This window comes from Cucumis melo, chromosome 11 (genome assembly GCF_025177605.1).
Source record: "Cucumis melo cultivar AY chromosome 11, USDA_Cmelo_AY_1.0, whole genome shotgun sequence".
NCBI classification, from domain to species: Eukaryota; Viridiplantae; Streptophyta; class Magnoliopsida; order Cucurbitales; family Cucurbitaceae; genus Cucumis; species Cucumis melo.
The window spans coordinates 445,164-729,325 of record NC_066867.1 but is presented as its reverse complement, the minus strand read 5'-3'; the positions used below and the strand labels follow the sequence as shown (position 1 = coordinate 729,325).

Genomic DNA, 284,162 nt, shown 5'->3' with positions numbered 1-284,162 from the left:
AGATTAGAGTAGCCAAATGTAAACGATCGTGTAAAAAAAATAAAAGATTGTGTGTATAAAGAATCTTGAAAAAAATCATTTAGATTGGAGTAGCTAAATGTAAACAATCGCGTAAAAAAATCTAAAGAATCTTGAAAAAAATCATTTAGACTGGAGTAGCCAAATGACCAAAGGTAAACAATCGTGTAACAAAAGTAAACGATCGTGTAAAAAAATAAAAGATCGTGTATATAAAGAATCTTGAAAAAAATCATTTAGATTGAAGTAGCCAATATAAACAATCGTGTAAAAAAAGTAAACGATCGTGTAAAAAAATAAAAGATTGTGTATAAAGAATCTTGAAAAAAAATCATTTAGATTGCAGTAGTCAAATGTAAACGATGGTGTAAAAAAAAATAAACGACCGTCTAGAAAAAATAAAAGATCGCGTATAAAGAATCTTGAAAAAAAATCCTTTAGATTGGAGTAGCCAAACGTAAACGATCGTGTAAAAAAAGTAAATGATCGTGTAAAAAAAATAAATTATCGTTTAGAGAAATCTCTAAATGATCGTGTACCAAAAAAATTTAAAAAATAGTGTACCAAATTTAAAAAAAAAAAAAATCGTTTGGATTTGGGGACAATCTAAAAGATTAAATTTAGACGATCGTGTGACCAAATTAAACGATATTATAACAAAATTAAACGATAGAATTGAAAAGATAAATTGTAGTCATATCTAAACAATCGCAAACCGAACAAGAACCAAATCTAAACGATCAAAAATAAATTACATGCGCGTTGTTGACGACGTGGTTGGCGGGACATCTTTTATATTTTACATGATAGACTTCTAAACTTTTTCTGTTTTCAAAATTGTTCTATACATTATAAATACTTTGACGATTTGTTACATTTTTTACGAGATCCCTTTTTTTTTTATTCAGGTTAAGTTCGGAATAAAAGAAAAAGATTTTTTTCTTAAATAAAATCAAAATCACTTCTTTTTTTACTTTATGAACTGAAATGTTAAAAAGTAAGAAAAAAACAAAAAAAAAGGTCACATCTTACCCTTTTCTCTCTTATTTTAAACAAAAAAAGGTCACATCTTACCTTTTCTCTAGAAAAAAAATAAATTCCCTTTCTTTTTTCTTTTTCTTTTCTTTTTATAAAATTTGAACTTACTTTAACTTTCCTTTTAATTCAATATTAAAAAAGAACTTTTAATCTAGAGCAGTTTTTAAAAATTCTTGGAAAATTTTCAGAATTAACTTTTTTGAGAGGTGATTAAGTTGGGTAAGTTTTCTTTAAAATGGCTCATTTTCTAAATTAAATACTCGAATGTGTACTAACACATGCTATAAGTTTTAATTTAATTTTTTTAATTAGTTTCAATTTCAATTCACTTTACAAGAAATTCTCGTGAGTGAAGTGAATAGTTATTTAATTATTTTTTCTCATTGTTTAACAACAAATCTACAACAAATATTGATCGAAACTTGCCAAAAAAAAATTTAAAGAAAGTTAAAAAGTTAAAGTTAGGTATGGAAATTTGTGGCAGCTAAAAAAGTGACATTGAAGTAAATTGAATCAACGACAAAATAATATTTTCATTGTTGTGTGGGACCTTTCACTACAAAAACGCTTTAGGTCATTTCAAAATTGAATAGATATGATTTTTTTTAGAAAATTACATTAGATAACAAAAAAAAAATAGAAAAAACAGTTCATAGCATCTCTTTTTTCATATAGCAAATATAACGAATATGACAAGTAATTCGATATGTTAGATGATTATCAGAAGGCTATCCGCTTTTAAATTTGCTACTTTTACAATTTAGAATATGTAATGACATAGACCTTATTATCATAAACTTTTTTCTATTTTTGCAAAGGCCCCTTTTTTTTTACCACATGAAATTTTCAATATTTTCGTGTCGTTTTACGTCAAAATATTCCTAAACTTTATAGTACGTTATAATTAACTTTTCGTTTATTTTTTAAACTATTGTTCTTGCGTCAACATTATGTACACATTGTATATTTACAATGGACGTCTAATTAAGTCACAATGAAATTTTCATTAACTAATTAAAACTAACTTCCATAACTTTTTTTTCGAAATTTCGTTGTATATTTTCATAAAATCAGTGTAATATTTCCATCAACATTGATATTTTGAACTTTATTTATGCCCTAAAATTTTAAGAGACTTTATTTTTTAGGTCACTCCTTTTTTTTGAATGTGAAAAAGATGAAGCATTTCATGTGGGGAGCATTCCATCTTTATCAACCTAGGAGGGGCCAATGTGTGTTTTTTTGACCTATTTGTGGGAGTGAGATTGAAACAATTGAGCATGTGTTTTTTGAGTGCCATAAAGGCCCTAGAAGATTTGATATATATATCTAGCTATGATCATTATTGACTCATCTTCTTCCTTTGATTTTAAATTGTTTCATAGGAAGTGTTGGGTGGGTCAATTTGTGGCCTTGCCGACGAATAATTTTGGTTTGGCTTGTGTTGGGTACGGTCTTGGCCGGCTATTTGAAACAAAAACAATTTAATCATACTTTAGCTCATTATGACGTTTTTGATTTAGGCATTCGGATATTTCCAACTTTTATAGAATATAAATGTGTTTATATCCCATTTTAATTTAACGTAACCCTTTAAACCAATCTTAGTAGTTTTGTTTTAAGTTTACGTTACGGGTGTATATGAATTGGGTTGATATGAAAATGTTTCTGGATTTGGTTAGATTATCAACCTATAAAATACATGAATAGAGTTTTAACCCAACCTAATCTTAACTCTTGAAATTGAAATTAAATTGGATTAGGTTAGGTTAGGTTGTTGAGTTATAGATTTTCTTTTTCTTTTTAATTTAGAAGTACATAAATTTATTTAAAACATATGTCTAACAAAAGTCTCATAAAATTTAAATATTAAATATCAAATACTTGTGATATTTATTAGCAACTTTATACAAAGACTAACATCATGACAATTTCAAAAGAAAATTTTTGAGAGTTCAGAAATAATTTTGAAAGAAAATCCGAATGTAACATGATTCATTAGCTTAGGTCATCGAAATGGGACACAATTTTTCTAAATCGTGGTCCATAACCATGATTTTGCTACCATACTGTAACGCCCCATGCCCATGATTAGGAATAGGATTCAGAATTTCGGGGATTCAGAATTCGGATTTTGACATTCTCTTGCATCCCCTATGACCTATCAACATCATCATTTCTTGTCTTTGTAGCTACCTAATTTTGTTCGATCTTATTTAAAATCAATTTAATTGCTAGATTAATTTGGCTAATTTTTAATTTTGTACGTGATTAACTATCTTTTTCTTAAAAAAAATGTTATTTAACTACCTTTTAAGTTTTGTGGGTAGCTTGATTAAAGTAACTAAACCAATTAGTTAGGGTAACTGTGGGTGAAGAATATTAGATGTGGCAAATTTTTTAAATTGGTTTCTGTTGCCAAAAGGCTCCATGCGAGGTGTAGACCAAAGATGACATTGTTTCAAATTCAAAAAAAAAAAGGAAATATTAATAATAATAGGATATTATTATTAATATCATTATCATTTAGTCTGTCGACGTCGCTCATCTCTTTTAGTTCACGTCTGACGTCGTTTAAAGCCGCAAGCCACCATCAGTTAACGTCCAAAGCTGTTATGTCCTCTTCGTTTGCATTTTTTTGCCCTCGATGTCATTGTTCTTGTTCGCAGCCACCGACTCGTCTCTATTCGCTTACATCGTTCGATTCGTCGGTCTCCTCTGTTTTCCAATCAGGCCGCTTGTAAAGGGAGCCACTTTCTCCTAAGCTGAGTCGATTTCCTCCTTACTCCAAGCCGCACGCGTAGACTCAAGCCAAACCCGAGTCGAGTCGTGAGCGTTCTTTTCTCTTCTTTAAGCCAAACGTTTGACTAGATTTAATTGGAACAACTGAGCTGTGAAATTTTCCCAATCAATGTTAATTTGGAATTCAACATCAACTTTGAGATAAGTTCAATTAAAATGATTTTTGGGTCATTAAGCAAGTGTTAGATTTATTATTTTTAGTTATTGGGTTCTCTTGCTGTTTAAGACATATTCTTTAGAAAGCTTGATTGTGACTGTTAGAAAAAATTTGTTAGTAATCTTGAGGTAAAAAATTGAATTTAAAAGACTGCATGTATTTATGATTATACATTAATGGTAGCTAAGATGCATAATACGATGCTATATATAATGACTGATATTATGTTGATGATGATGCATGATATATTAATCATATGATTAAAGACGTTATGATTAATATTTATGTCATGTTTATAATGTTTATGATATGCTACATGCTATGGATGAGTGTTCTGTTAACTTTGTCTATTAGGGTTGTACCCATATGGGTGTCATTCGGGATCACCACATTTTTATAGATTTATGATTGTGTGAGTTCGACGGAACCACTAGTTTGACATGATATGTTTTATGAGCAACGAGGTCATTTACATTTCGATTCTCTTAGGTGTTCCTTCGAGTTCATCGACAGACTAGATGTGTTCGTACGGGATCACTAGATTGCGTGTGTTTGGGAGCACGATAGTTTTGAGGTACTTCCTTATAGGACCCTAATGGGAAGTTAACAGACACCTAGTAATACTAGTAGCGAGTCCTTTACTAAATATATGTTTATACTCACTATTTTTTCTATGTTTAATTTTCTGGCAGAGGTAGAGGTAGAGGAAAGTTGGCGAATGACAGGAAGTGACCACGACTTTCCATAAGGGACTTTTAGTTGCTTCCACCTTTCATATTTTTAATATTAGATTTTTGTATTTTTTTTATTTTAGTTTATCAAACTCATGAATTGTTTTTATGTTACTTTTCTTTAAAAGTTAACTTTTATTGTTATATATTTTTTGTTATGATTTGTAAATGAATACTTGAATTTTTCTTTGAAATTTTAGTGTTATCTTTCATTTTAAATATTAAAGTATTTTTTTATTTTGGTAGCAATGACCTCAACTTAATATAAAGAGTTAGGTCGTTACACTAATTTTTCTCCTAAAAACTCCCTACAATGCCAAAAATCCAAAAAAAAAAAAAAAAAAACCTCTAACTTAGTTAGAGGTGCATGGTTGCTTTAGTCCCAATGATCCACACTTTAAACAATAAGTGAGTTTAGTGTATTGGATTTCAATCTTTCTTTTCTTTTGTTTTTTCTTCATCTTCTTGTTCTTATTATTTTTATTTTCATTTTCCTTCAAAGTTCTTTATTTTTTCAAATTCTTACTATTTTCATTATTTTATTTATCTTTCTTCAAGCCTCCATAAGAAAAGCAAAAAAAAAAAAAAAAAAAAAAAAGTTTCTATTTCTCTACTTTTCTTTCTTTTATAATTATTTATTTATTTATCTTGTGAGCTTCTCTTATATATATATTATATATTTCTTCACACTTTGATGTTTATCTCTTCTTTTTTCTTTATATTTATTATTATATCTTTCCTTTGTTATTTTATTCTTAAGCTTTATTCTTTATATATTGTATCGTTACTTTTTTCTTTTATAATTAGCAAATTTATTTATTTAAGTAATTTTTTTCTGTTTATAGCATTGATTATTGTTTCTTTAATATTCTCTCATCTTGATTATTACTTCTTTAATATGTTGTTGTCTTTTATATGTTATTTAATATTTTATCTTTTTCTCTTCTTTTGTGGTCTACTTAATATGTTATTGCTGATAATTGTTTACATTTGTTAACATTTTCAATTAGTTTTCTTAAAAAAAACATTTCGATCACGGAATCTAGGAAATTTGGGAGTTCGATTTCTTAGAATTTTTTAGGTAAGAAAATCAATTCTTTGGAAGTCCGAGATCGATCTCCAATATGTTTCTTTTTTATTAAAATCTCAATATGTTTTCTTATGTTTGTATAATTTATTATGATGGTTCTTTCTCCTACTTCTACTTATCTAATTTTCCTATTAAGCCTCATTTTGTTTCCTATTTAAAATTTTCAACTCTTTCTAATTAAAATTTTCAACTCTTTCTAATTAAAATTTTATATGTTTTAAATTCCTTCTAATTTAAAATTCTCCAAGTTTTAAAATCTTTCACGATTTTTTTTAAATCATTTAGAAAAATTTTCCTTTTAAAGTTATAACTTTTTATGTTTTCTCAAACGTTCAAATTTGAACCTATGACTACGCAGACTCTTAAATTGATACTGTTATGGCACGAGAGGAGTTTCTGTTTAGTGGTTGGACCATAAACAAGTTGTTCATTAGAGGGACACCAGTATTTAAGGACTAGAAGTAACTTAGGGCTAAAACGGTAATTTGACCGAGCTGGTGTTACAAACATTTGTGAAGGACTAACTTACTGGTATTGATCTACATCCGTGGACACATAAATATATCTACAGTGAGAAGAGTTCAGCTGTGAGTCTTTAGTTGAGTGTACACACAGTTAACGAATATTGATTAATGTGGTTAATGAGTTTAGCCAATTAGATTTTGATCTGTAGGCCTATTAGGTTATATTCCTAGCTTGTAAAAGGTAATGAGATTTAATTATGTTGGTTGGGAATTAATATAATGTATGGTGATACAATATAATATAAAGTTTACATATTAATTAAACTTTATTATATAAATTTAATTGTGGATATGATTCAAAATTAATTTATGAGAGAATAAAATATTTGAATGAGTTTAAATATTAATTTAATATGAATTAGATTCATATTAAAACTATAGGTTAGAATTTAAGTGTATATGATACACATTAAAACTATAGGTTATAGGTTATGAGAGAAATTTATATTTGGATATGATTCAAATTTGGATAAAATTAGATATAAGATATTTAATTTAGTAATTAGTTAATTAGAGAATTAATTAATAGTTTAGTTTAATTTTATTAAATTAAATTAATTAAATTATAACTTTAGGTTACAGGAGAGATATTCATTTAAATATGATTTAAATGAAATATTAATTAAATATGATTTAATTAATTAATTAAATATGATTTAACTAATTAATTAAATATGATTTAATTAATTAATTAAATATTATTATTAATTAAATTAAATTAACTTTAGGTTTTCCCACGTTCCCTGATTCTCTCAAACTTCCTCTTCTTCAAACTAAAGTTTTGTAACTTCTGCTTCTGTATATTCTCTCTCAAAGAATTGTTCTCTCTAAAAAAATAATTTCCTTTCAATTGGTTCTTACAAACCAAATTTCAACCAAGAGAATATGAAGATTTTCGAGTGGTGGTGCCCCAACTTGAAGTTTTGTAGATCTAGAGTCATCAATGTGGGTATGTTCATGTTCTCTATATTTCTTTGTAATGTTATTTTTTAGCATGCTTAGCCATAAATAAATTAGATTTTGCCAATGTACTAATATTTTTTAGGTTCCAATTAAAAATGAATAATGATTCTGTTAAATCTTTCGTTGTGCAAGGGCTCTCTTCCATTATTGGTATAGGTAGTAACTTTTAATTTTTTTTTAAGTCTTTCTTAACTTTACTTTCATGTTCTCAAGATTCCTCTTATTTAGATGTGATATTCGGTTCATTCATGTCCCTCTTCTAAGCTTAAAGCTTTACACATACTTTTGTCGATATGTTCACATTAATCCGTTATATTGTTATAGGGTTTTTTTTCAAAAATAGAACAAAGGGCAAAAATATTTACACCTTATAGAACAATTTTAAAAAAGAAAAAAGTTAACAAGCCCACAACATGGAATAAAAAAAAATCCTTGCAATTAATCAGTCACACATGCGTAAAAAAATGATATTGTACCCAGTCTAAACGAATCTTTTATCACGTCTAAATGATCTCGATCTTGTACACTTGTACCAAGCATAAACGATCTTATATCTCTGTACCTAGTCTAAACAATCTTGTACAAAATCTAAATGATCTTATACCCTTAGCTTTGTATACCCAATTTAAACGATTTTGTACCCATGTACCTAACCTAAACGATCTTGTACCATGTACCCTAGTCTAAACAATATATTATGTACCAAATCTAAACAATCTTGTACCCCATTTAAACAATTTTGTATCAAAGCTAAATGATCTATTAGTGATAGTGGTATATCTCTGTATATCGGGATAGACAACTGATCGTTTAGATATTGATATATGATCGTTTAGATATCTTGTAATAATGTCGTTTAGATCTTCGATCAAGAAAACAAAGAAAATGAGAGATGAGAGATGAAGAAGAAGGAATAAATTTTGGGAAGAGGAAATGAAGAAATTGCAAACAAGAAGTGGAAATATGAAGAAGGAGAAGTAATAATATGAAGAAATTAATGATATGAAAAAGAGAAGAATAAATCGCAAAGAAGATGAAGAAAAAAAAGTACTGAAAAAATAATCGTCCCGTAATAATAATTAAAATTCAATAAGGGCAAATATGAAATGTATGAAAAAGTAGTTGGCTTCATGCGCTTTTCTTAAATTGTTATACGAACTGTAAATATTCAGCACTTTTGTCGTAGGTAAATTTGCCCTATTTTTATTTATTTAAACTACATTATAATTTATATATATAAAAAAAACAATCAATTATTCTTTGCATATTTATTTTTGGTAGGGTTTGTGCATGGAGAATACCTTCTAATTAAATTGGTCTAATTGTAATCTATAAGCATAATTTACGCATTGGTCATGGGAAATATGAATGAAAACTCGAGATTATATATCTAAATGATCAAAGATATCTAATGGATATAAAAATATATTTACAGAAAACTTAAGATAATTGAAAGTTACTACTTATACCAATAAGGTACATCTTGTTTTCGATAGCTTAATCATATGAACTCCAAAATTAAAGTGTGTTTGTGACTAAGGAGAAGTGCCATCAAGAGATCCCATAGAAAGGTAGACAAAAAACCTACTGCTTCGTGTTGGGTAATGATTTTGTTTGTTTTTTTTAAAAAAATTATATTTGTTTACTCTTAATTTTCGTATCATAGTCGTTTTCAATTACTTGATAACAAAACAATTGAATTTCTAGTCAAATTCTAAAAACAATAATATATTTTTTACGATATATATTCTTTTTTGTTTTCAAAATTCAGCTTGGTTTTTCTAAAAAATAATAATAGAAAATGAATAACTACCGGTATAAAACTAAGCTTTAATATCAATTTAAAATCATAGGTTAGTTCTAAACCAACTCGAAGATCGTGTTATAACAGGTTTTTAATGTCGGTTGAAAACAGAAATTATAGATAATCGAAATTTCAACACCAATTATCTTTATTGTACACCATTTCAATGTCAGTTAAAAATCGACATTGGATGTTATCTTCTGTATCGGTCTTTAACCCAAAAGTTTTTCAATAATCAAGTGAATTTTTTTATGCCACATCTTTTCAATAATATCTCTGTTTTTTTTTTAGAAACAATAATCTTTTCTTTCACATGTACATGCAACAAATAAAATTTCTATGGCTTTTATATATACGTACAACTCAACTTTTGATCAACACAAAAATAAAAGTAGTTCACAACAAAGAGAGTGACGAATTGTTTATGAAACCTATCAACAACTTATACTCAGCCAATATATACATAAAGTTCTAAAGATCTAGAGAATTAGCCAGTTGTTTAATTTGATGGGTTATATAGATACATCCAAACAAAAACAAGAATTACAAAACTAAAATAATCGGGCAACTAAATCTCTCTTCATAGCAACAAAATTTTGCCAATAGGGAGGTCAACAAACCGTAGAAACTCTTTGTTGGAGTGATGTTTATAAGTTTGATTTTTAAAAACCAAATAGATATAGAAAATGCTTAAATTAATTATTTTCTTTCTCTCGGTGTTAACCTAGCTGAGATGTGTTCTATGCACCTACTTATCCCTTCTCCCTCCTATTATTTTTTTTTTTAAAATCTCCCATATTGTAACGTCCATGAGTTTAGAAGGGGAACGTGAATGAACCGACATCACATCTGAATGAAAGGAATCCTGAAAATATGAAAGTAGGGTTAAGAAAGACGTAAAAAAATTAACATCTGTACCAATAAGGTTTACTTTTCTTTTCGGTGGCTCAATCATAGGAACTCTAAAAGTTTAGCATACTGAGCTTGGAACAATCCTATGTTGAGTGACCTTCTGAGAATTTTCCTAGAATGCATGTGAGTGAGGACAAAGTATGCAGAAAGGTCTCTTGTTGGTTTGTAGAGAGGATTTTCACTCTAATAAGCTTTTAAGACAAGTAATTAAGGATGATGTTGTCAAACTTTCATTTCTAATAAGCCTTTAAGACAAGTAAAGATGATATTGCCATGTCTCAGGGGATGCATGAAAATGTTGGAGATCCTCCGAATCCTGGACTTGTGGTGTTAGACAAATAATAATCATAATAATATTAAACACGATTTAAATTACAAAATCCAAATAGCCTACGTTATTATCTTGCTGGTTGGGAAATAATGGTTGGATTATTGGATTTCATCTATGTGGCTTCAATGTCAAGCAAATAAAACTTGGTGATGTTATATACACATTTGTTTCCATCCATAGAAGAGTATACGAAGAAGAAAGGTCACATGGGCAAGAATAATATACCTTCAATTTTGGAAGTGGATGGTTCATCTACTTCTTTCAATCATCCATTTATTTAGCCATGGAAAAAATGTTTTAGTGTCCTCCTTTTGAAACCTCATCTATTAGGGTTGCTTTCAATCAATTTATTTATATGCATATAGTAAATTTTAAAATAGATATTATCATATCATATATCTACATAGATTAAAAATCTTCAACGTAGTCCTCTAAGAAAAACAAAGATTTGAATGAAGATGCTATTGCAAGAATCGAGAAGCAAAACTACTAAAGATGACCATGTCTCGATGTTATCTATAACATCTAGGCACTCTCAACAAGTCGATTACAAATACTGATTTTCTTTTTTGTTAACTTTCGATTAAAAAAAAAAACGATTCGTCGTAGAGATGTTGTTCTTGGCATCGTGACGCTATCAACAATTTTCCTATTTATTTACATCTTTTTATATTCAATTTTTGGGGACTCTTTAAGGATTCTTTTGTGTGGTTTTTCATAGATTTTTCTCATACTTTTCTTCCATATTATAACAAATGGATTTCATAACAACATTGGCTATATTCTCATGATGTTAGGCAAGAGTTTATGTTTTCAATTCAAGGGTCAGTTTGAACCCAATTGATCAAGATTCAAGACTTTTGAACCTAAGTGGAATTAATTTTAGTATTTATATATCCAAGTGTTTGTTTTTTAATTATTTGTTATTACACTTTTATTCATATGTGTTTTTTATTGGTTAAATTGACACTTTTGTATATGTTATCCATGGTGTTGGGATTCATAATTGTTTGGATTCATTACCTGATTTTAATTAGTAGTATAAGAATTTGGCTCAAGGGTGCTTCTTTTTCTTCTTTTAATAAAAGCAAAATAGAAACGTCACCATTCGACCAAGATAGAGAGATATAAACGTTGTTCTTACAACACTTCAATAACCACACAGGAAAAAGAAGGCAACCACACAATAACCGAATCCCAGATAAACCCTTACTAGCAAGAGCATATGGACAACAAATTCGAACTCTTTACGAACAAAACAAAAGGTTACAACCTTAAACGAAATTAATAAATTTTTAATTTCCTTAATCAACGACATGTTCTCGCGCTTTGTTTTGCCTAAAAGCTTGCATGATAGACTCTAGGATTAAAGAAAAATGTTGATTACTTGTAGCTATCTCTTCTATCATGCCCAATTAATTAGGTGATAAGAATTGATTGTAATACTTTGTCATAATCAATAGACTTAGTGCTTGGTAACATTGATGTGGTTTGATAAATTCAAAATCAAAATCATAATTGGATGAAACCAAATTGAAATTGAAACCTTACAAAGATATGATTCCTACCATACTGTTATTTCATTTAATTAATTTAGTCAACCAACTAAAACCTCACCTATTTTATTATAAAAAAATTAACTTTGATAAATAAATTATATATTTATTTCATTGTAATAAACTGTAAACTCTAAACTATGGAAAAAAAATTTGAAAAATCATCTAACAATATCTAAAAGTCATACTATCCCATGTAATTTTCAAATGCAATCAAATTAATCATCCTTAGCTCTACAATCAAATTGTTTTTAAATTTGATTGTGGCCCCACGTATCACTATAATCACATAATACAAGTAAACAACAACAAATATAATCAGATATGTCTCACTGTTCAGATTTAATTGATTTTTAGAAAAATAAAAACATTAATGTAGTGGTCTATATGTATATAAAATAAAATATCTAAGGGACAGTTGTAAATATGGAAATATTAAACTTAATATTTAATATATTAAATCCATCGAATATTAAAAAAAATATTAGATGAAATATTTTGCGAAAGATTAGACTTTGGTCCAATTATACGAAAAATACTCGGATGCATCTCAAAATAAAGGATGAAAACTTTTCTTTTAAGGGAAAAAAAAAAGGAGAAACAGAATGAAGAAGAACAATTTTTTTTTTTCTATATTTCTTTCCATTTTCATGGAAGAAAATTATTAAGGCAATAATAATTAAAGGAAAACCCACAAAGAAAAAGTATCATCAAACTTCAAGATGATAAAATGTTTCATGAGTAAAGCACTTGAACAAACATTTCCATATGATGCTTTAATTTTCTTTGTAATAAACAATAAATGTCCTTTTTATACCTTCACCAAAATCATCTGCTCAATTTCGTATTATTTCCTTACTGTATCCAAAGCCCTATAATGCCTTCTATTTGAAAGAGTTTTCGATGTCGATCACAAACCGATATTTAACATCAGCTTTCGCAAGCCTTTCCATGGCTGAGTTAATGTCATCCATCTTAATGAGCTCAATTTCTGCTGTAATATTGTGTTTTCCACAGAAATCTAACATTTCTTGTGTCTCTTTCAGTCCTCCAAAGTTGCTTCCGGCTACCACCCTCCTACCTATAAGCAAAGTTTTTAAAAGGAAAATTAATTTAAGGGGTCGTCGTATGTTAACGTTCCATATATTCTCATTTCAATTTGTTTACAAAACATAAGTATTTTGGTAACTGTTTTGGTTTCTCATTTCAAATTGTTTACAAAACATAAGAAACTTTCCTAAAACCGTATGCAAATTTTGAAAACAGGTTCTAGTTTCTCATTTCTAATTCTTGTTTTTTTTCCATCTTTGTTTTGAAACGAGGGAGAAAATTTTGGCTCACCAGAAGCAAGAATCCCGATCGATAGTTCAACTGGCTTGTTAGGTAAGCCGACAGCAACCAGTTTTCCATTGAGGTTTAGCAGACTAATCAACGGGTCAAGAGGATGAACAGCTGATATTGTGTCCAAAATGTAATCCATAGTTCCCATGGCAGCCTACACCAAATAAAGTAAGCATTACACATAACTCAAAGACTCTAACAAACTAATACAATGAGTCGGTTAAGCCGCGTACCTTCAATTGTTCGGGATCAGTCGAAACAACGAAAGCGTCAGCACCGAGCCTGTCAATTGCTTCTTCCTTCTTCCTAGAAGAGGTACTAATGACAGTAACTTTCAATCCAAAAGCCTTACCAAACTTAACAGCAACATGACCAAGCCCACCAAGTCCAGCCACACCCAAATGGTTACCAGGTTCAGTCATTCCAAAATGTTTCATTGGGCTATAGACTGTTATCCCAGCACATAGGAGTGGAGCCCCAGCATCAAGAGCTAAGTTTTTAGGAAATCTAACAACAAAATGTTGATCGACAACGATCTTATCGGAATAACCACCGTAATTCTTCGTTCCATCAACTCCAGGAGAATTGTAAGTATATTCCATCTTGGGACAGTAACTCTCCAAGTCTTGTTTACAATTTTCACAATTTCTACAAGATCCAACTATGACACCGACACCGACTTCGTCTCCTGCTTTGAATCTCTTCACATTTTTTCCAACAGAAGTCACAACACCAACAATCTCATGCCTGGAAATCATCAAACCCAATTCTTATCTAATTCTCATTTTAAACATTGGAATATAACAGTGACTTTGAAACAAAGTACAAACTAACATATAACTAATGACCGAGCATATAACAACGTTTTGGCTGTTGTAAATTGATTAGTGCATTTAGAAATAACTCATAAATGGCATCTCTTCAATTCCACTAAACTACAAACTTTGTTTTGAATTACATATATAATATAACATATGACTATAAACTTTGGTTTTGAATCATACCCAGGTACTATAGGATAATCTGTGGAACCCCAGTCATTCTTGAGCATATGCAAATCAGAGTGGCAAACCCCACAGTAGAGGACTTTGATAGAGACATCATCATCACCATTTTCCCTGTCACAAAACAAAACTTACATTAAGCAATAGAAATAAATGAATAAGAAAATTTTACAGTGCTTTAGCATGATATACCCAACTGGTATAAATATGAATTAGGCTACAATTACAGAAGAAAAGAAAAAATGAGTAACTAAATCCCAAAAGATGTCCCCTCTTTGTTTCTTACACACACACACAAAAAAAAAAAAAAAAAAAAAAAATCTCAAATTTCTTTCAAACTAGAGCCTCCAACAAGTATTGGGTGTTATAGAACATAATTAATGAAAGAGAAAGAGCGATCTAAAACACAATAGATATGAAATGAGGAAAGCAAAAGCAAGAGGGAATTGTCCACAAAGGGTTTAAAGAGAAGTTGACCTTCTAGAGAAATGAAAAGGGGAGAGTAACCCAGATGAATCTCGAGCAGCCCAACCAAAAGCCTTGTGTGTAAGTTCATTTCCTGGTGATTTCTCCATTGTTGGTTTTCCCTTGAAACTTTGCAGCTCACTTTCCCTCAGCTCTTTTGAGTAGACAACTAAACATGTGAGTTCAGGTTTATTGAACCTACCTCTGTTTTTATACGAAAAAACATGTTGTATACAAAATAATAAAATATCTACTGTCGTGTCGAGATCGAGATTTTAATTTTTAAGAGTCATAAAATTTATTTCGATTAATATTTAAGTTGTTAGGAATATATTGGTCGTTATGGATTAAATAGATGTCATATAGTCCCCTACAAGCATTTATGATTTGATTAATATTCGTGTAGTAGAGAGACGAAGAGTATACGAGATTGTTGCTGGTGTAGTGTCTAACTTGTATTATAATTTGAAAATATTTTCTTTCTTATTCATCGAATCATCTTTCAAACAGAATGTGCTTTTCTGCACTGAGCATGCACCCTTCGTTTTTAGTTCTTCACTAAATTATTTAAAGAAATAAAGTGTGGTTCGTATAGTATTGAGTTTTCATCTATCTTAATAATTTTTTTTTTTATATATATTTTTACTTATTTATAAATTTGATATGCAAATGATGAATCAATATTTACATTATTATATCGCATGGAAATGCACACAACACAATAAAATAACTATTAAAATGATACCCACTTGATTTTTCTAGGAATAATAAATATTTTTTCAAATTTTCTAATTCTGACCATTTTTCTTTGTTTTTAAAATTTTTGGCTTCATAATTTTCTTTTCTAAAAATCATAAACTTTTTTTTTTTTTTATTTACGTCAACATCAATATCTAAATTTTGTTCGTTAAATCAAAATTACTAAATTACTTTTAGTACTTCCAAAAGTTATAATCCTTTTACCTTTCAATATACAAAACTAGAAATCATTTAGTTTTGTATATCAAAAGGTAAAAAGTCATTTAGGACTATAGATTTGGACTATAAAAATTGAGATTTGAAATAGTTTTGCATGCAAACTATAGATTTGGACTACAGGGCATAATGGTTTGCAAACTGTCCGATCAAGAAAATGACTTTAGAAATTAGAAAACCCACCATAGAGCCAATCTACCTAAGAAAAATCCCACCATCCTCCAAACTCTTCATTTGAAGGTCGTGCATTTTGGTGTGAGTTGGAGAAGGATGAATTCTTGCGCCGACCGCAGGGAGAGAGTTGGAGACGGAGATTGAGAGGATGCCGAAAGAGATGGAGACAGGTCGAACAGAGAGTCACGAGGGGGACCTAAGTGCAGAAAAATGGTGAGGGAGAGATCAGTGAAGGGAAATTTTGGAGACCAAAACTTTTAATATTAAAAAATTATTTCTATTTTCCTAGTATTCTTGACGTTTAATAGACGTTTTTAAAAACGTCAACAAGGATGGTAACGTGAAAATTCTTCGAAAATTCGGCCATCTCTGTCTTTACATAAAATTTCTTGACGTTTTTAAAGTGCACAGCATTTTGATTCTTTTTAAATTACATAAAAAAAAGGTTCTATAGTGAAAAACTTTCCAAAAATTCACCTCACTTCTACCTTTTCATAAAAAAATTTGACATTTTGAAAATGTCAAGAAAAAATAGATATTATTTGAGTTTTTTAGAACATCAAGGAAAAGTATACATCATTTAATGTTTTTTAAACGTCTAGAGAGTCGAAAATTGACTCACCTCCACCTTTTCATAAAATAACCATTTTCTTGACCGTTTTTGAAGAAAAAAAAAGTCAAGTATTTAAAATGATAAACATCAAGAAAATCCGTTTTTCTAGTAGGCTGAGCTTCTTTTCTTTTTTTTTTTTTTTTTTTTTGCTTCACAGTTCTTTGATCTGAAAAACAGTAACACATTAGATACAAATGTTTGGATTTCCGAGAAAAGATGGGGTAGGAGTAGTTGGTGTGAAGGATGAAAGTGGAGTTTTGTGGTAGTGTGTTTCACATGGGAATGCAGAGAATACGAGAGTATAGGCTCAAAAAGTGGTAGGTTTGATAATAGAACAAGAAAGAGAGTATGTGTGTGGGTTTTGTTTTATTATTGTTGTTGGTGTCAAGACTAGGGACTAACAATAAATGTGTAATTTAAAAAGAAAACTTGCTTAAACAATCTAAAACTAAAGAACATAGTAGATAAAAAGAAACATCGTTACTATTTATGAAAATTTTATGATAGTATGTGTTTGGGAGAAGTATTATGATAGATAGTGTTATGATTATGATAATAATGTTATGATTTTTTTAATATATATCCAATAAACAAATTTAATATATTTATTTTGATAAATCATATTAGAAAGTAATTTCAGGCATAAAAGATCATCTTTTTTAGAAAAAAAAAAATTCTTCTGCGTCTTTAAGGGTTCGTTTGGTAACGTTCATGTTTCTTGTTTCTTGTTTTCTATTTTTTTAAAAACAAGAAACAAAAATGTGTTTAATAATTGTTTCAGTTTTTTGTTTTTTGAAAAAAAACAAAAACAGAATATGTGTTTGATAACTGTTCCTTGTTTCCTAATTTTCTTCAAGATTTATTTTTTATTTTATTTATATTATTTTATTCACATCTAAATCAATTAAACATTAAATAAAAACATATGTTCTCCATTAAACATAAAAAATAAAATTATAAAAAGTTTATTCATTTAATACAAAAAATTACCAGTGAACAAATGAAAATAATAACATAAACGCAAAATTGTATATATCCTTCGAATGTTGTCCAAAATTTGATTGGCAATATCATCTCTCACTCTCGGGCAATTTCTTTTAGATGATGTCGACTCACTTCTTAATGCATCAATTTCAACAACCTCATCGATATTTTGTAACATCTAAAATGTAATATTAATTTTAAAGTAAGTTATTATATCCTCAATATTCAGAATTGAAAGAAACAAAATAAAAGTTAATTTTTAATTCTACTAACTATGATATTTTAGAAAAAAAAATTCACAGCAAAAACCTAAATCCGCACAAAGAGGAAGACGAAAACTATGGATCCAGCGAAGAGGAAGATGATGAGAGACAAAGAGGAAAACGACATGTAGAGGAAGACGATTAGAGAAAGATGATAGAGATAAGAGGAATAAAAGAAAATCATGTGGTGAGGAAAATGAAAAAGGAAAATAAAACCAATAGAATAATAATTGAGAAAAAGGAAAAGGAAACCAATTGAAAAATAATTGACAAAAAAAAAAAGGAACGGAAACCAATAAAATCAATTGAGAAAAAGAAAATCAATAAAATTAATTGAGAAAAAGGAAAAGAAAATAAATAGAAATAAATTGAAAAAAAGGAAAAAGGAAACAAATAGAAATAATTAAGAAGGAAGAAACTATTTTTTTTTTCAATAATTCCTTATAAAATGAGAAACGTTTCTATTTTTTTTAGATCGAGAAATAAGGAACGTTACCAAATACCTCCGTTTTTTTTTTAAAAAATAGGGAACAGGGAACGAAAATGTTACCAAATGGGTCCGAAGTTTTCTTGTGTTTAAAAAAATGTTTTCATTCGGTAACTTTCTGTTTTCCATTTTTTATTAAAATTATTTTTTTACAATTTTTTATAATATTTATTTAAATTAATGCTTATCCCCACGTTAAATAACATTGAAATTTCTAGTTAAATTTTAATTCTAAAAATGAAAAAAAAACCTTTATTTTTTTTCTTTTTAGTAGTTTCTCAAAATTTTGATTCAGTAAAACAATAGAAAAAATAATAACAAATTTTCAAAACTTGTGTATGCAAATAATGTTTATCAACTTAATTTTTATTTCAAAAGATAAAGAAAAAACCTTAGTTGGTTAATAATTTTGTTATTTTTGAAATTAAGTCATGTTTCTTAATTTTTAATAATATTTGTAAAGTAGGTAACTAGTTAATAAAAAATGTTCATAAGCTAAATTTGTATGAAAGAAACAAAAATAAAAACCAAATGATTATTTGTATGAAAGGGTTTAAATCTTTTACTTTCTTTCTTTTTTTGAAAAATAATCGTATAAAATTAATTTTTATAAGTTTCTTTTTTGAAAAAAAAAATTACTAACCACCCTCCACTAATATTTTAAAATATAATACCGAGTTAAAAAAACTAAAAATAAAATTAAAATTCTAATACTTTTCTAATAAGGAAAAATAAAATTGTATTTCTTTTTAATCTATTGAAAATCTCACTAATACAAAAATAATAGAATTGTGAAAATTTAAAAGTAAAGACAAAGGGATGTTACGAGGGTTGAAATGGGATAAGGAAAAATAAGATAACCCTAATCCCTCTCTTATGCTAACCCTTCCCAAACGAGGAACCGAGGATTATGATAACTTAATGTGGTTGAGTTAGCTAAAATCTAGGTGGAGTAAAACACATATGACTAAATTTATTTGACAAGCAAAAAGAGACCTACAAAATAGAAAGTCAATAGGTACAAAATTGCATGGGCTAGAGGTTGAGATTAATGAAGCCCATGCCATTTTTCTTTCTTGGTCCTTGCCTAGCTTTGGGCTCTCTCACTTTGGTATTTTTGACAAACCAAACTCAACAACTAATTTGTATATTACTCAAACTTGATCTTATTGAAGCTAAAGAACTTAAATACTTTTCTAATGTACGTTAAACTATGCCCCAATTAAACTCATTTGCACTTCATTTACATATTTTCTTTATATTCGTAAATGTTCGAACCAACTTATGTATACATCTCGACTAATCTAACAAAACAATCCATCTGATTGTCCTAGATGATTGAACCATAACCTTTTAATTAGTTATTGAGATTATGTCTTCTTTTTTTTTTCCAAAGATCAACCCCCAATGATTATCTTATTTCAATATAAGACCTAAAAAGCTACACAGTATTGCATATATATTATACCATATTATTCTTAGTATATGGATTGAAAAATATTTTTATACCTTATTTCAAATACTCTTTTTCTCTCGAATAAATAAAATCAAACTTCTAAAATTAAGAAGATAAACGATATAAATTTCAGAATAACTTTTTTTTTTTCATAATTGAAACAAAGTCTTAAATATACTTTATGGAATTAAATCCATAATTACAAATGAATGGACTTGGACCTCTAGAAATATTTATCTAGTACTTTAATATGAAGAAGAAGAAGAAGATGAATTGCATCCATTATTAATTAAATTTTAAAGTATTTTTTTGATTTATTACGAAGAAAAATAGTCTTAAAATCCAATATTTTAACCTAAAATAAATTTACTTCAACTATTGCTTTTTATGTGGTTAAAATGTCAATATCTAATAATGGTAAAGAAGAATTCACAAAAAGGTATTCGTAGTGTGTAAGAAAGAGTAAGTGGTCCTTTTGCTTTGGATATGCAACACATGTACTGCATTCTATCTTTTTCCTTTTGAATTTAAAGTCACCAAATTATAAAGAAAGCATATATATATATATAAGGTCTCTCTTTTACTCGATAAACACACATGTTTGATTTGATTTTAAAACTCTTTTTACAGAAAATATTTACAAGGTAAGTAGTGCATCGATACAACTCAACTAGGTTGACAACTTTCTATCATTCTAATCACACAATCTAAGGCCAAAAGTGATTTTATTGTTTGATGGAAAGGTACAAAAATGAGCTACAGAGAAGCTCAAAAAGTCATGACTTGTTCCATTTTGATCCAAATATTTAATTATGTCCAAAAATACTATGCATACTTTTTCATAGATCTTATTCTTTTTTATAAAAATTCTAAATGTAACAGAATTAGATGTACATAGAAAAAAATTACAATAATTAGATTAAAATATAAAAATTTAAATGTAAGACTTGCATATATAAAAAAAAATGACTTCTTTATAAATAATATTTTTTGGTACAATTTGAAGGTAACTTACTGTCACCTATGAGCTTGATCCAAACTGTTGTTGTCTTCGTTGAAATTCCTCCAGATAGTGCAACATAAAGTTGTCCATGAGAAAATACATTTTTCAAAAAGATATATTTCAACATTAAGAATTGTTTGTCTTTGTGCTTTGTTAATTGTCATTGCAAAGCATAAATGAATGAAGAATTGTTTTATCTTGAACTTGAATGGATATTCATTGTCATTTGGTGGAATTAATGGTATTCGTGGAAGAAAAACTTGTTTTCCTGCATGAACGCTTATTGCTATTTCAACATGTATAATATTTTTGCTAAATGATCGACATATCAATCTTGTCTCATGACGTAATCCATTGGATGGATCCAAATTTCTCAATAACAACGTTGATAGAAAAAAAAATCAAGGAACCCTTTTATATAGTAGAAAAAAATATTACAAAAACTTTTGAACTTTCAAGTCTTTAAATTTATATTATTGATTAGAATTAATAAGATATTTAATTTGTAACTAATTTCTAAAATTGTAAATGAAAAATTATTTGCATTCCAACTCTTCACATTTCCACTAAACTTAAGTATAATTAATTAAAAAGGTAGTGGGTAAATGGAAAACCATTTGCATTTTCATATGGTGCATACTTTAATTCTACTAAACTTAAATATAATTAATTCAAAAGGAGAGGGTGTGCATTTTATAATTATATATATTACAAAAAAAATAAAATTAAAATGAATTTACCATAAAACCAAAGAGTGATTTGGAACATGAACCAAACTCAATGGTATAATAGAGAAAAAAAAGTTTCTCCACATTGAGACTTTTATATATAGTATAGATATATATATAGATTTGCAATTTTATTAAAAATGTTGTTATATATGCTAGTACTTTAAATCTAGTTGTCATATTTGTAACTGTATGAAAAAATGAAGTAATCTCATAATCGCAACCCAACAAGATGGGCTAACCAATCGGGAAGGAAAAATAGTCTAAACATAAGATTAAAAAAAAAAAGAATATAAGAAAGAGAAACAGTAAAGAATACTTTGAAAATCGTTGTTTTCAAATATAGCAAAATGAACGCTAAAATATTTTCAAATATAGCAAAATATCACCGTTTATCTACTGCTATCTATATATATTATGTCTAATGGGCAAAAATAGTCCAAACATGACAATAATAGACAAATAGTAGTTTATCGCAGATAGACTATGATATTTTTACTATATTTATAAATATTTTCAACACTTTTTTCGTTTTACTCCATTTCACTCCTCCACATCTACGACAACAATTATATTGACATTAGTATCATTTTATCTATTTTTATGCATAAGTTTATATTCTCATCTATGAGTTTGTGGATAGATGACAAATTTAACAACTTAGTATTTAAATTTTTATTAATATTTGTCTAGAAATGATTAATAAGATTAGTTTATATTTTTGTTTATTAGTTATCCTTATTTAGTTGTTTGGGTAGATAGAACAAATGTAAAATATTAGAGGATATTTTTGTCCCTAAGAAATCTCATAAATGGTTCTAAAATATAATTTTTGCAATGAAATTTTATTGTCTATACTTTTAAAACACAACTATTTAAAAGTCGTAGCTCTAGCTATATATTTAATTTGTTGTTGACCTAATCATATGGGTTGCTAAATTGTGGAGACTACCTTATTAACAAAACCTCTAGGTGAGTATAATTAAATCCCCATATGATCCTAATTTTTCCCATTAAATTTATTTGTGGTATTAACTTATGGTTAATTTTTTTGTAAAACCACAATAATCGTCTTTGTTGACCTATCCATGGTAAGTTTGGAAAAATATTCACATAATAAAAATTATTGCAATTCTTTTACCAAACTCAATAAAAATTGAAAAAGGAAAATGACATTTTTAGTCTATAGGTTTTGATGAATATGTGTTTGGTCCACGAGTTTTAAAAATAGACCTTTTTAGTATCTAGGTTTTTAAGAATAGACTCATTTGATCTCCTAGTTTTCAAAATATACTTTTTTAGTCCTTAAAATTTTAAAATTATGTTTAGAAAGTCTCCTCAAATAGATTTATATTTTTATTTTAAATAATTATATGATATTTTAAATTAGAAGAATAATTTCTAAAAATCATATGAAGTCTAAAACTATTTTTTAATTTTAAATATCATATAATTGTTTTTAAAAAAATCAAAAATACAATACTTTTAGGATCTGAGAGATTGTCAAAAAAAGAATATACTATCGGTGACAATTACTATCTATCGTCATAGTTTTCAATTTTTAGAAACCAAGAAAAAACCTTGGAAATAGTGGTTGGGGATGAACTCTTTAATCTTTTACCAATTTTTATACTATATATGTAATTATTTAACATAAAGCGATTTAAAGATGTAATATAAGATTATGCAAGTAAGTACAAATATGTTCAAGTTAGGTTTTGTATGTATCATAATCTACATGCTAGTTGGATGAGATATAATTTATGTTGACTCCTCTTCCTTCTTCTTCTTCTGTCTGTTTGGTTTTTTTTAATCCTCATTTTTTAACTCTTTTAGTTTTGTTTGTGTCTTGAATTTAATTCGTTTAATATAGACGTAGCATTTTGTTAGATATTATGTTAAATTTATCTCTATTGGCCTACTAGTTTAAGCATGTAGGTAAATTGGTGATTTAATATGATATTAGAGAAGGTCATTGCTTCAAAATGTTATACGTTCAAGCATTTGTTTTGTTATTTCCTCTCCTATTAAAATATCAATTTCCACTTACTTTGCTATTCTTCATATTTCACGTCCACAAATGAGAGAAAGTATTAGATATTATATTAAACTTATCTTCATCAGTTAACTTAATTTTTTTAGATAAATTGACGATTTAAAATATTTTAAAAAAATTATGAAGATAAAATTGAAACGGAAATGTTTAAAATAATAAAAATAACGAAGGAAAAAAGATATACGAACCATAAAGGTAAAGTTTGAAAAAATTTAAGAAGATACATTTATATAAGGGATTTTTTTTTATAAATATAACAAAAAAAGAAAACTATTTACGGTCCGTGTAATAAAATGAAAAAAAATCTATGAAGATAACCATTTTTTTAAATATTTCCAATATATCTTTTCTTTTCATCGTTTTCTTCTCTTTCTCTTCTGCGATTTTTTTTCTTTTCATCTTCTTTCTTCTCTTCCTCTTTTTTTCCATTTTTTTCAAATTATTATTTGGTTCAACATCTTGAATCAAATATTGATTTTGGGTAGTCAAATCTAAATAATCATGTACATACAAAGAATCTTAAAAAAATCATTTAGATTTGGACAATTGTGTATAAGAAATAAACGTGTAGGCAAATCTAAACGATCATGTACAAATAATCTTGAAAAAAAAATCGTTTAGATTTTCCTAATCAAATCTAAATAATCAAATCTGAACGATCATGTGTATCAACTCTAAACGATTGTGTAACCGAATTAAACTATCGTGTACAAAGAATCTTAGAAAGAAATCATTTATAAGATTTGGCTACCCAAATCTAAAAGATCAAATCTAAATGATCGTGTACTGAACAATAGCTAAATCTAAACGATCTTGTACTAAATATATTGTGTGATATTTTTGGTATTTTCTATTGTGAGCCCGTACACTTTTTCTTTATTTTCGAATGTAAATATTTGCAACTTTCTTATATTTAAAAAAAAAAAAAGAAATTTACTTTCTGTTTATTCGGATTTTGTTTTTTTAAAAAAAGAGAGAGAGAGAGAAAAGATAAAGTTGGGATAAAGATTAAAAAAATGACATCTCTCCTTTTCTTCCCCATCATATCATCATATCATATTGATCAAACTTTCTTAATTATTTAAATTGTTCACATTTGATCAATTTCACCACAATGTGTTTCACATTGTTTTCTTGAAGCTAATTAAAAGTTTAAAACTAAATGGATAGTTCATTGATATATGAGTGTACATTCATTATGCAAACCATTTTGATTTTGATGCAATAATATTTCTAAGTGGGATGGGTTTTTAACCAAACCACATTTAAAAATGTAAACCATAATTACCCATTTCCTTATCCAAATTCCCCATTTGTTGAATTTAATAAATACACATTCTCAATGTAATAACATGTTTAAATTATGAACACATAAACACACATTTACATATTTAGATTATGGTAAAGTTCCAATATCATTATATTTAATAAATTAATTAAATAAAAGTAGTTCAAACAATAATGTAAAAATTAAATAAACATTAAATGCTATGTGGTTAAAATCCCACATCCATTGGTCAAATAATCTTGGTTGGATGATATTAAAAAAAATACCAATTATGGATAATTGCAAATGTGTTTTATTAAAGATATATTTGGTTTAACTTTTTTATTTCATTTCATAAATAAAAGATTATTTTGAAAAAAGTTGGAGTATCAACAACCACTTAAAATAGACATTTTCAATAAAAAGTTCATGAAATAGGTTGATTTCGAGAGAAAATTTTAAAATCAATTTTAATTGATGATTTTCTTAAGTAACTTATATGATACAAAACTCATTCTAAATAGAATGTTAAAAAATGTATTTTTGAAAAATAATTTTCAAGAATAATCCAAAAAGAGAGAATATTTGTTTCTATAGATATATTAATTGTTGAAAAGAAGAAAGTTAGGTTTTAAATACACATATCTCTATCTTCCTTTTACTTCTCTTCTTCCTTAAGGTCGTGAGCTCCTCTCCCCCTTTCACTTTCTTTCACTCTTCCCGCCGGCCACCATCTGACCGCCGTTCACCTGTCGTCAACGACCACATTCGACTGCCGCCGCTCAACGGACCTTTAGAGAGGGGATTGAATTTGAGCTATTTTTGGATTCAATTATTTGTGGTTTAATTTCCTAACAATGATCGGAATTGAATTTGGAGTGTCCATCTCCAATTGAGTTGAATTTTATTTAGATTTTCTATTGCGACCAAGGAATTTTAGCTAAGGATTTACTATAGGACCCTCGACACGTTAAGAATGAATGAATATATTATTCTATTCTGATGGATTGATTGAAGTAAAGTGCATGACTGATTATTGGATTAAACTATATCGGAGGATATGTATTTATGATAGTGGTTAAATTGTATTTGAAAATTGATTGTGATTGAAACTGTTGGACTAATTATTCATGATAAGTTTATGATCGATTGGACTAGCTAAGATTGATTGCAGTAGACTGTTTTTTATTTTTATTTTTTTTTATTTTTATTATTATTAGTTTTAGCTATTAGGCTAATATATCTGCCTGTTGTTTTGACCGATAAGTTGTACGTTAGGTTCACAAGACTTGTATGATAGTGTATCTTAGGTTTACAAGACTTATATTACTAATAAGAAGTTAACCATTCACCTAGGTGAGACCACCGATAGTTGTTTAATTGTATAAACGGTAAAGAAAAACCTTGATCGTACCATATGGGACGACTATTATGACAATTTGATGTTTTAGAACGATGTGCATAGTGATGGAAAGTTTATTTTAAACTCACTGTTTTTTTTAATGTTTTAACTAAGCGCCAAAAAAGTTTTTTTTTTTTTTTTTTTTTTGTAATTTTGTTTCTAATTCTTTTTCTATACATTTGAATTTTTCACGAGTGATTTATATTTATTTCTTTAGTATAAATTAATTGAACTTTATTTGGTTTTGATTTTGGTTTCGAAAATGCATTTTTATTCAAGTAATGATCTCAGCTTAAGTCGAAAAGTTGCAACGTTACAAACCACTATCAGCAATCATCACTACTGACCAACTTGGGTGACCACCTTCGACAATGAACTCCACATAGCCACCTTTTGACGAACACCTTTGATGATCAACCCCAACTACAAACTTTGATAGCCACTCCAACAATTAACTTGCAACAACCACCTCTAATAACGAATTGTAACCAATTGCCTTTGTTTTGACCAAAATTATCAATTTATTTTCCGTAACCAACTCCTAATAACTAACTCTAATAACCCATTAAAATTGAGATATTATTAGTTTATAGTGCTTAATAATTATCATTTATAGTAATTTAACATTAATACAAAAATTTAGCAAATAGCAAATAATTAAAACACATTTGTATATAAAATCACTTTTTGAAAAAGAAAATTGCATTAGATGACAAAAAAAAAATTAGAAAAAAGTAGTCCATTAAATAATTTTTTTGTATATTACAAATATGATAAGTAATATAATTAGATATATCAGAGGACTATCAGAAAGCTATCAAAGACCTATTCACTTTTAAATTTGTTACTTTTGCAATTTAAAAAATATATTGACATAGACCCTATTATCATAAAACAAAAGTTTTGTTATTTCTTCAAGCCCCCTTTTGAAAAAGTGTAAGACATATGATTATTTTTCGTTTTAAGCAGTTCGTTTTTTCTTTAAAGATGAAAATACTAATCCTCTTAAAAAAACAAAAAATGTAGTCAATTTATTCATGCTACTTTTAAACAAAATATTGAAAATTAATTTTCATTATGTAATCCAATATTAATGTTAAGAAAAAATGGTTACATGCTTTTTTTTATTAAAAAAAATACAGTTATCTATTCTCTTCTATAGTTTTATGTTTCTGGCATATATTATATAATCACTTTTTGAAAATGAAAATAATTTCTACTCGTACAAAAGTTCATTTCATTTTGTCAAGTTATCTTTCGTTATTCATTTTTTTAAAAAGAAAAAGAATTAGTAAGTACACCCAAACATCCTTACTAAGTGGACACTCTCATAATCTCGTTTAAAATATATTAATTAGTTAAAAGGAGGTACAGAATGATGATCAAAAGAGGGTTAGAGATAAGTCCCGAAAACAAAAAGAGATAGTCAAGTAAAAGCACCGACATTTATTTAGATGTCAAACTTTTTTTTCTTTTGAAAAATATTGGTTTTTCTTCGATGTATAATAGTTCTCCACATTTCTTCTAAGTTTTTATATGAAAAGGTATTCATCCTTCTTTTCTATTTTTATACTTTTGTCTAATAGGGTTTTTTTTTTTCAAACTTTATACTTTTAAAGCATAAATTGACTACCACCTTTGTTAGAAAACCTAGCGCCTTAGATTACTCTCATAACTATCACGTTATTCGCATTTTCTCATACCATAAGTTGCAGACACACGTTCACTTAAACTATTACAAAAAACTACTTTCAAAAGTGAATCTTAGGAACATATTAGGAGTGTGTGCAACCTACCTTTCACTAAGATACCAAACAAAACCAAAAGATGGATTACTACATATTAGAACATATATATATACACACACGTACGTATAAAAAGAACTTTTAGTTTTCTATATATTTATGTTCTAGCTATAATCCTTTATTAATTTTTTTCCTATTCTTTTTAACCTTTTATCTAAATTATGATATACATTATTAATAGAGTTTAAAGATCAAAAGTAATTTTTAATTATTTCAAAACATTGTACTTAGGACAAAATTAAAGTGTGATTCAAATCTTGGAAATCTAAAACTTTCTTGAACTACTTATATATAAGATGTTTCCAAATACGATAGATAACATTATCGTTTTGTTTAATTTCTATAATCAAATTGATTCTAATTTATTAGTAAAATTATATTGTAAAGATTATAATAAGCTTAAAATATATGTTTTTAAGGTATATGCTTTTTGGTTGCTATACTTTAGATTGTTGGAGTCAAATTTTGAATCTATATGAAAGTTAGATTAAAAAAAAGAATGTGAATGGACTTAGCATAACCTTTATCCAATGAGGATTTGAACAAAGAAGAAAAATTAGAATATTCTCTTTATTTATTTATTTTTGCAAAGTGATATAATAAAACACAAATATAGTGATGTAGGTTGGTTTCCATGTGAGGGATATAATTTTTTTTAAATACTAAATCATAAAAAAATATCCTTAAACTTTGTAGGTCGATGTGAAAAAATATTTTTGAACTTCCAAGTTAAATGTACCTCTAAAAAAATTAAAAGAAATCAATTTTAAATCACATGCATCAATTTGACTTAAATTCAATTATTTTATCTAACACTTTAATGTTTCCTTGATAAAAAAAAGGACGTTATAGGAATTTGAGTATGAACATCGATATCATATTAGTTTTCTTCAGATCCCATGTTTGAAATTAATCTAGCGTAGATAGTACATCACAATTGTTTTATAAAATAGATGATCAGTTGTTATTGTTATTATCAATTTCTTTTGAGATGATTTTTCGTATTACCTAAGATAATATCAAAGATATTATAAAGTAATTGAAACATATATTTAGTAACGTCGAGGAGGTGTCATACATCCAACTTGTTTTTCTTTTTCCTTTTTCTTCTTTTCTTCTTTTCTTCTTTTCTTCCTTCCTCTTTCTCTATGGCTAAAGCAATTTGGGTAAAACTATTTTCCTTTAGCAAATGTTCAACAACAACAGCTACTTCCCCATCCATCTCAATTTCAATTGCTTGGTTTGCTAATAGCAAACCTAAATTCATATGTATTTTTTAAAATCTCTAAAGTTGTTCGAGAATCTTTAGGATTGCTTTAAAATATAATAAAATGAATCAAATATTTATAAATACAAAAGTTTTGGAATATAATATCAATGATAAAGATCGATACGTTCTTAAATTTTACTATATTTATCTTCAACAATTTAACTAATTGAAATAATTTTCGATATTTTTTTGGTATAAAATTTAGCATTTTTTTTTAAAATAGAACATTGATATGTTTTGAACATATTTTAAATATTTATGGCAAGAAGAATGAGATGTAGAAAAAGGAAATTGATAAAGTGAAATTGTAAAGAAGATAAAATGGAAAGAAACCGACCAAATAATGAAAAAGAAAAAGATATAAATTAGTAGAAGAAGTATATATGATCGTTAGGGCATTTGAATCCTATAAACAACGACTACAACACAACCATGTGTATTTCCACTCAAAAATCCATCACGTTCTTGTTTATTTTCCTTTCTACAAAATTAAAATTCTAACCTTTAATTTTAGTTGGTATAATTTCAATTTTTTGTGTAGAAAAAAAGATATTATATTCTTTTATCTTCTCAATAAATCTACCCTTTAAAAACTATTATTTTATAATGAAGAATAAATTAAAGTGATATATGGATTTTTTTTTCCTTTTATGCTATTCGAGGCTGCTAGGTGTCTATCAGCGATAGAAGTCTCTATCACTTGATAAACCATAATGCAACGATAGAAGTATATCGCTTATAAACTTTATTATTTTTGTAATTTTTTAAAATGTTACTAAGATCATAATTAGTATCTCTAAAATTGTTACTTGTTATAATTATCCTAATTAAAAGTTGTTACGAAGGTGATTTTTTTTTTCTTTTGAGTTGTACTATAAACGATAGAAGGATTCTAATTACAAATTTTGTAGTTGTCAACTCATACATAAAAATATCAATTGAACTATGCTCTCTCTTTATATGTTAACGTGTGAATTTATTTGTACCTCTAAATATATGGGGTTTATTTTGTTCAACTACGTCATGTTTATATCAATTTGGCCTACCACAACATTTATTTAATAAATATAATAGTTTATGTTTGTAGTGTAAGGTTTAACTCTTCTTGAGTTGAAAATTCGAGGGTTTAAAAATGAGATTTTGTTAAAACTTTGGTTAGGGATATTAGACGAAAATATGACACGTAATTTACTTATTCATACCTCCTTACCATTCATTTGTTATTGGCAATATTATGAACTTCTTATAGTAGTTTTCACTTCGAAACTTATACAAATAAGAAAATATTTTCAAAAATTAAAATTTCGTTGCAAAAGCGATAATAAAACAAGAAGTTTCAAAAAAGAAAAAAAATTATATTTGATGTATATGTCACCATATATATTTTTAAAGTTTTCAAGAATAAACGTGAATATATTTGATAAGTGCATGAACTAGAGATAATTTAAAATAATATATCATCTTATATATATCGAACAACGTATATATGATGTATATTTACTTTTTTTCAATGAACACACCAACCAAATAAACCATAGTATGAATAGTGTATATATACATTTTCCAACTTATGTTTTATATGTCAATGAAGTGATCTGATTAATCTTCGACCGCTAAAAATATAAAAATAAAATAAATAAAACAGATATTTTCAAATATAACAACGAAATTGAAACTATTTAAAAACTATAGCACAATTATTAAATTTTCTATTGGCTATTTGAGTTTTTATATGTATATTTTGCAAATAGTTTTTTTTCTATTATTAATGTCAATTCCTCTATAAATTTGAAAATAAATCTGATAAAAGAAAGGAAATGTTAATTTGAAAAATTTACGCATTAAATGAATATCAAATGAAACTAATAAATTAATTAAAATACGAAATAAAAAAAAATTGTGAAGTTTAATTAATAAATTAATTAATTAAAATTAAAAATGAAAACATTTTCATCTCTTTTTTTCCTAACAATAAAACTTACATTTTAAAAACATCATGCTTTCTATTGATCTCTTAGGCTCTTACTAATATATATATGCACATATAATGATTAAGATAAAAATAGGCGGTAGTTTATCTTGATCTTATCACAATTTAATTATATATACATAGACTATGATGTTTTGTTATATGTTATAATATTTTCGTTCGATTTGCTATATTTAAAAAATATCCTCTTTTTATTCACTTTTCCTTTCTAATATTTTGGTTTTATCTTCACATTTTAGGTGCTTAGATTCCTTTGGTCTCCCTTGAAAATGCCTTCTTCTCTCTTGACCTATTAGAACTCTTTCTTATCGTTTTTTTTTTTTCACGAGTTACTATTGAAAGATATCTTAATATTTAGTTATTAACTTAATAATAATGGTTGTTGTCATTTGTTTGCTTCTATAACTTTGGAATATCTATCTAATATTTTATTGGTATTTTTTAGGAGCATTTTCAAATATAAGAAAATGAACCAAAATATTTACAAAACATAGAAAATTTTTAGATTTTATCCATGATAGACATATTAATAAAAAAAAAAAATCAAAATGTGTAACGCATCGAATTTAAGAGGAAGACATGAATGAATTAAATTATACATCTGAATGAGAGAGATCTCGAGAACATGAAGTATAGTTAAGAAAGACTTCAAAGAATTAAAAGTGTTACTATTTATACCAGCAAGGGCACCTTTCTTTTGGTGGCTCAATCGTAAAAACTTCAAAGTTAAGCATGGTTAGCTTAGAGAAATTAATCTTATATTAAGTGATTTCTTTCGAGGAATTTTCTCATAATTAATGCATGTGAGGGAGAACGTGACGTAGTCAAGTAACAAGAAACGTAGGAAAATGTTGGAGCTATCAGTTGTCCAATTTTAAGTTTCAAACCTTTGGGTCTGGGACAATACGTAGTGTCTACCGATGACATTGAATTCAATAATTATAAAATTTACATTTACAATAATTTACTTATTTATAATAACAATTTTTAGATAAAAAAATATATTTTATTTTTGGTCCACGTGGAGGTTTCAAGGTTTTGAAGCTATACAAGAATTTAAAGCAAAATAATTATATATTGTGAAGTAAAGCCGAAGTTACTGCAAAACAAATATTATATTCCTCACTTTTCAAAAGGGTAGTGAGATTTAGAAAGCATATATAAAATTGAGGAGAAAAAAAATATTAAAAAATGAGTATTAATAGATTTCTAAATCTTTAAAATATAAATTTATTTAATTAAAAAATGCTTAGAAATATAGTAAAATATGAAACGCTGTATTTTAGCAAGTCTGTCACGGTCATCTATTGAAAATACCTTATGATATTTTGCTATATTTATAAATATTTTAGTTCATTTTGTTATATTTGAAAACAACCCTTCAATATACCTTTAAATTTTTACATATTTTTTTACTTTCAATTTCATATTCAACATTTTTTAATTAAGTTTTCATTCAGTACAATAAATTTTGATCTCACTACTATAAAACTGGGTTTACTTGACGTTTTTATAATTGATATACTTGACAGTTTTAGTAACATAAAAAAGCGTCAAGAATAAAAAAAGTGAAAAAAAACCCATAATTTTTGTTTTTTTTTTTTGTTTTAAATACTTGATAGATTAAAAGTGTCGAGACTAATTTTAAGTACTTGACATTTTTTAAAAAATGTCAAGTAATATATATTTTTCAATATTTCAATTAAAATTTTCCTTTTTTAATTTTACTTTCCCGAATTTCCTCTTTTCTCCCAAATTTTGTGAAAAAAATTAAACCCTAACTTTTCCCCCTCCCAATTTCTCTCCTCAATCGCAAGCCATCTCCTTTCGTCTGCTCGATCGCAAGCCTCCATCTCCTTCCGTATGCTCGATTGCAAGCCGCTGCAACAAGTTCATCCGACGCCGCCACTGAAGATGCTGTGTTCGTTCGCCGTTGAAGATCTGGTGTGTTCGTCCACCGTCGTTCAGAACAGGTTCATCCTCCGCTGTCGCCGAAGACGTTGTGTTCATCTGCCGCCGTCGCTGAAGACGTAATATGAATAAGAATGATGATCATAACTTGTTTTGTAATATGAATAAGAACGATGTTCCTAATTAGTTGTAAGTATGTAATGACCAACTATATATGTATATTCAAGGATATATATGCAATTTTTTAGTTCTTTGATTGAAAGTTTGGGTTGATTCAATGTCTCAATTGATGTGTATTTTAATATTGTTGGACTTCAAAATAGGTGAATGATAAAATATATGGATATTTTAAAATATATAATTTTTTATTTGAACAAATCTTATATACTTGATACCTATAAACTGTCAAGTCTAATTACACTTGACGTGTAAAACCTGTCAAAAATAAAACCTCCTTATTCTTGACACTGGATTAATTGACGCATAAAAACTATCAAGTATAATTATATACTTGACGCTTTTTCAATGTCAAGTATAATTATACTTAACACTTAGGAACTGTCAAGTAAACCTTCCTTATTCTTGACACTGGATTAGTTGACACATTGAAAAGCGTCAAGTAAACCAATACTTGACAGTTAAAAAGCGTCAAGTAACCACAGTTTTGTAGTAGTGTCTATTCTACATTTTTTAAAATTTGCTATTTGACAAGACATAAAATCAAAAGTTGATAGTCTTATTTTAAGTTAAAGTTCAACTTCGTATCTGATAACGATTGGTTATTATCATAATATGTCAACAATCTATTAGTCCTATATTTCAAAATTAAATTTAAAATACCTATTGACTATTATTAGAAGAGATTATTTTTAAGTTCAATTAATAAAGGTTTGAGATTTTATTTTTTTAAGATACAAACTTAAAGTCTATAATATAAACTTGTAATTATTCAAACCTTTAATTTGAAAAATAATAAAATAAAAAGAGAAATCTAGAAAAGCATTGATAACAAAGCATATAAGCATAAATAAAAGTAGCAATTAGCAAAGGGTGATATATAATTTAAAATGATATTAAAAGATACTAATAAGAACTAAAGTAAGCAAAAGAGAACATAATAGTTGGAGTTAAATATTTGTTAAAATTAGTAGTGGAGAGCATATGTTTTTCTTTTTTTTCAATAATAACAGTTTACTAACTAAATTAATTTATCATTTCACTGTCAACTTTTTCTATTTCTTGCTTTTTGTGCCATCCAACAAAGATCTATGAACATTATGATAATTTGGATCTTGTGACTCAGCACTTTTCAAAAAATTCATTTCTGGTTTATTAATATAAAAATTCACATTATTATTCTTCTTATATTAATTATTACAATTAAATTACAAAATTAAAATTTATTCTATTCTATACCATTTTAAAACGTAATTTTTCTTCAATAGTTATAGAATGGGAATTGATTTTTTTACTTCTAGGTTAATAATGCTCATTTTCAATAAAAAATTATAATTCCAATTAATTAAATCTTATATATTATCTATTTGGGTCAATAAAGTTCTTATCGTTTGGTTGCTGTAGAGATTAAATTTTAGTTATGAACTATATGAATTAAATTTTAATTTATTCTAAATTATTAACACCAAATTTACAACTTTAACATATTTATGAAATGTCTAAACCATTTACTATTTTACACACTAATCTTCTTTCCAATTATCATTTTTGTTATAGAATAAATTTTCACATTAGGAAAAACATTTGATCTTGATATGACAACTAACGACAAATTTCGATGTAAAATGCAAAACAAGAAAAAGTTGGTCATTGATGTAATACTTGCCTAACTATATCTGATGCCTAAGTAAGTAAGAGGCTCTAGGTCGTTGTAAACAAGAGATTTTAGGAAAGAGAACGAACTAATTACTTGATTCCAAAATATAATGATATAATTATAGTGAAACTATGATTTAGGGGTCAATTAGAAAGCATAGTTCAACTGACATCCAAGTTTATCCTTCTCTTCGTAGGAGTGATCACTTCAAGGTATTTTTGATCATCTTAGCTTAATCTTCAAGCTAAATGGGTCAAAGGGTGCATTTAGCATGACCCGTTCCTCATATAAGGAGGATCGACCTCAACCTCATCCTTTGGTCAGGAAGCGATTTGAGGCTCGAAGTCGAGTCGGTCAACTTGGGTCATGGCTTAAACTTTCCTTCTCCCCATGTCTAATCGGGTCTTAATTAGGGCATGGTTTTTTTTACTCAAAGCTTTGGCATGTTCTTGATTAGATAGAATGCAAGTTTCATAGAGTTGATTATGTCCTTTGTCCAATCTTCCAATAACAGTTGTAAAGTATGTTTTTTTTTTCCTTATCCAAACCCATATATAGTCTATTTCTTATTACCGATCGAAATATATTATATATAATTATTTTCTCAATAAAACAAAATAACTTTTATCACATTTGATTGTTTTTCCTGTCCAATAATGATGGGGTGTCTCAATAGGTCACCAACAAAAGGTAAAGATGATAGTGAAACTTTTAGAAACAATAAAATTATGGTTAAATGATAGTATATAAAATTAATTATTTTATTATTTAATTAGTTGATAGATATGGGAGCGTAAAAATGCTTGTGTATGTGCCCTATATATATTGTAAATGCATAACCCACTATTGATCTAATTCAACAATAATGATTGAGTTTGGTGTAAAATTATAGTATAACCTAAATTGTATTAATTATCGCTAACATAAGTACAATTCAACTCAAATTATTGATGTCAAGATCTAAATATAGGTGACATGTCTCACGACCATCTTGTGACATCTGAAATTGATTTGTTTGAAAGAAGAAAGAATGTGGCTGGCAAACAGATTTCCTAAGTCTGGGTCAAACTTAGGGAGCACAGTTATTTCTCAAACAAACTAGTTTTCAACCATGGTAACCAAAGGGGGCTTTTGAGTTGAATCTAATTGCAAGAAAATAAATTGCATAAACTAAAGTAAAAGTTGTAGAACTTCAATGTTAAAAGAATCTAGCTTGGATCTAACAGAACTCCTATTCATTGCATTTAATCTTACTTTTATCATTACAAAATTTCTCGATTGATTACACCTAATCAATTCGATTGTCCTAAACCTAAATGATAATTAATAGAACTGATGAAAAGCATGCAAATTTCAAATTACTATTAATCGCATTAAGTTCAAAGGCAAGTTAGATAGAATACTTAGTTTTCAAGCGTCTAACTAAATATTCATGCATTATAGTTTAGATTGATCAATGCATGTAGCAAGCAAACTTAACATATTGCTTCAACAAAATGAGCAATCCCCAAGCATCCAAAAACAAGATATTAAAAACGTTCAAATCAGAATTGAATTTAATCAATGAAGAATGTCTTGTTCAAAAAGTCACGAATACAATGAAAGAAGGGAAATTCTTGACGGCTAGCTCCAAGTTAGAATAAGTACCTTAGCCTCTCATCCACATGTTGGATGATGAGGGAGGTGTTCGGAAACCAAAACCATATGAAATTAGTAAAAAATAGAGAAGAGTGAAGAGAAGAAGTTGGAATCCGAGTTAGGATTAAACGGCGAGGAAACAATAATATTTATGATAGTGTCACACGGCGTCAGGGTGCTAACGAGTTTGCGAACACGAACAAAGTTCGGAGAGCCACGGTGCTCTAGAATGATGCTTCAGTGCTAGGCTCTCCCTTTGCAAACAATGACCTCTTTACCTTATAGCACCGCGACTCTGGAAGGCAAAAGCCTAGCAATTAATTGGCTTCTTTTTAATGTTTGTTTTCCTCGATTGACGTCATTTGACTTTGTATTGCTCGAATGAATTCCAATTCAAAATCATCACTCCATTCTACCTTTAAATTGTTCATAACATATAACACAATCAAATAAAATCGTAAAATCACATAATGAGCTTGAATTAAGTGAAAATAGATAGCATATTTCAGATGCTATTATAGTGACCTATAAGCGAGAAACTTGCATGGGAATAATTAGGTTTCTTGGGGCATGATGAAGGTGCTAGAGATAAATGTCAATCTAGTTTAGATGTCTTGATGCACCTATTGATCTCTTTATTACCTTGTGAATTTGTTAAAAGATAATAAAAGATTAGAAGCTTGCAGACAATTGCAGTGTTTGCAACACACTCTCGTACTCGAGTTAGAGAGTGAAAGAATGTAGAAGCTAGGAGGTTTGAGAGTAAAATTTAAGTTACAAATTATCATGATGTATTGATAGTACAACTTCACCTAAAGTCTCTTTCATGTCTTTGCTAGGAATCTAATTATCATAGAACTAAATCATAAAATCTAGTAGACTTGTTGAATAGGGAGCATGTTGGGTCCACGAGCTCGGAGGTTGAGTCGTCGACGCAAGTCCCTTCTCTTGACTTTATCCACTTTTTCTTGGCCCCGAAAGTTGAGTCGAAGGATGGGTGAGCCTAAAGACCCAACTCTCTTACCTTTAGTCCAAGTTGTCTTGTCATAGTTTCGATTTGGTTTTCTTTTCTCTTATGTTTTAAATTTATTGTTTTGTTTTAAAATTATCACTTTCGACTAACAAATATGAGGTTGAATTCTCACGCTCCAAATCTTATTGAACTAAAAAAATAGACCAAAAATGTATAGGTAGACATATCAAATAGAAATGGGACTTTTACCTAGCTAGTTGGAATTGTTTTATGACTCAAGCCTACCATCAAATATGGAATAATTAGTGCAAAGAAATTCTAGCTTTAGGGCTATATATATTTTATAGTTATATGCTTTCAGCTACGTAGAAAGTTCGGAATTGAATATACCTAACCATCAAACAAATTTTCCATTGGACCAATTTTACAGATATATATATATATATATATATATATATATATATATATATATATATATATATATATATATATATATATATATATATATATATATATATATATTTATTTATTTATTTATTTATTTATTTATCTTTCTTCCTTTTTGTAGAGAAAAGAATTCGAATAAAATAGGGAAAATTCCAATTGGTAATTTTCTGTGGGTTAGGTTTTGTTTTGAATTATGCACGTTTTTGGGAACACAAAAAGATTTATATATGTGTAATTTATTTCAAGACTAAGGTAAAAATTAAAAAAAAAATTCTTTTCAAAGGAAAAAAGAATAAAATAAAAGAAGCATGACCAAATTAAGCTTGTTCAATATTATTGATATTCTAACCAATAAAAGTTAAAAATGAAGCATTTGTGCACGACTATAGAGATCAATTCATATGTACATTGTTACTATTAATCTCGTTGGTTTGCATTTTTTAAAATATTTCAAGTTTGACCTTCTTTTTTATTGTCTTCCTTCTATTTCTCTTCTACGATTTTTTTTTCTTTCTATCATCTTTCTATTTTTTTTAAAAAAATTGTTATTTGGTTCAAGATCGTGTAGCAAATATAAAAGATCTATTTTTTCTTTTTGAACTGTTATTTGGTTGTTCAAGAACGTGTACTAAATCTAAACGATCGTGTACAAAAAATAGTCAAATATAATCGATCGTTTACAAAAAAAAAATTATCATGTAGCCAAATCTAACCAAAATAATATTGAAAAAAATTGTTTGGTTAAATCTAAACGATCGTGTACCAAAGAATCTTAAAAAAATTGTTTAGATTTGGCTTCTCAAATCTAAAGATCAAATCCAAATCATCGTGTACTAAATCTAAACGATTTTGTAACCAAATTAAACAATTCTTGAAAAAAAATTCATTTAGACTTGGCTACCCAAATGATCAAATCCAAATGATTGTATACTAAATAATGATCAAATCTAAACAATCGTATACCAAATATTTACACTCGTTGTTGATAGCATTGTTGACGAGAGCATTTTTGGTATTTACCATTGCAGGCGTATAGGATTTTTCCATTTTCAAAATTGTTCTATACGGTGTAAATATTTTACCGCTTTGTTATATTTTTTAAAAGATCCCGATATTCTTCGTATTTAATGGAGATTTAGAAGTATTTCAAATAAAAAAAATGGAGATTTGGGAATATATGATGAGACATTGCGTCAACTTAATCGAGATGTGCCGATCCCACTCCCTAATTTCAATGTGTTTATCGTTAAAAAAACACAAACTTTTTTAAAACTCAACAATTAAAAATGGATACTTTTTTTAATGACTAAAGAAGATCTTTTTCTATTGTACTATTATATATTCTTAACATTTATATAACCTTTTCCAAATAATCCTTGGAATTTGGAGTAGAGATTTGTAGTAGAAATGAAATTCTTATTTACAACTTTGAAAAGAATAGAAATGTTGTTTAAAAGAAAAGGTTAAAAAAAAAGTTCAAATTAAAGTACCGTTTGTAATTTTTATTTTTTTCATTTTAGACAGAACTAGTTGAAAAATAAACTTTTTATAATATATAGCATTTAATTAGTTTGTGTAATTATCTTGGTTAAGAATTATTAAAGAAAAAAAAAAGAAAGGTTATATTATCACAAGGTTACATTATGATTAATACTAATTGTGATTGTTATAGGGTGATTATACCAACAAATAATAATTTGACACAATTTCATGACAAGTGATACCAATAAAAATAGCTTGACAAGACAATACATGCATGAAGAAAAGAAAATCAAATTTGAATGTATTCTATTTGTCCTTCTAATTATCTAATATAAAAAATTGAAGTATCAACAAACAACTTGCCACCTCCTCAAAGAAGAAAGAAAAAAAGAAGAAAACAACTCGTCACATACTCGTACCAGTCGTTTTCCAACATATATCAGAATGAACAAAAATATTTATAAAATATAATAAAATTTGTTTATAAAATATAATAAAATTTTTAATTTTACATACCAATGATAGACTTCTATTGATTTTTTTTTAGTACATCCATATCTTGATCATCAAAATATTTACAGAATATAGTTGAGATGTCCTGATGTAGCTACCGGTCCATTTCCTCTAGTATTTTGTTCAAAAAAATTTATCAATATCTATATTTTGTAAACATTTTGATTTTTGTTATTATATTTGAAAATGCCTTATTCTTAATCAATGATTTATTTATTGAAAATTTATATGTTATATTCAGACAACAAACACATCTACAGTTTGATGAGAATGCTATATGTGAAGATGTTCACCCAGTGGAGATGTTTCAATGCATTCACAAAATTTTTTCTGTTTTTTTAATAAAAATAAAATGATATATTTTAATATAAAAATATGAAATTTTTTTTCTCAAAAAGAAAAAGAAAAGAGGATTGAAAGTGATCATGAAGTAAATACAAATGAGAGATAGCTAAGTTTTTTTTTTCTTTTGGTATATATGTTGTTACATTTAGGTCCATTACATGTTTATTTATTTTATTTGGCAATAGATGAATTAATTTTGACCCCAAAAAGAAAGTTAAAGTAATGAAAGCCATCTTTTTCTTTTTTCTTGTGGTTTCTAATTTTCAATTTACAAATAATAATCCAACTAAAAATAAAAAATAAAAAAAACAAAAACATGCAAACACGTTTCCTTTTTTATTCCTACTTTTTACTTCTTCTTTTTATTTTATTTTAATACTTGTTGATATTCAATATTCCTACTTTAATTGATAAGGATTTTACTTCTTTTTCTCTTTTTTCTCTTAAAGGAAAAAAAAATAAATAAATTAAACGTTGTTTGAAAACTCTTATATATACTCCATCTTATTCTTCCCACCCTTAGGCAAAGCACTTTCTTGCTTATTTCATATATTCTCTTACATTTCAAATAATCTTTTATATGGGCCTTTAATTTAATCTTATTTACAAAATCTTTTGTTAGTTTGAGAGTTACTTTTTAAATATAGCAAAATGAGTTAACTTGTATAGAAAAGCAATAAATAGTGATGGAACTTGCTATCATGTGCAAGTAATTAGAAAAATTAATGAGTTTTAGGTCTATTTAAGTATTTTTCTTTGTTAACTATCTTTTTAGAGCATGTTTTCATATTAAATAACATGAGGTTTCATCTCAGAATCAATTATGAGAGAAATAGCTCGCCTACCTTATTAAGATTGTGACGTCTTTTTGTGTGGAACTTGTGTCTCCCTCAAAATGTTGCTCTCTTTGTTGGGACGTTCACTATTTCTGGTTTGAATCCCACTTTTTATTTTTGAACCGGATGCTCGTTTGGGTTTGATGGGTTGTAATATCATATTTAGAAAAAGGTAATTATAAAAAGGACAACGTATTTTTAGGGCTGATAATTAAGTATATAGCAACATCTTTAAAAAATTGCATATATAGTCAAATCTATTAGTGATAGACTCATATTTAATAATAGACTTCTATAATTAAGTAATAGACTCATATTCAGTATGTTTTGTCTTCACTTACATGCATATTCCTCGAAAAAAATTCTTAGGTCACCTAACATAGAATTGCTTCAAGCCAACACGCTTAAATTTGGAGTTCCTATGATCGAGTCACCTAAAAAGAAAGGGTACCTTTTGTTGGTATAGATAGTAACTTTTAATTATTTTAAGTATTTCTTAACTTTACTTTCATGTCCTTAAGAATCCTCTCATTCAGATGTGATACTGGTTCATACATATTTCCCTCTTAAACTCGGGGCGTTACAATTACATATTAATAGACTTATATATATATATCAATGATATAGTGTAACATCAATAGATTTCGAGAAGTAAATATAAATTTTGCTATATTTATAAATTATTTTGTATTATGCTATATTTGCTAATAATTGGAACTCAAAGTTATCCATTTTTAACCACCCTTACTAGGAAACAAGTAGTTCCATCTTAAGCCAATAAAACGTTGATTATTTAGTGTTATATATAGTCAATTCAAATCAAGGTAAAGAAATGGTTTAAGCAAAAGAAGTACAATTTCTTTTAAAAAGAGTGGTATATGGATATTAATATAAAGTTTATTTAAAGCTTAGTGACAAAATTAAATTTCTCTTTGTCTCCCTCTTCTCTTTCCTCTCACCCACATTTTGCCATGCTTTAGCAATAACATAATATCTTTTCGACCCCCAAATTTGAAAAGACTAGAAAAAAAAAAGAAAACATTAGTTAAAATGAACTTTGATTGAGCTTAAAAAGTGTATGATAATAAAGCATATTTTCATGAACATCTATCATTGTGGTTTGGAGAGGTTTTCTTTTCTTTTTTCTTTTTTCCCTTGGATAAGAAGGTGAGTAAATATAAGTAGGTTTTAAGTGCTAAACTAATTTATTTATTAAATTCATTTGTCTAAAAAAAATTTTGCAGTTATCAAACACATGAATTTTTCTATTTTTTTTCTTTTAATTTAATCACTTGAAAAGGGAGAAACAATTATATATACATTTATAAATTATATGTATTTATTTGGCCGTATAAGTAAAAATAAGAAAAGTTGTATGGAAAGAAAATTATATATATAAATAATTGTTTTAATAATTCAAAATCAATTTTTCGATAGGCAGATCTAAAAGTGTTAAAACAAGCACTAAAATGATTTATTGAAAACATATGTAACTTTGAACTTTAAATTCCCCATCTCACTTATTATTGAAAAGATAAAATGATAAAATAATAACTTTTGCCAATGACATATCTTCATAATTCAATAAAAATGTTTGTAACTATTTTTTTCTAGTTTTCAAATCGTAGTATTATTGATCTAAGTGTGTTTTAATCTTTAAAAATTAAAAACTAAATGGTATGCCTAAATGAATGCAACAAGTTTAAGACGTTTTAGACTTATAAATTGGTATGACTCATAAGTTATTTTCTCGAGTTGGAAGTTAAAATTCTGACTACACTGCTCTTGTTATTAAAAAAGAGAGAGAGGAAAAAAATTGCGAAAGAGCTCTCCGATCCTAAACCCTAAATAATTTAAACTGTAAACATTGAATTCTCAAACTTATATGTTTCAAATATTAAAATTGAATCTTCAAATATTTATACGTGTAGAAATTGATAAGTAGTATAAGTTTGAGGGTTCAAGTTTATCATTTTGTAAAGTCAAATTTTCTACAAATATTGTAAGTTCAAGGGTTTAAGTGTTAATACCCGCATAAAAATTGAGGGTTCATTTTTATAATTGAAAGTTTGAGAATGAAATTGCAGCTAGGACAGAACGTCGGATTTGGCCATTTGTATTAAAAGGAAAAAAGAGTCAACGGACGGAAAGTTGAAATTTCAACAACCAATCTCTGAATTATTTTGAAAGTTTGAGGAAATTAAAGAATGGTCCGTCAACTTTTTGATTTCAGGACCAAAATAAGAATGTGACTCCAATTTTATACCATCTTTTTCTCATGCAATTTAAATTAAAATTTAAGAGTAGATAGATAAATAAATATCTTTTTAGCTCAATGAGTTGGATAAAAAGTAAAAAGTAAAAATTGCTTTTGGTGGAAATCGTAAAAAATGGCGAAACAAAACTCCGTTGAAAATATATTTATAAATATAGTAAAGTTTTACTTTGATAAATTAAACCACGATACACTTAAATATCTCTATTAGTGTCTATCATTAAGTTGATAGAGGTTTATCGGAGTTTATTACAGTCTATTACTCATAAAAAAATAAAAAAAAAATGTTATCATATTTACGATAGAAATTAACTCGTTCTACTATATTCGAAAACATTCCAAAATTCAAAAATCTTAATATTTTTAACTCATAAACATATATCTTAACAAAGTTAAGATTTCAAATCATGTTGTAAAAGCAAATATTGTACAATTGATTGATTAAGATATGATACTCACGATCAAAAGATTAGAGATTCAAAACCATGTGGTTTGTTTGTTGTTGAACTTGCATTGCTTTGCTTGTTCAAATTTAATTCACAAATTTTTAATCATTCTCGTACCCTCTTTGAAGTCCTTTGCTTATAAAAACAATCTCAATTGTTATGGTTAATTTTTAATATATAATCTATTTAGCATATTTACGTCTTGATATGTTAGGGATGTCTTGCATTAGTTATTGAGTTTGTAGATGTGTGAGTTCTCTGTAATAATACTTGAAAATATATTCAAAATACATTTGTCTTCACGCTATGTGATTTTTGACGATTGTTTTAGGTTTTATATTTTTTAAAAGGCACCATTTTAGTCCTTTTGAGTTCCCATTTTTATTTGAGCACATGTCAATAGTCATTTAATTTGATTCTTTAATTTTTTGTATTTGTTTTTTTAAATATAGTCTACTTTCTCTCGATTTCTTATCGTGATTTACATATTTATAAGTAAAAGAGTTTGACCAGCTTTTTAGTCAAATTTCAAAAATCCTTTTTCTTAGTTTTCAAAGTTTAACCTTATCTTTCCTAAAACATTAGTAAAAGAAAAAAAGATAACAAAACAAAAAAAAATTACAATAAGAAAGAGATTTATAGGCTAATTTTTGGAAATTTCTTTCAAACCAAACTTAACTAAAAACCTCAATGGTTTTTTTAACAAAATAGTAGAAGAAAGGAATTAGTGAATGTATTAGAACATTTTAATAGTAAAAATTTTAGTTTTTGAAAAAGTATATGAATTAAAATAGTCGAAAGCGAAAAGAAGTAAAAAACAATATTAAAAAGAAAACAAAAGAAAGGAAAGAAACAAGAGGAGATGAGTAGTGAATAGAGAGAGAACAGCAAGGGCGTAGGCCAAATGGTGGCCCCCATATGAGAGGATAAAGGCAGCGTCTTTTGTTTGAGAGAGATATCTTTTGGAAATAGGAGCAATAATAAAGGAAGAGAAGAAGAAGGAAGAAGAAGAAGAAGAAGAAGAAGAAGAAGAAGAAGAGAAGGGAGATTATAAATAGGAAGATGAAGACTGCTGAGAAAAACAATACACACTCTTCGATTCTTTCATACATACATACATATTTTATCATATAATCAATATGAAATATATGATGATGGATGAGAATAGAATAGCTTTCATGGCTGTGATTTTGATTCAAGCCATTTACGCCGGTATGTTTCTCGTCTCGAAGGCGGCTTTCGACGTTGGAATGAACAGCTATATTTTCGTTTTCTATCGTCAAGCCTTCGCTACCGCCTTCCTTTCTCCCATAGCCTTCTATTTTCAATGGTATCTATTCACTCTTTTTGTAACAACCCGACTTTTCTAGTTAGTTAAAGATCTCGAAAAGTTCGTTTGTTCGTTCTTTCATACTTCCTCTCACTCATTTTTTCTTGTTTTGTTCGGTTTGGTTTTTCAGGAAAGATGCCCCACCCTTGACATTCTTCACCTTCTGCAAGATTTTTATGCTCTCTTTATTTGGGTATCTTCTTCATTTTTTTCCTCTTCTATCTACTCGTAAAGTAAGCTTATGTGTTGCTTTAATTCTATTTGGCTATCTGGGTTTGTTTATCTCTTACCATAATGATTTTTGGTAGAAGTGATTTGGTTAGATGGAAAGGTTTACTGTCATCGAGTTCTTGTTTTGTTTTTGAAAATTGTTTTTCATTAACGCAACGTTCTATTTACACTTTCTGAATTTTTTAGACAAACTTCTAAACTGTCAGTTAAATTCTAAGGCAAAAGAAAAAACCAGACTTGTATTGATAATTTGTAGGAGTGGTGTTTTTAATTTCGATAACCATTTAATTTTAGAACATTATTATGTTTGTGTTTTCCATCTTTCTCAAACGAATTCCAAACCAAAATTATCTAAAATTTAAAATAACTTTCTAAAACTTGACATAGTTTTTGAAAACAAAGAAACCATTAAACTGAATTAATATTAATTTAATTAATAATTACCAAACGAGCACCTAAAAGTTAAATTTTAAAATGTAAAATTATTTGAATTTGCAGGATAGCTCTATGTTTAAATCTTTATGGGATTGCTCTGGTGTATACATCAGCAACATTGGCTGCAGCAACTACAAATTCTCTTCCTGTCACCACCTTCTTTGTTGCCCTCTTACTTAGGTACACACCCTTTCCTAATTACATCACTAAATTTAATTATTCTTTAAATTATTCCCTTCAATTTATTTTTTGTTATTTGTTAATAACCCATAATTTTTATGGTGAAAAATACCCCAAGGCATTAATAAATTAATCTACCATAGTGTGTGTGTGTGTTGTTCAAACACAGGATAAAGTATTTTCTAATGGTAACTTTGTGCCTATACAAAGAAGGTAAGTTATGTAAAAGGCAAAGAATTTATACCCTTTTTTTTTTTTTTACTTTATTATTAATTTAACTTTTTATTTCTCACTATACTAACTTTTAAGAAAAGAGAGAGATTCTATGATAATTCCTTAATTGTCAAAATATAAAAAGATAATTGTTAAAAATGTATTTTGGTACTAATGAAAATAATTGTTTTGTAATTGCATTAAAAATAATACTTTTTCAGACATTTGGCTATAAAAAATTCAAAATATTTAAAAATGTAATAAGCTTAGATGACTAATATATGACTAATTAAGCTTGATTTTAATAATAATTTTGTTTGGTTTTATAGTACTCTAGTCATTACATATTCTTGACACCATTTTGAATAATATTGAAAACAATTAAGAACTTTTTTTAATTAGCAACAAATTACATAGCTTTTTTTATATTTTTTTTTAAAAAAATTGGTTTGTGTGTTGTTTTTCACTTTTCTTTCTCCTAATAAAACAATGTTATGAAAATGGAAAAAAGAAATTTCTTGAAGACTGCATTTGAAAATCACTTTCAAATGTGTGACCTAAAACTTGAAAACTACATTTTTGCAAAAACAAACCACAAAAATTTTATGATTTTAATCATCACTTTTGTGATGATCATTTCCAATAATGAATGCAAGAAGTGGGGAAGTAATTAAATGAGTTTCATATTATAATGGGAAAATGGCCAAGTTGAAGAAGGAAATGGTATATTGTTTTTGTAGTGGAAACCCTAATTTTAGATGAGGAAGAGCCAAAGATGGTGTCAATGAAAAATAGTAGAAAATGTATTTTGGAAATGATTGATGGGATGGATTCTTGGGGTGATAAGGGGAAGAAAAGGGAAACGAAATAACAACTGAAAAGAAAAAAAGAGAATAGAAGAAAACATTGAGGATAATAAAGTAGTGGTTCAATTTTGCTTGTCTATACTAAACCCTTATGGATTAGCCTAATAGTAAATAAAATCGAATTAATTTATAATAATCACTTGTCTAAGATTTAATTACCGTATAAACAAAGATTTGTATGTATTTTAAAAGCTAAGATTCCAATATCACAAAAGCTAATGTTACTATAGACAAATATGCATTTGGACAACCAATTTTGGTGAATTGAATATTTCTTTTATGGAAGTGTTAGGTTCAACATTTTTTAACTTATCAATGTGTGTGTCTATATATATATTATACAATCATACATATAAAAAGATTTACTTTTTCAAAGTCTATATAATAATCATTTTTCTATATATTATATAAAAACATGATGGTTGCTTTAACATTATTTTTTTTTCCATCATAATATTTTAAACTCTTGGATTATTAATTAAAAGAATTTTAAGAAAACATTGGACAACAAAAAAAAAAGGTTATAATAAATGAAAGGCTATGAATTAAATTCTCAAAGAGCAAAGAAATATAAAGACAACATTGACAAATAATTCCTAATTTTTGGAATTTGGCAAGGATTAGGCTGCTAAAAGTATATTATAAAACAAACTTTAAGAGGACCTCCAACAAAGTGTTATATACTACGAAACTAAAAATAAACGATAATATTTAGTTAAATTGAAAATTCGATCCCTTGTTATAGGAATAAGTTTGTAATTTAACCATAAATTTTATATTTTATGTTTACCTATTCAGGAACGGAAAAAAAGTTACCATTAACGTTTTGGTGGAAAATCAAGTCATTAACTTTTAAGACAACAATTACTAAGTTATATCTGTTTTGTTTGTACTTTTTTTCTTTCTCTCTTTTTTGAAACACAAGGTCCTTTATTGCGGGCTTATTGCTATCCTTTGGGGTGTTTGGTCTGAGAGAAACAATAGAATTTTTGGTATTTTTAGCTATCAAAAATCTATTGTAAATATGTGGGAAGAATGCAAAATCCTCATAGGCAATTGGTTCAGCAGAGATCCTTTTTTAAAAAATTATTCGACTGATACAATTGCCTTAAATCTGAACGTCTTTTGTAATTAGCTTTTGGGCTTTCCTCTAGCCCTTTCTAAATAAATTTTGTACTAAGCTCAATCTTAGGCTTTGTCCTAAGTTTCCAGCTTATGTCGTTTCCTCTTAAAAAAAAAAGAATTTCACCTCAAAGATTTAAATAACTTCTCATCTCTTTCGTTATGGATGTGGAAAAAATATATATTTCATAATCTTTATAAAGATATACACAAGTTATTTTCCTCATCATAAATTAGTTTATAAATGATACCTCAAACTATTTAACAGATGATACATATTTTTCACTAGTTGAATTATGTTTGTATTGACTTTAAATTGCAATATCTTTAAATTGATTGATATAATATAATATGTGGTAATCATTAAATTAACGTACGAACGAAAAGGTATTCGTTCGTTGAGTCATTTCATTGCTGAAATTTATAGCACATGGATTAAAGTTGATTAGTAGTAAAATAAAGAAAAGAAAAAAAAAGAACAAAAGTTGATTAAGTTGTGGATTGGATTACACACATTATACACATTTAATGGTCCATTTTGCTTTAGTAAACAGAGATTTAAAGTTCTTATTGTCAATAATGTAATCATTCTATAAAGCTGATCTCTCTCTATTTAGTGGAGACCATAGTATTTTGTCTTCTTCTCAACTTTTCTTTTGTTTTCTAGCTAATTTGTTAAAATTTTCTCTATTGTTAGAATTATTTTATGTCACATTTAATATGGCATCTTATGTCACCCATTTCTAAATTTAGGTTAAATCCATTTAGCTACTTTGGGTGCAACACTCATAATTTCATAAACTAAACTTTAATATAAAAGTATAAAAACATGGAATGATATATTGAACTTAACGAGGATATCGGTGTACCTACATATCTTATTATAACATTATGCTTTCAAGTTTGTGTCCAAATAAGTTAGTGATTTTGTTTTTAAAAAAAAGATTGAAGATAGATCGATGACCTACTAAACATCAAATTGAAGGTTCTATTTAAATGTTGAAAGGTTAAACTAACTTTTGTACTTTTTATATTTCTTGATATCTTTATAGGATGGAGGTGTTGAGGTTGAAGTCAATAGCAGGAATTGGAAAGCTAGCAGGAATATTATTTTGCATGGGTGGTGTTGGAGTTTTGGCATTTTACAAAGGGCCCCAATTGAATTTTTTCAACCATCATCATCTCTTTTCCATCCATAACCCTAATCACCATTCTTCTCCTGTTGCATTACCCAATACTTGGTTGAAGGGTTGCTTTTTGATGCTATCTGCCAATACCTTATGGGGTATTTGGATTGTTCTTCAGGTATCAACTTTCATCTCTCTCTCTCTCTAAAATAAGTAATAAGCTATATTGCGAAGAGCATATGGAACAAAAACAAGGAAGTAGGGCCGAACAGAAACAAAATAGTTATAAAATAGGACTAGATGGATCGAGCAGTGGTTGGTTACATTAGCATTTTAATGATAGTCTTCTACTTTTGAAGCCTTTCAAATTCACTTTTGACATCAGTCTTTCTTTCTTTTGAATATAGTGAAAATAAGTCATTTCCCATAATTCCTTTACTATGTCTTTCTTCTTTTTTCAAGCTTTAAGAAAAATTATAAAAAGATAAAGCAACAAGAATAAAGCAAGAACTAGGAATAAGCTTGATTGTACTTCAAGAAAAAAAAAATAACAAAACAAAATATTGATTCAAATTTTAATTTTTAGAATTCAGCTCGGGATTTAATTATAAAAGAAGATTTAATAGTTAGTAAAATAATCCATCTAACCTTTTAGTTGAAAATATAATTGAATGAACTAATCAATATTCATTCGACATTTTTCTACCTTTCTAGCACTACCACTTGTCTACATATATGGTTTGTTGATGAATTTATGTATATTATTTTGAAAAACAGGCCTTTGTATTGAAAAGCTATCCTTCAAAGCTTATGTTGACAAATCTTCAATGTTTATTAAGTTCATTTCAATCCTTTGCTATTGCTATTGCAATGGAAAGAGACCCTCAACAATGGAAACTTGGCTGGAATCTTAGGCTTCTCTCAGTGGCATATTGTGTAAGCATCTCTCTCTCTCTCTCTCACTTTTTCTTTAATAAAATTCACATTTATTTATTTATTTATCGGGTTCTTCAATTGGAGGTGGAGACTGAACCATCATTCTCGAAAGACGTGATTGATGTCTTTTATCTATTGAGCAACTATGCATGCATGAATTAATAAATAATAGAAATAATTTTGGTGCAGGGTATCGTGGTGACCGCAGTTACCTACTGTCTTCAAGCTTGGGTTATTGAGAAGAAAGGACCAGTTTATCTAGCCATGTCTACACCTATCGCTCTTGTCATTACAATCTTCTTCTCTGCTGTTTTTCTTGGAGAGAGTATCACTCTTGGAAGGTACTTACATAATTAAGAGCTGTTTACATGAATTTTGAAAGAGCTAATACTTTTCAAGAATTATATTGAATTTTTTGTGTTTGGTGCAGTATCTTAGGAGGATTTTTATTGGTGGGAGGTTTGTATTTTGTGCTATGGGGAAAGAGCAAAGAGCAGAAAATAAGTGAAGGATTGAAAGAAGGTACCAAAGAATGCAACATGGAAGAAGGGAAAGATAGCACTAAGTTACCCAATGAAAATCCAACATCTTCTGTGGAAAATGTTTGAATTATTTATCATATGAATTTATATATATTTATGTGTATTTTTTATTTTAAATTTAGGCCTAGATTTTCTATTTTTCAAATTATATATATGGGGAGGGGTTTGCAAGTGTAGAAATCCTAATTTGGGTTAGATTAATTTTCATTATCACTATGCTTAAATTATATGTATAATTTAAGAGAAATAATTATCAAAATGATCTATAATAAGATCATGATTTTAACAACTGTTCAACCAACCATTTGAATGGACATTATTGTCATATATACATATTCATATTATCTTTACTTGAAAAATATTTTGAGAAAAGTGAGTATTGAAAATACAGGGACAAGTAACCTTTCAAACTGCGTCTGGTTTATCAATCACATACAACTTAAATGTGATTTTTGTCACATACAGCTAATATAAACAACTTTTGAAAGTATGTCACTAAACAGAAGCATATATAGACTTATGTTATTATAAGGACACTGTTAACAAATCATCTCGTAAAACACTAAAAACATTCTCGTCTTTAGTTGAAAATTATTTTAGGAAAATGTGAGTATTTAAATATACTCAAGAAGTAACTTCAACTCAACTAGGGCAAGACGTAATAATACACATGCAACAAAATGTTTAACTCTTAATGACAAAAGCTTAACTTGGTTAAATCCAAAAAAAAAAAAGTAAGGTGGGAACTCTCATAATTTGAAGATTAATTACTTAGCCATGTCCTATCGGTTGGTCAAGTTGGACTATTTATAGGTCCTTCCTCTAACCATCTAATTTCAAGATCTTGAGTGTAAACACAAATATACATATATCAAATGTCACATAGCAAAAAAAAAAAAAAAAAACCTAAGTGGTCACCAATATTGAATATCAAATGTAGATTAAGCTTAACGATTCCAGAATCGTGTTGTATATGAGGATTGAAATCTAGATGAGATGTGATTTTGAATATAGCTAGAGACAAAGATGTTTAAGTAGAACTTATTCTTGAAAATGAAGAGAAGTTCGGAGTCAAGAAAGTCTAGCACAAGGGAGACACGTTAGAAATTAATAAACTAGATATATTATGGATAACACATTCCTAGATATATTTCTAATTTTAAGATACACTTATATACACACATACTTCATTTACTTTGTGTTTTTTAGGAAGTATCTTGAGTACTATATATTTTGTGTTTTTTAGGAAGTATCTCTTAAGTACTATATAAAGAGTTCATTTTTCTCATTTGTACGTAAGAGAAAAAAGAAAGACAAATTCAATGGAAGCAAATTGAAATTTATAAACAAAGTGAGTTTCAAAAAAACAATATTCTTTTCTTGTGTGTTCTTGAGTTTTGTAAGAGAACAAGTTTCGTCTTTCGTCAACACTCTCCATTACATATATATTATTATCATCGTGTATAATTAAAAATGGAAAGAAAGCATGAGTAGTGGATTGAGAAAGAGAGCACTAAGGATTTAGGAAAAAGCTAGCCACCATGTGAGAAAGAGAAAGCCAAATTCATGTGGTTCTTAGAAAGATGTGAAAATATATATTAAAAGCAAAGCTGAAGCAAGTAAAATATAAATAGGAAGCCGAACAAATGAAGAGAGTAATGTAGATGTAATTATAATGATTATATATCTTAATATGGGAGAAAACAAAAGATGTTTGATGGTAATCATTCTTATTCAAGCCATTAACGCCGGCATGTTTTTGCTTTCAAAGGCAGCATTCAACGCCGGAATGAATCATTATGTCTATATTTTTTATCGCCAGGTCGCCGCCACTGTCTTCCTTTCTCCCTTAGCCTTTTTTCGACGGTAAAAGATATATTCTCTTTGTAACGACCTAACTTTTTGACATCTCTAATTTTGACATTTATATCGGTTCTTCTTTCTTCGTTTTATCATTTCGCTTTTCCTTTCGTGTTTGTTTTGCAGAAAAGTCACCCCTCCTTTGACATTCTTTACCTTCTGCAAGATTTTTTGTCTCTCTTTGTTGGGGTATATATATATATATACATCTTCTTTTTCCCTCGTATAACTTATATGTTGCTTGGATTCAAACTATATAATACATGAGAAAAAACACTTGAAAAGATTTGGGTTGATGATCATTTGATCTTTTAGAATTGTGTTTCTCTTACACTATTTTCCTTTCCAATGTTTTTGATAAACAAAATATAAATTTTGATTTCTAAACTTTTACGAGAGTAATAATCTGATCGATAATTGATTTAGTTCTTCTATAATACATTTGTAACAATTTAGTTATTAATGTAAATAAACATTAGTGGTAATTTAATTAAATTTTTTATGTGTTGGTGGATGAATCGTAAACAATCAAATTTATTTATAAATTATGAAAACCTAATCATTACGTAACAAAAATTATTGATACTTAATTTTGATAAAAACTTTCACGAAAAGGATTATTAAATTATTACAAATTGTAAAACTTAAAGATTAAATTGCTACTCATACATATTTAGTAACTAAATTGTTACAAAAGAACTAAACGTTAATGAAAGTTCATAGATGAAATTATTATTTTCATAAAAATTTAAGAACCAAAAGTATTTTTTAATCTTTTAAGTAGCCGTACCGATAACGTAACGTAATAGTTTTTGTTTTTACTTTTCTATTTTCAAGATTTACTGGAAGAAACACTCAAATCTTAAGTTAATTTTTTAAAAAACAATAACAAATTACTTTTATTTAGTCTTTTTAAATTTTGGCGAACATGAAATATAGAAATCAATAGGTAGATGTAATGTTTATAGTCTTGATCGATTTTTAGAAATGAAATCTTTTTGACATGTAGGATAGCCATATGTTTAAATTTGTATGGAATTGCTCTCGTGTACACTTCAGCAACATTGGCTGCAGCAACTTCCAATTGTCTTCCTGTCATCACTTTCTTTGTTGCGCTTTTACTTAGGTACGCACTCCCTTAGTTAATTTACAACTCAACAATATATAACTGCGGATTATTCTCTCCATGGGTGGTATGAGCTAGACCTTTCGAGTGGTTCACAATTAACAGTACTCTGTATCCCAAAACTTGCTAGCTATCTTCTCTAGTTGTTCTGATACTTGAAAATAAATAATGAAAGTTGGGCTACTCGATAGATTCATAATGCGAGTGTTTGAGGACAATACTGTAGTCTCCATTGTGTAGAACCTATACTGTTATAAGAGCTCATAATATTTTCACTAATAAAAAATTTTGTATCATATTAATATGACATCTTATGTCACCCACATTTATAAATACAGTGTGGCTACTTTATGAGTGTAAAATGCATAGCAAAAAGTAGAAGTGTTGGAAGCACGCAAGATTAAACGCTATGATACGTGAGCTTCAATCTAAAATAAGATTAAACGTTAAATTACAAGTTTAGTCTTTAAATATTAATTAATATATTCGTGTCTAGTAGGTTGTAAACACTTCTCATTTTTAGTTTATCAGATTCTAAACCTCAAAAGTATTCCCTGGACATCTCTTTGAGCTTTCATTTTCTAACAATTATTAAAATTAAGAAATCTTACTATAGAAAATTGACTTTTTAAACTTTGAAGTTTGTGTTCAGGAGAGAAATCTTGAATTGGTTGTTAACCTTATTATGAAAGTTTGGGAACTTATTATCACTTATAAATTTGCAGATTTAAAGACTTATTAGATAGCTTTTACCGTTATGTTTTAGTTTCTTCATCTCTTATATTAATTATCGTTCTTTTGTTAAAAACCATTCTTTATTTTCCATTGATACTTATAGGATGGAGGTGTTGAGGTTGAAATCAATAGCAGGAGCTGCAAAGATAGCAGGAATATTATTTTGCATCGGTGGTGTTGCGATTTTGGCATTTTACAACGGCCCCCAATTGAATTTGTTTAACAATCACCATCATCTCTTTCCTATCCATAAACCTAATAATAATCACCATTCTTCCTCTCTTCCATTGCCCAATTCTTGGTTGATGGGTTGCTTTTTGATGCTATCTTCCAATACCTTATGGAGTGTTTGGGTTGTTCTTCAGGTATCAATTTTCAATATATTCTTCTAATCATTTGTTTGGATATATCAATTTTTGTTACAATAATTATATTATATATTTGAAAAAACAGGCATTGGTATTGAAAAGCTATTCTTCCAAGCTTCAGTTGACAAATCTTCAATGTTTATTAAGTTCATTTCAATCATTTGGTATTGCCATTGCAATGGAAAGACAACCTCATAAATGGAAACTTGGTTGGAATCTTCAGCTTCTTGCAGTCATATATTGTGTAATTTTGTCTCTATATCCACTTCAATTTCCTCCTTTTCCTTAGCTTTTTTATTATTTCTTGAAACTAACCCTAAAGTATCTAAGTTATTAAGAACTCAGCTGTTTGGTTAGAATTATAATTTGGGTTCTAAAAGAAACAAACTTCATACAATTAGCTTTAGCTTGATATATATATATATATATATATATATATATATATATATATATATATATATATATATATATATATATATATATATATATATATATATATATATATATACATACTAGTTTACTTTAGAAAATTTATTAATATCAAGACTTTGTTTGTGAATGATACTTTTACTTTCATAATTTTTTTTCATTAGACAATAACACCTTTCATGATACAGTAGTAATCAATTTTGGACGTGGAAGATTGAACTATATATATACTGCCTTTGAGAGATCACGAAATGGTCGTCTTAACTTTCTGAGCTATGCTCGATTTGATGAATAATAAGAGAATTTATTTTGGTGTTAGGGCATGATGACCGCGGTTACATTTTGTCTTCAAGCTTGGGTTATTGAGAAGAAAGGACCAGTTTATTTAGCCATGTCTACACCTTTGGCTCTTATCATCACAGCCTTCTTTTCTGCTATATTTCTTGGTGAGAGTATCACTCTTGGAAGGTAATTACATAAAGAGTTGCTTAGAAAATAATAGTTACGGTTAAAAAGTGTATTACCAAGATAATTACAAATATTGCAAAATAACCTTGTTCATAAAAGATAAACTCGGATAGACTACTATCATTTATTACTAATATACACCAATAGACGGTGATACTAGTTTATCATGATACATCTATCACTATCCTATCACCGATAAACATTGATATTTTGTCATATTTATAATTTTAAATTAGCAGTTTTACCATTCAAAGGGTGTTGTGTTTTCAGTACTTTAGGAGGAATGTTGTTGGTGGGAGGGCTGTATTTTGTGCTATGGGGAAAGAACAAAGAGCAAACAATAAGTGAAACATTGAAAGAAGGTACCAAAGAAGGCAACGACATTGAAGAAGGGAAAGATATCACTAAAGTAGAACAATAAAAATACAACTATGGAGATCATAACAGATTGTACTATGGAGATAACAGATCGAAGCTCTTTAACCTCAAAAGTAGAAGATTATGAGAATATTCAATGTTAAGTTTAGCCGACTTTTAACTTCTATTTTTATCTAAGTCACTAGTTCATGCATGCAAATCTCAAAAACAAAAACTTCTTTGAACAATTTAACTTAACAACAAATTCTTTAAAATTGAAGTAAATTGTTATGGCAATTAATATGTAAATTTTGGTTACATGTAGAAAATGTTTTACAAATCAAAAGTATAAAATGAATTATTTACAATTTAAAAAATCAAGTCATTTCATTTTATTGTTTGATGGATGGGATATATTGCTAAAAAAGAAATGGTGATAGAAAAGGATTTTCATAATTAATATAAATTTGATTTTAACAACTTGTGGTTCTTTGGTCAACTAGTGGTTCTATGGTGTAGTGGTTAGCACTTTGGACTTTGAATCCAACAACCTGGGTTCGACTCCCGGTAGGACCTTTTAAAGTTTTACTCGTCCACCTAAAAGTACTTGCAAAAAGAATATGAGGCAAAATTCCAAAGAAGAATAGTGAATATCACATTTAAATTAAAATAGGGCATTCTATGTTCATATTAATTTGGCAAACTCATATGTCTACATGCAAAGGAAAGGAAATAGAATGTGCAACTCAATGAAAAACCAACAAATGATATACAAATAAAACAATAGAAACAAATCCTCTCAAGTAGTTGCTTAAAAAAAAACCACATAATAACAATCTAAATCTTGATCATGGCAGATTGATACAGCCATTGTTTCTTTGTTGGGTAAACTTAACTTTCTCCCCAAATAATAAATTTTAAACGACCCAAGAAGAAAACCATCTCCTTTTCACTTTCTATACTTTCAATCCCAAATAATGTCTCACTTTTCATCAACTTGATGTTTTTTCCTCAGCACTTACCTTCACTACTTCATCCTTTACCTCTGCTGGTTTGGCACTGGTTTCGGTAGGTGCAACGGGCTTTGGTTCGGTTTCTTTCGGTGTCTCTGTCTCAGTCTTCTTGGCATCACTGTTATCATCTTTCTTTGGTTCGACTTCAACTAATGTCACTACTTCAGCTTTCTCGACTTTCTCGGGTAATTTTACATCTTCTGATCTCTTTTCCTCGGATGTTTCACTCGTTGGTGTAACATCAGATGGTGAAGGTGCAATTACTTTCTCCACAGTAATGGTCTCGGAAGTTGTTGTTGGAACGTCGGTGATCTGTATCCTTTCAATTGGAATTTCAGATTTTTCAGTCTCTACAACTGGATGAGGCGCCTTGGTCTCAGTTTCTTTGGTTTCTACTACAGTTTTAGGTACCTCCACCTCAGCTTCTTCGGTTTGTTTTTCAATCTGCACTACAGCTTCTTCGGTACGTTTTTCGGTCTCTACTACAGTTTGAGGCACCTTTGTCTCAATTTCTTCAGTATGTTTTTCAGCTTCTACTACAGTTTGAGGCACCTTTGTCTCAGACTCTTCGATACACTTTTCAGTTTGAGGTGCCTTAATGTCAATTTCTTTTGTTTGTATTTCTGTCTCTGTTTCCCCAACTGGCTTCTCACCATCAATTGATTCACTCCCTTCTTTCTGCAGAAGATTCAGAATTTACATTTAGAACAATTTAAGAAGACCATGAAGAAAGATTTAGAATATATGCAAAGAAACTTTCAGCCGTTATATGATATTTTTCAATACAAAATTGTTCTGAGTTGATCAAACCAAACCTTGTGTCCCAAAATTGGAAGCAATTTAAACCAACAACTTCGCAACAATGCTACAGCTAAGTTAGCTGACCATTTATTAATACACATCTCATTTATATACACAATCAAATTGGGCACCCACCAATTGTCAATGCAAGATCATATTGTTGAAAAGTCATTTTCAAAGCAATGCATCTCCAACAAACTAATGGTAAAAAGAAACTAATGAAATTTCTTTTGGATACAGGAACTCGTGACTTTCCTATTTGGCATCTAAACATTCTACACACAAGCCAGGATACTACATGGAAGCAGAGACGATAAAAATAAAAAAAATAAAAATAAATAAATAAAGGAGGCCCATGGAGTGTTCATTATTGACACTGATCATTAAGGACAACTATCAACATAAACTATAAATCAAAATTTTACTCAAAGGCGACGGCGTTGTTACTGCTTGAAAGACTGTTTAGCTAGGGGCCAGGGGACATATCATATCCGAACGTGCGGGTGAAAAATGCATCAAGTCTTTCCCCATCAAGATCACATGGGAATGAAAGAAACTTCTATAGGGTGCAGCCAAACATGTAAAGTTGAATGAGGTATGAAACTATCAGAGAATGGAGGCAGCACATGAGCAGAAATAACAGAAGAAAGAGGAGAAAAATAGGATGGCCCCTCAAGGAAAGGACACTTTTGTTTGTCACCAAACGAATGGTATTGTGGAGTGGGAAGATTCCATGTATTGATATTCTTAAGTGCAAAAGATTCAGAAATAAAATTATCAAGCCTCATGAATCCTGAGTACTGTATATTAGATAAACAAACGTCCAATCAAACAAACAGAGTTGTTGAACCGAAAAAGGGACCATTGAAAAGAAGTTGAAATTTTTTCTTTGAATCACTAAATTTTAGGGTGCAGAAAAGTCATAAATTATGAAGAACTGTGCCAATTTTGTAACATATAATTGCATTTCTTTAATTTGCTTTTTCACCTTTTGGAGGACTATTCGGTTCTCTTTACTTCCAAAAGAGGATAAAAGTTTGGTTCTGGAAAAGAGTAAAGAAATCTGTTTGCTTCCCAAGAAACCGCCGAGATTCGCGAATAAACATGGAGGTTTAAAAATAAATTATGAAAAAAGCTCTCACAAAACGACAATAGTTCATTGAAATTTATTCCAAATTCAGAAACACGAGGTATCAATAACATAAACTCTGCCATTTTCTTTAGCAAAATTTCCCTAATTATATTTCTCGAGAACCAAACAGCGACGACGACAGAATCCCCTAATTTCAAAATCAACAATCACAGTCCTCCACTTCATTCAATAAACCAACGAAATTAAAAAAAGAAATCAATACGAATTCCTCTTTACAACAAACAACATTAGATTTCAACTCAAGACTGATGAGAAATCCAAAATCGGCACACCAAGCAAATAGAAACCAAATCGAAGGATGATTATGAAATAAATAATACCTCCTTAAATAAGTTGCTTAGTGAGCGGCGTTTAACACTCTGATCATCCACCTTATCGTCGTCAACATCAACAACTTCCTTACCTTTATCGCCTTGGTCTCCCTCTCCTGAAACCTCCACCGCCGGAACTTCAACTGTTTTCTCAGGTTCAACAGCGTCGACAACAGCATCAACATCCTTCTTCTCCGGTTCCGGGGCCGGAGCGAGGGCGCCGTCGGCCTTGGGCTTAGTCGCACAAGCTCCCATTGGGGGAAGTAGTGATTGGATTGAAGAAAGATAGAGAGGAATTAAGGAGAGAAAGTTTAGGAATTTATAGAGAATGGATTTGTTTTGAGTGTTCTGTTCCGACAATTTTTCTACGGCGAAATAGAGAGATAGAGAGAGAAGAGAAAAATGGAAGTGATGAAGCGAAGCCTTATTTTTTTTTTTTTTTTTAATTTATATATATATATATAATTAATTAATTAATTAATTAATTAATTGTTTGTTATTTAATAATGAAATGAAATTACAGCGAGGCATTGGAGGTATCTGAGCTGGCTATATCATTGTGGAGTTTGTTAATTCCAAGTCGTCCCCATGGACACCTCAGCATATATTTTTCTAAAAAAGAATTAAATTAAATAAAATTGAAATTTTTGACAAAACATTTCTCAATACTCAACTATTTTTTCTTTATATATATTTTCTACTTCAACAAATTTATAAACTATACTCAATTACCCAATATATATATATATATATATATATATGTGTGTGTGTGTGTGTGTGTGTGTTTGTACATATAATAAGTTTCTAAGGTCTTAGTTTTATGTGAATAAATTTTTAAATTTTCCTTTTTTGTGTTTATTAATCAAACATGGTAATTATTTCAAGTTTTTTTTTCTTAATTTTCTTTTATTAAAAACAGAATTCATATATTTTGACAAATGATTTTGTTTTCGGTTTTTGAAAAATAGAATGAATTTTTTTATTTTTTTTTTAATTTTTCTTCTAATCGTAAATATAAGTTTAGTGTTTAAAAAACTAAAAAATGAATTAGGTATCAAATTAGTTATCAAACACACCTACTATAAAATAAATTTAAAAAAAAAAAAAAGACAAAACGGCTTACCAAACATAACCTTTATCTGAACTTTTGATTTTGAACTTAATAAGTTCTTAATCTATTCGATGTTTAAGAAACGATAGTTTAACTTATGTAATGAAGTTCAGTTCAGAATTTATTAGGTATAAAAAATTGAAAGCTTATATATTTCTTTAAGGGCTTAACTTGACCGATTGACCGACCAACAGTTAATTTGTACTTCTTTGTGGTCGAAGTTGATTTAAACATTTATACTAAACCAACTATAGTCGATTCGATGTAAAAACTGACTCCAGTTGAACGATACTCACCCCTAATTAAATATGATTTATATATATATATATATATATATATATATATATATATATATATATATATATATATATATATATATATATTACGTTATATAGACTAAAATGGAAGAAAGTTGGACAAATAGTAAGATTTGAAAAACCCTTTTTTCTTTTTCATTTCATTTTGATGTGTCAATTAAGGCTTAACACAACTATAAAATTTAGCATAATATAGAAATAATATCACACATCAAATGTAGAGCATGTGTCAACTTCTCATTATTAATTGTGACTCTAATAATCCATCAATGTATCTTAGTTGATAAGTTATTGTTGTAATCACTATTGATCAATATAATGATTATAATCAATTAACGATTATCATCATATTAATTATTATCATTATATTTTTCTTTATATAATTCGTATACTAATTGCAAATATTATTATTACAATAAATGTAGATTCATATTACATTTTATATTTATTGTTTCTTACTAATACACACAATCTTTTATCCAAAATTAAAATTTATCTCTTTGCTTCTACTCCATTTTTTTCAAATGCTCAATAAATATTATGGGCCCTTTAAGAAGTTGTTCTTGTGTGGTCTAAATCATATTTACTATTTTAGTTATTTTTCCTAATTTGACGACAATTCTAAAATATTTATTTGAAAGAAAAAAAGAACGAAAACTCAAACTAGAAGAAAAAAGATATAATCGTACAAATTCTATATCGGAGGTTTTTGTTTTCTTCCTTAATTCACCAAATGTAGAATAGATGATTAAAACTATTAAACTTTAGTTAATGTGTTTTATAAGTAAATAACTTAGTTATTTTACTGAATTAAATCATTTATATGTTACTAATTAATTTGAATTAGATCTCAAAAGAACTAATTTTAATGAAAGAAAATATATATATATATATATATATATATATATTTTTTTTTTTTTTTGCATATAGTAATATGACAGGTGGCATGATTGTACACTTGAATTTGACTCTTTGTTGGTAGGATTTGACCTTTTGTAGCTTTGTCCTATATTCTTTTCCTTTTCCTTTTCCTTTTTCTTTCCCTCTTTTCTTTTAAATTAAGATGAGAAATTATAATAATTTGTGTATAGGAAAATTATATTTTAGTTTGTAATTTCTTTTTGGTGAAAAAGAAAAAAAGGAAAAAAAAAGAAGTGAAAGACAATGATAATTATGATCCGATCGTGACAACTTAAAATTATTATGGATAAAAGTCGAGAAAATTATTATGTCAAAATATACTGAATGTGATGTCAAACAATATCGTTTATGGAACTTTTTTTTTTTTTTGTTCAACTAAAAGTTTTTATAAAACGAAATTTTTAGATAGTAAGTATGAGTTGGAAGAATTATTAAGTCCGAAAGGAAAAAAAAGTGGTTAGAAAATTCTACAACAAAAGTTTGATATGTCGATAAGGAAAAGTTTTTGCTTTGTTTGTGAGTTCTAACTCTCTCGTACTCGTACATTGAGTTTATTGATATATGTGTCTTGATTTCAGGTTAAGATTACTATCTTCTTGAAGTATTTTTTATCTCGATTTTTGCAAAAATATATATAATATGTATGTTCGTGCGTTATGGAGGTTTTATTGTGAATAAAAAGGAAAATACAATTTAAAATTTTAAAAAAATATATATTTAAATTTATTTTATTAGGAAAATAGATATTATGAAAAACATAAGAAATCAGATTGATGATTAATTCAATTATGTTAATAAAATCCTCTTACTACATACATGAGATTGATTCCATTTCATTATTAATAAAAATCAGAATGGTCAATTGCTAAAATTAGATTTTGCATTAACAATTGTTTTGTTTGTATGATTGGGAATCACTATAATTAAATTTTATTTATTTGTCTTTTTCCCCTAACATATCTCTTCTCAATATATAATTTAAGATTGATGCAATAAGTACAAGACAAAAAATAAAAAATGTCATCACCACTTTTACATTTTTTCCTCTTTTCAATTTAATTTGATCTAATGTTGTAAATGAGGGGGAAATCAAAAAAAAAAAATGTAGTAAATTAACCTTAGGAGTTAGAGTTATAAGTCTACAGGAAAAACCAGTCAGGTATCTCAAAAGAAACTCTTTCAACTTTTGAGGGGCAAAGATTGAAGAAAGACACAAAATTTAAAATACCCAAAACTATCCTAGTCCATCGCCTCACAAGAGCAACACGGAGGACCAAACGTGGACACCAAACGAAAGACATGACACAGGCATGAAAGACACAATCTTTTTCACAGACATATATAAGCTCACCAACAATCACTCCACAATCGGAGGCAAAAAAAAGCAACCTTGGAACTTGGCATAGCAAGAAGAAAGAGACTCTTTCAACCATAATTATTAATATATATAATTCATGATATCAATTCACCTAATAACATTATTCTTGTAAACAACTTCAAAAGTTAGTATACTAAATTTGCAAAAAATGTTATTTGGAAATAAACAAGTTGCCAACAAGCTCAATTTTATCAAATAACAAGCTAAGCTTTCAACCTCAACTTTGGATCAAAATAAAAATCATTGGTGGATATTGTTGAAAGTCAAATCAAATTATATATATATATATATATATATATATATGTAGAAATAGTTGGATATATATATCCACAATTCCAAGGATATAATATAAAGAATCTATTTTTGTAAAACCAAGTTGCCAAGCATATCCCAAAGAATTTAGGTTTGGGTGGTTTCTTTGTTTTTTTTGTTATGTTTTTTTTTTTACATATTTTATTCATTTTTGTTTTGTTGATTATCTCTAAATTTTTTGTTATTTTTTTAATTAGTTGTCTTCTAACTTTTCTTTAGTTCTTTAATCATGCCCAAAGACATCCACAAATTTAAGGGGAAAATGTTTCCCTTTTTAACTTATTTCTTTCTTTTTGTTATCTACTTCGTAATTCTTCGTCTAAGAGTATTTAAAAAAAAATAAAGTCGAGTTTTTTAAGATTTAGAGTATCATTTGTTTCTTACTTTTTTTGTAATTTTTTGAAAATTAAGCTTGTATTTTCTCTTATAATAGTTCCTCTTTTTTAGGAAAAAGATGAATTATTAGCCAATATAAACATTGAACTCCCGACATTCATCTAGTTGGATCATCCTTCTTGAAAAAGTTGTTTTTTGTTTCCCTCCAAGTTTTGATAATATGTGCATTATTTAACTCTTGAGTAATTTTTAAAATTTACATCTTTATATAGTTTTCAAATTTTTAAGAAAATTTTTGCCCGTAAGATTTTGAATGGTAACTTTCTAGTGAGTTTCTAGAGATTTAAGAATGAGTTTAAAAGTACTCATTAGTTTTTTAACATCCATATTCATCACCGTTAACATGAACAATCTCCGAATAGAGACGATCTAAATAAAAAGTACTCCAAAAATCAAATATTATTCAAAGTGTGAATCAACCAAACAAAAACGAAAAGTCAAGCATGTTGAATATCAATCTAGAAGAAGAAAAAGGTACATCCAATTGTATTGGGAATTTAAGAAGAAGAAATGTGAAAGTTTGAATTTTTAAAAGAAAAAATGATGAGTTGGTTCCATTGATTTGAGGAGTTATGATTGGGAAAGTTTGTGGAATATAATGGTTGATAACGAGGTCGTGTCTTCCATCATCAACAACATCATATCATTATTATTATTATTATTATTAATTGAATCAAACTCCTCACCACCTTTTAATCATTATTAGTGTTTCACAACTAAACCTTCTCTTATATATAAAAAGAAAAAAAAAAGTCAATTAAACTACTTATTAATATTCATTTTTCAATCCAAATCGAATCTTCAAATGAATAGCTTAACTCTCGATTAACATCTTAATATATTGAAAACTATGAGATATGTGATTTGAATTTCTCTACTTCAATTGTTGTATTGGAAAAAAAAAATTGAGAGTACGAAAATTAAACGACCTTTAATTCTAGAGGCTGAAGTACATTTATTTATTGATGAACATTAAACTTAGTTTCGTATGTAACTTTGATGTAAATTTTAGTTTCATGATTATATAATAAAATTCTGTATATAACAACAATTGTCAAGATCTGTGAACTAGATAATTTTACAAATTGAATTTAGTTAAAGAACAATATACCTTGATCCATGAATAATCTTCTCGAAGAATTGTGTTTCTCTTACTTGTCTTCCTTTAGGACTTAATTTAGATTTCTTGATGGGAAGAATAAACTACTTAATGAGACAGTAAGAAGACCAATCTCTAAACTTTTATTTATAGACACCATTCATCATGGTGTTTAATTAGGGCATTATTTTTTAACCTAATAAACCTAATAAAATAATAGGTCCGAAAAAGATAAATAGCATATAATGCAATTGGACCACATTAATAATAATATTATATTTAAAATAAATCTAACATTTGACCGATAAAATTTTTGGAAACATACTATCAAAATGGATTGTTATAATAGCTAGTTAATTTTAATTTTGATCTTTAAACTTTCTAGTAATTTAGATTAGGTTAAAATATTATTTTGGTTTAGGTTTATTCTATTTTTGAACCTATATTTTCAAATATCTAAGTTGAATTTTACAGAGATTAGTTTAATGATAATAAAAGTTTTTCTATGAGACACGAAGTGAAAAAAGAAGGTTGTCGAGATTGAGGACTATTATTTCTCGAAAACCATAACAATAAATTTTTTTTAACATGCTTGGTATTGTCCTCTAACAAATACCTCCAATAAGAATGTTTTTCACATGGTCACCCCACCTAGGGTTGTTTCGAGCATATGCACCTTAATGTTAGAGTTTCCACGATTAGGGCCACCGAAAATGATCATTTGGTATAGTTACTAATTATCGGTTCTCTAAAGTCTTTTCTTAGTCATACGTGTATATATATTATATATCCTCAAGATACTTTCTATTTTCAAAAGTGACTCATTCATGTTTCCTTTCTCTACTAAGACATTTTTTATTTAAAAAAAAAACGCTTAATTGCACATTGAACATTGCAAATTTAGCCTTAATTATTTAATTTGGATTAGTTTGTATCAATTAAAAAAATGGTCTAATAATATATTGACATTAAAGTTTTATATATAACATCTCATGCACATAGGGTTTAATAATAGAAAAAAACATCACAAATATACAAAGACAAATAATAATAATATTCATAAGCATATATCAATCAAAATAACCCTAACTATATGCTTTTTTTTCTCTTTAATGAATTATAATAATCTAATTACATGCATCCAACGATGTCGATTAAATTATGACCAATTTTCTAGGTGAAGCGTCATTGTTCATATATATATACTCTTTAAGAAAATTATATTTTTCTAATAAAAAAAATGGTATCCAATCTTTTTCTTTTTTCCAATCAACTTTATTTTTAATAGTAAATCAAAATTATAGAAAATGATCATTTACAATCATAAAAGGAAGTCTTAATAAAAGAAATTTACTCTACTAATTTTTGGATATTTTATTATTAATTACTTATTATCAATAGTAAATAAATTTGTCATAATAACTTTCAATAGTGGTTAAAATTTTGTTTTCATTCAACAACTCACTAATTGACCAATGTTTATTATCATCTAAATTGATGTATTTTTTTAGTGTAACAAATATATAATTAGGATAGAAAATCTAATCTCTAAACTTGATGGGAAAAATAGTTGAATTAAATGGTTTTTAATTGTGTAATTTTATGGTAAATTTATCTATGTTATTACAAATTCATCTTTTAGTCTTTCATCCCATCAATTTCTTATGAAAACTTTTCACTAATGGTAAAATTTGTAATAATTATCAGAGTGTTGTTTTACTTTGGTGTTATGTATTTGTTTTTCTTCTTTCCATGCTTCTTTTTATACCTCCGTGCTTTTTTCGTTTTTTTTTCTCAATATAAGTTGTTTTCTTTTTCATCTAGAAAGATAAAAGAAAATAACGGATCTTCGAGAACAATCAATCAATCTTTCCTTCAAGCGTTGAAGCATAATATCGTTCGATAATTATTGCGATAACTTAAATATATTAATCTTTGTCACATTCCTATAAACCAAACACCTTCTTTTCTGAATAATGGTCCATACGATATACAAAAAAGGAACTCCATATATTTGATATCTCTCTTTGAATCAGATCTCAATTGAAACGACAGTTTATATCTTACAACTGTATTCCTCAGTATTCCTATTTTCTATCTAGTTATAACAAAAAATATCATATTTGTAGGGGTGTAAATGAGTTTGGTTGGGTTGAGAGACATTCTCAACCCAACCCATATTTTCAGCTTGGGTTGGGTTGTCAACTCGAATAACCTAAATTAAGTTTCCAACTATAAAATATGGTTTAGGTTGGGTTAGGTTGTTGGGTTATTTTTTCTTTTTTTTTCATTTCCTAAATTTTAATGTTTGTAAATGGAAATAATCAAGCATAAATCAAATATGTTTCACATCAAGTTAAGAACAAAAAGAATTATCGAAACTCATAAGATTGTTTAACTTTTATTAAATAATATATATATATATATATATTACATTAATTTGGGTTGGATTGACCCGAATTTTTCAATCCTCAACCGGAGATCTAACCCAACCCGAAAAGAATAAAAAAATTTCAACCCAACCCAACCTAACTCGTTAGGTAGTCTAGGTTGTCGAGTTGCTCAGGTTAATCTTACACCTCTACTAATAAATACCAACAAATAATAAGAGTTTTCGAAAATTTATTCAATCACGTAGTGAATCACATAGTTTGGACTCTTAGAATACGGCGCGCCACGAAGGCTTTGGGTTTGAATTGGGATTTCCCTAGAGGTCCTTTGTTTGTTTGTCTTTTTCGGAACAACCCTACTTTTTGTGTTTAGGAAAACATCCGTATGAGGAGGCCCAATGGGAGAGCGAGCTTAGAAGAAATTTGGCCCATTCATGGTTGCTTCCATGTTTAGCAAAGGAATTTGCAGAGCAAAACAAAGTGAAGAACTTGAAGGAGGGAAACACAACTCCATCTTCCTCCACCGCTGAGCCAAATCCGCGCTCAACTCCCTTCTCAATCCTTCAATTCATCTTCATTCCCTGTCCATCAAATTCCCTCTTTCTTTCCCCCATAACATCCCCCCATTCCTTTTAACCAATTTCACACCTTTCAACTTCTCTTTCTTAATTCCCAATACCCCTTTGCTTCATCTCTTTAGTTTCTAATGCTAATACCCAGATTTCGACCTTCCTTAATTCTTCAAAATTCGTTCATTGGGTCAACTTTTGCAGCTGCCCATGTCGCCTCTTTCCATTCCACGCCTACTTCCTGCGAAAAGTGGAAGAGCAAATGGAAATTTGTGAGTTTAGCTTTCCCTTTTCCTTTTTTTTTTTTTTTTTTTTTTTTGTTTCTGAATTTGGTCTCTGTTTTCTACGTATATGCATAATTTTTTAGTTTGTTCCTATTGTTACTTGTTGGGATATTTATGTAGAATCTTAACTTTGATTCAGAGTTTTGAATATTTTTGTCATTGTTGTCTTCTTTGAATGCTTCTTCATTTACAAAGGGTTTAAGGTTATTGGGAGTTCAGTTTCATTATGGCTTTATATAGGAAAGAGAGAGTAGAGCTAATGATATCAGGACCTTAATTTAGAATATTATAGCTGTTAATTTGCAATTGTTTAAGCTTATTGTTGAACTGCTGATCCTAGGACTTTGTTGCTTTAAAGCAAAATATAATGATGTAGAAGCAAAGCTGTTAATTTTCACTTGTTTTAGCTTATTGATGAAATGCAGTTCCCAGGGCAGTATATTTTTGTTTTTTAAAAGCAAAATATAATGGTCACTTTTCCTTTAGCATAAAATATCCTACGATGAATTGTCACCCTCAATTTGGTATGAATGCACATATTTTGGTTTTGGTTACATTTTCATGTCTGCACATATTTTGCATAAATGACGTCCTGTGAATTGTGGGGTAGATCTCTAACTGTGTCATGTCACATGAATTGCTTAAGATGCAAATGTATTGTGTAGTCCAAATTTAAAAATGGAATGTTCTTCTGAACTATGTGCTGATAAACTTAAACAGAGTTATTCAAGAGAATCAGGAGGAGGATCGTCAGTCTACAATCCAGCACAACGTTCGTTTGCTATTTGATGATAAAATTGAAATGAATCTACTTGAGCTGTAATCATTTGCACATTTGATTGCACAATACTTCTGCAGTTCAAACTTTTAGAAATTTCTTTGTTTAACATTTTGCAGGATGGTGGTGGACACGGAAAGGAGCCACCAAAGGTATGTCAACTCAATTCATTAGGTGGCTTTTTATTCTTTGTAGTACTCGGATTATAAATGCATGATTGCTGTCATGTCTATCCCATTCCATGAAGTGTTATTTGGCCTACATTATGTCTCTCTAAAATTCTTTTTGAGTTCTTCTTCATCTTCTCTTTGATTTGGGAGTTAATGGTTTTTCTTATGGGTCAAAACAAAACTGTAAGTTGAAAAGCGAAGGAAATAAAATAATTGTTTGGCTAGAAAAAGAATCTCTAAAATAATATCAAGAAACAATTAGTGGTTTTAGAATTCTTACAATTTGATGTACATCAGGCAGTGAAATTCATTTTCAAATGCAGTGAATGGTTTACATTCTGAATTATATGCATTCTAGATGAAGCCTTTCCTTTCAATCACATTGCTCATCCCTCTCCCTCTACTTTTTGGCTTGTATTTCATTTTTTATTTCTTTTTAATGATTCTAATGTTGAAAATGATGACACCAGAGTTATGTTAGATACGTAACCCGTCAAAGGCGTTCTGATGCAAAAAAGGCTCTAAAGAACCTCCTCTACAACAGTGGATCTACCTTCCCGGTATGCTCTCTGATTCTCAGATGCACATATCAAGTTTTAAGTTGGGAAAATCTGAAGGGCTCTAAATGTTAAGTTACATAGTGCAAAAACTAGTTGGTTTTGAGATGAAATTTCATATTACCTAATATTTTGAGAATCTAAGAATGGCAAACCCTTAAGGTACAATCTTGAGAGGGCATTTTGAGAATCTGACATTGGAAATATCCAGGGATCCACAATCTTTATGAAATGGATGAGCTACTCTCTTTTACTACCAATTGATTTTGTTATGAAACTCCATGTTATTTAATATGATGTAAGGAGTGGAGCTATTATATCCTGGATGAAAAAAATAAAAAAGTATATGGTTCATGACTAATATTTTTTATTTGGTTCATATCTGTTTCAACAGAAAAAGGAATCAAAATGGAGTCTTGGTGGTCACTGGCCATCTGATGAGTCAGATCAATCGAGTAACTGCAATAAGAAAGGACGAGCGAAGTCTTCGACACAGAAATTTGGTAAATCCCAGCACAAGAGACCAAAACGTCAGTTCCCTACCTTTAAAATATTGTCGACTACTTTTTTATATTCATTTTTGTGTTTTTTATTATTTTTATTACTATTGTTATTATTATTACGTTCATTTGTTCCATTTTTCCTTGTAGACCATTAAACTTTGTATTCCTATTGCTCATGGTCATTATGCCAAATAACAAAATTCAACATCCGAAATTTAGATCCCTTTCACAACTCAGTTTTTTTTTTTTTTTTTTTTTGGAAAAAGGGTGTGATTTTAACAAACACATCATTGTGATTGCTCATATTCTGAATTCTTACCAACTTGTGAGTAGTCCAAAAGACAGTTGTGGAAAATCTCTTCTGTTTTGAGTTGCCAGCTGCACAAACTCATAATTTCATTATTGATATTCTCTTGAGCCACATACTCTAAGCAAAGGCTAACATTCTTTGATGGATATGGTTCGAATGGAATAATAAGATTCTTAGTAACAAGCATGAGTAATTATGAGATCTTGAGGAAAATATTCAAATTTTGGTATGTATTTAGAGTGGTGATGTAATCATATAGATGGAATCTTATGGTACTGATAAAATATGGTGAGTCTCAATGATGTAGTCATCTAAAACTATGGAGAGAAAGAAGGGAAGAAAAAAGACGGTGGCTCAAGTTGGCCAGTTTTGCACCATCAAGTGTTTTGTTAATATGACCAAGTTATGGAACTGAATAAAACAAAAAAATAATAATAAACTGAGAGTGGATGAAGAAGATCAGTCAGGTTTGAGTTTTATTATTCACCGAGAATTGTGCATTTGGTTTTTTTCTTCAGGTAAGTTTGGAAGAGAGAGTTTTTTTGCTAACGACTTCAATAACGATTACGAGACAACCTTTCATGCCACATTTGGCGATAGATCATATTCTTGGTCTTTTGGGTGGACAAACCCTCCAAACTGGAAGAACCAAAGAGCTAAAGAATGGGATAATTTGAGTGATTGCGAGTCTGATGACGAGAAGACCCCTGATGTAGGATCATGTTCAGATAGAGCTATCCTCGGTTTGCCACGAACAGGTCCTTTGAAGATGGAAGAAGTTAAAACGGCGTAAGTTGATCAGTTTATCCACTCGACAGTCGACACGGATATTTGTTATTTGTTCATTCTAAACTCCTTTCCATTCTCTCACAGTTTCCGCTTATCTGCTTTAAAATGGCATCCTGATAAGCATCCAGGACCTTCCCAGGTAAGTTTGGAACAATATGTTAAATCGAAAGACATAGTGTGTTGAAACAGCTAACGAATTGTCGATATTAGTTGCTGCAGCAACCAATTAGAACAATAAAACATTTACTAGTTTTGTTTTTTGTGTTTTTCAGGCAATGGCTGAAGAGAAATTCAAACTTTGTGTTAATGCATACAATTCCTTGTGCAGTGCACTCTCTCCGGGTAAAACTTCAGCTATGTTCTAAGGCATTTTCTAACAACTTCAAATCATTACTTTTTGATGATATAATTTATATAGAGAGGTTATATATAGTCTACATTTCAATCAAAAATCCCTTCTCTATATGAGCTTTGTTGGGAGAAATAGTGAAAATAGGAGTGGAATAAATGGATGCATTTACTACAATCTTCAATTATTTGTTGAAAGAAGGCAATTCCTTCTTCATTTTTCACTTATAGAGCAATCATCCATTGTATTCTTTGAGGATGTCCTTGAAGTTTATGTATCTCTTATGTTTACATCTTTAGTTTTGTAGCAATTGTTCTACATCTGATGATCAATGAGAAATATTGTTTTTCAGCCTATTCTGTTGTACTCATAATTGTAGTTTTGGCTAATTTGAAAAGAATTTTTTTCATGTAATATTATGTTTGTGCTCTAAATTTTATGATCTATCTTTAAAATAGTTTTACAAGATCAGCATAGCCAAATTCTAAATTATTCATAGGGAGAGCTTCAGTTTTTTTGTGACAATTACTCTATGAACATTTGTATTTAACCTAATCCTTCCATGAAAAAAGTTCCATCAAAATTAAGTATATTAGTTTTTGTACTGCAACAACTTATTATTTGTAGTTTATGTACATTTGATCCTTAATCAACTTATCGATCTACATAAGTTAAAAAAAAAATGAAATTTAACAATATTTTTCTTCATAAAGAACCGTAAATTTAATTTTGTAGCATAAGAACTAAATTTTAAGATCACATTTAGTAATCTTTTGATTCTTTAATTTTAAACTATCAATTTCTTCTATTATCTTTTCAGAGTCGATGTGAAATTTTTAAAACTAAAAAAGAACGAACTTGTTTTGGATGGTATAAATATAGTTTCCAAATGCTTTCAACGTTACCACAAAAAGGATTTCTATAAGTTATTCAAAGTGATAAATAATTAGCCTATAATTAACATTATGTTCATAGGGTCCATGTGGAATACAGTCCAAAGGATAAGACATAATGCAAAGGATGAGTTTGATTATTAAGTGGTCAAAAAGATTTCTCCTAATAGTGTTTAATACTTATTAATGCCCATAATTTTAATCCAACAAAGTTCAATCTACACTTTAATAATTTGCTTTTTCCATGAAAGTAGTAAGGATTTATTGTACTTTGTGTCCAATAAGTTTTGTCGCTTTGAAAATGGCAAATATGTTCTTAAACTTTTAATTTTTATATTTAAGCGTGTGGTAAGATTAACTTGTTAATTTGCACGTAAGTTTGAAAACTTGTTTGTTTAAAGGTTATTTGATGCAAAATCGAAATTAGTTCAAACTTTTTATTAAATTTTTCAAAACTTCAGGACTTAGCCTAAAAAAATTTCATTTTTTTTTTATTTTTTATTTTTTATATTTAAGTTTGTTTAGTTTGTTATATATATTAGAAAATATTTTTACTAATGTTAAATTACTACAAAAGAATCTTTCGACGATGGCAGTAGCCAAAGGTTGACCGATGTTGGTCGATGAAAGTAAAAGTTAAAGGACAGAGGGTGGTGGTTGTCGAGAGTGGTAGCAGCCTAAGTTGGCTGATGAGAGACGTCAGAGGTTGTATGCTAGGTTTAGCCTATGACAACCGTGAAAGATTGCAATCAAAGTTTCTTACACAAATTAGGAAGAGATTAACGATTAAACACCCGTAATTCATTTTATTAAAAGTTGATTTCAAATGTTTATCTAAAACCGACTTGTTTTATAAACTCTAAAAAGAAATCTTTGTTTTTTAAACTAATTAATCCAAAAGACATTATAAACCCATCAATTCTAAACTCACCTTTATTTGACATAATCTTCAAAGTTGGCAAAGAATTAATCAACCTTGAAAATCCTCTTTAATTATTATTATTCAATGGTAATTTGAAGATTAAAAAGTGTGCTAAATTGAGGATTAGTGTCAAATGGCTAAAAGTAGAAACCTTTTTTATTTTCTAAAAGTGGGCTCATATTGGATAAGAATTTGAGTTTTATTATAAATTATATTGTCTTTGTTTTGATGTTTAAGTCTTAGCAATATTTGATGAATTCAACAAATAACTTCAACCATTAACTGAATTTTACTTAAGAGAAAAATCAGTGTCATTTCAACCTCAAAAGGTCTTTACTATTACTCAATTGTCAACATATATGAGTTTTCAACTTTAATTAAATTCATGTCACTTTCTCTTCACAAAATTTAACTTATTATTCCTATTATTTTCTTTTTCCAAACTGATGCAAATGTTGATATTATTACTCCTCAAAGTATATCGTAAATATTTGTTAGTTTCGAATAGATTGTTCATATGTTTTGAGAGGTATATTTGAAACATCTTTTGAAAGTTCTAGTGGAAATATTGTTATTTTTTAAGATATAAAGGTATTTTTTAAATACACTACAAAGACGTTCGACTGTCGGTTATCATTGATCACGGTTACTAATCACCAATAGTCACTCGATTGGTTGTTATGTTGATGATTAAGATGGATTGGTTGCAGTTGGTCATATATATAGTTGTCAACGATCACACAATTGATCATTGATGATCATTCAGTTGATCTATAGTCTTGAGCGACTAACCGAAAATTGCCGGTGAACTAATATGTCTTTATCTTGAGAATCGGCAAACATGAGTATGACTTCAAATGTCAAATCTTTGTAATTCCAAATTCATTTTAATATGATGATTAACTTCACATGAATTGAAATTGATTTTGATCTTAAACCATATGGCCAAAATCCTTATAAGGGAAGGGATGGATTTTGTTAATTTATTTGATAGATATTTTGTTGCATTGAACAAAGAATTTGAAATGAAGTGGTAAGCCAATTCTTTAGTTTAGTGGTTAAAGTTCATATTATCTTCTTCAATCTTTCAATTTTCCATTTATCTTTTAAGAAAAGGAAAAAGAAAAAAAAAGTCAAGACTTTGTAACAATTCAAACAAATGAAAATCATTAATGAAAAATTAATCATGGTGATTAAAATGCTACAAAATTTACAAAAATCAAATTTCAAGTGCTTCGATTAAATGTTGATAATATACCTTTAAACCAAATGAAAGGCCAAATCGGATTGATTAGAGAAAAAAATATCATTTTTATTTAAACATTTACGATTGAAAAAAAGCACTTATTAGCGTCCATAAAATTCAAATTCCAAAAAAGTCAAATGAGGTGAAGAAAATAATGTCATGAGACTAAAATAATTTGTTAAAAAATTATAGAAATCACGAAACTTTTCAAAAATATGAAAATCAAAACAAACTATTAAACCACACAAGAGAATAAATATTTGTATACTACTTTTCAAATGGAAGGTCAGTGTCGATCAACAACTAAACCCATTTTAAATTAGAGAATAATTTCGTGTTCCAAAATTAAAAAAATGGGAAAAAGTCACAATAATCAATTGTATTAGTTGAATACAGAGATGGGTTTAACAGGAATCAACTCCAATGATTATGTATTTCCAATGTCAAAGGTAATTTATATCACTTTTCTGCTTCTTTACCTTCCCACGAGTGCTATCATTATTACCATTTCTGTTCTAAATTCTCAATTAAAAAAAAAAAAAAAAAAAAAGATAGAGAGAGAAATGAAAGGGAAGATCAATGGAAACTTTTGCATTATATCATTGAACAGATTACTACAGCGTTTCACCAGCACTTGCAACAGCAAAATAATGCTGGATTTTTCTTTATTGATATAGAGATCAACAAACATGGAACAAACAAACATCTTTTTTCAACTTTTGCACACAATAATAAACAATTCAAAGCCCCCCCCCCCCCCCCCCTTTATTCTCTTTCTCTAGCCTACATGTATCATCATCTATTCAAGAAAATAAAAAAAGATATACATAATATATGTAGATACATACATACATATATATATAGACAGACAGATTTCAATTCCCATTTTTATAGTATCAATATCAAAAGTTGAAGGGTCTGACCTTTTTGCACATTTGAGCCGTTTGATTTCACTGCTGTGCTTGTTGTTCAGCTAGTTGACTTGCATTTGAGTATTGTTGTTGTTGTTGCTGTTGGCTACAATCCGATAGTCCTCATCTTCGTCTTCTCCTTCTTCGCCTTCGTCTTCTTGGTTTTGATTATCTGCATTCTCAGCTTCGCCATCATCTGTTGCTGATTCAGGTTGGTGGGTTTCTTCTTGGCTGCCCATCATGTGCATCAATAGTTCCTCGGGTTTTAGTTCGTAATTTGGATTGGCTGGATTGTTGATAACTTTCTTGGACTTCTGTTTGTACAATGCATCGAGTTGCTGGAAATAAGGGCATGTCTTTGAATCCTCGGGTCGCTTTTTGTTGCTTTCCTTTACTCTTTTGAAGTATTTGTTGATGTTCTCCCATTTCTCTTTACACCTCTTTGCATTTCTATCATAACCAAGTTTCTTCATGGCTAGTGATATTTCTTCCCAGAGAGGACCTTTAGGGCCACTATCTTGGTACTTCATCTGTAGATTAGTCCTAAGCTGAATCAGAGCATCGATCTCTTCTTTCGGCCATCGAGATGAACTAATCTGATTTGAATTACCATTGTTGATATTCTCTTGAGTGCTTGTATTTCTTTCACCATTAGCATCATCTTGCTTCTCAGTCAAATTCTCCATCAAAAGCAAGTTCTCAGGAAACTGCACTGTACCCCCTTGTTCAGAGATAACCTTCAAGAATGAAAGAACGGCTGCGTCCTTTGCAGCCGCAATCGATCTCTCTTGATTTAAACGCTCTCGCTCTTTCTTGATTCGAGCTAATTCTTGCATCTTCCACTCTTCTTCTCTCGCTAACCTCTCTACTTCACATTTCTCCAATGCCTCCACAAACTTCTTTTGCAATTTCTCCTGCTTCTCAATCACTTCATTCATTAACCTCTCAAAGAACTCCACAAACTTCCTCTTCTTCTTCCTCGTCCCACCTGACTCTTTGCTCGAACAAGACGTAGTCGATGTCGATAATGAAGTGGTGGTAGTTTCAACAAAATTTGCACCTGGGTTTACTACGGAACAAGGAATTGCATTGTGAACAACATTGTTCGGGATAATCTTTGGGATTTCTTCCATTGAATCAGCTTGAGAAGGAAGCAACGGATGATTATCTAGAGCTTCTAATTGCTCAAAATACCTATAATTTTTCCCATTCGATTTGCCTGATCTTCCATCTTTAGTCCTTTTGTGATACTTATAAATGTTCTCAAACTTCTCTTTGCATTTCTTCGCATTTCGATTATATCCAAGCTCACCCAATTTCCTAACAAACATAAGATTAAGTTTCAAAACTCCATTGATACGATTCAGAAATCTAAATCAACGAATTAACAAATGCCAAACATAGAATATTACAAGTTATCACTCAGAAGAGCTCGATTTCAAAGAGAATAAATCAGTAACCAAACAATTTTCAATGAAAATCAATAAACAGAAAGAAGTAAGAATCCAATCCAATTCTCCAAAATTTTCTCAGTAAACAAACAGAAAATCTTCAAATCCGAACTAACCTGGAAACTTCTTCCCATAGAGGAGCTTTCAAGCTTGCGTCCCTAAACGCAGTGTCCATACTGGACCGAACCTTCAGCAAAGCCATAGTCTCCTCTCGTGGCCACCGATTACCGGGCCAGTTCCGGTCAGCTTCCTCTAAAACTCCGGCAGAAGCCGCTGCAGCGTCTTCCTTGGAGACCCGGTTGGCGGCGGCGGTGGCGGCGGCGGCGGAAGAGTTTTCCGGTGAAGGGGAAATTTCCAGCATCAGTTACAGAAATTTTACAGCTTCCGGCAAAAAAAAAATTATTAAAAAAAAAAAAAAAGAAAAAGAGAAATGAAGTGTGTAGAGAAAGTTGAAAAGAAGAGATGTAAATTTGAAGGAAAAAAAAAAGAAAAAAAAAAAAGAAAATTAGGGTTGTGTGAAGAAGTGGGTAAAGGGTAAATTGGAAGAAGAGGAATTTAAGAAATGGGATTCCATTGATGAGTGTTGCGGATTCAAAGCTTCACATCCGCCATTACTTTCCTTCCTTACCTTCAATCTCATTGTCTCTATAAAGCTAAGTAAAATAAATAAATAAAAACTTTGGCAAATTTGATAACATTTTTATTTATTTTTCTTTTTAATTTTTTTACCTACTTTTTAAATAATGTTTTAGAAAACCTAAGTTTAGTTTTCAAATTTAAAAAATACATATCTTTTTTCGAATTAATATTTTTTGAAAAATATATAAAAATTATGTATTTAAAATGCTATTCGAAATAATCATTTAAATTATGCATTTAAAATACTATTCGAGATAATTATTTAATATTTTAAAATAAAGTTCGAGTTCTATACGATTTTGAGTATAATAATATTATTGAAAGTATTTTTTTTTATTTATAATTTACATTTAGTAAAGTAGGGTTATTATTTTTGTTTGTCACATAATATAATACACAATAAAGTAAAACTCTACCCAAAAAGATAATAACTAAAATTTATTTTTCACTTGTTGAAAAATTTTATTTTACATAAAAATTATTTGTTTAATTGTTTATATATATATATATATATATATATATATATATATATATATATATATATGTATGTATATAGATTATGCTTCATAAGGAAGATGCTTATGGAATTAAAATTGTAAGGGTTGCTTGAATTGTTATGGAAAGGGATAATGATATTATTGAAAATGAAATTGAAAACTAAATAAAAAAAAGATGATAAAGAAAGAAATAAAGTGAAGAGCACTACCATTTTTGAGAGAGTGCCCTATTTCCCATAACCACCCAAATAAATTATAACATTCTCTAGTTCTTTTCTCTCTCTCTCTCTCTCTTAATTGTAATTTTATATAGGATATTTTCGAATAGTAATCAATTGACAAAAATGTCCCTGTCAACAATCGATTAATTGAGTGTACAGGTAATCTTTTTTTAAAAAAGATCATGATATGTGATCGTGTAGATAATGATACACAGTCGTGTAGGTAGGTAGTATGAACGTGATTGTGTAGTTCTTTTTAAACGATGGAAAAATGATTTCAAATCTAAACGATCGTGTTGACCAATGGTAAACAATCGTTTAGATCATATCTACACGATCGTGTAGTTCTTTTTAAACGATGGAAAAAATAGCTTCAAATCTAAACGATCGTGTTGAAAATGGTAAAACAATCGTTTAGATCATATCTACAGGATCGTGTAGTTCTTTTTAAACAATGAAAAAATGGCTTCAAATCTAAACGATATGTTAACGATGGTAAACAATCGTTTAGATCATATGATATTTAAACGATATTGATATTCTTGAATATGAAGAAAATGAAGTGGCTTCAGAAAATGTTACAAAAGAATGATGAAGATGAAATAGAAGATTTAAACATAGTAATAAATTGTTTTAAAATATAAGAAAGAAAATCTAAAAGAAAAGCTAAAGAAAATCTGGAAGAAGAAGAAAAAGCAGCTACCAAATATTTAAAGGCAAATCTAAAATTTTTGAAAAATATTGTATCGAGTCATTGACTTTTGCTTTTCGTTATATGGATTATAAATATTTTTATGTTTTTTTACAAAATTAACCTTTTATATATATATATATATATATATATATATATATATATATATTATATGTCAATCTTGTGTCTTCCTTTTTCAAATTATTTCCCTTTTTTATTGGTATATTTTTAAGATGGAAATAAATGCTTTTATCACTAAGTTGTATTTAGATTAAAACTTCTAATTTTATTATTGTATTTCACTCAATTTATATTTTTTTCCCTTTATTTTAACAAAATGATATTTTTCCCCTAAAAACTTAATTTCAATGATTTTTTAAATACATTTTTCATATTAATAATTTTGCATGGATTTGTTAAAAAAAAAGTATGGATCTATGAAATAAAGAAAAAGACTTAAAATAAAATCAATAATAAAATTTAAAACATTTAACTTGAAATATATGTAAACTAGAGGAGTGGGAGTATTATTGAACTTTATACTAAGATAAATTCTTAGATCCTAAACACATATTAATTATTACTTTGTTAGAGAAACAAAAATGCCAAAAGACCATTGTCAAAGTGAATTTAAATTGATACAACTTTTCATCCTAAAGTGAATTTAAATTGACACAACTTTTCATCCTAAAGGTGAGAGGTTCTATTCCTTACTCTCCACGATTGTTGTACTAAAAAATATTAAAATATCATACTAAAAATGTTAAAATATCATTTTGATTCTTATACTTTGAAATTTGTTCAATTCTAATCCCTATACTTATACAAATCTTAAATTTATGACGTATTTGGGGCAAAGAATTATAAACATAAGTATTATATAGTTGGTTTATAACAATTTGTATTTGTGGTATAGATTATTTTAGTTTGGATTATAATGATATGTGTTTGAGACGTAAACTATTTTAGTTTAAGAAAAAAATAGTGAGCATTGTAGCAAATAATGAACAATATAGCAAATAATTATATGTATTATTACATTTACTTTAGCAAGTAGGTAATTATTATAGTTCTACGTAGTTATTGTCACGAAGAAGAATACGTAAATATATTTTAAAACATTATAACAAGAAAGTTTATTTAAAAAAATATATATTATACTATATTTTAGATTTAATAAAAATACAATAACTAAAATTCAACAAATGAAAAAAAAATATATATATATATATATACAGAATGATAAAAATAAATAAATAAGTTGGAGTTATAGTTAAGTGTGAACAAGTAGAGCTATGGTTTGATTTGAAATGTGAAATGTTGATTGGTTAATATTAATTTAATTTTGATTGCTTATAGGTTCCCTTTTGACTTTATCTCAAATCACCTAAGCTCTCACTTTTGGTCAAAATCTATATATTATATAACATTATATATATATATACAAAAATTAAAATACTAATTTTGGTACAAATATATAATCTATATTCCTTCAATTATTACCTAATTAATCTAATGCCTTAAATTATTGCTTTGTCATTCAAAAGAGTTAAAAAAAAAATATTGGTCAAGATATTACAACTACATGTAAAAAAGAATTAGAAGCTTAAATCGTCAAAAGAAAGGAAAGTAGTAGAATAATGAATATATTAAATTATGTGAACTAATAAGTATGGATAGCTAAAAGGTGTTTTTTAAAAAATATAACAAATCGGTAAAATATTTACACTGTATAGAATAATTTTGAAAGCAGAAAAAGCCTAAAGACCCATAATAAAAAATATTATAAATGTTGTAGTCAACGCACGATTAATTGGTCATATATGCGCGTGTAATTCTTCTCCTAAACGATCATAATATGTGCTCGTGTAGGCAATGATACACGATCGTGTAGACACAGCCGTGAAGTTCTCTTTAACGATGGAAAAAAAATGCTTGAAATCTAAATGATCGTGTTGACATGCTAAACGATCGTGTGACTATGGTACGCGATCGTCTAGATCATATCCACACGATCGTATAGTTTTTTTTCAAAACGATGAGAAAAAGGCTTCAAATCTAAACGATCGTGTTGACCATGCTAAATGATCGTGTTAACTAAATAAATGATCGTTTAGACCATATCAAAGTAATTTTTTAAATGATCTTGATATTCTGGAAAGGTGCTGAAAAAAATAAAGAAAAAAAAGATGAATAAAAATAGAATAAAAAAATCTAAACGATATATATATATATGTGTGTGTGTGTGTGTTTATTATTAAATTTAATTTCAAAATTCCCAAACTTTATATCTTTTTAAGTTCTAATTTTGTGTTTAATTAAAAAAAAACACACACAATTTAAAACAAAAATGATATATGCTATTTGAGAAATTAGAAGTAGGTGACATAGAGGATAAATGATGGGTAAAATAGTAATTTCACAGGGTGTGAAGGGATTAGTCAAAGTCAACTAATACAACTCTTATCTTATATTATATTATTTGATATTTTAAATTATGAGATTGAAAGTTTGTGAGTTGGGCTGATGGGCCCCCACACAGCTCATATTTGGGCTCTTGGGGGCTTTGGTAATTTCACACTACATATTACGCCTCTCTCATTATAAACCCACTTTACCTTTTTACCCCTCCTTTTTAACTTTCTTTTTCCATTAAATAAAAATATCTCTTTCTTTCTTTCTTTCTTTCTTTCTTTCTTTCTTTATTTATTTATTTTCCATTTTCCCTGCACAAATTCTCTTCTGTTTAAAATGTTTTCTAAGAAATTCATTTTTATTTAAATTCATCGTTTAAAATACGTTTTATAATATTAAATTGAGTGGTTACCAAATTTTCTTTCAAATGATTTGAAAATAATGTATTCCAAACCACATGCTTAATTTTATGAAAAATTTTTTCCCGACTCATGAATTAAGTTTCTTCCATTCTTCGATTGACAAATTTCGTTTTAGGAACCAATGCATGAAAAGGCGGAAGAAGTAAGAAATAGAAAAGACACTCCAAATAATGCTTCGAGAAAGCATCACAACGCTATAAAAATTCAACATCTGTCTCCATATCCTCAATGTAAGTGAGATTTAATTTCGTAGGCAAAATAAAATTAAGAAAAAAGAAGGGTTAAAATGTAAATGCTCATATTTATTTATTTATTTATTTATTTGTTGTTGTTTTATAATTTTGCATTGGTAAAGAGAGGTGGAATTTTACTTTTAAAGAAAACGAATTTGTGAAGAAAAAGGGAAAAGGAGCCCACAATGATTACAAACAATAATAATAATAATAATAATAATAATAAGAAGAAGAAGAAGAAGAAGAAGAAGAAGAAGAAGAAGAAGAAGAAGAAGAAGTTATTTTTTTTTTAGAAGAAACATAATGGAGTGTAGAATTTGGGCACGTAATTGAGAGAAAGAGAAAGTTATTGGATATGTTTAATTAAGTGTCATTCTCAATCTCTCTTTTAACTTCTTTTTCTTTTTGCAATTTTGTTTTAATTACTTTCTTACATAATAGCTACCTAAACTTTACCCTTTTTGCTCACCTAAATTACCACAAATAACATTATATATATATATACACACACACGTGTGTATGCTCTTTTCAATATAAATATAATAGGAGATACGAGCAAATTTGAGCTTGGGTCGAAAGGAACTGATGACAAAGTAACCACTGAACTACCTATATATATATATATATATATTATATAAAGACGATAAAGTTGAGAGGGCGCTCGAACCCCCCTAGGCCTAAACTAAATCTGTCGGTGGATGTGAGTGTATTTATATTTTTTTAATGCTCTAGACTCAAGATTTGAAATGCATAATTGACACCTGATGGTTCAGGCACTATCCTACGTTCTATGTGACTCACCTTGTTGGTGAGGTAATAACTTTCGATTCTTTTAAGTATGTTCGTGATTTCTCTCATTCAAATGTAATATTGGTTCATCCATGTTCTCCTCTTAAACATGAGACGTTACATGTTTACTGGCTTTCGCTTGATCATTCGTCTTTGAACCACATCTTATTGAAAGAAATATTGCTCGGATACCATATGTAATGTTGGGAGCCACCGGGTGTAGAATTTGGATTTTGAAACTTAGTCTGAATATTGTATCCAAACTGTTATATACTATACATAGTTAAATTAGATTCACTTTGAATTTAAACATTTGCAAATTTACATGTCAAGTGTAGATTTTCAAAAAACTTAATCAATCTTGATCTTTCGTATGAATTAAAAATATATCTAACAACTGTAATAGATATGTCAATTGAGATAGATTATGTTAGATTATATTAAATTTCCTAATATCAACTAAGGGATATGGCTAGCCACACTTAATATGTTGATATGCAAACCCAAAAAAATAAACTTGTAAATTAGAAACTCTTTCAATGAATTTTTTATAACAAATTCAAAAATCCTTAAGTCAATTGATGTAAATTTAAAAGCGAAGTACCTTTTGATAAAAAAAAAAAATTAAACTAAGAGATAAGGAGAAGTATTCTTCTAACTCAAGATTTGAATACTTCACAAGCAAGTTAATTTATCAATTGTACCTAAATGTTTAAGCAATATGCAACCATAGGTCTCAAGAACAACAAAAAAGTTGACAACGAATCTTCATTATCACAAAGGAAAATCATCATTCTCAAATACAACATCGAAACTCTCTATACAAACAACCTGGTAGCAATGTTTTGAATAGTCTCCCCAATAGAAAGAAACTCTAACGTGTCACACAATTCATAACAAAAAAAAAACACAACAAAAACAAGTTTCAATGACTCTAAAAAATTGTCCTATGCAATATAAAAATGTTATGAAAGAATTCTAAAACAATACAAAATCGAATTAAACTCCTCAACTCAACCTTTTAGTAGGTTTACATTACTCAAACAAAGCGTTTAGAGTCTAGGGTTTAAGGTAAATAATAATGAAAAATACAAAAGCAGAGTGAGAACACAAGGATAAGAAGAAAAAAAATGAAAATGATGACATCTATGAAGAATGCACCTTTTGTCTTAGTGCAAATATAAACAAACTAGAAAGAGCAAAAACCAACGATTAGAAAAGGTTCATTCATAATCAATGGGTTTCAAGCCAAATCGATGATCTTTTGAACTTCGAACATGAGAAGCAATCTTGTTAGCTCTAAAATTACGTTGGCAATTAAGAATTAGATCAAAGAAGAATATCCTAAATACAAATTCCGGTCACTTATGGAAATCTTTATATCACTCATATAATTTTGTAAATGATAGTTTTTAACAAACTTCCACTTCGACTTATGAGTAATAGACTTATGAGTAATAGACTTCATCCATCTGTGACTAAAAGCACTACTAAGTTTCAATATAAATTTATCAATAATCTAAACTAAATGAGACTAATTAATACTCAAGAAATTTGAGTGCTCTCAAGGATATAGGAAGAGTCTATAAGACTTCACTAAACATAGGGAAGTGTATAAGAAAAACATAATTTTAAATGCAAAAAGTAAAAAATTAATATCTTCATTCATAAAACATAAACCTTTTTTCAAATAGAGAACAAAGTGAGTCCATAAACATTGTTATGATAATGGGATATGAAACCCACTTGCAAATTTGTAATCAAATATGCAATCTAACTCAAGAAGAGAAGAGAGAGTGGAGGGTGCTCAATTATCTTATATTTTTCAGTTGCCTTATAATTTGTAGGTGTTGACCCACTAATCCCATTGTGGGCTTTGCCAAAGCGATCCATGAGAATCCATCCTCCAGTTCAGGAAGAAGGAAACTATAAAGCAAAGAAGAAGAAACGCTAGAAAGGGCAAGGAGCGAGGTCAGTAAAGAATATGGGTGTCACAAAGGAGCAACTCGAATCTACTTTAACTTCTAACTTGAATCCTCAACATCTGGTTTGCTTATTCTTCACGCTCTTTCTCTAATTTCTTCTTCATCTGATCATATCATCTTCGATTCTTCTGTTCTGATCACGTGGGGTTTTCCCTTTCCCCCCTTTTCCGTTATGTTTGAACCCTGGCATTCTCTTCTTGCTTGTTTAACTTCTCTAACTCTTACTTTACTTCGTTGTTTTTTATTGGGGGTTGCGAAACTGCTGGGAAGAGGTTTTATATGTGATTAATTGGACTAAAGCTCTGATGGGTTTGTTTATTTTTCAACTTCTTTTGCGAAAATTGTGTTTTGAACCAAATGGGGAAGGTTATCTTTTGATGCAATGATGACTTCCCTCTGTTTTCTGTTTGTACTTGTAGATCATGTAGTGTTTGAGTGGTGGATTTGATAGGTTTATGGGATCATTCACAGTGAAGTTATTTGGGGATCATTCATCTTTAAAAAGGCCTTTTTTTTTTTGCTCAATTGGCATGGTTTTATTTACTATTTTGTAATGATTTTGGTTTTAGTGTGGCTTACTGATAATTCCTCAGCCTTTTTTCTCTACTTTTAGAAATCACCTTTTGAATTAATGGTGAAGTTTGAGAAACAAATTAAGTTTTCCAAACAAAAATGTTGTTGATAAACAAATTTATCTTTCAAGAAATAGAAATGTAACAAACAAAATTGTTATCAAATTGATGTTGTATTAAAGCATATTGCTTACTTGCTGATATGGTAGGATTATGATGTTTACTATTGTTGGATTACTAGTCGAATACTATATGAATCTTCTATGAAATGTGTTTGGACTTGATACTAGAAGTTCCAAAATACAAGTAAAGCTTCAAAACTGGGGACTGCTTTTGTCTTGAAGGGATTTGCTGTAAATTTGATATTTAAAGAAAGGTCCTGAAGTTTGCCCTGATGCCCATTGGTTGTCTGCAATTGTAGGTTTTATAGAAATGAACTATAATATGCTATTTTTTTAGTACAACAAATGTGGGGTTCAAGATTTAACCAACGAACTCAAGGATGAGAGTTAATGCCTTAACAAATGAGTCTTACTCAAGCAAACAAGGTACAGCTTTTAAAAGGGAACATTTCTCTTGAAGGAGGCTATTCTTGTTCTAGTCCTTACTAGGCAACCAATTTAAACAAACACAAAAAGTTTCAAGCACCTCACACTAATTAGGAGGGGCAAAATAGGGAAGAGGGTGAGGAGGTTGTTATGTGATAATATGTTTATGTCGGCCATGGGGAATTGTTTTTCATTCAAAAAAAGATGAGGGGGGTATGGTTTATTTTCATATTTTGGCATATATGAAATTCTAGGTCTGGGTGCATTGAGAGAGGAAGAAAGATCTCGGGCTTCCTTGGAAATTTTGCCTAAATAGTGAATATATAGGTTCTAGTTCTATCCGTTCCTAATAAGGTTCTCCTTCCAAGATCCCTTGGCATTGAGGAGAAAGGAAACTCTCTTGCTTATTGGCCCTGTCATGAACTCAGCCTGGCTTGAAATTCTCATCATTCAGAACCCACACGTCTTCCTTCATCGTAATATGGCTACTATTTCTGACCCTCCACCTCATCTCCATAGCAAACAACTCTACCACTCTGCCCCACAAGATGCTTTTCCATGTATAAGACAGATTGTGACTAAGCTTTGCCTTTATGAAGTCCTCATTACAGAAATATCTCCCATTTTCAATAGAAGACGAGAAGTTTTAAAAGCATAGGGATTAACCATGTAATGTAACTTTGATGAAAATACTTGTGAACACTGTATATGCGAATTTATTTCCTTATTGCACCTTTTGGGTTTATCTCTTCAATTTCTTCTCTAAGTAATTAGTATACTTCACGTTAGATAAACAAGCAAAATCAGCATCTTGAATCACTAATTATTTCCTTGTTTATTTCAGGAGGTAACTGATACATCTGGAGGGTAAGTTTTAAACCAAGCATGGTTGAAGTTTTTACGATACATTTCTATTTCAATTTCCTGAAATGTAAAACGATTTGTCTCCACCAGATGCGGGGCGAGCTTTGTAATTGACATTGTCTCGGAACAATTTGAAGGAAAAAGGTTGCTTGAACGACATCGGTTAGTGAATGCTGCTTTGGTGGAGGAAATGAAAGAGATTCATGCTCTTTCCATCAAGAAGGCTCTGACCCCACAACAATGGAAGCAACAACAAGAAGAATCTGAGAAATCAAAGTCTGCAGCTTAGAGAATGGTTTATAAGTAAAGTAAGAGCCATTGATAAATAAAGCATACCATAAAGCCTTTACAGTGATGGTGTAATCCTGATTCTGCTGTACTTGTGTATGAAAGTTTCTGCTTTTGAGTTTGTACTTTGTTGTGTTTAGTGAATTTTTTTTTTTAAAAATTAGTATCTGTCATTTTAAAACGAAAAAGGAAAAAAAAAATGAAACATTGGTTTTTAGAACCCATCAAAGACTTAACCTTGTGTCTCTGTTTCTAATACATTTTTGAAACATTAATCTAAACATGGTCAACCATCAAGTCATGAACAGTTTTTTCTAAGGTAGAAAGGTTAAGTCTTTGATGGTAATGTCTTAGCATTGAAAGCTATTGAAATTGTAATTAAATCCTAACGAACAATTTCTCTTGCAAAAAGTCTAATTAAAGAAGAGGGAAATGTGAACTTTTGGTTCTAGTGAATTGACTTAGATAAGTCTTTTAATTTGGTCTTTGAAGTTAAAAGCATAAATAGTTTTTTGATTTCTTGAGTATAACAACGTGGTTGAGAAATCTTGAACTTCCAACCTAAAGGAAGATAGTACATTTCAATTACCTTTTAACATTTTTTTTTCCATTTCTTTTCTTGAGTCTTCTTCATTTTCACCATCCATTCTTTCAACCCATTCGTTGGACATTGAAATAATGAAACTTTGGTGGAGACAAGAGGAGATTGGACTGAGTGTCATCGACGAGCGTTGAGCAAGAGAGTGTGTGAGTGAGGGAGACGAGATCGAAAGAAAGAAACATAGAGAGAGAGAGAAAATGTATGAATGAGATTTCAAGCTCAACTAATTATATTATAGACGTAAAAAAATAAATAGAATTTGACTAAAACTGCCCCTCTACAAACGTTCAAGTTAAAGTAAATCAGTTCAACGATAATTGGCGGGATTTCTTCTCCTAAATGTCAAATGTTTGACTTATTGTCATCTTAAAAGTTCTAGGATATTTTCTTAATTTTCAAATTTCGAAATGACTAAATTAGTTCACGAAACTTTAGTCCTTCACATCATATTTGCCTTAATCTAAAAGGCTTTTGTTTATATTTCCAATCTAAAATACATGTTTGTTATATTTTGATACAACTTTGAAACATTCACTTATGATCTTCTACTATAAAAATAAATGATTCCCGATGTAAGATACAAATATTTCTATTTATTTGTTTATTTTTGAAGTTTTAAGATAAAAATAAAAACAAAAATAAAAATAGATATACAAATCTTTGACGAGTTTGAATGTAATAGCAGAAGAGCAATGATTAAGTACAGTCTCGTAATAATCTTTTATTACATAATAAAAACTACAATTTAATCATTTAAAAATGCAATATTTAACAATTCAACTAAATAAAAATTGATTACGCAGCCATTTTAGATGTTGTCTTAAAATTGCAATTCGGAGTATATTGTAAATTGTTATAGATAGAGGATAGTTTCAAAGATTGTTTAAAGTTAAAACAACCAACTAACGAACTTCAACTATTTTCAAAAGACAACTTTATAATTCTACTACACGTTCAGATGATTAAGTAAATGTCAAATTCTACGTGACAACCAAAATAAACATAACTTAACTAACATAAAATACTTTCACTTTTTCCATCAAAGTAACCACCAACCTTAACCATTTAATCAATTTTAATATCAGCTACAACGTTTTCCAACTCTATCCACACTGACACAACTTTACATACAAAGTGAGATCAAAAGGTTGTGTGTGTGCCAAAGCCAAAGAAGAATAAGTGACATAATTTTGGTTGTGCTATATATATATATATGTTTGTGTGCGTTGTGTGTGTATATATATTCTAATTCAATGCTATAGTTAGTATCTAACCATATCAAAATGAGCTAAACTAAAAAATAATATGTCTCAGTTGAGGTCAAAAGTTGTTATTACTAAATTTGGCCACTACAAGTAATCAAATACATAAAAAGTTGAACATTTTCAATTGTAAAATTTGGTTAGGATACAAAAAAAAACCTAGTAATAAAAAAAAAACCAAACCAAACCAATCCAATAGTGTGGCTTTTCGGTTTGGCTTTTGAACAATGCCTCAAATGGAATTTTTGTTGAAAAAATTAATGAAAACCAAACCAAATCAAATGGTATATAAACCCACATTCTTCGTTTTGTATCTTTTTGTATTATGGTTATGGTGCACATATATTTGTTGTTTAGAAAGAAAGAAAAAAAAAAAAAAGAAGAACTATTATGTTATGAGCATGTTCTTTATTTTGAAAAGTACCAAAATTAAAAATACCAAATTACAATTTATAAAGAATTGGACCAAAGTTGAATTTTAAGTTGGGAAAAGTGACCAATAAAAACAAAACAAAACAAAGTGAAAAGTAAGAATAAAGATTTAGAAGGAAAAGAAAATGTTGAAAACCGAAAACCAAACTAATAATGAACCAATCCATATAAAACCAATTCATCGGTTTTCATCCTTCATTGGACATTAAAACACTAAAAGCAATCCAAACATTGAAGATAAAAACGCTTACAAAAAATACTTTTGTTTTTTCTTGTTAAACTAAACTAAATTTTTAAATCAAAATCCAACAATTTGATTCCATACCCCTTAGCAATATGGCCCTAAACTATGAAGAAAAGAAAAACTTTATAGTTATAATGTCCAAGAAAAAGAGAGAAACAGATGTGAGAGTTTAATAAATAAGTAGCAATGAATCAAAGAAATAAATAATTGAATTGATCAAATAGTGTAAAAAATAATAAATAAAAGTTGTCAAACGGCAAAATTATGCACATCAACTACTTTACAAAAGTCAACAATTATTCATCAATCACTCTTTAATAATTCAACACCAACCTCTTACACACTCACACATTTAACAAATTAAATTACCCACCACAATATCACAAATTAAATTAATGCCACATTTTCTTTTTCCTTATCTATGTGTGTGTGTGTGTGTGTGTGTATATATATATATTAAAACATTCAGATCAAGAAAGTGATGCTATGGCAAGCAAATAGGGAATTCATAATAATTATTTAATTCAGTTAAATATAATTCAAACTTACTAAAGTATTGATGGAACCCTCACATCAATATCAACCTCTATTTTATTGTCAATGTTTCTCACCTGGCCCTATATATTAAAATATCAATGAAAATCTTACTAAATTGTAGGGTTCCCCCGTGGACTCCAATCTTATAATCTAGCATTCGTGAAAGTGATGGGTGGGGGGGGGGGGGGGGGGGGGGGGGCACAAATTAGAGCAATCAATATTAGTAGAGAATTGAGAGGAGAATGGGGAAAGAAGCAATGTAAATATGAATATGATGATGCCCTCATAATGTTTCCAAGCCAATAATAAAAATATCATTTTGCATAGCTAAGTTTATGACCTCAAGGAGCAAACTGACTAATATTTGTCTTACAATAACTATTAACATTAATGTTTTCAAAAAAAGAGAAAGAACTCGGAATAGGAAATAGGAGGAGATAAGAGAGAAGGATAAAGGTAAAGAAAAAAAAAACATCACAATCATCTCCTACTAAGAAAAAGACATGGTTGCAAGCACAGATTTGGCAAAGGTAGGCAAGGGGAAAGATTTTGGAAGGAAAGTTGTTTTTGCCCACCAACAACAACATAAACATCCAGAGGGTCAATTACTTCTTAACCCGTAAATACACAGTAGTATTACGAATCTCAAACTCATAGGGGTTTAGGGGGGGGAAAAGCAATGGGCATATGAATGAATGACCTCAGAAATATACCCTCCTTCCATGACCCGTATCTGAGCTCAACCGAAAGAGTTCACATTACACATGACACAAAAAAAGCCAACTAAAGGAAATAACTCACCATTCAAAGCACATATTGAACTTAGAAGCACTTCCTGTGGACGATGGATGGGCCAGATTCGTCGTACTCACCCTTTGAGATCCACATCTGGTAAAACAAAGAGTATTAGTGCGAGAAATGAGAACAAAAGAGAGGTTACGTGAAAATGTGGGGAGTATCTCTCACCTGCTGGAAGGTACTGAGCGATGCAAGGATGGATCCTCCAATCCAGACACTGTATTTCCTTTCCGGTGGTGCAACGACCTTGATTTTCATGCTGCTGGGAGCAAGAGCTGTGATCTCTTTGCTCATACGGTCAGCGATACCAGGGAACATGGTAGAACCACCACTGAGAACAATGTTGCCATACAAATCTTTTCTGATATCCACATCACACTTCATGATTGAGTTGTAGGTAGTCTCGTGGATTCCAGCAGCTTCCATTCCAATGAGGGATGGCTGGAAAAGAACTTCGGGGCAACGGAATCTCTCAGCTCCAATTGTGATGACTTGTCCATCGGGCAGTTCATAGTTCTTCTCAATTGAGGAGCTACTCTTAGCAGTCTCAAGTTCCTGCTCATAGTCGAGTGCAACATAAGCAAGCTTCTCTTTCATGTCACGGACAATTTCCCGTTCGGCAGTGGTTGTGAACATGTACCCTCTCTCAGTGAGAATCTTCATCAAAGCATCAGTTAGATCACGACCAGCAAGGTCGAGACGGAGGATAGCATGGGGAAGAGCATAACCCTCATAGATTGGCACAGTATGACTAACACCATCACCAGAGTCGAGCACAATACCTATTCAAATAATTCATTAAATATTTATCCGAATCAAAGCCTAATAGTCCCAAAATTTAAGATGGAAGGAGGAAATCAGTGTGAACCTGTTGTACGACCACTAGCATACAGTGATAGAACGGCCTGGATGGCAACATACATGGCAGGTACATTAAAAGTTTCAAACATGATCTGTGTCATCTTTTCTCTGTTGGCTTTAGGATTGAGAGGAGCTTCAGTGAGAAGAACTGGGTGTTCTTCGGGTGCAACACGAAGCTCATTGTAGAATGTGTGATGCCAAATCTTTTCCATATCATCCCAGTTGCTGACAATACCATGCTCAATGGGATATTTCAAGGTAAGAATACCTCTTTTGGATTGGGCCTCGTCACCAACATAGGCATCTTTCTGGCCCATACCCACCATGACACCAGTGTGTCGAGGTCGACCAACAATACTTGGAAACACTGCCCTGGGAGCATCATCACCGGCAAATCCAGCCTACAAATTAAAATTTTTAATACTTCAGAATTCAAACCTATCAAGTATTACCAGCCTCAAGGCAAAAGAAATCACATCCATAAAAACACTTATAATTATTGAGCACATGAGTAGATCTACGACAAGAAAAACAGCTACATGTTCCAAGAACAGTGAATGTACCTTCACCATTCCGGTTCCATTGTCACAGACAAGTGGCTGGATATCCTCAGCATCAGCCATCGTTTATAGATACTGAAAAGAACACACAAATGAACATATTATAACCTAGAATAAAAAAAACCATCTGTGGAATGCATCGTTGAATTCGTAGTAAGAGGTAAGCATAAAACAGACAATCCACTTTGTAATACAAGGCCCAGAGTAGAAATCATAAACATCACCACATAACAACATTTTCCAAACAATCACACCAAAAGACTCGAATTTTACAGGAAGAAACGGATCAGCTCCAAAAGAAAGATTGATACTTGGCAAAGATGATAGCCAAAATCCAGAACATACATTACAATGAAAACGAAATACAGGATAACGACAGGCCAAAAAGATGCTCTGGGGAGAAGTGTTAGCAACACGATTTTAATCAAAGAATCGTATTCCTTACTATCCTAAATCCATAAAAAATTCAACATCTGTTATCAACAGAGCAATGCAAGTAGCTAAGATCTTCAATCGAATTCCTTCACAAATTCAATCATGCAGACCAAAGTAAGTAAAAAAAATTGCTATAAAAATCGCAATCGCATCTAGAAAATCACAAGAAATTTCCAACAAATACAAGATCTCAGCTCAAATATCACACAATTACAATAAAAACACACACAAGATCAAAGATCCGCCACCGAAATTCCAGAATCTAATTGCAAATGCCGATCGAAATGTCACCAAATCCTCACAAACCAAACAGATTCCACAAAAGATTAAAAATAAATAAATAAAAATAATCATCTCTCATCTCTTACAGCAGTAAACAGCATTAGGATTTACAAAACACGCGATTCACATTACAAATCTCAAACCTAAAACAACAAGTGTTCAACAAAGAGAATCAAAGAGGTAGAAGGTAAACAAAAACATGAGATGATCAAGGAAAAGCGAAGCAGAGATTGATAAAAAAAAAAAAAAAAAATCGAAGGTGATAAGAGTAGAAATGGGAAGAAAATGAAATCGAAATCTGAATGAAGAAGAGAGAAAGAGATCTAAAGAAAGAAAAGCAGATCGAGAGAAGGAAACGTACCTTGAGGAAGTAAAGAAGAGAAAAGGAAATGGGAATGGAAGAGCCAAGTGAGGGAATCGACGGCCAACTCTCCGTTTAGATGCTCAGTCTGTCTCGGTTGCGAAGGCGAGAAGGTGAGATCGGAAAATGGAGAGAAGGAAGGAATGGAAGAGGGAAGGGATGGGAAAATGAGAGTATTTATATGGAGAAGAAAAAAAGAAAAAGAAAAAGAAAAAAAGAAATGGAAAAATATGAAATGCAAATGTAAATGTAAATGAAATGAAATGGGAATGAAATGAAAAATTTAGAGTGAATGATTTCGACCACCAGTAAAGATAGGGTGACCTGGATGACAGCCTTTTTCTTCCCTTTCTATTTATTTATTTATTTTTCTTCCTCCACATTTTATTTCATTATTTCATTTTCCTTTCTTTCTTTTTTACTTTCATTTCTTAATAAGTAAGATTTTTAGATCAACCCCTAAATAATAAATATACCCTAATCAATTTAACTCACATTTACCCATTCCTAATCAAGATTAGTTTAATTGGAATTAGATTTCATTAAAAAAAAATCATATAGTTGGCTTGCTTTTTTTTTATTATTATTATTTTTATCAATAATTATGAATTTGTCGTATTTTACTATTACCGTTGTTGGCTACTACTATCAATTATTATTATTACTAAAGTTTGTGAGTCTCACGTAATTTTCAAACATAATTGGATTGAACACCCTTCGTTCCTCAATTAGATTTCATGATTTAATTATAGGTTTCTTAACAAATTATTCAGTGAAACAACTTTTTTACTTTACCATTGGAAAATAGGATACGAATTATTTTAAATGTTTAAATTTAAGACAGTTAATATCCATACTTATGAAATAACGAATCGTCTAAAAGAAATAAACCTAAAAATGTGTATCGTAACTTTGAAATACAAAGGATGAAATATAAAATAAAGTGTGATAAATACCTTTTATTGAGAAAGGTTTTTTTTTAGTGTAAGTGAGTTTTATTATTGTTCATCACCCAACCTAAAATTTAGGTGATATATCAAATGATTTTTTTTTCTCTTTCTAAATGATTCAAGAACATAGCAAATCTCATGTAAGATTATTAAATTTGAAAGAAAATGTAAGATAATTTTATTTTTAATCATATAAAATAAAATAAATGTTTTTAAAATGGGACATTTCAAATATAGGACTAAATATTGATAATATATAGCAAAATTTCAAATTATATCGATGATAGACTTGTATTAGTGTCTTTTAGTGCATCGATATATATTGACAGAAATCTATTAATGTCTATCATTGATAGAAATACTTCCAAGATTTTGCTATAAGTTGTAAATACTTTTAACAGTTTTGTCACATGCAATAGTTTCTCTTTCGAAATTAAGACTAAATATTACACAAATTACTTTAAATTTTAAAATTTCACATCCTTAAGTGAGAACAATTGTATCTTCAAATGTTTTACAATAAAATCACAAGTGTAAATCTGCTTCACCCGAGTATCAAGTGTCATAATAACTTTCACACTTCCCACAATAGATTAATGTTTATCATGAAGCCTATTTTTTTGTTATTCTCTAGATCCAATGTTGAAAAAATCACAAGAGACTTTATACTCTTATTAAAGTAGATGGGTTGTTGCTCTCGTTGCTAATAGGAAGAGATTTCACTCTTAATAAGATAAATGAAGAGTTACTCATCATCGTATCATCTAAGTTATTCCCTCCATTATTTTAAGAATGACAAAATTTCCTACTCGAAATAACCAACCCTCAAACTAGAATTCTTTGATCCCAACTCCAATTATCGAGATGGAGAGTGAGGGACGTAGATAGGAGTGCATCTCGACCTGCTCAATCCTATCATTCTCTCTAGACTAGTGAACGTCAAGGATTTCAAGAAAATGACAACATTTCAAGTAAAAAATATTATCGGTACTATATTAAACAATACCTCGTTTTCTAGATCTCAAATACTTATTTCTTCTCTTAGAAAAAAATCTTTCATGTATATTTATTTTCATACGGTGGAAAAAGAAAGAACAACATCTCATTTAAAAAGTAGGCTAAATTATAGAAAATGTTCCTCAACTTTTGTAGTTTGTGTTAAAAATACCCATAAACTTTCAAAAGTTTTAAAAAACCTGTATGATTTTTTACGCAAATTACAAACCTGAGAGGATTTTTTTTGTAATTTAACCTAAAAAGTAAAAACAAAGCGAAACAAAAGGTAAATCTAAAAAGGAATCTATATCATGTTTTTAAAAGAAGAAAATCAAAATATTTGGAGTTTGAATAACTCATCTTCAACGTGGTTTGTGTACTATAATTTGAATGTTGAAAGTGGAAAGTAGATTTTGAACCATTGGAGAATATAGTAATAGAGGTACAATTAGCTCTCTATTGCAAAAACATATTGTTCAAATCCTCAATCTTTTTTTTTTTAGTTTGCCCAATCCATTTGATATAGTAATTGTGTTTGGATTTTGGAGGACTTACCCTATCAATCAATTTACCACTTAATTATACTTATATTATGTACTCAAAAATCGCGAATGTAATTTTATATTTTGACAAACTAGTTTTCACTCTCGAACATATTCCATTTTGTTTGTTTTATTTGAATTTTCTTTTAAATGTATTGTCATAAAAATGAAAAACCAATTAGTTGTTGTTTTTAACTTTTGAAAGTTAAGCTCGGTTAAAACACTTTTGTTCTTACCGAGTTACAAGTATTTGATTTATTTGGTTTGTTACCTATCTTATTTCTTTATGTAATTTGTTCTCACTAACATTTCGTTCTACCTTTCAACCTTTTAATATCAACAAAAGAGAGAGAGAGAGAGAGAGAAATAAAATAAAATAATAAAGAAAAATTGTCAAAAATATAAAAATTGACAACGTATTTACGATTCATAGAAAAATCAAATATAATGAATGTAACGCCCCAAGTTTACATCTGAATGAGAGAGATCATGAGCATATGAAAGTAAGGTTAAAAAACACTTAAAAGAATTAAAAGTCGAATGGGAACAAAGTATTGAAAGGATTCCGTGTTGGTTTGTGGTGACGACTTTTACTCTAATAAATTTTTGACACAAATAAGAATGATGTTGCCAGATTGCAAAGGTCTAAAGCGTTCAATTTAATTTTGTCTTTTAGTGATTTTTTTCCTATTGAGTGTAAATAGTTTTTTTTTTCTATTTTTGAAAGATACCTAAAATAAAATCGGTAGGATCCTAAAGAGTAATTTTAACTCAAAATCTCTGATTCAAGAACTCAAAACTCTATCATAATGATTTTGTTTTTGAAACCTGTACTTATTCTTCTAAATTTTACGATATGATTTTCACAAATTTTTTTTTTTTTTGAAAAATCAGATAGAAATCGTTGGTGAAAATTCTATAAATAAAAAGATTTAATTGATTTAATTAAAAAGATTGAAAAACACTTTCTTTTAACTTTTCAAAAAATTGATTTAATTTCTTAGAAAACATTAGTGACAACAGGATAAACAAAACTTATAGATGATAGTAATGTTTATGAGCTTGTTTTAAAAATCAAATAATTATCAAATTAGGTTTTGATAATTAAATCATTTTTTTCCATTGTTTTTTTGTCAAATTATAATCGATTATGGTTTCGACCATTTATTAAGTAAACATTTGAATTTCAAGTTAACTTCTAAATACACAAATAAACAATCGAAATTTACTTCTTAATTTTCAAATCTTCACTCGTTATTTTCAATAGGTAAGCATTGCTCGTTAAGGTTATAATTATCGAAAACTGAAAACTAAATGGTTATATAAAATAGGACTTAAAATTTTTTAGTTTTAAAAAATTTACCTAATCTTTCGATTTTTTTTTTTTTTTTTTTTATGTTTTCAAATATAACGATTTGTTAGAAGGTATGAAATAAGACTTTATTAATGAATAAATAATAAAAGTTAATGATGTACTAATGTGACACTTCATAGACAAACATTGCAAGTCTAAAGTTTGACATGACATGACATAATATATCATCTTTTTTTTTCTCTCTCTCTCTCTCTCTTTTAAATATAGCAACATGACATGATGATCAAAATAACACAAAACTTCAACTTTTTTTATTCTTCTTCTTCTTCTTCTTCTTCTCTTTGATCTCTAAAATAGCTAAACATTCCACAAAACAGTGTTATATATAGTTGTGTTTTTGAGATTAGTGCATGTGCACACATGTGTCCTTAATAAAGTCCTTGAACATGTCCTTTTGGCTATACTATTAATAACTATAATTATTATATGCATATATTAGAGAGATTGAAAAATAAAAACAACTTTTTTTTTCTTCTCATATGAAAAAGATATTGATTATTAAAAAAAAAAAAAAAGAATTTCAAGCATGGAATATTATTATGATTATTATTGTTATCTATCTGGTTTGGATTCCATTTGTCTCAATGTTTATGCAACACCACTCTTTGCAAGAAAAAAGATTTTTATAATTTGAAATTTAAAGAAAGAAAAAAAAAAAACCTTAATTTTTATTTTGTTTTATAAAGTTAATGATTATGGTATAAAGTTGGAGCCTTTTTTTCTTTTTTTTTTGGTAGTGGCAAAGCATTACTTTGTCTAGAGATGAAAACTTTCTTTACTTTCTATACATATACATGCATACACATAATATATATATGTATGTATATTCACAAAATTTGTAAATGTGTTTCTTTTAGCGAAAATATGAGGTTATTTTGTTAGATTTATTTTAAATATAATATTATCATCAACGTGACCTACATGCATTATATACTATTTTATCTCTTTCGGACTTATTATTTTATTCTGTTTATTAAGTAAAAGGATAATGTCATAATTAAACACTATGATTGGATAATGTCTATAAATAAAACATTAGAGATTGGTTCTCTTACTGTCTCATTCAAGTGAAAATCATGTAACTTAAAAATCTTGACATTTATTGTTTTATACAATGTTATTATTTTATTGTGTAATTATGGAAATAAAGCTTACATATTTTTCATCAAACTTGAACATTCCCTTAAGTATAAAAGTTAAAAAAACGATGTCCCTAACTTAGTATTTTTCTTAACTTTGTGTTTTTAGTTTTAGTAGCTGTGGATTTCTTTGTTTCTTTTTGGGTGTTACAAACTTTCTTTTTTATTTAGGGATTATTATAATTTTAAATATTTCAAGTCTCAGATCTACGAGAAGAAAGCTATTTAGAAATTGTCGATGGATCAAAACATATACAGAACTATATGCCAACTCTTTCAATAACAATGGTCAAACCGTGACCATGACTAAGTTAAAATAAAAAACAAATGACTATAGCTAAGTTTTTTTTATATAAAATTATATCTCAACTCTCCCGTCTTTGTAGATTAGAGTAAAAAAAAGTTAAACAAATACTCGATCGGAAGAAAATATATGAATGAAGAAATAAAAATAGAATGAGTATATGAAAAGCAAATATAGAGAAGAGTAGTCTCAAATGGGTCTTGGGGGCAAGCAAGCCATGGGTTGAGAAACATGAGGAGAGGCCTAAGATTGATTTACTTCAAAATTAAATCTCTACACATTCATCACTTAGTTTATGCACACACTTGACATCATTAATCTGTGTTATGAATCAACCAAACATTGAATTAGTAGAGATTTTATGCTAATAATAATTGTGATTGAATTGTATAGAGTGGTACTACTTGTGTTAGATTATTGTTGTGTGTGTTGTGGTGTGTTGTGTTGGGTGGCCCCAATATAATGTAATGTTCTCAAGCAAAGCCAATACAAATTGCTACAAAAGAAAATTTCCCTTTTCATTATACAATTAATATAGCCTTCCCTACTTCTTTTCATTTTGTTAAATTAGTGCTCTCCCCCTCATCCTCCATTTCTTAAAAAAAAAAATAATAAAAAAAATACTTCAAATCTACGATAAATTATTACATTCAATTGTTGTTGTTTTTAAAACATATAAAATATCACAGTTTATATTTATGATAGACCGTTGTATGTGTTTATCTATAAATATAACTTTGGTTCATTTTACTATATTTCAAAATAACCATTAGTTTAATGGATTATTAAAAAATCTTTGAATTTTACAAATTTCGTATATATTTTGGAAGAAAAATTTAAATGCATTGAAGTCTATACGTTAAATCTTTAATAAGTACGCTACGTGTTGTTAATGGATGATCTTGTTAATAAGAAAGTGAAGAAGTGAAGATCAAACCTTTAATTTTTAGAAAAGAAAACTATGTGTCGATTAGGGTTGAACTCCGAAACTCATTTTTATTTTATTATTCAAATACATTGATGAAATTGTTGTTGTTTTTTTTTTTAAAAAAAAAAAATGAAAATATATATCTTTATGATGGTTTTTATATTAAAGTAGTTTTTGATATCTCCATCAAAAAATAAAGAATTTAAAACTTTAATTAAAAGCACAAGTAATTGTTTCTATCTGTATACCCTTAAAATGAAATTGATCAAACATAATGATTTGATGAGAGAATGGGAAGAAATGGGTCAAAACCAAACACCATCTTAGAACACATTATAATTTAAATCAGTGGGTGAAACATCACACATGCATTTTTTTTTTCTTCTTTTCTATTCTATTCTATTCTAATCAGATTACATTATGTATATATATATATATATACAAAGTCAAATATAATTTTTATCACATAGTATGAAGCATTATCGTTAAAATATTATTTTAAGTTTCCACTTCCCATAAACCCATCAAAATTATATTAATGTAGGGAGAAAATACATTGGTTAAAATTTGTAACCTTTTATATATATGTGTGTGTGTGTGTGTGTGTATAGATTTAGATTCTATTTATAATAAACCCTAATTTTTCTTTGATTATCTATGTAGCAGTTTCATGAATTTTTCAAATTTTAGAAATTAAATTAAGATCCCAATTGAAAACCCTTTTCATTTTTCTGTTTTTGTGTGTGTGTTTTTTTTAAAAAAAAATTACCTTATTTTGTTACGATGATTTATTGAATTCTTAATTAGCTAAATATATATTTTTTTTAAAATTAAATTTTAAAAAGAGAAAGAATTAAAAGGAAGAAGAGAAAATGAGGAAGGAAAAATTAAAGAAGAAATATATACAATTTCATTAAGCTTTAATTAAACTATAAATCTCAAAGAAAAAAGAAATTAAACTTTAAATTAATTTCCCCTAATTCGTATTATAATCTCTATTAATTAATTATATTACAGCCGTAAATTCCGTACCGGAGCTTCAGGTTCCAGCGGCGCTAAGTTCACAACCACAGACGGCGGCGGAGGAGGAGGAGGAGACGGAGAGTGGCCGGAAGAGGAGGAGGCGGAGGCAGAGGCAATAACGCCGGCGATTTTCTCACAAGTCTGAACCAAACACTGCCGACATTTAGGGCAAGAGGAGTGAGAACTCAACCACTTATCAATACACTTAACGTGAAACCCATGGTTACATTTCGGGAGAAGCCGGAGCTTGTCGCCGGTGACGAACTCCGATAAGCAAATGACGCACTCGGAGTCGAGGCCGGGGAGGTTGAGGTCCGGGGAGAATTGAACCACGGTGAAGCTCTTGATGGCTTTCTTATGGACTCCGGTGGAGGTGGGGGCGGGGTGGCGGCGGTGGTCATTGGAGACGAGGAAACGGGAGCATTTCAAAGCGCATCGGATGACGGAGTTGAGGGCTAAGGAGCAGATTAAGGCGCAGAGGAGGACGGAGAGGACCATGACGACATTGGTGTCGAAGGTAGTGCTGTCTCCGCCGGAGTAGAATTCGGATTGGTCGTGGACGGCGGAGGGAGCGGCGGCGGTGAAGGAGAGCTTGTGGAGGGAGGAGTGAAGAAGGAGTTTTCTTGAATAACGAAACACTTCATGATGAATATTTGTAGAAATGGTAGCAATTGACATTTTTTTCTTTTCTCTTTTTGTTTAAGGTTTGTTTTTGGGATTTTAAATGTTTTTGAGTTTGAGAAGGAAGATGAAGAAGTGAAGGTTGTGGGTGGAGAAGGAGAGGTATTTATAGAGTGCTAAAGAGGTCTCATTTTAAAGGTATATTTATTGGATTTGCTTTATGCCTTTTCTTCATTAATTGATTTTCACCAAAAAAAACCCTTACTTTCGATTCGATATTATTAATTAATTTTAAACTTAAAGGGTTTGATTCTCTTGTTAAAAAGTCTCATAAAAAATTTATTTATTAAATATTTGTCCACATAGATATATCGATAGTTTATTGACATATCTGTGAATGGAACGCTATAGAATGAAATATATTATCGTTAATTTTTGCATGAATATCAAAATTTTAAATTTTGATTTTGTGTTTGGAAAAGGAATTAAAGATTTCTAACCTTATCCACCTTTGAATCCAACAATCATTTTATTTTTCATTTGGGATTTCTTTTTTCATTTTATAATAAGTTTATTTAATGCTTATGTGTAGTTTTGTACTATATCTCTTAAAAGTGTATTAAAATTCTTTTGACTAAGTTTGTGAAATAAATAAAAAAAAATTATATGTATACTTTTTATGAATTATATACATGGAGGTCATTTGGTTTCTTTTAAATTTTTTTTTTGTAACATTTATCTTACATCGATTTATCGATTAACTTAATTTATGAATAAAATTACCTTTCAAAGATGTTAGAGATTTTTTGATGCACGTAGAACTTTCAAATCCTAAGATGATTGAATATTAAATCGATTCAGTACACTAGAAACTAGCTAGGGATAATGCACATTAACCTTTGGGTCCACATGGAAGAAGTTTTGACTATGTACGACTATCTCAAGAAGAAAAGTAAATAAATGCTAATATTACTTCGTGGGAGTGTGTATACATTATTTCCGATTCAGTTCCCAAAAATAAAGAAATGAGAAAATACGGACTAGTAATAACATAAACGACTTCAATTTCAAATATTGCTACAACCAACAAATTTAAGAAACATTGGTATCACTAGCAACTTCTTCAAATGAAAAAAAGATCATATTGTTACGTACGAAGCACTTTGCCTCTCAAGTAGACTAATGTGTTTGGATGCATCTCTTACATTCTTCTACGTACGTTGTAGTCATTACAATAGATCAAGATATTTAACTAAGATATTTAGTTAGTAATGTGGTATACGTGTATTTATAATAATAATAAGAATAATAATAATAATAAAAGGGTTAAAATGAAAAGGGTAATTAATGGTTAATTAAGATTTAAAAAGAAAAGGGTGAGGTGGAGGGGTTTAATTAAGATAGAGTTGATAGAATGTAATGTAATGTAATGTATGAATAATGTGAATGTGGATCCTCCACTCAAAAGGGCTTTTTTTTTTTTTTTTTTTAAATGGGCTTTCAAATCAAGATGGGCCCACCCCACTTTCTTGGTTAGGGACCCACACTCTAACTCCTCATTCTACGAAACTTCCTCTCTAATTCCCTCCAAATGACAATAATGATGATTTTGTTTTTAATTCTTTCTTTCTTTTTGATACCATAGGAATAAGTGAGGAGTCTCTCCATCTTAACTTTATTATATTATTTTGCATGCATTTTTATAAACTTTTTAAAGATAAAAAAGGGATTTTTTTTTTATTTTTAATTATCGCATTTGTTTAGAAGATAATTTGATATCCAAACATTTTCATTTTAATTCTAAAGTATTCCAAGAGTTTTTTTTTGGTTGTCCCTTCTGAAACATGAGATTTTCGAAATTCTCGAGTTGGAGAACGTCCTCGATTTTACATTTTTCCCTTCCTTTATATGTGTATATATATATATCATTTGTTTTTGGGATTTTTTGAAAAATAGAACAAAATCCAAAAATATTTACACTGTATATAATAAATTTGGAAAAGAAAAAAGGTTATTAAGCCCACAACGTGAATTAACAAAAATACCCCGTGATTAATCGATCACACACGCATGAGAAAACGATTTTGTATCTTTGTACCAAATCTAAACGATCTTTCGTACAATACTTGATAATGGAAAAAGAATAAGGAAAAAAAATAGTCTTTATGAAAAGAAAATGACACTGAAGATGAGAGATGACGGAGAAGGAATAAATTCTTGAAGAGGAGATGAAGAAATTTTGGAAGGACAAATATGAAATGTATGAAATAATCAACTCAAGTTATATAAGATTCATGAGCTTTTTTATTTCGTTAAACAAACCGTAAATATTTTCGGTTTTGTTCCATGCATATATATAATTTTTTTTTTTTGAAAAAACCCAAATTATATTAATTAAGAAAAACAAATATCTTATATAAGCTCAAATATATTATACACTATCTAAATTTCACCATCAACAAAAAAAAAAATTAAAATTAAAATGTTATTTTTGAAACTCTAAATAATAAATGAAAATTAAACTCAAAATTCAGAAACCAAACAAACGATCGATCAATTAATTACTTGCGTAGAAGAGACAAAATTACAAAAAGCAAGAAAAAAAGAGCTTTTCTCATCAGAAAAGCAAGGCGGAGTAAGAGCAAAGAATTTGCGAAAGGCGAGGAGCGAAAGCCAGTGTGCCCTTTCCACAATTATAAAATTAGAAAAAGAGCCCCATAGATAAGGCTTCCTTTTCAAAAAGAAATTAGAATTTGTCTTCTTGTTTTTCATTCATTTTGATTTTGAATTTTTTGTTAATCTAAATATTATAGAATTAAATTAGAGGTCTATATATATATATATATATATATATATATATATATATATAAATAGAGGGTTGCTTATTAATTTCCTCAAACTTTAAACCAAAATTAATTTCAATGTATATGAGTCAAATAAGCAAATAAAAGAAAAAATTGAATGACAATTACATCTAATGTGCAAATAGTTAAATGACATTTTCTAGATCTTCCCTAATCTTTTAATTTATGCACATAAACCCCAAGTGTCACATTTATATTGTTATCTCATTGAATTCACCACTCACATGTCACTAAATGATTTGTTCAAATCAATTTGTGATATTAAGTTCTTCTTATCCAATAACAATATCTTATAATGTATTGTATATATATATATATATATCTTATTCCTCGTTTACCTAACCTGATATCCTAAAGTTTTTGTTTAGTAACTATTTTGTTTTTGGTTTTACCATTATAAAAAATTGAGTTTATCTATTATAGTTTTTGTTTTTCTTCCGACATAGTTCAAAATAAAAACAAGTTTTAGAAAACTGGGTTTTTTAGTTTTTCAAATTTTGTTTTTCGAAAACATGAATGGAAATTATAAAGTAGATAACAAAACAAGAAATTTAGCCGCAGAAATGATGTTTGTAGGCTTAATATTTAACAATCAAATGGTTACAAAATGGAGTCATGGCTGTGAAAAACTTATCCTTTTTCGTTTTTTGAATTTAGCTACAAATTCTACGTTTTTACTTAAAACAGACGAAGACAACAATAAGATAAATGAGAGGAGATTTGATTTTCAAAAATCAAATGATTACTAAACGAGAACTAACTTATTTGTTTCGATTTTTAAATACATACAATATTTTGTATTTAGAGAGTGATTTTGAAATGACTTAAATCACTTTTTTTTTCATATACAAAACTATGTCTCACAAACATATAAAAATTTGATGTTTTAGTATTCATAATTTTGAAATTATTAAAAATGAAAAAGTAATTTTAAACAATCTTAATTACTTGAAGCCATGATGATTATTATTATTATTATTATATATGGTGGATTGAGAATTATTGTTTTCCTTTTTAGATATAGTTTTTGAATTTTCAAACCTTGATACCTATCTCAAAATAAATAAATGAATAAAAGCTAGACCTTACTATACAGACCATTTATGGCTTATTTATTTCATAACTCTTTATATTTAATTTTTTTAAAATTAAAACAATATCTTATATGATTAAGATAAATAATGTAAAATCTTAAATGTATTAAAAACAAGAAAAAGAAAATAATGTTAATTAAAGATTACCTATTTTTCTTATTTCAAATAATTAGTTAAATTTTAAACAAAATAAAAAATTTAGTCATTGAAATAATTTTGAAGTAATAATAATAAGAAGAAGAAAGATAATGATATTTATAGGTAGAGTTTCCATTTTATTTTCTTCGTAATAATGGCTCTCTCTTTCTTAGTCGGTTTTAACCTATTTGATGTTAGATGATGTTGAGCTTAGGGTTGATTTAGTTTTGGTTACCATCACTAGGATGTAGCTTAGAATAATCACCCACTTTAATTAGTTTCGGATTTTCTTTTTTAATGCAACGAAACAAATATAATAGAAGCGATTTAAACCACTCATCCTAAACATAAATTTAAGTTACGTTTGATAGTCATTAATTTGCTATTGATTTCTAATATTTCGAAAATTAAAGTGTATTTTAATTTCTTTCAATTTTTTTTTTTGGAAAGATTTACATATTTGTGAGGTAAAAAAGTAGAATAATTCTAAGTCAAATTCCTTTTTTTTTTTTTTTCAAATGTAAGATTTAAAAATTTTGTCCATTTTTCGTTTTTGGAATATGAAAATTTATATTTTGCTTTTTAGGTTTTTTTCTAAAAAAAACATATGTGTTTTGTTACTGTTCTTGTTTTTTGTTTTTTTTTTTAAAATTTGATAATTGTTTTTGTTTCTTATAAACTAAAAATAAAAGGGAAATTATCAAAAAAAAAAGAAAAAAGAATAATTGACAAAAATATTTACATTTCATAAAAAATCAAGTGTAATAAATTTTGTCTTTAGTTTAGTTTTTTTTTTCTAAGGAGTTTAAATAGTTATTTTTTTTTAAAAAAATAAAGATAAGTTTGATAATTATGTTTTTGTTTTCTATTTTTTGAAAAAGACCAAAATAAATTTTGATGAATACTCTAAGTAGAAGTTCGAGAGATTTGAACTTTGAAATATGCAAGGAAGTGTAGATATTCGTTAACGTTGAATTGTGCTCATAATTTTGAAAATTTTAGAGTCCTCGTTCCTTTTTTTTTTTTTTTAACTATCTAATATCTCAACATTTCGATAACTCCAATTACTTATGAGCGAGAACAACAAACGCATGTAGAAAGAACTCATTTTGATTTGTGGGGATATAAACTTTACTTTTAAAAAGCAAATAGATGTGACCTTACAAAAACAAGATCGCTAAGAAAGATATCTAAATTGTAGTGAACGGATACGATCTCTCTCATGATTATTACTTATCTTGCTCAAAGCGAAGCTACAAAAGAATCTTACAATGTTACCTCCGATAAATCATGGAGACTAGGCCACAAGACACTATCTATACTTTCAACCCAATGCCAAACTACGTACATGTGTAGAACAACGACACTAACACATGCACAATTGATTATATCGATCTATCTTGAATTGTTCTAATATTGAATGGTAGAATGGTTTAGTATTAAATTTACTAATTATATGTAGATTTTTAAAAGTGTAGTTGTTAAATTAAAAGTAGAAAAGAGAAGAGATATGTTTTTGAATTGAATGAATGGAAAGGAGGGAGATTGCAACCAAGAAGATTATCTATAGATAAATATATTGATGTGGATGATATCTAAAGTAAGATTTATGAGATCTTTGGCAATACTTTTTAACTTTATAATGTTATAATTCAATTTGGTACTTGCATGTACTATTTTGGAATTTTACTATAAAGTTCCAAAGCAAATGAATTAAATTTACAAATACATATTGCAGACTGGCCTTTCTTAATAAAAATAATTAAAACTAAGTTATACCCAATAATCAAATCAGTGTTGGATACTTTAGGACATGTCACCTCATGCTTTTGAACTGTCCATAGTTGAGATTTGGTAAGAAACAAACATTAGATTAAGTCCTAAGAATCATTGATTAAAAACTCGAGTAGCTTCTAAAGAGTTAAGCGTCGTTGATTTTAAAAGTGTCTCATGAGGTGTGAGTTGATCACTAAGGAGCCATATACATTTCCACGTCTTTAGTCCAACGAAAGTCACAGTTAGCGAATATGAAACATTTTTAAATATAGTAAAATAAACTAAAATATTTACGACATGTAAAATTTCGGATTATGTCAATGATAGACATTGATAGACTTTCATTACTATCTATCAATATGATTGATAGAAGCATATCAGCCTCTATTAATATCTACCATTGATAGAATCTGAACGTTTGCTATAATTTCTGACGAATACGATTTAATGAATACCAAAGAGTAATCTAGATTTTTGAAATTTAAGTTAATAGTGATATATTTTATTTTTAGATTTTTCTAGAAATATATTTTTCTACCATTAATATTAAAATTTTAGTTTCCAATTTTAATTATTTTAATAATTAATTTCTTTCTGCTTGTTTTTTTTCTTAAAAAAATTGTTCTTAATACTTAAAAAATTTCCCCTAAATAATTTGATTTCATTATAAAATTACTAACTGTGTATTAAAAACAAAATCAAGTGTAAATACTAGGGGTGTAAAAATAACTCGAGCAACTCAGACTACTCAACCCATATAATATGGATTGAGTTAGGTTAGTTTAAAATGTAGGTTGGATTGGATTGAAAATTTTAATCTTTTTCGGGTTAGGTTGGGTTGCGGGTTGGAGGGTTGAAAAATTCAGGTCAATCCAACCACAATCCGAATTAATATAATAAATATATATTATATTTCATTATTATATTTATTTAATAAAAGTTAAACAATCTTGAGTTCCGAGAGTTTTTTTTTCTCTTCTTTTGCTTAACTTGATGCAAAACATATTAGGGTGATGATTTCCATTTACAAACATTAAAATTTAGAAACAAATAATAATAATAATAATACAACCCAACAACCCAACAACCCAATTCATATTTTACGAGTTGGGTTGGGTTGGAAACTTAATCCGGGTTATTCGATTTGGCAACCCAACCAACTCGAAAATATGGGTTGAGTTGAGAATGTCTCCCAATCCAACCCGTTTACGCCCCTAGTAAATACTAATTACAAATATTTATCTTTTAATAGTTTAATTAACTAAAACGAAATCATAAATAAAGTATAAATAGAAAATTTGTTTTTAACATTTTGTAATTAAAATCAAATCTTCGAAATTGGTAGTGACATAAATTTGGAATTAATGGTACCAAAATGTTGTTTTGGCCACACCATAGATCCATAGTCACCACCTTTTCATCCAATATGGGCTTTTGATTTTATCAAATTGATATATACAAAAACAAAAACAAAAGCTTCATTTTAGGATAATTACAAATAGATAATTTTATGAAAGAGGATAAGGATAGAATCATATATATATATATATTAGAAACATAGTGTTACACTTTTTTGTAGTGTGTTAAAAGAGCCATATAGAGACTACAAGAGATGTACTTTATTCTAAAATAACAAAACTTGTATTATGAGATTAAATTAAAATTCCAAACCATATAGTGTCCAAAATGGAGCTAAAAGTTCCGACCACATATCATAGATAAGTTCGAACAAATATATAATTAATATTTTGACTTAGATAAATTAATTTTCTCTTCTTAACGTTAACAATTATTTAAATATTTTTTTATGATCTTTTAACGTGCTCCACTCTATTAGTAAGGAATAAAGTTTTAAGATTGTGTTTCGTTCTTTATCTTTGGGTCCTTTTTTGAAATTCAATATACCATACTATGTCGTTTATGCAAATTGCACAATTATAAAAGAAAAGTTCGACTTTTACCTTATCCCAAAGTGAGGTCGATGTTTGAATTCGATCCATAGGTGCACTAACCTCAAAACCCTTTAAGTCTTGTTTTTAATTTCGTATTCCGTTATATTCGAAGTCATGATTTAATTAAAATGGTTCTTTTACTTTGAGTCTAAATTTATATTCATTGCATTTTTTTTTATTACACATACAAAGTCGATTTGAAGCAAATCTACATCACAGTCATCGTTTCATATGAAAAGGATATATCCATTTTAATTCAATAGATTAGATATGGAACTTTACATATAGGATAGATATCTATTGTTATTTGAGTGGAAAATCAAAGTGGGGTTTCAAAATACTTAGTGGGAAAAATATTTTATTGATCTTATGTATAAAGATGGTTTGATAAAGGATGAAAAAAGCTATGATCATTCTTTTCACAACCACTCATTCCCAATATATAGATAGCATATATATATATATATATATACACACACATGTGATCAAAGATATTATTCTATTAAATCACATGTTATGTATCTAATTAGACATCTCCTGCTCCCATTGACTTTGTTATTGAATTTTGAATGTCTCTTTTTTGAGTTGATTAATTATCAACCTCTTCTTAGCTTTTTTGGTTGTCATGTATTTTGATGAAATAATAAAGACTACGTACGTACATCATCGGGATCAAATATAGAAAATTTAGGGTTTGTATGATAAATTTAGACTTACGTTTGAAGTCATAGGTTTTTTATATATTTATTCGAATATTAACATGATCATACTTTATATTTTTCCTTTAAATTAAACTAAGAGAGGTTGAATTGGAACCGAAACATTCTTAATTACTTAATTCCTTGGTTGGAAGCACACTTGCTCCCAAGCATGTCGAGAGTAAATTGGGTTGCATCAGCTTTTGCTAAGGTGTCTAGTTTGAGGCATTTGGCTAGCTCGTTTTGACTTTTGTAGACCTCGTGGAATTATATCTTTGAGGGCCCAAACTCAATAAGTTCCTCTTTAACTTGACCAAACCTAGTCGAGGTAGTTAATATAGTACTTGAACTTTTGGATCATTGAGTGACTTTATCAAAGACTTAATTATTAATCGCGCATCAGGTTACTCGGTTAATCTTATATGTTCTATTTAATTTTGGGTTCACTCCCTTTGATTTTTTTTTTCTTTATAGCTTTTAGCATACGTTGTTGGGACAATGGATGGATGGCTAAGATTGAAAAGCGATTTTGAAAATAGTTAATGGTATATTTCCTTGCAAAAATAGTTGAAATAATAAGTTGATTAGTTTATTAAATATTTGAATGGACAAATGTACTTCTTGAAACAACAATCTAAATCAATCGAATCAAATCTATCTCAACCTAATAAAATAAAAATGTTTAACTTACATGGGTTTGATATTAACCCTATATCAATATCAAACCCATAAAAAAATATGAAAATCGAAAATTTCATAGTAGGAAAGCGTGGTGAATTCTATTAAGAATTATGATAAAACAACTTAATAGTAAAATCAGAAAATCAGAATGCTTGTTATGAACAATTAAGCAATTGAGAAAAGCATAAATATTGACACACAAATATACATGATTACTTAATAGTGTGTTAGTTACGTTCGAGAGAGAACAAATATTATTAATGTTATTAGAATACAAAACGCACAACTAAGTTAGCGAGTCTATATATATATTACACTCCTCTGAACTCTAGGGTCAAAATCGTAAATAACTATATCAACACAATTACAAAAATCTAAAGAACGAGACCTTTATTCGTAGTACCATATAACGAATTCAAGTCATTTTAGCAAGCTCAAGCATCACATCATGGACATATTGACTACACTAAATTTTAAATTAATACAATGATAAAGGTTAAAATTTCCTTTGTTTTTATAACAGACTTATTATGACGGTTGACTCATTGAATGGGCTTAAATCTAAACAAAACTATGCCAGCGCTCGCAAAATTCCGTTTGATTTGGGAAAGAAAATGCCTCCGGCGAAGAAGGGGAAAACTAAAGCGCCGAAAGCTACTGAATCAATTCAATCCTCCGTCAAAACCAACAATTACCCATCTTGTCTTCGCTCTGTTTCTCCTTCTTCCGTCGCCATTACCATCCACGCAAAGCCTGGCTCCAAGATCGCCTCTATCACAGGTTTCTCTCTCTCTCTCTCTCTCTTCCATGCTATTTCTTTTCAGTTTATGAGATTTAAGTTGTATGTTTCTGGAAATCGTTGCAGACTTTGGCGATGATGCGTTGGGAGTACAAATCGACGCACCGGCCAAAGATGGAGAAGCTAATGCTGCACTTCTTGATTACATGAGCTCTGTGAGTTAGCCATTCATTCTTTGCTGCTCATTTATTTTCATTGTCAATTTTACCACTTTCCCTAATTTTGAAATTGATTTCTTTTGTTATTTGGGATTTTTGGTGAAGGTCCTATTCTTAGTTTGTTGAAAATCCTGTGTTTGATCACCCATTTGCATTTGAGGGCCGTTATTGCTGTTGTTTTTTTCATGCGTAACAGAAACAACATTCTTCAATGATGAGATGAAGAGACTACTGCTGACTAAGTAAATTCAAAATATTAGAGAGCGGCGAGTGCACCGATAGTACCCACATAACACCCCTAAAAGTACAGCAATTAAATTAGAGTACTATATATCATGATGACATTGTTACATTGCATGAATGAAAGTATTCCAATTAAGACAAATATCTTGAACTGAATAATATGAAAATAGTTTGGAAAGACAGCAGCTAGAGGAAGCTTAAAACGGTCAAACCACTAAAGTGACTTGTCGGATGTGTAGCAATCTGTCATTCCCGTTGCTTCGTAGGATGTCTAGTGTTTTTGATCTTGGGTCGTTTGAAGCTTAACACATGTTCACAGTAGCTATAAGATTCCTCAAATTCAAAGCACTTCTTTAAGGATCAAACTCTAAATAGCTCTTATAATTAGAGCTCTCAGGTATGGTTTCTTCGTGTTGCCTTGAGCTCTTTTCTCGCTTATCCTCTTTCCTCATGAAGCTAATGAAGATCTCCTTTGCATGAATCATATGAATGCTGCTTCCTTAACTCTCCTTATGTTTGTTACAGGTTTTAGGTGTCAAAAGAAGACAAGTATCCATAGGTTCTGGCTCCAAATCAAGAGGCAAGGTTGTGATCGTGGAGGAGGTAAGCTTGCAAAGTGTTTTTGATGCTTTGAATAAAGCTTTAACATGTGAGTGATTCTATGGGCTCTTTGGAAGTTCACACCCTTTAACAGAATATCAGCAATACTGTAATAAGTATATAGGTGGATTACCTTCTACCTTGCTGCCAGAACATTCAAAGTTATACAGCTAAATGTAACTCTTGTATGTTTTCATTTGTCTCAAACCTCAACAATAGTTTACGTGCTGTATATTTGTAGAGTTTCAACTTTATGGTAGTGAGCCAAAATATCTTAACTTGACTGCAAATGATTAATCTTGTTCAATTGGTTGATTCTGTACCATTTAAAGTTCTCAATTTTAGCTAACTCGAGTATGACTCATCTGGTTTAAACATACATCCTCAACCAAAATGTTACATGTTCGAATTCTCACCCCTAACTGTTCCTAACACTCTTTTCCCTGTCAAGAAAGCCAAGAGAGAAAGGTTATGCAGAACTCTATAAATTAAACAAATAAATTGCTATAGTTTGATTCTTGAGCTATAGGTCCTTGAAGACCATATTACATTACTGCCCCCTTCATCCATGAAAGAACGAGCTAAAATGTTGAGAATGGTAGGAGTTTATCATTCTGGAAAGATGTTTGGATTGGGGATGCATCCTTACACAGAAGTTTCCTTCATATATTTGATCTCTTTCTCTTTCTAATGATGGGACTATAACAGACTTGTGGAATATGGAGAATGCTTGCTGGAACTTAAGCTTAGAAGAAATCTGATGGACTGCCATTCCTTGAGGTACCCGCCATCCCAAAAACCTGACAAATGCAGACAAAAGTTATCTTTTCTACAAATTCTCTCCTTAAAGATCTTCAACAAGAAAACACTGAATCCTCCCCCTCAGCTTTATGAACAGATATAGAAAATCTCACATCACTAAAGGGTCAAATTTGTTGTATGAGAGTTATCTCATAAAGCTATTAACACAAATGAAAACTCCAAATTAGCCTACCCACTGGAATTTTTCTCCTCAAAGGTGCACTATTTGTTGGAATAGCTTGGAATCCAAAAGTCCATCTTCTCAGTACGTGTCTGTTTGCTAGACTCTTTTGGAATCTCATAGAGGCTGCCTTTCATTGGCCCATGGCTCTTCTAGGTGACACAAAGATGGTCCTAGCATATACTTTGGGTGGTAATCCTTCTAAAAAGGAAAAAAAGCTCTTATGGGAACAATTTGTGAGAGCCTTCTACTGTTCTATTTGGCTTGAACGGTATAGAAGAACTGTCCGAGAAAAGGAGCTTGCCTATCACCATAATTTTGTTGGTGAAGGACTATCTGTAGAATTCTTTAGCATTCTGGATAGTTTCTATGGCTCTAACGTGACAGGATTATGCTTCAGGATTCTTGAGGAGTTATGTATGGGGGCTGTAAAGAGTTTTCTTAACCAATTCTATTGCTAAACTTAACTCAATTGATTAAGATATCATGACCTCAACCAATTGGTCATAGGTTTGAATTTCCACTCCCACGTATTATTAAACTATAACGAGTTTTGTTCCAATTATTGCATTTCAGTTTTCACTCACCAGAATCAGTATGAGTTGTGAAATATTTGCTAGCAGTCTTGTAGATTGGTAGATTGAATTCTATGACAGTACACGTTTGAATTTGCAAGGACAAATTTCTTTCTGTACTTTGAGTAAGAAACAAAGGCAACTATGGATGGATGCTTTAAGCTATGACCTTTGCACTCTGACTTACTAGACCATAAAGGCATAGGGATCAGGAGATTAATTTCTAAAGCAAATAATTGAGAAAAATAGATAGTATACTTCTTAAAGGAGCCCAAGTGTGAGCATATACCTCAACTGATTGACATCAAAATGTGTCGTTAGTGATCAAGTAGTATATGATTTGAATCTCTTTAGTTGTATTGTACGAAAAATACATCTTAAAAGGACCTCTACAAAAATTGATAATAAAAGAGAAACTTCTCCTCTTCTTTTTTCATTTTTTTTTGTTATCGAATAATTTTGGTATACAGGCAATATTGGAGGCCAACATGGTGAAAACTTTCGAAACGAGTGAATTTTCTTTAGAAATTAGCTATGTCAGTCCTGATCAAAAATTTTAATCATATGATTATGATTTAGACGTCAATGTCATTTTCAACTAAGGATTAAACTATTGTGATATGTTGCCAAAATATTTACAACATCAAGTAATTGATTAGAGATTTTAGAAGGTAACTTTTTCGAAAGGTCACAGTCTATCGTTGAAGTCATTGATTTATCTACGACATATATTGTTTTATGAATATATCTCTAGCAATTTTGAAAAATGGTTGATATGCTGTTGAATTTATCATCGATATACAGTGTCCGAAATATATTGTGGCAATATCAATCAACAAAATCCACGACTTATCCCTTCGAGACATGACCATAGGAATTTCATGCCTTACTTTCGACCAAATAATTATTATCTATCTAAAGGAGGAAAATTCATTAACCAATGAAATGTATCCACCAAATAGACTCTCTATGCTGTCGGCTTTACAAGTCATATCATTTCCATTTAAGTAACTATTTTAAACAAATCTCAATGTAGAAGGACTTAACATCAGTATTGTAACTTTTTTTTATCAATATGAATATTCCGAATCAGATGCTTCACGATCATCTTTTTTATGTTACTTCGATATTATTTTTCATTTACTTTTAAATTCTTGCTCTTACATCGATATTTACGTAATTGTTATCTTATACTTTAGAAACTATGCTTAAAAGTTGTCAATTATAGTATGTTTTCATCGAACATTGCTATTTTGTACTTCAAAGTTAACCATGCATTAGTTTGACATACACGACATTTATCTCGAGATCAAAATAATTAATTTGAACTCTCTAACACCTAATGAATTAAAGGGGTGAATTATGTTTCAAAGGGACCATATGAAGCCAACAACTTCACATGGTCTATCAAAAAAAAAGAAAGTATGACATTGACTAAATATATTAACTTGATGGAAAAATACAAACAACTTTCACTTTCTCATATTTGACTGCCAACCAATCTAATTGGCCCTTCTTTACTTTTCCAACCAATATATAATCAAATCCAATGACCAAATTGCTCAAAGTTATCATTTTCTTTGCTTTTTAATGTCTCTAAACAAAAACTTTATAAAAGTGAAATTTCATGCATGTGAATGGATGAATTACCAATTTGAATTTTATCCCACCACAATTGGACTTTACATATCATAATCAATGGATAATGTGTGGTGACGGTTTTTTTTTCTATATTTGTGAGTGTTTAGATCAACTTATACCTATTTCGGTTAATATTTAACTAAACAACTTGTTTGATTCTACAACATTTATGTTTTAAAAAAATTCTTAAGGATTAATTATGGAGATCGAACTCATATCTTTTCTGCTAATATTATATCTTAGTTTTTAAAACTTTTTATATATAAAAAATATAGTCATTATTAATTGTGCCAATGAATTATTTAACAAAAAGTGATACAATTCATTTAGTCTTTAAGAAGGGTGGTAATTAATTAAGTTTTACTCTTTTTTTTTATTATTATTAAAATGAAATTTAAAAAGGGCATTTTTTTAAAAAAAATTTCATTTTTTTGCTATATTTTGTAATATCATTTGATTATTTTACTACCCATAATAATTTTCTTTTAAAAATGTATGTTCATGGTTATTTTAAATTAATTTTAATAGATAATAAGGGCAATGATTGATTTATTATTTCATTTTTATTTGCACTCTTCGAACGTATTTTGAATGGTTGTCGAACACTTCAATATTTTCCAAAATTAAATGTTTGAAAAGTTAAACCGAACGCATCCTGAAAGTGGGTATTTAGTGAAAAACTCAAAGTCAAAAAGTACAAATTTTGAAACTAGGGACTAAATAATTGAACTCAAAGCTAAAAGTTTAACATTTTGAAACTTATGGACCAAATGGAAACTTAGATTAAACAACTAGAGATAAAAAATACCATCTTTTCATATTTTTTTTTTAGTTTTCTCGATTTGAGACTAATATTTGATGGTTGAGACATCGTAACATTTTTCATATTAGATTTAACTTAAACCTAACTTAGATGGTGGACACATATGTATTCATTTTATCGAGGTTAGAGGTTCACCTTGAAATATTACTTTTTAAGAAATGAATTGACAACAAAACTCCAAAATGAATTATCCACTTAATTAGGTTAAATTATAGGAATGATGTCTAATAGAAACAACATAACACAAAAACTAAAATGTTTATCATAGACATTATCTCTCTTTTCTTCGTAAGAGTAGATCAGAGACTCAAACTTAAAACTTTCCATAAACTTCTGGTTCATTACACCTGATATGGGCAATTGAAAAATGATAGAGAAATATATATATATATATATATATATATATATATAGAGAGAGAGAGAGAGAGAGAGAGAGAGAGAGAGAGAGAGAGAGAGAGAGAGAAAGAGAGAGAGAGAGGGAGAGAAAGAGAAAGAGGAGAGTAAAATGAGTGACAATATATTGATAGAAGAAAACAAAAGAGAAAATGTAAAGGTTACATACCACACAGGGGAGAATTCTTGTGTCTTTAATTCTCTCTATGGGTATATATACAAATGAGTATGTATATATATGTGTGTGATGATGATGATTTCATCTCTCTCCACCTTTGAAAACATATAACAATTTTGGGATGATGATTAAGGAGAGGAAGGCCAAGTCTGGAAGCCAATATCATTGTGTTTTCTTGAAGGGGTTGAAGAAGGAATTGGAATAGTTCTTTTGGGGAAGAAGCCATAGAAATGGGGTTTTGTTGTTATTGGTGTTGGTGTTGGGTTGTTATAATTGGAGAAATAATAAGAAGAAGAAAGAGAAGAAGGTGATGATGTTGGTGAGGCACCATTGCAATAATAAATAATGAAGAAGAGAAATAGAAGAAGAAGAAGAAGAGATATCATAATGAGATGTGAAGGCCTTTTTTGAAATTCAACCATTTTTTTCTTTTGTTGATTGGTGAAGAGTATTTGAGGAGGGAAGTTTGGTGTTTTTCTTTTGTTTTTGTGGTTTAGGAGGTTTGGAGGAAGAGAGAGTGGTTTCAAGCAAAACTTAAACTATACAAAAGAGAGAGAGAGAAGAGTTGACAATATGTGTTTTTAGTGAAATTAAAGTTTTAGGGTTAAAGTGAAGTATGCTTAATAATTAAAGGGATTTTTCACTTGGAAAAACAAACAAAACGTTGAAACAAAGGTTACCAAACAAAACTTGTTACCTACGATGTTACAACATTTCCATAAACATCATAGATAAATGTAGAAACCTCAATACCAAAATAGAATATAGAGTTTTGGTAACCCAATTCGGTGCATAACCTAGGTCTTGGGATATTGTGCTCATGGAAAGATATATTCACTAATGTAAAGTCAAGCAAATTATGACGATGAACTTATTTGTAAATAGACAACAATTACAATGACTCTTGAATAGTTCAACTTAGAGAACGATATTATCACTTAGAGGCTTTCACTAAGTGTAGGCTCCTCGTAAGTGTAAAAATATTAGTGAATGATCGCTTAGACTCGTCCTAAGTTTGATAAACTCTTCTCAAATTGATGGAGAACAATTCAATAAGATCTAGGGAAACAATTAAGATATGGGCTCACTCCATGTTTGGCCCTTGTTACTAGGATTAAGATTTTCCTAATCCTAGTATCATGAATGATACTTGTTCTCACTCCCATTTCCCCTCTTCCTCGCACTCCCTCTCTCACTAAGCTCCATATATTTACCAAGTAAAAGTAGAAGGCTAAGCAAAGCGAAAATCTTAGTAGCAGTCACCAACAAAAGGAAGCAACACCGACAAAAGCTAATATAATAGTCTGCACCGCAAATGCAGACTATTATAATCCCCAGACAAGCTATTATAATACCTAAACTATTATAATCCTCAGACTATTATAAATCATTTCTCGCCCCAAACGCTCTTGTATTTTTCGACACTCACACAAGACAATGACTCCTATATTCTTCGGAACGACCAACCGTAAAATTGATCAAACCACAATATATATGTAGATATCTTTAAGTAGATATTCAAGGAAAGAATAAATTAAGTCTGCAAAGAAAAATACAACAGATCACGAAATTTGAAAAAATCTTACTGACACATAAGAAAAAAAAAAAATCTTTTGCAAAGTATGCTACCTTTCATGTTATAGATGTCATAAAAAATATCCTAGCATGTCTTGCAGGGGAAAGGAAAACATACTAACAAAATATGCACAACACATAACAACGTATAAGAAATCAATCTCAATATAAAACTAGTATGACACAGAACATGTTACAGAAGCACGTTGTTCAAGTTTTACCGTAATAGATAAACCAATTATACTGCAATAACAAAACAACCCTAACAAAAATCCTTTTCATTATAAACATTTTTATAGTTGGTTTATATACCCAAAGGATTTCTACTAATTCAAATCACTTCATTTATTAAAATTTAGAGGTCTAATTGATCGAGCTATAAGCTTTACATTAGAAATATTCAAATAGAATGAAGTTATAGAATTGATACAATTATTAATTCAAAGTTTTGATGACTAACTCCAAAAGTTTAAAGGTACAATTGATATTTTTCTTAAACTTACGATTATAAAAAAGAAAATTATTGAAATTATTTACAAAATATAACAAAATTTTACATTATATCAATAACAAACATCAATAAGCTTCTATCGATCTAAAATTTTATTTTACTTTATAAATATTTTGATTCATTTTCCTATATTTAAAAATACTTCTTATAAAGGTATACAAAATTAAAAGTTATTTTAAAAAATAACAAAATCAACTAAAATATTTAAAAAATATAACAAAATATCACATTCTATTGTAAATAGTCGAGATATTTTTGCTATATTACGTAATTATTTTCGACTATTTAACCCCTAAATTAATTTTCAGAAATATTAATCCAAATAAATTTTAAAGGCAATAATATTAATAAAATATCAACAAAATTTTCAAAAAGAAAAAGGAAAAAGAGAAAACGTAAACCCTAGACTGAAACACTACTTTTTCTCCCTTTGTTCCATCGCTTGCCGCCAACTCTTCAACCATATTTGATTTCTTTCTTCTCCCTTCTCCCTCTCCATCGCCCCCATTTTCGCTTGCCAGTTCACCTCTATACTCAATTTTCTTTCGCTTCCTCTTATATCTCTCTCTACTGTTGCAAAACCCCATCTCAAGGTCTGTATCAACTATCAAGGTTTTTTTCTTTAGCAGCAATACAAGATGCCCAAGTCGAAGCGTGATAGACCAGGTACGTTTTAATTCCTCTTGGACTTATATGTGCATTGTTTCCTGCTGCAAGAAGTTGAATCCGTTTCGTTATTTTGTGTGTTTTTTTTTTGTTGGTTTGTTCTATCTTTCTTGTTTTCGATGCTTAGAGAAGTAGGTTTTAGCTCACCTGGTTAGAGGAGAGGTTAGTTTAATATGTTAGGGGAAGTTGTCACTGCAAAAGTTGTATTTGAAAGATGGGTTTTTGTGTGTGTGTGTGTGTTTGCTATATGAGGGGAAGTTCATTCTGAAGTGCTTAGTTCACTAGGTTGGCTGCAAATGCACCGGCATTTGTGGTGTTACATTATGTAATAGGACCTGAATGTAAAAATATATGAATACCCTTAGCATGCACACAACTAAGTATATCTTTTTGATTGCTATTTTCATGAGACACCTCTGATGAAATTTGTTTCTTGTTAAAAATAGATAGCTTTTTTTCCTTCATTTTACTCTGTGGCAATGATAAGTTCTCTAGTTTCTAAGTTTCTGACCAAATTTTTTTACACCCAAGAAGATATTTGGTATTTCTTAGGCTAGGTTTGGTTTAGGCTTGGGATGGTCTTGACATCTTATCATCACTTATGGAGAAATATTCCACTAGTTGCTTCTTTCTGACAAGGTTACTATAGTCGATATTTCTTCATGTTTATATCAACTTTCCTTGTAATTAAGATTTACAAACTAGTTTTTCTCTTTCTTGCTTAAGCTTTGTATTGTTCATCTAAGGCCTTTCAAAGTTCTATTGACTATATTTGATGTGTTTCTTGTGCAAATACTTTAAGAGTGAGGAATTTGTAGAGGCATCCTGATAAGGAGTAGCAAGTAGGTCATTTGCTATCCACTTCTTGAACTAATACTTATTACAAATATGACATTTTGTGAGCGTCAAGCTTGCTTCCCTTGATGGTAGGAGAGGCTTTAGTGTGCTCTAGAAGATAGTTTATGTTATCAAATATGAGGGAAGAATAATTTTACTTTTTAGTATAGGTGTTGCCAGGAGGTGGGTGAGTTGAAAGTTTCTATCTATGTGCAAAATATAGAGTTGCTTACAACACATGGGACATGTCTAAAGTTATAGTGTTTGTTTCCTGTGATTAATTTCTAAAAAAATATACTTAGTAGGCTGGTTAATGTTGTTAAACAGAAACCAAATAGCAGTGAACCTAGGAGAACTTAGTGACTTTCTTTAGCTGTAGGAAGATGCTAAAATTTTGTTCTTCTCATTCAAGGTTCTTGTTGATTATGGGTTAAAGAGTTAGTTATATTATGGGTTAATTTGTATGAGGCAGTTTCTTGTGAAAAGTATGAGGCAGTTGAAGAAGTTAAATGACTTGTGGTGGTAGTATTCAGTGTCAAACTCGTGTGGTTTTTAACTTGAAAAGAAAGAGGAAAAATATGAGACTTAGTCCGATGCAGATTAGTGTTTTGAGTCTTTTAACTAATTGTTAGTGGGATAAATGCAGTTACTTTATCAAAAACAAAGAAGAAAGGAAGGGACCACAAGAAATCAATGGTGGAATCGATCAGGCAGGCTGTGGAAAATTACAACTCAGTTTTTGTTTTCACTGTTGAGAACATGAGAAACCTCAAGTTCAAGGAACTCAGGGAGCAGCTGAAGTCAACTAGCAGGCGAGTTGTACTCCCTGACTTCTTTATTATTAATTTGCTTCATCATTTCAAATATTGATTAGTGATACGAATGTACTTCCTCTATGTTGTTTGGTTAGCTTCTCGATTGCACAAGAAAAGATATAAATAATAAATAGCACATTTTAAAACTCAAAAGAAAAAATCATAATGTATGCATGCCTTAGGAGAAAGGATGAGAACACGTTGTTGCCATAACAACTGAAAACAACAATTTTAGCAGGTTATGGTAACAGCAATTGTTTCCATGCTTACACAGCAACCTTTCTCTCCTTGCTTTAAAAAGCTTCACTTAAAAAGGGGTTTACAACCTTTGGCTGCTGCATGTGTACCTATGTCTTAACATGTCCTCTATTCTTTTTCTTCTTGAAGGCATCAATGATTTGGAAATTATATTACTTGACTTTGAAACATATTTTAGCTATACATTATGTATCATGCTTCTGATACTCGTTCACATTTTTAAAGTGTATAAATGTTTAATGAGGCTAACTGGTTGAAAATCAGGATATTCTGTTTGTGAACTCATTTATTGCAATTTTTGAACTGCTGCTGGCTGAGTGGCATTTTGAGATGTCATGCATGGCCTCTCTCATTTTTTCTAATGAATTGATGTGACCTGACCTGACCAGACAGTTTTAAGTGGGTTTCCAAATTGACTTTTTTTCCGCCCAATGATAGATTGTTTTTTGGAGCAAACAAAGTTATGCAAGTTTCTCTTGGGCGAAGTGCTTCTGATGAGATTCGGCCAGGCCTTCACAAGGTTTCTAAGGTGAATCTCTTTTTCCAAAGTGCATATACTTCAAGTGTTCTTTCTCTGTAGTCTTTAGGAAGTAACATTCACTCTTCTATTTTCAGCTTTTGCATGGAAATACTGGACTTTGCTTCACAAACTTACCAAAAGAAGAGGTTGAGAGGTAAATAAGCATGCACTGTTTAAAAATCGACAAGCTCTGCCATAAAGTTTAATTTTGACAAGTTGCTATTTCATTTTAAATTTAGATACCTTGGTATTTAGATTTCATGAATTATGCATTCTGTTTTTGTTTAGCAGTTGAAGGATCAGATAAATTGTGCTCAATAAATTTCCATATCTATGAATACAAAAGTGTGAAATTTTCATTTGAGAAAGACACCTTAAAAATGAGAATTTTGGCCCCCAAAAAAATCCCAACTTTGTATCACATGGTTAGCATTTCAATTCTGTGGGAAGGGACTTCTAGAATAAATTGCTTAGAGGAAAATGCTCGTGTATTTGTTATGTTTTACGATAATGCTTGATTTAATTTTTAATGTTTTGTTATACAGGTTATTTAACGAGTATGAGGATTATGATTATGCAAGGACTGGAAGCGCAGCCTCAGAAAAGGTTTGTGGAACACATGACATTTATCGAGTATTCTTTTTAATAAATCTGATTTTTTTTTACTTTGGTCTTTTCATGACCTTAATATTGTTCTTGTATTTTGAATATGATGAGGGTGCTATGGGGTGTCAACCTAGTTGAGATGTCCGAGTGCTCCTACTGATCCTCTCTCTCTCTCTTTTTCCCATTTCTAGGCTTCTTTATTATTTTCGATGTATGTCTTGTACTTTGAGTTTATTAATAATAGAGAAGTTTGTCTCCTTTTCAAAAAACAAAAAAAACTGATTTTTTTAAGGTGTTGATTCAACAAAAAGGTCCGGTATGATTTTATATAATCTGTGTTATAATATGCATGTACTTGGTGGTTGGATGCTTTATTGAAGTTTAATGCTATTAGGTTGAGCTTAAGGAAGGTCCCCTGGAGCAGTTTAGCCATGAGATGGAACCTTCTCTACGGAAGCTTGGGTTGCCTGTTCGTTTGAATAAGGGTCCGTAAATATACACTTCGTGCCTGCAAGCATTACTTATTTTAAAAAGTTGGTTATAAAGCAGAATTCTTTGTGGAACAGGTGTGGTGGAGCTTGTATCAGACTTCGTTGTATGCGAGGAGGGCAAGTCTCTATCACCAGAGTCAGCCGGAATACTGGTTTGTATCTCTTTGCGACTTTGCTCTTTTCTTAAATCTATGTTGACTTTGACATGTGAATGAGGCTCTGTAAGGTTGTTCCAGCAGTGGCGTTTTTCACTTCCAACTCCCATCTCAAATTAAGTGTGGTTTGAAGATGTTTTTGGAATAAGTTCTTTGAGGGAAACAATTTCTATGCACACTTTTTTAATTATAGGCTCTTTTATGTTGCCATTGAGAGAACTGAGCGTCTATAAAAAAAGAACAGGTGGTTCTTTTTTTGGCATCGAACAAATTGTCAGGTTCCTTCGGTTTTTGTTCTCTAAGTTTGATTTTTTTATCTAGCAATTTGAAGTTTCGAAGAGAGAACTTCTATTTGGTTCTTCTTTACTGTTTACAACCTTACTTGAGTTATGCATATGTATGTTCTAAAATTTGTAGGCGAGAGCTATATCAATTGACAGTTGGAATTTGAGGCTAAGAGAGAGATTGTACTTTGGCATCGATGTTCGCATGACGATTAAGATGTTTGATTTGATTTGATTTGGTTGCAGCGTGCACTAGGGCTAAGGATGGCAATTTTTCGGCTGAATTTGGTTTGCAGATGGAGCCCCGGTGACTTTGAACTTTACATTGATGGACCAGAAAATTCTGATGTGGAATCTGCCTAAATCTCAACGCAAAGGAATCCAAATTATGATAATATATATGAATGCAATGCCAATGCAATGAATGGCTGTCCCTAGGATTCATTGCCATAATATATATATATATATATATATATATATATGATTAGGATTCCTTCCTCTTTTTTATTTTGGTTTGTTTTTACAAGTTTTTGTAGAAATTACAAGTGCACCCCAGTCACTTAATGTGTTGTTTAGTTCAACAACTCACAAAGAAATTCTCAATTTTGTTGTGTTTAGTGAGATGGACAATTGGGTATTGTGATTTGGTAGATTTTTTCAATAGTAATATTAATCCACTCGTTGAGCTTTACCTTTACTTTACTTTCTTTTAACTCTATTAAATTCCAAGGAAATTGGAGTGAATGGCTAAAAATTAAAATCTAGTTTTGAATAATATTTTTATTCTTTTTTATTTTTCTTTCTTAAATACCAAAAAATGGTTGATTGCTTGTAGGAGGATCACTTTGAATTTTGAAATTGCAAGAAGTCTCTTTTCAAGATTTTGGTGCATTTGTTGAAAGAAAAAACTTTGATACATTTTCTTTATCTTTTATTTTAATTATAGATTATAGATTTTTAAGTTTTAACCCATAATCTAATCAGAATTGTGGAAACTTTTTCCATTCTCTTCCATAATATTTAAGTGATTCTATAAGGGTGTTAAAAAACTATCGATCCGACCAATTTGGACTACACGAAGGATTGGGTTGGGTTAGAAAGTTGGAGAAAAAAGTTGAATTGCAGTGTTGGGTTGTGCAAGTAAGGATGACAATTGATCAAACTCTATTCGATTATGTATAATATATAGAGTAAATCTCCTTTTGAATAGACACGTAAACTCATCTTGAATGGGAAGAAATAGAAAAAAACAACAAGCTAATACAACCCCAGCGTATTGAATAGTTCATTTTTTGCCAACTCGGAGTTTGAGTTGATTCATAATTTTTCTCTAATCCGTTATGTACGCTCCATCTATAAAGACATATTCGATCGGAGTTTAAGTTGATTCATAATTTTTCTTCAATTCAAGTTATGTACGCTCCATCTATAAAGACATGTATATATATACGAATGATGGATATTAAAAAAAAAAAAACAAAACAAAGACATCCACAGAGACATGGCAAAAGTAGAAAAAAAGTAAAAAAGAAAAAGAAGAAAAAGGGGATGTAACATTGGTGGTGAGTCGTAGTATAGTTGGTGTTGGAGAAGCTGAAACCCCACAAAACCCTCTCCCGCGGCCGTCCTATTTTCTCTTTGCTTCCTCTTCTCAATCTCACTTCTTCTTTCTTTCTTTCTTTCTTTCTTTCATTCTTTCAGGTGAAATCATTATTCTCTATTCTTCTTTCCAATTTCAATCGCCTTCCTTAACATCTGGATTCACTCCCTTTCGCATTGCTTCAATCGGAAGTGTTATGGCTATGATGAGATCCGCCTCCGCGGTTGCTCTTCGTGGCCTCAGGAGGTTCTCTTCCAGAAGGCCAGTTTCATCTCCAATCATTCAGGCACAGGAACAACCCACCTCCGACCTTTTAGTTTCTGGCAAGTCCCTCTTCCCATTTTTGTTACTTTCTTTGTCTTTTCATTTTGAGTTCTAAGATTTCCCTGTGGTTGGACTGTTTCTCTCCTCTCGTGTATTGTTTTTGCTTACTTATTCTAGTTTTTCGTCTTTTGTTTTTACAACTATCTTAGTACTGTCTGTCTTCAAGAGGGTTTTTATTGATTGATTGATCGGTTCTCATCATTCGGTGATATTTGTTGATTTAAAACATCAATGGAGATTGAATGCTTTCTTTTTATTGTTTGGATTCGGTTGTTTTTTACATAGGGAGAAAATTGGAAGCATTTGACTGTGATATAGGAAAGGGATTTTAGAATTTTCCATGTGCTGGGGAAGGAACCCAGGTAGTAACTTGGCTATATAAAGAAAAAGGAAAATAGATAATTCTCTTATTAATTGAAAATTTTCAACAAAAGAAAAGGTACAAACTTCCAAGAAGGAGCAAATCACAAACCAATCTAGAGCCGAAAACTTACAAGAAAAACTCAGAACCCATCGACCAGAACTATTGAGATCAATATAAGTCAAACAAACCAGGGAAAGGGTGGCCTGCCACTGACAAAGCATTGTACAAAGCTCCACTATCATACTCTTGCCTCACTAAAAATGAAGAAATTTGCCAAAGTTAATTGCCAATCTTTCTCTCCTTCACCAATGAATAATTGCAATTTTCATTTTCCATAGCTACATCTCCTAACTGAACAACAGAAAAGATTGAGACACTTTCTACCTGAGGCTGCGACCTCGTAGGTAATGCTTGCTCCTTAATCTGCAGCTTCTCTCTTCTTATAAATCAACTGTCCTGAATAAATAAATTAATAAATAAATCACCTGTTCTGAAATAAGACAGATGTTATTTGGCTCAACTTCATTTGAGACTTTCTTTGGTCTTGGATTGAAAGAAACCAAAGATTTCTTTTCTGGAAAAGACATAAATTTCTCTTCTTTCATGGACAATGTCGCTTGGTGTAGGCTTAAAAATCTCTTTTGTAACTATTCCTTTCATAAGCCTTTCTTAATGCATACCCCATTCATAAGCCTTAAACACTTGAGACCTAAGACAAGATATATTTCCTTTGTAAAAATTACTAAAAAATATTTTATATATTTTGACAATCACGACCCGAAGCTTGAGTATCACCAATTTAAGAAAAAAAAATGATTACATTAGTATTGTAGAATGAAAATGGACTTGAAGGAGAACACAAAAAAAGAAGCATAACTCTTTGTGAAGTCCCATCTAATAACCCATTCAGGCTTTTTTTTTCTTTTTTTTTTTTTTATTATTCAAAGATTCTCTGGTTCCTTTCAAACCCAATACTTCAAAGAATACTCTGATCACATTTATTCATCGTAGTTCAACTTTTTTCTTCAACTGCATAACACATAGTTGGAAGTTTCTTTTTTGGAAAGCCTAAGTTGAAAGTTATTCTCAAGGTTTTATCAAACACCCATGCGAAAACGAAAGCTGTTCTCAAATCTTACCACTTTAAGCACAGTGAATAGATAAATGAAAGTTATCTTCACCTGCTAAAAACGCTGGCTGAACGTGGCAATTCGACATCAAAGCAATGTACTTTCGATTGTCGACCGTGGTAAGTTTATTCAAATGTGTGAATCACATGGGAGTATTGATTTTTGGGGATTTTTTTTATCCCCAACCTTATTTATTTAGATTCATTGATTTGCACCACAAATTTTGAATTTCAACAAATCAAACTCTAGACTTAGACACTTATCTTCCCACTGATTTAACAGAATCCAAAGTAAAATTCTCTTAAAACCAGCTAAGTTCAATAATAATAATAATAAAAGAAAAATCTTAAGCCGTTTGCACTTCAACCCAATCAATGCACAGGGGTGATTGTAGTATCTTTTCCATTGAATCAATCTCCTAAAATGGCCTAATTTCTCGATGTAACAATAGAAATATCCAAGGATTTGGTCCTTGTTTCATGAATATTATTGCACATATCTGGAATGAAATGACTTTGTCTATCGATTCGTTAGTAAAAAACCTTTGCCAATTCTTCTTCTTTGGATCTCCTTCCTTTTTCTGGAACAGAAAAGACTAAAGAGTGGTCATTGTCATTTTTTTTCCTTTTATTATTTTTTTGCTACATGATCACTTGAAGAATGAAGAAACCTGGAAAAGTCAAAGATTACTGAATTTTTTTTTAATATTTCATCGAACAGCTTGAAGTTAGAAGCTTCCTTTTCTCATATGGATGACTTGGTAGAAAATGGAAATATGTTCTCATGTGCCCGGTTTGGTTAGGATTTTCGTACTAATTTTGTAAAAGCTGTATTTTACTGTTTATTTTAATTTACCTTTTGAATTATTGATGTCGGGTGAAGTAGTCTATTCTAAAACTTGGAGCTTGTTTGGAATGACTTTGAGAGTTTCAAAAATTTGTTTCTACGCATTTAAAAAGTCATTCCAGATTGGAGCTTCTTCAACCTTGTATTGAATTTTAATTATTTGTGGATGGGAAAAAAAATATAAGTGGTATTTTTTCTTTAAAGTAGAATATTAGTGAGCTTTTTAGTTTGATATTTTATCGATTTATCCTACAATTAATATCTACTTTGTATGTCATATTTTTCCTTGATGTATTAGAATTCTTCTTCTAGGATCATTACGTTAAGAATACTTTTATTGTCATTGTTCACAGATATGGCCAGGGTAGAGGGTCGGACGTTCCGTGAACGAATGGCAAATTACATGGCTACTCTTGACATCAATTCACAAATTGGAAGCTGCATGCCGCTTGGTGCAATGCGCATTGGTACGATTATCCACAATATCGAGATAAACCCGGGCCAAGGCGGGAAGCTGGTGCGATCAGCAGGAACATTTGCAAGGATATTAAAACTGCCAGAGGGAAAGTCAAGATGCTGCTTGGTGAAACTCCCTTCACGTGAAGAGAAGTTCATTGATGCTAAGTGCAGGGCAACAATTGGTCAGGTATCTAACCCGGGTCATGGTGCCAAGAAACTGAGAAAGGCAGGGCAGAGTCGATGGTTGGGTCGACGACCGACGGTTCGAGGAGTGGCGATGAACCCAGTGGATCATCCTCATGGAGGGGGTGAGGGTAAGAGCAAGAGTAGTGGGAGCCATGGAAGGGGGTCTCGGACACCTTGGGGGAAGCCAACTAAGTGTGGTTACAAGACTCGATCTCCCAAGCGCAAAAGACAAGTGTAAGCAAACTCTTCATCTTTCCTTTGAGATCTATTTTCTTGAGGATGGTTTTGAAATATTCTCTTTTGAGCCTTTTGATTGAATTGAATTACACTTTCATCATCAAACTAATATTTGGAGGAAATTGATGTAGAATTTTCACCCTTTTTTTGGCCAAATAATTAGTTGTGGAGGAGAGAGATAGATGGTAGTATGTATCAAACAGTCGAGCCTCTGACTAGAGCTATTCTGTAGTTACTCTTTCACCCGTAGTCTCAACATCAAATTAGCAGTAGTGAACAAATATTTACACAATAAAATAATATGTTCAAATACTTGAAAGATTCGACCAATAGCCAATTTGTATTCACTTGACAAAAAATGTTACCCAAATTTACAAAGCAACCGATTGAATTACATCACTTTCCTCAGCTTCTCTTCTCTACTTGTTTATGTGAACAATTCAACACAAAAGTGTTGGATTAATGAATGAATGAATTAATTAAGATTGTGTTTGTTTAAATGATTTGATATTCAAAGGTAATTATATTGGAATAACCTTTGAAAATCTTTAGAAGATCTTTGGCCATTACCCTCACCGTCGCCGGGCAGTGGCTCTGCATCAGCAACAATATCTTCTCAACCCCTTTCGCCTCCGCCGCCGCCACCGCCGCTTTTTCTTCCCGGAACAAATAACATATACACCACAGCGCCGTCACCGCCTGCTCTGTCGCCGCACTCGACACCTTCATCACTTTCCTCACCATCCTTCCCACGCATTCTCCTCCGTTCACCATCATCTCCGAACGTCCTTCCTCCACCGCCGCCGCCGCCGCCAACAACCTCAGTACCTTCTCCGTTACTCCAACACTTGCGTTCCGGTGCTTCAACAATCTGGTTAGGGCTCTTATTACTCCTAACCGAACCAATTTGATTTTCACCCGTTTCGGCATTGATATTGCGATTAAGCACGAGAGTACTGATTCGATTAGTTTCGGATCTTCATCTATTCCGATTACTTCAATCAATTCGTGTAGAATTCCTTCGTTTTCAGCAATTAGATTCTTGGATTCGGCGTTAATGGCGATGCATTCAAGAAGCCTCACCGTCCCAATTCGCGACTCTGAACTTCCTCGTTGAAGAACAAGAACGAGAGATTTCAAACAATCTCGATCGCTTTTCAACATCAAGTTCATAAACTCCACCCGATCCTCAATTTCACATCTCACCAAATCCAAAACCCTAACAACAAGTTCCGAACAATCAACATCTCTACGACGAAGAACATCGAGAAGCACCGGTACAAAGCCATGAATCCTCCCGAGAAACTTAACGTTCTTTTCCAATCGTGAACCAAAACAGAGAAGCTCCGAGAGAAAAACAGAGGCATTTCCGTTCGTGCGCAAACCGTCGACAACAGTAAGAATATGATCGAATTCGAGGGAGTCGGACCAAATCTGAATGAGACGCTTGAGATTAGAATTGGGAACGAAGCCGTAGTTGGGAAGGACCTGCATGGTGGCCGGACAAGTGTTGTGGCCAGAGTCGAGCCAGCGTTGAATACTGGAACGGTCGTAGGTGACGCCGGTGATCAAACTGACGGGAGATTGCATGAGGTCAAGAGAAATTGGGCAAATGAAATGAGTGGGAATAGTCAAGAAGAGATTGTGGGGCTTGACCATGGCGATGAAACTGTAAAATTGTTGATGGGATTAGAAGAAGAAAGGATCGAACTTTTTTAGAGAGAGAGTCAAAGGTACTTTCATATGTCATCTTAACTTTTTCTCTCTCTTTTCATTTCCTTTCGAATCCTTTGAAATAGAGAAGCACTAAGCCATTAGAACAACAAACAACAAAAGTATAATATCTAAGACCAAACCATGTAATCGCCGAGGGAGGGTGGTGAAGGTAACTCCATGAACAATGCAATTCTTCAAACTTTAAACATCAACTCATTTCTACCTCGATGTCTCTCCCCCTACAAAAAGAACAATCAAATGATATACATTTGATCTCCACACTCAAACTCCTAACAATACAAATAATACCCAACACATCATTAGAGTTTTGTAAGATTACGGGGATTCGGTGATCATAGCCGTAGGATCTGAATGAGAGATGTTTTTTTGTTTTACAACCAACGGCCACGATGTGAGTAGGGGGAATGCGATTCCAGCGATTATGTCAGTGAGAGAGAAATGGGTTCCGGGGCCCACCTTGGAGGTATTCGAAATTGAAAGGCCAATTCTCATCTCAACCGTTGGATGTCATCATCTGACGGATGAGAAAAAAAGTAACAAAACCCTGATAAAATACTTTCGAACTTTGAATTTTGTATAAAAATATATTCTTGAAACACTTTTTTTTTTTTTTTAATTTATTGAAAAATGTGTTGAAAATTTGTTCATCGTTAATTTTGAATGGAATGTGTTATTGTTTTGCATTAAAAAATAAAAATAACATCCAACTTTCTAAAGTTTAAAGAAATACTCTTAATCGTAAGTAATTTCTTTTATATATATATATATATAAAGTTTTAAAATTAGTTCATACTATTAATTTAAGTTGGATTTTATTTTTTTTCAAACATTCCTAGCTATTTTGCTTTTTTTTAAACTGAAATTTTGTTAAAAGATAGAGAAGTGTTTCTAGAACACATTGGAACAAACAAGAGGTTTTAGCCTTTAAAACATGTAATAGTAATAGTAATAGTAATAGTAATAGTAAGAATAAGAATAAAGAAAAAGTGTGTAGAAAAGAAGTCAAAATTGGAGGTTGTGTGACCCAGAAAAAAATAATAGTAAAGAAAGCAAATTTACCCAAAGTCACATTTTTACATGTGAAAGATCCAAATTATTAATTGAACACCAAAAGTTCAAATTTCAAACTTATTTTCCCTTTTTTTGACTTTGATTGCAAATTGTGTTAAAGGAGTTTTCCCACTTTTCTAATTTTGAGATCAGAGAGTAAAAGGAAAAAAAAATTCATATTATATGTAACCTATGAGTTTGCTACCATTTGCATGGTTAGATTGATTTAAAGGAGTGTTTATGACAAAGCATCATACCGATATACAATTTTTTCTTTTCTTTTTGTAGGTAACCACGTCTCGGATCATCTCATTCAGTGACCTCATTTTGGACACTAAGTTTACTGTTACTCGAGTGAGGTGTTATACACTTTCCTATTGAAAAATAAAATCATTTACGGGTTAATGTATCTCTTCTTTTAAATAAAAAAACATTTCGGTGGTATTTTGTTCGAGGAGGAGGATTGTCGGAAGTGCAAACAAAATCTCACAGTAACTAGACAAGAGAGTGATTATAATATATAAATGAAGATAATTATCTCTATCGATATGAAGCTTTTTCGGATGAAACAAAAAACAAAGTGAACATTAAGGCTTATGTCTAAAAATAGATAATATTATATCATTGTGGAGATATGTGGAGAGTTGTGTTAACTCAAATTTGTAAATCTATTTTTATAGAGAGTTTGTTTTGTGTTCTTTAAAGCTTCCAAACATTTGTAATACAATTTGATCGTAACTTATTGAATTGATTGAGTTTGTTATTAAACAAGTAAAAATAACGGGTAGCTATTGAGTTGTTAATGCTTGGAGAGTAGAGTAAAGTGAGTTTGAGAAAAATTATGGTGTTAGTATCCTCTCTAATTACTTTGTAAGTGATTTATTGCATGGCTAAAGTCATTCTTATTGATAAAATTGATCTTTCATACTTCATATATATTTTGTTTTTAACATGAAATAGAGTTTTCATCAATATGTTTAAAAGATGTATTAATTAGTTTAATTGAGTATAAACTTACTAAAAAGTTCAAATAAAATTTATTCAACTCTCGTATGAATTATCATTTTGATCCAACAATTTAATGTTCACCATGATACATATGTATGTTGGATACATGCAATAGTTAATTGATATATGTCGAATCTTAATTGAGAGAATTTGAGTGTTGTTAAAAAGTTCCAATAAGGAGCAATTACAAGAAGTAAGACAAAGAAAATTCAAGAGACTTTCACACTACACCTTTAAAAAGTTAGAAAATTCTCACTGATCGGCAAATAACTTTAAGCCAAAAATTATATATAATGTTAGTTCAATGAGTCAAAATGAGAATGAATTAGGGATGACATGTGAAAAGTTCAATAGTTTGGAAGATGACACGAAGGACAAAAAAAGTGTGCAGATTTTATGAAGAAGGTATCGTCAATTATGCACTGCATGAAAAAATGTGATGTCAAACTATGTTAAACGTGCACATCAATGTTTCCTCGTTCTAGAGGAGTTATTTAAGACATTTGGAAGATTTTCTACTTTTTCTAGTTTTTCAATTTGACTTATAAGTTAGTATTGAATCTTGTTTTAAGTTTCTACCTCTTATTTCCTTCAATTGACATTTAAGTGTATTTGAATAACTTTTGAACTTCCACCCCATACACAAACATTTCCCCTATAAAATAGCTTGTAATGCTCTTGAAAATTTAGAATATCAATCTAGGTTTGATCTAAGTTAGTTTTTTTAACGAGTTTCTGCAAGGATTCCAGAAGGACCTCTAGTTTTGCATCTAACAAAAAGCACTCGTCGGAATCTAAATTTCAATTTTTGAACTGGTGAGGAAAAGAAAAATGGAAGAAGAAATTGTGGATATATATATATATATATATATATATATATATATATATATATATATATAAAACAATTATTTTATATATAGTGAAGATTTTATAGAATATTTGCTAGATTTTATGAGATTTATGAAATATTAACTATATAGTAGGCTAATAATTATTTAAAAAGAAGAAGAAGAAGAAAAACAAAAAAAAAAAAAAAAAAAAGAAACTATCCTAGATGGATCTGGGCTGGATTGAGGCCCAGACAACATAGAAGCCCAAAAACCGAAACTAGGTGGAAGTGGAAATTGATATTAATTGTAGATGAAATGATATTGACTGTAACAAAAGTTTTAACGCAAAACCTCTACTAAAATCACTCATAGTTCTAAAAGCTTAAATCCATTAATTAGAGTAAATTTATTATATCAACACTAAAACAGTTTGACTCGAACATGAGAACCCTTCCTTCCAATTCTTGTAATGCCCTTCTTCCACATCCTCCAACCATCTTCTTTAAACACAAACATTGGCATGGTGTTGATGCAAGTTATACGGTGGAACTCGTTTCGATGATCGAAGAACCTCCAAGTAAGTTAAGTAAGAGTGAAGTAAAAAATCTTGAAATGTGGTATTGCAAATAGTTTACACTTTTTACAGTGGAGTGAGTTATAATTCTTTTGATTGAAAACTATGATTGTCATCGATGACGATAGATGTATGAAGAACTATGGATTTTTTAAATATCTTGATAGAGTACAATCTAGTTGTCCAATTTCATTTGATAGATCAATCATAAATCAATCATTCGAATTACAAATCGTTCATGTATAACATTGAAAATCTTAACTTTGAATTGAAAATTCTACTTTATTATGGCCATTTCCAACTGGACCATATAGGTTGGACTATTTCAAAATTTCTTCCTTCCATCTCTCATTTTGTATTTCTTCCCAAATTAACCCTCCTTCACCATCCCATTTAACTTCTTTCTTGGAAGGGTACAATTGGGTATTCCAAAATGCAAACAAATACAATTAATTTCAAACATCTCATTCCTTTAAGGTGCAATATTTTCTAGGGTCAAACTATGGTTATGGTTAGGTTAAATTCCGTGTCTTTTTTCTCTTAAGTTAAACAAATGTCTTTCGACTTTTAATTTACTTAGGCTTATATTGAACATTTAAGTTATGGTGACCGTACTACTTTGTCAACTTAGTCTACGTGGCTTTGACCTAAAAAAAACATTACAATAACTAAATTAAAACTACGAACATAAACAAACATAGTCGAATTGGTTGAGACATTATAATTTCAACCAAAAGATAAGAGGGTCAAATCCACATTGTTGAGTTTTAAAAAACTACTGAGTTTTAAAAAACTACATTAACAATTGAACGTGGCCTAAACCATAGGAACAAAATTGAAACTTTCACAACTATAAGAAGCCGATTATTATGAAAAGGGTAATTAGAAGGAAGTTATGTTAGCGTATATAATAATAATAATAAGATAGGAATAATAATGATATCATAAAACAAAATTAAATGATAAAGATAAAAGCTAATTTAAAGTTGAAAAGTCAACAATTCTACACAGAGAAAAGACCAACATTTTACACACAAAAAGAAAAGAAAAATCTAAGTCATATGGTTGCAATTAACAATCACTCAAACTTAAATCCCATCGCCTAATTAATAATAAGAGAGAACATAGTAAAGTGTTAAAAATGGTATTTTTTTTTTTTAATAACATGAAGGGGAAAAAATTGGGGAAAACAAAAAGCTACAATTTTTTTAAAAGGGTAATTAATGAATTGCCAAAATGGAAAAATGTTATACAAATTACAATTACCTACTTTACAAAAGTAAAAAAAACCCAAAATTCCTCTTTTGAAGAACATTGGCAATGGAGATTGAGAGAGAGAGAGAAAACTTAGCTAAAAGTCAAAGAGATTGTTGAAGATATTTGGTGAAGAAATTGGGGAAATCAAAGGAGTTGAGAACAGAGCAGAAGGGCTGGGCCAATGAGGACTCAATTCATGAAATAATGAATAAGAAAAGCTTTGTGGTTCAATCGCCGGCGAGAAATACCCAGTTGGAATCGGAGCCAGAGTTCCTGGAGCCGGTGATAAGATTCCTGGGATTTGCCCTAATTCCACCGAAACCTCTGCCAAATCCATCATATCACTCACGTTGATTTCTCTTTCTCTTTCCGATCGGGGACTGGCTTTCTCGATTGTAGCCAGTCTAGCCGCCGGGGAGAGGTCGCCATCGGTTACGGCAGTGGAGGATTGTCCAGTGAGGCGTTGGACGACGGACATGAAGTTGTTCTCCGCGACGTGGATGACTTTGGGGGAGATGTCGTAGATTATGAGGGGTTGAGGCCATTGGGAAGGGCCCGGTGGGAGAGGAGGGCGGCCGGGTGGGGGAACCGGCTGAGGATGCGGCGGTGGCTTCTTGATTTTACGGGATTCTTGACTGACGCGGAGTTGAGGTGGGCGAGGGCCTTGTAGCTGGATCTCTTTCTTTCTGGGGGTGGTGGGACTGCCGGCGGCGGAATATCCCGGCGGATTCATGGCGGATCTGGCGAAAGAGAATCGGAATCGGATCGGAGATGTGGGGATCCGGGGGAGGAGAATTGGAAAATTGGGTTAATCGGAGGAGAGTTTGAGCAAATATGGTTGGGGGAATTAAATAAATAACCTTTTCTTTCTTTCTTTCTTTCTTTCTTTCTTTCTTTCCTTTTTGTATGATAGTTTTGTGACAAAAATATTGTTTGTTTGACTTTTTATTTGTTGACTTCATAAAATGCATAGAGAGAGCTCTAAGAAGATGGAAACTCCCTAATGAAAATTAATTTAAATTTTTTTAAACATTTTGCTTTTGGTTTTTTTCTCTCTTATTTTTCTAATATTTTTTTTCTTGCAGTCCCTAAATATTAAATTAAAAAATAAAGTTTGGTTTAGATTTTGAAAGATGGATTCCCATTTCAAAAATTTAGACTAAAGTCAAGAAGCAGATTTAATTAATTTAATTTTGGGTTTAATGATTATTAATAATTAGGTTTATATGTTACTAACTACTTGTTCAACTGAAAGAATGGGTAAAGGTTGTGAATATGTTGTTAGTAAAATACTTTCTAATTTGAAGAAAAAGAATGCCATATTAATAATCATTATTAAACTCAATTAATTGGATCAATTGGTTATATTTTTTGTTTTGTTAATTAGGGATAATTTCTATTTTGTGGGCAAACAAGTTGGGGTATTTTTCTTAATATCCTTTTCTTTTTATGATTGTTATGTGACCACACAACGGTGACTTTGAAAAACACTCACAATAATTCGAAATTGATTCTTGTAGTTGGTACTATAAAAGATCATACCCACATGTCAATTGACGAGACACTTTCTAATGGTGTGTTCAACACTTTTTTAAGGCAAATCTATTCTTAATTAGGTTGGGTTTTAATTCAAGTAGTTTAAGTTGTTGAAGTATTGTTTGATAAGTTGTTATTGAATACCAAATTTGCTCGCTAGCTATAAACTTAGGATTTAATAAACAATGTTTCTTGATTATAGTATGGATATTTGAACTTTTTATGTACTGACATAAATGTGGATCAAATACGAGTAATAGACTAAACGATTTATAATATAGGAATAAGGTTGACTGTCTTATTTTATGAACGTTATGGTTGCGGTTCACTTTGTATTTTGTACAAACAAAGTGATCTCGAGAAGACTCGTGTAAAGACATATGGGTGGGGGCATTCTAAGCAATAAAATTGTATAAGATCGAATCATGAAATAGTCATTTTTACTTTAATACACATTTAACTGATTAAAACTAAGTACCTCAACTTTGATAATCTAGGTAACTTGACCTTAATTCTGACATAACTATTACTCTTGAGCTAATTATCATTTTTAATCAAACTTTATTTTGACTTTTGACTTCATCCTGCACTAACTATCATTTTTAATAAAGAGTAAAAAAAGAGAAGATTTTGAATTTTGGTAAACTAAAAAAGTCAAAAGTAAAAATGTTGACTTTTGATCATTGAAAGTTAAAGGTTGACTTCGATTCGCTTACCGTGTTGTTCTTCAAACAGATGATGCACCAAATCCACTTACTTAGCGATTATTAAGTGTTAAATTCATTTGCAAATAAGATTTGCGTGTGATTTGGCTATATAATTACACAACTTGATTGTGTAAAAGAACGATGAACTTGAGTGGATTCTGTTAGAAAATTACTTATGTTCATAGCTCTCTCTCATTAAAAGAATACAAAAAATTGATCACTAATTTGATCCCACAACGAAGCTCTATGGCAAAAGAATTGTAGCGAAAACTTAGATGGTTGTCTTTGATACATTCGTGATCAATTACAACATTAAAGAAGTGAAGATTTGAGCTACAAAAATATATATGATTTCTTAAACATTGTTTTCGTTCTTATTTAAAACATATTTAAACTTCTAAATTAATATAATTAGAATAATATTTCATCTATTATTTAAAATATGTTTACATAATAATTCTCGTTGTTGGTTAAGACTAGACCACAAATATAAACCAACAATCTTTTTCTAAGTTATCCAACACATTAAATTAATAAAGATCAAGTAAAAATGTTATTGCCCAACTATTAACAATATGTACACATAAGGTCTTAGATACTTCATTCCCAAAATGAATCGACAATACGTGGATAACTTGATTTTCATAAAAACAATCCTAGGTAGACAAGTGAATTTGTCTTTTACCCTAGTCATAGGGCAAAATCTTGGTCTTGTTCTATGTTGTATTTATCTAAGTTCTCTTTAACTATAAACATGTATGTTTAATAGTTTAGACTTTTACGGATACCTCATAGAAGATCAAATATACATTGAATTCAATTTACCATGCTAAAAGTTTGTATTAAAATTGCAATTGCATGAAAGTTGAGTACATTGCATGACTAATATCCATATCTTGATAGAAAGATCACATTTTTTTTATTCATTTACCAACAATGAGACCTTATCATAAAAAATTCGACATTAACAATTTATCATCATAAATAATTGATTATTGACTAGTACAAAGGTCATTAAAAATTAGTTTAGGATAATTTTGTAAAGTACCATTAACTCTTTCTTTGATGATCGATTCAACGACGAAAAAGGAACCACATATGATAGTTGTGATAGTTTTTAAGTACCGTACGATCCTACCTTTATGGTAAAGGATGAGAGAGGTAACATGACATCAAATATAGTGAGACTTTGTGAAAACACTAATTAGGGTTTGGCATACATTCCTATCTTGTATACCTCTTAGAAAAAATGTGGAACAGTAATGTGTTGCCATCTTAGATATTGGATGAGGCCACATATACCCAATCTTAGTAAGTGGGAGACTCATCTTCATACCAAACGGGTCTATAGCTCCAATAAATGGTCTTTTTATACTTTCTCTAAAAACTAAACTTGTTTTGAGGATTTTACAACTTGCTCTCGAATGTTGATTTGTCTAGAGAGCTCTGTAGCTTGTTCTCAATAGTTTGAAGTGTGTTATGCTTTTCGAGCTCTCTATAAAAATTTTCTCTAGAGTCTCAACTTCTTGTCTAAATCTCCTTTGAAGCTTTGGTCTTTAGATCTTTAAAAGAGTTACGCTTTTTAGTACTTCTAAGCTTTAGTCTTTTGTTGTTCAAAGCAAAACTTGAGGATTTTACAAAACTTAATCTAATTTAGGCCACAAATTGATGTAATAAAAGGTAAAAAAGTGATAGCAAAATTAGCATTAAAAAGTTTAGGGCAAGATTATTGAGAAACTAAGGAAGGGGGAGAAGGTTTGTAGTTTGTTTAATATTTTCTCCTTTAGTTAATTTGAGCATCAAATTCCGTGCGCGCCATAAAGGCGTAACTTAGCACCATCCAATCATAATCTTCCACGTCTGCACGACGTTGTACGCACCCCCGCACCCCCCCCCCCCCCCCGCCGTAGAAGCCAATTCTGAATAGAGAGAGAGAGAGAGAGGGAGAGCGGTAACCAAATTCCGCCATTTTCGTCTTTCCTCCAAGCATCTTTCACAGCTTCACCAATCGATTCTCCTCCTCCCTTGCATTTTCTATCTCCTCTCCCAATTCTCCCCTATTCCCAAATCCCCTTTTCTTCCTCATGACTCCAGCTTTCTCCTCTTCCTCTGCCGCCTCCCAGCGTCTTATCCGCTGCAGCGCTTCTCCCCGTCGCACCCACGCCCCTCACCGACCTTCCTCGATGTCTCCGCCACTCAGGAAGCTGAAGTCAATGACGGAAATAATGGCTAAGGCTAAGCATGTGGTTCTCGAACGGGAAGATTACGATGATGTCAGCTGTGAGGAATGTGGCTCTGGTGACCGGGATGATGAGCTGCTATTGTGTGATAAATGTGATAAGGGATTTCATATGAAATGTGTTAGTCCGATCGTCGTTAGGGTCCCGATTGGATCCTGGCTTTGCCCCAAATGCTCTGGCCAAAGAAGAGTAAGAAGTAAGAATAATCTCCAATTTGTTGATTCTGTTCTTTTTTCCACCATTTTCTGTGAAATTGTTTTGGTGTGTAATCTCTGGAATGTCAATGTGGTTGTCAATTCCTTTTGTTTTGTTTGTAGGCTTTTCTCAGAAGAAGATTATAGACTTTTTCAGAATTCAGAAATGTAAGGACGATGGAGATGTTCCTTATCTGTCTGCTCAAGGTAAAATTCTTCATTACAGTATTCAAAATTGAAATCATATTATGTTTGTGTTATAATCTTGATCATGATCGTGCTCTATTTGGTATTCATTTTTATATTTTATGCTATTATCCTTCGAAAATGCTTTTCAATTTCAAGCATTAAAACAATATAATAGTTGAGCTACTGGATTTTATAATATGCTTTTTATTGATTTTGCTCAAATCATCATTCTTGTTATTTATATTTCCCATCACACCCAAATTCTATCGATATATATCAAGGTGTGTTGGGCATAATTTTTCTTAGTGGACATCAATGAGCCTTTAAATATCAAGGAGTTCATTTAGTTCTTGGGGTTGCTTGAACTCTAGTTGCTTAATAAGGACATATACTGAATGTGTATGCTTCATAAGGTGAGCTGTGAGATCTAGCATTCCAGATAAGATATTATGGAGAAATGTTGATAAATAAAATGCTATGACATATATTTGGTGTGTCATGCTCATGTTATAATCATATGTGTGACAACCGTACTTAGCTTGATCATGTAATAACATTCATAGAATTTATCTTTTTGAGCATAGCTCAACTAGTGGAGGCATTACAATTTCAAGCAAAATGTCACAGATTTGAATCCCACTCTCCACAGTTTCACCTACTGTCGAATTTGAAAAAAAGTAAAAAAAAAAAAACAAAAAACAACCTTTCGGAATGATTTGAAGTTTTCTTTTTCGTTAAAGACTATTTGGGAGCAAGAAATCATCTAGAAGTTCTCTCTTGACGTGTTCTTGTGAAGTAATCCTTTCATGTTGGTATTTTATGAGATTTCTGGATTTGAGACCTATTGGCATTATAACTTAGATCTTCTAAGTTCTCTGCTTAAACTTTTCTACGCCATAGTTGTTCCTGAACCGAACATTTCATGTTGGCCGGTTTTCTTTTAATATTCCTTGAATCTAAAATTATTCATGGTTTCATCGTTTTAATATTATACAAATGGTCATGAACTGAAGCTATAAAGCGTAGGAGACGATTACGGTCATTGGTGTGGCAGAAGAAAAGGAGAAGGTTGCTACCATTTCTTCCTAGTGAAGATCCTGATCGCAGATTGAAACAGATGGGTTCACTTGCTACAGCTTTAACAACATTGCAAATGGAGTTTAGTGATGATTTGACTTATATGCCGGGCATGGCTTCGAGGTCTGCTAATCAGGCAGAGTTTGAAGATGGTGGAATGCAGGTTTAAAAACTTAGAACCATTTGGAAGCATTTTCTAGTTGGAATCTTTTTTGTTGTTAATAGTGGAATGGTCATGGATTATGATACTTGCCTTCTATTTTAAGGTTCTTTCGAAAGAGGATACGGAGACCTTGGAACTCTGCAGAGCCATGAGCAGAAGAGGCGAATGCCCTCCCCTTTTGGTTGTTTTTGATTCATGTGAAGGGTAAATTTACCTTGAACTTGTTAACCATATTGCCATTTGCTTCCAACCTCTATATTGAGTTGGTCCATGCTCAATTTATGATGTAGTTTCACAGTAGAAGCTGATGATCAAATTAAGGATATGACGTTTATCGCTGAATATACTGGTGATGTGGACTATCTTAAGAACCGTGAACACGATGATTGTGATAGTATGATGACCCTTCTTTCAGTAAAAGATCCATCTAGAAGTCTTGTCATATGCCCTGACAGGCGAGGGAATATCGCTCGGTTTATTAATGGAATAAATAATCATTCTCCGTAAGTTCACCAAGGCTATCACATTTTACATATTTATATAATCATTCTATCAATTCCACCTTTTCTATGAAGAAAAAAAACTGACTTTATGAACATATCCAAGCAGTGCGCACCTCAAAGCCACACATTGATTGCTACTATTTTCCTAGAATTTCATAGCATGTTTAGTTTTGTTTCCTCTTTTACTTCATCTTAATTTGTGAGATTCAAATTCATGATGCTCATAATATATACTTCATTTTTGTGCAGAGAAGGTAAGAAAAAACAGAACTGTAAATGTGTGAGATACAATGTAAACGGCGAATGCCGTGTCATTTTGGTTGCTATTCGGGATATTGCTAAAGGGGAGAGGCTTTATTATGACTACAACGGATATGAGTATGAGTACCCTACCCATCATTTCGTTTGAGAATTTCTTAGATTACTTCTAACAAATTTGGGATTTGATTTGTCCCATACAATTTTTTTCCATTCTTTCTGCTGAATCTTGTTACAAAGTCAACAGTTTTTGCTGATTCTATCAGAGTAATTTTTAGTGCATTTCCTAATTGGCCAAGCTCGGCCGAGGCCACGATCGGGCCTGGAGAAGAAGGATGGGGTAGGAAAGCAGATTTTTTCCTGAGTTTTGGTAGGTAGCATAGGACAAAACTCCGGTTTTAGAAGTTCTGTCTATTAGGTATATGTATTGTAATACATTTCTGAGATAAATTGTTTTCAATTTTAAAGCAAAAGTTATACTTATTCCCTTTCTCCCATTAAGTTTCTTTTATCCATTTCAGTGATGTTTTCTTACTATTTCTTTACCATTCATACTCGTAAGTCATTCCATAGAAATGGAATATTGTGTTCGTCTTATATAAACTGTTAAAACCATTGGAAGTAAAATAAAGGAAAAGTAAGAAAAGGAATCATTCAGTTTATTCTCTGTTAGTGAATTCCATGGTAGATAGGGAATGATCAAATATGAATCTCCCCTATAAATGCTTCAAACTTTTTTAGCAATATTTAGATTAGATTTAGCTTTGCTGCAGTTATTGCATATATTTTGTACTCTGTAACATGATTTTTTTTTTTTTTCTTTTCTCTTCTTTTTAAGTTCGTTTGAAATCATATAATGAAATTCCGAGCTGGAACAATCAAAATATTGAGCTTTCTTATCGTGAATTTCAAAAAAATTCTCTAGTCCTTGTTGAGGATATGGTATCAAAGCCCACGAAGTTAAAATAAAAATATTCTAAAAAATAGTAATAAAGAGTAACTAAATATTTGTCGATGATGAAAATCTTACATCATATTCTTTGTTAGATACAACACATGAATTACTTCTCTTATTTTCAATCGATTTAACTCTTCATGTCGTATATTTGAATATAGCGTTGGGATGAGACAAGTTACATCAACGAAGAGTGTTTAGATGGAAGTTTAGAAAAGTGACTTAATGTGAAGTAACATTCATTCAAAATTGAGAGACCAAAAGGACATGTAGTAAAGAAAAGAACAAAGGATCAGTTCCCCTTACTTGAAGAAACCTCTCATTCAAAATGGGGGACCAAAGGTTTTGGAGCTAAGAAAAAACCAATTCAATCCTGTTTATATTGCATTTTTAGTCCTCGTTAGTTATGAAGCTTTCTAAATTTTCAATCACCCTCGTCACCAAACGTGTCATGACCGTTGGCCAATACATACCCTCGTCACCAAACGTGTCATGATCGTTGGCCAATACATGCTCTGTTAATTCACTGAACTACATGGTCGCCCAATTCAACACTAAGGAAATGATTATCATTGTATTGATTTATAATTAAAGTTTTAATTGAAAATTAATAATAATCATTATTATTATTATTATATTGGTTATAAATATTGTAACTGCTCTATGGTTATATAATATATTTAATATATTTTATAGTTCTAAAATCATTATTCTTTATATATATATATATATATATATATATATATATATATATATATATATATATTAAAGAAGAGATTTTGAATGGGTTTATTCTTCGTTTTTCCATAAAGGAAAAAACCCTATCATTGAGTAAGTTTTTTCCTTTGATTTCATTCCTACTCCTACGAGTGCACGCTTGAGTTGGAAGTTGTGTTAACCTTAAAGAGCAATCATCATATGTGATATGGCAACAAAGTCGCGTCGAATTTTGCTTTTAAGACATGGTTCGACACGACACAACAATGATCAACATTTGTCCTTCCAGCAATAAATTATGAGATGAAAGATTAAACCTTTCAACTTCAAGAGGTCGTGGGGTCGTGAAGGTCAAGTAAAATATTACCATTGATCTAAACTCACTCTGACAACACCAAATTTTAACTTGAATGGTCTGGACCAAATTTCATATATACATATATCATTGTTTAAATATAAAAACATTATTTTAGTTGACTTGTTCTTTCAAATATAAAGGATACAATAAACAAACAACAATACTTTTAAAAAACTACAATATTAGAAATATTGAGAGAGAGAAAATGTCCAAACCTTATCATGTAAGTGTGTAAGTGGAAGCAGTTCTTGTGAGGGCCAAGAAACAATATTTTTAATGACAAAAACAAAAACAAAAAACCAATATATATATATATATATATGGTAAAAATTAAAGGTGGTATAAATTATTTAGCACATTGTATCAATAAAGCTTTATTATAACTTGGGTTGTTGTCTTTTCTTTCTTTCCTTCTTTCTTTTTTACACAACCCTAAACCACATGTCCTTTTCAAATTATTAGTGTCTTATAATCAAACAAAAGATAAGGATATATATATACCTCCATGATTGATCTGATCCTTTTCATGTCAAAAAAAAAATGAGCTCATCTTTAATAATTCTCTCAATTCTATATATATATTTACACCTGATCTCTTCTTCATATATACACCCACCGCCATAGCCCAAAAACTCACCAAAGTTTAAAACCCTCTCATCTCTTTCCTTTGTTAAGAAGTGAAGGAAGGAAGAAAAAAAGAAAAATACATATATATGGGAAGTTTGGAAGAGGAAAAATTAGCTCAAATGGTTGATGATTTTATCGAATCAGTTGATCATCATCATCATCAATCACCAACTTCTTCTTTTCCTCTTTCTTCCAATTCCAATTCCCATTATCTTTTCACATTAAAGGTATCTGTGTGTATGTATGCATGTGTGTGTGTGTGTGTGTATATAATATATTCATCGACCTGATTAATTAAATTAATGTTGGGTTTTGTTTTGTAATATTATTATGTGTAGGAGATTCTTGGGAATGGAACGAAGGAAGAAGAAGAGGTGGGTGAGAGTGTGATGAAACACTTGAGAAGGTGGAAAACATCATCAGATGCTAATTCTTCCAAAACCAATAGCCTTAGGAAATGGCTTGTGATGAAGCTGAAAATGGAGGGATATGATTCTTCTCATCTTTCTCATACCTCTTGGGTCACTTCCATGGGCTGCCCAGCAGGTGACCACTTTATATCATCATTCTCTCTCTCTCTCTCTCTCTCTCTCTCTCTCACCTCAATAACACTTCTAAGTTCTAACCTTAACCTTCTCCTCAACCATATAAATTAATATGAATCTATCTTTGATTTTACTAAAATCAATTTTTCTTTTATCATCTTAGCACCCAATTATTTATGATTTCTAAAAGCCCACAATCTAAAAACATAGCTTTTTGAAAACAGAGATTAAAAAACATGTTTTTTTCAGGTAGATTTAGAAATTAAATCCTAATTAATTTTTTTTTATAATTATAGAAAATATATTTTATAGAATTGTTATGATGAGCTGAAATGAAACGAAAATATAGCAAATAACTTTTTATATATATATATATTGTGTAAATAATTTTAATATTTTATTATTTTTAAAAATTTCTAATGATTTTCTTTTGTTAAAATTTTTGTATAATTATTATTTTATAATATCGTTCCATATATAATATATTATAATTTTTAAAAATAATTTAGCTTATAATATAAAATAATATTATATTTTTTAAAATACATTTTTTGATTCTAATATGATTCATTATTTTAAAATTTTAAATTAAAAATCTCAATATACAATAAAAACATTATCTTCAAAATTTAGACGATTTTGAATCATATGATCATGGTCACTAGATCTCGATGAATCTACAAACATATAAAAAAAATTTGAGTGACCTACTAATTAATTACAGGACCATAAAATAATTAAAGTAGGGCAGTATGTGTGATATTTTTGACTAATTATTAGTTTTACTTGAATTTGAATTTTTTTTGTAATAGGGGATTATGAATACATAGAGATGAGAATGAAGGGTGAGAGATTGATAATAGACATAGAATTCAAAGCTCAGTTTGAAGTAGCAAGAGCAACAGAAGAATACAAACAGCTCACAAAAGCACTTCCATCTGTGTTTGTAGGAAGTGAAGAGAAAGTTAAGAGAATAATAAGTGTTTTATGTTCAGCAGCTAAGCAATCCCTGAAGAAGAGTGGTCTTCACATTCCCCCTTGGAGAACTTCCACTTATATGCATGCCAAATGGCTTCTTCTTCACCTTCATCATCACTCTAATCATCATATTAATTATATCCCTACTAATAATATCAATATTAATATTAACATTAGTACACCAAATAGTAATAATAATAATAATAATAATAACAACAATAAATATTACTATTGGAAGCCTCCAATGGTGAATTAATTATTATTATTATTATTAACCAAATTTCAAGGAGAGGTTTTAATTAATTTGGGGTTGTGGTGCTTCTGCTTTTTTGTCTATTCAATTTTCTAATATCACTATTAATTGTTGTTGTTGATTATATAATTAAGTATTAATCTTTCTTTCTTTCTTTCTTTCTTTAATTGTAATTTTTGTCTGTTTTGGCCAACCTCAAAGTTAGAGTAGATTATTATATTATGATCATTTTGTGTTTGTTTTGATGATTATTTTGTAGGTTATAGGTACATGCTCATAATGAAAATAATATTGAAATAGAAAAAAGCTTTATGAATTAAGCTTGCTAATAAAAAAGATATTTTCTCTTCTTATGCAGAACTCTATCCTAGTGAGTAATTTGTTTAAATTAAAAATCGAGATTAAAAATTAGGTTTAATGCTAATTTAGATGGACATTTTTTAGAATATATGAATTAAAATGCGCGAAAGAAAAAAAAAAACGCATGGACTAAAATCTTTACAACAAAGCATATATCTTTTATAAATATTTTGAAGGATATATATTTTGTAAATATAGCAATAATGGGACCTTCAAATTTACTTATAATACAAAAGAATTTGAAAATACACAAAAATTTAAATTTATTCCGTCATTGTGAGTCTATCGTTGATAGACCATAGAAGTCCACTGAAGATAGAGTTTATCATTTATAAAATTTAATAGATTTATAAATTTTTTAAAATATTGTTATATACTTGATTATGAATCTTACCGGTTGGATCTATTAGTTTAAAAATATTTTTAAAAATAAAAGTTGTGGTTTGGGTGGAATTGCAAATGGCCTAAGATTGAAAAATAGAATATATATATATATATATATATATATATATAATTTTAATTATAGTTACAAAGAGAAAAATAATTAAAGATTTTAATTAATGCATCATTCCTTGGAGTAGTTGAATATTTCAAATATTAGTTCTTATACAATAAAGCCTCTAAAAATCAAAAAATAAATAGAGAACCCAAAGGACAACAAATTAAATTTGCTCTTATCCTCATTGGTTTGTCTATTCTTGCTAGTAGGTCCTTTAATCCATACAAAATAAATAAATAAATAAAAATTAGCTTTTCAATTGGGAAACTTACCTAATGTAACACAACTGAAAACTATTTACAGTCTGAAAACTTTTTTTTTTACGCGTGTGTTTACATTTGGGTAACCAAATCTAAACGACTGTATATAAGATGTGTACAACAAAATAAAAAAAAAATCTAAAAGATTATAAAGAATCTTGAAAAAAAATTATTTAGATTAGAGTAGCCAAATGTAAACGATCATTGTGTATAAAGAATCTTGAAAAAAAAATCATTTAAATTGGAATAGCCAACGTAAAAAATAAAAAATCGTGTATAAAAAACCTTGAAAAAAATCTTAAAAAAAAATCGATTGGAGTATCCAAACGTAAACGATCGTGTAAAAAAGTAAACGATCATGTAAATAAATCTAAACGATCGTTTAACAAAAGAATTAAATAAATCGTGTACCAAATAAAAAAAAATCACCCAAATCTAAACGATGGAATTGAAAAGATAAATTGTAACCATTTCTAAACGATCACGTATAAATTATAATCATATGTAAACGATCACGTATAGATTGTAATCATATTGAAACGATCGCGTATCAAACAATAACCAAATCTAAACGATTGCAAATATATTAAGCGCGTATTATTCACGGCGTGGTTGACGGGGCATTTTTGGTATCTTACACCGTGGGCCTCTGAGCTTTTTCTGTTTTTGAAATTGTTCTATAGAGTGTAAATATTTTATTCGCTTTTTTATATTTTTGGAAAGATCCCTTTTCAATTTTTGTTACAAGTAAAATTGAGGTTTAGTAAATTATTATAAATGACAAAGTTATCAAAGATATTTATAAAATATAAAAAAATTAAACACTAATAGTACTGAATAGATATGGATAAAAGTCTATCGATGTTTACTATGAGTAACTATATTTAAAAATAGTTATTTTTTTTAGTTTTTAGTAGAAAAAATAAATTTTTTCCCTTTTTTTTTTTATCAATTTACAAATAGTAACTTTTAATTTTTTCAAAAAAGAAAAACTTTTCATAATGATATTTTGGATTCTTTCTTATTTGGATGGGATCTAAGTTGAATTAATTGTTCCATCTCTCTATTAACATTGATAAGATTTTTCTCATAAAGTGATTATTCTTTTGGTAAACAACAAGACAACAATAGTAAAAGAGAAAAAGAAAAAAAAAAAAACAAATAATGATTTCTTCTTTCTTTAATTTGTGTGATCTCTTAAAATTATTCTTACCAAAAACCACAAATCACAATTCTTTATCCTTAGGATCATCACTACCAAATATACAAAATTATTGTAGTTGAAATATATATTCAATTTATTAAAGTCGTAATCTCACAAATAATACATATATCTCAATTAAGTTACGCTAATTTTTTACTACTGAAGTCTTTTTTCCATTAATAAAAAAAATATTAAAATGTCATTTTGATCCTTATACTCATAAATGATTTTTTTTTTCAAATACAACAAAATTGACAAAAAAGTATTTACAAATATATAACAAAATGTCATTATCTATTAGTGATAAATAATGATATGTTGCGAGAATCCTCTCACTATCATCTATTTTTGTTATATAAAATAGAAAAAAAAATTCAAAATAAATAAGAATGATGATAAGTTTTCTTAATGTAAAAATATAAATCAAAATATTAAGGGGTTTAATGTTTGGTAACTCATTTATTTTATGTCTTTTGTTTTTCATTTTTTTTTTATTGAAAAATTCACTTTTATTTGATAACTAATTTTTTAAAAATAAAGAAAGCAAAATCAATTATGGAATCTATATATGGTTTTTGTTTTTAATAAATAAAAAGTTAAAAATATAATTAAAAATAATAATGACAAATTAAAATTGTTAAATATGTATATATTTAGAATAGAACAATTATTGTTAAAAAGGATATGATATATTGAAATAAACTTCAAAGAAAAGCTTTTATTTTTCATTGGAGAGAACAACATATAGATAATTTATATATATATAAAGTTTAATTATTGATAAGATGTGATTTGATGAAGATGGTAATACTAAAACAAGAGGCACTCATTCAAACAAAAACAAATGGCCCAAAAAAACAATGGGATGAAAGAGAGACAACAGAAGGTTTTCTCAGTATTCTCTTATATATCCATATTATTCAATTTTAATTTATGTTTGGAATCCTTTTTGTAACAAAAAAAACATTATTGTATGGAGACCCATGTTATTTTAGGTTAAAATATGGTAGAATATCATTTCATATAAATATTTTGAAATTTGTTCAATTCGGAGGTTTTATGTGCTAATTTAATAAGTTTATTTCGCTCTCTCTACTTCTAAGTGATTATATTAGTTCTTTAACTGTAAGGAGATACAAAATAAAGTTCCACCAAGAGCATTCGAATAATACTGATATAAGGATTCAAGTCAAACCTTATACACTAAAAACTTATATAGCATAACATAGTTATGATAGAGCAAGCTTTGAAGATAAATGAATAAACGAGGAAGGAAGATTAGACGTTACTAATATGGTAAAAAATTATCTCTTGATGTTGTAGCTTTGGATATTCACTCAGATGTGGAATCTCTTCTTCGGTGTGACGAAGTAGTTTTTTCTCTTTCAAATGTTCTCTCTTTCAGACCTACCAACCCACCTGATTACAAGAGCTAAATCCATCTTCTCTTATGAGCAAACAAATTTATGTTTTTAGGAACCACTCATGTGCCTCTACAAGATATAAAATGAATAAAAAGTTGGGCCAAACAATCAAATCAAGTGAGACGTGGCGCACTTCATCTTTTTGGAGTCTAGATTCTTTAGGTGCCATTAAATTTATATTGCCAGATCCTCACTTTTTGACAAAGCTACGACACTGATTATTAACTTCCCATGATGCGCTTGAAAAGCTCATTTTACCTACTAAGCTACGAATCTCACTCTCCAGTTAAATGCAACAACACTCGTATTTTATCACCAAACTACTGCTAGCTACAAAGTTAGCTAGCTTCGATTTACACTTACAGAAATCCAATGGAAACCTTCAAACATGTATAATTTAAGGCTTTGAAGAACTTAGATAAGTTTCAAACTTGATTCAATTTGAATAAAAAATGAATGTGAACATAATCAAATTTTTATCCCATATCAAATTCCACAAAGACTATGTATTAGCATTTTATTTTAATTCTAAACCAAAATTTGGTAAAATCTAACGTATTCAAGAAAGTACAAATTTCAAGTTCAAGCTATCTAGGGTTTATCTCATATTAAGAAAAATTGTTACATTCATATATTCAATCTCAACTCAACGTCTTTCAAAGTAGTTTTTACAATTTCAAAAAAATCAAATTTGTTTGCAAATTTTACACTTTTAAATGCAATTTCATTTCAAGCTCCTACGAGATTTGATTTTGAAACATTAAAATCATGTGTTATAATGAATCTAAAAATGACAATAATGAATTTATACCTTTTTTAATTACCACCCCTAACATGCTTCGAGTAAGTAATCATCAACAAAGATTATTTAACCCATCAAACTAGTTAACCCTCCAACCTAAACTTAATAATTACACCCAAATCTCTCCAAAATGTGTTACTTTTTAACTCTTTTTTTCTTTGTCATGAGCATTATTGTTGAAAATATATACAAAGTTTTTATGTAGGGTGTGAAATTAAAAAAAGAAAAAAAAAAAGATTAAAAGATGTATTCTAGGAGAGTATGGGCAATAAACAACTACAAGTCATCAAAACACAAATGGATATCATGAGCACTTCATGTGGTGATAAGCATTTGTTAGTGTCATTTTCTTTTGATAGTGCTTTGTCTAATGGGTCTACACATTATCATCATCTTTTTCCCCCACTCCCCATTCTCAAGCAATATCATGTTCTTTATTTATTCATAATAACCATATCATGAAAATATTAAATTGTGTTGAGTTGGGAGATCTGCTTAAAGAAATGGAAAAAAAGAAAGTTGATTTATATATGGATCTACAATAAATGGCTAATTAAATATGTAGCCTTTCATACTTTCAATTCATTCTCTATTTTTGTAAGATTCTACATGACTTGATACACATTTATTGCTTCTTACAAACCAAAAATATGTTAATGAAGTAATAAGTTCATGACATGACAACTTAACATATCCTTACTAAATAATTTTAGCAACCCATTGAATCTTTTACACAAAAGAAAAAGAAAAACTACCATATAGGCTTCAAATTAGAAACCTAAAACATTGACAATTTATATATACAACCATTTTGGCCCCTCAACTAAACACTGACCTAACAAAAATACAACGGTTAGTTATCCAAATTATCCAAAATTCAAAATTTCTATACCAAATTTTGACTTCTTTTGTAAACCTTTTTAACACTTTGTGATCGATACTATATTATTATAAGCATTCACTAATGAATCATATACAAAACACATAGCATAAAGAATGCATTAGTCAATGTATACACAGCAAATATCACAAGAAAATGATATTCATAATGCTATATATAAAGAAATGAAACAACTGAAATGTGAGGATGATGAGCTTGAAATGGTATGAAAAATAGGAAGATAATGAAAAGCTTTTTGTTAAATTGTTGAAGATATTAAAAATCCTACTAACTTGATCTTCCATCGACTTCCTTCAGTTTCTCTTCTTTTTAGAAAAATGGAGACTTTGATTAAGTTTATGCATATTTATTTTCAATCAAAATCATTGAGGAAACCGTGATGTGAAGAAATACATCCAAATTTGGAAATTAGAAAGAGACGAGAGGTGGATTATTTGGTAGTCTTTCTTTTTTGTAGACTAATAATTTTATAGTTTTCTTTCATGTAGAGAAATTTGTAATTACAAAAAGATTTGTAGGTCTAATCTAATTTTACATCTTTACTTTTCTTGTTCAACATTTTTTGATCATTAGATGATTCAGATGAAGGAATCCATTCATCTCCTTGAATGAAATTCTGAACAGAGTAACTAAAAACATGTTGTGCCGGAATCTGACTACTCCACCCGACTCTCTCCGACGTCTTCGACCCCACACCGGAGTTCTCAAACTCTCCATAGAACAGAGTCTTCAAAGCAAAATCCCCACTCCACGGCATCCACCCCGACGGGGACACAAGTGCCTCCAGATTACAATGTATAAAAACCGTCCTCGAGTACTCCTTCCACGGCCTCCCCAAGAAGTTCTTATGTACCTTAGGCTTGCTGTAGTACAATGACATATACTCTTGAGTGCCATTTATGAGGCAGTTTTGGAATACAAAGCCTGTGGATTGAGCAGGGTCGGTCCTGCCATGTGCAGTTATGGCGTTGTTTTCCCCTTTCTCGGGCTTGAGTTGTCGAGGGCGGATTAGGATCTCGCAATCTTGGAAGATGGAAGCTGAGTTTCCAAAGATGAAGTCTACATTGCCTTGAATCTTACAAGATTTGTAGAATTGGCGAAGGGAATGAGCATAGAGAGTATCTTGGTTGCCTATAAACTCACAATCTTGAATTACAGAGAGATCACTGTCTGATCTAAAGGCCACAGCTTGATGGGCATCAGGCCCTGCTGTGTTTTGAATGGTGAGACCACTAGCCATGAATCCATCACCAAGTACTCCTGCACATATTAACATTCAACTTTATACTAAATTGCCAACATTTTTCACAATCTTTAAACAAATCCAAAAAATATCTAAAGGCTAACTTGTGATTAAGAAGAAAAGAAACTGACCAAGGGTGGCAGTATTGTAAGTTGAAATCCCAGGCTGGCCCGCGTTCAAGGAGCCAGTAATGACCGTTTTGCCCATCCCATCTCCTAAAAACACAACATTCTTCTTCTCTAACGGAACCCTCACAATTTCCTCATAAACACCTTCTTTAATATGAATCACAAACCTACGCGCCGCCGCGTTCTCCGGCGCCGCATCCACCGCTTTCTGAATACTTCCATAACAACCCCCACTACCATCCTTACACACCGTCGCATCTGCCGTCACCTTTGCCGGAAACCCACCGCTAAACCCCAACCCAGATCCACCTCCGCCGCCTTCCCAAAACCCATCCCGCTCCGTCCTCGGCGGGGTCCACGCTGCCGTATCATTCCCGTAAATATCGTAAGCCACCAACATACTAAGCGCATTACTGGAGAGACCGATTAAAGAATCAAGAAACGCCATGGTTTTATCGACCAACTGAGTGTCGTTCGCGTATTTCAGCGCTGACCAGCAATCGTAATGGTAAAGCAGAGACGCGCTGAGCCAGGCGCGGGCGTCTTTGGTTCGACCGCGGAGGAGAGCGTCATTGGTGAGGGAGATTCGGTAATCGGAATTTCGTAGGACCTCGAGGCAATTCTTGGCGGCGGTGGTACGATTGAGATTCGTGGCGGAGGAATCGAGGATCTGTTTAACCAAGGATTGGGCAGTGGTTAGACCGTCGGAGGATAAAGCGATGGCGGATTGAAGGATTTGGAGAGGGGAGGGATTGGGGGGGAGGGAGGAGTGAGAGAGGGAAGATCCGCATTGATCGGGGAAACGGGTGGATTTGCAGGCGTGAAGGATCTGGTCGGAGGGGTTGTTGGTAAAATGCGATGGGAGGTGGGAGTGGGAGTGGTGGTGGCGGACGGCGGAGGAGGAGGAAGAGAGAGAGAGGGAGAAGAAGAAGAAGAAGAGAGAGAGGAAAGAGAGAAAGGAGAGGGAAGCCATGGAGAGGAAAAGGAGAGTGGATTTGGAGATTGGGAAAGTGGGTTTTCTGGGGAACACCATGGAAATGGAAATGGAAATGGAAATGGGAATATTTATAATGGAGAATGTGGAGAGAGAGAGAGAGAGAGATGAATGGAGATGATGATGATGATGATGATGATGATGATGATAATGGCCAAAAATGGAGAAAGGGAGTCACGGGGAAAGAAAAAACAAATGTCACGGGTGGTTGTTGAGACGGTTGGAGTGGTGACCGCGGCAGTCTATGGCGGAGGAATTGTACTTTTCCGAGCGTTTTTTCTTTTTCTTTAACGAATGTCATAAAGAAAACATGGAAAGAAATCCCCTCATGCGGTGGACTTTCTAAATTAATAAAACTAAAAATAAAAAAATCATTACAAAAGTAATTGTAAGGATTTTGTAAGTATTTTTTTCTCCCATTTTTTCAAATATAGAAAAAAGAAAAATTGACGAAACTAATTTCAAAATGGGAAATTGCATAAGATACAAAAAAAAAAAAAAATTAGAGAAAAAATATGATGGCTATCAGTTATCGGAGGACTATCCGAAAATTATCAAAGAGCTATCAAAGAATTATCGGAGGGTTATTAGAGAGTTATTCACTTTTAAATTTGCTATATGTACAATTTAAAATACGTAATGACATGGACTCCATTTTCATAAATTTTTTTAGCTATTATTGCAAAAGCCTCTTTCAAAATAACCAATAAATGATATGTATAAATTTATAGAAGTGTTTTTAAAGTAACTTTTAACTTAAAAATGGATGTAAATTTAATATTTCAATAAATTTTCGTTTTAAATATCATTATAAACGGAAAAAAAATAAATAAATGTATCCTAGGCTTTCAATAATGTTTTTGTATGATATGAAATTGAAAGAATTTTAATTAGTTTCTTTTAGGGAAAATTAATAAATTGATATTATAGCTTTCTTTTATGGAAGCTTTAAGGACCTTTCAAAGACCAAAGAACTTTCTAATTAATTACCTTTGAAAAAGAAAAAAAAACCAACTTTCTAATTAAGACATTACCTTTGGAAAGGAAAAAAAATATAACTTTCTAATTTAAAACATGATCTTTCTTATAAAATATTATAAACTTAATTATGCATTTAATATTTGAATTGTGGATGTATTTAGAAATTGAATAAAAACATAAACTTTAGTTTCTTTTAATTTTTAATTTTGAAAAGAATAGATATTATCAAAATCACATTTTAAAATCAATCAAGCTAGGGACTGATAGTAAAAATTACTTCCAAAGTGTTGTAGTAATGGTTAAAATTGAAGTCTCAAAGTTATAATAGCCGTAAAAATCTAAATAATAAAAATGAAACATTTCCATTATCGTAATATTTTATACACTACAAATACAATTCAAACTTTATTATAAAAATATCATTCTCGTTCGCATAGCTCTTCTATATTTTAAATTGATGTAAACCACCCAATTTCAACCCAATCGAAATTATACATATATTGAGTAATTCAAACTTTTTTATTCACTTTTTACAAAATAATAATGGGCACTTCAAATACAAAGGTATGAACTTCAACTTGAGGCTTATTAAGTCAACTTAGTGGGACAAACAAAACCAAACTAAAGTGAGATATTAAATAATATTTTGTTTCAACACCTTTGGATTTGTTGTCAAGCATATAACATACCAAGTGTCTTCTAAGGACATGACACAACATGAGATGACTAAAAAATTGGACCAAATGATGGAAAGACAGCTGCAAACCTCTCTCAGGCTCAACAAATTCTCTCCTACCTTCTTGACTACGCTTTGCAGATTACAATCATGCATCCAAATAATCAGTTTACTTCAACTATAAATTTGCTCCTTCTATCATGTTTTTATGTGGTAAGAGTTAATAGGTTCAGATTAGTAAATTTTCATTTGAACTGTAGAGTTGAAAAAAATAGACTTCCCAAAGTAGAAAAATAGTAGAAACAAAGTGTTTTCTTGTTATTTAATCATAAAATTATGTAAAGTATAGTAACAAAAGTTGAAATGCTAATCCTAGTTTTCTTCTTTTTCCATTTAAGAGGAAGGAATCCACTCGTTTCCTTGGATGAAATTTTGTATAGAGTAACTAAAAGCATGCTCTGCAGGGATTTGATTACTCCATGCAACTCGTTTTGACGAATTTGAACCAGTTCCAAAATTCTCAAACTCCCCATAATATAATGTATTCAATCCAATATCCCCACTCCATGGCATCCATCCCGATGACGAAACAAGAGCTTCAAGTTCACAATGTATAAAAACCGTTCTCGAATACTCTTTCCAAGGCCGCCCCAAGAAGGTCCTATGCCTCTGAGGATTGGCATAGTACAATGCCATGAACTCCTCAGTGCCATTTAACAAGCAGTTTTGGAACACAAACCCAGTCGACTGCGCTGGGTCTGTCCTCCCATGTGCAGTGATTGGATTCTCATCTCCCAGTTGAGGATTGAGTGGGTGAGGACGAACTAAGATATGACAGTTTAGAAAGAAGGAGGCTGAGTTGCCAAAAATGAAGTCCACATTGCCTAAAATTCGACAGGAGTTGTAGAATTGACGGAGGGAATGGGCGTAGAGAGTGTCTTGATTGCTTATAAACTCACAGTTATGTATGATCGAGAGGTCACTGTCTGATCTAAAGGCAACAGCTTGGTGGACATCAGGACCTGCTGTGTTTTGAATGGTGAGTTCACTTGCAATGAATCCATCCCCAAGAACTCCTGCAATTTCTTACACATTATTATTCTCTCTAATGATAAATAATTCTCCTTTTGTTCATGAATGTAGCAAACACACACACTACATAAATGAAGCCGACACGACACGCTTATAGTACACTCCCGACAACTTTATATTGCGTAGAAAGGTATTGATAATAATTAATAACTGAGCTTTGGTGAACTAAAAAAGGTGACTCACCGACGGTGGCCGAATTGTAAGTCGAGATCCCAGGCTGACCCACACTCAAAGATCCAGTAATGACCGTTTTGCCCATCCCATCCCCCAAAAATACCAAATTCTTCTTCTCTATCCCCACTCTCACACTCTCTTCGTAAACCCCTTCCTTTATGTGTATCACAAACCTCACCGCCGACTCTCCCGGCGCCGCCTCCACCGCTGCTTGTACCGTTCGATAACACCCCTCACTCCCATCCTTGCACACCGTCACATTCACCTCCGTCTTCGCCGGAATCCTCACCCCTCTCACCACCTCCCCCGTTCCACTGCTGTGTTCCCAGAACCCGTCTCGCTCCGTCCTCGGAGGTAACCAGGCCGCCGTCTCATTCCCGAAATTATCGTACGCCACAACCATGCTCAGCGCGTTGCTCGACAGCACGGTTAAGTTGTCAAGAAACGACATCGTTTGATCCACTTCGTGCGTGTCGTTCACGTACTTCAACCCCGACCGGCAACCGGTCTGGTAGAGGAGCGACGCGCTTAACCACGCGCGCGCGTCTTTAATTCGACCGAGCGGAATTGCGTCGTTGGAAAGAGAAATTCTGTACTCCGAATAACCCAGCGCGTCCATACAGCTTAGCGCCGCCGCGGTGCGGTTGCGGTTGGGAATCTTCTCGGCAGAATCGAGAATGGCCTTCACCATGGATTTAGCAGTTTTGAGATTCTCTGAGGAGAGGTAGAGGGCGGCTTGAATGATCTGCAGCGGAGTGGGATTCTGGAGGAGACGGTTGGATTGGGAGATGGAGGATGCGCATTGGTCCGGGAAGCGGGTGGCGTTGCAGGCGGCGGCGATCTCAGGGGGAAGGGTTTGGTGGGCGGCGGAGGAGAAATGTAGAGGGAGGAAGAAGAGAAGGAGAAGGGAAGGCATTGTTGGGTTTGAGATTTAGGTGGGAAATTCATGGAGGAAATATAAAGAGTGAATTTCAGGAGAAAATAGAAAGAGAGAGAGAGAGGGTCACGTGTTGGTGCGGCGGCGGAGGAAATGGGAGTGGTGACAAAATGATGCAGTTTCATAACCATTTATGACAACGGTGTAAATTATTCTCTCTCTCTCTCTCTCTCTCTCTCTCTCTCTTTGGTATTGTCTTTTCTTTTCTTCTCTTCCTATTGCCAAATTTTATTTATTTTTTCAAAATTGGTTCAATTTTTATTTTTACTAAACCTTATTAAAAGTATGTACTATTTTTTCAAATGGATGAATTTTCTTTCAATTTTTTTTTTTTAAAAATTTCTAATTTTATTTTTACGTTAATTTTTCAATTTTTTGGAAATTGTTGTTTGGAAAAATTATTAGAAAAATGTTGGAGTTTCAAAACTCTAATTGAAGATTTGGTTGTCAATGGTTTTTCTTTTTCCAATTTTTAGGACTAATTTGTTTTTTTTTTCTTTTAATAATACTCAGCTTAACAAGAATTTGTTTGTTCCTATTTTTAGATAGAGTTGATATGCAATGAGTGGTAGGATATGTTTGTATATATACATAGGTGATAGACCACAATTATGGTAATTTCCAAGATGTATTTTTAAATTTGAATTAAAATGGATTCTATGTTTAAGATTTCAAAAAAAACAAGTTTTGTTTTTAAGATGGTCGGTATTAAACATTTGATCTAACACCAATTTATTTTTACTATTCTCAAATCAAATATGTTCTTTAACAAATTAAAGAAAAATAATAATAAAAAATAGAAATCACAACTAAATTCAAACTAGTTAATCTTAAAATATGTCTTGGACTTCATACTAGGTAGAGCAGATTATGATATGATATGTTTTACCTTGGACAAAACTATCTATCATAGTTTTGTATGGCTCCCAAATAATCTGAAACGTAACATATTATGTTAAGACAAATAATTTCCTTATACAATGTTGTACTGCTATTTTACATAGTGCATGACTCTTAATACTAAAATATCGAACACATGGCAAAGAGTAACTCATTTTTTCTTCCACAGTACTCTTTCTTCTCCCTTTAATAAAGTTTTAAAACGATCTGACTTTAGAAATACAATATGTCAATAAATGAGAGGTGTAATTTTGTATGAAGTGACATAAAGTGAATGCTACTGTTAATGTGACTTCATTGTTCTCATACAAAAACTTCATTACTATTAATTCTTTCAATCCAATGTCAAAATCACTATAGTTTGTGTATTACTATCCACTCTAATGTCTAAATTTTGACTATTAGTTTATGTTTTAATTTAATCTTTTCTCATGCTTTAGTCTAATTTTTTCGAGCTTCTTAATAAACTATCAAAGTGTAAATATAATAATACTTTAGTATTGCATTTTGAAGGAATGATGATATACTTTAAATGCATTTTGAAGACCTTGGCACATGAGAACGAGTTGGATTGATATTTGATTGATATTGGATTTCAAAAGACCAGACTTTGAAGATTAAAGTTCTAGAAATGAAAGCTATTGAGTTTGGTCTTCTCTCGTTGTTATTCAAGTTTACAAACTCGACTCCCTTCTTGTCGATTGAACCAGATTCCTCTAACTTGAAAATTGTGTTAATTAAATTAAATTTGTTTCCTGTAATGTTCTTCTTTTAGCTTATTCTCTGGTTATCGATCATTTTTTGAAGTGTTGGCGTTCTTGTAATTCTGTCCGCTCACTAGATTGCACAAATTTCTTTTTAATTTGTTTTCTTTTTTCGTTCTTTTTTTGAGTTCTCATGTTTCTTCCTCTTCCATGGAAGATTCTTAAGTTTGTTTTTGCGTAGTTCATGCTCTCGTTTGGATCTCCTCTGCTATGAATGAGGAGTTTATTGGCTGGTTTTATGAATGTATCTTAAAATAATGCATTTTGAATTAGTAATGATACCAAGTTGATATGCTATATATATATATATATATATATAGTATTTTAAGTATATCACTTTACATTATATATGTACTTCAAATCTTGTTTATCAACAATATTGCTAATTTATTTTTCTTTCTCTTTAGATGTAGCATAGCAATCTACTCATAAGATGACCAAATATGAAGTATATATCCCTTCTTTATATCAAATTAAATTTAACGTATATCTTATCCAAATTATATGGAAATTTTGAAAATAGAATATACTTTGGGGGTTTCTAAAAAATAATCATAAAAAAAAAACTATTAAAAAAATCACTAAAAAATTAACGATCAATTACACTTGATTTAATTGATTTTGTTTGTTATGAATGGTAAATATTTTGTCAATTTTGCTATTTTTCATAATTTCTCATATAACCTTTATATTTTTAAAATTAATTGACATAATGTAATTAAGATATAGAAAATTTGTGTGACGAAACTATTAAAAATATTTACAAATATAACAAAATATCATATCTTATATCAATGATAAATGTTGATAGGTTTCTGTCAATTTCTCTCGTTATAAAAGTTTCAAAAGTTTTAATAATATTGTTAACCAAAGTACAAATATCATTACGGTTAGTATATACAAGTGGAAACTATTAGCATTACATATCAAAATACGTCTAAACCTTTTAAAGTTTAGTTCTTTTAACCATTTTAAATCCTTAAACTAAAAAAGAAGAAATCCTCATATAGGCTAAGGTTGAACACTCTTAGATAGTTTCGGAGCTAAAAAGCAAAAAGACCATAAACCACAAAGTTTGAACAATTGAAATCAATTTAACCAAAAAATAAGCCCGAGTCGAGTGCATTAAAGACTTGATGATGGTGCATCACCACTATTTTCTACAAAAAAAAAAAAATGATCAAGAAATCTTAGTAAATGCTAATGAAATTGGTTTAAAATAGTTAAAAGCTAACTTATGTTTGTTCATTTTAGGGTCAAAATAGCATATGAAGTCCTATTAGAGAAAGTTAGTAACATATGCAGACAAAACATGTACCTTTTGACATTTATCACTTATAATAAAATGCTATATCTTAGTTGAATGATTAGATCGTAAAATATACTCTTAAACTTCGTATTATTAAAAAAAAATTCAAAAATATTCTTACTATTAGTTATGTACAAAATATTCTTATTATTAGTTTCAGATAAAAATTGTTAATGGTTTGCTTTACAAATGTTATAAACTTTAGAAAAATTAATTTCCCAATGAAATGATAGATTTAAAAAAATAAAAAAGTTTAAATATATCACATCGATAATAATAATTAAAATTTTAAGATAAATCTAACGATGTTTTTTAAAGTAGGTCGATTAATATATCCATAATTAATTAACCAAAACTGATTAAATAAGAAAAAGAAAAAAAGAAAACATATTGGTTATTGATTAAATAAAGAAGTGATTAAAGGTATCATCAAATGCAAATCAAAAATTGGTTATTGGGGAAATGATTAAACATTGAAGTTTCCACACCCAATTATTACCAAATTAAGAGAAATTCTCCATTTTCCATTTTCCATTTTCATTTTCATTTCTTTCCTTTTTTGTATCATTTACATTATTTTTATTTTGCTCTATTTGTTGCTGCTGTTTCCTTGTCTCGGACGGTGTTTTGCTTCTCTCAACTCTCAACCACCTTTCATATCGATCTTCTTTTCTTCCATTTCAATTCATACCGACATTTTCCATTCTCCCTTCTCCAAGTTTCACAATTCTTTCCATTTCCAAATTCAAAGGTAATTTCTTTCTGCCTCTGCAACTTCCAACACACACACTCACTCGCTTTTCGATTTGCTTTTTCTTTCGATTCAATTCCAATAAATGAACAATCCACGTCGGTTTCTGCATGTGGGTTTTGTTTTTTTTTTGGCTTATGAAGCTACCCCACTTGCCATTTTACTCCATTGCCTTCAATGCATAATCCTACAATTTGGTTTTTGAGATCAATCATTACAGAGTGGCAAGGGATTGGTGATTTAAGGACTGGATCGATGCTAGTTTTGAAGCTTTCCTTGAAAAGATTTGCTGAATCTTTAACTTCTTCTTGTTTGCTTGCTGGATTTCTGATGCCCTTGTGTAAACATTAGGTGAAATGATGATTGAGACGATTAGTAATTTGAATAAAAGCACATCTTTCAATAAAAGTGCTTCGTTTAATAGAAGGGCTTTAAGTTCTGGGAGCCCGAGGGTGAGTCGGGTGGGCTGGATCTCCCGTTGGTATCATGTGTTTGTGGTCATTGGATTTCTGGTTTCATCTCTTGTAGTGATTAGTGCTGGTTATATTCATCTACTACCTGGTCTTTCTTTGTCTTCTCATAATAATGGTGTTTTGAAATCAAGTTATTTGAATGAAACCTCGAATGGAAGCTGCAATGTGTATGAAGGAAGCTGGATTCTGGATGATAGTTATCCGCTTTACAATGCTACAGAATGCCCTTTTGCTGAAAAGGGATTTGATTGCTTGGGTAATGGTAGGGTGGATCAGAGCTATCTGAAGTGGAGGTGGAAACCGACAGATTGTGAAATACCGAAACTTGATGTGCAGAATGTCTTGGAAATGCTGCGGAGTAAAAGGATCGTTTTTGTTGGAGATTCGATGAGCAGATCACAGTGGGAGTCCTTGATATGCTTACTTATGAGTGGGGTTGAGGATAAAAGGACTGTTTATGAGATTAATGGGAATAAGATCACAAAGCGGATTAAATACTTAGGTGTTCGGTTTAGTTCTTTCAACTTCACTGTTGAGTTCTATCGCTCGGTTTTCCTTGTGCAAGAAGGTCAGATGCCAAGACACTCACCTAAGAGAGTGAAGTCTGCCCTTAAACTGGATGAGCTGGATACTATTAGCAGCCAGTGGATTGATTCAGATGTTCTAGTATTCAACACTGGACACTGGTGGGTCCCTGGGAAGTTGTTTGAAACGTAAGTTCCCTTTTCATATTCTGGTATTTGTTTGAAACTTGGTTCCCTAGATTTGCCTATTTCGATCTTTTCTTATCATAGAAAAATGTAATGTGATATCGCATGTCTTGTACATGGTGAAGCTATTACTTCATTAATCTATTACTTTGTTTACTCTATCTGCCCATACGCTTGCATATTACTGTTCTCGTTGGAAATATTTTCGTATCACTATGTGAAGTTATTATCTACTTTTTAGTCTGATTTATATATGTGCGGTTTGAAGGATGGAAAATATCTGTGGGGGGTGTTCGGGGCACTGAGTTAAGTTGTGAAGTTTAGAGATAATTATGGAGTTAGAAAACTTGTGTTTGAGTTACATAATTGTAAGATGAAGTTCCTTGATAAATACACAAAAGAGAGCACTTACTGACTAGTAAGATTTGATAGCTAAGTTTCAACTGGGGAAGATTTGTTCAGTAATTGGCTTGACTATTTGAGATTGTAGATCTTCAAGACAATGCTCCTTCCTGTGACATGGGTTCAACATTTACCGTTAGACTAGCTTGTCTTTGGATACATAGGTTTAGTAAACCATAAGAGATTTGTTTTAGTATATCTCCCAACAAGAGAACTCAAGTACACATTGATGAAAGAACAAACAAAGAAAATTAAAAGATCGATTTATTTTACAATATCGGAAGAAACTATAATATACCATAGCCTTTTGAGAGGGCTACTCTCTCCCAATATTTCCCACTTGAAATCACTACAAAATTCTTAACACCTTGTTCCCCGAGCCATTCCCTCTATTTATTACTGAAAGCTCTAACAATCTGTCTATCTAATTATTAATATTCCCCTTCTAATACTCGTACTAATATTCTACTAATAATCCTACTATCTCCATAACTAGGGGTCTTACAGTTTGTAAAACATGCATTCCAGACTGAAGTTAGTGATTCAACTGAAGCTTCCATTCACATGTCAGTGATCTTATTGTCCTTTGCATGAAAGGAAAATGTTTAAGGGAAGTAGGCATATGAATGCGAAGAAGATTTAGTTTCCTGAAACGAACAGTAAAGTTCTGTACTATTTTTCCTCAAATGCACAAAATGATAGTTCCGTGATTGTCTCGTACTCAAAAATCTTTTATTTATTTATTTACTATAATTCTTTTGCAATCACCCAAATTCATGATATTCAGTTTAATCACTGCAAATTTTGCTTCATTTTGGAGTGGGGATGCTGTTCTCCTTTTTGTTGTTTTAGTGATGTAATGATACGATAGCGAAAGACTAACGATCGAGAGAGAGAAGACTTCAAAACTGCAAATTTTCCATTACCTTTTGGTTCTTCTCACATTAATAATCTTGCCATCTCAAGAGCCTTATGAAGGCTTCTAAAGATTTGTTGGACAGTGGTTGCTATTTTCAGGTTGGACATTCGCTGAAGCTTGGAATGTCAATTCCCACAGCTTTTGGAGTAGCACTTCGCAGTTGGGCATCTTGGATTGAGGAAAATATCAACACAAACAGAACCCATGTTTTCTTTCGTACTTTTGAGCCGTCACATTGGAAGTAAGTTTTTTTTTGTTGACTTAATGTCAGTTTTTTTCTTAACTTCCTTTGTTTTGGGATGAAGAACTGAGAATGGATTTTCTTGATGCATTCATTATTCCCATTTAACTCTTTTTAAGTGGTTTTTCCACTATGCATTTGATCTATATATATATATCATAAAATTCTGGTGTATACAGGTTGGGAACTATGTAGCATGGTCAATTTTATCTTGATGTGTTGATTTTTTTTTTTCTGCTTATAACTTTTCTGTCAAACTTATAGCTTTTCGTGAACTGCATGACTAAAACTTACAGCTTTGATGCATCGTTGCTGTGTTTTTAAAAGGACTAGACTAAGAAGTAACAATAACACAGCAACAATGTTGTTGTTACTTGTTAGCCTACTCCCATATGACAAACTACTGCAAGTTCAACTTCTCTATCTAACTGCTCAAGTACCCTTACAGTACTCTAGCATTCCTATCAGTCATTCCAACAAAAGTTTTTACTGATGTGAAGATTCAGTTTTATAAGCTGGTGGCTGAACATTGATGATTTCTTGTGATAAAGCATTATTTATTTTTCAACCAGAAATGAGACCTTCCATTTATTTAATGAAAAGAAACAAATGTTCAAAGATACGCTCTCCTAAAGGAGTGGTAGAGCATTAGTTTGCATCATTATTGGCATAGGTGCTGGAAGAGTGTACTCTTTAATCAGTTGTTGATGTGCTTTTGGTCATGCATCAGGGACCACACCTTCAAATACTGCAGTCTTACCCGTCAACCAGTGACCGATGCTGGAGACAGGGTCAGAAGCATTTTTTCCGACACCATATTAGAGGTGGCAAAGAATATGAAAGTTCCAGTTAACATTTTGCACATAACTTCCATGTCTGCTTTCCGAAGCGATGCCCATGTTGGTAAATGGAGTGACAACCCATCCGTCCAGGACTGCAGTCATTGGTGCCTACCCGGAGTGCCTGATGTGTGGAATGAAATTTTGCTCTCTTACCTGGTTACTGAATATGATGCTTCATTCAAATGACCAATACACAAAGTAAGTATTTACCTCTCAACCTCCAAAATGAATTCATAAGAACCCTCTGTTTTTGGTTGTAAATGTTTATTCTACCGTGCTAAATTACTGTCTCCTCTTCAAACTTATGCAGAATGGTTTAACACGAATTTTCTAACATCTAAGAAAAATACATGCCGAGTATGGAGACATGTATTTGCCAATGTCGAAGACTATGCTGTATTCATTACTTTGGCGACATAACGGCAATATCAGTCAAGATCAATCATCTCGAGTCTCAACTCTCGTGTGTTGCATACACTCTAACACGGTCATGTTATTTCTCAAATTCTTTAAAGGAAGTGCGTATATAGAGTTACACAAATAAAACTATTTTCAGAACAAGTTTTTTCTTTCTTTCCCTTTATTTTCCATCCATTCTTTAGGAAAGACCAGATTGAGGTCATGAGGTGTATCGGTGTCTATTTTCCTTGTACTAATCATGGTATTTTTAAAGGACAAACACGATGAGGGTGAAATGTTGGACATCAAATAGCAAAAGATATTTCTACTTTGTTATCTTTATTATCTTCTCTATATTTTCTTCCCTGGGAGAAAAGTCACGATAGATTATGCTGAACTTTTTATAGCATCTTTTAATGTTATAAAGAACTTTTACGCAACATTTCTTTTTAAATTATAGAAAGCTATATTTATATGAAAATAGAAAGTAGTTTTTGTCAAAATAGCATTTATTATAAACATTTGAAAAAGGTAGTTTTAAATTTATGATTTTTGGCAAACTTTTTCATGATTGGTTCACTCTTTTTTTTTTTTTTCCAACAAGGAATTATTGAGTTAATGAATTCCATTTTATTAAAATTAATGGGTGAGACTCAACATGTTGTCAAAAGAAAAAAAAAAAAAAAAGAGGAGTTAGTAGGAACAAAGTTCTGAGAGAAACAATTGCAACATTTATTTAAATTTAATGATTCAATATAATAAAATCGAAAATTTTAAGGTTGAAATTAATACAAATTCACTTAATATATTTTTTCAATCAACACTGTTATAGCTTTAAATAGAAGCTTAGCTTTTATTTAATATTAATATTTATTAATTTATTTTACACATTCCAAGAAGCTGCTTCAGAATCAACCAAATGGCAGCAGGCAATAGCAGCAACAAATGCTGAATCCAATCCTCCAAATAAAGCAACTCCAAATGCCACATTTGTCATAGTTATCTTAGTAACAACCCTACACAATAAACATAAACTAGAATATCATAAAATAATAAAAACTTAGAATATGAGGCGTTACAATTAACATTCCTGTTTCATTAAAGAACACACTTAGTTTGATAATGTATCTCCTTCTTATTTCCAAGATGCATAAGAACTTTAAAATTGTTATTCGATAATTCTATATTTTGTTAGATTTTTGTCATATATAAAATTTTTTCTAGTATTATCAAACAAGTTTTTGTTACTGTTTCAAACAACTTAGGATTTTTTTAGAAGAAGGAATAGAAATGTAGTAACCAACCTAAGTAACAAACAAGTTAAGAACTAGTAAAAACAGACTATTTGTTCTGATGAAAATAGAAATAAAAAATGAAAAATGGTTGAAGCTAGTCAAACCCTAACAAAATAAAAGAATACCTTCGAAGCAGAGAAATCTACAAGCTCCCAAAAGAATGGTCTTTTCCAATGAAGTTGCTGTGGAAATTGCTCTTTGAAGAACAAACCAAGTAATGATAACCGATAAGTATCTGTGAATTAAAATGGGATTGCACTTAATCGACTTTAACTGAGAAGTTTTAATAATACCTCAGCTGCAACAAGATTGAAATGTGTACTTGGATTCAACAACTTAGTGGCCTCTATTGAATCGACCAAGAAATTTTCAAGATCATGTGCACATACAACAGAAGCACTTGTGGTCTCTAGAAAATTTGGTTGTCGCTGTCGATTGATAGAACGACCAATAGTATGATTGAACAATTCGAGTTTCAACTGGTTGCTTCTTGAATAGAATCTGTTCAATTGTGCGCTTGAATGCTAAGTTGTTTCACAGCTTACAGCTGCTTGTCTTACTGAATTTAATGTTTCAAATATTCTCAAAGCCAAAGGATGGGAATTCCCCCCTCCGTAGAATTTATGTACAACTCCATCAATGGTTATGCAGCTGCAACCAGGGACTTTCGTCAAACCTAGGCCTCTCATCTTCTCTCTAGTCACCGAAACACCATGCAACATACCAAGAGATTCATATATACTAATCAAGGCTATAAAATTGCTTGGATTTGTAGGTTCCAACTTGAAAAGCTGGTTGGCTGCAATTTCTCCAAACTCAAGGTTCCTGTGGATCATACAACCAGAAAGCAGAGCACCCCAAATGCTTGCAGCAGCTTTGACCTTCATATTTCTAATCAACAGAAACGCTTCCTTCAGAAAGCCAAAGCGACTCAGAAGATCAACAACACAAGCATAATGTTCTACCGTCGGTTCAACCTTATCATCTGAAACAATAGACTGGAAAATTCTCCAACCTTCGTTGATATAACCTGCATGACTGCAGCTAGCCAAAATGGCTGTCAGTGTTACAGAATTGGGTTGGATTCCACAATCCTTCATTTTGTTAAACAAGACCAAGGATTTCTCTCCTTTCCCATGAGCCCCATAACAAGAAATCATTGTGGTCCATGTAACAATGTTCAACCTACTCATATTCCAAAAGACCTTTTCAGAATTCAGCAGGCTTCCACACTTTGAATACATATCAATCAATGAGTTCCCAACTGCAACATCAGCAGCAAATACCGGACTCTTCAAAACTAAGCAATGAATCTCTTTTCCTTTTCTCAAATCTCCTTCCCCTCCACAAGCATTCAAAACGCTAGGAATTGTCATAAAATCCATATTCGCTCCTTCCAAGAGCATGCGCTTAAAACAATCCAGCGCATCCCTATAAACCCCAGCCCTCCCATACCCAGAAATCATTGAGTTCCAAGAAACTGTATCTTTGAAGATCATATCATCAAACACCTTCCTAGCATCACCCACAATCCCATATTTAGCGTAAAAGTCTAAAACCGTACTGTCTACAACAACATAACCTACAAAACCCAGTTTAATTGTCCAACAATGAAGTCTCTTCCCCAAATAAACATCCCCAGTACCAACACTAGCCTTAAACATCTGAGGCAAAGTATAGTGGTCAGGCAGAAAACCATGGTCTCTAAACTCATTAAACACATTTAATGCATCAAAGTACAAGGAATTATGAACATAAGAAGCAATCAAGATATTCCAAGAGTGCATGTTTCTGTGAGTCATTTTGTCAAACACGTTGCGGGCGTCGTGAAGAAACCCACATTTGCAATACACCAAAAGAAGATCAGTTATAAGAGTTAAATGTGGAAGGAAGCCATGGATGAGGATTTGAGCGTGGGTTTGCTTTGCTTGGGCAATTGCATAAGAATGAGCACAGCTTCTGAGAAGGAAAGAGAAGCGAGAAGTGCTATGACTAAGAGACATTGAAAGCTGCCTTGTGAATAATGTTAATCACAAAATCCTCGATTCATTTTTATCTATTGAAGCTCTCTCTATTAGTACAAAATGAAATGACACTCTTTTTGAAATTTGATGGCCTATTCATTTAGATTCACCTTTAGAAGATGCCAAACTTTGTATACTTTTAAATTATTCATTTCACTCTCTTATTTTCCATTTTCCTCTTTCTATTTGTCCAACATTGAAATTTTGATTATTGTCTCTAACATTTTTTAGTTCTATCCACTTCATATGCTCAACATATAATTATTTATAAATCTAACTTTTTCAATCATTTTTTAGGCTATAGCATTTGCCATTTACCAAAAGTTTTGGGTTCCTCCTTAATCGACCATCAAAGAGCACCAATCGCGACCTGTAGTTCATTCTCCTATATCATTGACCTTGCCAAAGATACAATTTCACATTTATTAACCAATAATCTTGAGAGTATAAACAGAAAAAAAAAAAAAAATGCTTTGGAAGATTAATTTGGACACCAAAATAAAAATGTAGTACGTGGCTTCACTTTTCAATTTTTTGGGAAAAAAAGGCCCCTTACTAATTAGATGTCAATGTTCAGAATTTATTGACACCGGCCAAAATGTGGTAGCAACAATCACGACCTGTAACTCATTCTCCTATGTTATAGACTTTGCTAAAAGATATGATCCCACACTTATAAGCCAAGAATCTTTGATCTAAAGAGGTCTAGAGAAAAAAGAAAAGAAACCATTGGAAAACTAATTTGGACATCAAAATAAAAATTGAGTCTGAGACTTCACTTTTCAACTTTTTTGGGAAAAAACTTAAGCATTCTTCCAAACGAGGCCACTTACTAGTTAGATGTTAGTTTTAAGGACTTTTTAACGTGGCTAAAATTTGGTCCTTTTTGTAGGCTATAGCATTGACCATTTTTCAAACGGTTTTAGTGCCCCCTTAGTCGACCACTGAAAAGTAGTGATCGCGACTCATAGATCATTCTCCTTTATCATAGTCCTTACCATATATGATCCTACACTCATCAGCCAAGAATCCTTGATCTAAAGAGGTTTAGAGCGGGAAAAAAAGAAAGAAAGAAAAGAAATCCTTGGAAGACTAGCTTTTACACCAAAATAAAAACTGATTGAGGGTCTTTTCTTTTCAACTTTCTTGAGATAAAGCTTAAACATTCCTCGAAATGAGGCCACTTACCAGTTGGATGTAAATTTTCAAGACCTTTTGACACTAGCCAAAATTTGGTCATTGTTTGTAGTTTATAGCATTGCCTATTTGTTGAACATTTTGAGTGTCCCCTAATCGACCATTAAGGAGCAGCAACTGCGATCGGTAGCTCATTCTTCTCTACCATAAACCTTGTCAAACATATGATCCCACACTTATAAGCAAAGAATCCCTAATCTAAAGAGGTCTAGAGCATAAAAAAAAAAAAAAAATCATTGGAAGACTAATTTGGACACCAAAATAAAAGGTGAGTCTAGGGCTTCACTTTTCAACTTGTTTGGGAAAAACTTCGGCATTCCTCGAAATAAGGTCACTTACTAGTTAGATGTGAAATTTCAAGACTTTTTGACATTACTAAAGTAACATCACTAGACACAAGTAACGTAAACCACTCTCGGTGACAAGACAACGTAGAAGACAAATCTTGTTCAAACAACACCTTTAACGTACAAATGAGTTTGCCAAGTAATTGTTTCCCTTCTGCTCATGGGAAAAAGTAGTAGACCCAACTTGCTCACATTTGACTTAACCTCCTCAACCAAGAAGGATACCTCATAAAAATCCACCGAAATATCGTTGAATAGTCGGACCATTTCAAGGCTCAAACACCACCAAAATAATCACATTAGAAGACCAAACACAATCCAGACTCTTCCAAGTAGCCATAGTCCCAAGAACCTTGACCTCATTCAATCTTGAAACGAACTAAAATTTTAGGATAGTAACAACTCTTTCAAAGGTGAAATTTATAGGATTTAAGTAGATTTTAAAAAGAGTAACAATCTCACATCGAAAAGGTTTGAAGTGATGAGTCCAAAAACTATAAAAATAGCTTGTGACTTTAGTTTCAAACCATTACGGTAAAACATTAAGATTTGGTGCAGTATCTATAGTCAAAATCTCCTTTCTATATTCACTAGTTTGAGAATAAAGAGTAGTGAGAACAATACAAAAAACTTCAAGAGTCCTCTCGTAGATAAGATCTCCGGAAAATTCTATATGTTATTTTAATGGTTTTTCACATTATTTAATTCTAGAGACTTTCGAGTAGATTCTTTACTAATTTTCTTAATTATTTTATGTTATTCCCACTATATAAGAATTCAGATTTAAGAGCCATTAGAGTTCATGAAGGAATGAGTTACAAGTATAACTATGATTTGATATAGAGTAAAAATTGTGGTTGTTTATTTACATTATACCTAAATGATTATGCACAATATTGAGCTATGCTAATATTACATTGTAAACTATTGTACATAATAAGGCTTCTATGGTAAAAGATTAGCAATGCAAATTCCATCTTGTTCAACATGATCTGAGCTTAATGATATTTACGAGAAGTTGAGACATTGTGTTCCTCTTCTTTTCAAATCTAACATACCAAATGAGATTTCATTTTGATTTCACTTGTTCTTCCCACCAGCTAGAATCCTTTGGATTTGGAGACCTCTACTGAATGCTTGGTTGAAAAGAAGCCTGGTTTGGAACTCCGACACGAACGGGAACCAAGCAAGCATGGCAACGGGTGCAAAAATTACAACGCCCATCACGTACTCGTACCCTCTAGCTAGAGCTTTCACTGATCCCCACATCCCCATTGCTTTCATAATAGGTCTACAGGCTTGTGCTATCTACAACCACCATAAAATAACACTCTCGATCAAAAAAAGTGACCTATACTTAAACATAATGCATGCTTTCCTAGGTTACCTGAATTCGACTTCTCTCATGTATCGGTTTCAAAATTTTAATCCTGATCTTGAGTAATAATCTGGAATACTCTTTCTTAAATGAAGAGAGTTGGTGCATCTTTCCATATGTTATGATCAAAGAACAAAATCTAGGAATTATCTAGCAGTTGTCAACAGCAAATTCTTGGTTTCGTTTAGAATTCTGTTTTAGAGATACAACACTAATGAATTAATAATTATTATGCGTTTAAAGTACCTAAAAGCGTAAATTTAGTGGCAAGTTATATCCATCATATTAGGGAATAAATATATTTTAAGACGTGTATATGCAGTAATGGAAAGCCATGAGCAAAGGCTAATAGTTATACTACCCAAATGAGGGACAGTAGTTAGAGAGTGACTAAAAAGCAAAGGGCTTTTAGGTGACATACTTGTAAAATAGCCCAGCCAGTGGGCGTGAAGGCTAGAATGCTCGCAAAAATGTCGCCCACTGTGAGATGGAGAAGCGTAAACAGCATCGCTACGATCACCACTGAACCAATAAACAAGGACAGCTTCAGAAGCCTAAACAACAGCTGGAAGTCTGCACTGAATTTCTTTCTACCCATGGACACAATCTGCAGTTCAAGCGTTCTTAGTGAGTAAGTAATTCTGGAAATAAATAAGGTTTCTTTAATGCAGGACAAGTCATTGGAGTTGAATCATTAACCTTCAATATAACCATCACGGCAACAATGACGAGCCAAGATAACCCATACACCTGAAAATGATAACAGAAAACAAAGAGGTCGCCATAATGGTCAGTCAACAAGTCTCCTGCTTGTGCTATATATGAAATCAAGAAAATGCCAAAAAGTTAATTTAAACAAAAATCGGTTTATTTGTTTGTTCCCTAGAACCAAGAGGATTACCGCGATGCTTTTATTATTTCCAGCCACGTGTAGATGATACACTATTCCATACTGATAGAGAAAGAATCTGATAGATAGTATGATTTCCCAGAAGCATCCAACTAATCCAGTGTGCTGAAGGTGCTCTTGTTCCTCATCCCACCAAGACTCCCAACTTTTGTTTGCCGGCACACCAATACCACCTCTGCTGTTGATCCATTTTGACCAATCATCCCAATCATCGACTATCTTTTGCCATTCAAAACCAGAAGGGTTGAAAAGGAAAGGGGCAAACAACCAGGAAACAACCAGGAACCACATTGAGAATGTGACAAAAATATAAGCTATAGCATCACTAGCAGCTGTCCCATATATCTGGTAAACTACAAGCAATATCATAAGCTCTAGTCCTTTGACAAAGTGACTCCTTGAATACATCCTATAGTTCTCAGCATATTTCTCATGCCGCACAACAAAACCACGACCAGTAGCTCTATACTTTGCCCCACCATGAAGGATTGTGCGCCCATAATAATGCACCTTTGTGCCAAGAGAGAAGGTGAAGAAAACGGATGCTAGTTGTAATTGCATGATTATCAAGTCTCCGATTGCAGTTCTGAACCCTCTCTCAAGTCCAATTTCCATGATCATTGGCAAGGCAGTTAAAAGACCTAACTGAACAACCGATTGAGATGCCATGGCCGCCTTTAAAGGGTAATCTCCTTTTGACCTAGCATATTTCATTATGGACTTCTCCAATCCACTCAATGACAGATAAAGTCTACCATATAAGAAAACATATACTGTAATGATAATCATCTGCATGACAAGAAGATAATCAATACACGGGAGAAAATTTCTGAGCTATAAAGCAAATCAAACGTACAGATTAGTTCAAGAGGTATAAGAACACTTAAAGGTGAAAACTTACCATTGTGCTAACATAAAATCCAACTGTTGTGAAGTAGAAAGACAACATGCGAAAAAAGTCAAAACGATGACCCAAACGATAAATGTCTCTGCTAAGAATTTGTTCTCCATTACCACAAGCTACTTTTGCCTCAAAAAGAGAGATTTGATTAAGACCGACATCTCTCCCTTTACCAACTTGAATATACTCATGGTGGGTTATATTTCCTCGTCTCAACATTGAGTTGAAGCCTGTTGGGGATTTTTTTTGAAGACGATAAAAATTGAGAAGAAAAATTCACTTGACGAGTGGAAGTGATGCGTAAAGAATAATACCAGCAAAGATATCCTCGCTGAGGTTGATGCCTTGAGAAGCTTTGCTAATGCCCCCGCGAGTAATATGGAATATTCGATCAAAAACATCTGGATGACCATAGTGGAACCTTACCCTAGAACCAGGCAATACAAGTTTACCGATGTGTAAACAAAATATGCTGACATTTAGTGGGCCGACCGCAAAGCAATCAAAAGATTCATGTTCGATCTAGTATTACTCTTTCCCAAATATTCAACATTGTGCAACCAAAAAAAAAAAAATTAAGTTAATCTTTTCATGTTAAGTCATGACAAAGAGAATTAGAATTAAAATTTTGTTCATGCAAGTACCAACATATTCTAATTCTACAAATGTTTTGAATTATTCAGTAGTGCTTTGTTTAAACTACTTTCTAAATGTAATTTGTTTATTTTGAAATATGTACATCTCCACCAACAGCTTTAAGAATCTTGGATGCAGTTTTTCCAAAACTCTCGCTCATATCTGAATAATATCTATGTTGGGTGATAAGATATATAAAATAAATTAACGCCAAGAAGGAAAGCATACTTTAGAGGCCTTGCAAGAACCCTCTGACCAATAGTAACAAAGCTAGTTTCTTGATTTGACATAAACCAAGCTAGAGAAGAAACACTGGAATGGAAGAAACGAAGTTAGAAAAAGAAGGCATAACAACTTTTCATAGCTTTTGTTAAGAAATAACCTAACCTTCCAGTAAAGATATGTTCGCGCACACCCAAAATTGTAGGTGGACGAACACCATGTTCCTCATTGAACTCTTCTAAAAGGTTTCGCATTTTGAATGCTTCTTCCAAGTAATTATCCTAGAAGGGATCCCGAAAGTTAACCACCATTATTCAGCATCTACGTGATCGTAAAAAAAAGCAAGCAGCAAAATCTAGCTTTTCATGGTTTACCTGATTCATGTCAATGGCTTGAAGTGCTTCACCTCTGGTAAAAATTATAGCATGGTTTTGATTTTCAGGTTTCCCTTCTCCAACCTTCGCTGAACCAGGTAGCTTAATCCGATAGATTTCCTTTAAATAAGAGCAGAAAATAACAAGATTACTCCAATTGTAAGGTGAATTAACATTTTTAATCCTCGAGTTCAACTTCTTATTACTTGGTCAAGATTATCGACAGCTTTGACCAATACAGAATAGTATACTTTTTGCGCTTTTCCACCTTCTCTCTCTTCAACTTCATCAATATATGCCACTCGAAGAGATGGATTGCTGTGCCCAAAAAGAAAGTGAAGGAAAAAATGTTTATTTGCGAATTGCATCAAGCAAAAACAAGTTGAAAAACCATTATCCCAAAGACTCTAAAGAGTTTGGGAACATACTTAACCATTAGATTCAGGATATCTGTAGCTCGACGATTCCCACTTCGTTTCTGATTTCCATAATTCTGGCAAGTAGCAACATATGTGAATTTCATGTCTGCCATGGCCTCTAATTGGGCATATAAGGATCTCTGGCTTCTTTTATCCTCTTCTGATGGAACTGTGATCGCTTTGTAGCCTTCAAGTATCTCTATCATTATCGAAGCAATCATTAAGAAAACCAAAGTTATTTAGCACTCATCAGAGAGAGCACAGAAACAAAATTGATACGAAAACAAGACATCCCAACCACACAATGAGTGAGAGAATGATAAACAAGCTTTCTTGAGAAGTAAATATGATTGCAAATTGCTCGAAAAAGGTTAACATGTACATGCTTACCACTTTCAGAAGCCATGTCAAGAAATGCCTGAAGCTTTAGTGCCCTTCGATAATACATCATACCTCTAACTGCAATAATTGTGTTAATGCCAACAACTTAGATGTGTAAATGATCCCAAAGGTAAAAGTAATGCATTTAAGCTACCTGTTCTTGATAGAGTTTGTCCTCGCAAGGACGCCCAATGACGGAGGTGTAATATGTTTTCTTCATTTTCCCAAATCTCACTATCTTTTTCACAATTGAGTCGCTCCATGAAGTTGTTCCATTCATCTAGCAAGAAGGCAAATGTGCATGAAATAAGTCACACAGAAGTCACCTATCAAAGAACCAAGAGATATTCGGGTCATTTCCATAGATCACTCACCTGGAAAGATCTTCTGCAAGTAATATATGATGGAGACACCATCCTCATTTTCCATCTCAAGATCAGTTTTAGAATACACAGTCTCTTCACTATAGTATGGAGTCATAACGCTGTGAACAACCAAAAGATATCCATCCCAGGGCCAGTTATAGAACAGTCCCATCTTTTCACTCTATTTTGGAGTCATAATGCATCGACAACCCAAAAATATTACCAAGTAAAGGAATTGAGGTATATTCATAACATTTAATTTTTGTAGGAAGTGTGAAAAGGTAGAATAATATCTCTAATTTTTATATCAAAGATTCAAGAAAAAAAAAAAAAGAGAAAAAAAAAACTTCCTGCTATGATAAGACATGAAACTTGAATGTGTGCTTAATAAAGCTGGCCCATAATATTTATAACTTATTTTAGTTTGTAACCTTTGAGATCTTTAATCTTAGATCAGCTATAAAGACAACCATACTCTAGAAAATGGGTGATGTATCCTATCTCAAATTTGGAAAGAACTTATCCAAATAGAAGAGACATACTATCTGCTCCTATAGAGTTAAAGAAAACCAACCTGAATGATAACATCTTACGGACTCGTGGAGCACGTGGCATATCCATAAATAAAGAATTTGTGAAAAATGCAATTCTTCTTCGTGCTTCAAGATTTATGGGAACCTCAGTGACAGATTCTTTCACAGTCAATAGTAGATAGAGGCGTCTAATCTGACATACACCCACAAAAACAAGATTGTGTTATTGCAATTAATGGGTTAAAATCATAAAATGATAGGTGATATCTCGAAAGTACTATTATTTTTTTTAAGTATTCCCACCTGCTCTTCCCATTGAGCTGTAACTGAAGGAGGAAAGTTTATGGCAGGTCTAGCGTCAGTACCAGCAAAGAGTTGCCTTCCAGAGTCTTTGTTATGACCCAGTTCTGCCATTTCACTGAAAGATATAACAAAGGAAAGTGACCATTTTAGCATATTGTAACCATTTGAAGAATGGCAGTAGACATAAATATATTTAATTCAAATTGAACAAATTAAATTTCCTAACCGGTCTTCATTCAGCATCATATCTCTAGTGACAACTTCTAGCATATCTTGCAGCAAAAGCACCACTGCATCTCGCTTGGATGGGTCTCCATCTTTCTGAAACAGGAAACAAGAGCAAAGTTTCCAATCTGAAGTAATAGATCAATAGATACTTCAGAGTTGCATCATAACTGACCAAGATCTCCATGAGTTCCACAAATTTCTTGCACAAAATGAGCAAGGGACTCATTTTGAAGTTTGTTAGAAGTGTGTTCTTTGAAATATTATCTTCAACTTCTTTAATAATGGCCGCAATAATCCTGTAAAAGTCAAAAGTGGAATTAGAATTCACAAAAACAATTGACATAGGTACTCATTTCTCCATTTAGTAATCGCATCTTGCAGAAACATAATTGCAGTTTATGCATTATTTCTACCCTGGATGATTGGTACTCAAAAAGCATTGGCAGGTGACCTATAAACAACCATAGATGAAATTCATTGACATTATAAAACATTAATAGTTTTCGGGAGTGATGAAAATTTATTGTTTATCAAAATCACAAGGCTGCAAGTTCCCCCTACACATGCAATACTTGGTTTTAGAAATGATATAGAACTGAATTTTAAGCCTTTTCATGTTTTTTCTTTGCAGGAAAGAAAAACTTTGAACAGTTGATGATGTTTGGTTCAATAAGTGGAACTGTAGCTTCGAACCTTTTCTCATTTTCTCCAACCACCAAAACATTGAGGACATTTTTGAAAGACTCGTAACACTCTATCACTGCACATTTCATGTACTCATCTGCACAAATGCGCTTCCAGAGGTCAGAATCTCTGGATCGAAATTCAGCAGCCATATCCAATGCTATTGGAATCTGTAGCAGTAGAGAGTTGTTAACCATTGCTAAAGTATGCCTGAAAAATGAAAAGGTAAGATATACATAAAATTAAACATAAGGGACCATATCGACCTTGCTTGCTAGTAAAAAGGGAGGCCATTGGATTATTTTTAAGCTGGGATCTGATGAATAAGGAACTAGCAAGAGATCCATCTCCCTGTTTCATTTGAAAACAAGTTTAATTTTAAAAATAAAATTAAAAGGATGCTTGGAATGAAGAAATAAAAGATAACTTAGTTTATATAGCCTTTCCTGTCACTTATTAAATCCTCCTCCCGAAAACTACATATCACTTCATTCCACAACTGTGCAAACTTGGCAGCTTCACTTCTCTTGCTGGCTGTAATCTACTCAAAAAAAGTAGAAATTACTAAAGAAATAATGCTTGAACCTCCGATTTTATACATCTTAGAGCAATGTAGTAATAAAAGAAAACTTCCAAAAATAAAAGAGCAACCTCAGCAAAACGCTTTGAGAAAGAGAATCCCCTCTTCTGAGACTTATCTGATGGCACCAAGTATGTGTTGAATGCACCCGGTAAGGACTGAAACCTAGACCTAAGCATACCTAGAGTTCGTATCTGTAATTAAAAGAAAAATCAATCAAGTTAAACCAATCACATTTAACCTGGTAATTAAAATAAGTGATTCAGATAAGCATTGTTAAACAGTTCTTCCATCAACACGAGAAACATTTGTACTTTAATTGAATGCACAATTATATTGCTAAATGAAAAATAGTACAATCGAATAGTTTCAACCCAAAAGATATGATTCAAACAACTACTTTCGGCATAATCTTTTGACAGGTCAGTAAGTAGTAATTTCTAAACCAGTTTGAGACATTAGAATATTCCAAAATAATTGTGGATGCTAGGCCAATAGAAGGTTGGAGAAAATATGTGAACAGATATTGCATTAAGGATGATGAGTTACTTCATAAGATCAATGAATAAAATAGAATAATAATAGTTAAACAAGCAAAATATCACCTCTCCTAATCGATCACAAGCTCCAATGAAACCACCATATATGGTTGAAAATATCGCATACCAAATTTGAGTATCCATGAAATATACCTGCATTTAAATGAAAAGGTACAAGAGGCTTTATTCAAGACAAATTTAAAAAATGAAACTTTTTCCATACATTGCACAGTTACAAAATAAAACAAAGAAAAAGAAGTGAATAAAGAACACACCAAAATAATTGGCATCCAGAGTACTATAACGGCCCCATAGTTGTTCTTGGCTACATGGAAAAGATAATTTCAGCACAAGCAAAAGTAATCAAAATATTAAAGTGAACTGATTGGACAGGAAACAAACACCTTTAGGAAAAAATGCATGCCATTCATATTCAACTCGATGGATACTCATTATATTTTTTGTTGGCTTCACCAATGGCCTTATCTGAAGGGGTTAAATATAAAAAGGTTAGAGGGCACAGTGACCAAAACCTTAATATATTTAACTACTGCAATTACTATCCTTGCCATTTCAAAAATTTATTACCTGAACAAAGTAGCTAAAGGTGAATTTGCAGCACAAAAGTGACACCCAAAAGATGGTATACCTAAATTCAGAGAATGTCATACAAGGAAGCACATACTGACTAATCAAGAAAACACAATTTTCGATTTCATAAATAACAAAGAAAAAATGAGATCCATAATCTGCCAACTCACTTGATAAGTGCAAATTGACTTTCATGCATTCCTCTTCCGACATAGATTCTTGGCTGTAGAAAGAGACACAGTTATCAAGGACTTCTCCACGAGACCCAGCATATTGCAGACCTCCAACAAGAAGCTTATGTACACAGTTAATAACATAAATGAACCAAAGTCATGAGACAAGGTCTTTTCCACTTGATAAAGTCAAAATGGTCTTGCACAATTCTAATGGTTGCATATTCGTAAAAAATCGAAGGAAAAGGCAAAAAGGATAAATATGTTACAGACAATTTACTGGTGTAAGGACACCACACATGGGGATCACGATTGTTAGTTAGTGTTAAGCCACCATTTTTTTTCACATATAATAGAAGAAATAAGGGTAAGTTGGCACGTGAGGAGGAGGAAAATAAGGGAGGAGGGGACCATCGTGGTGGGGCCAGCAGTTAGTTAGTAGTGGGAGTTATAAGCCGTGGTGATAGGAGAGAGAGGTGTGTGCAGAATTTTGGTGAAGGAAAGGGCTGCCTCACTCCTTGAGAAATAGGAGGAGCAGAAGGATCAGGTTCCATTGTTCTTTGTTATTTTGTATTTTCGTTTCTCTTGTTCTTCTTTTCTGTTTCTGTGTTAGAAGTTTGTTTTGGTTAGGGAAGGAGTGTTTTCGTAGTGCTTGGATTAAGAACTATATTTGCTTCCTTATATTGTAATTACGTTTGAGATATCAATAAAGTAGAAATACCACACTGGTGTTCGATCAGTTAGCCACCAAAGTTTTATCCTAATTCCTATAGCTAGATTCAAAATTAGGAAGATAGAAGAGTGTATTCTTTAATCTGGAAGAAAAGAAGGTTTCAGCAAAATCATCACTAATTTAATGAGGTGCATGACAATAGCAGTTAAGATATACACTTGATCAGAATCGTGAAGTGGTCAAAATGTATTTAATTGATGGAGCATTTATGGACAATAGAATGGAGGAAGAGAAACAGAGAGAAAGAAAATTGAGCAGCATATCTACCTGAGACCACCAAAGTAGGAATCTAATAATGTGCCAATTTGAGTTTTCAATCCAACGTCGAAGCATTGGAAATATGAATAGAACTGCTGCAAGCAGATTTGGTAGCAGATATAGAACAACCGCCATTATATATAGAGGAGGAATGCTCCTCAATGTGTTAAGATACGACAGCACGTCTTTGAATTTCTCAGAAGCTATCTTGAAAGTGTGAAGATAGCATAGGGGAAGAACAATAGCCCAGGCAAGACTGACAATAACCTTCAGAAAGTTCCTTAGCACATCAGTGAACTTCCAGCGGTGAAATCCCGGGAAGTTTAAAACTAAGTCCAAGATACCTGCATTAAAAGATGCATGTCATTTATTGTAAATATATAAACAAAAAACTACACTAAAAAATGGATCCATAAACCCCCTCCTCGACAATTTCGACAGGTATAATTCATTCAAACTTTCAAGCATACAAATACCGAATAAAGATATAGCCATATCATATAGGAAGATTTAGTGATTTAACCACATATTTCATAGAGCGATTATGTGAACATTATGCAAAATTTTGTATGAAATTATGCTATATTCCACAAAAAATTCTCCACACCCTCGCTCCCAACCAACTCCCTCTATTTTCAACTAAACACTCTAATCAATTTACTCACTATTTATTAATCTGTCCCTTCTAATAACCATATCAATATTCTACTAATAGCTTACTCTATTATAACCAGGTGTCTTACAGATTCTCAACGGGAGTTAGAAGGGGAAATGGAGAAGGAGTTGTATCAAATTCTTTCAGATATTTTTTTTTATTACAACTCAAACAATATAGTATCCACTTGTTGTTGCTAATTGGGATATTATATTTGAAGCATATAAAAGCATCAAGGCTCTTGAATGACAATATTTTACTTTGAAGAAGACGAAGCACAGCAGCAGTGATGAAAATGCTTGATAAGGAGTACAAGACATCCTTTTGGAAAATCTCCAGTGGTGAAACTCCTTTCCATGCAGCAATGACCATTGCCTGTAACAAACAAATTGAAGATTAAATATAGAGCGAAGAACCCCAAATCAGGAGAGCAACATGAAAACAGTCATTTGTATGCATTGTAATTGGATACCTGAAGAGCTAGTACATAAAAGGTCCATAAACGATCAAAACTTCGGAATGTGTGCCAAAATGTCCTGGTCTCAACAAAATAAGATTTTCCTGTACTTCCAGATTTTCTTTGTGGTCCCTTTCGTCCCTAATACAACAATTTTTTCAGTGAAGTGTTGACAAACAAACCTGTTTGAACAAGGGATTAAGAATTTAACAAAAAAGTATAAAAAGACCTGTTCTAAGTCACGTGTTGATTTGAAAAATTCACCATCGTCCCGCATGGGCCAACCAAGAGAAAAGCAATCAGATGACCTACAAAGTAACCAGTAACATTCAAAACTAGATAAAACCAATAGTATCTGGAAGGTCGAGTCTTTTTTTCAGGCTAACCAGAAGTACTCATTTAGATCATCATAGTTGCACCAGGTTGAGTGTGGAGCTTTTCCATTTTGGCTCTTTTTGGCCTCCTGGAAAATCAAAAGGAGAACCGTCATTGTGTTGAAATTAAATGGTATGTAGTTCAAGTATTAGGCCAAAATAAAGTTATATGTAGCTTAAGGATTTGGCTGATTTACCCTTTCAATAACCATATAAAGGGGAGTGATAACCTTTCGCAAGAAAGCCTCGTCATCCCCACCATAGGAAGGCTTAATATCTTCACCAGTAACAATGCTCACGTTTCCAGCCAACAGACCATGAAGTTCATATGCCATCTAGTTACAAAGAATGTTCGAATACTATAATGCTAAGGGAATATATTAACAAATTCTATAGTACAATCGAAAGGAGAAGAAAAGCCATATGCATGCAAAAAATAAAAAATTGTCTCACATTATGAAATATATAACTCAAACATTCTGGCATGAAGCGAACATTTGCTGCTTCACCCCATATGAGAAGATACAGACCCATGTAGAGTATCTTCCTTTGTTGAATTTCCAGCTGACCTTGAGGGAGCCTAGACAAATAATGATTTTAGTTATTTAGGCGCCGTGTAGTTATTAAAAGTTAAGCTTTTAAACACTTAAAAACTTCTTGTTTTGTCATCCACTTGCTATCTATGCTTTCAAATACCAAGCCAAAATTAAAAACAAAAAGATGTAAATTCTGTCTTTAGAACTTGACTAAGAATACAAATGTTTTTATAAGAAAAGTGAAAACCTAGTGAGAAAATTGGGAGGAAACACACAAATTTCACAAACATAAAACTAAAAACAAATCATTATCAGATAAAGCCACAGTTTTCACGTCTCCCCACCAGTCATAATAATTTGAATATAAAATTGCAAAAGCACATGGGGATCTTTAGAATAAAACAACGATGTCTTACCTTAGACTATGTTTCCGTCCCAAAAACTTGCACCATGTTTTGTAATTCTTGAACAGTTTGTTCATTACTGCATCAATTGCTCGTTCATCAAGCTGCATTTATAGAACCCAAGAATATGCTCAAAAAAGAGGGGGGAAAAGAAAAAAAATTCCAAAATTCTATAAACAAGAAGATCCACTATGCACCAGGAAGAAAATCATATAAATAAACTAGAGAATTTGTGAACTCAACGTTTGGATCAAGTATATTTGATATACATATCCTTAAAACGGCATGATTTGCACATACAAGTACGTTTTGTACCTTGTTGAGAGGTTCAGGCTTGGGGTGAAGCCTTATATGAGAATTAGCAAGTAGAAGGATCAAATGTTCCCGCTGATTTCTAACGTTATCTCTCTGTATCCACAAAAATGTCAGTTGCATATCGATATTGTTTATCCTTTAAGACAGTTATAAGAATTGATTGCCTCTTGTTATGAAAAACGTACCTGAAATCCAAACATTGCTCTTAACCAATCCAGTAGGTCCAGATCACCTGCTTTCTGCCTGCGCTGCTCAAACGTACTTGGCCAGTTCAGGCCACGACTATTCCACAAGGCACCCACAGCAGCCTTAACCTAAAAGGAACGGAAAAAGAACAAAATTAAGGTTGAATTTGGTATGATAACATGATGCACATTATCAATGGCAGGAGGCAAACCTCTTCGAGCTGCATTATAGACTGGGAAGCGCCAGCAGAATCAAGAGGTAGAATGTTATAGGGTGCATAAATTTCAGTCTTTTCTTGGACATCCCTAGCTGCAGCGATAATCTATTGATGTAGAACATTAGTTTAGACAATCTTCGTGGCAACCAATTAGGCGAAACAGTAAGATCAATTAGACAGCTGAGACTAAATGTAACGAACCTCGGGAGCAACTTCTTCAACTTCCTCGTTCGTATTAACGGCACAAAGCACTTCGAAAAGCACACCGGCTGTCAGGTAAGCTTTACGGACCTGGGCTCTGCCAAAAGTTTAGAAGGAAAAAACTGGCATTCAGATAGAGGATATATACACATCAAAACAAATTATGAATGAAAGTTGGGAAATTTACACGAGTACCTGTCAGCTTCCTCTGCTTGATCAAGAACAATGAGATAATGCTTATAATATTGCTGGTAGAAGGCCTCGATTTCCCTAGCATCTGTTTTTTTCACTCGAGATGCAAGACTCGATGCGTTTTCCTGGACCAAAGAGAAACGTCAAATCAAATTGGAGTATTTTACAGCCTTCTGACTCCATGGCAGGAAAACACAGCAGAATCCATCTTTTGTCTCATATCGTGACTGCATGATACTGTTCACACGTAACCTTGTTTAAATGGTCCAGGTTTAAAATGAACCTGTATGCCTTCAGAAATTATTGGAGATGGCCGCCACAATGTGGTTCGTAATTTTATACGTTGGAGAGAATTTGTAAATGTAGGGAGATTTGGAATCCACATCTCGCTATTGTCATTACTAAAGACAGTTTCTTACCAAAGACAGTTTTTTCTAAAGTTGAACAAGAGTTGGATTACAAATCTTGTGGTCGCTAATATAGTACTTTAATTGAGCTATAACTAAAGAGAGTTACATTGTACTGTTAGTCTCAGGTTAGAAATTTGATTTATTCACCCATATAATATTGTGAGGGAAAAAAAAACAGAGCATGATGCTAGTGAGAGCTCAATAATTTTTATGCCTCAAGTGATTATTGATAGGTTTATAATTGTATTTTCCTAATTCTTCCGTGTCAAAGTCAAACACATTCTTTTAATCCATCCAATAATTTTCTTTATATAGATGATTTGAGGAGGTCGTCATCACAATGTTGATTTCCTCCTCAAAAAAAAAAAAAAAAAAAAAAGAAGAAAAGCCACAATGTTAGTATTCAACTATTCGATAACAGGGGAGGGAAACTACAAAAGTACTCTAAATTTCTATTCAATAATTATTGAAAATATATAGATTTTTTATCTACATTCTAACAACAAGAGGCAACCACGCTGTTGTGGCCTCATTATGTTAAAAAAAATCCTATACTTCTAGTTTTTTTAAACTACTTTATAATATTTCGATTTTTTATTCATCATGGTGTAGCCAAACCCTCAAAGGGTTCGAAAAGAGTTTTAAGAAACTGTCAAATTTAAAATATATTAATTTTTGTATAATTTAATAAAATTTTAGAAGTCAAGAGAATATTCATGGTAATGCAAGAAATATGTTATTCATCTACCCGTAAAAAAGGGGAGAGAGATAGGGGAAAGAAATTCATAGTAATGCAAGTAAAGAAAATTAATGGAGCAATTAATAATTAAAAAGTAAGAGAGTCCTGTGTATGTACCCTTTCTAATCTTTGTGAAAGTGCTGTTTTAAATTGCCTAACACCACGTCCACGGGAGCTGGGATCTAACCTGTTGGCCTTGTCAAACGCATAGGATCGACCTATTTTGGCATGCAAGAAAATGAAAAAGGCACGATTGATTTTATTAATAATGATCCGATCAAATCAAGCTAACTAATTTTATATAGATTGAACCTACAGAGATAGGCAACACGAGGGCGTTCTGCTTCAATCTCTGTAGCGGCACGAAGAATGACAGCAATGGAAGCAAGAGACGATGGAACCACCTCATTGTCAAATACCTCTGTTGAGAACATTGTGGTAGCGGCGCTACGAGATGGCCATCGCATCAGCCCTTGCGGACCAGATTCTAGTGTCGACATCACTCTTACGTACACCGCTGCGGTATATCCCTCTTCAAATCATGCCCTGCGCCATAGATACACTTTTACAAATGAGATCGATTGATTAATCTATATGCAAGAACAACCTTAACAATCACATCCAGATCAAAGCATTTTGCGCTACTATATACTCTACGTCTACAAGTATTCAAAATCTGAAACTGAAAACGCAATAATGTTGAGAGATGGATGATGCAAAAAATAATACTTGAACTATGCATTTGGCAAGAAACCATTGAACCTACAGAACATTAACAACAATGACCAAAAGAAGAAAAAGATGTGGTTCAGTATTAACCAGCAAACCAAACCATAAACAACTTTATTAACCCAATCAACTAAAGCTTATCAAACCGAAGATAAAAAGACTAATGCAATTGAAAAAATTGGGCAAAATGCATGAAAATAAATAAGAACTTACAAACTTTCGAACTCAAACAACTAAACAAATTGATAAAACTCAATCAACTAAAGCTAAAGCACACAAGACTTATCAAAGCAAAGAGGACAAATATTAGCTTAAAAGCACACAAGACTTATCAACCTAACAAATTTGAATATAAAATTTGATTCTGTTCCTTCCGGAAACAACAGCAGCAACTGTTACAGCGAAAGCATAATAGAGATATGACAGAATGCAATGGATAATATGGTAAAAAAAAATCATAGATTAACAAATTAGTTGTGAACAGAGTACGCTCTGACCTTGTTTAAACTCAATATTGAATTGAAAATCTCACAAACCTGCACAAAGAAAAAACACAAACGCTAAATTCTTCCTTCATATTTATTTTATTTGTTTGCAGATGCAAACAGAAATGGCCTTTGGTCAGTCCACAATTGAAGCAAAGGGGGAAAAAGTTCAATAAAGCAAGAATGTGCAGAGAGAAGCCATTATCTACTAAAGTATTCAGCTCCGATGAGCTGAAGAGGAATGCAACAATCATGAAACCATTGAACTAAGCTATTGTAATTAAAAGAAGTAAATGATACTAGAAGAGGAAGAATTTACTCCTAAAGAACCAGTATAGCCAGAGTAATAGAGAGATTCATCTTCGATCATCCATTAACAATCACAATCACTCTAAAACGAAATCGAAACATTATACTCACTTATCATTCCAAAAACAACAACGAAATGAATGTTTCCGTCCAATGCAGTTTCCATCGTCGTTGAACTTGTCGAAAGTGAGGGAGAATCGTGAGTTCTTGAGTAACACCATCAACGTGATCACATAAAGAATGGTCGCCGTTGTCGGAGCTCGTCGTAGTGTCACCGCAAGTGGTCCATGGTCGCCGGAAAACTGCTGGGTGAAGGAGAGGGTCAGTGGGAGGGAAAGAAGTCGTGAGTTCTTGCAGTTATTTTGTGGACACGTGGCGGAGAGAATAGAAAACTCAACGCCCCGAGTTTTTCACCGTTCCATTTCCATTTCCTTTTCCTTCTTTATATATTATGGCAACAATGAATTATTTATTTATTATTATTATAATTAGGGGTTATCACAACAGATCTACGTGCATGTTAATTGCTTTCTAAAACTAATGAAATTATCTCTAAGGATAAATTAATTAAGTTTCTCCCCCAACTTTTAACAACACAACCATACCTTAATTCTCAATAGATTCTGTTATTTACTTTTTCTCTCTCTTCTAAAATAAAATAACGACAAATATCGAATAAATGAAGATTATGTCGAGTTGGATGAATTAGTGATTTGGTAAAAATAATCAATTCAACTCAATTACACCGATCTTTGTAGTTGACCGTGAGCTAAACATTGACTAGTACTCTCTTAATAATTTTTTTAGACGGCTCCTTCAGTGATTGTTGATGAGTTATTTATAATTGTCTTTCTTTTAACTCTTTCACATCAAAGATAAATAAATGATTTCAGGAGGTAGTCACAATTTTTCGATTATTGGATATATACGTAGAAGATGAAAACAAAAAAATATAATTCCAAAAATGTATTCGGTGATCATAAGAATATACAGATTTATGAATCTACGCTTCTTAATAAGAGCAACCACATCGTATAGATCTCATTAAATATTTTCTCCTATACTTTTGGATTTTTTAAAATTGCAAAATTGTTGAAAATATTTATAAGATATAGAAAAATTTCAGATATCCTATATCAATGATAGACTTCATAGACACGTAAGTCTAGCATTAATGTCTAAAAGAAATCTATTAGTGTATCATCAAAGATAGATCTAAAATTTTACTATATTTTGTAAATCTTTTAGTTCATTTTGCTATATTTGAAAGTAATATTTTTTATTCTATGATTATTTTCTTATATCATATTAATTCATTAAATTAACCTATAACATAAATGATTTATTTATTTAAAAATAATAAAAAAAAGATATGCCAACACGAGAAACAACTCATCTAATTAATATAAAGTTTATATATAGATAGAAATTTGATTCTCTCACAACATATATGATAAAAAAAAGGACGGTACAGAAAATCTTATAATGGTGTAAAAGCTACAATATTTTTCTTTTTTCCAAAGTTAGGGTTGGTCTTTTCCAACCTTATACATTACATCTAGTTAGTGGGTTGTTGGTATATAAAGACTATTAAGGTACGATTCAATTAAATCCCAAAAATATTTTCCTATTCACAAAAAAAAAAAAAAAAGAGAATAAATTGTCCCCCAAAGTTTATCTTAGACTAAGAAGTTCACATTTTATTTTTCTTAAACTAATTTACTCCATAAAATTCTTCATATTTTTTGGTTCAACTACTCAATAAATTAGTCTAAAAATATTAGTATTGTTATTATTATTCGATCAAGTTTCATTCAATTATATTTGTTATTAATACGGTGGATTCTCTTCTTCCATATGAGCTGGTTTTTAGGATGTTTCTTCAAGCAAAGATATTGATATGAAAATATTGATGTCATAGGGTGATATCATATGTAACCACGTCACAATTAGTGTCTAATAAAAAAATTGTCATGTATCAATTTTATATTTCTATGAAAAAATTATTTATTTATTATGTGTATAAATAGAGTATGGGATTAGATACCGTCTCTGATTGCATCTAATCATCGCTACTTACTCTATTGCAAAGAACCAAAAAAATCAAAAAGTTGGACCAAACAAGAATAAAAAAAATCCCTTTTCTCATTCTAAGAAACTCTTCAAAGATATATTGATATATATATAATTTAATAAGAATTTAGAAGTCAATAAACTAAATAAATATATAATAAATATTATGTGGGATATATATAGCTCAATTGGTTAAGGATTATGCCCTAAACCTCAGCCAAGAGTTCAATTCTTCTTCTTTACATGAATGTTATACTCTAAAAAGAAAAATTAATAAATATTATTTTAATGACAAAATAACCGACCTATTTATAAATATAATAAAATAGCAAAATTAGAAATACTCGTATTATTATGAGGCAGTTTGATAATGATAAAAATAAAGATTAAACATCTCAAGTGAATTGTCATGAGAAAATACTTGAATACATCTTGAACTACACATGCATATTCCATCTTTTAGTACGTGGCAAACATTTTTTCGATATTGAACCAATTTTTTCTAATATGTATAATAAGTGAGAGTATTGAACGGAAAATGCACACGACCCTAAACCGATTGATTTAGAAACATACGAATTTTTTTATTCAACAACATTCATTATCTTTGTATATCATATTACTTCACTAATTTAATGTAATATACAATATAAATGATTGATTTATTTAAAAACAAATATAATAATTGTGTCAACCTCAATAACTCAAATATAACATAAAGTTTATACAAATGTCTTGGGGATACACAGAAGTTTGATTATGTCACCACATATGTAAATAAAAAATGGCTTGATGGGATTTTCTTCTTTGTTTTTTTCTTTATTTTCAAAGCTTGGTTGAAATTTTCCAACCAGCTCATACATTTCAATGAAATCTCAAAAATATTTTGTCACCATCTAGATCATGGTTGTTGGTATAAGGCTATAAAGCTAGCATTCTAATGAAATCTAAAAAAATTATCTTATTCATAAAGGAGAGAATGGTTAATTTATTTAAAAGAAGATGTTTCATCTTAAAACCAATTGACTTAGAGGAGCGTAAAAGATGGTAGTTTCTCTTAATTTTTCCAATGTGTGATTCTCAACACGCCCTCTCAACAAAATGATGTCCCTTTTAGGGTTCACCAGCTCCAATATTGACTTGAGTTCATATATCTAACCTTATGATAAATCATACATCCTAATGTTAAATATTATATTAAATCTACCTTCTTTTACTTGACTTACGTTTTTGAGACAATCAGTGATTTAAAATAGTACAAAAGCAAATGGTATAATAGGGAACTTATGTGTTCACAAGCCCCTGCAATACTGTTTTCTTTCCATTTAATATTGATTTCCAATACTTAATTGATCTTTAATTCTCATATTTCAAGCCTACAAGTGTGCGGGACAATGTTAGATATTATATTAAATTTACCAAACTTGAAACACTCTTAATAATCAAATCAAACTAGATATTGGAAAATAAAAAAGAGAATAACACCAAATTATATATATATATACACAATTTTTTAAGTAGAAAGAGTCAAGAAAAAATCATTGTTGAAAAGGTAGGGGTTATCTTTTCTTGTATTATTTGACGCCGGCTTTGATCAAAATTAGGTTTGGCCGGCAAGTTCAAGAAAATCATGATGCTATAAAATCCCTCCCTCAAAAACTTCATCTTCTTCATCATAAATATGTACATATTCAACCAATAACTCATACATACTTATGAAAATGATCAGATCACCAAATCATCAGCTTCAATATCTCCTCTTCATCTTTGCAACTTCACTTCTTTGCTTCAATAATTTCTGCGGTAAGTAGTAGCTGGAGACTTTTGAACAAATATTTGTGTACATCTCGAACCGCAGCACATCATCTTCTTGTAGTTTATTTAATAGTTGGATCGTAAAAAGATAGAGGGATCATGTTCTTAATGCATGAAAAGTATATTTTTCAAAATTCTCCAGCTTTTACTTTTGTTTTCATTAACTTTATCTTAAAAGTTAGGAACTATATATATCTTGTTAGATAATTTATTGTGCTTTGCAACTTTCTTGTTAGAACGTTCTTTACCTATTTAAGTTAAATTATGATTTACCATATGAAAATTTAGATATCTTATGTTTGGATTATCTATTCCAAAAGTATGACTTTTGGTCCAAAAATCCAAACAAAGAAAAAAAAAACTTTTCGACGTATGAAGAAATTTAGTCCAAACATGTTCTATCCTAAAATACAGATGGAAAAAAAGTGATGATGGAGTACATCGGAGCGACAGGCATTCCGGTTACCTTTGACAACGTCCCAATCTTTGACGATATCGACTTCCATTTCATCCTCAGCTTCGCCATTGATGCAGATCCCTCTGCCAATCCTCAAAATGGGAAGTTCTCTCCATATTGGGAGCCCTCCCTAACCCCAGAGTCAGTTGCAGCCATTAAAGCCCAACACCCCAACGTCAAAGCCCTAGCCAGCCTCTCCGGTTGGAGCCTCGACAACATCGTCCTCCGGTGGCGCAACCCTCCAGACCCTAACCTTTGGATCTCCAATGCCTTCTCCACTCTCCAAGACCTTGTAAACAAATACCACCTCGATGGCATCGACGTCGACTACGAGAACTTCCCAAGACACGGCTCCAACTTTGCCTTTTGCATTGGTGAGCTCATAACACTATTGAAGAACCAAAGCGTGATATCGGTAGCCACAATTGCACCATATTACTCAACAGTTTTGCCGTACTTGGAGCTCTTCCATGGCTATGGGAAGGTGATTGATTTTGTGAACTACCAATTTTATACTGATAAGGTGACAACTCCGGAGGCATACTTGAAGAGATTTGAGATTCGAGCTAAGGAGTTTGGAAGTGCGAAGCTGTTACCGAGCTATGAGGTGAATGGAAGAGGAATTCAAGGGGATGCTTTTTTTGAAGCTTTGAGTTTGTTGGATGAAAATGGATTTGATGTTAATGGAGTCATGATCTTCTCTGCAGATGCTTCCTTGTCCAATGACTTCCTTTTTGAGACTAAATCTCAACAATTTTTACTTAACTCAACTCCCTCGTAAATTCCAAAAATCACACTTAAAAACGATAAGACGTCTTATATATTCAATTATAGCTATAGGGGAATTGTATAAGGTGAATAAAACTATTTATGTAACTCATAATCTACTAAAAGCATTAAATATTATTTGCACGCATCAATACTTATTAAAGTATAAGATTTTTTTTTTTTTTTTTAAACCAATTAGGTCATTCAACATTCCTAATGTTCGTGAAAAGAGGATATAATTGATGAGATTAATTGGTATTGTGCAATATTTTTTTCATATTATTGAGGTATATTTTCTTTTCATATATATATTTAGTTTTAACCCGAACAGTAGGTTGTAACGTTTTGGGAGTGTTTGGGTTGATTTTGCTTCAAATTGGTTTGCTACTCATATTTCATGAAAGGATACGCATTCTAACGTTTGCATAAATATATAGAAAGAGAAAATTAAACCTTCGATATAATTATTGAAATAATTTTTATATATTGGTGAATTAATGATATAATACTAAAAGTGAGAAAGAAAAATAGGAAAATGACGTAGTTAATCGAGAGTTTTGATAGTTGGTAAAGAATCAACTACTAATTAAATTAAATCTATTCGACACACATTAAATTTATATATATATATCTTCTAAAAGGAAGAAAAGTTACTCTTATGTATGAAACTTCCATATGGCAACGTAGAATTGGGTTTAGACTTGGACTTGGACTTAAGATTTTAGGGTTGGTAATTATTTGGGTCAAAAGAAGTAACTAACCACCTATTCAATTAAACAGTCATAATGGAAGACGTTGTGACATTATCATTTCAAGCAACATAATTATAATCAAAGCATCATCATATAATATAACAAAAAGAAAAAAAAACATAAAATTAAGAAGAATTAAAAGTAAAATCAAACCAAAGTTTGCAGAGACCCAAATAAAAGATTTAGGTTTACAAAATGTAGGTAATTAATTTAATTTAGGGAGAGATGGGTAGTGAATTAAGATATGGGTAGCAATTGATTATTTAAATTTGTTAGAGATATTGTTGCTAATGTCTTGTGCTACAGCCTTTGCATCAAAAGAAACTCCAGCCAGCCCTTGCCTTGACAATCCAACACAATACACATTCTTCTTTCCCTTCCAATGCTTTGGAATTCCACTTCTTGGCATTCCCTTTTCATTTAACACCAATTCATAATCCTACATTATTCACATCAATAACATAATTTTTGTCAATTTTTTTCAATTTTTATTCAGTTTAGAAAGTAAAATTAGCAAATTAATTAATTATTATGGTAGAAAATAATAATAACATAAACTTTGCTGATGTATAAATACTAATTAAAGTAATACCTTCAGCCAGTTGTTAGCAGAGCTTTTGTAGCCAGTGGCAAAGACAATGGCATCAAACTTCCTCCTCACTCCATTTTCAAACTCAATGGTTTCTCCATCAATGTTGGATATTTGTGGAACAACCTATATTGTATATTCAATTCATCACAACCAAAAATGTAACACACTATATATCATTTATATACATATATATTTAAGGAAAAAAAGGCTTTTTTTAGTTACAGGATTTGAAGGTAATTTGTTACCACAAAAGTAAAATAATATAAGTTAAAAAAAGATAAATCAATATACTTTTCAAACCCATTTTTAAAATCTCAACATTAAATAGATATGTTCTGAAAACTTATTCTACAAGAAAATATAAAATTAAAAAGGTATATTTACGAAACACATATATATATATTCTTCACCAATTTAAAAATGATTCATGTACAATTAATTTTAATAACTTGTAAATTGTAATTCTTTAAAACAATTGAAAGAAAAAAAAAATTAAAACACACACCTTAATTTGACCATCTTGTATCTTGGAAATAGTTCCGACGTCGATGACGGGGGTCTTGCCGGTGGCGAATTTGAGCTGCATAGGACCCAACTTGGGACGACATATCCCATAAGCCGACATGTCGCCAAATTTGAGCTTAGCGAGGCCTACAAGAATTGCATCCACAACACTAACTGGCAAATACTTCATCAACAACATTCCCACGTACACCATCTCTCTCTTCAGCACATGCAACTTCATATACCATTTTAATTTCAAACCCTTAGATTCCATCCACCAAATATATTCTTATAATAAAAACTCACACCACAATACAAATTTAAATCAAATGATATTTGAAAAAATGTGCTTTTAGATGAACGGAATTGTGTATATAGATAGGTAGATATATGGGAGAAAATTTGTATTGGTACCTAAAGTCTCACTTATAATTAATTTAAAGATATCAATACGTGTTGTTAAATCATGATTTAGAGGAATAATAATGGATATACTAAAAAGGAGAATTATGCCATTCATTGCATGCTGATGGATGGATATCAACTCTAAGAGTATAATCCATTGACTTTTGTATAGTGATAGACCCCTTAGATAATATACCATTTTAACTGATATATAATCCAAGTTTTCAGGGAAGAAAGATAAATAATTAGGATAATGTTTGATATTTGCTAGAATAATTACACCTAATTTCATGCATTTTTTAGATAGTAGAAAAAAAAATTATTAATATAATTTTTTAAAAATCGCCACATATGACATATTTTTACTAGGCGTAGCATTTAGCTAGGCAACATATATAATAAATGAATGCAATCTCGTAAAATTATAATATATATATATATATATATATATATATATATATATATATATAAAGAAATTTTAAAATAAGAAAAAGAAAAAGAAAAAAGAATCTCAAAGTTCATATATGGATATGGAAGAAATGAAGTTTCTTCAAATTGTATGGGAATTGGAGAAATATAATGGAGTTGTTGCATGCACATGCAAACAAGTTTAAAACTTATTACTTTCCTATTATGAATGGATATCAATGTTAATTAAATTGGTTTTCCAAATCTAATATTGAACTTAAATAGAAATAATAGAGACAACTTACAGGGTTTCTAATAACAATTGAAGGCTGAGCTCCATAATTAGAGAGGTCAAGAGCAATTTCCATGCCAGAATTCCCACATCCAACCACCAAAACATCTTTCCCTTCAAATCCTCTTCCACTCTTATAGTTACTAGAATGAACTATCTCTCCCTCGAACGTGTCCAACCCTGTCACCTCCGGCACGTATCCGACGCTGTTCTCTCCGCTTGCAACCACCAGGAACTCTGCTTTGTAAGCCTCCATCTCCCCCGTCTCAATGTTCCTCGCCTCCACCCTCCACTTCTTCTCCCCGTCTTCTTCTTCATCCTCCAACCATGCCCTCTCCACGTTCCTGCAAATCAACAACTCCGTTGAACTTCTATCTACAAGTCGATATTTTCGTTTAATATGGATATTAAAAGGTTAAAAATAAAAATAAAAAAAAAGTTCTTAACCCTAAGTTCATGGATGTATGTTTTCTAATATTTGAAAAAGTTTTACTCTATTACATGAAACGTTAACTTAAACCAAAAAGTCTATTTGTGATCAATCAATATAATATATTAAAGCTAATTAAATGTATTCCTTCAATCCACACCAAGAGTTTATTTTTAAAAAATTTCTTTTAATGGTTTAGTATGATTCCGTATTGTAAGCAATTTATACTTTTCTTTAAGAACTAGAAAGATTTTGAAATCACTACTGTATTATTTTAGTGAATATATTTGTGAAATAGAAAGACTTAACATTTATAATTTAAACATCATATTACCTGCAATACCGAGGCCTGATGTTGAACTTGGTAACGTACTCGTCGAGGTACTTGAGAAACGTAGCTCGGGACATGAACGTTGGGGTGGAGGAGGAGTGGGACATCAAGGGAAGAGAACAAAAATCTTTGGCTAAGTGAAGGCATAAACGATCATAAGCTCTTTTCTTCCAAAGAGAAGCATAGCAATCTTCTTTCTCTAAAACAATGTTTGGAATTGAGAGGTGATTTAGGTAAGCTGAGGTAGCCAAGCCAGAAGGACCAGCACCAACTATCAACACTCTCACTTCTTCCATTTTGCTATAATATGAACACAACTTTATCTTTTCTTTATTTGTTTATACTGTGATTTATTTTTGAAGATTCGTTTATACTTTTATAGTGAGACGAAGAAGCTAGCTGCCAAAAGTTGTGAGGTTAATGGTAATTATCTTTATAGCGACGGTTTCATTATTTCTTGGTGTTTGTTTCCATGAATATATATCGCTTTTAGGTTTCATGTACCATTTTATATGAAAATTGCAAAAGCACCACTCTTTTCCCTTCTTCGAGCATTCAACGACACATCGGAATAGAGATATATTGTCTTAACCAATTAAGGTATGCATGACAATCCGATTAACATATTACCTAAGTCTTGTTTGATAATTATTTTTATAACTTTGAAAATTGTATGATCGACATGATCACGCTTTCTTTGAAAAAAAATATTTTAATCCAAAGAAAAAAAATTTAAAATGAAAGGAAAAATTGGTTTGGTTTTTAAAAATACGGTGAAAATAAGAAGACTTTAGATTGAAATAGTGACGGTGTCGAGTCTTTCAATCAAATCAAATAAAATGTATATATTCGCAATCTGGAACTTCAACTAACAAAATAGGCATCAGTAGAAGAACCAAGTTGAATTAATTATAGGAAAGCGCAAAGATTAGTTCTTCGAACTCCATTTTTCAGTTAAAGTGGTCAACACGGAGAAGGGGTGTTTGAGATTCAAATATGCATGAAAGTAAAGTGCAAGAAAGAGGTAAAGAATAGCAATGCAATCAACAGAAACGACATTCTATATATATAAGAGGCCTTAGAGGAATAGGGAATTGGCCAAATGAAATTTTGATGTATGATTTTAGCTTCTTGTCTAATACCTAGCTCAATTGATTAAAAACCTAACTAACGGTTAATTATGATCTAATTATCCAATATGAGTATAGAACAATCCATTCTGCACAACACTTCCAAACTAATTAAGTTATGAATACTTCCTAGCCATAAATTTTCTATATTATCCACTTTCTACCCTTTTTTAAAACTAAACCAAATTGCAACAAAAAAAATGTTTAAACTTGTTTGTCTATGCCATGTCCTAGTCTCGATTAGGATCCATATAAGGATGATCAAGAATCTGAATTTGACACCTGATAGCTCTAATTGATTCTCTCTATGTATAACATGTCTTACAACTTGTCAAATGTTATTATCATTATTCGTCTCGAATTGCTTCTTCTATATATAAAGTTGATATAATTATCTTCACAAATCAACATGAATATTTTTAGCAATATATACTTTAATTTGTTACTTTGTCCTTCCTGACATATTTTAAAAGTTTAGGAGAGTTACATACATAAATGAATTCACCACAAAAATTATAAGTACTCTCTCTCTTTCTTTTAAACCATCAAAGCCCCAATGATGCCACATAGATGTCTATAATTTATAGGAACTATAAACCTTTTCTTTTCTCAAAGTAAAATAGCCCACCCTAATTTAAATTCAATATATTTCGCTAATTACACACGAATGATATATATCTAATCTATCAATGATAAACAATGGCATTTTGTCTATATATTTATAAAATATTTTAGTTCATTTTGTTATATTTAAAAATAACTCTTTACCTTTGTAATTCTCCTACATGGTAATTTTTATTTTTTAAAAATTATTACTGGATTATTTAGATACCGTATATATTTGAACACACAATTAATATGTTTATGATTAATAATATGTCACTTTATAGCAATATTTTATGCTAAATACTCTAAATGACGATAGATTTGAAGTATTTAAAAAAAAATGTCATCTACACAAAATATAAATATAGATCGATTTCACGTAATTGATTACTTGTAAAGGACAAAATCTCAAAAGGTGCATATTGGACTTTACTTGTCAAAAACGTTAGCGTCGATATAATATATTATTATTGGACGCTATTCCGTTATGTCATTTATGTAAACTTAACAATGATTAGAAAGAGGTTTTCTCTAACTATTACATTTGTCATGACAAACTCAGTCGATGAGTATTTAATTATTATTGATTAATTACAAATGTTTCCATTCCATTATTGAAAAACTATTTTGAGAAATAATTAGTAGATGATTAAGACCATTGGTTTAACTTTTTTCCAAAAGTATTAAGAGGAAGAGGAAGAGAAGAAACGCTTCATTACTACATAAATAAGATTTGATGACGTTTAGAAAGTGTCATAATTAACATTTGTGATACTTGTTTTTTGTCGTTGTATTATCTGTAAAGATATGAACATCAAATAAGCTTCTTCATAATTATGAACTACAAATGTAATTTAATTACTCATGTTTTTAATCCGTAATAGATTTTGATAGGTTTGTTTCTTAAATTTCAAATCCTACAAATTTTACAAAAGTTTTATCAGAGTTTATTTTAAAATATGAATTTTTAATTCATTTGAGGGCCAAAATATATACACACCCAAGTGAAACATTTCTCTTAATTAGATAGGAAATGCAAAAGTTATAATAATTAATAATAATAACCCTCAACATTGAACAATATTTTATAAAGAGTAATATTTAGGTGCAATCAGGTTATGATCTTCATCTATACTTTGAAAGTTAATAATTGAGTATATGATAATATTTTGAAAAATTTATAAATATAGTAAAATCTACGTTAATGATAGATTCTATCAATAATAGATCACTTCTTGTTCTCAGATACATACATGTGTCGATTGAACCAAGTTCTTCTTGGCTTTTACAAATTCTTGCTTAGCTATATAATTCTACCAATGTTTTTAAAAATCAAATCAAGGTTTAGAAAAAAAGAGTAATTTGTAAAAAATTGATTTTATTTTTGAAATTCGGCTACAAATTCAATTTTTTGTTCAAGAAAGGTGAAGACCATTAAAAATTAAATAAGCTTTGTGAATTTTGGAAAAATGTCATTTTTATTAAATTTGCAATATTAGACAATTACTCAAAATATGTTCAATAAAATGAATTTGAAAAATATATTAGTTTGAAGGAAAAATTGAATCCAAATTCTAACTTTTTTTTTATTTATTAGTATTTAATTCGGAATCCGTTCCAAATTTTCACAATGTTTGAAAATGACCAAAATATTCTTAACCGACTTCACTTTTCTTGGTTGTTGCCACCGGCAACTACCATCGATTAGTGATCATTGCCTCCCGCACATCAACTTCAATTACTATCAGAAATCATCAACAATTGTCACTATTTAACTACTAGTGATTGTAGCAATTGAACACAACCTTTGTTTGTCGTGGTTTGCCAACGACGACTATCACCAAACACCCCTTTGTAACTAACACTAGTTACGGTTACTATTTTACCACTAATCACCAACTAAGTTATTACCTGTCAATCGATGGTTGCCACCTCATGTTAAAACCTACTCTACCAATCACTAACGATGGTCGGTCAGTATTCCAAATACAAATGTGAAATCATTAGTTTATAGTGTTTTATATAATGGTTGTTTTAGAGTAATAACTTGAGATTTATTTGCAAAAATATTTTGTATATATATATATAGAGAGAGAGTAAATTACCAAATGAATTTGTGCATAATTTTCCCATTTTTAGAAAAAAAGAAAAGTTGTAATCAAACACATACGCAAGTGTTAATGAAAGAAAAATATTAACTAAACAAAGACACACCATTCCCACCCATTTAATAAAGATAAAGATTTTCACATTAGAAAAAGGATAAATACCAATTAAATGAGGATTATATATTCTTTGTACCAAAAATATAAATATGGATATAGTGTGAAAACTCTTTTGTATAAAATTAATTAGGTTTATATATAGGATTGCTGTATTCACATATAATAATTGAATGATAAAACTTGTGAGTGACAGACAAGTCAAAAGTGTGTCAATGTGAATATATAATTTGATATAAAGTAATGACATAAATAAAACACGTATATGAGATCTTCAATTAATTAATTGTATGCTAACCCAAGAGAAATACAAAGTCAAAACTTACTAGATTTTTACCATCTATTAAAGTGAAACTTATTTTTGTAACATGTGGCAAAAGTTTATGCCATCTGGATTCAAGTCTATTTAACCATTTACGATCTATATTTAATGCTGATAAATATCTTACCACTTTAAGTTATTATATACCTAAAATCATTTCTTAATTTTACAAAAAAATTTCGATAAAAATGTCGAATTCCACGAATATTTAAAAAAAAAAATTATAAAAATAATTTAAATGAGTAAATAAACAATTCATTATCGTCGAAACAAGTAAATTAACGTGGTTTATATCGTAAATATATTAGTAGTATTATGATACTTGTTTTTTGTGTTTCGTAGATTTTTTTCTATATAGGGAAATATTGATTCCAGTCACTGGGAGCATAGATTCGGGGGGTCAAAAGCAAATGAACTCCACTTAATTCAAATGCTCTGTCTCTCGACTTTATTGTCTTTATATAATATATATATATAAAGAAAACTACTTAATTTTTAATATTTATAGTTAGCTTAGTGGTTACTCTGATTGTCAGCTACCTCTCAAACCCAAATTCAAATCTTACCTATAACTAGTTAGCACGTAAATAGTGGTCGACCGTTTAATTTCATGTTAGGGACACAATTTTTAGTTCATTAGATTCTAAATTTGTATTGTGTAAAGTTTGGAAGACATATTATCTCAATGACATCTCGATTTTTGTATCTCATACATCTTTTTTATAAAAAAGATAATGTAATTATTAATTACAAATTTGAAATTTTAAGATTTGATTTAGAATATAAATAATTCTTTTGTCTCATACGATAATTAATTTATGAACGCTTTTTTATATTTTTAAATTCTAAATTGAGAGCTTATATATCTATTAGATGGATCTAAAAGACTTATTAGAGTCAAAATTGAAACTTTTGATATATTTTAGTTGTAGTTCTAAGATTAGGTATTAAACTTGTAATTTTAAAATATATTAGTAAAGTAAATAACCATATAAAAAATCTAACACGTGATCATGTACTTCCTTTTGTCCTATTCATTGATTAATTCACCCCTCATGTCGATATGAAATCTATAAAATTTAAAAATGTGAAAATGTTAATAAAGTTATCAACAAATCAATAAAAATTTAGAACCGTGATCATGTTGCACATAAATATCAATTAAAGTATTTTAATACTATGACATAATAAATATGAATAATTCATATATAGAGAGGGAGAGATTAGACATGTGTGATTTCGTGCAAGCTTCATCGTAATCTAAACTACTAAAAAACAAATGTCATACAATTCAATTGATACGTTGTTTGAAACTAATAATAAACGAGAGTGTTTGCAAGTTCAATGACTAATATATGATAATTCTATCCCTCCATGATCGATATTTTGAGAGTTTATAATTGGATACAATTGGTTGGATAATTATAAGGTTTTGAGTAAATACAAATTTTGAAAGTCTGTGGGTATAGATAGATGAATTTTTTTTTTTTTTTCCAAAAAAGAGAGAAAGGAAAAACCAAAGATAATTAAAACAATGTATTTTTTGACAGGCAGGACCTTAGAAGGTGAGAATTATGAAACTTGTTGGACAACTTTGATATGACTTTTTCATTGGCAATATTGTTGATTTACTTTTGAAGAAAAAATGTAACTGACCATTTCCATATTTTGATTCCCAATTCATAAACTGACATTTGCTTAGTTGTTTTCACAAATAATAATAATAATAATAATAATAATAATAATAATAATCCAAAACACTTTCCTATAGTCTTTATTCAAACAAAAAAAATGTCTTTCCTAATCATTTTATTTCATTGAAATTTAATTTTGTTTATACCTTTGAAATCTAAGTTAATATTTTTCTATACAAACTATTTTCTTTAGTTCTAAACTTTGGTTAGGATTTGAAAAATGATTTTGGAAACAGATTAGATATAAATATGAACACTTTTTATAAAACAAATATATTATGTATCAAATGAAACCATAATAATAATTAAAAAAAAGAAAAAAAAAACTTGAACAATCTACTAGATAGGTGTTATCAATTGCAAATTTGAACTTGATTTAATTAATTAGATCATATAGTGTGTACCAAAATATCAAAATTCAATTGTGTAGATAGAAGATTGAATTTTTTATTTTTGAGATGGTCGGATTTCAAGATAATTAACGTTAAACTAAGTTTATTTTAGAGAAAAAAAATTATTACAAAAATATTCAAATTTGGTAGGAATTAATTTATCTCTAAATACAATAATGAATCAATTATGCAACAAAATAATAATGATTGATTTCACAAGGTGATATATTACGACAAAATATATCCTTTTAATATAAAAGTTATCTTAATTAATCGAACTATATTTTATTAGCTAACCGAAGGCATGCTACTTTAGTTTATCATTCTATCCTCAAGATAGTTTGGATGGATAAGTATAATGTACGTTTAATTCATTATCGAAGATATCGTATATCTTTTACTAAACATGGTTCAATGAACATCATAACACCTCTCGTGAAAAGAAAGAAAAAATTAAAAGTGTTGATATTGATCATAATGTCATGCATCAGTTACAATTTGATTATATAGTTTAGTGTCATGCATGGAATTTTCTCAAGATTTATGAAAGTTAACTTTTTATCCTTTGTTTTGGTAAGATGATTTATTATTTTGGTGGTATCTATAATTAAACTATACCAAGAGGAGAAAATATGAGTGGGCATAGCGTTGGAGACTTTTGTACTCTTTTTGAAATTTTGAAATCACTTTCATACAGCTTCCATATTTGTTATGACTATGTGAGGAAGGTATTTCAACAAACAATTAAATAAAAATTGGGTTTTTTTACACTTAAGTTGCTAAAATTAGCAAACTTTTTCTTCTTTAATTTGCAAATTAAATGTGGTAAATAATTACATACTTACTTATATATAGAAAATTAAACTTTTTCTTCTTGTCATAGGAGTATGGTTTGAGCAGTCAATCGACAAAACTGTTAAAAATATTATATAATAACATTTCAGATTGTATCAATAATGTCACTGACAGACACTGATAGAGGCTTCTATCTATCGATGATATCATTGTCACTATGTCCATTATTGTTGGTAGAATCTAAAATATTGTGGTATTTTGTAATTATTTTTTGTTGATTTTACTATACTTGAAAACAAATTATACATGTGCATGAATAAAGACATAAGTTGTTAATTATATATATATATATATATATGTGTGTGTGTGTGTGTATGCATTAACTAGTATTTCCAGACGCAAATGAATTAGGACACGGTTTTAAGACATACTCTTTAGACGCAAGTTAGTCAGCTATGTTCATGCCTTTGTTACTTTTTGTGAACTTAGTTTGAATCCTTATTCATTTACGTTTTTATGTCTTATTAGAAAATATCATTAAGTTAATAATGTTTGAGTTTTTATGTCTTATTAGAAAATATCATTAAGTTAATAATGTTTGAATTTATCATGTTGGTAACTATTTTGAATGAGCATTTGTAGGTGCTTATTCTAATGATTTTACTTGTGTATACTTCAAGTTGTTAGAAGAAAATATGAATCAACTTAAGTATACTTCAAGTTTTATGAAGAAAATATGAATCAACTGAAATATCACGATTGAATCGGATGGCTCCCAAGAACATGAAAATAAGGTTAAGTTTTAATTTCAATCTAGCTATATCAATAATATGCACCTTCCTGTTCGATAGCCCAAATTAAAAGCTCAAAAGCTAAGCATTTTTGACTTGGAACAACATGTTGAATGACCTTCTCGGAATTTTTTTTCTTCTAAAAATCATACGAATGAAGACAAAGCATGTGTAAAAAACCAGACAAACATAATTGAAATTGATGACATTTGTGTCCGTGTAAAAAGTAACATAGAGAACATAGTGGCCATCCATTTGAATGGAATAACTAATAACAGTAGAACTTTGGATACACATAGCTTTGCCTCTTTTACATCAAGGGATCTTAGTCTAGTGGGAATGGGAATTGTTAAAGTTCCCAAGTTTATTGTTGGGATTTTGGAACATAAATATGAGGTCGAAGTGTAAGAAAAGTTAAAGCTAGAGCTACGTAACTGGTGAGGAAGATCATGAAATTAATCTTATCTCTAATGCCAAGTTGAAGGATAATTCTTGGTTTAAACTAGATTTAAATTCCATGCATAATAACACTAGTGTTGCATGTGCATGAAAATAGCCTAAATAAGAGACAAATTAGAAATAGGTAGAATCTAGAAATTTGTTAAAGATGGTAAGTCTTGTTATAAAGTTTTAGTGAAAGAGGAAGATATAGTTATAATTTATGTATTAGACTAATTGAGGAGATACTAAATAATAAAAAGCTAATGATCTTTTCTTTTGGGCTTTTGGCCCATTTATCAGTTTTAGGTCATATGTTCTGGATAATCTTTTCTTTTGGGCCTAGCCCTATTTTCTATATCTAGACTATCTTTTCTTTTGGGCTTCAGCCCATTTATCGATTTTAGGTCATTTGAATGAACACTTCTCATGTATATTCGATCAAGCAACAACCAAAAACCAAGACTATAACTAAAAAGAAAAAAGATAACAAAAACCTACAATTTCTTAAACGAATGTTTCCATAATTTAACTATCTATCTTTCAATATTCTCATTAATAGCTTTTATATGTTCATGAAATTAAATTTTTACTGATATTTTTATTCATAACCCACGAGAAAAATAATAAATGATAAACTTTTTACCATATCTAAATTGTGTAGACTATCTATTGATTTAAATATTCTTTTTTTATAAAATTTCTACCAATAACAACATTTGAAAGCTCCTTATTTACATTACTACTAAACCATTGTTTTTCTTTTTTTTTTTTTTTTTTTTAAGAAAGGATAGATGGAAATTAAAACTTGCTCCTTTCCACTAAAAGAATTAAGACAGAAACCTTTACATGTGTGTATTTATCAAAAGAAAAAAAAAAGAAGGAAAAAAAAAACTAAAAAGGGGCAGAGACAATATCTCTAAGTTGATAAAAAGGTTGTAACTCATCAATTTCTTCATCATGGTACCAATTTTTCATTATTGAATCTTTATCTTCATCAATAATTGCTTTACATTCCACTGGTTTTAATCCCTGCATCAAGAATTATTTTCCACCATTTATTCACACCTCAATCATAATAGGGTAATTAAATTGGTAATTACCAAAAAGAATTTGTATATATATATTTGTGTCTAATTTAATAATAATTACGTACCTCTGTGAAAATCTTCATTGCTTCTTCTATTGTTGTTGTGTTTAACACATAAAGTGCTGCTTCCTGAAATATATATATTAATCCAAATTGATCATGCATGATTATGATGAGCTATATATAACACCAAATTCAATCACTAAATCTAAAAATTAAAGCAAAAAATATAGAATAGTGAAAAATAATTTTTTAAGAGAGAGAGAGAGAGAGAGAGAGAGAGAGAGAGAGAGAGAGAGAGAGAGAGAGAGAGAGAGAGAGAGACTTACTCTTGCAAATTGGATTTGATTCATTTTGAGAGTTCTTGGCTCATTTTCAATGGATGATTTTCTATCAATACTTCCCATAATGAATATATTACTCCTTTTTCTAAGCTTTTCTTCAATCTTCTTTTAACAACACAGCTCTAGAAAGGAAGAAGGATGGGAAAATGGCTTCCAACTGTTTTTCACTTTTGAAAGAGAAAGAGAATGAAATGTTCCTCTTTGGTTGTATGATGTGTATATATAGTGGAAGAGGGAGGAGAGTTGACAGCTTGGCATGTGGCACCGATCCATGGGCGAATTAACTCCGCCACGTGGAGTCTGTCAACCATTTAGATTGGTGTACACGTGGCAAGAGAAGGACGGGGATCTCCAACCACGTGGGCTTCTCATCGTGCGTGTCACCGTCACCTCCAAATCTCTTGTCTTCATCGGGTTCTTGCTTTCAGCTTCCGTGACCGGACCAATCGCCGGCTGCCATGCCGACTCTCCGCTGGGGTCGTATCGTTGTGGAGAATCGCGTCCCAACAGGACACGTGTGTGGTTGCCTTTTTGGTGTGGGGCTTAGAAGGGTGCATTGGACATCATGCACGTGATCAGTAGTCGTAGATTGAATTTCTATTACATGAAGTGAACCGAAAGATTTTCTTTCAAAGGAAAAGTCTTACAATATTTTCTTTTCCAAAAAAAAAAATGGATCTAATGGATTCCCATAAATATTATTAATAATAAAGTATGAGTTTTTATTAATTAATAATTTAAGTGTTCCGTAAGCATCTTTTCTTAATAATATCTAAATACCAAGCGATTGATTAGGTTAGGTGGTAGTATATGTTGGATACCTAATAATAATTTTCTCACCACCCCAACAAAATCTTCCAATTTTATAATTTTTTTTATCACTTTTAACGTAAACATCTTTAAATATAGTAAAATGAACTAAAATATTTAAAAAAATATAACAAAATTTTAGTTTATATCAACTATAGGTATTGATATAGACATAGATAGATTTCTATCACTATAAACCAACCTATATAAAAGTTGATAAAGTTCCAAGAAAATCTTTTAGCAAATTACATTGCCTACTAATATCTCCTTTTGTTAATTTGAGCATGTTTACAAAGTTATTTCGGGGATAAAGTGGTCAATACTTGAGAGCGAAAGAGGAAAGCAAAATTGAAGATTGGGAAGAATATAAGATTTGGATTAGAATTTGAAAAATATTTTCTTAGGAAGACAAGATGAACGTACAAGTGTAAAACGTGTAAACATTAGAGTTTGTATAAATATTATAGGAACAACCGCACCACATGCAACATTCTTTGCGTATCTATTACCATTTAGGTTTGAGAAACCACAATAATATTCATATTAGTGTTGCACCCTAATACACCTAGTTAGTTATAAATGTGTGTCTAAACAAATTGGAAAGAATAATCAATTTCTAGAAGGGATTTTATTGGAGCATTATTCAACATAGAATAGTATATGCCATTTTTATTTGTTTGGTTTTGCTTCCTAACCATTTGTTATGGCAAACAGACCATGTCTTTTGTGGAGTTACATCATAACTATAATGCTCGAGTTATTGAGATATACACCTATATATATAAACTAAAAGTACATTTGAATGAGAGAAAAATCTAATGATATGAAAGTATACGATAAACAAATGTTTAAAATAATTTAGAAGAACAACTCATAAGTTAAGTATGTTTAACTTGCCAGTTCTAGATATGTGACCTAATTCGTTTTCAAAGAAAAATATGAGTGAGGATAAACTCTATGTTAAAATCTTTTCGTTATTTTGTAGGAACAAATTTTATTCACAGGTTTTTCGACGAGATATCAAACTAGACATTTAATATTTTTGTTTGTCTTTCACTAAATTTCACATGAATTTAAAACTCAATTAGACAAAGGATTTTTAATACCTCGCTAGATGAGTGAGCTTTTACGTCTGAAAGATAAACAGCAAAAATTGGTTTATAAATTAATATAAATTATTTATTACTATTTATTGTAATTAATTATTAAATATAAATATATTATTTAGACCCAATAAATTTGGAGTAACATTTTTACCATTAATTTTTTTATTTTCTTAACTATTTAATATAAATTATTATGTTTAATTACCAATACTTTAATTAATTGGTTTACATTAATTTACATTAATTTAATCATTTTAGTAAATAATTTGATTATGTTTAGTTAAGTAATTATTTGATTTGATTTTTCTACAAAGTATTGGATTGAGAAAATAAATTATTTTTTTAATCAATAAATCAATTCCGTAATCTTTAAGCATGAATGTGATTAATTAAGAAAAATCTGAACACAATTTTCCACAGATGTCTTAATCCAATTTGACTTTTATTTTAGAATTAGTTATATGAAATAATGAAGCATTTAACTAACATCATGCCAAATCCAAATTGTTAGATTGTATGGAATATCACTATTTCATTGATGATTCATCCATTATAATCAAAGATTACAACTCTATATATAACCATATTAAAACACGATAAAGTAAAGAATATACAAGAATAATATTTCTCAAAAATACTCTAATTATGTCAATACAAATCAATAAAGTTTCTAGAAACCTCCAAACATATTCGTTTAGTAAACCACGACGGAACGGGTTAGGGTTAAATATTTTCTAAGATTATAATAACCACCTCTAATTACTACAAAAACACTACTTGAAGTTTTTCGATTAGTTATGATATACATTATTTCAAAACTCTCAATTTGTTACATTATTTAGTATTTGTTATAGTTTTTACTATTTTGATATTATCAAACGCATGTTATTATAACTCAAACTAAAATAATTTACATCTCAAACTCAAATTATTCTAATCAAATTATAAACACATGAGACGATAATAACTCACTTTTTGCCTCCAAACATTTTCTAAATGATTTGGCTAAAAAGAGAGTATAGGATATCAAGGGAGTTGGCTTTGATGCATCGGTTCAAATATATATATATTAAATGGATGCATTTTTTTAACATGTTTTAGGACCTCTTTTTTTTCTTCATATTTTACTCAAATACTTTTTTTATTAGTCCTCTATTTCCAGTTATATATATTAGGGTAACTTTCAAGTTTCATTGGCAATTTAGAGACTCTTGGTTGGCCATATATAAGACACCTTTATACTCATTTGTGTGAACATAATATACATATATATAGTTTGCACAAAAAATTTATGATCATTAAAGTTTAGGTTAAGTTGGACTACCAAAAGAGGATGGTGTTTTAAATGTTTGGTTTTTATTTATTTGTTTAACCTTTATTCCCTAAACCCAAAGATGGAATTTATAACGCTTTTGGAAACTAGTAGAATAGTAACAATTTAACAATTCCACATCAAAAATGTTAAAAAAGGAACGAGGGCTCTAAACACTAAAAATAGCTTTCTATAAATTATATTAATTAAATTCTCGTTTTGTATTCTCTAGTTTGAAAATGAAGAAGATAGTGTAAATAATGCAAAAACTTTAAAAGTTTCTTATAGTTAAGATGAATGAGAAAAATTGGAATGTATCGAAATTATTCGTTCACAAGGTGAATTTCAATTTCGTGGGTTGTTATTCTTCTATATTGGGCTAACAGTTTATCATAAAGCTTTTCTGTTTGCACAGATATAGGGAAGAGTTAAGCACTCCCAGAATGAATAGCAAAGTCTCATATCTTCAAGTGAGTGAAAGCAAGTAAAACACATAGTAAACTCTCCAATAGTAAACAGGAATCTATATCAAAGCTCGAATACTAGACGAATGAGATAGAAGAGATGAATATCTAAGAAGATTTAAACTAATCAATATCATAGAGTAGAAGAGTCAGTTGGAGTTGTTGATTATTTACTTTTATTATCACTACAAAAGAATAGAGATTCAGGGGTGGTTGAATTGAATTCATAAAGAAATGAGTACAATTACAACTATGATTTAATATAGAGTAAAAATTGTGGTGAGTTATTTATATTATACGTAAAACGAATGTGTAACAATTATCAAGTAACGCTAACATTACATTGAAACTATATTACATAATAAGGCTTCTTCTTCTTCTCATAAAGGTAGTGGGCTTTGTAGAAGAGGAAAGCAATGCAAATTCCAACTTATTCAACTCGAGCTTAGTAAGTTAGAATGTTGTGTTCTTCCTCTTCTTTTTTCAAATCTAATATACCAATCAGATTTTATTTGGGTTTCACTTGTTCTTCTTCCCACCAGCCAAAATTCTTTGGATTTGGAGACCCCTGCTGAATGCTTGGTTGAAGAGGAGCCTGGTCTGGAATTCCGACACAAACGGGAACCAAGCGAGCACGGCCACGGGTGCAAAAATGACAACGCCCATCACGTACTCATACCCTCTGGCTAGAGCTTTAACTGATCCCCACATCCCTATTGCTTTCATAAAAGGTCTACATGCTTGTGCTATCTACAACCACAAAAACAATACTTCATTAATTGAAAAAAAAAACCGTGACCTAAATTAGATAACATTACCGAAAAACATATTGACAATGAGAAGAGTATTCAATTTATCTTACAAACAAATAATTTAAATTACTTTTTACATGTTTTGATTGAAGAAGAAAATCTAGGAATTGTCTAGCAGTTGTCAAAAACAGATTCTTGTTTTTGTTTAGAATTCTGTTTCCAGATACAACACGGAAAGAAATATTATGTCTGTGAAATACCTAAATTCCTAAATCAAGTAGCAAGCTTTCGTTTTCTTTTTTTTTTTTTTTTTTTTTTACATATGTAAGGCGGAAGAATCAAGCATCTGATTTCGAAATTGATAATATAAATACCACGTAAGTTGAGCAATTATTTAGATGTGCATATGCAGTAATGGAAATCCATTTACGCAGTGAGGGAGGGAAAGTTATAGTCAAAATAAAAGCCTAATATTTACTACCCAAATGAGAGACAGGCTAGCTAAGAAAGTGTGAATGAAAAACAAAGGGCTTTCAGGTGACATACTTGCAAAATGGCCCAGCCAGTGGGCATGAATGCTAGAATACTTGAGAAAATGTCGCCGACCGTGAGATGGAGAAGCGTAAACAGCATTGCTACTACGACCACTGAACCTATAAACAGGAACAACTTCAGAAGTCTGAACAACAGCTGGAAGTCTGCACTGAATTTCTTTCTACCCATGGACACAATCTGCAGTTCAAACGTTCATTAGTGAGTCAGAGATTCTGGAAATAAATAAGGTTTCTACAATGCAGGAGAAGTCATTGGAGTCCAATTATTAACCTTCAGTATAACCATAACAGCAACAATGACAAGCCAGGATAAGCCATATACCTGAAAATGACAACAGAAAACAAAGATCAGAGGCTTCTGCTCATTTGTTTGTTCCTTAAAACCAAATAGGAATCAGAGGCTTACCGTGATGCTTTTATTATTTCCAGCCACATGTAGATGATACACTATTCCATACTGATAGAGAAAGAATCGGATAGATAGTATGATTTCCCATAAGCGTCCAACGAATCCAGTGTGTTGAAGGTGTTCTTGTTCCTCATCCCACCAAGACTCCCAACTTTTGTTTGCAGGCACACCAATACCACCTCTGCTATTGATCCATTTTGACCAATCATCCCAATCATCAACTATCTTTTGCCATTCAAAACCTGAAGGGTTGAAAAGGAAAGGGGCAAACAACCAAGAAACAACCAGGAACCACATTGAGGCTGTGACGAAAATGTAAGAGATAGCATCAGGAGAAGCTGATCCATATATCTGGTAGACTATAAGCAATATCATAAGCTCTAGTCCTTTGACAAAGTGACTCCTTGAATACATCCTATAGTTCTCAGCGTATTTCTCATGCCGCACGACAAAACCACGACCGGTAGCTCTATACTTTGCTCCACCATGAAGAACTGTGCGCCCATAATAATGCACCTTTGTGCCAAGAGAGAAGGTGAAGAAAACGGATGCTAGTTGTAGTTGCATGATTATCATGTCACCTATTGCAGTTCTGAACCCTCTCTCAAGCCCTATTTCCATGATCATTGGCAAGGCAGTTAAAAGACCTAACTGAACAACTGATTGTGAAGCCATAGCGGCCTTTAAAGGATCATCTCCTTTTGCCCTAGCATATTTCATTATGGACTTCTCCAATCCACTCAATGACAGATAAAGTCTACCATATAAGAAAGCATATACTGTAATGACAATCATCTGCATGACAAAAAGAACAAATAATCAATGCAAGAGAGAAAATTTCAGAGCTCATAAAGCAAATTAAATATACAAGTTAGTTCTGGAGGTAAAAGAAAAGATTTAAATGTGAAAACTCACCATTGCACTGACGTAAAATCCTACTGTTGTGAAGTAGAAAGACAACATGCGGAAAAAGTCAAAACGATGACCCAAACGATAGATGTCTCTGCTAAGAATTTGCTCTCCATTACCACAAGCTACCTTTGCCTCAAAAAGAGAGATTTGATTAAGACCAACATCTCTCCCTTTCCCAACTTGAATATACTCATGGTGGGTTACATTTCCTCGTCTCAATGTTGAGTTGAAGCCTATGGGGGAAAGTTTTTTTTGTCAAAAAAAAATAAAAAATAACAATAATTGAGAAGAAAATATCACTTGACTAGTGGAAGTGAAGTGTAAAGAAAAATACCAGCAAAGATATCCTCACTAAGGTTGATGCCTCGAGAAGCTTTGCTCATGCCCCCACGAGTAATATGGAAAATTCGATCAAAAACGTCTGGATGACCATAGTGAAATCTCACCCTAGAACCAGCCAATTCAGAGTTAAATTATGAATAATATCTATGTTGGGTGATAAGATATGTAAAATAAATTAAGTCCAAGAAGGAAACCATACTTTAGAGGCCTTGCAAGAACCCTCTGACCAATAGTAACAAAACTAGTTTCTTGATTTGACATAAACCAAGCCAAAGAAGAAACACTGCAGTGCAAGAATTGAAGTTAGAAAAAGTAGTACCAACTTTTCATAGATCTTGTTAAGAAAGAAACCTTACCTTCCAGTAAAAATATGTTCACGCACACCCAAAATTGTAGGTGGACGAACACCATGGTCCTCATTGAACTCTTCTAAAAGGTTCCGCATTTTGAAAGCTTCTTCCAAGTAATTGTCCTACGAGGAATGCCGAAAGTTAACCATCATTGTTCAGCATCTATGTCATAACCAAAATCAAGCAGCAATATCTAGGTTTTGGTGGTTTACCTGATTCATGTCAATGGCTTGAAGTGCTTCACCTCTCGTAAAAATGATAGCATGGTTCTGATTTTCAGGCTTCCCTTCTCCAATCTTAGCTGAACCAGGTAGCTTAATTCGATAGATTTCCTTTTAAAAAGAAAAAATAAGATTACTCCAATGGCAAGACGAATGAATATTTTTAATCCTTGAGTTTAACTTATTATTACCTGGTCAAGATTATCAACAGCTTTGACCAAAACAGAATAGTAAACTTTTTGTACTTTTCCACCTTCCCTCTCTTCAACTTCATCAATATATGCCACTCGAAGAGATGGATTACTGTGCCCAAAAAGAAAGTGAAAGGGGAAAAGAGTTATATAAGAAATCGCTCCAAGTAAAAACAAGTCTTGAAAAAGTCATTAATCCAATTGCACTGAAGAGGTTGGGAACATACTTAACCATCAAATTCAGAATATCGGTAGCTCGACGATCCCCACTCCGTTTCTGATTTCCATAGTTTTGGCAAGTAGCAACATACGTGAATTTCATGTCAGCCACGGCCTCTAATTGAGCATATAGGGATCTTTGGCTTCTTTTATCCTCTTCTGACGGAACTGTGATTGCTTTGTAGCCTTCAAGTATCTCTATCATTATCAAAAGCAATCATTAAGGAAACAATAGTTAGTTAATACTCATTAGAGAGAGCGCACAAACAGTGCCGATAAGAGAACAAGAGATCACAATTACACAAAAAGCGAGAGAATAGAAAACAATCATTCTTGACAGGTAAATTAGATTGCACATTACTGGAAACGGTTAACATGCACATCTTACCACTTTCAGAAGCCATATCAAGAAATGCTTGAAGCTTCAGAGCCCTTCGATAATACATCATACCCCTAACTGCAAGAATTATGTTAATGCCAGCAAGGAGATGCATAAATGAACTTGAAAGTAAATGTAGTGCATTTAAGCTACCTGTTCTTGATAGAGTTTGTCCTCGTAAGGATGCCCAATGACGAAGGTGTAATATGTTTTCTTCATTTTCCAATATCTCACTGTCTTTTTTACAATTGAGTCGCTCCATGAAGTTGTTCCATTCATCTAGCAAGCAGGCAAATTTTCATGAGATAAGTCACCCAGAAATCACTTATCAAAGAACCAAGAGATATTTGCATTGTTTCCATATATCACTCACCTGGATAGATTTTCTGCAAATAATATATAATGGAGACACCATCCTCATTTTCCATCTCAAGATCAGTTTTAGAATAGACAGTCTCCTCACTATAGTATGGGGTCATAACACTGTGAACAAACAAAAAATATTCATCTCAAGGTCAATTTTAGATCAGACATGCCATTTCACTGTGTTTTGTAGACATAATGCTGTCGACAACCCAAAAACATAACCAAATACAGGACTGTGGTATATTTGTAACATTAGTTTCAACTAAAGATTTTTCTTAAGAAAAACCAAAAAATAATTTTTTACTTGAAATGCCAAGAGGTCGAATAAAATTTCTAATTTTTATATGAAAGATTAAAAGAAAAATCCATTCCGGCAGTGATAAGACATGAAACATGAATGTGTGCTTAATAAAGCCACCAGCACATTTATAACTTAGTTTGTAACCATTCAGATCTTTAACTTTAGATCAGCCACGGAACAAACATACTCTAGAGAAAGGGTGATGCATCCAAACTCAAATTTGGAACAAACTCAAATTTGGAAAGAACTTCATATAGAGTCAAAGAAAACCAGACCTGAATGATAACATCTTACGGACTCGTGGGGCACGAGGCATATCCATAAACAATGAATTTGTGAAAAATGCAATTCTTCGTCGTGCTTCAAGATTTATAGGAACCTCTGTAGCAGATTCTTTCACAGTCAATAGTAGATAGAGGCGTCTAATCTGACATACACCCACAAAAACAAAATTATATTATTTCAATTAATCAGGTGAAATCTTAGAATGATAGATAATTTCTAGAAATTACTATTTTTTTTTTTCAATATGCCCACCTGCTCTTCCCATTGAGCAGTAACTGAAGGAGGAAAGTTTATGGCAGGTCTAGTGTCAGTACCAGCAAAAAGTTGCCTTCCTGAGTCCTTGTTATGACCCAGTTCTGCCAATTCACTGAAAGATGAAACAAATTGCCATTTTAGCATATAACAGTAACCATTGGAAGATGCTAGTAGATATAAATAAATTTACTTCAAATTGCACAAATAATATTTACTTACCGGACTTCATTGAGCATCATATCTCGAGTGACAACTTCTAACATATCTTGCAGTAAAAGCACCACTGTATCTCGCTTGGACTGGTCTCCATCTTTCTGAAACAGAAACAAGAGCAAAGTTTCGAACCTGAAGTAATAGATCAATAAATACTTCAGAATTGCACCATAACTTACCAAGATCTCCACGAGTTCAACAAATTTCTGGCACAAAATGAGTAATGGACCCATTTTGAAGTTTGTGAGAAGTGTGTTCTTCCCAATATTATTTTCAACTTCTTTAATAATGGTCCCAATAATCCTATAAAATTCAAAGTGGAATAAGAATTCAAAAAAACAGTTGTCACAGGTTCTTGGTTTTACAAATGATATAGAATTAAAGGTTAAGCTTTTTCATGTTTTCTATTGGCAGGAAAGGAAAACTATGATTATTTGATGGTGTTTGGTTCAATAAGTAGGACAGTAGCTTGGAACCTTTTCTCGTTTTCTCCAACCACCAGAACATTCAGGACATTTTTGAAAGATTCATAACACTCTATCACTGCACATTTCATGTACTCATCTGCACAAATGCGCTTCCAGAGGTCAGAATCTCTGGATCGAAATTCAGCAGCCATATCCAATGCTATTGGAATCTGTAGCAGTAGAAAAACTGTTAATAGTTGCTACAAGTATAGCCAAAAAAGAAAATGTGAAGTATACTTAAAAGAAAACATAAAGGGACCGTATTGACCTTGCTGGCTAGTAAAAAGGGAGGCCATTGGATTATTTTTAAGCTGGGATCTGACGAATAAGGAACTAGCAAGAGATCCATCTCCCTGTTTCATTTGAAAATCCACTTTAGTTTTAAAATTATAATTAGAAGGATGCTTGGAATGAGTAAACAAAATATAACTTAGTTTATACAGCCTTTCCTGTCACTTATTAGATCTTCCTCTCGAAAACTACATATCACTTCATTCCACAACTGTGCAAACTTGGCAGCTTCACTTCTCCTGCTGGTGGTAATCTACTCAGAAATAAAAAGAAATTACGATATAATGCTTGAACCACTTATTTTATGCATCTTAGAGAAAAGTAATTAAAAAAATTCAAAAATAAAAGAGCAACCTCAGCAAAACGCTTTGAGAAGGAGAATCCCCTTTTCTGAGACTTATCTGATGGCACCAAGTATGTATTGAATGCACCTGGTAAGGACTGAAACCTAGATCTAAGCATACCTAGAGTTCGTATCTGTTATGAAAAGTAAAATCAAATCAAGTCAAACCAATCACATTTAACCTGGTAACTAAAATAAGAAATTCAAATAAACATTGTTAAACACTTGGCTATTAACACAAGAAACTTCCGTACTTTAATTGAATGCACTATTATTTGCTGAATTTGTTGGTACGGTATAAATATAATAGTTTCAACCTAAAGTATATGCTCAAACAATTACTTTCGCCATATTCTTCTGAAAGATCAAAATGTAATAATTTCTAAGCCAGTTCAAGACATCAGAATATACCAACTTATTGTGCATGCTAGGCTAAAAAGAGGTTGAAGAAAAATAGGTGAATGGATAGTGCATTAAGGATGATGAGTTACTTCGTAAGATAAATAAATAAACTAAAATAATAATGGTTAAACAAGCAGAATATCACCTCTCCCAATCGATCGCAAGCTCCAATGAAACCACCATATATAGTCGAAAATATGGCATACCAAATTTGAGTATCCATGAAATAAACCTGCATTCAAATTAAAAAGTACAAGAGGTTTTATCCAAGACAATACAAAAATTCCTCAATACATTGTACAGCTATGGCATTAAAAAAAAAACAAAGAAGTGAACAGAGAACATACCAAAATTACAGGCATCCACAGTGACACAACTGCCCCATAATTGTACTTGGCTGCATGTAAAAGATAATTTCAGCACACGCAAAAGTAATCAAAGCATTAACGTGAAGTCATCAGACATGAAACAAACACCTTTAGGAAAAAATTCATGCCATTCATATTCAACTCGATGAATATTCATTATATCTCTTGTTGGCTTCACCAATGGCTTTATCTGAAGGGATTAAATACAGTGGTTAGAGGACCTTATTGACCAAAACCTCGATATATTTAACTACTGAAATTATTGTCCTTGCTACTTAAAAATTTATTACCTGAACAAAATAGCTAAAGGAAAATTTGCAGCATAAAAGTGCCGCCCAAAAGATGGTATACCTGAAATCAGATAATGTCTTAGCATGAAGTATATACTAACTAATAAGAAAAATAGAATTTGCGATTTCATAAATAACAAGGAAAAATTGAGATCCATAGCCTGTCACTCACTTTATAAGTGAAAATTGACTTTCATGCATTCCTCTTCCGACATATATTCTTGGCTGCAGAAAGAGACACAGTTATCAAGGACCTTTCCATGAGACCTAGAAAATTCAAGGCCTCCAACGAGAAGCTTATAATCACACAGTTAAGAACACAAGTGAACCAAAGCCATGAGACAAGATTTTTCCCACTTGAAAAAGTCAAAATAGTCTACCACAAATATTATGAGTGCATGTTTGTAGAGAATCAAAGGAAAAGAGAAAAATGATAAACATGTTGCAGACAAATTACTGGTGTAAGCACACCATGTAGAGGGATCACGATTGTTAGTTAGACACCAAAGTTTTACGTCCTACAGCGATTCAAAATCAGGAAGATAGAAAAGTATATTACTAAATCTGGAAGAAAAGATGTTCTTGGAAGAATCATCAATAATTTAATGGGGTGCATGACAATAGCAGTTAAGGTAGATAATTGCATCAAAACTGTAAAGCAGTCAAAATGTATTTATTTGATGGAACGCATACGGACTATAAAGGGGAGGAAGAGAAACAGAGAGAGAGAGAGAGAGAATTGAGCAGCATATCTACCTGAGACCACCAAAGTAGAAATCTGATAATGTGCCAATCCGAGTTTTCAATCCAACGTCGAAGCATTGGAAATATGAATAAAGCGGCTGCAAGTAGATTTGGTAGCAGATATAGAGCAACTGCCATTATATATAGAGGAGGAATGCCCCTCAACGAGTTAAGAAATGACAGCACATCTCTGAATTTCTCAGAAGCCGTTTTGAAAGTGTGAAGATAGCATAGAGGAAGAACAACAGCCCAACCAAGACTGACAATAACCTTTAGAATGTTTCTAAGAACATCAGTGAACTTCCATCGGTGAAACCCTGGAAAGTTTAAAGCTAAGTCCAAGATACCTGCATTAAAAGATGCACATCATTTATGATAAACATATAAACAAAGAACTGCAGTAAAAGGAAATGGATTCATAATTCCTCTCCCCGTCCATTTCAATGGATATAATTCATATAACCTTTCAAACATACAAATACCGAATAAAGATATAGTCATATCTTATAGAAAAAATTCTCCAAGTTTGACCAGTGATTTAACCAGAAATTAAATCATGGAGAAATTATGTAAACATTATGTAAGATTTCAATCACTATAGCATTCTCAACAACTTCTAAGCATTAAGGCTCCTGAATGAGAATATTTTACTTTGAAGAAGACGAAGGACTGCAGCAGTGATGAAAATGCTTGATAAGGAGTACAAGACATCCTTTTGGAAAATCTCCAACGGTGAAATTCCTTTCCATGCAGCAATGACCATAGCCTATAACAAACAAATTGAAGAGTAGATAAAGTAAAGAACTCAAAATTAGGAGTAACATGAAAAACCAACTAAGAATTTGTGTGTTCGGTAATTGGATACCTGAAGAGCTAGAACATAAAAGGTCCATAATCGATCAAAACTTCGGAATGTGTGCCAAAATGTCCTTGTCTCGACAAAATAAGATTTTCCTGTACTTCCAGATTTTCTTTGTGGTCCCTTTCTTCCCTGGTTCAACAAATTTTTTTATCAAAGTGTTGGCAAACAAAACTGCTTGAACTAAGAGATTAATACAGAATTCTTAAAATAAAATTGTAAAAAAACCTGTGCTAGGTCACGCGTTGATTTGAAAAATTCACCATCGTCTCGCATGGGCCAACCAAGAGAAAAGCAATCAGAGGACCTACAAAGCAATCAGATAACATTCAAAACAAAATAAAGACCAACAGTATATGGAAGGTCAAGTCTTTGTTTCAGGCTAACCAGAAGTACTCATTCAGATCATCATAGTTGCACCAGGCTGAGTGTGGAGCTTTTCCATTATGGCTCTTCTTGGCCTCCTGAAGAACAAAAGTAAATCTATTATTGTTGGAACAAAATGGTAGGCTGTTGATATAATATTAAATTTGTCTTCGCTCTTCACCCATTAGCTTAAGTTTTTTAGTAAATTATTAAAAAAAAAAAAAGAAAAAATGGATCAATCAATGATTTAAGATTGTATTATTGGAAGTGGTCAAGGAAGGTCCTGTTTTCAAACCCCTACAAGGTCATTTCAACTTGTTGGGTTTCATCATATTTCAAGCACACAAGTGAAGGGGAGTGTTGGATGATATGATACTAAATTTGCCTTTTAAGTTTTTTGGATAATTGGTAATTTAAGAAGCTGAAATAAAATGGTATGCAGCTTAAGGATTTGGCAGACTGACCTTTTCAATGACTCGGTAAAGGGGAGTTATAACCTTCCGCAAGAAAGCTTCATCATCCCCACCATAGGAAGGCTTAATATTTTCACCAGTAACAATGCTCACGTTTCCAGCCAACAAGCCATGAAGTTCATATGCCATCTAGTTATAAACAATGCCAAAGACTATAATGTTAAGGGAATATATTAACAATTTTTTAGTACGGTGATCAAAAGGAGAAAAAATCCTTACATTATGAAATATATAACTCAAACATTCTGGCATGAACCGAACATTTGCTGCTTCACCCCAGATGAGAAGATACAAACCCATGTAGAGTATCTTCCTTTGCTGAATTTCTAGCTGACCTTGAGGGAGCCTAGACAAATTAAGATTTTAGTCATTTAGGTGCCGGTGTAAATCATTTGATTTTTTTATTTTAGTTATTAAAAATTAAGCTTATAAACACAGCTTGCACTTATAAATTTCTTTATTTTGTTATCCACTTTCTATCAATAATTTAAAAAAACAAAGTCAAATTTTGAAACAAAAAAAAAAAAAAAAGTAATTTTTCTTTCTAGAATTTTACTAAGAATTCAAAAGTTTCTATAAGAGAGGCGAAAAACCTAGTAAGAAAATAGGGAGACAACATGCATAAATTTCACAAAGGTAAAAACAAAAATAAATAGTTATCAAACAGAGTGGTAATTTTCAAATCTTCCAATCAGGCATAATAGTTCAATTATGAAATTGCAAAAGCACAATGGGATTTTAAAATTTGAAAAAAAAAATGATTCCTCACCTTAGACTATGTTTTCGTCCCAAAAATTTGCACCACGTTTTGTAATTCTTAAACAATTTGTTCATTACAGCATCAACTGCTCGTTCATCAAGCTGCATTTAAAGAATACTTGAATGCGCACAGAGCAGAGAGGGGAAAAAAAAACAATCTCATAGTTTGATAAACAAGGAGATTCTCTAACCGCCAGAAGAAAATCATATAAATGAACTCGATAATTTGTGAACTCAAGCTCCATGTTTGAATCAACAAGTATATTGAATAGACATATCTTTAAAATGACATGATTTGCATGTAAGAATACGTATTGTACCTTGTTTAGAGGTTCAGGCTTGGGGTGAAGCCTTATATGAGAATTAGCAAGCAGAAGGATCAAATGTTCTCGCTGATTTCTAACATTATCTCTCTGTAGCCACAAATATGTCAGTTGCATATCGTTTATCCCTTAAGGCAGTTAGTATAATTGATTGAGTATTACGAAAAAACGCACCTGAAATCCAAACATTGCCCTTAACCAATCCAGTAGGTCCAGATCACCTGCTTTCTGCCTGCGTTGCTCAAACGTACTTGGCCAGTTCAAGCCACGAGTATTCCACAAGCCACCCACAGCAGCCTTAACCTAAAAGTAATGGAAAAAAAGACAAAGATAAGGTTGAATTTGGTTACGAAAACATGACAACCCTTATCAGCCAAGAAGCACAGACACTTTAGTTTGACTAGTGTGTCTGTGGCAGACAAATTCGGACAGTTGGACACTCAAGGCACTTGTTGGACATGTATTCAACACTTGTTAATACAATAGATGTGTTAGAGATTAGTTTAACAAAGTCAAAATACGGCCAACATTTGTTAGACATTTGTTAGACGTGCATTGTAACGCAAACTCAAATAGACACATAAATGAAAAAAATAATAAAATAAAATATAAGAGTGAAGTATATCAAACTAATTTAAGCATATATACGAACTCATTGACTTTGAATTTCCCTTATTGTTTAAGAATGATATATATTCTAATGAAGGTGTCCAAGTCGAGTCTGCGTCCTAGAATTTGAAAAAAAAAATGGTTTCATCACGGCTATGCCTATGTTGTATTTTGTCTCGTATTTGTATCCATGCTTCTTAGCTTATCAGTTGCAAGACACAAACCTCTTCAAGCTGCATTATAGACTGGGAAGCACCAGCAGAATCAAGAGGTAGAATGTTATAGGGTGCATAGATTTCAGTCTTTTCTTGGACATCCCTAGCAGCAGCAATAATCTGTAGATGTAGAACATTACTATAGACATCTTCATAGCAACCAATTAGGCGAAATGTTATGTAAGATGAATTAGACAATTGACACTAAATGGAACAAACCTCCGGAGCAACTTCTTCAACTTTCTCGGTCTTATTAACGGCACAAAGCACTTCGAAAAGCACACCGGCTGTTTGGTAAGCTTTACCGAGCTGGGCTCTGCCAAAAGATTAGAAGGGAAAAGAATTTCACGTTGAGACACATCGAAACAGAGTGTAAATGAAACTTGAGAAATTTACGATAGTACCTGTCCGCTTGCTCTCCTTGATCAAGAGCACTGACATAATGCTTGTAATATTGTTGATAGAAGGCTTCGATTTCCCTAGCATCTGTTTTCTTCACTCGAGATGCAAGACTGGATGCATTGTCCTGGACCAAAGACGACACGCTTCAAATTAGTTCTATACAAAGTTCTTCCGTCGGTAATCGGAGGACTTTACAGGCCGCCGTCGAATTCATGGCGGGGAACACACAAGTTGATGTAGCAAAATATTGGAGGTGGGCGCCACAGTGTGGCTTTTGTAATTTTATGCGTAAGAGAGAAGATTTGCGAATGGTAACCATATTTTTAAATTTGAAATTTCACTAATTATTATTACTAGAGATATTTAAATGGTATGTTAGCACTTAGATTAAAGGTCCATATATTATAAAATTGTAACAAAACAAATGTACATTTTCATTGGTCCACGAATATATTAGGAAATATTTTTAGGTAATTATAATGAATAGCAATTTTAAGAATATAATATTTTTAATAATGTCGTTGATATATATTACTTTTATTGATTATTTAATTTTTGAAAAAACTACATCTCAAATAATAAATCGAAGTAGTACAGAAAAATCGTAGTATTGAAAAAAATCGAATATATTTTAATTTATCATGTGTCACTTTCACACATTTTTAAAAATAGAAAAGAATTTAGATACACTGATGTTCGACTCTCTAGTATATGTGAAACTAAACTAAATTTAATTGTAGTAATAATCTCATTAAATAACTTTTACCTCTATGATTGTTGATATGTTTTAAGTGATCTTTTATCGTCCATGTTATTTTATAACATTATATTCTTCCATCTTAAAGTTAAAATACATAATTTCACGTCCAATAATTTTTAATGGATAGGTAATACTGTTTTGATTTATTTTTATTTTCTTGATATGAATAATGACATCATGTGATGATGTCATGCAATTAAAATTGCATAAGCACATAGATAGATCCTTTATAGAATTTGTCTTAAATAAGTAGTACGTTTTAATTTCATAGTGAAACTGCATGGGATTGGCGCCATGTGATATATATACATACCCTCTCTAATCGTTGTAAAAGTGCTGTTTTAAACTGCCTGACACCACGACCACTGGAGCTGGGATCCAACCTATGGGCCTTCTCAAATGCATAAAATCGACCTAATTTCATTGATCATAACGATGAGATAGAGATCAAATACAAAGCATATATATATATATATGATTATTAAAGTAATGAATAACCTACAGAGATAGGCAACACGAGGGCGTTCAGCTTCGATCTCTGTAGCGACACGAAGAATAGGAGCAATGGAAGCCAAAGACGAAGGAACCACCTCATTGTCAAACACCTCTGTTGAGAACACAGTGGTAGCAGCGCTTCGAGATGGCCGCCTTGTCAGCCCCTGCGGGCCAGACTCCAGCGTCGACATAACTCAAACGTCCACCACCACCACCACAACGGTACTATTTATATCCTTCTTTAATTCACCCCCTAAACAATCATCATAAAATATAACGGAATCAATATTTAATCTATACACATGCCATGCAGGCACGACCACAGCACCCAGATCAAAACCAAAGGCATTACAGTCCGAAGATATATATATAAACGATGCCTATCATGAAAAAAGAGAACTTACGTAGTTAAAGGAGATGGAAGAGGGGGGGGGGGGGGGGGGGGAAATATTGGAAGGCGCCTTCTCCTAATGGAAGGTGGAGGAGAGAGGCAAAAATAGAAGGGGGAAGCGGGAGAATGAAATAATGATAATAATGAAGCGAAAAGGAAGAGAGAGATTGTGTTATTGTGTTCCTTTACGGTTATTTTCTTATGGGACACGTGGCAGTTGGAGATTGATGGGATTCTAAAACAAAGACTGTGGTTCAACGTCCTTCTCGGAGGTTTGTTTTGTTCTAATCCTCTCTGTTGTCTTTCTATTCTTTGTTTCTTCCCTTTCCTCACATTCCACTCTTGTTATTTTAAACTGTCAACAAAAGTAATAATAATAAAAAAAAAATAAGCGAGGTCAAATCTAAACGATAAATATTATAATATAATGAAAGTATTGTTAAAAAACACTTACGATAATCACCATGTAACCAAAATAAGAGGGCACATTTCTTTTCGATTTTGACTCAATCGTAGGAAATCAAAAAGTTTAGTTTGCTTTGCTTATATAGTTTGGAGCAATCGTTTGTTGAGGTCATCAGGTTGCAAGACAATATTGGGGTCATCACTTGTCAAATTTTGGACTTGAGACGTTAGATTTTGAACAGGTTAACATGTTTATTATTGTTTGTATTTATGACTTTTTTTTTGTTTTGTTTATTTTAAAAAATCTGTGGACTTTTTTATTTTTGTAATTTTGAAAAAGTAATAATATTGTTGTTGCAAAGCCTTATTCCCTATGTTTCTAGTCCGTCGGAGGTCAAGAAGATTCAAGATCCATCACAACTTTCTCTAAATTTGTGTTATAATAAAACCTCTCGTATTTATTGATTATGCAGTAATTATTTAATTATTACATTCGCAATATGTTACTTTATCCATTAGAGTATGAATATAAGGTTAGCATAATCTCGGAAAATACATAGTTTTCACACTCTGTTCATGAAATTACCCATTATATGGTAACAAATAATTTGATTAAAATTATTAGTCATGTAAATAAGAGCATTGTAATGAATTTATATAAGACTAAACTTTAAAATATTTAATATCTCTTTATAAATCTGTTAATATTTCACATCACCTAAGTTATGAATGTAGTTCCTGTCTTTTGTTTGTATGGGTAAGAATTACCGTAATAAATGATTCAATAACCCTTCCTATTTTAGGAATCATAATTTCACAATATGATATTCACTCATTCTGATCACGTACATAGTTAGGGTAAGTAGATTGTCACGTAGTTTTGTAATTAAGTGCTTATTTCAAAACAACGTGTAGAACGAGACTCTCTAACTATCACAAGTGGTTTAGTTTTTTAGTCTCCACTATTGCTAAAAGGTTATTATTGTTACTACATCTGTGGTTAGTTACGTCTCTTTTATTGAGGCAAAATGTAACGAGCAACATGTCTCAGTGTATATTTGTTAATGCACGATTAAATTAAATTAGACATATGCTAAAAAGAAAATGTATAGTCCAACTCGTGAGATGAGGTTTTTTAGATATTCTTGCCATCCAGCCAAGTTTTTTAGTTCAATAATTATTTGGATGAAAAATCGAGCTATTAGTTGTTAGTATTTTATGTACTAACTTAGCATTCTCAGAAGGAATGTTATTGGACATGTTTAGTAGAGAATTTAAGATTGTGTTTATTTTTCAAATTAATTGAGTTTCAACGAATATGTATACAATAGACAACCCCAAATTCTATTTTCAAAAACTATTTTTGGATTTTATATACTATTCCAAATAATTAATATAAATTCTAAAAGCAATATTATTATATTTTTTTTTATTGTATCCATATATTTTGAATTTTAAAAGGTAGGATTATAATAACCATAAGTTAAAAAGACATACTAGTTATAAATTCAATTAATTTTAAAAATATATATAATAGGTAAGGAGATTTTTAAAAATAGCAAAATAAATTAAAATATTTACAAGTTATAGCAAAAATTTTAAATTGTATCAATGGTAGAAACTAATAGACCTCTATCACTGTCCATCAATATCACTAAGAAGAATATCGGTATTTATCAAATGTTTGTTATTAATAGAATCTAAAATTTTGTTATAACTTGTAAATATTTTGTCAAATTTGCTATTTTTTGACAATTCATCTAATAGATATTATATAACATTATAAAACAATAAGGAAAATTATATAAAATTTGAAACATAAACCATGTTGTATATTAATAATAGTTTATAGTCAACTAATATGATAGGTAAATACAACTATATTTATGATTTATGAATGAAATAGTTGTAAATGTTACGATTATATTGAAAATATTAGTATATATACCTACATTTATAAAAAATACAAATATAACAAAATGAATAAAATTTTTAATAATAAAATAATTGATAGACCATAAGAGTCTATAAAGTCTATAACTATAAATTTTATAGAAAAGTTCTAACATATCAATGAAAATGAAATAATTATATTTTATCATCGATAAACTTCTTTAAATTTATCATTTTTTTCAAATGGAATGCATTTATGTTAGATGATTACTTTTATTATTATTGCAAGAGAAGATGCATAAATCACTTTTTTTTAAAAGAGAATTACATTATAACAAAGGATAAAGTATTCGCTTTTAAAATATCTTGAGTTGGCGTTAATGGCGGGTAGTGTTAGTAGTTTTTGTATTGTGCTATCCAAAGACAACGAAATCGAAAGGAGAAACCAAATTGTTGAAGAGAGTTGAAACTAGAAAAAAAAAAAAAAAAAAGATGTTTATGTATATTTTGTGGTTATGGATCATGAACAATCTATGAAGTGAAAAAAAAGGAAATTAATCTAATTTCTGTATACAATGATCATGTATCATAAATGATTTGAGCTCTGGATGGAGTATGTTGCCTCAAATTAATGGATCTCAAGCTTTGGTAAGGATCACTTAGATCTTGATTATGTGGTGTACCTTCTTCTTCTTCTCCAGGTTCCACCGCCATTGCTGCTCCGAACTGTTGCACTACCAAAACTGAAGTCGTTGCTGCAAAATCCGATGAGGCTAGCAAATCGCCTATTGCTCCCAGCTCTGGACATTCACTCCAGTCCGTAAGTCCGGCGGTGAGAGGTGATATGTGAGATTCACCTCTACCAACGATGAACAGGTCGTGAGCATCGTCCATTGATCTTATGGCCGCCACTGTCTCTTCGCCGTTGTTCAACACTTTTTCTGTGTAAGTAATTGACTCACTGTTTGGATTCCTTGCCCTAAATTCGTTTATATAATCTTCGTCTAGTTTCCTATCTCTTTTAATTTCTGTTTCCATTGTTGAAATTCTTGGTGTGCTTTCTTCTGGTTTTGGTTCCATTATTTCTTGTGCGGCGATGAATCGCATTACGGTTAAATTCACTCCTGGATGTTCTGACATTCTCCAAGCGTATGATAGGGCTTCTCTATCATCTTGTCCACCAAAGAACAACACGATTATGTTGTAATGAGTTGCTTTGTTTGATGCGACTCGGTTCGCACCGTTTAAGCCTCGATCGACGAGGATTCCGACGGAGCAAGGGGCATTAGCTAATACATTTTGGTTTACCAATCTAAATGCTGGATTTGTAGCTTCCATTCCTCCATCCACTGTTTGTTGTTTATGGAATGGGATGATTATGAAGGCAACTCGTTTATCTTCAGCTAAATTGCAGATGTCTTCGTGCATTGTGGAGTAAGGGGAAATGGCTGTGAGAGGTTGAACAGAGACGCAATCGACGTGTTGTTCATAGTTCTCGAATGCATTAATGATGTGATCTGATTGAGCTTGTGTTCGATTTAATGCAGGGCGGCCTGATTTTCTGGTGTTGTGGACAATGAGCATGGCGGAGGCTCGACCTGTGAGTTCAACCAAGTGTAGCACGTAAATGCAAATTGGGGATCTTTTAGTTGGATGGGAAGCATCAAGGAGGCTGATGATTGTTGGCACATTTCGAGGTGTGTGTACACAAACTAATACTCTAAATTCTGAATCTGGTTTTGATGCTTGGATTGTTCGTTTCTTATAGGGTAGAAACCTTCTTGTTGGCCTATAGATTATGGTAACTACTGGTGTTATTATTCCTGTCATAATGAGAGCTACAATCACCATAACTGTGAATGTTTGATCATCTAACACCTGCATATTTAGTTTACATTGATTATTTGGTAAGAATGGTACCAGAAAATGGTAAAGAAAGAGATAAACACGTTGAGGATGATCATTATTTATTGAGAGTGTTTACCTTCTGGTCCTTTCCGACATTGAGGATGATCATTTCAATAAGGCCTTTGGTGTTCATAAGCAAACCTAATGTGACGCCTTCACGATAGGACATTTGATAACAAATGGAGGCAAGAAGAGTTCCTATGACTTTGCCAACGAAAGCAAGGAGAGTGATACATAGAATAGATATCCAAGCGAATAGTCCGTCTACGCTAGACACATTAGTCTTAAGCCCACTTATTGCGAAGAAAAGAGGAAGCAAAAGGCCTGAAACAAAATCCTCAAGTTTCTCAATTAAAGCCACCCCAAGTGAACCATTTGGGATAACTAAACCAAACACAAAAGCCCCAAAAACGGAGTGTGTTCCTATGGCATCTGTAACAAATCCTGAGATCATAACTCCTGTGAGAATCAAACATATGTAGAACTCACTCACACTTTCCCCTTCTGGAGTTTTTCGAATCATCCATGAGATCATCGGTCTAACAATGAAAATGCAAAACAAAACAAAGCCTGCACTTGACAGTACAACCCATAACGAAGCCAAAGATGAGGAATCATTCTCAGATAAGGCTATGGCTAAAGCTAAGAGAACCCAAGCACACATATCGTTGAAAAGTGCAGATGCCATAGCCATCCTCCCAAGCTCTGAATTTATAAGTTTAAGCTCCGCAAGAATTCTAGCTAGCACTGGGAAAGCAGTCACGGAGAGCGCAATACCAAGAAACATAATGTAAGTGTTGTAGTTCAATTTTTGACCTTCTTTGTGCAATTGGAATGAAAAGGCAGCTCCTATTCCGAATGGAAGAATCATTCCTGCTACAGCTATTGCCATTGCCTTCTTCCCTGTACGACGAATCACTGAGAGATCCATTTCAACACCAACCAAGAACAGAAAGTAGAGAAGCCCCACGTTGGCCATTGTTTCAAGCACCATTACACTTCTTAAAGGAAATACCGTGTTGGCAAATCTAGAACTCCTCCCTAGTACCGAAGGCCCCAAAATCACTCCACCCTATTACACAAAGAAACCAAATTTAAAGCTCAATTAGTGATATAACATTAAATTTGCCTTCAACAATTGGTGATATAAGACTTCGAATGTGTCATCACCAATGTCAATAAGTTAGCTGCAAGAAAGAACCTAACTAGAGATCTTAATATAAAACTCACCAAAATTTCAGAGATGACTCGAGGTTGACGAAAGGGTTTTAAGAGGAAAACCAATATGCGAGTCATCACAACCACCATTGTTAACTGCAAGATGAAGAGGGGGAGAGAATAATCCAAAGGATTGTCACCTTGCCACACCCCATTTGTCGTAATCATCGTCGGCGCATAGCAGACGATTGTATCGTCTGTGCCATTGGATATCGAAGCTTGTCCATCCATTTCTTCTTCTATTTACTTAATAACCTCTTTCTTACAATACAAGCAAAGCCACCATTAACAAAGAACTTTGATGGAACTTGTGGACTCTAGGCTAGAGGAAGTTTTCATATTGAGAATTTGGTTTGGTTAGCATTTTGTGTGTTTTACCAGCGAGGACCAGCTTGCTTGAAATGGGGAAACGAAAACAGAAAGAGAAATTTTGAAGTAATATTTGTATTTGAGAGAAGTTGGTTGGAGATGTGTGGTCAAAGATAGATTGACTATTTCTAGACCCCAAATTATTCTTGGTGGGTTGATAATGGAGAAGGCCTGAAAGTAGGCCTTTTTTAGGTAATGAACAACATTAACCTACGTTTAGGGAATATAGATAGACAGTCAAATTTTGTTGGGAAGAATTTGTGTTGAGTTGCGATGGCATGAGTTTCTTTCTTAAATTATTTAGAAACAATGGAACTTTATAAGTATTAAACTTTTACAATATTATGTTAATGATAATTGATATGCCAGGTTAAAATTAATGTTGATGTTAATAGAATGTCGACAACCCAATTTTACAAAAATATGGACAAAATGTGGATGCCGATGAATATTTCTAAATACTTTATTGTAAAACTAGAAAGTTAAATAAATTATTTAAACTAATAAATAAATATTTTACAATTTTTATATATTTTAAAATGAATTCATTTTTTTAATGCATGTCTATGTATGCTTAAAATGCCGAAGAAGGTCGAATATCTCACATTAAAAAAAAATCAAGAAAATTACGGAAAAACATGTGATTGGATCTATTTGAAAACAAGCTTCAAATATTTAGATTTTTTGTTAAGTTTGTAATGCATGTACAATTAGTTTAGATTTATCCGATTAAAGACCTTTTATTAAAAGGCTTATCCTACCTTGGTCGTTTCTAAATCTTTAAAATTTATTTTGGATAAAATTCATATATATAACTATTTTTATCCTTGCCATAAACTTTTCTTCTAAAACTGTACAAGAAATTCGATATAGATACATGTTTTATTCATTTACTTAATCCTTATATTCTGGCATGACCAAAGAGTTTGAAGTCATATGTAAGATCAAAGTTTTCAAACAAATTTAAACTATTATTCTAAGGACAAATCAACAACAAGGAGAGTGGCTAAAATGTGCATAGTTCAGTTGATATAATAGTGTTTTTCAAACCTCGAGATCATAGGTTTTATATTCCTATCCATACACAAATCCAGTACCATTTTTAAAAAATGGCAAGGACAAAGATAGACTAACCTAACTTTTTTTTTCTTTTCTGCACAATATTCTATTAATGATAAATTAATATGTAGTATCAAGTTTCTATTTAAGAAAAAGATTTAAACAAAACCATTTACTATTATCATCCATTATCTTATTTCATTTTCCAATAAGTATAAAACATTTTTCATTTGGTTGGGTTTGATGGAACCATGAGAGAAAGAAATTGTCAAAAACAATTGAAAAAGAACTTTACTTTATGAGGAATTCTTGTGCTTAATTAGCTTGTGTTTATTAGATCACCACGTTACAAGTGAATTTCTAACAAAATTTTATTACAATTCTTGGAGCTTATGAATGATAGATTGATAAGAGTTCTATATAGGAGTCTATTCAACAAAATAGAGTCTATCGTTGATAGAATTTTTTATATGTACAAGTTTTTGAAATGTTGTTATACACTTAATTATTAGTTAAAAAAATATTATTCATTTCAATTATTTTTTAACAATTATATAAGTTTGAAAACTCAATTTTTACACTTGAGAATTTAAAAATATAATTGTAATCACATAAGGGTAGTGACTTTTGTATTTTATCCAATTTTTTCTAGATTCAATCTTCTCTTATTATAATAATCTTCTCAGTAGAGATTACTAATCCAGTGAATGATTGAGTATTGATGATCCATCCAATTATACATAAATAACAAAATATGTCTTGATTTATTTGATTTATCAAAAGGGAAACTTAAGATTTTAAAATCCATTGAAAGTGCTAACATTTGGAACTGTGATTCAAATTTGATGGCTTTATGCATCATCTTTTATGATCGATGAAAAGCATAAATAAAAAAGATTACCTTTTTGTGCTTTGATTTGTTTTTCTTTCTTTGTTGGTTCAAATGCCATATGACGTTTATATTTTTAATTCAACAATGGGATGCAGCTAAAGCAGTGGAGTTGTCACCAAATCTCAACTTGAGAGATTGCCCCATGGTTCACCACTTTCTTATTAAACCAACCAAGTTCTCTATATTTGATTTTGATTTCGTTCCTACATGTTCCATTCTGCTGTTTTGATTTCCACAAAGTTTGTACCTTCAAATCCATCCTTTTCGTCTATTTTTCATAACTTTTCTTTAATTTCCACGGGTTCTCCTCTGTCAATAGTGTTATATTAATTTTGAAGAGCAACTTGTATGAAATGTTTACAATTGAAATTGTGCCACAATTGCTTTCAAAGTAGTAATCATTTCACGACACAACAATTAATTTGTACGACACTCCAATATATACACAATTTATACAAAAACCTTAAATTACGAAGTTTACATCAACATCAATCTTTGCTAATATTAATTACTAAGACTGTAATAGATATCAATCTTTTCCATTGGTAGTGTATTTTAAATATGAATTGACTTTTGTGAATAATATAGTTAAGTCGATTCAAAACTTCTATTATAGGTTTGGCGAGTCACCATTATCAGTGGACGAAACCAAAACCCACTAGTGGTGAGATTGTTCCTTTCCTTTCCATTTTGTTTTTCTTTTTTAAATATAGTTTAAACATTATTATTTCGAATTAAAAATCAAATTTAGAAAGAGAAAAAGTTAGTGGCAAATTTTTGTAAGTTTTAATTCTTTCAAAGTGTTTTAAATACAACGATTGAATTTTGATAAAATAAAAACACTTCAAGAATAACAAATATTTTTCAATTTAAGTAACAAATTACTACACTTATGTCCATACAATCTATCTAAAAATTTAATTACTATTTGTCAATAAACTCAGCATATCAATTCAATTTACAAATATATTAATAACCGCAAAATTTTGAGGTTCAAATTTTTCTACTTCAGTTGTGTAAATTCTTTTGTTATGTAATTAAATGAGGAATTTTGATTAAATTATATATATAGAAAATTCGTAGTCAACCATGTCAATGAGAAACTTTATATCATAATACAGTGTGACAATTGTGAGCTAATATTTCAAAATTTCTAAAGTAAGAAAATAATTAATGAGAAAATTGTTAAGATTACTCTTATATTGAGTAACCATACTTTAAATTATCATAAATCATATGATTGCAACCTTATTATAAGTTTTCTATGATATGTTATTTAAACATATGATTGTTGAGGGAAATAAAAAACTATTCAAACTAAAAAATAATTGTGGACAATTTTGAGTTGAAAGTTTAGAGATTCCCAAAAGGCAGCGTTACAATAAACAAACAACAAATTAAGAGAGAAACAGAGTGGAAAATGATCAGAACAGATTATTCTCTTTGAGTGGATTGAAGTTTGGATTTGAATAAATTAGGCAAAGGATAGAGGCAAGTGCGCATTAACCCACCTCTCAAATGCGTTACTTTACGAGAGTTTCAACCAATATTCTGACCAAAATTCCTCATTTCGTAATATGAAATTTCCAAGTTCTCACATTTTTCTTCTGGGTATTAAAATAGCAACAAAAATCTTTTCCCTTTTCCTCTATAAGCTTCATTTGATTCATTACCCATGTTGTACACCTTTTGATTTCTCCCTGCTCCCGCTTTCAACTCCACCCTCCCTCAATTCTTTCCTTCTTCAACTTTCCTGTTTCATTCGCGGGGAAGACGAGTCAACCGATTTCTGTGAGTTTGTTTCGATTTTGAAGTTCTGGTTTCTTTGTATTTCGCCTCTGATGCTCACGACTTTTCTTTCACATTCTTCATAACTCCCCGCCTTGCCATAGTTTATCGTCTATGGGTTTTCTGTAATCGAGAAGTTGATTGTCTTTCTTCTGTGTAATTACTGACTTCTGAGTCTGATGATTCACAGGTGATTTTCTTTATTATTTCTTCTCCAGTATGATTTCTGTTCCAGCCTTAATTTGGAATCATGAATGCCTCTATGTCCTTTTGGGTCTTCAGATATTATGACGTCTTAGAAGGAAAGGATGATATTAGGAAATTTTAGAATCTTTTCTTTTAAATAATGGGGACTTCTGGAGCTTATGTTACTCTTTCTTGGAATAAGATGTGGAATATTGGAAGTTGAAGTAACTTTATAGGGAAAGGAACAAATTGGGGCATTGGATTTGTAGCCAAAACGTAGTATCTGAAGTTATTGGTATGCCGCATGTATAAATTCATTAGTTTGCACCATGCACAAGGGGGACAAAGAATCTTTTTTTTTTCTAAGTTAGTCCTTAAACTAGAATGATTAGTAGTAGAATTAGAGGGAGAACACCCTGAAAAAATGTCTGGAATTTCACAAGGTTGGCCACTTCTTTCCTTTCTTTTTTCTTGCCATTGGATATTTGGGAGGTCCTCTAGTTTTAATCCAACCATTGGAATGCTTTTATTCCATTTATTCAAAGACTCTTCCTGTTCCTTCTTAAACTATGGCCACACAAAAGTTTGGACTTTTGTTCTTTTGCCTTTCTGTTCATAAATTCAACATATAAGAACTTTCTTCAGAAGGAATTTCCATCATCTCCTACTAAAATCACTATGATAGAACAAATGTTTCGTGTTTTATTCTGCTTCTCGACGATGATAAGAGCAACTTGATTGGAGAAGAGAACTGGGGCACCCCTTCTGAACTTTTTCTTCTGTATTCAAACCTTAATACTGGATGGACATGGGCCTCATGTATTTTTTTATATATTTTTTATTATTCATGCCCTTCCACATTGTGGATTGCACTCTTTTGCTCATTGTAATAATACATCAGAGGTGATGTTTATACTCCTGTTATGGATTTCTTTATTTGTTTTTTTTTTCTCCCTTTCATTATTGTTCATACTTGTAGTTAACCACAATGAATTATAAACTATTAAACTGTATTATGATCTTCTCATTTATTACTTTGTTATTGCATCTCAAGATATTCTTGCAAAATGTTGTACTTCTATATCTTAGATGATTCTTGGCAGTTTGTGAGAATGAGAGTTACTTGTCAAGCTATGGCATGTTGCTTTCTTTTGTTTTATACCTCTGGTGTTCCTAATTGCTATTTGATGCTCAAGTTATTGAGCAGTAAGATTGACAGGTAACTCTAGCGTGGATTCACGTGGGTTCATTTGTAATACATATTCATCAGTTGGCATTTGTCATGGAATTGGTTCCTGTATCTACTTGGTGTTGAGTGTTCTGTTCTTTAGGCTTCTGCCTTTAGGATTGCTTTGAGTCTTTAAATTCTCTATTAACAAAACCATCGTCTATCTGAAATAAGGTTGAAATCAGTTTATGCCTAATTTTTCTTATTGGCTTCCATGTATGTAATAGTTGGAGATGAAGCATTTTGGAAAGAAACCATTTACAGTCTGAACGACACTGCTACAACTCTAGCAGTGGGGTAAAGAGTGTCGGAATAGTCATATCGAATAGCAGATCAGAGATTGACTGCAGCAAAAGAGAAGAAATTAACAGGTATTTTTTTTTTTCCACAATAGTTACTTGTGTTCAATATTGCATTTTCTTCTATTCTTCATATTCAGCATTTCTTTGGATTTGGCATTCATTCATTCTTTCTGTCTCAAGTAGTTTTATTATTTTTCCCCTTTAATATAAGGTAATGTATAAAACTCAAGTTGGATCCACATTTATCATTATTTCTTATTGTTGGCTCTCATGTAGGTAATAAGTAGGGATGAAACATTTTGAGAATGGTGAATCTGACTTGGAAGAGGGTAAAACGGGAAAGGACCGAGACAAAGCATTACGCAATAACAGGGTATTCAGATTACATAACCAGGCCTTATTGTCTGGCCTTGCATACTGCATTTCTTCGTGCAGCATGATACTAGTAAACAAGCTTGTGCTTTCCAGTTATGATTTCAATGCTGGGATATCATTGATGGTCTATCAGGTTATTTCTCATTGTTGAAAATATGTTGAGAAGTTAACATCTATTTTTCTGTTATGGCAGCTCTCATGTTTTACCATAACTTCTGAGTTAATTGGAAGACTAACAAGTTGTTGCTCTGTTTATTGATGCAGAATTTTATATCAGTGAGTATTGTGACAATATTGAGTTTTATGGGCATTATATCCACGGAACCACTCACTTGGAGGCTGGTTAAAGTGTGGTTGCCTGTTAATGTTATCTTTGTTGGGATGCTCATTACTAGTATCTTCAGGTAGGATCTTTCTTTTCCTTATTGTTTAATTACTGAATGTAAATATGTGTTTTACTGAAAGGAAGTTATGAAGATTTCTGACTTGACATTTTCACTGGTTTTTCTCGAAAGTGTATGTAATTTTTGATCAATCAACAAATGCATAATTGTTATTTTTCTAATGTTGATCGTGGAACATAGTAAATAATTTGATTTCTACCTAAGCTTCTTGATGAACATTGTTGCACAAAACCATCTCGTGTATCCCAAATCTTTAAAAATGGATTTGAACACAGGATTTCTCAGTCAGCATCAGTTTAGCCAAACTTTTCTGAGTTTTTTGTACCACATCTTAGTGGAGAAAAATAGTTTTCTGCCTTTGGGTCAAGTCCAAGATCTTAACAAGATGGTATGTTCTTTTATCACTAATTTGGCTGGTAAAGTTTAAACTGAATCGTCTTCTACTACCCAAACCAATATTTCTAAAATGAATCAATGCTTTTGGGTTTGGATCAGTTATATTTCTGTCTGTAACTTATCTGTAGGTTTGTGTTTCATGTACTTTCTTAAGCAGTGTTTACTTCTCCTGCAGTTTGAAATACATTAATGTTGCTATGGTCACAGTTCTGAAGAATGTTACCAATGTAATAACTGCAGTTGGTGAAATGTATCTTTTTGGCAAGCATCATGACAACAGGGTCTGGGCTGCACTTTTTCTCATGGTATATAGCATATTTGTGTATTATTATAAGCATCATGACATCAGTTTATGTTATTTTGTTGCATCCATGGTGATCATGAATTAAAATGGCCATTTGAAATTCAAATGCATCAGATAATCTCAGCGATTACTGGGGGGCTTACTGATCTATCTTTTCATGCGGTTGGATATACATGGCAAATTATCAACTGCTTCTTGACTGCATCGTATTCCGTATGTACATATCTTTAAGGCTTTTATATTTTGTTCATTCTTATGGTTCCATTTCAAAGGTTTTATTTGTTTCATACCCTTTCCACCACCTGAACGATTCTTACACTTTCTATTGCTTCCTTTTTGGTTCTACTTTTGCATCTTTTCCAATTACTTTATACCAATATTCCATCCAAGTTGTTAATTTTTAGTGGTTCCAGGAGTTAATAACTGGGTTCGTTGCTTTCTAAAAATGAATTGGTTCTGTTTGTTTGAAAATATTTCAATGTTCAAATTGTGAAAAGGATAACTGAAAGTTAGAGGGAGGTCAATGTGGATGTATCAATCTAAATTTATTTATTATTCCACTTCGAGCAGTTGATCTTAGCTGTCTTAAATATGCAATTAGCTTTTTTGTAGTTTATTAGCTCCCACAATACAGCTGATGTTCAATTTTTATGCAGCTAACTCTACGGAGGGTTATGGATACAGCAAAGCAGCTAACCAAATCTGGAAACTTGAATGAGTTCTCAATGGTCCTCCTAAATAACACTCTTTCTCTACCTCTTGGGATATTTCTTGTTTTTGTGTTTAATGAGATTGATTATCTCTCAAGAACGTAAGTGTTTTTCATCTGCCTTTTCTCTTCTGCCAGTTGATTAAATGATTCTCTTTGTTTCCATATAACCTTACCACATTTCTAGTATCTACTTTATTTCTTTTTTGAGATTCGTTTCTCTTTAGTCAAATGATTTTGAGAAAATAGGAAAAATTAATCAAAGCCTTCAATCATCAACTTTGGTTTTTCCATTATGCTGTTTATTTTGTTTATTTTATTTACGACAACTAAAGGCTCATCTCACTAATTCTTACCGCCTACTCCAAGGCTTGATCCAATAGACCTTAACACTATTAAGTACTACTTAGAGATTGACCATGAGCTTGGACTTCAGAAAGAAATTATTAGTTTCCATGGAGGAAAGTTGTAACAGAAAATTATGTACTATTGACTTGGAAAGCCTTTTTCTTGCCACTTATGTGCATTTTGAATCCTCGACCTGCACAATTTTGAACTTAACAAGTGTTAAATTCTTGGCAGACCGCTTTTGAGATTGCCGATGTTCTGGTTGGTGATTACATTCAGTGGTGTTTTGGGTCTAGGAATTAGTTTCACGTCCATGTGGTTTCTCCATCAAACTGGGGCAACAACGTACAGGTAAAATGAGGAAAAAGATAATCTAATGCTGATGGTATTTTAAGACGAATGACAAGGCACAATAAACATAGTTTATTTGTGCAGCATTTTAAACTAAGAATCTCATGCATTGTGCTTCGATACCATACTAAATCACCATCTTAGAAAAAGCTGATAATTAGTGAATTTCATGCTTGGCTTCTGACTTTTCTACACCATGACATGTGCAGAAGGTGTTGTGTAGCATCCTTTGTGATGAATGCCTGTTTTAAAATCTGTTTATATGTAGAAAGATGGTGAAACAAATATTTGCATATATACTAGTGTAGTCTCTCCTTAATTCTTACTTCATTTCGTGTGTCAAAGACTTCATTGCTGATTATCCACTATTAGTTACTTGTTCACGGACTAAATATTCTTTTTTTCACCTTACAATTCCATAAATATCATGCTTGTACTTTAGATTTAAAATATGTTTATGTCTTTATAAAGACTCCAGTTCAGGTTTTTGGTTGGAAGAGCTAACTAAATATTCTCATCCGATCTTCTGCAATATAACTTGCAGCCTAGTGGGGTCACTAAACAAGATCCCTCTCTCTATTGCTGGTATCTTCCTTTTCAAGGTCCCTACAAGTGTGGAGAACTCTGCGAGTATATTTTTCGGTGAGCTTTCCTCATGAATTGCCTGATCCTAATATTATATTTTCTTGGCAGCTATATGTCTGATTGGCATATGCCAAACAACTAAAGGAAATGGTAATTTGCAGGGCTTTTGGCTGGTGTGTTTTTTGCAAGAGCCAAAATTCGAGAGAGAAGTAGTTAATTGTTGAAAGTCAAAAGTGATATCTGAAAAAGAACTTTTCTTTTGACCTCGTTCTTGTTGAACTACTGCTTGCTGAAGCTGGTTTGCACATGACTATGATTTGGAATAGAAAATGGAGCCATCTCTCCTTGCTGCAGCTCTTTTTTTTCTTTATTGAGGTGGTGGTTTTCAGCTTTGTAATTGGGATGAAGCTGAAGAAAATTCTGTTGAAATCCAATTTTGACTTAGCTTTGTTTGTCGTATGGAAAGGAAACACAATGCTTATCATTGATTGTTGTAGTTTCATCTATAAGTTATGTTTTCTCTGTCATTTTTAATGGTTGTAATCGTGGAACATTCAGTATTTGTAAATTTGTCTAATTAAAAAAAATTAAATCCTATTGGGAGAGAATTTGAATTTTTCTTCAACTTTTTTTTACTCAATCAACCTTAACCATTTAGCTTTTAATTTTAACCTAAAATAAACTTTTACTATTCTAAAGGTAAAAAGGTATTCCATGCTCGTAATTGTTGTACTAAAAAATCTTTAATTTTATATTTTGTTTAAGTTAGATTAATTACATAATGGATGTGCTTATAAATTTGCCTACGAAATAATAAAAAAAATAGTTAATCAAGCCAAATATAATATATATGGATATAAAATATAGATGTGTGTGTATATATATGTTTTGTAAAAAAGTTTTAGGACGATTCATTTTTTGATTGTTTTTTTCTTTTGATATTTGTGAGTGTCTGAGACAACATGCCTGATCTGATAAAGAAATTAATTCCTAGCTAGGTGACCACCATTAAGACTATGTCTCTCTTTTACCACTAGAAGAACTCACGGTTATCATATTTTATTGCTCTCTTAGTCATCATATTTGGAATAATATGCTCTTACAAAGAAAATGTTTCCATATAAACTCTCATTATGACTTTGATCTCGTCTAGATTTCTCATAAAGGAATTAATTCCTAGGTAGGTGACCATCATATTTTGTGGAACAAACACGTGACCTCTATGTGACCGTTTTTCTCTACTAATCTAGGTGGCTTGGGCTTCGATCAAGGAGATTCTTGTTACGTTGCCTCTCTTTAAGGCTCTTTAAGGTTTTTCAATTGAGTTGTGTAATGCTTTGGCTTCAAGTTTTATTTTTAAAAATGGATATACATTGTATGTATATATATATTGTAAATATGGTAAAATTTTAGGACCATTCATTTTTTGATTGTCTTTTTCATTAGATATGTGTAAGTGTTTGGACTAGACCCGAACAACCTGATTTTACAACATTTGAGTGTCATGGAAACCCATAAAAAATTAATTCCTAGGTATATATTTATAATAGGATCCTAGTTCTATTTTTCAAATAGAAATATATTATAATAGGGTCCTGGTTCTCTTAATTCTAAAACTTCTAAGTTTAAATGAGGAAGATGACTACAGACTATTGAACATTTTTATAATCTATTTCGTCAGTATTATCATTCTATTTCCTTCTCCGATCTCCTTTATCTAGGTCTATTTTTGGGTGTCTATTTATGGGTGGCACCATTCAATATGTCTATTGGATGGAGATGATCATAACCACAATTTACCTATCAAAGATTTCAAGGATTAAGCTAGACTTTGGAGTCTTTGACATTTTATATATTAAGAATTTTATGTAGTTGTCATATTACAAATTTTGAATATGGTATACGTCTTTGTCCTTGTCTTTCTTTCTTATTTTATAACTCTTTTTATTTTTTTTCTAAAGTTTGAAGAAGGATAAAATATTTTAAAATAATACTATTCTAAAAAATAATATCAAAAATAGGATAAAAGGGAAAGTATTTAAAAAAAAAATAGAGTAGTGAAGTTGTAAATCAACTTCTATCACATTTTTTATGATTTTTATGAAATGTTTTTAAGATTTTTAAACGCATGATCAATTTTTTTTTTTTAAAATTGTCTTATTTAATTAAATATATATAATTTAATAAGAAAATAATTTACTTAAATTAAGTCAAAATTTATTTTATTTAATTAAATATTTATAATTAAATAAGAAAATAATTTTCATAAGTTATATGGTCAAATTTTCTTAAACTTTTTATATTTAATTATATATTTATATTTAGTTAAATATAAATATATTAAATATATAAGTAAATAATAATTTCTTTTCATAAATTACGTGATGAAATTTTCTTAAATTTTTTATTTAATTATATATATTTAACTAGATATATATAATTAGATAAAAAAAATTTCTTAAATTAAGTTGGTCAAATTTTCTTACATAATTAAATAAGAAAAGAATTTTTTAAACTAAACTGGTTCAAAATTTCTTAAACATATATAATTTATTTAATTATGTAAAAGAAATCTATTAAATTACGTAATTAAACTTTCAATTATAAGATATTCAAATTCTGTTATGAATAATTTTTTTTACATAGACTTTTCTCACGTGGGTCAAACTAGTCAAAGTATAAATAATGTGTATTAATGCTTGAAAATCCAAAACTACTCTATTTCTATAATAGTTTGGATTATACTATCCTAAAATATATTTTTTATATCCTATTTCTAAGATTTATTTTAATATTATCCACTTTTTATCATTATTTAAAAAAAAACATTATTTTTAGAAATACTCAGGAGGATTATGAATTTATTATTATTATTATTATTATTGCAATTCAAAGTTATTTTTTGAAATGAAAAAATATTTTGAAGTTTGGAGTTATGTAGGACTAAATTTTATAGACTAAAAAGGGTATTCTTAAATAATTAGAAAATAAATTGAGTAAAAGAGAAAAAGGGAGAAGGAACAGTTTAGCTTTAAGAATTCTGTTTCTCAAAGTCATTCGAACTCCTCTTGCAATGGAGACCTCGCATAATCCAAACGCAAACACCAATTCCAATCCTAATACCATAACGTCGCCAATTCCTGTGTTATGGCCGACCATTGATGGCTCTCTGGGTTTGTCGGAGGAAGAATCGGTGAGCTATGCCCGTAGGTTCTACAAATTTGGATTTGCATTGCTTCCATTTCTTTGGGCGGTTAATTGCTTCTATTTCTGGCCTGTTCTTCGCTCCCGCTCGTTTCCTCGCATCCGACCCTGTGAGTTTTAACTTCTACTTTAAATTATTTCATAAATTTACACTTATACCTGATCTTTAAACCACGATAAACTTGAAATTTTCATACTTATTGCTGTTCGAAGAAAAATATGATTCGGATCCAGATCCTGTTGTTGGGTTTATCATACCTCAGTATTCATGAGCATCAACGATTATTCTTTGTTGTTGTTCTGTTTTTTTCGTTATATTTTAACTCCATTCTGCTTCACTAGTTATGTTTTAATGTGTGGAAGGCCAAAACTCAAATTATTTTGTACAGAAATACATGATGCTATTGTAATGTTGATATTTGTGTTAAAAAAACTGACGCCCATCGGTTAATCCTTGTTCATTTGTTGTTTTTTTCGTAGGCTTGGTATCTAGGTACTAGGCGTGTTTATTTGTGCAAATATCCTACCTTTCTAGTTATTCCTTCTTTTTGTTGTTTGCTTCATCGTGGCGACTACATTATTCTTTTGAGTTTGATAGCTTTTATAATAATACGTTAAGCGATGATACCTTGGTACTCCTCACAATTTGATGAATAAAATGGATAAAAGATTCGTAATCATGTTCAAATTCATTAAATTGAGCCTTAAGACTTTGTTGTTCTTTTCCTCAGGCTTGGTCTGTAGATACTAGGAGTTCTAACCTGATTATTTGTGCAAATACCCTGACTGTTTTATTCTGCAAAGCACATACATATATATATTGGGTGCATCAAATGGGGATCGGAGGAACTTGAACCTTTGACCCCAAGTAAGGTAGCACACTGTAATTACTACTAACCTAGGCTCACTTTAATCAAAGTACTAATGCTTTTGAAGGAAGATAAAAATTATTGGCTCTTACGCTCCAAGTAGACAACATTTGCCAATAAGCTTTCGGTTGTGTGTTGAAGTTCTAATTCAATTGAGCTTTCCTATGCATATCCCATTACCTAGGACACCCAAGTATGCAGCAATCTGAAGTTTTGGCCTTAGATTATTTGTCATGGTGGTCTTTCAACTTCATTTGGCATATCCTCTTTTTGGGAATTATGCATATGAACTTTGTTATGCATCTATCTTATCCACCTAGAGCTGTGTGTACACGTATATATGTACAAATTTAATCATAAACCAACTAGGAAAATTAGGATAGCTCTGTATACAAGAAGGGTGGGTCTTGTGTGTTTCCATGCATATGGATGAGAAACCCTCAAAAGGGGACAATCCATGGTTGTTTACTATACATTGAATGCATTATCTCTATCTTCACATATCTCCTTTGTCGTATGAGCACTGGTTGTTTGTAGTGGAGATACTCTCCAAAACCCTAGGTTCAAGCCCATGGAAAATAAGAGTGGCTTGTTTTTGTGAGTGTGTGTTGTATGTAATTTAGCTAATAAGGGTGGCCTACCTTGGAGCGTATGCCTATATATCCATGGATTTAATTCAAAATTGACTAGGGGAGAAAAGTTTGGTTGTGTGTGTAGCAAGGTTGGTTTTTTTATACGTGTATTAGGGGTCATTAAACTTAAAGTTATTATGTGCTTGTTCTTACTTTCAGTTTAAATGATCCAATTCAACTTTCAATTTTTTATTTTTATTTTTATGTCTGTACATCCATGCTACACAGAACCTGCTAGTGATAATTATTAAGGAGAATTGTTTTATAGTGTGATTTATAGTTCACTGTAACAATGACTATTATAATTTTAATACAACAATGAGTTTGTTTGAGATCAATACTCTATATGCTTGAAAGCTTTTCAGACGGTCACTCTGATGCTGGAGTTTTCAAGATCAATAACTTTGGAGGATACTCCTTTTTCAAGACCATTTATCATTGGTAACACAGATAGAATTCTATATTTATTTTCAACAAATTGTAGAAGTTCCACATTTCTTAGAAAGATGAGTTGTTTCTTTGGGTTTGTTTACTATGAAAAGTTTGAGATGAAGTCCAGGATTTTGTATCATCTCTCTCTGAATGGGTGTCCTAGGTAATTGCAATAGTTGAAACTTTTAGGATGAGATCGCAGCCATAGGACGACGATCCACTGAACTTTAGCATGAGGAGATGGTACCGGGGACTCCCTCGTTCAAATTCTAATAATAGGTGTTACAACTTCCGAAGGAAGTCGGTCAACATATTTTCAGTCATAACTTATCGGTCTTTAATCAAGAGTACCGAAGAATTAATGAGGGTATAACTAGGCCTAGGAGTGAAATTGAGAACTTGGGAGTTTCCTGTTTTCCTATAGCTTTTGTAGATGGTGTTCCTTACATAAAGATATTTACGATTGATTCTCATCTTTTATTCAAATAACTTGGTAGTCTTTTCATTTTTTTGTAATCTCCTTGATTTTTTCTGGGAGAGGGTCAGATATCTTGTCGTTCTACAAAGTTCCCATAACTTTAGGCTATCATAATTTTTCTCTAGAAATTTTGGGTATGTATCTCTGTTTATAGTTATTCCTAGAACCACGTTATGGTAGAGTATTCATTTCTATTTAATAGACATTTACTTGAACTGTTTGACTGTTTTTCACATTAACTACTTTTAGGCTCAGTACAATTACCTAACGATTTGAAATTGTCGTTTCTTTAGATATTGTTTAATGATTGGAAATTGTTTTTGTTTAACAATTTGAAATTGTTGTTTCTTTAGATATTGTTGGCTCAGCTATCGGCTTTGGTGTTTCCATGGCCATTATCTCGTCTTGGGCATTGACATTTTCCATCGGAGGAGAACGCCTGTTTGGACCTGTTTGGGATAAACTAGTGATGTACAATCTTGCTGACAAATTAGGATTAACAGGTTGGAGCTAGTCTGGTTCCCTCCCTTCGGCAACCAACTTCAACCTTCTTGTATATATCAAAATCTGTAACTCTCTACTGTCATTGTTTTCTTGAAAGATCAAAGTTGAAGCTTTTGGTTTCCCTTCTTCAAGTGTTCCAATTGTCGAACATGAACCTTTGCATTACCCATGTTGATTCTTGTTAATAGTTGATTCACAAGTTTGAATCGGATCTCCCTTCAACGGCGGACTAAGATTTGTGGATAAAATTCTAAACTGGTTCTCTTGAATTCTTCTTTGCTTTCTTTCTGTCCCACTTTCAATACTATAAGCCGTGCTCTTTTCTGGTTCCCCTACATCAAAACATCCATTTTGAAGGTTGAAAACATCTTGAAGCAAGTTAGAAACTCCCTTAAAATTCTTAAGGGACAGTGTACAGTGATCAACAATCCCCAAAAGAAAGGTATGATTGTATACTGTAACACTTCTTGTTATGGATATATTAGGATAACTTGTATGGTTGGTAAAAGGGTATTTTAGTAAATAGTTAGGTTTTTTTTATAGAACTTTTAGTTGTAAACAAGAGGGAGTGTGGTCGAGAGAATTTTTTTGTGGGATTTTCTTTCCAGAGGGCTATTAGGGAGAGAGTAGCTCTCTTGAAAGGCTAGATTATCTTGTTACTTTTCCTACTTTTCCTATTGATATTATAACAAATTTTCATATATTTCTATGATAGTGTTCTTTGTTGGTTTAGTTGTTCTTGAGTATTCTTGTTAAGGAGTATCTTATAAAATACCTCTACGATGGGACAATTAGGAGAATATGTGTATATATAGTTCTTAAGAATATTATTGTATTCCCAATTTGAGACATGTGCCATAGTTTGATTCATGCTATCAGATATCATTGAAACAAGTTTGTTTTCAAATGCTAGTTTTGGATAATTGCCTCCATCAGATTAAGCTGGGATTCACTTAATTAACTTCGGTTAGTAGAAATACTAATCTCTTGACATTTTTGTGGTGTCATCAATATCCAAATGGGAAAGCTAATCCCTAAAATAGAATAAGATGGAACCAAAAAACTTGACAGAAATAGGGAAGGATGGTGGATGGGTAGGGTTGGTGGGGGATTTGATTCTTGAATGATGTTTGCTTGGTTAGGTTTTCCTTATTACTATTCTTCTTTTCAATCTGGTTTTTCAATCTCAGCACATAGGATTTAGGTCGAGTTTTGAAAGTAAAGGATCTGTTACCTCCATAGAGCACCAAACTAATTTTTTTTTTCTTCTTAATCAATCATTATTTGAACAACAAAATCATTGTGTTACTGTGAGGTTAGTTTTGTTATTGACTTTTTCAATTAAAAGAAAATAGTGTTAGACGTTTGCCACATAATGATAATGATGATTTCTAATTTTAATCACATTAGATATGAATGGATATTAACAGTTGGCACATAGGGTTTTGCCTAGTTCAAAATCGATAGTCATTGCTGAATTTAGAAAAGAAAAATGTTCAATGTTGATAATAAATAAAATGATTTGGTTAATTTCTGAATCTTTTCTCTTGTGGATTAAGTTATTGGATATGGAAAAAAAGTGCTTTTTTATAAATGTGGAAAGATGAGGATTGCTGAATCAGTCCGTACAAAACCAACTTCTATCATTAAAATGATTCTGATTCTGAGTGATTTTGTCAAGGGAGCAGTAGGTTATATATATATATATATATATATATATATATATATCTTTTATTTTGTTAAAGGAAAACAATTATATCGGAGAAAACACTATACGTTGAAATTGTTATTTTTATCTCTCTATATTAAACTTATTGCATAGGGAGAAATCTCTATATCATTTTCAGGATGCTAAGGATATTGACCAAGATTTGAAATTTGATTGGCTCATTATTTATCAACTAATTCCCTTGTGATTTGAATGCATTTAATCAAATTCTATTGTTTCTGATTATTTATTTATTTTTGGTTTGCGTAAAATCTAAGATTTAAAAAGAAAAGTAAAAGATAAGAAGAGTTATCAAATGAATAAGACATACATATATATATATATCACAGATTTGATTGAATATAATTTGTGGGTACTTTGGATAATTACTTATTTTTATCTTGTTGTGTAACAAAAACTTCTCAACAAAACCAAAAAGTTGTTGTTGTTATTATTATTTATTATTATTAATTAAAGGAAATAATTGAAAAGAACAAAACAAAAAAAGAATTCCTTTTGATGGCATATGACAAGCTGTGTAACTGCACAGCCAGAAATGTATTAAGAGGGAATTTGGATTGTTTCTCAAAATCTCTAATGAACCAACAAATCAATTGCCTTTCCCCTGCACAGGTTGGTGAGATCACAATAACAAATAAAAATTTAACTGTCCACAATTAAGACATACCCCATTTTGTTATTTCTGATGTAATAAGTTGTTCTGTTTTGGCACTAACTTCACTAAATTAAGCTTCCAAATTTCATTATGCTGATTAAGCTATAGGTGGGGCTTCTCTTTGGGTTTTGTGCACTTTATTGCCAGCTTCAAATGGAAACATATACACACGCATATATGGTTGAAATGATAAGTTTAGCATGTGGTTCGATAGGAAGTTAGAGTTTAGTTTCGATCACGGTCTTAAAAATACGATTTTAGTTTATATGATTTGATAAAGCTTTCATAAATCCTTTTATAATAGACTATTCATGAAAATTTTGTCAAATCATATAGATTAAATTATAAGTATGATATTCATAATTTAACCTATATTTATCTTTAGAAAATAGGTTACGTTGATACTAAAATGCTACCAAAAATTCTCACATCATGACCTTCATGGGTTTTAATGATAAATATCGTTTGTAATTTTGGAGAAGAGATTACCAAGAACAAGGTGTTTTGGGATGACGAGTTGCACATCTGTTATATTTGTCGTAAATACTTTGATACTAATTAATTAGTTTAGAGCAGCAGAGGGGGCAAGCTTTTAATTCACGAGGAAAGAAGATGAAATTATTACTTTGTGTCAAACTATGATATGTATTTATAAGAACAGATAAGCCTGGGATTTCCCTAATCTCTTTCTATGAACTTTTTTCAAGAAGGCAAGGGCACAATGAGGTCAACTTGGAGGGAGAGTGTGACTCGAGCCAGCTCTTCGAGGGTGTAGATCAACCTCAACCTCAGAGAAGGCGGACCTTAGTCTCGAAGGTCGAGGCCGAGAGGTGGGCAATTGGATTGAATGACCAAGTTGCTTTCCATGGGTTCTCTTGGATTTTGTAAGGGTTTTTTGGACCCGTCTCTTGAAAATATTTTGAATCTTTCTTTTGAACACATTTCGAATTTGCGGAGAATTTGACTATCAATGTTATTTTTCTCTAGGTTCAAAAAATTACGGAAAACACGTGTTAAATTATAAATTAATACCTCAAATTTCAAAATTGCGTTAGGTAGGGGAGGAAGCAAAGCTTTTTAAAGGGAAGAAGGATATAGAACATACAAACATGAGGGTTTAGACATACAGAGACTAAACTTGTAATTTAAAAAGAATTCTAAATGTAATAACCTCTGATCTTCTTCATATTACGATAGTTGTTAATTAAATTAATTAAAGTCTTGAGTTTGACCCAAATTTGAATTTCAATTGACAGTTCAATGTGATCCATTTTTGGGAAATTAAGATGTCATCAGAATCTCTTTACTGAGATTTAGTTAACTTCAATGGGAAAAGAAATTATGAAAACAAAGAAAAATATTAAATATTGTTGCTTACCCAAAAAGGGAGAAAGGGGTTTGACTCTTGGGTTAAATTTTTGTTTTACCCCAATGTTAAAAAATTTATATATTTTTTTTATTAATTAGATAAGATAATTTTTTATTTTTACGGTGTGAATAGTAAAATCTTTAATCTTCAAATATATAGCTATGACAATTGAACTATGCTATATCGATATTTGATAAATTTATTGATTTGATGATTTATATAGACTTGTTTTTTTTATGATACATTTAGTTTTATTTTATCTTATGAATATTTCATTTAGTTGTGAGCTAAACATTCAGTAAAGTTTAGCTATTATTTCATCTTCATTGTCTTTTTTTTCCCCATATATTTTACTTTTGAATATTTTTTAAGAATAATTTCTTTTATATATAAAATTGGTAATTAAAAAATATATAGTTGGAAATCTAAATTAAATTTCAAAACTAAAAGGAAAAAAAAAAGCATTTAAATAACATCGATCATTATTGCTTATATATAAAAATTGCTAAAAACGAGTTTTAAAAAGAATAAATAAAAATGGAAAAGGGAAAAAAAAAAAGACAATAATAACACTTCTAAATAATATTAAAAAGAAGGTCGTTTAATATATATATATATATGCCTTCGAATTTTGTTTTGTTTTTTTTTTTTTGAATCTTATCTCATTTGACTTTTGTCATTATTTATTTTCTGGATCATTTTAAATTCCATTTTTCTTTTAGAAATATATAACTTTGTAAGAGAACACTGTGTAGCCATCAACAAAAACATACACACATGTCTTTCAAATATAATTTTCATTGAAAATATATATATATATATATATACTTCTTTACCAATCAATTTTATGATATATAGGTTTCCAGTCTCATAATGAAGTATTGAGTTCATTTATCCAACATAGAAATATAAACTATCAAATCAATTGTCAAGCTACCAACATAACCAAATCTTCAAAATGTTTTTTCTTTATGTGAGCTGAACACAAAGGAGATTTTAAAGCTTAATTAAGATTAGTTGAGTACATATATATATATATATATATATATATATATATATATATATATATATATACCTTAACCAATTAAAATAATAAACAACTAATGAAAGAGATAATGTTTATATTATTAGTTTGGTACTGTATATACACTGCTAATATATTAAAAGTAAATTAATGATTGAGTACTTAAGATTTGATCTCATAGTGCATAGGGGTAATCCCAATAATAAGTTTAGTTTAAGAAAATGAATTAAGAGATAGTAAAGAGAGTTTTACCAACTTCTTCCAACTGATATTAATGAGCTTTCCCCTAATATAATTTATAACCAAAAGAAAAAAGAAAAAATTGGAATGAGGATGATATAAAAGAGAAGGGGAAGAATTAATTGTAGTGAAGAGATTATCCCAAATAAGGTACTATTACAAAGCCAGCCCATTTACCTAATTAGATCACAAAATACCTTATAATAGGATGTGTTATGTGTTCTAATTATACAAACAAAATAAATAATATAATGCCCCTTCTCAAAAATTTACTTGTGAAGAACCAAAAATAAAAATGAAATAAGTTAAAGCTGTTTGTGTTTTTCAAATCTCTCAAAACCCCATTTCACAATATTTTCATCTTTTCTTCGATAATAAACTTCCTTTTGTGATCTCTCTTTTTCCTCTATAGCTAGGGTTTCTTAGTGTTTTTTGGATTTTGAGAATGATGAGATCAAGAAGTAGTAGTAGCAGTGGCGGCAGTAGCGGCGGTGGCGGTGGAAGCAGCGGCGTCAGCTGCTACCGTGGCCACTGGCGACCGGCGGAGGACAATAAACTCCGGCAGCTTGTTGAACAGTTTGGCCCTCAAAACTGGAATTACATTGCTGAACACTTTGAGGGCAGATCTGGTAATTTTCATTTAACATCACTATTTCTCTTTGTAGGGTTTTTCTAAATAGAAAATTATTTTGTTTCTGTAGTTTAAAATTTATTATGATTTAGTTGAAAATTTGATGTCAATTATATTAATAATAATTGACAAAATTAAAACATCACTTGGAAGGGAAAAGTTTATAACATTCTAAAACCCATTTTATATATCATGTTTCAATAATAGTGAAATATTTTTGAAGGAAAAGTTAAAGAAATAAAAACTTAGCTTTAATAATATATTCATATTCCTATTTTATAAATCTAAAAGCATGTGTTAGATTGTTAATAAAATATTGTATTTATCCTTTGTCTATTAAATTTATAAATCAATCAATGATTTAACATTATGTCAAGTCATCTTCTTCGTTCTTTACATTTTTGCCAAGAGTCCAAATAATGTAGATCAACGACAATAGTTGTTATTAACTTTTAAATGATAAGAAATAAGAATGGTTAATTTTCTCCGACTAAATTAAATTTTCTTTTGGGTGTAGGAAAAAGTTGTAGATTGAGATGGTACAATCAATTAGATCCAAATATAAACAAGAACCCATTTAGTGAAGAAGAAGAAGAGAGACTTCTAATGTTTCAACAGCTTCATGGGAACAAATGGGCATTGATAGCAAGACATTTCAAAGGAAGAACAGACAATGCAGTAAAGAATCATTACCATGTAATAATGGCTAGAAGAAGAAGAGAACGTTTCACAATATTCACTAATCACAACAAAAATAATAACACTATTCGACATAGCTTACTATCCTTTTCGAAGACGACCACGGCCGTCAAATGGACTCCTCTGACAGCTGGGGCTCCGGTGCTGCTCGGAAATGGTCGTGGAAAGTCGTCTTTGCCAGCCGTAGTGGCGTCGGGATCCGGTGAGGGTGAGGATCACAAGAGGAGGATTCCATTCATAGACTTTCTTGGTATGGGAAGCTCTTAGTTTAGCAAAGTTTGAAATTCTTTTTTTTTTTTTTCTTTATGGTGTGTGAGTTTCTTCTTGGTTGTCAAATGTTTTGATATGTTAAGAGAAATTATGAATTGCCAACTATTGTAAGAGAGAAATCATTGTCCATTCACTTTTTTCTAATAACTTTTGTTTGTTTAGTTTTTTAACCTAGAATAATCTCTCTCAAAGATAGTAGAAAACTTATTAAATAATATGCACATACATGTTAAAGCTTAAATATTTAGATTAGTTAGAGAAAAAAATGTTTTTAAAAGGTTATTTTTATTTAAATTCTTTGGTTAAATTGGTTTAAATATAGTCCGTAAGTATTTCAAGTAGATATGATTATTACCTTGATCAATTTTTTAAAAATGACTTATTTTTTAAATTAAACATTTAAAAAGTTTAAAAACCAAATACATTAGAGAAATCGTTAAACTCACCATGTTAAAAACATTACAGAATGAAAATTAAATTTTGGAAACAGTAATTTAATTGCTTGTAAAATGTTTAATAATGTTGTTCTACAAATTGCAAATTATTTAGGGGTTGATTAATTTATAATTTATGTTTTGAAAAGTAAGAAATGTGATGGATTCTGTGGATATGTACGTGTTTGGTAAAGTCATCCATTTGAAAATATTTTTTTATGAAAAAAAACAATAACTCAAAGAGAAATTATAAAAAATAGTAAAATTTGACAAAATATTTACAACATATAGCAAAATTTTAGATTCTATCAATAATAAACATTGATACATTGATATACTTCTACTAGTTTCATTGATAGACAGTGATAAAAGAGTCTTTTACCACTGATAGAATCAAAAAATTTCTATAACTTATAGATATCTTAATTTATTTTATTATTTTTAAAAATGCAAAATGTCAAAACAACACTATTGTTTTGCAACTTTAAATCTAGCTCATTCTTTTCCATTTTCGATATTGCTTTGGAGGCAATCTTGCTACCATTACTCTTAGACCAACTTCATGTTTTTTTTTACTATTATTACTGTTATCTCTTTAAGAAATCTTCACCTCTTTACAACGAGGGATGAACTGTTGGAACAAATAGTTATTGTTTGTGTTTCTTCCTGATCAATGGATGCATCATGAGTGAATGCATCATTTCATGAAAATTAATAATTATATTATAGAAAAAGACATAACTTTTCGAATAGCCACAAATAAGTTTATAAATAAGGTCATTTTATATTTGGCTGAAGAAGATATCATTTTCTATAATCCTTTATCTTCTTCAAAAGGAATTTCTCTCTATTATCCACAATTTTGACGTTTTGGTAGATCTACAAAGTTTCGTTCGTTGATCTTCTAGACGAGGAGTTACTCTTATAAGAAAGGTGATATGTTCTATCATGTGAGACAATTACTCTTAAAACTCAATCACTAGGGGTGAGTAGATTTGTCTTAAAGAGACAACGTAAATTCATTGGACTTAGATCTATAATACATATATGATTTTCTGTTTATTATGATGATAATATTGATAATCTAAAGACAAATTTAGTGCATCTTCTTTTGTTAAGAAAAAAACAAATCGGTTATGTTTGATTTTCTTTTTTCGAGAAAACTTGCACAGTGGTAATTGAATTTTTTGTTGGATATATTTTGTTATAGCTAGGAAATTCATTTTGTGTTTGAAAATTAATCTAGAAGCAGACAATATTAATAATAATATTATTTGTCGACACATCATTCATGGACAACAATCAAATTTTTATCCAATAAAAATATTTGACACATGCATATATATACTTCTGTCGACGAATTTAGCATGGGGAGAAATTTTCTTTTTCTCGACAAAAATATTTTCGTTGGTAGAAACAGTTTCTGCCCACGAAACAAATGTGGCCAGAAAGTCCATTTTTGCCGACGTGATGGTGATCGTGTGTAAAAAGACCTTTCTGTCGACGTTTTTTCATGGACAGAAATGTCTTTTCTGTCCAAGAGTTTAATTAACATGGACAGTTCTGCCGACGTAAAGTCAACAATGATGGGCAAAGGAAAAGATGACGAGGTTTTGGCGACGAAGCGTGCCCGCGCAAAAATAATATCGACTGAAGCTCTACCCACATTTTTCTTAAGATCTGCCGACGTTTCTTTGCATCTCAGTAGATGCCAAAATTCTTGTAATGAGATCACATGCTATCCTCCGGATTCAGAACCAGTTGTGGGACCCGATGGATGAAGAATTTGAGAGAAGAATTTTAGGGAGAAAAGGATGGAATTGGAAGGTTTAATTTTGTCTTTCTTTGATGTGAGAAAGAGATTAATATTTTTTTTTTGAATAAAAGAGAAATTAGGAAAAACAATTAGTAAATTCTCCAACAGATTTTTGAAACAAAAATTTCAAAACTATTTTAGAAAGAATTCACATGCAAAATGCATGTAGTTACTTCATCATGGCTCAACAACTTATAAAACACTTACTATTAATGACCTTGGTGTTATCATCATGAGCCTCCATCTAGCCCACAAAGAATTAGTGAAATTATCCAAAAAAATGTTGATTTTTCCACAAACTTTAATGAAAGGATAAAATGGTCATTTGACCATTCAAGTCAAAGTCAAATTTTGACTTTTCCAGGTCAAAAATCAACATTTTGATTTTTTACCATTTCGACTCTCTTGACTAAATCTGACCTTTCGAGCGTGAATCCACATTCATCTTCTTGAAATTCAAATCACGTTTGAATCTATAGTCGATCAAAGTTTAACTTGTCAAATTCAAAAGTCATCATTTTGATTTTTTACAACATTGAGCATTTTCATCAATTTCGAGCTTCCAAATATGAATCCACATTTATATTTTTAGTATTTAAATCACATTTAAACATAAAGCTCTATATCAAACTGATAACCGATGGCTATATATATCATATATATTTGTCAAAATTGGAATTATTCCAACATATTGTTCTAAGTTAATTCCATATAAGCTAGTAGGAGAACCTAATGGACTTATAGATCTTGAGCTTCGACAATCCGAGATTAGCTGGCTAAACCTTTTTAGACCGAGCTAATCAACGTTCGTTAAATAACGGGTCATTCCACTAATTAAAGTCCCGTAGTTGCACTCTCCTCACTATAGATATATTTGTGTCCATCTAATATAACCATAATCAGTAAGTTAATCCTTCGTAAGTTGTTCATAACCTTGGTTGGGTCAAAATATTGTTTTACTCGCAAGACTACATCTTGCTCCTTAAGTCCCATTGATCTATTATTAAACAATTGATTTTAGGTTCAACCTATAAACGAAATTTCTCTCGAGCCAATGAGAGGGTGATCAGGCCCTTGACTTGGATTCAGTCTGTAAGGGAACAACCTACTATTAACCCTCAAGCAGTTAATTTCGTCTTGCACTCTATGTCTCCAGCTATTGATCACTTGGTCTTACCCCTTAAATGGGAGGCTTATTGGGCCACCACTCACCTATACAGATCTAAGGATAATCTCATGTGAACAGGATTTCATAGTTCGACTAAGATTAAGTTACTTAGGTCATCGGTAATAGAAATAGTCAGTTTTAAATAGTAAATGACATTATGACGTATAAACTCTTTATATAGGATGTCCCCACTTTCATGTCTTTACATGAATGATTTATATAAACGATTGTTTGCACTAACTACAAAATGGGTCGCATTCATAATGTCCCCAAAATAAGGTGTCCAACCTTATTCATATACTATTGACTATTTAGGCTATACACTCGAACTTGATCCATGTTTATGTCTCTACATAAAGTTCAAATTTACTCAAAATAACTTTGGGACCTTAGTTTATTGGATTTAACATTATAGTATTCAATTTCACTAACAATTTCTCAATAAAATGGTATGTATGAACTAGTAATGGTATTTTGTTGAATCTTTTGAAATTACTACGGGTAATCAATGAATTTTTTTATTTATTTATATTTTTTCTATCCTGAAATGTTTTAAAGTTTGTTCACATTCTAGCTACTTTGCAAGTATGCTTTTACATTTTCGTACCCAGTTTTGTTCGTCCTCCTAATCCTCTGGCCCCATTTGTCTTTCCAAGCATATCTAAAGATTTATTATTAAAAATCCTTTGGTGGGTTTGAATTGTTTAACTACTCACTCACTTTATGGAAACTCAAAGTAATACTAAAAAGAAATTATTGCTCAATGGCTTGGTTTGGTTTATGCAGTTAAACTAATTCATACTTCAAATTTAAAGTTTAAATTGCTCGATTTCTTGTAGTTGTTCAAGGGTAACTAATTTTGTTTTCGAAATTATTGATCCGATCAAGTGCTTACTATAAAGAGTTGGGTCTTTATATTATGAGTATGCAACATAAGCTTGATGATCTATGTAATCAAATGAATCCCGTTAAGGATCAAACTGGAATTAAAAATGACATGCTTTGAGAACGAATGCTGACTTGGAAGATTCTGAGGCCTTTAGGAATCATAACATCAAGTTCCTTGATTGTCGGTGTTGGCTTTGTGATGAGCATCTTGATTTGCTCAGGCGTTTAGAGGTAAAAACATTCAATTCTCTATTGTCTCTTTGAAACTTATAAACTCACAATCATAATTCCCATTTTTGTTTCAGCAGCCTAACGCCACTACAAAACACTCCTGCGAGACAGAAGTGTTGCAATACATAATGCCACACATTAAAACAAAAGGAGCGAAGAAAATAATGTCTGATTTGTTTGATAGTGTCACTTCTGTTGTTGCTACTGTTCAGTCCAATCTGAAATTTTCAGAATATTATAATGTTTAGCAATGGACCATTCTTCAAAACTTATTCTTTTAGTTTTCAAGTGTCCTTGTATATATTTTCTTGCGCCGAAAAGAAGAGAACTGAAGTTTGTAGAGTGTAGACTTGTATACTTAGTACTATGTGAACGCTAATAATTGATTTTTCCTAATTTTCAATTAGTTCGTGTATCAATCAATAGAAAATCAAGAAGCTTTAGCAATAGAAGCTGAATTTCATGAAGAAAAAAATCAAATAGAAGATGTTGGATTTCAAGAAGAAGACATAGACAACCAACAAGGTGGGATTGTATAATCTAGATTTCAACCCGAATCAAATATGGGAAACCGACTGGGTAATGTTACACAAGTTGTAGAAGTAGCCACTAGGTATTATATTGGCTTGAAGATTTAGTAAAATTTAGTGATTTCTTTTACCATATTATCAATTACATTATGTGTTTGGTTTATGAGTTTTTCTTTTGACTAGCTTAAATAATTTCAACCGTGGTCAGTTATGTTTTTTAGTTCTTAGGGATTTGGATGAAGAAGGGAATGCAATGGAAGCTGAATTTCCCTTTTCCCATCTTTGCTTATTGATTTTCAAATTTTATTGAAATCCAATTTATTTTATAGAAACATATAATTGATACATGACAACTTTTTATTGACCGATTGTGATGTGGTTGTTAAGTAAATTTGTTAGTTGTCCTGGCCTGTCCCAGTCTGTCTTAGTATTTTGGAGTTTATTAGTGTGATCACTTTTTAGCTGAATAAAATAGTCGTGTTAATCTCCACTTCCTCTAATCTTTTTTGATATCATTCTAACCGTGGTTACATATGATATCACCACATGACATCAATATTTTCATATCAATATCTTTACTTGAAATGACATCAAGATTTCCTGTACCGTCCTTTTTTTGGTCATATATGTTGTGGGAGAATCAAATTTCTATCTATATATAAACTTTATATTAATTAGATGAGTTGTTTCTCGCATATTTTTTTTGCTTATTTTTAAATAAATCAATCATTTATGTTAAATTAAGAGACTATTGGCCAATGTGTTTAGCTCACCGATTGTAAATATGGTAATATGGTTGTGTTGTTAAAAGTTGGGGAGAAGCTTAATTAGTTAATCCTTGGAGATAATTTCATTAGTTTTAGAAAGCAATTAACATGCACGTAGATGTGTTGTGCTAACGTCTCTAATAATAATAATAATTGTGATTTTATTTGGATGAATATTTCTTGTATTTACATCAAGGAAAAGAGGGTATAAATACAAGGTTGAATGAAATGAAAAAGGCAACAAATAATACAAAATAAAATAATATCTTCAAAATTCTTAATATACATTAATATAATAATAAATAATTGATCGTTGCCATAATATATAAAGAAGGAAATGGAACGGTGAAAGGCAAAAGAATTCCACAAGACTCGGCGCCTTGAGTTTTCTATTCTCTCTCCACTACGTCTCCACAAAATAACTGAACTCTCCTTCACGCAGCTGTTTTCCGGCGACCATGGACCACTTGTGGTGACCCTACGACGAGCTCCGACAACGGCGTACAGACTTCGGCGACCAATCTTTATGTGACCGCATTGGGGTTACTCAAGAACTCACCACTCTCCCTCACTTTCGACAACGACGGAACCTGCATTCGACGTAAACATTAGCTTCCTTGTGTTTACTCAAGAACCTGCATTCCCGTATTGTATCCTATTCAAAGCATAGATATCATACCCTATGCCAAATATCCCAATAAAAAGTGCTAGCCACTCTATATAGAGGGAATTCCAAATTTTTACTAAATTTTGATACCATTTTCTTAAAAAAATAATACCCGATGCAGCTCCTTCTACAACTTGTCCTTGTGTAACATTAGCTAGTTGGTTTTCCTCGTCTGGTTGAACCCCACTTTGTTGGTTTTCTACGTTAGCTTCTTGATTTTCTTCTTCTTGAATTTCTGGTTGAAACCCATCATCTTCTATTTGATTTTCTTATTCTTCTTGAACTTGAAATACAACGTCTTCTTCTGCTTGATTTTCTTCTTCTTGAAATTCAACTTCTGCTCCAGCTTCTTGAAATATTTGATTCCCTTCTTCATCTAAATCTCGAAGAACCCAAAAAGAAGGCAGATTAGGGTTGCGAATATACACTGGGATCGCAACTGATCTCCTCGGACGACGCCTCTGGATATCCATCCTCTGAAACTGCAAAATAAGGCAAAAAGATTATTTAAGCTAGGCGAGTACACCGTAACTTTGGATATTGAATTGAAAATCTCACTAACCTGCACAAAGAAAAAACACAAACGCTAAATTCTTCGTATTTATTTTATTTGTTTACAGATGCAAACAGAAATATCATTATAGGTCAGTCCACAATTGAAGCAAAAGAGAAAAAGAGTTCAAGGAAGCAAGAATGTGCCGAGAGAAGCCATTATTTACTACAGTAATGCTAAATAAGCAGTATAGGCAGGGAGATTCATCTTCAATCATCCATTACGAATCACAATACTCTAAAATGAAATGCAACATTACACTCACTTATCATTCCAAAAACAATAACGAAGCTAATGTTTACATCGAATGCAGGATCCTTTGTAAATATGTAAAAGAAATCACGCTAGATTCTTTCTGAACAAAGGGGAAAAAGAGTTCAAGAAAGCAAGAATATGCCGAGAGAAGTCATTATCTACTACAGTAATGCTAAATAAGCAGTATAGGCAGAGAGATTCATCTTCAATCATGCATTAAGAATCACAATCACTCTAAAACGAAATGCAACATTATACTCACTTATCGTTCCAAAAACAACAAGGAAGCTAATGTTTACGTCGAATGCAGGTTCCGTCGTTGTTGAACTTGTTGAGGGAGAGTGGTGAGTTCTTGAGTAATACCAATGCGGTCACATAAAGATTGGTCGCCGAAGTCTGTACGCCGTTGTCGGAGCTCGTCGTAGGGTCACCACAAGTGGTCCATGGTCGCCGGAAAACAGCTGCGTGAAGGAGAGTTCAGTTATTTTGTGGAGACGTAGTGGAGAGAGAATAGAAAACTCAAGGCGCCGAGTCTTGTGGAATTCTTTTGCCTTTCACCGTTACATTTCCTTCTTGCAACGATCAATTATTTATTATTATATTAATGTATATTAAGAATTTTGAAGATATTATTTTATTTTGTATTATTTGTTGCCTTTTTCATTTCATTCAACCTTGTATTTATACCCTCTTTTCCTTGATGTAAATACAAGAAATATTCATCCAAATAAAATCACAATTATTATTATTATTAGAGACGTTAGCACAACACATCAACGTGCGTTAATTGCTTTCTAAAACTAATGAAATTATCTCCAAGGATTAACTAATTAAGCTTCTCCCCAACTTTTAACAACACAAGCATAGCTTAATTGTCAATTGATTGTCATTGACTTCTCTCTTTATTGTAAAATAAAATAATAACAATTCAACTAATATGACATCGATAAGTCATAGAAAACATCGAAAAAATGAAGAGTTGTGTCGAGTTGGTTGAGTCAGTGATTTTGTTAAAATAACCAATTCAACTCAATTCCACAACCAATTCAACTCAATTCCACTGATCTTTACGACTGTTCAGCTAAACACATTGGTCAATACTCTCTTAATAATTTTCTTAGACTTCTCATTTAGTGATTGTTGATAAGTTATTTATGATTGTCTTTTATTAATTAACTCTTACGCGTCAAAGATAGACAAATGATTTCAAGAGGCAGTCACAAGGTGGCTGTGTTTTCCAATTATTCGACATGATGAAAATTAAAAAATATATACAATTCCAAAATTGTATTCGATGATCGTTAAGAATATACAGATATATGAATCTACACGCCACATTGTAGTACTCTCATTAAATATTTTTCCCTATATTGTTTTATTTTTTAAAATTACTTTGTAATATTTAGATTTTCTTAATAAAAGTTATTATAAATTGCTAAGTTGTTGAAAATATTTCAGATATTCTCTTCGTAGACTGCTTATGATGCCATTTTGAAATTGGATTGTTCACTTCTTTACAAGTTGTGTTCGCTTCTTTACAAGTTGGATGACTCTCCTATCACTCCCCTTTTTCCTTCATCTCAATACATGGAATGCAACTATGACTATGGAGTTTTTAGCAATCTTATATGTCGATTTTGTTGTTTTTATTGTCGTCGATATTTCCTACCCTACATTTAGTAGGCTAGTTTTACGCATTTCCTTTTTATTTCTAATTATCAATTTTTCATGCTAGGCTTAGGGAAAATATGATCTAATAGGCGGCTTAAGATCCATTTTGGTATTGGATTGTTCACCAACTTTACAAGTTGGACTCTCCTACTACTCCCTTTATGACAGTCATAATTGTTCATGTTTCCATTTATGTTTGAGCGGTCTTCGTTAAATTATTTCTAATTCTATCCAATTAACTATATTATTAATAAACTCCATTTTTATTTTTATTTATTTTCGCAATATGTGTTACTTGATCAAAACTATAAAACACCATTTAATTTTATATATTTATTTACTATACAATACACAATTGATATCTAACTTTCTTCTTATTTCCGAATAAATAAATAAAAATAATTATCAAATGTTAAAATAATACAAATATCCTTCACTTTGTACAATGGATCCTATTGTTGGGTCAGTTGCCAAAATGTTGATAATTGGTTTCATTTGAACATAAGAAACCAAGAAAGGCAACCAAAAAATTTATGTGTGGTTTCTTAAATAAAAAACTTGCACTGATCACCATCCGTACAACTCATGTCTGTCTAGACTAGCAACGCCCTATCTAGGAATCGCCCAAGCACGGCTTCGTATCATTTAAAACGACGAGCACAACGGCGAAAATGTGGTGTTCTGCAACTGAGGACATGGCATAGGAAAGACTGAAGTGCTAAAACCTGAGACAAAAGCACAATGCCATTTTGCTGAGGGAGCGAGACCAAGAATGGTGACATTTTTCATACATACACCGTCATATGATGTGCCTGCAATCCCGTCAAGAACCGGAGCCTTTGTTGAATTTAAGCTCATGAGATTGGTAATGAAAATGCCCTTCACTTTAGGAACTGCCTTTGGATCAAATTGTTCATCAGGATGGTCATTTGAACCCCTGCTAAACCTTATAGCCATTTTCACTCTGTTCATTACAAAGTTAGTTATACTAACATTTGCAATATATCCTCCTCTACCTTGGTCGGATTTGATTCGAATGCCAGCTGCCGAATCCCAGACGTTTAAATCCTCAATCGTAATATTTGATATTCCACCCGACATCTCACTTCCTATTCCGACACCAGAACAGGTAGGGGTGGTGCCAGAAACTCGCCTTATGACGATGTTCGAGCTTGGGCGTGCAAGGTTGATTCCATATTGATCCCATCCACTCTTCACTGCTACTAGATCATCTCCGCTTTCGATATAACAGTCCTCGATACAAACGTTGGTACTAGAATCTACACCATAATAAAGATGCATTTGGAATTTAGATAATTCCAGCATTGTTTTACATTTATTTCTCATACCTCCTCCTAGAAAGAAGCAAAATACCTGGATCAATACCGTCTGTGTTCGGGGCATTGAGCGGAGCCAAGATCGTCATGTCTTTGATAACAACATTGCTGAAATTAAAGAAAAGTTCAAGAACCGAACACAAGTGTATATAATTGCAAAGAGTAGATAGATAATTGAAAATGAAACCTGCAATAGACAGGATGAATTGTCCAAAAGGGGGAATTTTTGAAGGTGAGATTGGAGATGAGAATATTGTGAGAGTTGATGAGCTCCACAAGATGGCCCCTTGTGTGATTTAATGTTCTATTCCACCAAAGCTCCCACCACATCTTGCCTTGCCCATCAATGGTTCCATTCTCTCCTGAAAAAGCAACACACAGAACATTCTCGAACCTGAGTGCCATCAAAGCTAAACGAGAAGAAGAGTTCCCACTATTTCCAGTTTCAATACACAAAGCTAATGTAGATCAAAAGATATGATCCCATTTGATACTTTTTCGAGGTAGGTAGATCTTCTTTTTCCATAGTTTTTATCAATTGGCTCTACTTTTATTTTTTTTAGTTCAACAATGTGACTCATATCTACGTTTTGGTTAAAGTTATATATGTTTTAACTAATTAAGCGATCATATTAGTGGTCTAGTGGTATTTGGCTAGGGTAAAAAACAAGAAAATCAAAGAAAGAAAATGGGTAAGTCGGAGTTAGTTTTAGAATGTAGATCTTATGCTTTAAATTGAAATACCTAACTTTCATCATCTCAAGTGACCACTTGACATAAAATACTATAACTATCTTTTCCACAACCAAAATGTACTAAAAGGTCAAGTGCCCTTACAAAAACTCCTTTATTGCCAAATTCACTTTTAAAAACACTTGAAATGGTATACTAAGATTTAGTCCTTTTATGCTTCCCACCCCAAACATAAAAACACACAATAGAAAATAAAGCAGGATCTTGAGAAAGAGAAATAATATTCTTAGATCCTAAATCCTTTTTTTTCTTTTTTAATTTTTAACATTATCATGGTTCCGTAGCTAATTGCTTAGTCATGATCAAAGTTTTGATTCCATTACTTTACAAAACCCAAGATAAGAATCCTGATGAATATAAAATCCTAGCAATGAAGATGGAGCCAAAAACAAAAAATTAAAGAAAAGTGAAAGTACCTGTAATTACAACATTTGAAAGGGCATTGCCATGAATAAGGCTGATGTGTCTTCCTCCCAATCTCTCTCTTCCTCTTCCATAAGAAGGAAGTGGCTCTATAATGGGCCACTCACCTGGATCCTATATTTTTTTAAAAAAAAAAATTCAAACAAATATTTTAAAAATGCATACTAAACTTTTGACAATAACATGCCACCATGATTTTTAAAAGCAAAGAATCATAAATTCATAATTAATAAATTTAATTTGATAATTTATTTCATTGATTAAACCAAAGCTTATTCAATTTCAAATAATACCCACAAAAAAAAAAAAAAAAGTCAACCAGTTATCATAAAAGCTCTGTTTACATTTACACACCTTGGGGGAAGGAATCACAACTTTAATTTTATTTTATTTTTCCTAAGGAATTTTGTAAATGGGGAATCCCAAACACTGATATAAATTAGCTTCAAAAGCACTAATGAATGCATGAAATGATAATTCATGGTGCCAATAAATCATTAGCATATACAACTTTTTTTCTCTCATAATTTTACTGCTTTATTATTATTTATTATCGTTACTTTTTGGTTACTTACAACTTTACTTGTTTTATTGTTTTTTTTTTTTCCTTTCAAAAATAATATTATTATCAATTAACATTTTCACTATAAATAAGTTCACATATTACATTTTTGTTGCATGCAAAAATATTTATTATATATTATAATTTAATCAATTTGGATGGAAATATTGAATATATATATATATATATTCTGATGGTGGATCCCACTTGCTATGTTTTTAGGTTTAAAAATGCAATAAGAAGAGAACATAGGTGACACCGCCAGAGTCCATCACTCTGATTTTACCTTTTGTGCTAAGTTATGAAATCCCATTTGGCATTTTCTTCTTCACCAAAATCACAAAGAATTTGTCCTTTCTGGACTCATTAAAAAAATAAAAATAAAATTCTCCAATAGTAAAAAAAAACACCACGACTTAAACAGATAAATATTTAAAACAAAAAAACAAATTACAAAAGACAAGCTTAAAATTACCATCTAATTTTCTTATAACTTTTTAGTTTAACCATAAGTAATTTTAGGGGGTTTAGGGTAAAAGAAAAAAAAAAGGCTGACCTGGGAGGCCAAAATAAGAGCGCCACGTTGGAGAAAGAGAGTAAAATTACTGGTGAGATTAAAGCTGCCCGTGACCCAACTGCCCTTAGGGACGGTCAGTTTAGACCCGCCTTTGTCGCCGAACCGCCGCATGTACTGAATGGCCTTCCGAAACGCTTCCGTGTTCGAAGTCTTCCCGTCCCCTACTCCTCCGAAATCCGTGATCGACATGACAACCGCCGCCGTAACATCTGGGCGGAAAAAGGCGGAGCAGGTGGGGAGTTGGAAATCAGAGGGTGGGAGCCAGAAGGGGAAAGGGGGAGTTCTGGTGGCGATTTGAAAGGTGAGAATAGCGAGGAAGATGAAGAAGAGGAGAAGGGAAGAACAGGAGGGATTGATCGGAGGGCCGAAATAGAATTTTGATTTATCACTGTCCATTAATGGAAAATCAAATAACAATTGAGAGAAGAAGAAGAAGATTGGGGAATATGGAGAAGAAAGAAGGGGTAGAGGTCTAGAAGGCAGGCTACAACTGGAATGGTGGACAATGGACATTGCGCTTCCGCATGCTAAATCTTTTTCCTTTTTTTTCTTTTTTTTCCTTTTTCTTCTACTTCTTTCTTTTTAATTGTTTTTTATTTTATTTTATTTTTAAATATAAATTTTCAAATTTAGTTATTATTTCTTTCTAATAAAGGATAAATTTTAAATATAAATTGTTTTGATTATAATATTTATGGAAGGTATTTTCACATTTTTATTTTGATTATTTCTTAATCGGAGATATAGATTAGATGATGCTAAACCCTACTTATTGCCTAATATTATTTCCAAATTCCTTAATTACCCTTACTTCAAAACACTCGTTTTGTTTTCTAAGAACAAAACATTTATTGTCTTTGCAACACACATGACACCTCTTGTTTATTTTTTTTAATACTACGTTTAACCGTAAATGACAAAATTTCTAAAATTATTTATATATATATATAGTAAAATAGCATAATATATTTGTAGTAGATTATTATTCAACGCATATAGTAGTCTATTTTAGTCTATTATAATTCATTATAGGTAGATATAATATATTATTAATACTTTAATTTGTTTTTGTTATATTTGAAAATAACATATTTTAATACATAAATTAATTTTGGTAGAACATACCATTGTGATTTTTTTATTCTATTATATAATATATAACTTTAAATACCTAAATTATCCCTACCAAGATAGTGGGGTGTTTTTTTTTTTTTTTGAGAAAAATAATTATAAATTAGCTATGTGAATAGAATTATTAGAGTTAGTGTCTATTTAGATTAAAAAAATTATCGTTATATAATAAAAACCAACTATGGTTAAGTTTAAATTTTACCTGTTCAATTTGTATTAAAAAATTAATTAGAATTTTCTATTATACTTTTTTTAATAATTTTGAAAATGATTTCATTTATTATTTGAAAGTAAGTTAAATTTGAAATGGATGGGTATTAAATATTAATGGAATTTTAGTCGTGGAGAGAGATGACATTATTTAACAATTCTAATTAATTTCTTTGATAGCCTTGTAATTATTATTTTTTAAAATACTTTGATAGCGTGATTTTGATTTTTATAATACTGTGAGTGTGATAACTTAGTGATCATTATCCTATTTTCAGTCTTAGTACAACATGCTCAACTTCAACTATGTTTGTATTGACAAACATAATTTAGTAATTTTTTAAATAATTAATTACAAAAATAGAGTTGTTAATTTTAGTAAAAAGTTAATGGATGGCTGCCAATTTTCAATTAATAGTAAGTGTATAAAAATCTAATGCTAAAATTATCGTTTTTTTCTAAACTTCTATATACGTTATAATTCAATTGATATTATAAATTTATAATAAACAGAAAAAAACTGTGTGAGACAATAAAAAATTAACTCAAATGACATTTTGGTTTATTTCTAATCGGAATTCTCTCCATAATTACTGTATTGAAAAGAAATTGTTTATTAAAATAAAAAGGGCAAAATGGTAATAGAAGGAAGCCGCTATTCACGGGGATCTTTCAACCTTAGTTATCATTTCATTTTCATCCTATTTTATTTATTTTATTATGCTTTATCTTAAAAAAAAAAAAAAGAAATAAAGAAATACTATTTTGCAAATTTAATTAAAACAATTGATCCATGAAGAATATAATTTAATTTGTACAATTCATTTTCATTCCATGTTAAAGTGCTCCTAACAAAAACAATTCAATATTTTAAAATTACTCAAATTAACTTTGGGCAAGTTTGAAATTATTACTTTCTAAGTTTGTTATTATTATAGAACACGTTTTTAATTAATGTATTATTTAATTATATATTTTTAATGTAATTTTCATATTATCCACGTTGATTTTGATTGATCCAAAATATATTTCAACAACCATTTTGACAGATTAAAAAAATAAGTTCCAAACATGCATTTATTATTTGTATGTGAATTAATGAATTGATTGCACATAATAGGAAAAACTAAGTAAAGTCGTACTAGTGAATTTTAAATGATAAATTTTTTTAAAGAAAATAGACTACAATATTATTGATTAAATTGTTATAAATTTAATTTAAAAGTGTACGATAATTTATGACAAGCTAAACATCGACTAAAATGTTAATTTCATTAAAATTTGAAGACAAATAATTTTAAATGACAAATACCACATCTTTTAAAATTACTAAAAATGCAAACAATATTTGATTATCTTAATTACATTAGATGAACAAAAAAAGACAACCTTAATCTATATATGTTCTCTCTGTATAAAATAAGATAAATAAATATATAACTTTTAGAAATTGATTATCTTACAACATTTACGTTAATTATCTTAAATACCATACCAACTTAATTTCGATTGAATAAGGATATTTTTAAAACAAATAAGTATTTTTTTTTAAGTATGATTTAATCTAAAAACTATTCTTTAATTCTTTTATTCTCTCATACACATTTGAACCAATGAATTTAAAATTATACTTATATATATGTTGTCTACAATTCAACATCATTTTTATATTTTTTTTAAATATATATATATATATATATATATATATATATATATATATATATATATATATATATATATATAAACTAATTTGATTTATAGTTCCAAAAGATGCCTTCCTAAAATAATTGTTTATCTACTTGTACCGATTGAAACCCTAGTTTTAATTTAAATTAACTAACAAAACAAATAATTAGGATAAGGACACATGTCAAGTAAAAATAGAAATGTACTTTTTTTCATTATTTTTCTTTTAAATGTACAAAGTTCTACTTTTTTAATGGCATACATCTATATCTAGTTAGGTAAATAAAAAATGAAAAGAGGAAAAAAAAAACTTAAGAACAAGTTAAAATTTACCTGAATTGCATGCATGTGATTGAAAATTTTGTGTAATTTTATTTAAAAATATGTTTCTCTGAGTTATTTGTTTTATATTGGGATTTTAAAAAAATATGACAAAGCAGCAAAATATTTATACTGAATAGAAAAATTTTAAAAACAGAAAAAGCTTACCAGCTCAGAAATGGCCCGTCAACAAAGCATGTAATATATTTGGTAGTTTGATACACGATCGTTTAGATCGTAAAAGAAGAAAAGAATAAAGACATAAGAAGAAAGAGAGAAACAAGAAAGACGATAGAAAGAAATCAGATTTCCCAAATCTAAATGACTACCGAACAATAAAGGAAGAAAACGATAAAAAAATGAGAAAAAGATAAAAGGGCAAACATGTAATAATTAAAAAATGGCTACTTTATTTATGGGTAGTTTATATTTATGAAAGTTTCCTTTTTATATTTGTAAAAGAATTTGATTTTTCTTTAAAATTAAAAATTATAATGTTAGGGTTTTGAACTTTGTGTCTAACATATGCTCCAACTTAAATATGTTTACTAACAAAAGATAGTCCATTAATAATTAAACATAGGACTAAAAGAATTTCAACTATGAAAAAGTAGGAAATTTTAAATTATAACAAAATATACTTACATAATAAACTAGAAGATCAAACATACTCAACTACCACAGATATCATTATCACCAATTATAGTAATGTTTTTATTTTTTTCATGTATAAAAAATTGGCAACCGAAGGATATAACAAATTATCAAAAATAGTATATTTGATATAATCTCTACCTCGAATTTATCTAATACCTTCTCTCATTTTCTCAAAATTGAATCTACCTATTTATATGGTTGTTTTTCGTTTTTTTATTTAAATAACATATTGGATGATAATTCATAATTTTAGATGTTTTCGATCAAAATTACTATTTTTGACTTAGATTAACAATTGATTATATATTTTCTAATACATTAGTGTATGTTGAGGATGAAATTAGAGAGAAAAATGGAGAAAAAAAAAACCACAACCAATGTTTTATTAGTTATGTTTTTCAATATTCATCACGAACTCATATAACCTTGCAATTTAGTACAATTAAATTGAAGCTTTTTCGTGGTTGTCTTACCAATCAATCCATTGGCTGAGTTGACACCCGAGTTAAGGGCGACATCGGTAGATGACTCGGAATTTTCATTCCCAATTCCCTTTTCAAATTCTATAACCTTCGTCACCACGAACAATTTACAATAGATACGAAACCAAGATCAGGGTCTTCTTAAATTTCTTTCTATCTTTCTTTTCCCCTTCATTGGATGAGCTATCAGTTCTACATTGGATTGCAGCATTTGGGTATTAAATTTGATCCGTTTTTACGTGATGTCATGTTCGATTTCATTGTGATTCATTCAATTCCATTTCTGTCGCATGTTTTCGTATTTCTTTGGTAATGGTGCATGCTGTTTTGGATTTGTTGAATCAACTGACATTTGGGTTTTTTTTTTTTTTTCTTTGATTAGGTACGTAAATCGGGAAGCGATCTTGTTTTTAAAAATTGTTTATTGGGTTGGAGCTATTGGAGGACGGATTTGATGGATTCGACGTCAAACCAAACCGAGTTTGATTACTTGTTCAAATTGTTGATGATTGGGGACTCTGGGGTTGGAAAAAGTAGTCTGCTTTTAAGTTTCACTTCCGATAACTTTGAAGATCTCTCACCGACTATCGGTTAGTTTTGCTATACGGATCAGATTTTAAGAATTGGTTTGGAATTTCCTTTTTTGCTTTTGTGGGATCTTGCGCATTTTTTTGAAGATGAGCCTAGACAAATCGGTTTTGTTGTTTGCTGCGGAATATTGGTTCATCATTTTAAAGAAAAATGTGGAAAGACAATGATATGCTTTTGCTGAATATTGGTTCATCATTTTCACTTTCATCTTCACCTTCTGCATGGGATTGAGGGCAAAAAATTAAATGAAAGGGAAAGTTGAGAGGACCAAGATTGAGAGGCAATTAATCTTTTAACCGTATTTCATCAAGAGAAGAATGAAGCTCTTAGATAATCAGGTCAAGTGTCATTTTTTTAGGACAGTGTAAGGAGCTTAGCTATAATCGTATCCGAGAAACTAAAATGAGAAGTCATGCAAGAGGTCATTTGTGCATTAATTTCTAATGGAAAATAATATTTCCATGTAAATATGTCCTTTCAGGTGTACAATGAAAAGTTCATTTTCTTCGTAATATATATATACTGTATACTTCCTACCAGCTCTATCATCACTGGTCATTTATACTTTTGCATTCTGTTCGGTACTTACTGACCCTGTGTAAATCTGGGCATATGCTCATCGTCCTACTGTGGGGCTATTAGTAGAATAGATTTCCTTTTACCTGTGTAAGTTTGGCTGAATTTCAAACTGCATAGCTGAAATTTTGGATTTTCTCTTTCTTATTAAAACATTATTAACAACATTGAGAATTTGAAATGATTTTGATTATAAATCCTACATCTGCATGTTTAATTGTGCTGGTTTGCTTGTTTAAAATGAAAAACGGCGCAAGCCTTGCTAACTTCTTAATTTGCCTTGCAATGGCATGTAACCATCAATAGACCAGAAATGACTTGTAATTAATTGGTTGTTTTTGTGGGCAGGTGTGGATTTTAAGGTAAAGTATGTTACTGCTGGGGGTAAAAAGCTGAAGCTTGCAATTTGGGATACTGGTAACTAAGCTTCTCCACATACATAATTACGCTTTTTCTTCCTCCATTTTATTTTTGAGAGGGCATCTATTCTATTTTCCACACATGCAAGATGTATGCTTTGGCAGAGTAGCACCAAACGGCTAAGTTAGATAATTAATTTACAAAAGGATATTGCTTAGCTAATTATTAGCAGCTAGACAGTATACTAAATTATAAATACATTGAGGCTTGCCCATTTGCGTAGCTTGTCCTTTGTTCACCAGCTCAAAGTTGACTTTTCGTTCATGGTCTTGTCATGAACTCCAGTGGAAACTAGTAGGCAATCTATGCAGTAATCCTTGATTCGGCACAGATTTCTCTTGTTTGGAATGTAGAAGCTATTGTTACCGAATCTTTGAGGCATTAAATAAATGGATGAGAAGACAATAAATTTAATCAATTGAGAAATAGATCTGGAAGGTGAAAACGAATGCTGACTGTTGACCATAAGTGTGCCTGGATGATGGTTCTGCTATGCAGACAAATGCAACATGAATGAACTTTGCACGTTCATGTATAAAACTTCGTTGAACCTGCAGCCGCAGCCAGCTAGAGCTTTTTCATCAAGATTAGAAACTTGTTCATATTTATGTTTGAATCAAATTTGGATCTTGGCCTAACAGACTAAGAAATTGCTCAAAGGATTGTACATGCTTATTCTAATTCTCAATTGTTATCCAGTGGTCCTAGTGCTGTGAATTATAAAGATAATATAGTTGTTCTTGTTGATTAGCCATGATGTATTTGATGGTAGGGTACTAGGGTATTACTTCTTATATTTTCTTGTAATGAATCTGTATGAAAGAAATCTGGTTTACCACATCTTGAAACTATGCATCCTGAAGAATCTAACTCAATGTTCAATCGTACAGCTGGGCAGGAGAGATTCAGAACACTGACTAGTTCATACTACAGAGGTGCTCAAGGGATCATTATGGGTGCGTTCTATTCCCCTCTTTATTTGATTGTTTTAAAGAGAAGAAATTCTTTGCTTGGCATAAATGTTAAATTTCTCTGCTGTGTAATGTGTTTAGATTAAACGCGTTCATGATTTTATCAAATAGTAAGTTGTTCACTTGTTTGGCCGTCCAATATTATTCTATTGCCTTTTGTATTGTGTTGTCTTGATTATGACATCAAATGTTAACTGTGTTAGTTTATGATGTAACGAGGAGAGATACATTTACAAACCTTTCTGAGGTATGGGCAAAGGAAATAGATCTATATTCAACAAATCCAGATTGCATCAAGATGCTTGTTGGAAACAAAGTTGATAAGGTATGCGTCTTCAACTTCCACTTGAAATTTTCCATTCACCTGAATCTGGTTACTCTAACATTTGTATAGATGCCGATTAATTGATCAAGTGTACGTTGAACTGAAATTCATATTCCAAAGAGTTTTCAGGTTAATTACTGATAACATATTGATAATTTAAGAACCGATTAAATGAGTTATGAGTATCAAAGCTTTTTCCGTATGAGTTTGTTAGGTATCCAAACTGTTATTTACTACTATTATTAGAAAGCTTAGAAGATGGTCTAGTGGTAAAAAAGGAGACATAGTCTTAATTACTAACTAAGAGGTCATGGGTTCAATCCATTGTAACCACCTGCATAGGAATTAATTTTCTACAAGTTGTAAGGTCAATGGGCTGTCCCGTGAGATTAGTCGATGGCACGGACACTCATGGATGTAAAAGAAAGAATTAGAAAGCTTAGAAGAGTGTTGAAACACCTTACAAATGAAATCTAGCTTCTAGGGCTGGCTCATCTCCACGCACAAAGCCTAACCTAAATTATGACTCAAGAAACCAAACTTCCAATAGGAAGAACATAAAAACAAAAAGGCATGTGCGAAATACACTAAATGTGAAGTTCAGGTTTTTGAGATTCTTTTAAATTTCTTATGATATTGTTTCTCATTGTCTGCATCTAACTTATTTTTTATCTGGAATTTTATTCTTCAGGAAAGTTATAGGACAGTAACCAAGAAAGAGGGAATTGACATGGCTAGGGAATATGGTTGTCTTTTTATAGAATGCAGTGCCAAAACTCGAGTTAATGTACAGCAGTGCTTTGAAGAACTTGTTTTAAAGGTAACAATTTCAGTTTAGTATTATCCTTGGTTCATTTGTTGGTCAAGGGATTTATATTGATTGGTGAGTAGCAGGAACATGGTGTTTCCTTGAACAGTCACATTTCTGATTTGTTTCAAAATATAAAAGCTATCACGTTCCTGGTATATTCATAAATAGGTTAAGGTATTGAAAATTTTTGAACCTTCTTGAATCGTCATGTTTTAAAACATGATAATAACGATTCTTATATGCAGATTCTTGATACGCCCAGCCTTTTATCTGAAGGCTCTAAAGGAGTGAGAAGGAACATCTTCAAGGAAAAGCCTCCACAGTCTGATGCATCCGCGAGCAGTTGTTGCTGAAATTGATTCATTGTCTCTAACTACATTTGCTGGTTGTTTCTAAATTGTTGTAAAACTACAGTAGAGAAGCATGGTGTTATAGCTTTTATTTGTCTCTCACAAATTACCTTACAAATTGGAAAGGGTGGTCTTGTCTTCTTGCTGGCTTTCTTGTACAGGGAAAATTTGAAATGAAAATCTATGATACATGATTTCAGTCTTTCTTTTCTTTAATTTATTTGCTGTCCTCTGGACTTTTGTTTTGTTTCTATACACTGAGTCTTAGATTCAGTATGACTGAAAAATGATTCTTGTTAATGTAAGAGGTGGGGGGTTGGGAAGAAGTGTCCCACCTGCAAGTGTTTAACTGAAGGACATATTTGGATGACTTTTTAAGTGGTTATAAAAGGGTTTGAGGAAAAACGCACTTAAAACATTTGGAAAATCCAAATAGGTCTTCATCCGACTCAAGTGGGGTTGATTTGACGTCGAGTTGGGCTTTTGACGTAAAGGAAGAACAACCCCGTTTGGTTGTATAATGCATAAGTTTAGCGATCTAATAAATAGGAGCTTCTTTTACCGGTTCATGGAAGGTAACTGCTAGATTTGTTCTTTAGATGGAAAAAAGAAAAACCTCTTGTTGGGGGCTTCTTTTTATTGAACTTATAAAGTTGAGAATGTAATAAACTTAAATTCTTGGAATGCTGAAGAGGTCTTTCGATTTCCTTTTTATGGAGGTTATATCAAGAATGTGAATATTCTGATTGTACCAAGAAAGATCAAAGTTTATTTCTCTTGTTCTTGTTACTTCAGTATTTAAGAATAACCATAGTGAATACTATGCCATATCAAAAGAAATTGTGAAAGTAGTATGCTCCAAAATTGGGAAGTCCAAGAGTATTATAAAATGTTTTTGACAAAGAAAATGTGAATAAAAGATTGAAAGAGTCATTGAATCTATCAAAAAGTGTGAAATTCTTAATCTCTCCCATGTATTGAAAATTCAAGATTTGAATTGATGTTGGTTAGATTCTCAATAGTAGATACTTATGTTTAAAGGAGTCATGTGTGCTAGGACTCTGATGTACATGCTTATGGTTATGTTATGCTTATGGTTATGTTGTGTTGAAGGAGGAGATTGAAAGACAAATACAAGATATGTTAACAACAAGGATCATCCAACCCAACATGAGCCCTTACTTTAGCCTAGTATTGTTAGTCAAGAAAAAGGCATGATTTGGTGTTTTTGTGTTGGTTATAGAGCTTTGAACGAAGCCATTGTTCCATGTAGATTTTCAATCCTTGTCATTGAGAATTGCTGGATGTTCCATAGCTCTCCATGTATTCCATCCATGATGAATCAACTCATTTATAAGTGTTTTTGACGTATAGCATCAACTTGAGACCCACATAATACCTCGGCCACAATTTTCTATTAGCAAACATGAAGAAATGCAAGTGTGAGGAAAATAGTGTGTGGATCTAACTATTCGTAAAGGGTTTGTGAAAGCATTAGACGTGGAAACCATTAAGAAAGATCAAAGAAGATGAATAACAGTGCAAGATTTGAGTGGAGTCACATGAGGATCCTTTGAGCAATCCCAACATTTTTATTTGTCTTTGACACTCTTCTTCTTCTTGTAGATGGATGCTCTTCACACAATAAAAAAAAATTGTAAAATTCAAGGATTTGTAACATCTATGTGTTATGAGTCTATAACGTCAGAAGTTGATAAAACATAAAATTGATATCTTTTAGTCTCAGATTCGACAACTCTTTAAACCAAACAAGGAGTGTAATTCACTATCCCAAACTTTTTCACTCTCTACTCTCCATACCTCAAACTTTTTAGCCTAAACACCTCCTTAGGTGGTGCTACACTACATAGGTATCCCATTATTCCATAACTAATTTGAAAGAATATCTCTATACATGTGTTCCATAAACAAATCGCCATATTTTTGTTATCATGGATCACACAAATGAAAAAAGCTAACTCCAATGTTTAAGGCAAGGTGGCTCTCACCATCGACATATTATTACGCTCCATTAGAAAATAATACGTGATTTGAATTTAAATCAGAATACTTCCCAAATTAGTAGAAATTTTGGTTGTATTTTATCTGGAAGTGATCAAAATATGAAAAAAGAACCTTTTAACTTAGATTGATTCATCCAAAAGATTACAGGTGATAGTAGAATTTAAATCTAAAATAAACACAGAGGAAGTAAGAAAAATAAAAGTTTAAAAATGAGAAAATAAAAAATACAGAATTTGATTCCAAAATTATATCTAAAGTATAAGCAATTTATTATGGAAAATATGAAAATAAGGGCTGAAGTTTTGCCACCAAAACCAACCAACAGCCATGGGTTCTACAACTGCAAGGCTACTGATTCCCCATCTTCTTTTTCCCTCTTCTTCGTCTTCTTCTTCTTCTTCTTCTTCTTCTTCTTCTCACAATCCATCAACCAACCCTCACACCAAATCTTCAAAACCCCTTTCATTTCCCAACCATAATTCATTACCAACCAGGCGTTTGTTGCTCTTCTCCCTCCCCATAGCCACTGCCTTTCTTCTCCCAATTCCGAACAATCCAATTCAACCCAGTTCTTCCTTTGCTGTGGAGAGCTTTGACCCTGTCAGCCGTTCCGAGAAAGAAGCCAGTGCCGCCATTTCACGAAGAGTATCTGAAGCTGTGGAGCTTCTCGATAAAGGCAGGGAGTTGCAAGCTCTTGGTGATTTCAATCAAGCTCTTCTCTACTTCACTCAGGTTTGTACTAATTTTGCATCTTCGAATTCGTAGATTTAACGTCAAGTCCTGATTTGGCCGATAGTTTAAACAATGATAAGTTATAGAATGTTGAGGATTGATGCTTAGCTGAATTTTTCCATTCTTTAGAGCCACCTAAGTTTTAGATGTAAAGTTCTTGTGATAGACATCGTGTAATCAGATAGCAAATTGGTTTTTTTCCGAAAACAAATTAACAGGAAATCTTTCAGAAAAATTAATATGCTCTGGAATGTTGTTAGCTAATTATGTTATTGTATCTATCAATCTCAAATATATGCATATTAAATTAGTAGTAACAACAAGGAGAGAGATTGCACAAAGGATATCAACAAAAAAGAAACCTTTTAGGAAATTCTGCATGCAGGATCTGGTGCATAAAGTAAGGCATATTATCCACAAATGATTTATTTATTTGACTTTATAGATAATTCCCCAATGTATTTTGGCGATCCATTGGGATGTTCTCGGTCTTTTCCACCCACATTTGATGTGGTTCTGCGATTTACCTAGTTGGAATTTTCAAGTCTTAAGCATACCGATAGGTTTTCAGCTGAACGGATTAAATCATTTCACACAAAATGTCCAAATCATGAAGATTTGTGGACAGGGTATTTATTTCTTTTTTGTTTTCAGATAAGTTGTCTGTAAGGAACTTTCTTGTAAGACATAAGATCCATATATTTTTTAAGGCAGTTCTATGAATGGAATTTTAGGGACCCGTCAATGTATATTATTTTGAAAAGAGTAACCAAATGAGCTCATTTGGGTGTGGTTTGTTAGATTCATATGTTCTAATTTTGAGTCACTTAACTTAACAATACAGTTTTGTCACTATCCAGATAGAAGCATGAGAAAATAATTATGTTTTTCATTTTTAATCGTGTTTGAGACTAGGATCCGCGGTGGATCATTATATTACTGATCTTCAGGAATTTTCACTGCTTCAATTTGGATTTCTGTAGGCTTCAAAACATGCAACATGAAATTACTTTCTGATTTCTAAACACCCGTCGCATTGACAAAAATTCTATAGCTTCTAAATTCTGAGTGTTGTCCTGAGGTTCAGATAGAGGGCGGCAAAACTTTGATTATAAACTTTTTTATTATTTATTTTGCTGAAGAGAACTCAAAACGAAAAGTGTTTAGCATGTGGCGAGAAGACTTTTGATTACTTTCCCTTTGAAGCTCATATTCAATCTGCACGCCTCTATTATTTGAGAGAAATTAGTTAATTATTCATTTATCTGTCAAGTCAACGTATTTTGAGTTTTCTTATTAAAGATTTGATTTTAGTTCTTGTCTAATTTCAGGTAATTGATAAATATAAAGATTTTGCTTTCTCGGACTATGCCCGAGTAGGCAGAGCGTTGGCCCTGTACGAGATTGGTGACCGAGAAGAAGCAATTGCAGAGATGGAGGATGTTTCCATATCATTGAAGGGATATCCAGGTACTTGAATAAATTTTGCACAAATTTTGGGTTCTAGACCTACAGATTGAAGAGGGTATGACGTAGATGCAGTGCAACAACAGTTTTAGCTAGAGAAAGAGACTTTATCATACAGTATACAAGTACTTGAGAATATATATATATATATATATTTTAAATAGTTCTTCAAACAATTTTCCTGAGGTAAAAGTTGAGTTAAATTATATGTTTAGTTCATAAACTTTGAGGTTTGTGTTTATTTACTTATTCAACTTTCAAAAGTCTCCCTAAACAACTTTCCAAATGAGAAATTCAAAATTCTTAAAAATTAATTGGTATTGTAGATATAAAACTTTGAAAGTTTAGGGACGAAGTAGGGGTCAATATTTTAATTTAACCGAAATTTTATAATAATTTATTCAATTGAAGGTCAAAATTACACCTACGTTTGAGGTTAAATAGGATGATAGTGAGAGTTTAAGATGAAAATGGATGCATATTGTTTAGAGTTAAAAGTAGATGGATGATTAAGGCTATGATGGCATAATTGAATCGTGCCAAGGAGCATGGATGCAACGCAAATAACCATAGATATGGGTCATGGATATGTTACCAACATAATGAATGCCATTTTAAAAAAAGTCAATAGTATGCACAGGACAACTTTATACATTCATGGGTTCGAGGTATGCAAAATTTATTTATTTTTATGTTATATATCTATTTGTGTCTATTTAGGATGCCAAACAAGTGTTTGATGCATGTCTAACAAATGTTGACTAGTATTTACTTTGTACAATTACTGTCAAATGCATTTATTGTAGTTACAAGAGTTCTATACTTGTATTCTTTCTCTATAATTTCCAGGTGGGGTTGGATTTTGTAAAACACCATTAAATGTAGATTGAAATTCTGACTGCTCTCTCGAAGCTATGTATAGCAAGCCACCTAGAACCTAAAAGATCATAGTGTTTAACAGTAGTACTCGACAGTTGGTGTCTTTTCTTTTCTCTTACATTATGTGGCCATAATGAATCATGTGTAGTACATAGTACTTACTAGCATTAATGTACCGGTATATTGTTTTGCAGAAGTGCATGCGGCATTGGCTGCAGCTTTATACGTGGATAAGCATGCTGCATTGCTGGCTGAAAATCAATTCACCATTGCAACCTTGCTTGATCCTCACTATGTGGATATCTCGTATGTGAAAGAAACAAAGCACTGGCCTCCTAGTTTGATCAGTTCTTTGCAACATTTCTTAACACTTTCTTAGACATTTGTAATAAAATATATATACAGTTTCTGTCATAAAAAACTCAATTCCTTGTTTTGTAAGTGCACAAAATGTATTACACTTTAAACATCCATGTAATTATTAGTAGAAATATAGTTTATATTTAGTCTCCTAGCCCCTTTGACTTGTAATATGAATTCATTTCTTCATTTTAACTTACCTAATGCTCATCCTCATTCATGTTCTTAGTCTATTCAATGCACCTTTATTGAAGGAGGATACATTGAATATGATGGCTGCTAGTGAATATGATGGCTGCTAGTTTTATACCATTGGATATAAGTAAGTGAAATTATAAAACATTTTTCGTATTGGAATCTTGAATCTACGTCAACTTCATTCATGTTTGTGTTATTGAACTAATCCTAGAAATTGGAGAGAAACTTTGAACACTTGGGCTGGATAATGGAGTTATCAAAATTGTCCTTAATTAACTAAGGTTGATTGACATCTACAAAGAAAATGGAGGTCACCATTTAGGAAGGCTTTTCTTTCACGCTGAAAAGTCTTTGCTGTGACTGCACTGATTTTTGTACTTTTAGTGCTTTCATATTAACTTTTTAAATGGTGAGACCACAATACTTTGTCCTAGAGTAACTATAGGTCTTTAGTGGGTCCTCATATTAATAAAAAAAATTGCTCTTTTATGACCATTCTGGTGTTCATAAAATGCGTTCACACATGGAAATTTTCTCACTTCTTCAAGAAAGATCACAGAAAATATTTTGCCACAAGTAACTTTTAGTTTGTATAACCACATCTTTCAAATCAGCCTTCTCTTTCTGATTTTTCAATTATTTATAGTTTTGATGGTTTTTTTTGGCAAGGAAAAGTCCCATCAGAAGTACCTGCCAGTAATTGCAACTATTATAGAAAGATGCTGGGGATTCAGAATTCTGATGTGCTCTCATTCAAGCTAAATGCCATTGCTGACAGGCAAGCAGGGAAGTGCTTCCAGCAAATTGAGTGGGCCATCAAGCATGTGCTTTGCCCTTGCCTTTCTAAATCATATGTAAATCTCTGCAGTTACTCATACTATTATTAAGTTGTAAAGTATTGGACACTTGTCATGATTATTAATAAGTTGTATCATGACATTTACAGGCTTTCAATTCTGATGCTCCTATTGGACATGGGAGACTTATTCACACATCACAATGGCTGTGATTTTGCCTCAGGTTCACTTAATCCAATCTGCTTTATTGATTTTCTTTTATCAAATCAAATCCTACCAAAATTTGGATTGTGAATATTTGATTGATGAGAAAGCTATGTATATTATAATAAGAGTTTTTCCAATCTGAATATAATGATGCTGAAATGCATTTGCATGTGATTGAAAATCTCCAATGAGTGAATTTTTTCTATACCTGATGGTGTACACTACTAGATATTTCTTCTATAGCCAATCAATTTTGCTGGCTATAATGTAAAGATTCACATTTGAAAGGAAAAAAAAAAAGGTCCCAAAAGGGTTGAGGGATAGAATATTATTATCACACATTACATATTCCTTTTGTCCTCAACCCACTTGGATCTAAGAAGCTTGAGTAGGATTCTTGCCTTTGTTTTGGTTTTTGCACAACACTGACTTTGCAGAAGCAGAAGTAATTGACTCAAAACTCCACCTCTAATGGCCTTTTCTCTTGCTTCTACTGAATCATAACATAAAATTATAAGTGAACTAACAGCACTTTCACTGCCTCCATGATCTGATACTCTAAAAACCATCTTCACAATTACATTTACACCATCTGGATTATTTACCACTTCCTCTTTTGCACTTCTTAATACCAAAAGTTTCTCAATTGCTGCCATTGCTTCTCGTGCAGAGCTTCTTTCTCTTTGTTGAGCATTAGAAATGTATGAAATAAGTCCAGTAACCGCACCTTCCACAACCAAATTGTTGATGTTTTGTTCCAAGTTACTTAGTGAACATATGGCTTTGGTTGCTGCATCAGATGCCTCTGAGTTATGGTGTAGAAGTTGCACAATTTCTCGTAAAAGCTCCGTTGTGTTTCCGAGTAAAACACTAAGATCTTTAGTTTCAACTGAAGATGAAATTGCCTGAACCAAATGACACAAACTGATCTTGATCATGGAAGTGCCATTACTGAACAAAACCATGAACCGTGATAGTTTTGACTCATCCATTAGCACATTTAGGGGCTGTATCTGTTCAAGTGAAACCATAGCAACCATAAAACTAAGCGCTTGCTCTACAAATTCCTGATATTCTTGTGATAGTTTGGCTTCTTCTTGCCCAAAAATTAATTCCAAAAGCACTGACAAGAACCCAATTTGGATCAAACAAGAATTACGAGAAGGAAACTCTTCACATAAAATCCTAACTCTTTGAAGAACTTGTAGCTTGTATTCATAAGAAAACTCATCAGATTCAAGTTTGATTCTCAAAGCAGCCATAGAATCAATAGTAGAAACACATTGAGGGTTTATTTGGTCACTCATCTGAAGCCACTGACAAATCAAATGACGAAGAGTATTATTAGGAACAAAAGAAGGATCCTGAAGCTTCTGCATTGTAACAGGACATGTAAGATTCCCTGATGCCAACCACTTCTCAATGCTTGATCTTTCATAAGTTTGTCCTGTGCAAAGAGTGACAGGATCCTTAAACAAATCAAGACTTATTGGACATCTAAACAAGTGAGGGATGGTCTCATGATCATCAGCTTCTTTCATGGAGAAGAAAAAGAATAAAACTAATTACAAAAACCAGAGAAACAAGAGAGTTAGAATCCCTATTAGAAATTTGGTAAAAAGAGAGAGATGGAAATGAAATCTTTGAGAGAAGTGGAATGATAAAAAAGGAAGATACGGTGGGAAAGTTTTTCAAAAGAAAGAGAAAAAAGGGAGACGATTGAGTTCTTAAAGGCTTTTCTTTTCAAGTGTTAAAAGAAGAACAACAGTGTGATATTTGAGGATAGGAAAATGGAGACCCCAAAAGCTAAAAGGCATAAAGAGAGATGAAAAACTGGTATAGAAATGGGAATCAGATGGTGTAAAGTTGGATTTAGAAAGCAAAAAAAGCTGAAGGAAAGAAAAGTAGGCAAAACATTAAGACTTAAACAGTGAGTTTCTATGGGGGGAAAAGTACTGATTTTGGTCTGAGCTAATGCTGCTTCACACTGGCAGATGTAACGAAAGAAAAAAGGAAGATAAAGAGTATAGATGAGAAGAGAGGGACAAAATAGAGGTTAATCCTAGTGAGAGAGATGAACAAAGTAAAATGATATGGAAGAAGTATGATAAAAATTGGTCCCCATTACTCTAATATAGAATTCAGTCAAAGTGACCCACCATCAAATAATAATAATTATTATCGTTTTGAAGTTTGAATCAACCCTCATAATAAGAAAAAGTGGGGAAAAAAGGAGAAAAATAATGGGTCTAATTCCTTGTGACAGAGAGAGAGAGAGAGAGAGAGAGAGAGAGAGAGAGAGAGAGAGAGAGAGAGTTTTGACTAAGAATTGTTTTTATTCCTTGAGATATAGATAGAGAGAGAGTTTGACTGTGCAATGTGTTAATGGTAATCACAATTAGATTTTGATGAGAAATCAGATCTCAATTATGATTATAAATACTCATACCAATCATATAATGCAAATCCAAACTGGATAATTCTCTAATATGTGTACTAATAAAGGTGGCCTTTTCTTTTCCCCTATATTGATAAGTATTTGTTTTTTGTTATCTACCTTTAACATGTTTTAAAATTCAAACCAGAACTTGAATTATATATATATATATATATAGATAGATAGATTTTAAAATTTTGGTTTTATTTTTAGAATTTGGATATGAATTAGGAAGAAATATGACCACCGTAAAGAGTTGTATGGAAATAGACCTAAAATTTCACCTGCATTGCAAACACATATAATGGGCTAATAATATACCTAAAACACAATAGAAAACTCAATTTACTCAACTTTTAATCGCAATAATTTATTTCTAATTAATAATTGTATCCATTTAAATTTTATAATTTATATTATATATGAGTAATTTGTTTCAATTTTCACTCAATTTTATTTAAAATATGACGTAATCTATCTCTAACCAAGTAAAGAAAACTAAGAAAGATTAACAAAGTTTCTCAAATTTCTTGAAAATCACTGCCATCTATTTAGATCCATGAATTGAAAACAAAATTTTAAATAAAAATCTAAATAAATTAACTTATAAAAATTGAGAGCATAAATTGATAGATATAACTATGGTTAATTAGTATAAAGTTAAAAAAGTTTTAACTAAACTAATACAATTAAGTCAAAGTTTAAAAGTATAGATCAAAATTTTGTTAGTCCCTCTGGAAGGCCATTGTTAAATGCGCAACATCATTCAAGTAATTAATCCACTTAGAGTCCATTGTTTTTGTTTTCCCTTTTTGTTAAGTATACAAGTCTTCAACAATGGAATTCCATCCCAAACTAAGAACCTTTTTGTAATAAAAGAGGCCAAATTTAATTTGTTCACGTAAAGTGTTACTAAAAAAAGTCACTCAATTTTATATTATAAATAAATAGAATGAATGGAAACTACCAAATTATAAATTTCTCGTGAATTATACCTAATTATGGTTTCAAACATCACAATTTACAAATTCAAAGAAAAACTTTATATCTATAGTCTTGTATATCAATCTAATTAATAAAATTTATAGCTTAGCTTACAAGTTTACTTTAGCAAGACTTTCACATTTTCAAATTTTATGTGAAGTTGATCTTTGAACATTAAAATTAAGGGACTTGATATTCAATATACAAAATTAAAAGTCATGATATGTACATAATATGGTCATAGTTGTACAATCCATAAAACATGTCATATATTTGAATAATTAAATGGTCAAAGATGGTGACAATGATGACGAACTAAAGTTGATTCAATGAACATGATATTTTTATATGTTTATTCATGTTAATACGATGAAAATTGTTGAACATGAACAAAATTTCAAATGTAACATATATTTATGATTTAGACTAGTGAGTAATGAATGAAATGAAAAAAAGATTATAACTTCTAGAATAAGATATAGTTTAGAATCAATAAAACAAAAACGATAAAAAAACGTTGGTTGAGTTAGGTCATATTTTGAATAGTAGTGTTGAAAGGATGGAAAGGGGATGATGTTTAAGATTGAATGCATATGCACACACACCCACCATATTTATTTGAAGTGTGCCGGCCAAGGGCATCATCACAAAGACAAATTAATTCTATCATCTTTGACCTTTTGACTCTCAAACATATACACCAAACTTCCCCACCTCACTTCCTAATGTTTAGTCTATTTTTTGGCAATAGTGTGTGTTATGGGGATGATATCCATTCCCCATTATAAAGGGAGAGGCTGATTCCACATTCTCTCTATAGTCCCACTTTAGTTCTATCATATGACTTTCAAGTGTGGATCAAATTTAGGTATTTGTGTGATTATATTCCCACCTTATAATATTGTGTCATTTCATCAAATTATTTATTATGAGCTTAGAGTTATTCGTGCGTTTTTGTTGCAACTTTGTTAGTAGTTTCTTTAGGTAAGCATGAGTTTTGGGTTGTTTTTCATTTTTATTTTTCTTTTGCATTCTACTCTAATATACAATTTGTAACCAGAAATAGAAAACATTTGTTGACCAATGTTTTTAAATATGTGTTGAATTTTAATTTATGTTTTTTTATTCACCTTTGAAATGTATTAATATCGTTGAATATGCAAATACATAAGATTAAGCTAAGAATTCATCGGTGGTTGAGTAAGAAACTACATATGGATGTGTACAAAAGCAACAATTTCTCTAACTTCGTAATATTGCACAAAAGTATATATCTAAAAGTTGTAGTTGCAAAGTATATAGAACACCATAAGAATGATACAAAAAATATTCTGTTCAAGATGAA

General features: G+C 30.9%; 34 protein-coding genes, 2 long non-coding RNA genes and 2 other non-coding genes across 46 annotated transcripts; 19 read left to right on the top strand and 19 right to left on the bottom strand.

The window, feature by feature from the left end:
* Positions 1-12,532: 12,532 nt before the first annotated feature.
* LOC103499659 (probable mannitol dehydrogenase) lies at positions 12,533-14,928 on the bottom strand. The gene is made up of 5 exons (XM_008462699.3): positions 14,749-14,928; positions 14,272-14,385; positions 13,501-14,014; positions 13,268-13,421; positions 12,533-13,007 (listed from the first exon to the last, which is right to left on the bottom strand). The coding sequence occupies exons 1-5, from the start codon at positions 14,844-14,846 to the stop codon at positions 12,811-12,813; spliced, it is 1,077 nt and encodes a 358-aa protein (XP_008460921.2). The 5' UTR covers positions 14,847-14,928; the 3' UTR covers positions 12,533-12,810.
* A 29,861-nt stretch (positions 14,929-44,789) lies between these two features.
* LOC103499658 (WAT1-related protein At5g64700-like) lies at positions 44,790-51,180 on the top strand. The gene is made up of 7 exons (XM_008462698.3): positions 44,790-45,239; positions 45,370-45,432; positions 45,969-46,085; positions 49,339-49,591; positions 50,191-50,349; positions 50,539-50,690; positions 50,780-51,180. Exons 1-7 carry the CDS (start codon positions 45,049-45,051, stop codon positions 50,955-50,957), a joined length of 1,113 nt encoding a protein of 370 aa, XP_008460920.1. The 5' UTR covers positions 44,790-45,048; the 3' UTR covers positions 50,958-51,180.
* Positions 51,181-52,523: 1,343 nt separating this feature from the next.
* LOC103499657 (WAT1-related protein At5g64700-like) lies at positions 52,524-56,392 on the top strand. Its single transcript, XM_008462694.3, has 7 exons — positions 52,524-52,757; positions 52,878-52,940; positions 53,761-53,877; positions 54,716-54,977; positions 55,066-55,224; positions 55,729-55,877; positions 56,148-56,392. The coding sequence occupies exons 1-7, from the start codon at positions 52,567-52,569 to the stop codon at positions 56,296-56,298; spliced, it is 1,092 nt and encodes a 363-aa protein (XP_008460916.2). The 5' UTR covers positions 52,524-52,566; the 3' UTR covers positions 56,299-56,392.
* Positions 56,393-56,738: 346 nt separating this feature from the next.
* Positions 56,739-56,810, top strand: TRNAQ-UUG (transfer RNA glutamine (anticodon UUG)). The gene has a single exon. It is a non-coding gene; the product is annotated as a tRNA-Gln (tRNA).
* Positions 56,811-56,984: 174 nt separating this feature from the next.
* LOC103499656 (uncharacterized) lies at positions 56,985-59,937 on the bottom strand. Its single transcript, XM_008462693.3, has 2 exons — positions 59,522-59,937; positions 56,985-57,925 (listed from the first exon to the last, which is right to left on the bottom strand). The coding sequence occupies exons 1-2, from the start codon at positions 59,765-59,767 to the stop codon at positions 57,227-57,229; spliced, it is 945 nt and encodes a 314-aa protein (XP_008460915.2). The 5' UTR covers positions 59,768-59,937; the 3' UTR covers positions 56,985-57,226.
* Positions 59,938-67,778: 7,841 nt separating this feature from the next.
* Positions 67,779-72,099, top strand: LOC103499655 (uncharacterized). 3 transcript variants are annotated; one of them, XM_051091589.1, is made up of 8 exons: positions 67,848-68,277; positions 69,010-69,061; positions 69,187-69,219; positions 69,708-69,797; positions 70,189-70,324; positions 71,126-71,396; positions 71,481-71,535; positions 71,669-72,099. In XM_051091589.1, exons 1-8 carry the CDS (start codon positions 68,216-68,218, stop codon positions 71,759-71,761), a joined length of 792 nt encoding a protein of 263 aa, XP_050947546.1. In that variant the 5' UTR covers positions 67,848-68,215; the 3' UTR covers positions 71,762-72,099. The 3 variants fall into 3 exon arrangements, with proteins under 3 accessions (XP_008460914.1, XP_050947547.1, XP_050947546.1); XM_008462692.3 differs by lacking the exon at positions 69,010-69,061 and having other exon boundaries at positions 67,779-68,277; XM_051091590.1 differs by lacking the exon at positions 69,010-69,061 and having other exon boundaries at positions 67,843-68,277; positions 70,189-70,297.
* Positions 72,100-75,370: 3,271 nt separating this feature from the next.
* On the bottom strand, positions 75,371-77,886 carry LOC103499654 (trihelix transcription factor DF1-like). The gene is made up of 2 exons (XM_008462691.3): positions 77,285-77,886; positions 75,371-77,037 (listed from the first exon to the last, which is right to left on the bottom strand). Exons 1-2 carry the CDS (start codon positions 77,527-77,529, stop codon positions 75,780-75,782), a joined length of 1,503 nt encoding a protein of 500 aa, XP_008460913.1. The 5' UTR covers positions 77,530-77,886; the 3' UTR covers positions 75,371-75,779.
* A 6,950-nt stretch (positions 77,887-84,836) lies between these two features.
* LOC103499653 (protein BOLA2) lies at positions 84,837-87,457 on the top strand. The gene is made up of 3 exons (XM_008462690.3): positions 84,837-85,122; positions 87,025-87,047; positions 87,135-87,457. Exons 1-3 carry the CDS (start codon positions 85,060-85,062, stop codon positions 87,331-87,333), a joined length of 285 nt encoding a protein of 94 aa, XP_008460912.1. The 5' UTR covers positions 84,837-85,059; the 3' UTR covers positions 87,334-87,457.
* Positions 87,458-90,668: 3,211 nt separating this feature from the next.
* On the bottom strand, positions 90,669-93,950 carry LOC103499652 (actin-7). Its single transcript, XM_008462689.3, has 5 exons — positions 93,706-93,950; positions 92,631-92,702; positions 92,075-92,468; positions 91,375-91,988; positions 90,669-91,296 (listed from the first exon to the last, which is right to left on the bottom strand). The coding sequence occupies exons 2-5, from the start codon at positions 92,688-92,690 to the stop codon at positions 91,231-91,233; spliced, it is 1,134 nt and encodes a 377-aa protein (XP_008460911.1). The 5' UTR covers positions 92,691-92,702; positions 93,706-93,950; the 3' UTR covers positions 90,669-91,230.
* A 6,876-nt stretch (positions 93,951-100,826) lies between these two features.
* Positions 100,827-101,718, bottom strand: LOC103499651 (RING-H2 finger protein ATL78-like). Its single transcript, XM_008462688.2, has one exon. It carries the CDS (start codon positions 101,638-101,640, stop codon positions 100,951-100,953), a length of 690 nt encoding a protein of 229 aa, XP_008460910.2. The 5' UTR covers positions 101,641-101,718; the 3' UTR covers positions 100,827-100,950.
* A 9,589-nt stretch (positions 101,719-111,307) lies between these two features.
* LOC103499646 (uncharacterized) lies at positions 111,308-112,876 on the top strand. The gene is made up of 3 exons (XM_008462682.3): positions 111,308-111,566; positions 111,652-111,740; positions 112,512-112,876. The coding sequence occupies exons 1-3, from the start codon at positions 111,317-111,319 to the stop codon at positions 112,641-112,643; spliced, it is 471 nt and encodes a 156-aa protein (XP_008460904.2). The 5' UTR covers positions 111,308-111,316; the 3' UTR covers positions 112,644-112,876.
* Positions 112,877-116,778: 3,902 nt separating this feature from the next.
* Positions 116,779-117,754, bottom strand: LOC127151711 (uncharacterized). Its single transcript, XR_007824839.1, has 2 exons — positions 117,170-117,754; positions 116,779-116,954 (listed from the first exon to the last, which is right to left on the bottom strand). It is a non-coding gene; the product is annotated as an uncharacterized LOC127151711 (long non-coding RNA).
* A 1,884-nt stretch (positions 117,755-119,638) lies between these two features.
* Positions 119,639-124,587, top strand: LOC103499647 (uncharacterized). Its single transcript, XM_051091678.1, has 8 exons — positions 119,639-119,930; positions 121,414-121,579; positions 122,279-122,369; positions 122,456-122,514; positions 122,906-122,966; positions 123,361-123,451; positions 123,533-123,609; positions 124,143-124,587. Exons 1-8 carry the CDS (start codon positions 119,903-119,905, stop codon positions 124,257-124,259), a joined length of 690 nt encoding a protein of 229 aa, XP_050947635.1. The 5' UTR covers positions 119,639-119,902; the 3' UTR covers positions 124,260-124,587.
* Positions 124,588-125,396: 809 nt separating this feature from the next.
* On the top strand, positions 125,397-132,376 carry LOC103499648 (60S ribosomal protein L2, mitochondrial). The gene is made up of 3 exons (XM_051091565.1): positions 125,397-125,819; positions 128,514-129,039; positions 132,118-132,376. The coding sequence occupies exons 1-3, from the start codon at positions 125,693-125,695 to the stop codon at positions 132,119-132,121; spliced, it is 657 nt and encodes a 218-aa protein (XP_050947522.1). The 5' UTR covers positions 125,397-125,692; the 3' UTR covers positions 132,122-132,376.
* On the bottom strand, positions 126,206-131,025 carry LOC103499732 (U-box domain-containing protein 27). 2 transcript variants are annotated; one of them, XM_051091564.1, is made up of 3 exons: positions 129,579-131,025; positions 126,569-126,640; positions 126,207-126,438 (listed from the first exon to the last, which is right to left on the bottom strand). In XM_051091564.1, exons 1-2 carry the CDS (start codon positions 130,699-130,701, stop codon positions 126,603-126,605), a joined length of 1,161 nt encoding a protein of 386 aa, XP_050947521.1. In that variant the 5' UTR covers positions 130,702-131,025; the 3' UTR covers positions 126,207-126,438; positions 126,569-126,602. The 2 variants fall into 2 exon arrangements, with proteins under 2 accessions (XP_008461027.2, XP_050947521.1); XM_008462805.3 differs by having other exon boundaries at positions 126,206-126,640.
* A 3,216-nt stretch (positions 132,377-135,592) lies between the features above and the next one.
* LOC103499649 (protein MKS1-like) lies at positions 135,593-136,231 on the bottom strand. The gene has a single exon (XM_008462686.3). The coding sequence runs from the start codon at positions 136,229-136,231 to the stop codon at positions 135,593-135,595; it is 639 nt and encodes a 212-aa protein (XP_008460908.1).
* A 3,430-nt stretch (positions 136,232-139,661) lies between these two features.
* On the top strand, positions 139,662-142,848 carry LOC103499650 (probable Histone-lysine N-methyltransferase ATXR5). Its single transcript, XM_008462687.3, has 6 exons — positions 139,662-140,177; positions 140,299-140,382; positions 141,378-141,604; positions 141,708-141,808; positions 141,895-142,107; positions 142,357-142,848. The coding sequence occupies exons 1-6, from the start codon at positions 139,826-139,828 to the stop codon at positions 142,514-142,516; spliced, it is 1,137 nt and encodes a 378-aa protein (XP_008460909.1). The 5' UTR covers positions 139,662-139,825; the 3' UTR covers positions 142,517-142,848.
* A 2,076-nt stretch (positions 142,849-144,924) lies between these two features.
* LOC103499645 (uncharacterized) lies at positions 144,925-146,959 on the top strand. Its single transcript, XM_008462681.3, has 3 exons — positions 144,925-145,249; positions 145,361-145,568; positions 146,380-146,959. The coding sequence occupies exons 1-3, from the start codon at positions 145,109-145,111 to the stop codon at positions 146,799-146,801; spliced, it is 771 nt and encodes a 256-aa protein (XP_008460903.2). The 5' UTR covers positions 144,925-145,108; the 3' UTR covers positions 146,802-146,959.
* A 5,719-nt stretch (positions 146,960-152,678) lies between these two features.
* LOC103499643 (probable pectinesterase/pectinesterase inhibitor 51) lies at positions 152,679-154,929 on the bottom strand. The gene is made up of 2 exons (XM_008462680.3): positions 153,623-154,929; positions 152,679-153,508 (listed from the first exon to the last, which is right to left on the bottom strand). Exons 1-2 carry the CDS (start codon positions 154,650-154,652, stop codon positions 152,769-152,771), a joined length of 1,770 nt encoding a protein of 589 aa, XP_008460902.2. The 5' UTR covers positions 154,653-154,929; the 3' UTR covers positions 152,679-152,768.
* Positions 154,930-156,567: 1,638 nt separating this feature from the next.
* On the bottom strand, positions 156,568-158,597 carry LOC103499642 (probable pectinesterase/pectinesterase inhibitor 51). The gene is made up of 2 exons (XM_008462679.3): positions 157,546-158,597; positions 156,568-157,346 (listed from the first exon to the last, which is right to left on the bottom strand). Exons 1-2 carry the CDS (start codon positions 158,450-158,452, stop codon positions 156,664-156,666), a joined length of 1,590 nt encoding a protein of 529 aa, XP_008460901.2. The 5' UTR covers positions 158,453-158,597; the 3' UTR covers positions 156,568-156,663.
* A 3,440-nt stretch (positions 158,598-162,037) lies between these two features.
* Positions 162,038-166,528, top strand: LOC103499641 (protein trichome berefringence-like 7). Its single transcript, XM_008462678.3, has 5 exons — positions 162,038-162,197; positions 162,549-163,383; positions 164,784-164,942; positions 165,673-165,982; positions 166,095-166,528. The coding sequence occupies exons 2-4, from the start codon at positions 162,554-162,556 to the stop codon at positions 165,968-165,970; spliced, it is 1,287 nt and encodes a 428-aa protein (XP_008460900.1). The 5' UTR covers positions 162,038-162,197; positions 162,549-162,553; the 3' UTR covers positions 165,971-165,982; positions 166,095-166,528.
* A 363-nt stretch (positions 166,529-166,891) lies between these two features.
* On the bottom strand, positions 166,892-169,731 carry LOC103499640 (pentatricopeptide repeat-containing protein At3g26782, mitochondrial-like). Its single transcript, XM_008462677.3, has 3 exons — positions 167,772-169,731; positions 167,604-167,674; positions 166,892-167,199 (listed from the first exon to the last, which is right to left on the bottom strand). Exon 1 carries the CDS (start codon positions 169,479-169,481, stop codon positions 168,003-168,005), a length of 1,479 nt encoding a protein of 492 aa, XP_008460899.2. The 5' UTR covers positions 169,482-169,731; the 3' UTR covers positions 166,892-167,199; positions 167,604-167,674; positions 167,772-168,002.
* A 2,130-nt stretch (positions 169,732-171,861) lies between these two features.
* Positions 171,862-187,865, bottom strand: LOC103499636 (callose synthase 5). Its single transcript, XM_051091651.1, has 44 exons — positions 187,575-187,865; positions 187,167-187,205; positions 186,257-186,486; positions 186,058-186,158; positions 184,795-184,916; positions 184,600-184,696; positions 184,393-184,503; positions 184,181-184,309; positions 183,996-184,088; positions 183,693-183,784; positions 183,194-183,320; positions 182,938-183,075; positions 182,753-182,829; positions 182,596-182,674; positions 182,382-182,507; positions 182,170-182,284; positions 181,264-181,598; positions 180,261-180,313; positions 180,088-180,148; positions 179,904-179,985; positions 179,775-179,824; positions 179,566-179,652; positions 179,032-179,154; positions 178,831-178,921; positions 178,647-178,735; positions 178,390-178,550; positions 177,869-177,992; positions 177,695-177,789; positions 177,469-177,583; positions 177,207-177,358; positions 176,642-176,751; positions 176,422-176,547; positions 176,277-176,345; positions 175,896-176,085; positions 175,674-175,785; positions 175,468-175,587; positions 175,259-175,374; positions 175,100-175,183; positions 174,550-174,662; positions 174,236-174,465; positions 173,326-174,123; positions 173,124-173,174; positions 172,846-173,031; positions 171,862-172,354 (listed from the first exon to the last, which is right to left on the bottom strand). The coding sequence occupies exons 3-44, from the start codon at positions 186,438-186,440 to the stop codon at positions 172,127-172,129; spliced, it is 5,742 nt and encodes a 1,913-aa protein (XP_050947608.1). The 5' UTR covers positions 186,441-186,486; positions 187,167-187,205; positions 187,575-187,865; the 3' UTR covers positions 171,862-172,126.
* A 3,360-nt stretch (positions 187,866-191,225) lies between these two features.
* LOC103499637 (chitinase 2-like) lies at positions 191,226-192,724 on the top strand. 2 transcript variants are annotated; one of them, XM_008462674.3, is made up of 2 exons: positions 191,226-191,339; positions 191,766-192,724. In XM_008462674.3, the coding sequence occupies exons 1-2, from the start codon at positions 191,252-191,254 to the stop codon at positions 192,587-192,589; spliced, it is 912 nt and encodes a 303-aa protein (XP_008460896.1). In that variant the 5' UTR covers positions 191,226-191,251; the 3' UTR covers positions 192,590-192,724. The 2 variants fall into 2 exon arrangements, with proteins under 2 accessions (XP_008460896.1, NP_001315393.1); NM_001328464.1 differs by lacking the exon at positions 191,226-191,339 and having other exon boundaries at positions 191,783-192,590.
* Positions 192,725-193,587: 863 nt separating this feature from the next.
* Positions 193,588-196,586, bottom strand: LOC103499731 (probable indole-3-pyruvate monooxygenase YUCCA10). Its single transcript, XM_008462804.2, has 5 exons — positions 196,294-196,586; positions 195,543-195,873; positions 194,426-194,659; positions 193,921-194,043; positions 193,588-193,767 (listed from the first exon to the last, which is right to left on the bottom strand). The coding sequence occupies exons 1-5, from the start codon at positions 196,584-196,586 to the stop codon at positions 193,588-193,590; spliced, it is 1,161 nt and encodes a 386-aa protein (XP_008461026.2).
* An 8,891-nt stretch (positions 196,587-205,477) lies between these two features.
* Positions 205,478-206,764, bottom strand: LOC103499638 (uncharacterized). The gene is made up of 3 exons (XM_008462675.3): positions 206,100-206,764; positions 205,837-205,899; positions 205,478-205,712 (listed from the first exon to the last, which is right to left on the bottom strand). Exons 1-3 carry the CDS (start codon positions 206,175-206,177, stop codon positions 205,575-205,577), a joined length of 279 nt encoding a protein of 92 aa, XP_008460897.2. The 5' UTR covers positions 206,178-206,764; the 3' UTR covers positions 205,478-205,574.
* A 3,252-nt stretch (positions 206,765-210,016) lies between these two features.
* LOC103499639 (callose synthase 5-like) lies at positions 210,017-224,198 on the bottom strand. The gene is made up of 43 exons (XM_051091650.1): positions 224,126-224,198; positions 223,729-223,974; positions 223,540-223,640; positions 222,469-222,590; positions 222,284-222,380; positions 222,074-222,184; positions 221,415-221,543; positions 221,238-221,330; positions 220,928-221,019; positions 220,378-220,504; positions 220,150-220,287; positions 219,707-219,783; positions 219,548-219,626; positions 219,326-219,451; positions 219,112-219,226; positions 218,473-218,807; positions 217,889-217,941; positions 217,717-217,777; positions 217,535-217,616; positions 217,406-217,455; positions 217,204-217,290; positions 216,668-216,790; positions 216,476-216,566; positions 216,291-216,379; positions 216,032-216,192; positions 215,735-215,858; positions 215,562-215,656; positions 215,340-215,454; positions 215,078-215,229; positions 214,509-214,618; positions 214,289-214,414; positions 214,145-214,213; positions 213,765-213,954; positions 213,538-213,649; positions 213,338-213,457; positions 213,132-213,247; positions 212,975-213,058; positions 212,768-212,880; positions 212,437-212,666; positions 211,519-212,316; positions 211,384-211,434; positions 211,105-211,290; positions 210,017-210,556 (listed from the first exon to the last, which is right to left on the bottom strand). Exons 2-43 carry the CDS (start codon positions 223,910-223,912, stop codon positions 210,326-210,328), a joined length of 5,745 nt encoding a protein of 1,914 aa, XP_050947607.1. The 5' UTR covers positions 223,913-223,974; positions 224,126-224,198; the 3' UTR covers positions 210,017-210,325.
* LOC127144116 (small nucleolar RNA J33) lies at positions 214,137-214,216 on the bottom strand. Its single transcript, XR_007815737.1, has one exon. It is a non-coding gene; the product is annotated as a small nucleolar RNA J33 (small nucleolar RNA).
* A 2,692-nt stretch (positions 224,199-226,890) lies between the features above and the next one.
* On the bottom strand, positions 226,891-229,941 carry LOC103499730 (cation/H(+) antiporter 15). The gene is made up of 3 exons (XM_008462803.3): positions 229,549-229,941; positions 228,395-229,390; positions 226,891-228,288 (listed from the first exon to the last, which is right to left on the bottom strand). The coding sequence occupies exons 1-3, from the start codon at positions 229,765-229,767 to the stop codon at positions 226,990-226,992; spliced, it is 2,514 nt and encodes an 837-aa protein (XP_008461025.1). The 5' UTR covers positions 229,768-229,941; the 3' UTR covers positions 226,891-226,989.
* On the top strand, positions 227,206-232,152 carry LOC107991781 (uncharacterized). The gene is made up of 3 exons (XR_001764060.2): positions 227,206-227,355; positions 227,958-228,107; positions 231,952-232,152. It is a non-coding gene; the product is annotated as an uncharacterized LOC107991781 (long non-coding RNA).
* A 1,037-nt stretch (positions 232,153-233,189) lies between these two features.
* Positions 233,190-239,440, top strand: LOC103499634 (GDP-mannose transporter GONST1). Of its 4 annotated transcripts, none has more exons than XM_008462670.3 (10): positions 233,190-233,647; positions 235,286-235,429; positions 235,637-235,868; positions 236,000-236,139; positions 236,711-236,840; positions 236,954-237,052; positions 237,496-237,650; positions 238,131-238,247; positions 238,792-238,889; positions 238,994-239,440. In XM_008462670.3, the coding sequence occupies exons 3-10, from the start codon at positions 235,650-235,652 to the stop codon at positions 239,047-239,049; spliced, it is 1,014 nt and encodes a 337-aa protein (XP_008460892.2). In that variant the 5' UTR covers positions 233,190-233,647; positions 235,286-235,429; positions 235,637-235,649; the 3' UTR covers positions 239,050-239,440. The 4 variants fall into 4 exon arrangements, with proteins under 4 accessions (XP_008460892.2, XP_050947604.1, XP_050947606.1 ...); XM_051091647.1 differs by having other exon boundaries at positions 233,190-233,834; XM_051091649.1 differs by lacking the exons at positions 233,190-233,647; positions 235,286-235,429 and having other exon boundaries at positions 235,719-235,868; positions 236,776-236,840.
* Positions 239,441-241,822: 2,382 nt separating this feature from the next.
* On the top strand, positions 241,823-245,220 carry LOC103499635 (probable gamma-secretase subunit PEN-2). Its single transcript, XM_008462671.3, has 3 exons — positions 241,823-242,146; positions 243,895-243,978; positions 244,801-245,220. The coding sequence occupies exons 1-3, from the start codon at positions 241,906-241,908 to the stop codon at positions 244,959-244,961; spliced, it is 486 nt and encodes a 161-aa protein (XP_008460893.1). The 5' UTR covers positions 241,823-241,905; the 3' UTR covers positions 244,962-245,220.
* Positions 245,221-250,314: 5,094 nt separating this feature from the next.
* Positions 250,315-251,687, top strand: LOC103499632 (transcription factor MYB52). Its single transcript, XM_008462668.3, has 2 exons — positions 250,315-250,597; positions 251,117-251,687. Exons 1-2 carry the CDS (start codon positions 250,414-250,416, stop codon positions 251,563-251,565), a joined length of 633 nt encoding a protein of 210 aa, XP_008460890.3. The 5' UTR covers positions 250,315-250,413; the 3' UTR covers positions 251,566-251,687.
* Positions 251,688-260,858: 9,171 nt separating this feature from the next.
* Positions 260,859-264,765, bottom strand: LOC103499630 (probable polygalacturonase). Its single transcript, XM_008462667.3, has 5 exons — positions 264,180-264,765; positions 263,055-263,175; positions 262,073-262,247; positions 261,923-261,993; positions 260,859-261,828 (listed from the first exon to the last, which is right to left on the bottom strand). Exons 1-5 carry the CDS (start codon positions 264,711-264,713, stop codon positions 261,194-261,196), a joined length of 1,536 nt encoding a protein of 511 aa, XP_008460889.2. The 5' UTR covers positions 264,714-264,765; the 3' UTR covers positions 260,859-261,193.
* A 3,782-nt stretch (positions 264,766-268,547) lies between these two features.
* On the top strand, positions 268,548-272,947 carry LOC103499629 (ras-related protein RABC1-like). The gene is made up of 7 exons (XM_008462666.3): positions 268,548-268,902; positions 269,070-269,277; positions 270,203-270,271; positions 271,165-271,230; positions 271,449-271,570; positions 272,262-272,390; positions 272,627-272,947. The coding sequence occupies exons 2-7, from the start codon at positions 269,142-269,144 to the stop codon at positions 272,732-272,734; spliced, it is 630 nt and encodes a 209-aa protein (XP_008460888.1). The 5' UTR covers positions 268,548-268,902; positions 269,070-269,141; the 3' UTR covers positions 272,735-272,947.
* Positions 272,948-275,032: 2,085 nt separating this feature from the next.
* Positions 275,033-278,348, top strand: LOC103499627 (uncharacterized). Of its 2 annotated transcripts, none has more exons than XM_008462664.3 (3): positions 275,033-275,488; positions 276,820-276,958; positions 278,029-278,348. In XM_008462664.3, exons 1-3 carry the CDS (start codon positions 275,084-275,086, stop codon positions 278,211-278,213), a joined length of 729 nt encoding a protein of 242 aa, XP_008460886.2. In that variant the 5' UTR covers positions 275,033-275,083; the 3' UTR covers positions 278,214-278,348. The 2 variants fall into 2 exon arrangements, with proteins under 2 accessions (XP_008460886.2, XP_050947602.1); XM_051091645.1 differs by lacking the exon at positions 278,029-278,348 and adding an exon at positions 277,805-277,995 and having other exon boundaries at positions 275,034-275,488.
* A 132-nt stretch (positions 278,349-278,480) lies between these two features.
* Positions 278,481-279,603, top strand: LOC127151704 (uncharacterized). The gene is made up of 3 exons (XM_051091646.1): positions 278,481-278,968; positions 279,062-279,246; positions 279,339-279,603. The coding sequence occupies exons 1-3, from the start codon at positions 278,881-278,883 to the stop codon at positions 279,399-279,401; spliced, it is 336 nt and encodes a 111-aa protein (XP_050947603.1). The 5' UTR covers positions 278,481-278,880; the 3' UTR covers positions 279,402-279,603.
* A 134-nt stretch (positions 279,604-279,737) lies between these two features.
* Positions 279,738-280,937, bottom strand: LOC103499628 (U-box domain-containing protein 26-like). The gene has a single exon (XM_008462665.2). The coding sequence runs from the start codon at positions 280,935-280,937 to the stop codon at positions 279,738-279,740; it is 1,200 nt and encodes a 399-aa protein (XP_008460887.1).
* Positions 280,938-284,162: the final 3,225 nt, after the last annotated feature.

Bases quoted from the DNA above. Each gene is read 5' to 3' on its own strand.
- LOC103499655 (XM_008462692.3), top strand. From the start codon at position 68,143: ATGCTAATACCCAGATTTCGACCTTCCTTAATTCTTCAAAATTCGTTC. The intron at 68,278-69,186 runs GTGAGTTTAGCT...AACATTTTGCAG, and splicing joins GGAAGAGCAAATGGAAATTT to GATGGTGGTGGACACGGAAA. The intron at 69,798-70,188 runs GTATGCTCTCTG...CTGTTTCAACAG, and splicing joins ACAGTGGATCTACCTTCCCG to AAAAAGGAATCAAAATGGAG.
- LOC103499648 (XM_051091565.1), top strand. From the start codon at position 125,693: ATGGCTATGATGAGATCCGCCTCCGCGGTTGCTCTTCGTGGCCTCAGG. The intron at 125,820-128,513 runs GCAAGTCCCTCT...CATTGTTCACAG, and splicing joins CTCCGACCTTTTAGTTTCTG to ATATGGCCAGGGTAGAGGGT.
- LOC103499639 (XM_051091650.1), bottom strand. From the start codon at position 223,912: ATGTCGACGCTGGAGTCTGGCCCGCAGGGGCTGACAAGGCGGCCATCT. The intron at 214,619-215,077 runs GTCTGGTTTTCT...GTTTGTTCACAG, and splicing joins CGTAAGATGTTATCATTCAG to TGTTATGACCCCATACTATA. The intron at 212,317-212,436 runs GTGAGTTTTCAC...TTTGTCATGCAG, and splicing joins GATTTTACGTCAGTGCAATG to ATGATTGTCATTACAGTATA.
- LOC103499640 (XM_008462677.3), bottom strand. From the start codon at position 169,481: ATGTCTCTTAGTCATAGCACTTCTCGCTTCTCTTTCCTTCTCAGAAGC.
- LOC103499632 (XM_008462668.3), top strand. From the start codon at position 250,414: ATGATGAGATCAAGAAGTAGTAGTAGCAGTGGCGGCAGTAGCGGCGGT. The intron at 250,598-251,116 runs GTAATTTTCATT...TTTTGGGTGTAG, and splicing joins ACACTTTGAGGGCAGATCTG to GAAAAAGTTGTAGATTGAGA.
- LOC103499657 (XM_008462694.3), top strand. From the start codon at position 52,567: ATGATTATATATCTTAATATGGGAGAAAACAAAAGATGTTTGATGGTA. The intron at 53,878-54,715 runs GTACGCACTCCC...TGATACTTATAG, and splicing joins TTTGTTGCGCTTTTACTTAG to GATGGAGGTGTTGAGGTTGA. The intron at 55,225-55,728 runs GTAATTTTGTCT...TTTTGGTGTTAG, and splicing joins TTCTTGCAGTCATATATTGT to GGCATGATGACCGCGGTTAC.
- LOC103499730 (XM_008462803.3), bottom strand. From the start codon at position 229,767: ATGGATGGACAAGCTTCGATATCCAATGGCACAGACGATACAATCGTC. The intron at 229,391-229,548 runs GTGAGTTTTATA...TTTGTGTAATAG, and splicing joins GAGTCATCTCTGAAATTTTG to GGTGGAGTGATTTTGGGGCC. The intron at 228,289-228,394 runs GTAAACACTCTC...CTAAATATGCAG, and splicing joins ATGTCGGAAAGGACCAGAAG to GTGTTAGATGATCAAACATT.
- LOC103499732 (XM_008462805.3), bottom strand. From the start codon at position 130,701: ATGGTCAAGCCCCACAATCTCTTCTTGACTATTCCCACTCATTTCATT. The intron at 126,641-129,578 runs GTTATTCCAATA...TTATTTATTCAG, and splicing joins TCTTCTAAAGATTTTCAAAG to GACAGTTGATTTATAAGAAG.
- LOC103499654 (XM_008462691.3), bottom strand. From the start codon at position 77,529: ATGCTGGAAATTTCCCCTTCACCGGAAAACTCTTCCGCCGCCGCCGCC. The intron at 77,038-77,284 runs GTTAGTTCGGAT...TATGTTTGTTAG, and splicing joins CTATGGGAAGAAGTTTCCAG to GAAATTGGGTGAGCTTGGAT.
- LOC103499649 (XM_008462686.3), bottom strand. From the start codon at position 136,231: ATGAATCCGCCGGGATATTCCGCCGCCGGCAGTCCCACCACCCCCAGA.
- LOC103499645 (XM_008462681.3), top strand. From the start codon at position 145,109: ATGGGAAGTTTGGAAGAGGAAAAATTAGCTCAAATGGTTGATGATTTT. The intron at 145,250-145,360 runs GTATCTGTGTGT...TATTATGTGTAG, and splicing joins ATTATCTTTTCACATTAAAG to GAGATTCTTGGGAATGGAAC. The intron at 145,569-146,379 runs GTGACCACTTTA...TTTTTGTAATAG, and splicing joins TTCCATGGGCTGCCCAGCAG to GGGATTATGAATACATAGAG.
- LOC103499634 (XM_008462670.3), top strand. From the start codon at position 235,650: ATGAAACATTTTGAGAATGGTGAATCTGACTTGGAAGAGGGTAAAACG. The intron at 235,869-235,999 runs GTTATTTCTCAT...TTATTGATGCAG, and splicing joins TATCATTGATGGTCTATCAG to AATTTTATATCAGTGAGTAT. The intron at 236,841-236,953 runs GTATATAGCATA...CAAATGCATCAG, and splicing joins GGGCTGCACTTTTTCTCATG to ATAATCTCAGCGATTACTGG.
- LOC103499630 (XM_008462667.3), bottom strand. From the start codon at position 264,713: ATGTCCATTGTCCACCATTCCAGTTGTAGCCTGCCTTCTAGACCTCTA. The intron at 262,248-263,054 runs GTACTTTCACTT...TTGCTTTTTCAG, and splicing joins TTCAAATGTTGTAATTACAG to GAGAGAATGGAACCATTGAT. The intron at 261,994-262,072 runs GTTTCATTTTCA...CTTTAATTTCAG, and splicing joins ATTCATCCTGTCTATTGCAG to CAATGTTGTTATCAAAGACA.
- LOC103499652 (XM_008462689.3), bottom strand. From the start codon at position 92,690: ATGGCTGATGCTGAGGATATCCAGCCACTTGTCTGTGACAATGGAACC. The intron at 92,469-92,630 runs GTACATTCACTG...TTTAATTTGTAG, and splicing joins ATGGAACCGGAATGGTGAAG to GCTGGATTTGCCGGTGATGA. The intron at 91,989-92,074 runs GTTCACACTGAT...TTATTTGAATAG, and splicing joins TGCTAGTGGTCGTACAACAG to GTATTGTGCTCGACTCTGGT.
- LOC103499659 (XM_008462699.3), bottom strand. From the start codon at position 14,846: ATGGAGAAATCACCAGGAAATGAACTTACACACAAGGCTTTTGGTTGG. The intron at 14,386-14,748 runs GTCAACTTCTCT...GTTTTGTGACAG, and splicing joins CCTTTTCATTTCTCTAGAAG to GGAAAATGGTGATGATGATG. The intron at 14,015-14,271 runs GTATGATTCAAA...GATGATTTCCAG, and splicing joins GATTATCCTATAGTACCTGG to GCATGAGATTGTTGGTGTTG.
- LOC103499629 (XM_008462666.3), top strand. From the start codon at position 269,142: ATGGATTCGACGTCAAACCAAACCGAGTTTGATTACTTGTTCAAATTG. The intron at 269,278-270,202 runs GTTAGTTTTGCT...TTTTGTGGGCAG, and splicing joins AGATCTCTCACCGACTATCG to GTGTGGATTTTAAGGTAAAG. The intron at 271,231-271,448 runs GTGCGTTCTATT...TAACTGTGTTAG, and splicing joins TGCTCAAGGGATCATTATGG to TTTATGATGTAACGAGGAGA.
- LOC103499642 (XM_008462679.3), bottom strand. From the start codon at position 158,452: ATGCCTTCCCTTCTCCTTCTCTTCTTCCTCCCTCTACATTTCTCCTCC. The intron at 157,347-157,545 runs GTGAGTCACCTT...AAGAAATTGCAG, and splicing joins TTACAATTCGGCCACCGTCG to GAGTTCTTGGGGATGGATTC.
- LOC103499650 (XM_008462687.3), top strand. From the start codon at position 139,826: ATGACTCCAGCTTTCTCCTCTTCCTCTGCCGCCTCCCAGCGTCTTATC. The intron at 140,178-140,298 runs GTAAGAATAATC...TTTTGTTTGTAG, and splicing joins TGGCCAAAGAAGAGTAAGAA to GCTTTTCTCAGAAGAAGATT. The intron at 140,383-141,377 runs GTAAAATTCTTC...CATGAACTGAAG, and splicing joins TCCTTATCTGTCTGCTCAAG to CTATAAAGCGTAGGAGACGA.
- LOC103499651 (XM_008462688.2), bottom strand. From the start codon at position 101,640: ATGTCAATTGCTACCATTTCTACAAATATTCATCATGAAGTGTTTCGT.
- LOC103499638 (XM_008462675.3), bottom strand. From the start codon at position 206,177: ATGGGAAGTATTGATAGAAAATCATCCATTGAAAATGAGCCAAGAACT. The intron at 205,900-206,099 runs GTAAGTCTCTCT...TATATATTTCAG, and splicing joins ATCAAATCCAATTTGCAAGA to GAAGCAGCACTTTATGTGTT. The intron at 205,713-205,836 runs GTACGTAATTAT...TTCTTGATGCAG, and splicing joins CAATGAAGATTTTCACAGAG to GGATTAAAACCAGTGGAATG.
- LOC103499647 (XM_051091678.1), top strand. From the start codon at position 119,903: ATGCCCAAGTCGAAGCGTGATAGACCAG. The intron at 122,370-122,455 runs GTGAATCTCTTT...TTCTATTTTCAG, and splicing joins GCCTTCACAAGGTTTCTAAG to CTTTTGCATGGAAATACTGG. The intron at 122,515-122,905 runs GTAAATAAGCAT...TTTGTTATACAG, and splicing joins CCAAAAGAAGAGGTTGAGAG to GTTATTTAACGAGTATGAGG.
- LOC103499628 (XM_008462665.2), bottom strand. From the start codon at position 280,937: ATGAAAGAAGCTGATGATCATGAGACCATCCCTCACTTGTTTAGATGT.
- LOC103499641 (XM_008462678.3), top strand. From the start codon at position 162,554: ATGATGATTGAGACGATTAGTAATTTGAATAAAAGCACATCTTTCAAT. The intron at 163,384-164,783 runs GTAAGTTCCCTT...TTTGTTGGACAG, and splicing joins CCTGGGAAGTTGTTTGAAAC to TGGTTGCTATTTTCAGGTTG. The intron at 164,943-165,672 runs GTAAGTTTTTTT...GTCATGCATCAG, and splicing joins TTTGAGCCGTCACATTGGAA to GGACCACACCTTCAAATACT.
- LOC103499646 (XM_008462682.3), top strand. From the start codon at position 111,317: ATGACGGTTGACTCATTGAATGGGCTTAAATCTAAACAAAACTATGCC. The intron at 111,567-111,651 runs GTTTCTCTCTCT...AAATCGTTGCAG, and splicing joins CAAGATCGCCTCTATCACAG to ACTTTGGCGATGATGCGTTG. The intron at 111,741-112,511 runs GTGAGTTAGCCA...TGTTTGTTACAG, and splicing joins TTCTTGATTACATGAGCTCT to GTTTTAGGTGTCAAAAGAAG.
- LOC103499658 (XM_008462698.3), top strand. From the start codon at position 45,049: ATGAAATATATGATGATGGATGAGAATAGAATAGCTTTCATGGCTGTG. The intron at 45,240-45,369 runs GTATCTATTCAC...TTGGTTTTTCAG, and splicing joins ATAGCCTTCTATTTTCAATG to GAAAGATGCCCCACCCTTGA. The intron at 49,592-50,190 runs GTATCAACTTTC...TTTGAAAAACAG, and splicing joins GTATTTGGATTGTTCTTCAG to GCCTTTGTATTGAAAAGCTA.
- LOC103499627 (XM_008462664.3), top strand. From the start codon at position 275,084: ATGGGTTCTACAACTGCAAGGCTACTGATTCCCCATCTTCTTTTTCCC. The intron at 275,489-276,819 runs GTTTGTACTAAT...GTCTAATTTCAG, and splicing joins CTCTTCTCTACTTCACTCAG to GTAATTGATAAATATAAAGA. The intron at 276,959-278,028 runs GTACTTGAATAA...ATTGTTTTGCAG, and splicing joins ATCATTGAAGGGATATCCAG to AAGTGCATGCGGCATTGGCT.
- LOC103499643 (XM_008462680.3), bottom strand. From the start codon at position 154,652: ATGGTGTTCCCCAGAAAACCCACTTTCCCAATCTCCAAATCCACTCTC. The intron at 153,509-153,622 runs GTCAGTTTCTTT...TAATATGTGCAG, and splicing joins TTACAATACTGCCACCCTTG to GAGTACTTGGTGATGGATTC.
- LOC103499635 (XM_008462671.3), top strand. From the start codon at position 241,906: ATGGAGACCTCGCATAATCCAAACGCAAACACCAATTCCAATCCTAAT. The intron at 242,147-243,894 runs GTGAGTTTTAAC...TATGCTTGAAAG, and splicing joins GTTTCCTCGCATCCGACCCT to CTTTTCAGACGGTCACTCTG. The intron at 243,979-244,800 runs GTAACACAGATA...TTGTTTCTTTAG, and splicing joins TTCAAGACCATTTATCATTG to ATATTGTTGGCTCAGCTATC.
- LOC103499656 (XM_008462693.3), bottom strand. From the start codon at position 59,767: ATGGGAGCTTGTGCGACTAAGCCCAAGGCCGACGGCGCCCTCGCTCCG. The intron at 57,926-59,521 runs GTATTATTTATT...AATCTTCTGCAG, and splicing joins TAAGCAACTTATTTAAGGAG to AAAGAAGGGAGTGAATCAAT.
- LOC103499731 (XM_008462804.2), bottom strand. From the start codon at position 196,586: ATGGAAGAAGTGAGAGTGTTGATAGTTGGTGCTGGTCCTTCTGGCTTG. The intron at 195,874-196,293 runs GTAATATGATGT...GTTGATTTGCAG, and splicing joins ATCAGGCCTCGGTATTGCAG to GAACGTGGAGAGGGCATGGT. The intron at 193,768-193,920 runs GTATTACTTTAA...TGAATAATGTAG, and splicing joins CTGCTAACAACTGGCTGAAG to GATTATGAATTGGTGTTAAA.
- LOC103499653 (XM_008462690.3), top strand. From the start codon at position 85,060: ATGGGTGTCACAAAGGAGCAACTCGAATCTACTTTAACTTCTAACTTG. The intron at 85,123-87,024 runs GTTTGCTTATTC...TGTTTATTTCAG, and splicing joins ACTTGAATCCTCAACATCTG to GAGGTAACTGATACATCTGG. The intron at 87,048-87,134 runs GTAAGTTTTAAA...TGTCTCCACCAG, and splicing joins GTAACTGATACATCTGGAGG to ATGCGGGGCGAGCTTTGTAA.
- LOC127151704 (XM_051091646.1), top strand. From the start codon at position 278,881: ATGACCATTCTGGTGTTCATAAAATGCGTTCACACATGGAAATTTTCT. The intron at 278,969-279,061 runs GTAACTTTTAGT...TTTTTTGGCAAG, and splicing joins CAGAAAATATTTTGCCACAA to GAAAAGTCCCATCAGAAGTA. The intron at 279,247-279,338 runs GTAAATCTCTGC...TGACATTTACAG, and splicing joins CTTGCCTTTCTAAATCATAT to GCTTTCAATTCTGATGCTCC.
- LOC103499636 (XM_051091651.1), bottom strand. From the start codon at position 186,440: ATGTCGACACTAGAATCTGGTCCGCAAGGGCTGATGCGATGGCCATCT. The intron at 177,993-178,389 runs GTTCGAAGCTAC...TGACTTTTACAG, and splicing joins GTTGGAGAAAATGAGAAAAG to GATTATTGCGGCCATTATTA. The intron at 174,466-174,549 runs GTATTATTCTTT...AATCCCCAACAG, and splicing joins CAGCGAGGATATCTTTGCTG to GCTTCAACTCAATGTTGAGA.
- LOC103499637 (XM_008462674.3), top strand. From the start codon at position 191,252: ATGAAAATGATCAGATCACCAAATCATCAGCTTCAATATCTCCTCTTC. The intron at 191,340-191,765 runs GTAAGTAGTAGC...CCTAAAATACAG, and splicing joins TTGCTTCAATAATTTCTGCG to ATGGAAAAAAAGTGATGATG.